Here is a 288,358-nt window from a genome sequence, read left to right on the forward strand (position 1 = left end):
TATGTCCATAAGGACGCACACGGGTTGAAAATAGCATGTAGCCAACAAATCCGTGCGCACAATATGATTGACAGACAGAGAGCACTTTCTGATTGGCTATTATTATAATCGGTTAAACAAACGTGGGGCACTCTTCTATATGACACATTTCAGTCCGGTAGTGGGGATATTTTATGTGATATTAAAAAAAAGGAAACATATATACCGGTATATATATATATATATTTTTTTTTATAGCACCTAAAGGCGTATAGTATTTTCGTATGTACATATGTAACAAGGAATATATCAGAATATTTACATTAAGTACACATTGATACAGATATACTATATAAAGCTGCTTGTTATATACTCAAAAATGTAAAGCAAAACATTTATTTTGTTGACCTAAATACAATCATTATGGTCTTGAAATCAACTTACAATGGCAACAGGCATAGTAGACTTCCAATAGAAGATTTATTTTCCCACAAGAGAAAATACTTTTTGAGACAGGTTATTTGGTGGGTAGGTAAAATCTGCAGTTTATACAAGCTTAAAAGTTCTTAGAGGTTCCATCTTATAAACAGTGAACAAAAGCTACACAACTTTCTACAATAAATACAAGTTTCTGTGCTTGATGGTGAAAAGGGACTTTTACTGTCTAACAGCAAGTGTACAATATATAATCATTAACCTTCGAGCATTTCACCTTGAAATCTTAAAAAGAACCAGAATCTTAAAGCACATGTGAAGTAAGATCTTAAAAGCCTATGCAATAGTTTATTATCTTAAATAAGAGATCTGATTTCCATCTTGAACCAATATAATTTAATTCCTTTATCTCTTTGCGGTCCATAAATAAATGACTTTTTTGTATCAAAAAATGAGAATATATATTTAACCATAGACAACTGTGAGTTGGTACATATAGACATACATACATGATTGTATGCCGGTAATGTACATATATATGAACACACTCACACTATCCGATATCAAAGACAAGCAGGATACACTATGTAGAAAGTTGGTTCATTTGAAAATCTTTTTACACGTATATACACAACCTTCATTTCTTCATTCCTCCAGGCAATTTATTTCACAATAAACAAGAGAAGAAAAAAAAACATTAAATTAGATACTATATGATAAAAAAACATACTTATATACACAAGTGTCTTTACAATATACAAGAAGAAGTGGTTTGTAAAACTTTAAAAAGTAAAAAGCAATCTTAAGAAAATGGCAGTGATTCATTCAAATGTTTATATTCTTTAAGTTCATCGATTGAATCATTTAAAATATTAAATTATTCAGAAATTAATTGCTCTGAATGTACCCAAATGCTAAAACTATGGGTCTGGGTGGTTTAGACTCTTCATCACCATAAAGTGACACCTCATAAAAACACCAATCATCAATAGAAACCGTTGCCCTTTCGTGACCCTTGTATTAGGAAACATCTAAACCTGGAGAAATAAAAACAACTGGACTGAATCTGAAATGACTCCACTACTAAACACATGGATAAACTAAACTAAACTGACTGATCAAGAGTCTAGTACCTGTTGCACTAGCCAAATGGCTCTGAACCTGCCTTAGAAAGCCCATGTGAGTGGTACGTGAGGACACGGTAGGCGTTTCTGTTCTACATGAAGTTGGAGCCGACAAAACCATGATCTCCTCGAACTCGGCTCAGGTGCATCATAGCTCGGTCGTAGGCCACCTGCACAGACTTCCGGATACTGGTCTTCTTCCCCTCCATCATACGCAGTTTATCAGCCGTGTCGTCAACGCCAAGAGGGATCACCTTATCTCGTGGCAGCCACTGCCTGCAGATACAGACACAAGAAAAGATAACTCCCTGACAGTTCTTTCTAAAATCCTCAAATCCAGGGGATACTTACAATGGATATTTGGAAAAGCAAACTCTGGTGGATAATCTAAAGGAAAACAAAGTAAATCTCCAGTGCTGTGCTCACCAGGTGCGTTTGTTGTCGAAGAAGAGAACCAGGAAGAGTTTCTCGCCGGCATCCTCCTGTCTCTGGTCCCCCAGGCGCAGTACGTCGAGCGGAGGCACAGGGATGGGAACGCCGTTATGCAGCAGACCCTCCTGAGGCATGTCTGGATCTATGATCTACGAAATAAGAGCAATTTCAACCACTCATTTAACCTTTAAATGTCAGTGGTTTGCTATAACACTGCGTTAAACACAGTTTTTTGCTTAAAAAAAGGCACTTTTTCATACAACAGATTGAAAAATTTAAAATAGGGATTAGTAATGTTATCATGTAAAATGTAAAACTAATAAAATAAAAAAACAATAAATGTATAAGAAAAGCAATCAAAATAGAACACTTTAGATTTTTTTTATTTTATTTGTTCATCTACAGAACTGCAAGAGATTTGTTAAAAAGCTAATTAATTAAATAATAATGTAAAATAAAAATAATTTTGATAAAATAAAAACATCAAAATATAATAAATAATAGCAATCAAAATAAAACACTTGTTTTTTTATTTGTTTACCAGCATTGTCATGTGATCACTGAACAGAGAATCGTGAACATGTAGACATGTTGTTAAATGATAGCATCATTTAATTACAGAAATATAAAATTCACAGGGGTGTTTTAGGTCAAACAGGTTCGGCTGGCAAAAATGTTCAGGAATCATTTATACAATCCTTTTTATAAATAATTTATAATGAAACTGGGAATGTGTATTAATGACGTAAAAAGGGTCATTTCTGATGTCAGGCTCATCTCGTCATCATTATGGTGAAAGACTGATAAAATTCTCCGAAGCCAAAAATTGACTAATAACATGCTCTCATTTTTTAAAGTGGACCTATTATGCCCCTTTTTACAAGATGTAATATAAGTCTCTGGTGTTCCCAGAATATGCCAGAATGAAAACTCATTTTTTGAGTTGAAGCAAAAACATGTTGTTTTTGTACATGTATCTTAAAATGCAAAAGAGCTGCTGCTCCCCGCCTCTCTATCCAGAATAGTGCAACAGTGGGTCCAGGAAGTAAAAACTCATGTTGTCCATAGGGAAATTGATTTTGAACAATAACTTATAAACCTTAAAATAAAGACCTACTGTGAGCTAGGAGGTTGTTAATCGATGGTATTTGCTTCTGTTGAAGACGTCAGTCCGCATTATTCCAGCTTAATTATTTTAAATAATTGTGTTTAACAGCAGCATTCCAGGTGAAAAATTAAATTACCCATGATGTTGTACAGTAAGTTACACAAATCAGAGAGTCGAAAAAGCAACAGAGGCCAAAAGATCGTTACCTCTGTGCACTCCCAAGAAGCACTGCAAATATTTTTCTCAAAATACTTACGTTTATTGCAAAATATGCATATATATATAGAAATATTTAAGTTGTTATATATAATCAACATTTGTAAAAGAGCAGTTTTGTGTTTCTCCATCATTTTTAATTTGATTATGGTGTTGATTATTGTAGTTCTTTCCTTCACTAAAGCCGTTGAGGACACAGTCTTGTACTTTTCAAATACTCTTTGCTTCAAATCAAAGTTTGTGTTGTGATTCACCTTGTAGCTGATTGTCTTGGTTCATGGCTTATAACAATTTAACAAAGACTTATTTTAAAATGAATGGAAAAAATACTTCAGGAACCAGCGCCGCTGAAAAGGGGGGCGGACACTATTGCCAAATAGGACACTCAATCAAAACCAAACAGAAGTTTTGATAGTTTTTGGAAATCTTCTCTTTTGTGGTCACGCTTACGTTGCATTGCAGTTCATCATGAAAGGTTATTATTTGCATGCGATTTAAAGCCATTTCAGTTTAAACTTCTGAAATGGTTTTCTGATCAGACACATCCGAAGAAAGCGCACTCCCAAGAAGTGCAGCATGCATATTAAACTAAGTTCTCTCTCACTTATTAGTATTGCGTTTAAACTGTCAAATACACATGAGGTTATGTCAAAAACACAAAGTTCACATAAACAGTCAGTCATGTCTGTGAACGTAAACCGAGTACGTATGTGTACATAAAATCTGTGTATTAAAGTGACAGCAGCATAATATACAGTACCCATTAATATGAATCAAACAACAAAAGAAAAACAGAAAGTCACTCACTGGTCTTGGCTGAATAACTTTAGTAGCTTTAATAAGAACACATTTCTTACTTGAATGCTGCTGTTAAATGCTCTGGCGAGGAGATAAACATGGCGGACTGTGTACAGCTCACTCAGGGGAGGAGCTAAGCTAATAGGGCAGATTCCGTCGCCAATCGTCACACATTGAGAGTACATTCCTGAATGGCTCATTTTAAGACACTTTTTCAGATTTATGGGGAAAATAACAATCAGGAGTGAATGGATTTTTACCACAATAAGGTGGCTGTGTACACATACTGCGGACACATAATTATGTTCAAATAAACAATATGAAAATTAATTTAGCATAATAGGTCCCCTTTAAAAGATATTGACAGATATGCATGACTTCAAATAATGGACCAACATGCAGTATGAATGTAATGTGTGTAGAGCGCCCTCTCTCACCAGAGCAGGATAGGATGGATATCCTCTGCTTTTGGCCCACACCAAATCCAGAGGTTCAGGTTCAGGCGCGTCCCCGTTCGACAGCACATCTACAAAGAACATAGAACATGGAATGTAATATCCACTTAATCCACTCAAAAACAAATATATTGACATTTCATTGGGATTCATTTCTTACCAGTCCCAGTGTAGTCAGAGTCTCCGTTAACAGTTTCTAAGAATGGTACTTTGGACAAAGCAGGTTTCCCTCTGCTCTTTTTAGGGGGTGAGACACTAAAACCAACAGAAGAAAATGTGAGATAACTGCACAAACGGAGTTAACTGAGCTATATGATTTTAGTCCTTTTTTTCCTCTTACAGTTCTCTGATAGTCGGAGAGGAGCTGCATTCTGAGTCAGAGCCGCCATCTTTGTGCTTTCTGAATCCATTTGTGAGAGCTAACAAATATATAGAGAAAAGGGTTTTAGGAAAGTTAAATTAATACAAAATAACTACCCATGCCACAATTTCAGTTGTCATAAAAAACAGGATTTTCCATGCTTTCTAAAATAATAACAATAAAAATAATCCCACACATCTCCCTCCAGGCCTTCACCCATTTATGGAAACTGAGATACAAAATGAGTTTGTCATGGTTATGATGTTGCTAACATGAGCATATTTACATATTGTGTAAGGTCTTTTACATATAACAGTCATGAAGGTGCAAGTAACCTTGACTAAGTGGACTTCAAGGAAAAAAAACTAAGACAATAAGATAAAAACATCCACTAAAATAACCATGTAAAATAACTTCTATCCCCCAGTGTAACTGGCACACGTAAATAAAGCATATTTGATAGCTTGATGGTTAAACATTTGAAAAAGAAATTGGGCCTGAGTTTTATGTATTCATACAATGTACTACTCATACAATATTAATATTGTACACAGAACACACAAGGAACTTTAAAAAAAAATTGCATTTTAAATCACAGAAGCAATTTTTATCAGAAAAATACCAATAACATTTTCCCCCAAATCGTACAGCCATGCAAGTAAACGTCATAAGATCAGTTGTAATGCAGCATGTAAAGCAGTTGTTTTCTTTACCAGGCTCTAGTGTGAGTCGAGGGGGCGTTCTCTCACGCTCTGGACTACAGCTGCGACTTCTTGCTCTCTGTTTGGCCAGGGTTGACATGGGCGGAGGTGTTGGAGGTTTTGGCTGGGCAGAAGTTTCAGTCTTGATGGTGGTGGTGCAATTTGGTGTGGGTGCAGGGTCCAGGTCAGTGCTGGCGACCTCCTCCCTGTTTCCATTCTGCATCTGATTGTCTCTCTCACGCTGGAGCTTTGCTCCATTCTTTGCTTTTTTGAAGAGGACGGACGTTCGCCGCCCGACCCCGCCCATGGCGGGCCGGGCCAGTGACTCGGTGGAAGACAGGCCATTGATCAGTTTGTGCTCAAGCGGGCAGACCTCGGGTTTGGCGCAGCTGTTCACAGGTGCAGCATCTGAATCGGCCTCTTGGCTCTCGCTGTTGAGTTTGAGGCGCTTGGGTAGGCATGGGAAGGTCCTGGGGTCAGATGTCATGGGTCGGAGAGTCGGTGGTTCTTGGGGGGTGTCTCCTGGTGGAGGGGACAAAGCCAGGCCTGTGGGCTCCAGCATGGGTGGCGGAGTTGATTTACAGTCATCTAGATAAAAAGAGGGACAGCCAGACGTCAAGAAAATCTGGAATTAGACTGGCATTGTGGGGGGGAAAAAAAGATCAATGGTTAAACGTTTGATAATGAAGAAATTAAGACATAAGTATTAGTACTGCAATTTAACCGCTTGACTGTAAAACATTTTTCCTAAATACTCGTGCAATAGTCAAATTTCTTATTTTGTTTAATATATTTTGTAGTAATAATCATTATTATTATTTTCAGTCGATTGAAAGAAAGGGGCAAGGTATAAGCAGACCAAATGATTGAACAAACTTCACCAAAGAGTGGTCAGTCAATTCACCGGCATATCCAGTTATAACATTTCTATTAAAAATTACAAGGTCGATTTTGTTTAAATTAAATTTTCATTGATTAATTATTTCCAATAAGATCAATAACGTGCATTTAGAAAATAGGGTGAACTTTGTTTCTTTATAAACTGAATGTTATGGAGAGAAAAAAACAACCAGAATTCTGAAATCATAACCAGAAAGAAACCGCATTCTGAATACCCATTTCTCAATTCCCAAACCTAGTCAAGTTTCACCTTTATCTGACGACGACGAAGACAGGTTATGTTCACCATCCATCTCTTTGTCTTCATCCTCCTCCTCGTCTTCCTCTTTGAGGTCTCCATTGAGCATGTGCGAGTTCCGCCTATAGCGGACGTTGTTGATTTCTCGCCGCAGCAGGCGGATACGGCGTGTGCGTGCGCCGCACGAGCGCATGGACGTCACCACGTCTAATTTATCTAGCAGCTCCCTCAACTGATTTTCCGTCGTCATGTGCAATCGATTATCAGGGTCTAGCAGCGTGTCAACTACACACACACACAAACAAAAAACCATTAGTAACAATAGGTAAACTTCATGCTATTTGCTTTAAGGGTAGAAACCAAAAAATGTCACTATGAAAATATTATTTACAGAAAATGTTTTTGACAAAACTAGAAGAAAAAGTGCCATGTCGTTGCTATGCAGCAGCTAAGGTGTTGCTTCAAGAAATTACACCCAAATGTATGCACTTTACCACTGCCATCAAGTAACTTTATTTATATGATTTCTTGTGAACTACTCACCATCTTCCAAAGTGCAGCGGTAGTAGTCATTTTTGTGTGGCGATTCTGCCAGGTGCATGCCTGAGTCCAGGTCGAAGCCTGTGCTCTGGGCTTGTCTCTGAGCGTGCCTCAGGATAGCGCCCCCTAGGTCCCTCAGACGTATTGCAGCTTGGTAAAACACAGTGTCTTTAGCATTGTAAAGCAGGCAGTTGGAGATCATGAGGTTGAAATCAGCCTCCAGGTCAGTGACAGAGCGATATTTGTGAGCTTCCAATTTGGATTTTATTGTGGAGAAGTCCATGGGGTGCGTGATAAACTCCAGGTAATCTGGGACCTGAGAAGCCAAGGGCACAGTTTCTGTTTAAGGCTTGAAGCATCCGTTAACATACATAGGTATAAGACAAGAAAATTAAGACATTAGGATTTTAATATAAGAGATAGTTATTTTAAAATTTTAAATGGATCCATCAGTTTGAAGCGGTTATATAAGATCAATTTAATTCATAACAACGTATGAAACAAAACATTCCCATTTCAAATAAATGCTATTATACTTTCTATTCTTCAAAGAATCCTGAATTTTTATCTCTGATTCCACAAATAAAATTCAGCAGCACAATGGCTTTCAACATTGATAATACAAAAAAAAAAAAAAAATCTTGAGCAGCAAATCAGCATATTAGAATGATTTCTGACGGATCATGTGACACTGAAGAAGACTTGAGCAATGATGCTTAAAAATTCAGCTTTGCATCACAGGGATAAATCAAATTTTAAAATATACTAAAACAGAAAACACTTTTTCACTTATTACAGTAAACTGTGAGCACTCATTAAAACCCCCAAACATCAATGGTAGTGTGTATAAATGTATATAAATATAAGACAGACCTCTTTCAAGTTGACAGGCTGTCCAAATATGTTTGCATTATCTTTCTCCTGAAGCTGGTCTAAAGTGGACCGCAGCAGTACCAGGACCGGAGTTAACTGATGCTCAGTCACAGCCTGGTGAATCTTCACCTACAGAAGCAACACATGATTATAGTGAGACACCTGGATCATTTGTATATGGTCAGGGTGACAGAAACATGTTAGAGAGACAATCAGTAACAGGTCAGATTACTTCATGTCTGAGAGCTGTCTGTCCAATAAAATGTTCTTTCCAAAGTGTACATCCCCCTTCCCCTAAATTATAATAATATTATAGTAGCAAATTATGGAGTTGTCAATGTGTGTTCAGTTGTAATAATGCTTGTAGATTATTTCCTTTTCCAACAAACAATTAATGCAAAGGATGTGGCTGAAATGTATTCACTGTAAAAATGTCTTATCACTTTCATCTATTGTACAACATGTGGTTTTGCTGGGCTGAAAAAGCAGCCATGTCAAAGTTAAAGAAATGATCATTCTAGCTTACAATATTTGCCAAACAAAGTAACAGCCCGAGTCGTAGGGACGTTTTACACTGCAGTGTAATGGTGGTGGTTTCACAAAACATTCTGTGTTGACACATTGAGTATTCTCTTTGATAACAGCTATAAATTATGAAATGGTTATTGGGAGTGAGCAACTGAGAATCATTTTCCAAAACCAATCGAGAACTAGTACAAGATTGAACCTCATGAATTGTAATTTTCATGAAGATGGGCGTCATATTTACACCCAAATGGTAATTTACATTAAATTTTGGGGTGAACTAACCCTTTAATATCAACAATTTATTTAAAGTATCCCATAGTTTACTCAAGCTATCTAGGCTTCTAAAAGCGATAATAAAGGCCTTCTGAAGCGAAGGGATGCGTTTTTGTAAGAAACATATCCATATTTATAACTTTATAAACTATAATCGCTGATTTGCGGTAACGGCTGTATGCGAGTCTAGATCCAGATACACCTAGGATGGCTTGAGGGTGAGTACATTTTGGGATAATTTTCATTTTTGGGTGAACTAACCCTTTAACTGCATAATCGTCTGGATTCTGTAAGATTTACTGAAAAGAAAGTGTTTGTGCCACTTGCACAAAGCTAAACACGTGTCTTTTTTCATTCAATAGTTGATTTCAGCGTTTTATGTTGCTTCATAAAAGCCTATTTTGCAAATGATCATTCACAGAGTTGAATGGTGTGTTTTTAATCAATTCAGCTTGCCTCATGGGGCAAAAATAGACTCAGCACTGCTAAGGCTTGCATTTTGAGTTCTGGAAAATGTAAATATGAGTACAGAAATAACTACTCACAGGCCATACAAAACATGACTCAGGTTCAAATTAAGTGAGTTTACATATCTGGTTGTAATGATTTATTCAGAATAACTTCACAGACTTTGTAATGCAAAAATATGATCTAATACAGAAAATGTCAGTATGTTACCTGCTCTCTCTTTAGTTTCTCTCTCTTGCGGATGAGCTCAATCAGAAGTCGTGCTCTCTCCAAATCATGACGAAGCTTCTGCCAGTATTTCAGCTCTTCTCTCACAGCATTCAGCTTTTCATCTGGCTCTGCCTATACACAGTTTATAAGATCCAAAGATAAGCAAAAACACAAAAATATTGAAGTTGTGTTTAAGGGGTGTGGCTTATGGATACAACTAAGGCTGCACAATTAATCAGAGGTATTAATAATATACTATAGAGTTAATATAAGTAATAATGAAGATTTAATATAAAGAAATAAAGAAACTATTGCATTTTAAAAATCAATATTTTTTATCAGAATAAAAATGCACAACATTTAAATGTGCTTAAACACTGACCTGTTCTGCAGTCCTCTGGCCCTGCAGATGCGAATGTAAACGACGAATGAGAGGCACTCCGTTGCGTGACTGACGCTTAAGTAACCAATAATTGTGAAGTCTCTGCATGAACTGACTCTTCTTCTGTATGATCACATCTTTAGAAATTTTGTTCAATCTGTAAAAAACACCAAGAAAATAATAACATAAGTATTAAATATGTAAAGCTTATTTGTAAAAAAAAAAGATTTAAATATGCAAACTTATTTTTTTTAATGTCAGTTAAATAAAAAATATATTTATTATATGTATGTATTGTATGTCTGCTAAATAAGAATATACATATATATATATATATATATACACATACATACATACACACACACACACACACACACACACACCTGTGAGTCGGTATTTCTGGGACAGTGACCAGTGGTGTTGTGACTTTTTTGGACATTTCTTCCTTCTTTCCTTTCTTCTGCTGCTGCTTAGAACCAAGTTTATTGCTTCGTCGCTGCTTCTTCAGCTGTGGCGTCTGCGTGTAGGCACTGCGACCCCTATTAGCCCTACACCCCAAAACCCTCCCCCCGGTTTCTTCATCATCTGACCCGTCCTTCGCGGCCGGTGAGTGCACCTCACAAAACGCAGTCTTTTTCACCGAAAACGTATTTCCATTCACAGTAGTCTCTCTGATTGGCTCTATTTTCATAAAGAGTCCCGCCCTCTGCGCACAGGTCACATGGAAGGCCGTGTAGCAGTTGGCCTTGTGGCACTGGATGGATGCTCCACAACCTTTCTGCTTGCACAGGTAGCACGTTAGCTTCCACCTAGCCGGTGGAATGTTGTCCACCCCCTCAATGGGCTCAAGGAAGACTGTGTTGGCAAAGCACACCTCTGGGATCCAAATAGCGCAGACCACATGTGCCCATCGTCCGTCACTGGTCTGTTTAAATGCTCCGCCCCGGTTCGGGCAAAGCACGCAGTCCACGGGCCGAGAGGGCGACTGCAAGCAACAGCGGCAGAGCCACTGGCCCTCTGGGATGTAGGGAACTCCGTAACACTCCTGGTGCACAGCCAGGTTGCAGATGTCACAGAACAGGATGACGTTACTGTTGAGACACTCGTCGTCGAGACAGACGCAACAGAAGGCGTCTTCGTCAATGACGCTCTGCGAGGGCGCTTGGCTTCGTGACTCCAAGAACGACTCTTTTTCCAGACGATCTATCAGGAGTTCGAAAGTGTCGGGTGATACTTGTGGCTGGCCTTCAGAGTCCCGTCTATCATTCACCAGCTCCAGCCAGGCCACGTCTTCCTCGTCCATGTCATACTCCGCATCCGTGTCCAGCTCTTCACCGGACTTCTCAATGTAGCGGTAATATGCCGAAGGGCGAGGGGGCGCCTCCACCGGTTCATAAGACTCCTGTTCTCTGAAAGTAGGCTTGGGTAAAGCACTATGGTGGCTGTTCACATTTGACTGTGTCTGAGATTGTCCGTGAGAGTTGGAACAGTTGTTTTGTGATGAAGATGACGATAACTGCTTCACATCCTTCTTTTTACCCCTGTGGGCCGCTGATCGGCGCGGCGAGCTAACAATGGCGGTCACTGATGTCTGCTCACTGTTTTCTTTGTTGCTGTTACACTCCGCAATGTCCTGAGCAGTCATCTCATCTTCAGTGATCACAATCAAGGGGTCAAAGATGCTGATCCGATGCAATCTTCCATCCAGGTCCACTTCCACAATTTTCTGTGCCTGGGCGTATGTTAGGGTTTCTCTGGTGGGTGAAACTTTCAGCCGGTTGGGAGAGGGGGAGCGTGGCTGTGATGCCCCCATGCCTGATGTACCCGTGTCCGCGGCATCACTTTGGCCCCCGGACAGGCCTCCCCTCCGTCGTGGTTTTCTCATAGGCACTCACACCACGCAGCCCCAGTACCTTGACCTGTATAAAAAAAAGAAAAACAACAAACATAAGATTTCTTATTTACAAAGCAGGACAATACCAATGTGCAACTTTCACTCCATGTCTTGCCATCCCACAGAGTCAACAGTAAAAACAATACACATCACCCTTGGGCGACTGAGTCGTGTGCCTGTAAATACTGCATGCTCACATTTCCTGGAAGTGGTCACAACCCACATCATAACATGTTAATGATTTTTCATTTTTTACATGACTTTAAAAAAAACTGTAATTGTTAAATATAATATTGACAGATAAGCAGACCCATTTTGTGGTTTTATCATAAAATCTTTTTATTTTTACATCTTCATTAATTGCACAATTTAAAAACAATAAAATTCTGTACAAACACATTTTGTACACATTTGTTTGATTATATATTGTGAGAGAACATTTCAAATTGTATTATGCTAATATGCATTTTTGCATTATGTTAATAAAAAATAGTTTAAAAAGTCATAATTTTGTTACATTCTAGAATAAACAATATGATAAAACATTACAAGATACAAACTATTCAAAAGATTAAAGAAGCCAATTAAACTACACTGCAGTGTTTTGTATACATGTAAAAAATAGGTTATTATAATACTTAATATATATTATTATTATACTCTGCCACACTTCTATTTTTGCATAATTGAACCAGACATTTTGTAAAAAAAAAAAATTATTAAATAATTGCTCCTTATATTTTGTGAAAGAACATTTGTATTTGTATTATGTTAACTTGCATACAATCAAAAAAGAATATAGAAAAATGTCGAATAGCAGAATTAACAATACTACATAAGAATGAAACGAAAAACTCATTGTGACAAAGTATTCAGCAGAGCAAAAAAATATTTCAATTCTTTAAAACAGTAATGTTTATACAAACTACTGTACATGTATATGTTTATACAAAGTTCTGTCAACTATCATGTGCTATTCAAACTTATAAATCCATACATTTCAAAATGAAATCAATATATAGGTATGCAAATGTATGTAAATGCATTGCTAGTTAAATTCAGCATACTACATTCAATTACACAAACTCATTAAAAGGATTAAGTTCAGGCTGTTCGCCAGTTTAGTATGTTTTTATTTTTGCTGTCCAATGGGCGGGACTTTTGATCTCAAGGCCTCTAGCAGTTCGCACTCTTTCTGTAAACGCTAAAACCGCTTTATTATTGTAATACAGGGTCACATCGCCGTTATACATCCGTATAACATCTGCCTCAAACACGTTAAGAGAGATATTACAAAACTTAATGTGGAGTTTTGGGGAATTTGTCACTAAAGAGACGACCAACATAGGCTGCGAAGTTTATCAACCCCACATACTTAGACAACCAATCACAGCCGTCCCCCCTCTTCATCTAGCCAATCAGCGGCGAGAAAAAGTATAACACAAGCTAACGTTAGGTTGAGCGTCCTCGATTCTAGAACGAAACGTCAGCCATATTTACGGTCCAAACATAACTTCAGATTCAGCTAAGTTTCACGAGAAACCCTTACACAAAAATGAACAATGACAACATCGTTACCACTTCAAATCATAAAACTGTTCCTCTGAGACAGCGTATATACGAATATGCTTTATGATTAACTCCGAGACGACCGAAACGCCGAGGCGGCTAAAGCTGGCAGGGGTAGTTAGCCGCTCTAGCCCGTGTAATCAGCACAGTAACCCCGCGTGCGGTAACCAGCCAGCCGGCTCAGCTAAGCAACCGTTGACATTGACTTCACAAGTTGAATTGGAAACACAAAATACACCATAAAAAAAGAAAAATTACCGTATTTTCCGACCACAACTTCCGCAGAGAAGCAGAAGCTTTTTGCGAAAGGCTGTTTAAGCTGGGGGCTTGGCCGAAAAGCCGGTAAAAATTCACCGATAAAATGTCCCTCGTCTTTCAGTCTTCCATAATTTCCTCCTGCAAATGTCTTCTGCGCACTCATGAATTTGGATTAATTTCCAGCATTTTAACTTCTGATCGACTCGGAGTTGGATTAGACGGGAGCAGCAAAGCTAGCTGGCTATTTTCAGCTTCGACTACTACAACCGTCGCTCGCTGCCTGGGTAGATAGTTAGTAGCTCGCCAGATACACAGGCAGAACGGAGCGGAGCTTTTCAGTCGAGATAGTAAGAACACGCCCCTTCGGAAAAGCAGGCCATCTACTATGTCAGCTATACGACTAATTTAATAAAGCATAATGTTTATTAAACTCATAAGGGCTGGAAGTTTGTGTCACTTGAGTGTGCTAAGGTGCAAGTGTGCTTCCCACACACAGTTCATGCTATGGTCAGAGTTCATCACGACCTGTCATCCTTAAAGCATACAGCTCGATTGGTTGGAGGGATGCAGATATTAGGGCAGTGAGCAAAGAGGAGCTATATATTACTAGATTAACGAAACAAGAGTATATGTCAACAAATATAACCAAGAACCCAGGCGAGTACAAACACAGTTTGCATGAGAGAGAGAGAGAGAGAGAGAGAGGTGGGGAAAAAAATAACTTTCCAGGAGGCTACGCAAGACATGAGTATATTTCAAGTACGGTTGATTAATGCATGCACATACAACAAACAATTACGACTAAAACAAAGAGAAAAACAGTCGACAAGTCTTTGTCAGATCCCACATTTTATAACAACATCTCAATCTCTAACACCAACGTGTTACTCAATACCTTGTTGGTGCCATTTGTCATGGCCAATCAATCACTTCCACAAGCTAAACATCCTGTAGCACCTTTCAAAGGATTTGAAGGTAGCAAAAACAAGCCATAAAGTCAACATGAGATTAGAACTGACACCGTACTGTCTTAATACACGTTCTTGGTCTTAATGTGAATACTTTTAATCCAAATAAAAATGTCTCTGTAATCTTTAAAATAAAATGCAAACTGTACTTAGCCGTTCTTATTTCTAAATCTCTCCTCTTTAACCATCTGTCTTCATTATGAATGTAACTTTAACACCCACTATTTCACTATTCTTAACTCCCACTGGATAAAAATCTCGCTAGAAAAACAGGCAATGCCAGAAAAAAATTTGCTAGTAGCATATCCCGTTTCACTCAGAAATATACCAGATTATCAAAGTAAATGGGTTGTAATAGCTATTTCATGTTGACTAAGTAGGTAAACATTTCACAATACTAAAGCTTTCTTTAAGTGTTTAACTGAAGTCAGTAACAGTGGTTACAGTGTCTGAAAGCTTTAGACACAGCATCTATATATTTATAAACATTTTCTTTATTTTTTTATATATATTCCATCATTCAAAAGTTTAGAGTTGGTCAGATTTTTTAAACATGTTTGACATAAGTCTCATGCTCACCAAGGCTGCATTTATTTGACCAAAAAACGGTAATATTGTGAAATATTACTGTTATATTTTAAAATGGAATTTATTCCTGTGATGCAAAACTGAATTTTCAGCATCATTACTTCTGTTTTCAGTGTCACATGATCCTTCAGAAATCATTATAATATGATGATTTGCAGCTCAAAGTCTTTCTTATTATCATTATCAATGTTATTTAATATCATTGATAAATAAAACTACTAATTTCTTTGAAAAAATAAATCGTACTAACCCCAAAATTTGAATGGTATACAGATTGTGAAATAATAAGCCCAATAACACTAAAATACATGAAATTGTATATGGCTGTCCTTTTATAGAGCATTTTAACCTAATAGCAGATAGGGGATAGTTTATTAAAAAATAAATAATTTTTTGTGGAAAGAATAAGAAAATTCAGCAAAATTTTGCTCCCCACACAAAGCTATCGTACAACTTTACATTACCACAGATGTCACTAAAAATAAAATGCTCATTCACCAGAAGCCCAGATATCCCACTGTCCAAAAGAAGTTGCTTATTGTACAAAATACTGCTATTCATATACTTTATAAGGAGTGAATAAACATTCTAAATTGTTTCAAGGCGGAGACTAAATCGCGTAATTGCAATACAGTACAGCGTTAATGTCAGACCCACTAACACTGGGACATTGTGAGTGTGTTTCTTCTCTTTGAATCTCTTCTTGGGAAAGGAACAAAGCTCCTCACTTCTTTAAATGATAAACCTGTAAAAAAAAAAAGTCACGTTACATTTGCATACAAAATTTATGTCACTATAAAGTACAGTGGCCATAACTATCCGTTTAATATGTGTTGCTCACATTTCCACTCTTCTAAGGGCATTGTGGCATTGTCGTAGCTGTCATCGTACGACGTGGGCTCTGGCCAGTCCTCTGGGTCCCTCAGGCCATCAAAATAACTGTGAGCCAATGCACCATCAGCAGTGAGACGAGCGTCAGCATCTAGCACCAGCATCTTCTCAAGCATCTCTACCGCTGGGGTTAGTTACAGTGGCAATGTGGGACACAATGTGTCAAAAACAAAATGACAGCATTAGAATAGCAAGAGCTGATACATGTATTATTATGTGAGCATTATTGTATTAGTACAGGGCAAGCTGAGCTATTGTTTGAGAATAGAGTGCATTAGTGCCCATTCACGTTTTAAAAGGCGTTTGGTGTTCCGGAAGTATTTTGGCTATTAATTTCTTCCATAGGGTTCTCAAAAAAGTCTTTGTTAAAGCATTATAAGCCATGAACCAAGCCAACCAGCTACGAGGTGAATTATAACATTACAAGCTTTGATTTGAAGCATAAAGGTATTTGAAACTCATAAAGGATTAGTTAACTTCAGAATTAAAATTTTCTTTCTTCAGTCGAAAAGAAATTTCGTTTTTTGAGGAAAACATTGCAGGACTTTTCTCCATATAGTGGACTTTAATGGGGTACAACGGCTTGAAGGTCCAAATTGCAGTTTCAATGCATTTTCAAAGGGCTCTACACCAGTGGTTCCCAACCTTTTTTTGTCTGAGACCCCCTTTTTCCCAAGAAAATATTTTAGGGCCCCCCTTCACATTTAATATTGTCGCTCTTGTAAGCTTGCAGCAAAGATGACAAAATGTTTTGTTTTTAAACAAACAGTATGTTTATTACTATAACCAGATATGTTTATGCACAAATAATAGCGTATAATATTGAAAAAATACTATAAAAAACCAATTTAATTTAAAAACGTAAGCCTAGGAGTAGCCTATTAATTGGGCCTATTTGAAATGCAATAACAAAAATATCAGTATTCACACTGGTGTGTAGGGAAAAAATAATTAATTATAGGCTATTACAAAATTACTGGTGCCTGGGACTTCATTGAAAACCCATTTTTTGGTCAGCCAGTGGATCGTGAATAAAATTCGCTAATGTAATATGATCGTTTGGCGCTCTAGCGATTAATAAACATGTGTTGATTAACAGAATAATGCGTCTTGCGGAAGAACATTGTAGCCGGGGCTACTTCTCTCTGTTTGGGTACGACCCAAACGAGTGTAAAATAGTCCAAATATAAACACTTATTATAGGTGTACCATAGTGACTCAGGATAAGACAAAAACACGGTTTGGAAAATGGATTCATGACGTACTCGCTCATTATAAAAATTTTGTACACAAAAAAAGTTAAGGACTGCTACTTTAATGCTCACTGTTCAACACTTTTCAAAATATGACGTGACCCCCCCCCCCCCCCCCCCCCCAAAGAGCTCGCTGCGGCCCCATTGTGGGCCGCGACCCCCCTGTTGGGAACCAATGCTCTACACGATCTACACGTTTATTTTTTATAGATAATGACATCATTTACATACTTTTTAACCACAAATGCTCGTCTTGCACTAGCTCTGCGATGCGCCACACATTTACGTAATCACGTTGAAAGGTCACAATTGTTCCGGTTCAAAAGGGTAGGGTGAAAAACTATCTCATTTACTCCTCCAACTTCAAAATCGTCCGACATCGTTGTTTTACCATTTATTTATAAAATTCTCTTGTAAATGGCATTTGACTTAGTCTTTGCACCATCACTTTGTAAACACTAGGTGGGTACTTCCGACTACGTCACAGGTGATCTTTCAATGTGATTAATTAATGTGTGGCGCATTGCAGAGCTAGTTCAGGATGAGCATTTGTTATTAAAAAGTATGTAAATACGTATTTTTTATAGAAAATGACAGATTGTTTCGATAGATAAGACTTTTATTCCTCGGCTGGGATCGTGTAGAGCCTTTGAGCCTTATATGGAGTCTACTATATGGAGGAAAATCCTAAAATTTTAATTTAATTTCTTTTCGACTGAAGAAAGAAAGACATGAACATCTTGGATGACGTGGGGGTGAGTAAATTATCAGTAAATTTTAATTCTGAAGTGAACTAATCCTTTAATGGCTTTAGCAAATAGTGATTGTTTAGACTTACTGATTGGTGGAATTTTCTGTATTATGGGGTAATGTAGTAATGTATATTAACAACCTCATCGTTCACAGTAAGTCTTTAAAGGTTAATAAGTTATCAATAAAAATCAATTTCCCTATGGAGAAACTGAATGGAGTTTTTACTTCTGAAACTTGACAGTTGCACTCTATAGTTATTTTGTCATTTTTTTATCCTTGATTAGGGCTAGTCGGTGACTCGGGTCTAATTAAGCTTGGTTTGAGGTACTAGAATATGCCAGTATAAAATTAGAGTCAAGTTTTAAAACACATCATGGTCATCATTAGTTCATAATACCCAATGCATTAACTAATTATAAGGTGTTACCAAATCTATAAATATCAGAAGAGCTAACAAAGCTTGTTACAGAAAACGCAACATTGTATAATGTCATTAAAATGTTTGGCTGACATTTTATATTTTGTTTGGGATGCCTATTGAATTCCAAATTGCAATATATAACTAATCTAGAAGTTTCTGCTGCTGTGAAATAGTGCAGAAATTCTGAATATGTGTGGCCATATATTCTGGTGACATTCTACCTGAAGTTCGGTGTAAAAATGTAAAAACTTGCTTAAATTAAACCCTGTTGCAATTGTTCCAGGATCTTGACATTTTTGTCTGAAATAATAATGATGCATCACATTGACAGGTATTAACTATGCAGTCAAACTAAATCATAAGTTTTACACTGAAAAAAGTCTCTTGCTAAGCATGAAATGTGACAACATGACAAAGGAGTAATTTTATTGGCGTATTACTTACCTTTTTTACTGGCTCTGGGAAACAATGTAGAGAAATCCCTGCGTGGGTAGTGGGGCAGGGATCTGATATAGCTCTTAGCCTATTTAACAGGAGTGAAGAGATATTGACATTTATCAAGATCAGGAATGACAGCTGAGCACAGTAGCTACAGCAACTGTCACACAATATAATTCAAATTGAAAATTTCCCCCCAAAATATTCAAGACCATCTTATTTCGCATCGCATTAGCAATTCATTCAGAGTTGCATCAGAGATCAGTCACACATTTAATCAAGATCCAGACACACCACGTATTAAATATATAATCTTTGGTTGCATTTAAAATGTCTTACCTCTGGGCTTTCCAGTTTCTCAATAAATTCTGGACCTGGTGTTCCTGTTACTTTCATTATCTGAGTCAACTGATCCATGTCTGAATGTCAAAAGTTAAAGGCAATGCACAGCATGTCATTTCCAACTCCAAGTTATGTCTGTTCTTGACAAGCAAGACAAAAGGGAATAAGTGAGCACAGCATTTCTAAATGCAATCACAATTAAATAAATAACAGTGCCTGTTTATCAGTGAAATTTAAGAAACGGAATGTTAAAAGGATAGTTCATCCAAAAAAGTAAATGATTTAAAACCTGTATGCTGTTATTTTTAAAATATTCTATAAAGTAGAATATAAAAGAGCTACACAATTATATATATTTTTTTTATATAAAACAAAAAACAAACAAATGTAACAACATATAGGTTTGGAAGGACATGAGTAAATAATGTCAGAACTTAATTTATGGGTCAACTATTCCTTTAAAATATCTTTAATCTAGCCCTCAGAATGTGGTCATTTAGTAAAAATCTTGGCAAAGTGAATGCTAAAGGATACAGTCTTTTCCTTTAAAGAGTGTTTTTCCATTGAACATTTCACCCATGATGCACCCAACAGACCAGATGTCCACTAGAAAGGAGGAAAAAGGCAACAATCACAAATATTGAACTATAATAATCATTACAACCACCAGTCCTTAAAAGAATGCAAACCATTTGACATACTATACATTCACACAGAAATACTGAACCCAGCAATATAGTTGATCTTAGTAATAAAAAAAATCAGAGCACATTCAGACTAACTGGCAATTAAAGACTGATATCTACATTAAGTGTTATCCTTGTTCAGCAAACATAACTATACATATTTTAGCACAGTAAATATTAATGTTATCCCATTAATATTCATGTGAAAAAGAGATATACACAGAGTTCTAAACTAAAGGTTAGGAGGAGCTTGTCTATCGAGTTCTGTCAGTCCCAAAATAAGAGCACATATAAGTGTAGGAATATCACAGGTGACTGAGTTCAATACTTAGACAACAATCCCACAGCCAGCAAATGTAGAAACATTTGACTTTTTATTAATTACAATTCATTACCATATGTTATTAATACATTTAATCGCATTTTAATTCATCTAATTTTTTGTAAATACAAGAAAAGAGCCAGTCAATCAATTCAATATTCTATGAATCTTAAGAAGATTGGTAAAGATTTACATATGTAAATTTGTTAGAAATAAATTGTCCATATTGTTGATATTGCATTTCTATCCAAACAATTCTATGTTAGAACTACAGTAGTGGCCAAGTGAAGTATGGAGGGGATATTTGTTATAATGATCCAACAAGTTTGATTAAATCATTAAAATATGGTGAAATATTGAATATTTTTAAAAATATTTTAAACATAAGGAAATAACAAAACACTAAACTTGGTTAAGATATTTATCTGAAAATTATTTGGCAAAAAAAAGCAAACTAAAGATGAAAAAAATGCATAGAAAAACAAAAAGCTCACAGGAAAAGCATATATTGACTACAAATATAATCACTTAATATTTTGATGGTTTCCTCTCGTTTTAGCATGTGTTCATAATTTATTTGTATGATAGCCTTGCCAAAAATTGTCCACACAATTTGGCATGTTTCATTGCGTTATCACAACAACAACAAAAACAACAATTAACTCCCAGCACAACTATGCAATGTGCTTACAAATGCTTGGAATAAAGGGTGTAATGTCAATTTGCCTAGGCTGGAGATCACTTCTGGCCACTATTGTAAACCTATGAATCCTAATGAGAGAATGCTATAAATGCTCATACAGACCAATAGAGGTGCTATTGGACAGATTTCAAGAAACTAACTGGACTATAACAGATGACTGAATCAATAATTAATTATTTACCTCATATATTATGAACAATTGTTTTTCCTAATCTGAAACACCTGAGTAACTCTTGTTGATAATTTGAGTAGCAATATACATCTTAAAAAATGAAAAACATCTTGCCTGTCTGTGTGTAGTGCATCCAGTTTAGAATGACCTCAGGGGCCCGGTACCACCGCGTCACGACATAACCTGTCATCTCTGCTTCTGCATGACGCGCCAGGCCAAAATCCAATATCTGCAGCCAGAGCAAAGGAAGGTGTTATTGTCAACTGTCTGGGGTTTACGCTTTTCTCTTTATGGTAAAAGAATGGTGGCACAGACCTTCAGCTCACAGTCTTGGTTCACAGCCAGGTTTCCTGGTTTGAGGTCCTGCAATGCAGAAAGGTGTTAATCTTCCTACAAAGACATTGTTATTTAACAATCACAAAAGATCATAGTGGGTTTCTTAACAAATCTTTAATCTGAATTCCACAAGCTGTATTTTTCACATTTAAAATGAGCTGGGCGGCTTCAAACAGTTCTAAGCATGTACAGGCACTGCCTCACTTAACAGGAAGCCACTGGCATTAACTCGTAGGACAATGCACAATAGGAAAGCTCACCCAAAGCAAAAAGCCTTGAACTCACTGATATGAATAGAATTTGAGACACAATAAAGTACATTTCAGAAGTCGCATGTAAAAAGTTTAGATAAATCCCTAGCTTGGCATAACTTTATTTTTTGGACATTTCAATCTGGCAACAAGGAGTGTGCATCTACTACATACTGTCAGAACTTCTCCAGAAAATCCATATATATACATAATATATTGGAAATTTTAGGTAATATAATCAGACAACTTTTTGAATACTGTTAGATTACTTCAACCTTACTTTTAGTCGTAACTTGTTTATTACATAGATTTGAATAAGAGAATCTTTTTTTATAGAAGATTATGTTGAAAATTTGTCATCAACAAATTGAAGTGCATTAAACATTACATTATGTCAGGGTTTTCCAAACTGGAGTTTGCGAAGGAACTGCAGGGGGTTCGTAAGTTGATGAAAAGGTCATAATTAATTAATTCATAAAAATGTTACATTCTAGAACAATAAAAATACAACAAAAAGGTTAAATATTTTATTTGTTATGCTGTATGCCCTCTGACTTATGTATATTCAGAAAGTCTTATAGTATTGGGGAATTGCACAAGCAATAGGCTGTTTTTGAAAGGACAATTTTAAAAAAAATAGAAAAGAAGAATTAGTGAGAATCAATTATGAATAAATTACTGCTATTTCGTGAATATCAAGCAGTCAATAAAAATTTAACAGTAGTCTGATTATGCGCATTTTAAAACGTAATGTAATCTAATTACAAGGAATATGATTACATATAATCAGTTGCTACCCAGCGCTGTTCACAATATTACAGTTTTTTTAACTGTATTTACTGTACATATTACTGTAACCAAATACCTTGTCTTGGTGAGCATAAAAACCTTCTTTCAAAAACATTTTAAAAAGTCTTAACAGTACGGTTATATGCTAATTTTAAGAATCCAGTTTTAAAAAAAAAGATTTGTACATTAATTTACTTTTCTTTATTTGAAATTTTGACCCCCCACTGATATTAGCGAATTAGCTGCAAGTAAATGTAATTCATGGAGATGGAGCGAAGAGCTACAACGAACCCAAGAGATGCCATGTGCCTTTAATTCAGCAAAGTGTGGAAATGATAATTATGAGCAGATGCTGTTTATTCACTGCCACTCTCACTTACTCTGTGAATGATGCCAGCACCATGAATGTACTGTGGAGTGGAGAAAAACAGAGGGACAGAGAGAAAAAAGAAATCAGTATTATGAGATTCTTCACAGTGTTATGTTTTAGTATTTGATTACACTAATAGGATTGATCAGAAAGACTGAATTAACATTCCCTCTGGCAATGATCCTAAACCCAAAGTATACTTCTGTTTTTACACATACAATTCACTGAGCGCATACAGAACAATTTTTCCTAACCAAGCATGCAATGTACACCGTTCACCCACACTATCATATCAAGTATACTTTGAAAGGCTATGCATTTGACTGTATGCATACACTGAACGTTCGCATCAAAACTGATGTTTACTATGATCTTAAGTGCATGTCTGGTTTCCTGCAGTACTACTGCTTTGCATCAATTAAAGGGTTTGCAGGTGGATACGTTTCTTTTCTGACATAGTGAATGCCTCATGTGATTTACAAGTGCCAAATATTTGGTCTTTTTTCTCAAACATTCAGTTACTTCACTATTGTGAGACGTTTAGTCAACAGGAAACTGCATTCGCAACAATTTTTACTTCCATAATGTGATGGAAGTAAGGAAAATAAAGGCAGCAGAACTGTTTTAATCATCAGGATGTATGATGCACAGTAAATCCACAAACACATTTGGGATTGGTAAGATTTTTTACAAATGTTTTCAGAAGTCTCTTATTCTCACCAAGGCTGAATTTATTTGATCAAAAATACAGTACAATTTTTGTGAAATACTATAACAATATATTTTAAATGTAATTCATGATGAAAAAGCTGAATCAGCAGCCACATGATGCCACTGTCACATGATCTATCAGAAATCATTCTAATATGCTGATTTGGTGTTAAATAAACATTTCATAGTATAGTCAATGCTAAAAACAGTTTTGCTGCTTGCTTAAAATCTTTGTGGAAACCATGATTTATTTGAAATAGAAATCTTTGTAACATTAAAAATCTATTTTAATGTCTCTTTTGAGAAATTCTTGCTGAATAAAAGTATAGATTTATTTTTTAAAAATCTTACTGACCCCAAACTTTGAACGGAAATGTATTAACACGGCACTTTCATTTTCCATGAGAGGAGAAACTATTGGAAACTTGTTGGATCATGCCTGGTTAGGAAAATTTGGCCTCTCTTTGTGAGATGCTATTTTGGTTTAACCTTTAGTCCGCACAGCATCTGATAGACCAGGAACTGGATCCGGTCTTCTGTAAGGACGCCCTTGACTTTAGAGAGATCTGTGTACATGTACGGCATCACCAAGTAGCTAGAACAGAAAGGAATTGCTTATTTATCTTTTTAAGGAACAGTTCACCCAAAAAAAAACATTCTGTCATTATATAATGACCGCCATGTTGTCTCAAACCCATAAGCAGTTATTCTCTCCATTAGAAAAGGATCTTTTACATCAGACTGAAATGAAAGTCTCTATGAAAGTGGTTTAAAAAAAAAAGAGATAAAGGTTGAGTAAATAAAGACAGAGTTTTTATTTATGGCTGAACTATTTCTTTAAATCTGTCTTAGGACATATGGCTAACAGATAGATTTCACATACACAGGCCTCATTAAAGACTTACAAGTCTTGGAAGTTGTCCATTCTGGAGGCAGGAGTGAAGACGTCTAGCAGGCCTATTACCTTGGGTTGGACAGCAGAAAGGCAAGAAGTGAGTCACCTTCTCTTCAAGATATTATAATGGTGTTAGAAGGACTGAATAAGGCTGCCTGGGTTTCAGTGTTCTGTGTATCTTTTAGATACTAATATAATACACAGTTTATGACACTGAAATCAATCATCATTGTCCCCAGGCACCACAAGTATCCTGTACAGTGCGTGCACGTGCACACACACACACACACACACACACACACACACACACAGTCCACCAAGTTAAACATTTGATACTCACACCATTCTCAATGAAAACAAGTCTTTTGTGCCTTGCAAAAGCCACTCAAGCCATTGAAACTTCTTTCTGGTTGTGCTGAAATCTAGCACTAACAATGAAAGCAACAAGATCTGACCTCGAGGCATGTCAGGCATAGACGACACTTACATTTTCATGTTTCATATGCTTGAGTAGCCTCAGTTCACGGTAGGCTCTCTTTGCGAAGATCTCCGACTGAAAGGGTCGGTGCAGCTTCTTGATGGCCACCTTCTCTTTGGTTTTATTGTTGATGGCCGAGCTAAGATAGGGAAAACAAACACTATCATACCCAAACATTATGAACTGAGGTTAACATTTCAAGAAGCAACTGTAACAGATTCAGGAACTGATACAGAAAGTGCAATACAAATAAGAAACTACACAATCACATTTTCTGATACAATCCACACACACTGCTTTGCTGTAAAGACTAAGTTGTCAGGGCATGTGGGTTTCACAGTCGCCCACTTTCACCAGAGTTTGATCTTACAGCAGTTGTGAAGGTTTTGTGGCATCAAAACCCTCAACAGGAAATGTCAATGCTGATGGGATAGATCATATCATGACTAATTTTAGCAATAATGTGACTGCCATAGTAAATGCACAATACAGTAGCACAGATGAACATAAATGTACCAGAAGGCCAGCAAAATTAGGAATGCATGATACATTGGTGACATCAGTAGCAATGTCAGCCCATTTGCCCATTACTGGATGTTGGAAATTTCTAACTAGAGTTAAGAAAAAAAGAGTTTTAAAAACGTCAAAACATCCAGTTTTATTCATCTTTTCAACTGCACAGTACATTTGACACCTGGCTTCCACTTAAAACATGTGATTTCACTTAAATCACATGTTTAAAAAACGAAATAGAGTTCTACCATATCTGTTATCATTCGTAACAAAATTATAATTGGTTATTGTATCAGGCCAATGTTTGATTTCAGACTGCCCCTACATGTGTGTATTACATAACTCCACACAATTTTATAAGTTGATCAATAAGGATTTAAGCTATAACCAAGCTATAGGAAGGAAGTTCTGCAGAAAATTACAGTACCAGGATAAGTATATTTTTTAATTTCCTAAGTGATTATTCACAAGATACTATAACTTAATCCATTGATTAAGTAATGGGATATTGTTGTTGTTTTACCCTATGATTTTACTGGTTGACATTCACTAGATATTATAGTAGTACTTATTAACTATTTAGTAATTAGTAACTAAAGATTACGCATGAATACTTGTCAGTATTAGAATAGCGACTAGTAGCAAGTACTAATAACTAATAGAAATAATAATCACTATGAACGCTAGCACAATAGCAGTTCGTTGAAAGCAATGAATGCTAATCCGGCTTGCCACACGGCGTCTTTCTAATCTTCATGCATGTGGTAACCTGTTGAGAGATGCAGTTCATGTGCGGCTACCTGTATGTCAGGAACTTACTCACCACACGCTGCCATACGCTCCAGTTCCTATCTGCTTCAAGCAAGTGTACTTTTCCGGAACTTCCCATACCGTACTGTTGATCTCCTCTCGATTGAATTCCACCCGTGACTCCATTTAGCTGTGAAGGAAAACAGGCAGAAATCAAACGATCACCGCGCACACAGCGACTCCTACGCGATATTCTGCATTCAAGCTTCAAAAGGTCACTGCGTAGGAACGATTCTGTTTCACGCCAAAATAAAACGGCCGTTTATCTGGTTCTATGTAGTGCGGAGCGGCCGCAGAATCGACGTTTTAAATCACGATCCATCCAAACTTTGAAAAGCTGCTCGCTGTAATCGAACGCGCTGAGATCTGTCTGACGTTGACGTCATGATCCCCGCACACGCCCACTTTCGAATTCAAGCAACTGCTCACCATCATGTAAACCTTCATATTTTTTTACAGTCTATAATGTAAACGCATCTGTGGTTCAGTTACTTAGCACAATAGGGTTAGCAGCACGTGTAAGCTAATTAACTTTTAATATATAAAAAGAAGCTAATTCTTAAAAAATAAATCTTAAAATAAATGACATTTGTTATCCTCAAACTGTCCCTCTGCTCTATGATTGACATTGATGATTGATCATATAATCATATAAACTCTTTTGAAGTATCTCCCGTGACCCGTGTTCTCTGAAATGATTATTTGCAATAAAATATTAACATGAAACCAATTTAAAAGTTTGATTTAAAGAAGAATTAACTAAATTAATAAATATAATATATGGATTTTTTTTTTTACAACGGAAATGTATCAACACTGAACTTACATAAAGGGCTAGTTCACCCAAAAATGAAAATTAAACCATGATTTACTCACGAATACAATCGGAGTTATATAACAAAAAATGTCCTCGCTCTTCGAAGCTTTATAATGGCAGTGAATGGCCTTTTCTGTTTTGAAGTCCATAAAAGTGAATCTATCCATCATAATAAAAGTAATCCTCACGGCTCTGGGGGGTTAATAAAGGCCTTCTGAAGCGAAGCGGTGTGTTTGTGTAAGAAATATATCCATATTTAACACTTTATAAAGTAAAATAACGAGCTTGCGGCCAAATTAAGATATGGATTCCACTTACACCTGCGAGTAATATGTGACGTAGCCTTATGTTACAAGTTCCTTAAATTGCGCTTTAGGCGTAAGTGGAATCCGTATGTTCGTTTTGGCCGGATGCTAATTATTTTACTTAATAAAGTTTTTAGTATGAATGTCATATACACCTAGGATGACTTAAGGGGGAGTAAATCATGGGCTAACGAGCGAAATTGACAACGAAAGCCGAGGAGACTTTCAGACTAAGTTAATGAGTTCATTTATCCGCGTTTTAATATGCTCTCGTTCATAGAGATTTTTAGATGGTTACAGAGGCTTTTTAGGTTGGGTAGAATCTGCAATCTCTGACCCAGTTTGTTAATTGCAATACGCTGTGTTTCCTGCCATCTGGCATCCTGGGGTGTCGAAATACTATTGGGTGAACTGGCAGTGGCCGAGATCACACAAACAAAAACAAAAACAGACATTCCAACACGGAACTCACGTTTCAAATTAAAACAACTGGATGTAGAAGTGTTTTTCAGAGAAATGTGAACTCAATGTGAAATGTAATATTTTTATAAATATCTGGTATTTTTTTGCTTTAGTAGAGTGAAAATTTTACATACAGCACCTTTAAGCTGGACAATGACACTTCTATTGCTGCTGTGCAACCAAAACTAACTTTGTTTCATTAATTTCCTGTTATCAAAGCTGCTGAAACAATCTTGTAAGAAGCATTATACTGTATATAAATAAAGGTGACTTGACTTGATTTTTAAGCTCTTAAAAAAAGAGTAAAGCATGCTTTCCTTTACAGTTTTATAAATGCATTTGAGGGCAAACTAAAAAGTAATATTTGAGAAATTCAGCAAAAAAACAACAAAAAAACGGTTAAAAACTAAACAAAAATATGTGCTAGGCCCATAAATATATATTCACACTTCACAAAAAGAGATACTAGTCTTAGTACACAATATAGAACACAACTGTAAAAATTAAGACAAACACTCTGGAAAAACATGAGTGACATGTGTACATAGTTAAAAGTGAAATGGTTAAAATTGTGTTTTGATATTTTTTCTAAGAAGAAATGGATATTATTCATTCGAAAGCAAATCTGTGAGTTTCAAATTCACTCGTGGGACATCAGCAGATATTCGGCCTGGCTGTAATGGAAACTGACTTGTCCTATTGGTATATCAGGACAGTTATACTAATGTGATTGATAGTACAGTAAAGGTTATAGTGAGCCATCACAAAATTAAATGCAGTAGAGAATCTAGGAGTATCTCTTGGATGTTCCCTCTGGGGCATATACATCTCTCTACCAGTTTTTACAGGCACTGAACCACTCAATTATTGGAAGGCTATAACTGTGAAAGACAAAAATAAATTCTTAAAGGCTCTCCACTGGCCCATAAATGAAAGGTTATTTATTTAAACATTTGTTATCCACCAGATGGCACTGTCAGACAGTCATAATGTCAGCAGCATCACAGCAGTGTAACATTATTCATAACGCCATCGTCACAAATATATGAGTGATTCATGACCCAACTTTACTGCATTTCCCATCTTTTAGGTTGTGAACCCATGAAAACTTATAAGGTCACGAAGTTTAATAAATTAATATTAATATGCGTTGGTATAGAAGTAATATAAAAGCATTAAAAACTAGGCTTGTCTAATAAGCCCTTATACCCATCTAACATTTTCAGTGTCAGAGAGCTGGCTGACATGCTCTTGTAAAAATGATGAATAAAAAAGAAGTCACTCTTTTACGGCCACGACTTCCTGTGTTGCAGTGCAGAGATAATTGGCTCATTAGCAGCAGACTGCGTTGTGGTGGGCTCTTCCTTCCTGTACTAACGGTTGTGGGGGGTGGGGGGCTCTTTATCCCCGATCTGAATAATCACACTGGATCTAAATGTCAGTAGTGTCACTCTAATATGTATTCATAACACGGGGGGTTTTATATATTAAAAGATCTGGGTGGTGATGTAAACCCAAGCTAAAATACACATTTAAACCTGGATTGACACATCTGCAAATCATTTCAAATGAATACATTTAGGCTCTTCTATCTTGTTTCTTGGAAAGCCTTACTAATGCACTATAATAATGCATTCAGAAGTCTTAATAAAGCATTCAGTGTAGGTTTTAAAGGGTTTAAATCTTGCAGACTGTTTTGAACAGAGATAATTTGACAGGTAGCCTATGAGATTGTGGATCCCAACTGGCTTTTCTTCAGGACCAAGATTTTACATATAAACAACAACTGGCCTATGTTGTCATGGCTTCAAATTAGAACTAATTCACCTCGGTTGAATGCCTTCACTGTAAAAAATAAATAAAAAAATCATATGATCAATAAGTTATGACAACATATGTTTTTACTTTGCTATAACTCACCAAAATAAGTTAACAACTTGTTTATAAGTTACACAAGATTCAACAAATTTTGAAGTCAGTTTAATTTAAAGGGTTAGTTCACCCAAAAATGAAAATTGTTCTATAATTTACTTACCCTCAAGCCGGGTGAATATGACTTTCTTCTTTCAGCCAAACTAGCTTCCGGTAACGGCCATCCGCGCAACTTTAAATTTAAAGCCAGTTGTATATGGATTTTTTTTTTTACAAAAATACTTTGTTTCACTTCAGAAGACCTTTATTAACCCCCTGGAGCTGTATGGATTATTTTTTTTATAAATATAACTCCAATTGCCTTGGGCTGACAGAAAAAAGTCACACACCTATGGGCTTGAGGGTGAGCAGGATAATTTTAATTTTTTGGTGAACTAACCGTTTAAGTTGAAATGACTTAAATTCTTATGTTCAATCAACTTGGCAGCAACTTTGTATAGAGTGTTCTGACATCCACAACAAAATATATGTGTAGTGTTTTTGCTTCCCTTTTAAAAGCTTTTTTATTTATTTTGCAATCTATGTATTATATATTTGCATTTAATTCATACCCTATCGGAACAGATATGCAACACATTTTTGGATCACGAACCAGTAAGGGACAATTCAATGTACTCAAATTAAGCAGTGTATTCACCATATATTACATTTTTATACTGTATCAAATCTTTGTCTTTTCTTCGAACAACCCAATTTACTCCACTTTCTCTCTAAAGAGAGTTCGGAGAATGGAAGAAGTGTGTCAGGTTAGTTTGCCTCTCAACTCATGAATAATTTAAATAGCATGAGATTTCATATTAGTGCATATTTAGACATTTTCCGTGTTCTGTCGTAAAAGAAGGACATTGAAGATGACTGGCTTGTCTATGGGGAACTGCAGTCATATAGAGGGGTTAGAACAAACAAACAAATCATTCATTATTTTCACTTGTTAAAATCCCACTTGTAATCAGATCAACAGTTCGTTCTGCGTCTAGAAAATTACACTGCTTGACTGGCATTTTTCAGGTCTTGTGTATTTAGATGTGATGTGAGAGAGAGTTCATTCAAAGGAAAAGCTGAGAGATGCAGGAAACAAGTAGAGGTTATGTTGGAGTGCGTTCCAATCACCTAATGCCCTGTGAAGTGGCCTTCAGATACTATTCGGTCTAGTGAGATTCCAAATCCAAGGGAGTTTTTATGCTTAGTCTGAAAGTAACAGGATATGAAGAGGGAAATGTAGGCTACCCATCAGTCAGTGCACTCATTAGGCTACTACATGAAATGTGGCTAAACCCTAAATGACAACTGGTTACATAACAGTTAAGACGCATACATTAAAATTATAACATTGAAACTTGAATATGCAAGGCTTCCGGTGTCAAAAACAGTCCGTTATACTGCTTGATGTAGTTTATAATTTTATTTTGATTTATCATAGTAATCAAAATAAAACTGGTTTGTAGTGCAAATTGTTTCACCATTTACTGCATGTTGTTTTTCTTGTTGTTTACCAAATATGGCTAATGAATCGGAAGGCTCGCAGATTTTGAAATTGATTTTGCACGTGAATGTCCTGAATGAATCATAGGCTGCATCCAAAATCGCAGCCTATGATTTCCCTACGAAAAACAAATAGGGCCTACTTAAAATGTGGACTCCAAACGGGTCCCTCGTTTCTGCTAGGAACGGTTTTCTTCGCGGAAGTTTTGAGTTTGATGAGCTAATAAAATATTAAAACTCAGTTGAATGTACAGTTATTTAATTATGCCATCCATCCAGTATCGTGGACTCGCTCCCTATTGTTTCAAACAAACGCAGCTGCTGCCATTTTGCGACTAACGTTATTGTTTTGTACACTGTTGGATTATGAGATACAAACAGGTACGATTTTAAAACCAATATATTTTATCCTCATAATTAATTATTTTGCGAAATGCTGTGTAATAAGTGATATGCACAGGGCTGCCAACTCTCACGCATTGAGCGTGAGACACACGCAATTGACCCAATTCTCACGCTCTCACGCCACACCCCCGATTTCTCACGCTTAAGTGTCAACCCGGTAGGTAAAATGCCTGAAAGATGAGTTTATCTATATATCTACCTGTTGAGCCACTCGCGATCGACTAGTTATACCGCAAATTAGTTAAATATCCCGTAATCTAGAGTAAAGATATTGTGCTCCAAACCGCGCGCACGGCAGAGGTAAGCGAGCGAGAGACCTTGCGTGTGCAGACCACCCCCCCCCCGTTAGTAGAGTAGGAGAGTTAGTAGATTAACATGGGAGGATTTGAACTTGAAAAACTGAATATACTGACGCCTCTCCGCGGTTAAAACAACATTCCTTCATATGTTCATTCATGTTTATTTGATGCTATAAATGAACTAGAAGGAAGAGATGATCGGTTCATGAGCAGCTTTAACTGAGGCTCTACAGCGATCTGTCACGACACATTAAAGAGCCACAAAACGGTATTTATTGTTTAAATTTATTTTAAAAATGACCAAATTTGAAAGGTGAGAGACTTTGTTTAATATGTTTAATATCAAAAGTAACAAAGTTAACCTGGTCTGTCCTGTCTGTCAGCGTATTGTCAGTCTCCTCTCTGATCCGCGATGCATTTTTCACTGCGTGAGAACATGGTGTGCGTACATAGCGACAGTAACTAAGGGGGGCGGGTCTTTGTGAAGGGTCAATTGGGATACTCTAATTTCTCACTCGTAAAGGCAATACTCTTGTATTGTTCCTGAATGAATCAGTGGGGTTGAACAAATCCGTTGCATAAAAGAGTCAATGACTGGCTCATAAAGACAGTGGCTGCATCCAAAATCGAATATTCTCTTAAATAGGTACTTATTTTAAATAATTACTTTGCGAGAGCTAAAAAAGTATGTTCTATATAGTATGAATGCAAACTAGTACTGTATTCGAGGTGGTGATGGCTTGCTTTTGGTGTGAGAGACCCGGGTTGGAAGCTACTGTGAGACACCAATGTGTCCCTGAGCAAGTTGCTCCAGAGGCGTGCGACCACTGACATATAACAATTGTAAGTCGCTTTGGATAAAAGCGTCAGCTAAATGAATAAATGTAAATATATTCACCATGTTGTCATTATCATGTGTTGTCAGTTGTGTCGCTTCACTGCCGTTCACAAATCCTCTCCTGTGGTCTCATGGGATAGTAAATCGCCATTGAATGTACACTTCAGAATCTTGCCGGAAGAAGTAGGTCATTTGGCTTCTTTTTACCTACTCTTTTAGGAGTACAGTGAATTCGAACACGCCACTCTTGTCTCATAGTTTTTCGACAACTATACAGTATAAGTATGCGATTTCGGTTGCAGCCTGAATAACACACAAATCATGTGAAGCTAGACATCTCCTGATTGGCATGTAGGAAACCTTGAACACTGCTCAGGGACCCTATGAAGCAGAACACAGCTTATCACAAGGAAGACATTCATCCTTTTTCATGAGTCCTGGTTGCCATGTGACCATCCAGGCAGTGATTAGAAACAAATTAAAGATGTGATTTCACAAGTTCCACCTGCTTTACCGAGGAATTAATCACTGGCCTCAATCAATGATGCTATCTGGGACTGGTGGTAAAAAGACTCTGGCATGATTAATGGCGACGACCTTCTCCATGACCCAGACTCCTCTTCTCAAATCTCTTCCATTTAGATGTGACCTCAGGACAGGAAGTTTTGTAAGGAGCCCACAGCATGCTAATGCTACCAACAATCCACAATAGATCGAGCAACAGCACACCATGGCTCACTAACTGCCCTGCTCAGTGCTGTCGGATCTCAGCATGTCCTTTTTAAGACAAGGCACCTTGGGAATGATGTTTCAAACATGCAGAGAACAAGTACTGCATCTTCATGATTCAGAGATTACGTGGAATGTTCTGTGATCCAAACCGTTCCGCTTAGCAACAAGTTTCTTGTTTAATTCGCCTCATTTACGAGCTGATTTGCTCTGCTTTGGGGTGTGACCTGCATGGTAAAGGCTATGTAAATGCCATTTGCCAAGTTCAGATTTCTCTTGCCTCTCGCTCTTCATTTCACCTCCACTTCCTCCACTGCTGGTTTTTAGTCAGTGGCAGTAAAAAGGCTCCTTTTAGGGCAGAGGATAGAGATAATGAAAAGTCCCTGGTCTTGTGAATGTTTCATTTGTTTTAAAGAGATTGAAATTGGATGGCAGATGGGTAATAAGCTTTCTTTCTATTCCCCCACAGACATATGGACAGTGCACACATCCACACAATCACTCTTTCTTTTCTCTTTGCAAACATACACACACATTTTTAATTATGCTCGACAGTGCCGGCGGCCCTGCTCTGTGTGACCGGTCAATGTACATTCAGGCAACAGTAAGCATTGTCATTACCATCATTACGTTAAGAGATGGGCTTGACGAGTCCTTTTTACCACACCGTTGCCAGGTTCTCTCTCTGTTTCTCTTTCTCTCTCTCTCTCTCTCTCTCTCTCTCTTTCTCTCTCTCTCTCTCTTTCTCATTGTATCATTGTTATAAACTCTTAATCAGACACTGTTGTGCCGCAGAGGCTGTTGCGCTGGTCATTTATGTATCTCAATTATTTATGCATGGGTTTATTTGCTCGTTAATTTGCATTCATTGGGAAATTAAACACATGAGACATTTCGGGTCCTCCATTATTCGACTACAGCACTTATCCCTTTCTGTGACAGAGAATATGAAACACTCTACAAAACAAACAAAGCTGATAATGAGCCAAAACTGATAAAAACAGAGGGCTGAATTTAATCCAAGATCATATGAAATGATCTGTTTTGCTCAGCCAAGCTTATGAACCTTTATAAGACTGAACAAAAGAGGTCAGAATTGTGTGATCTCTGCATCAAAGGGTCATAGATAGTGTTGGAAAAAGAATGGTTTCAATCAGGTTTCCCCAAATTCTCCATTGGTCAAACAAACTCACAGTCAATGACAGGCTAGTGCAGATGCTCAGATTAGCGATGGAAAGCCTGAAGCTTTTCGAAACGCTAAATCAATATAACCAATTGCTTTGCAAAATGATTCATTGATTCGAATTCACCAGATCTATGGCCTCCAGCTGCGCAGACCATGAGAATTCAAACGTTTTGAAACCAAGGTTCGAAACAGTTTGGCTGCATTCGAAATATATACAGTAGGCAAAAAACTGTATGTGACAAAAGAAGTATATCTGAATTCACAGTATACTCATAAAAGAGTAGGCAAAAAGTACCCAGAAGACCCATTACTTCCAGTGATTTTGAAGTGTGCGATTGACAGATACCATGAAGGCACAGGAGAAGATTTGTGAAAAGGTGTGTTCGACTTGAAGTGGCTCTGCGCGCACCAATCAGAGCCATCTGCTCTCTAATTTACTCATTACTAGATTAGAGACAAAAAGAGCAGAGTTTTGTAGTGCAGGAGTCATGGCGTTTACACTTTTTAGGGGAATTAGCCAACACATTTATAGTTAAATCTGCATATTATTGAAAAAGTCAAGTCAAATCTTTTTAATAAATCAGCTGATTCAGCTTATGAAATCAGTCTGAATGATTCATTCAGGAATCAGCCTGATGCAGTTCTCGAGTTCGAACTCTTTGACTCACTCAAGGATCTGGTCATGGGCACTTAGTTATTTGACAAGACTTGGGAAGTAAAATTGCCTGTGTTTGCATCCATTTTGCAGTTTGAAATTTGAATGAACTATTCATGCATGGGGAAAAAACGATAAGCAGTAGAAAGTAAGTTATATGTGTTTGAAAAACATGAGGGTGAGTAAATAATGACAGAAATTCTATTGGCTGGTATAATAAAAAAAAAAATTGCCATTCTTCTCTAATCAGATAAATTAATTAATTAATTAAATTAATTAATAAATTAATAAAACGCCTATAAAACACACACACACACACACACACACACACACACACACACACACACACACACACACACACACACACACACACACACACACACACACACACACACACACACACACACACACACACACACACACACAATGCAGATATTAGAAGACCAGTCAGATATGACATACTTGTGTCCATCAGACGTCTTCATATATTTGTCTGTACCTAAATAGAATGCATATGTGCGTTTTTGTTTTCAGATGGGCATTCAGATGTCTATGTTTCTGATTGAGTAAATGTGGGCGCCGCATGTCACTATATATTAAAGTCAGTAAAAGAAAAATAAAAAAAGTGTTACTCACGCCTGTCATCCCCCAGCCCCAGCCGGCTACGGACCGTTAAATGACAGTGACGTTCCATGCCTAAAACTGGAGCCCAGGAGGCCAGCACCTGTAAGAGAGAGACAGGGACAGAGATAGAAAGAGACCCTTCATGTCTTCCGTCCGAATCATCAGGTCTTTGACTTCATGCCTCACATCTGACCTGGGAGAAGGTACATTTGACCTACAAGTCGGGTTGTATAGCTAAAATTTAAGTTGACTTTAATGCAGACTTGATATTCTCTGTGCCTCATCCCATTTTGCTAAAAAATTAATGCACTGAATCAGTATTGCTAAAATGCTTTGGAAGTGACTTTCAGCAAGTTTTCATGCAAGTAAATGATCAGTAATCAAATAAGTAGCCTACCTGGACTAGTTTAATGTCGAGCCATGCTTTTTGATTGTGCTCAAAGTGCTTTTAACTGCCAGAGCAAATACAAAACCTAATGGTTCCGTGATTCTTCTAAATAGCACTACTATTGATTACTTCTACTTTCTTCTCAGCACTTTGTGCCACTTCCCGTCTGACTCACTCAGTTCTTATACGCACGCACGCACGCACGCACGCACGCACGCACGCACGCACGCACGCACGCACGCACGCACGCACGCACGCACGCACGCACGCACGCACGCACGCACGCACGCACGCACGCACGCACGCACACACACACACACACACACACACACACACACACACACACACACACACACACACACACACACACTGTACCGGTCAAAAGTTTGGAAACATTACCATCAGGGCCGGGCTGCTTGGGGCCCCCTGGCCACAAGTGACATAAATGAATGAATGAATATGAATGAATGAATGATTAATTCGAGACAAGAAAATTCTGATTTCATAATCAATATACCTGCCAACAACTGCTGCTGTGTCTGCACAATTCGTGCGCAACTGTGCATAGTCACGGTAATAGTAAGCCATGTCACAAAAAATGACCTGTCCCTCTGGTGCCGAAAATAGAAAGAGGAAAAGGACAAAGAGGGAGAAAAAAGAGCAAGATAAAGTATATTTGCATTATTATTTACGGTGTGTTTTGTGCAGCAATTGACCCATTCCTATCTACGGCAAGCCCCGAGGGGAAAAATACATTGCATACACACATATACAGGTCCTTCTCAAAAAATTTGCATATTGTGATAAAGTTAATTATTTTCCATAATGTAATGATAAAAATTAAACTTTCATATATTCTAGATTCATTCCACACCAACTGAAATATTTCAGGTCTTTTATTGTTTTAATACTGATGATTTTGGCATACAGCTCATGAAAACCCAAAATTCCTATCTCAAAAAATTAGCATATTTCATCCGACCAATAAAAGAAGTGTTTTTAAAACAAAAAAAGTCAACCTTCAAATAATTATGTTCAGTTATGCACTCAATACTTGGTCGGGAATACTTTTGCAGAAATGACTGCTTCAATGCGGCGTGGCATGGAGGCAATCAGCCTGTGGGACTGCTGAGGTGTTATGGAGACCCAGGATGCTTCGATAGCGGCCTTAAACTCATCCAGAGTGTTGGGTCTTGCGTCTCTCAACTTTCTCTTCACAATATCCCACAGATTCTCTATGGGGTTCAGGTCAGGAGAGTTGGCAGGCCAATTGAGCACAGTAATACCATGGTCAGTAAACCATTTACCAGTGGTTTTGGCACTGTGAGCAGGTGCCAGGTCGTGCTGAAAAATGAAATCTTCATCTCCATAAAGCTTTTCAGCAGATGGAAGCACGAAGTGCTCCAAAATCTCCTGATAGCTAGCTGCATTGACCCTGCCCTTGATAAAATACAGTGGACCAACACCAGCAGCTGACATGGCACCACAGACCATCACTGACTGTGGGTACTTGACACTGGACTTCAGGCATTTCCTTCTCCCCAGTCTTCCTCCAGACTCTGGCACCTTGATTTCCGAATGACATGCAAAATTTGCTTTCATCCGAAAAAAGTACTTTGGACCACTGAGCAACAGTCCAGTGCTGCTTCTCTGTAGCCCAGGTCAGGCGCTTCTGCCGCTGTTTCTGGTTCAAAAGTGGCTTGACCTGGGGAATGCGGCACCTGTAGCCCATTTCCTGCACATGCCTGTGCACGGTGGCTCTGGATGTTTCTACTCCAGACTCAGTCCACTGCTTCCGCAGGTCCCCCAAGGTCTGGAATCGGTCCATCTCCATAATCTTCCTCAGGGTCCGGTCACCTCTTCTCGTTGTGCAGCGTTTTTTGCCACACTTTTTCCTTCCCAAAGACTTCCCACTGAGGTGCCTTGATACAGCACTCTGGGAACAGCCTATTTGTTCAGAAATTTCTTTCTGTGTCTTACCCTCTTGCTTGAGTAATGAAACAGGCTGGGAGTTTTTAAAAGCCTCAGGAATCTTTTGCAGGTGTTTAGTGTTAATTAGTTGATTCAGATGATTAGGTTAATAGCTCGTTTAGAGACCCTTTTCATGATATGCTAATTTTTTGAAATAGGAATTTTGGGTTTTCATGAGCTGTATGCCAAAGCATCAGTATTAAAACAATAAAAGACCTGAAGTATTTCAGTTGGTGTGCAATGAATCTAAAATATATGAAAGTTTAATTTTTATCATTACATTATGGAAAATAATTAACTTTATCACAATATGCTAATTTTTTGACAAGGACCTGTACAACGAGCGCCAATACATCATTACCGGTATTATAGTATAATAGTAACAGACTTTGTTGGATTCTGTCATGTACAATCCAACAAAGTCTGTTACAATAACAATAAAAAAAGATTTTGAGGACAGTTACACTGTATTGAGACAGTTGAGAAATAATAATATTTTTACAGTTTTCAACAATAATTGTCATTGTTGAACCCTTGCTCTTATTATGTTTCTGATTCCTCAGTTTTGTCATTATTTTAGCAAATAATTTATTTGATAAGTTTTGAGATAATTTGTTTTAAGAAGTTTCAAAGAGTTAGTAAAAGAGTGAAGTAAAAGTTAAAACTTTTTTATTTAAGTAGGCTATCTATTTTTCATTAAGTATTTATTTTGTATTAATACATTACCTCACTGTATTAATTTATAATGTATCATTATTGCGTGATATTTGTGTCAATAATCGTCAAGCACAGGTGACTTCGCGTAGTGGGCCCCCAAATCAAACTCTGCTTAGGGCCCCCAAAAGGCTTGGGCCGGCTCGGATTACTATTGTTAATGCTTTTGAAAGAAGTCTCTCATGCTCATCAAGCCTGCATTTATTTGATCAAAATTACAGAAAAAAACAGTAACTTTATTAAATATTATTACAACTTAAAATAAAGGTTTTCTATTTTAATGTACTTTAAAATGCAATTTATTTCTGTGTTACAAAGCTGAATTTTCAGCATCATTACTCACATGAACCTTCAGAAATCATTCTAATATGCTGATTTATTATAAATTTTGGAAACAGTTGTGCTGCTTATCACTCCATATAAACTATAAACTGGCACTGCATGTTTTGTGTATATAAAATACATATATATTATATCAATATATAATGATGCATGCTAAAATGTATAATTGACTGTTGTCAATACCTCTTTTTTCTATATAAAGTTATTTATGAGTTTATGGAAATAATTGCTATGTAACAGTATATAATAAAAATGTACTGACCTAGAAGTCACAATAAAATATTTAAATTAAATACATAAATATATAAAAGGGTTCACTTTGACTTGGTGTTTCATATGACACTTGACTTGCACCCCCCCCCCCCCCCCACCTTTATAAGCATATGCTGTTTTTGCAACATGCTCTTAAATAAACCTACTGACAGAAACAGAAATTCAAACTATACATATGAATAAAAGATTACCAGTGAATGTTGGATCTTTAAAATTGTGACGTGGGAGGGAAGGTGATGTTTTCCTTAATGAGAGAAACGCTGATTGCTATGTGTTAAAAAAAGAGGTGAAGAACAAAGACTTTGCTTGCGTTTTATAGTTCACAGTTTTTCTGTTTGTCACGTTTAGGGTGGAAAATTAGCACTCACAACCCTGTTTAATGTCACACCTATAACAAAGTGCCTGCATTATATACACACAAACAGACACAAACACACACACACACACACACACAAATAAATGGAGCAAGAGAGAATTACAATAATGTGGTTCTTGCACATTACTCTTGAGTTACTGGCTTCCGCAGTACGTCTAATGTGACATATTACGTTGTCAAGGCAGACTCTTAAAAGCATTTCCTAATACTGCCAGCATTATACAGGACCTATTTCTAAGAACTCAGAACCCAGTGTAAAAAGGGCTTGTTTTTGCTTTACATTTTTTTCAATTGTTTACACGCAATTTTTAAAACCGGGTTCTTTTTTTCAAATTGTAATCACAATTATCCAAACACCACACTCAATTGGCATAATTCCTATATTGTTTGCAAAACACACACTTCTGTCAAAACATACACACTTCAGTCAAAAGATATACACATATTTGTGAAAATGCTATTAGTTTTCATTTAACCAACACAGTCCTCAATGATCAGACACTATTGCAACCAGTTTCACACTGCTGTGATAAATAAAAAACACATTTGTAAAAAAACTATTTTTAGGAAATAGCATGTGCTAGTTCTCTTATGAGAGTATCTCTCGTACTGCGTAATATCTTACGCTATGGGGAAAACCTCTTTTCCACGAGATATTGAAGCCAAATATTATCCTTAATTTTTAATCAATTTGTAAAACGCTTTGCGACAGCATGCAGACATAGGCAAGGCAGCTTGCGTGCCTATTGGCTGACCTGTGGCAAAAGCAGCAGCCTATCGACAGAGGCCCTGCGAGACATGACACCCAATGGGGGCACCTCACGCCCATATACGTCACATCCCGCCAGTATAGGCGTGGCCTTGGCCTATAAATACAGATCGATAGGCTGATACAAACTGATTTTCATCTCTTCAGCGAAGCATCTGCATCGCTGGATCCGGAGTGAGAAGCCGCGCCGTCTGAGGAAAAGCATACAGCGGGACGAGCCTTTGAGTCTGAAGTCGCTGGCATCGCCGCCTTTAGCCGCCGTACCTGCTACGCTTTCCGGCGTCATATCCTTTTCATTACAAGTGTGTGTGTGTGTTCGCCGCTGCGACACACACTTTTTTCACTGTTTCTCTCCCTCCTGAAAGAGCTGCGTCTTTTTCAAGATGCATAGGTCCTGCGGCTCATGTCGAGCCACACTCAGTGAAGAGGATCGCCTCATCTGCGTTTCCTGCCTGGGTGAGGATCATGCGGCTCTCGCTCTCGTCGACGGCGGATGCCATCACTGTGAGCTACTGCCTATGGTGACTCTGAGGACTTGCCTGGCATCTTTCTCAGAGCCTGCAACTTCAACCCGCTGCAGCGCCGCGCCGTAAAAAGCGCCGTGCCCAGCGCGGCCCCTAGCCTTCTCCTGCCCGCCAAAGCTCTCCGGTTCGCCCGCCAGCTTCGCCGGTATCGCTCGAGTCCCTCACCGACGGAGGTCGACGAAACAGCCCCGAGCCTTCTCCAGCCCGTGATAGCTCGCCGGTTCACCCTTCAGCTTTACCAGCTTCACTCGAGTCGCTCACTGACGGACAACGGCCGCCGCGCGGCGCCGCTTCCGCCATTAATGACGACGAGATAGCTGCATCTGTAGAGAAGGCCAGCTGCTCTATCCTGGCGTCGGACAGAGCTCGCCCAATCGCCAGGATTGGGCGAGCTCTGTGGACCTACCCCCTTCTGCCCGCGAGTCGTCAGGGAAACGGACCAGCATCAAAACTGCGGATAGCTTTCTTTACGTTATAAGAAAGCTACCCCGCCCCCCGTGGGCATGCGTTACCGGCGAAATGAGGAAAGAGTGTGTTTTTAGTCCCGCCGAGGCCGGACCAATCTCCATTTCTCAAACATTTCTCAGCTCCTCTTAGTTTGAGCGGCTGAAAATGTCAATATTGCAGCAATGAGCCTGTTGTATAACACGCGCGCCTGCAAACAAACGCCAACACACACAAAACTGTAATGACGCTCTCTTATCTGCTCGATCTATTTTAAGCTTTTGTCGTTTCCCCCTGTGGCTCAGTGGCGAAGCTCAAAGCCTTCGCACGGGAGACCTGTGTTCGATCCCAGCTCTCGCAGCAGATAAAATGTAGTCTCGCCGCAGCCAGACTTGCACCGAAACTTTTCGCTCGTTCAGTTCCAAGAAAATACGACTGTTCCAGTGTATTTTGCAGTAAACAAGCCGGTACCATGGCCCGCTTGCCTGCACAAAAATGCCGTTTCCACGGCGACCCAAAAAATCTTATAAGCAGTGTAATTTCTGGTATTCCGGCCACAGCCGATGGTGTTATGAGTGTAATAAAAACGCCCACTGCCCAGTGTTCATTTCTACACACAAACACAGCCCGCCACAGTGCAGGGCTCGCACAAATGAGATCGACTCATGTCATTGTGCATTAAATGTAGTGAAATTGCCCACAACCCAGTGCCCACAGACACTACACACTGCATGTGCCACGTTTTCTGTAAAACGAAACCAACACACATACAGTCAGCTAAGTGTTTAAGGTGTTACGGTGTTTAAGTCTCGCCGCGGCCAGACTCCACTGAAACTTCTCGCTCGTTCAGTTCCAAACACTGACTGTCCAATGAGTGTATTTTCTGGTATTCCGGCCACGGCCGATGGTGTTATGAGTGTTGTAAGAATGCCCACGTCTCAGTGCCCATTCCCACACACAGACACAGCCCGCCACAATTCAGGGCTAGCACAAATAAAAGCGACTCATGTCGATTGTGCAAAAAAATGTAGTGAATGTGCCCACAACACAGTGCCCACAAACACTACACGTGCGTGTCCCTCGGTTTCTGTAAAAACTAAACCGACACACATTCAGTCAGCACAAGCCGACGGTGTTATCAGTGCAGTGAATGTGCCCGCTGTCCCGCGCCCACATTCCCTCACAGACACGCTCATTCATTCAAGCCCACGGAGTTTGTCCCACCTGCTCTCTCTCCACAACCGGTTATAGAGAATTCAAGCGCGACCAGGCTGCCCGCCGTGATCGGCGCGCCTCCCGCCTCGCACACTGTAAACACAGTGTTTATGTCTCAGCACACCGGAGCTCTGCCACCGCCGCAATGCAGCGGCCAGAGCCCGGATTTCATTCTACCCCTAGCTATTCACGCAGATGCGTGGGCAAAGCTTCCCGGGGTATCAGAGTGGGCGTTGAACACTATAAAAAGAGGCTATTCGCTACAGTTCGCTCGACGTCCCCGCCGTTACACGGCGCGAGTCGAAACCACGGTGAACAACGAAGTATCTCATCTACTTCGAGCCGAAATAGCGAACCTGCTGAGAAAAGGGGCCGTAGAACTTTTATCTCAGGCTCAGAGCGAAGGGGGGCTATACAGCAGATGTTTTCTGGTACCGAAGAAAGACGGGGGTCTCAGACCCATTCTAGATCTGCGACAGCTGAACAGAGTGCTTATAAAGCGCCAGTTCAGAATGCTGACAACCAGGAAAATTCTCGCGCAAATGCGCCAAGGAGACTGGTTTATGTCAATAGATCTGAAGGACGCCTATTTCCAAATACAAATAGCGTCACGTCACAAGCGATTCTTGAGATTCGCCTTCGAGGGCAAGGCTTATCAATACACAGTCCTACCGTTCGGCCTGTCTTTGGCACCCCGTACATTTACGAACTGCATAGACGCGGCTCTCGCACCCCTGAGACTTCGGGGCATGCGAGTGTTGAACTACTTGGACGATTGGCTGATTCTAGCTCGATCACATTCAGAGCTCATTGAACACAGGACCACATTGCTCGAGCATCTCGAGAATCTGGGTCTCACAGTCAATTGGGCGAAAAGTTCGCTGTTTCCCAGCCAGAAAATCTCTTTTCTGGGAACAGTGCTGGACTTGCTGTCTATGACAGCATGTCTATCGCCAGAGCGAGAACTGGACATTCAGCACGCCGCGAAATCCTTCCGCCGCGGCTCTATAGTCCCGCTCAAAAGGTTTCAGAAGATGCTGGGCCTTATGGCTTCGGCATCGTCAGTGCTCCAGCTGGGCTTGCTTCGCATGCGCCCACTGCAGTTATGGCTGAAAGTGCGAGTTCCACCCCGGGCATGGACCTCTGGTCTGTTTCGCCTCAGGGTCGACCTGAAATGTGCTTCGGCTCTGGAACCTTGGAAAATAGCCGACTGGTATCAGTCAGACGTGAGTCTGGGGACTTCCTCGAGTGTGACGGTGGTGTCCACGGACGCCTCCACCTCGGGATGGGGAGCGCTGCTCGAGGGCAACCCGTTCTTCGGCCAGTGGTCAGAACGGGAGAAGCTCCTGCACATAAACTGTCTAGAAATGCTAGCAGTAGACAACGCGCTACGGCGCTTTTGTCCCCAGATAAAAGGCCACCATGTCTTAGTCCGGTCGGACAACATGTCAGTGGTGGCATACATAAATCACCAGGGTGGCGTCAGGTCCCGAAACCTTTACTGGCTGACGGAACGCCTCCTGGTCTGGGCTCAGCACAACCTGCGTTCACTGAAAGCAGCGCATGTGCCTGGTCGCCTGAATCTGGGACCAGACTGTCTGTCCAGAAACAATGTCCCAGCAGGGGAGTGGTCGCTGCACCCGCAGACGATCCAACTGCTGTGGGACACATTCGACAGAGCGCAGGTGGACCTGTTCGCGTCCCAAGAAAACGCTCACTCTCCGAACTTTTTCTCCAAGAGCAGGGATGCGCTGGCCCACGGATGGCCCCGCTGCCCCCTCTATGCTTTTCCCCCCGTCTCGCTCCTGCCTCAGGTGCTAGAACGGATCAGGGAAAACGGATGCCCAGTGTTTCTCGTGGCTCCGCTCTGGACAGACCAGAACTGGTTCCCAGTCTTGATGCGGCTCACCAGCACTGCCCCGTGGCCGTGAGGAGAGACCTCCTCTCTCAGGCAAAGGGCTCGATTTGGCATCCTCGCCCGTATTTATGGTCCCTACATGCATGGGCCATCAACAGGTACCCGCTAACCTCCCAGAGGGAGTGTTAAATACAATCACGCAGGCTAGAGCCTCGTCTACTAGACGGCTCTATTCCTCAAAGTGGTCAGTGTTCTCTGCCTGGTGTCAAGCTCAGGGCTTTTCACCCGCAGACTGTGGGGTTATGGAAGTGCTCTCCTTCCTTCAGGAGCTGCTGGATAAGGGCAGGACCCCATCCACGCTCAAAGTGTACGTGGCGGCCATAGCGGCATTTGCAAAACCGACGTCTGGCCAGTCACTGGGGAAAAACGACCTGGTCGTGCGATTCCTCAGGGGAGCTCGGAGGCTGAATCCTCCCAGACCCCCCTCAGTCCCTGTTTGGGACCTTTCTACGGTTTTGGAAGCCATGAAAGGTGCCCCATTCGAGCCAATCCATTTGTCAGACATGAAACATCTGTCTCTCAAAACAGTATTCCTTATGGCTCTCGCTTCAGTGAAACGTGTAGGGGACTTGCAAGTGCTTTCAGTAAGCGCGTCATGCATGGAGTTTGGGCCTAATGACTCAAAAGTCATACTCAAACCAAGGCACGGGTACGTGCCCAAATCTCTCAACACACCGTTCAGGGCCCAGGTTATATCCCTGTGCGCCCTCCCGGCTCGTGATGAGGAGGAGGATGCGAGTCTCCTCTGCCCTGTCAGGGCACTGAGAGCTTATGTGTCCCGCTCGTCGGTCTTCAGAAAGACAGAGCAGCTCTTCGTTTTGTTTGGCGGACGCTCCAAGGGACTGGCCGCATCATAAGAGCCTATCCAGATGGATAGTTGATGCCATAGTGCTGGCTTACACTTCTAAGGGTCTGCAGTGTCCTTTGGGTGTCAGAGCGCACTCCACGAGAGGTATGGACTCGTCGTGGGCGTGGTCTAGCGGGATCTCCTTGCAAGATATCTGTATGGCGGAAGGGTTTTATAACCTAGAGGTTCCCGCCTTACAGGCTAAGCTGCTGTCGGTCTAGAATTCAGTATTATCTGTCCTGCTGCGCCGGCGCAGAATGCTGAGTCGTTGCTTATGCACACTGATCGAGAGAACAGCTCCACGGTTGCTGAATAACCCGTACTGTTACCCAGTTCAGGCTGAACAAGTTCAGCCTGTCTGTGTGAAACACTGTTAACATAACTAGCTCCTGTAGGATGCTATTTCATGGGGAATGATGCTTGCAGCCTCTCTTCCCCGACTCTCTGTGAGTCTATGGCGATTATGCACTATATAGGCCCCGGGCTACTGCCCTTGGGACTTTAGTGTCAGATCCCAGAACGCACGGCATGTTGCATTGTGTACCCCATAGCGTAAGATATTACGCAGTACGAGAGATACTCTCGTAAGAGAACGTACTCGGTTACTAACGTAACCTCGGTTCTCTCTAGAGAGGGAACGAGTACTGCGTATCTTGCCGTGCATGCTACAGCTTGGTTCGCTTCAGCGATGAAAACCAGTTTGTATCAGCCTATCGATCTTTATTTATAGGCCAAGGCCACGCCTATTCTGGCGGGACGTGACGTATATGGGCGTGAAGTGCCCCCATTGGGTGTCATGTCTCGCAGGGGCTCTGTCGATAGGCTGCTGCTTTTGCCACAGGTCAGCCAATAGGCACGCAAGCTGCCTTGCCTATGTCTGCATGCTGTCGCAAAGCGTTTTACCTTGATTAAAAATTAAGGATAATTTTTGGCTTCAATATCTCGTGGAAAAGAGGTTTTCCCCATAGCGTAAGATATTACGCAGTACTCGTTCCCTCTCTAGAGAAAACCGAGGTTACGTTAGTAACGGAGTACGATTTTTGGCCAGACATTGTTATGTAAGGGATAATTTAGATGAGAAAAAATTTGTGACAAACAAACAACATTCTTCATGATTAGTTTGAGATATAGGGAGAATGTACACAAATAGGCCTACTATAAACTTACCAAGCACTGCACAACACTGATTTCTGCAGACTCTGCAGACTATTTCTGAAGACTATTTCTTACCATAATCAGTAACAGTAATCAACCAACAATGAAATCAATGAAAAAAGTAAAATCTGTAGACAAATGAAAATTACTGCATGAAGTACTTACAGTTTGACTCTGAAGAAAAACTACTGTAAAAGCAACAATAATACTGTAACTATTCAGTTACAGTATCAACCAGAGATTTGGTTGAACTCTTTGTCCAGCTTCCATTGGTCTCAGTCCATGGTTGATAACATGGTCAATAAGTGTTGCACGGATTTCTTGAGTCACATTTGGTCCTCGTCTTCTTTTTTCAGGTTCTATCAACTCTACAAGTCCTTCTCTACCTCTTCCTCTACTTAGGCCTCTTCCTCTATCCCCTTTTTCTCCTCTTCCTCTACCTGGGCCTCCTCCTCTACCTCCTTCACCTCTTCCTCTACCTCCTTCACCTCTTCCTCTACCTCCTTCTCCTCTTCCTCTACCTCCTTCATCTCTTCCTCTACCTCCTTCTCCTCTTCCTCTACCTGCTTCATCTCCTTTTTGAGCTCCCCCTCTTATTCTCACTCTTCTTCTTCTTCTTCTTCTAGCTCCTTCCATTTTTGTTGAAGACAGGTGAACTCACCTGCTGCCTTTTATAGCACACCTGAGTGCTGCGTTTTCAAATTAGCACATGTGTGCTTCCACGCATGATGGATGTGCATATCCAATTCATTCATTAGTATGGTCAATGGCAAACCATGGCTTTTTAATGACAAGGAAGTAACCTCACAATCCTTATCTGTGTCTAAGGTGTGAAAATGTGTGTAGAGTTTTACAAATCACTGTGTAATGTTTTGCAAAAAGGGTGAAGCTGACAACGTGCTTACAATTGTGCAAATCTAGGCTGGTGTTTTGCTCCTTGAGTGTAAGGTTTTGCTAATAGTGGGAAAGTTTTGATTTTAGTGTGTAAGCAATTGAAAAAAACTGTAATAGCAGCACAACTATACTGACATCATTTGACATATACAGAGTAGACCAGAGTAAAGAAATGTGTACTTAAATGCAAAGAAATGGATTTATATATCTCAAACAAATAAATATCACTTAAAAGCGCAATCACCCAAGGAAATGCCAAAGTGATTAAATACTGAAAACTTGTTGACCATTTGCTGTCATGGTTATTTTAAATAACTAATTTAAAATATCTTGCTCAAAAACATGGTGACAAATGTTACCATATCACTATTGTCCCTGCATTTACACTATATCACTATAGCCGACATTTCCCCCCCCTTTATATTAACATGATTTTTAATCAAATCTTTTTGTTTTCCATTTTTACACAGATGATCCATTAATTTTTAATATATATATTTATAAATACTATAAATAATATATATATATATATATATATAAAATAATTGTACATTAATTTGTAATTTCCTTTAATTAGAGATTGCAGAGCTTGTGCAAACATATCCACATTGCGATGATCAGATGCTTTATTACCACTGTAACTTTTGTTTATTTTGTTATTGAGGGGAAAGCACGCAGCACATATTTACATATTCATCTAAACGTTGCTCTCAGCAGTGTGGTCGGCATCTGGAAGTTTGATAACAGTATAAGCACAGAACTAAAAAAACCTTTTGTACGCTAGGTGTGCACGTCTGCATGAGCGCGAGCACGAGCAGTAAGTTGTTGGCTGCAGTGTAAATTAAGGCCACCTGTGTTGCTTATAACAAAGGTTTCGGAATTCTCCATTTAGCCCCTTTAAGCACTCAAAATCAATATTAAATTCATACCTTGCCATGTAAAACCTCTTTCTTTCAACCATTATGTTGAATGAATAAAACTGTATAGGGGTCGTAATTCTACATTGACTATAGTCGTTATCCTGATGTGAAATGTCCTTAGGGGACTAGTTTTCTTTAGTTCTCTCTCTGTTGGTTAGTTCTGAACAGCTCAGGCCTGGACTTGAAACGGAAAATTTTTCTTAGGATCAGGGCACGCCTGCAAGATGATTAAAATTTTTTTCCCATTGTTTCTTGCACTTTGTCTACATGTCGACGGCATTTCCCCTGGGGTACAAAGTGTACAGAACAGTCTGAATCATTAGACTAATGCCTCTATGTGTGCCAGCACAAATCAAAACTTGTTAAGAATGACCCAGTCCATCATTATTCTGTATTAATTATACAAGTTCCAAAATTTTTGTTTCACCTTAGTTCTTCACATTATTTTGTGATCACAGGCATGCCAAAAGTATATAGCAAATATGGCTTGTGCATGATAAAGTTGCCAAATTTCAGTTTGGCCTCACTTACAACCTATATCCAAAGGGAGTCATACTTCAATACAGCAGTCTGTAGCGTTACAAATGAAAGCCAAAACTATCAACGGCACATATACTAATAATTCACCTTGCTTGTCTTAGAGAGTTAGTACAGGCTTCTGAAGTAAGAAGGCAAAGTCTCTGGGTTAGGGTTCTTTAATCCAAAGTAATTTAACAATTTGTTTAACGGTTAATGGGATACAGAACAATTATTTACTTTAAAGGGACTATGTGTAGTTTTATAGGTATTTTATTATCTAAAATCAATATTTGTATTCATAAATATGTCCTCAATTGTGTACAAATACCTCTGCCAATTATCTGACTTATCCTCGTAAACGAAGAATTTATTATCTTTATATACATGTGACGGGTAAGTCCACGGAGGCTTCCATGTTGTTCCACCATCTTGAAAAACTATAATACCAGAGAGGGTCAAAAAGTACTAGGCCAACGCGTTTCCACAACGCGTTTTCGTTCAGAGCCAGCGTCACGTAACTGAAAGCAGGAGAAACGGAGGAGCAGAGCAGTGAGAGGGGCTTGTCACTGCCCCGGCAAGTTTAAAAGGCTGCATTGCACTGTTATTTTTAATGCATATTGCCGAGGCACTGGAGAAGAAATCCTCGTCGCCAAAAAAGTCCAAAATTGAACGTAAAAGGAAACGTGACCGGTGATTACAAAAAACAAGAGTCAATGTCGGGATAGCTTTTTCCAGGTGGAAAGAACTAATGCAGGAGAAAGATTTCAAAAGAGACCCTGAAGTTGCCTGCTTTCTCCTCGACAGGTAGGCTAAGTCAATATTACAGTCTTAATGACATGCTTTTTTTCATTGCTTGGTTGTGTACTTTATTATATAGACAGTAGAACATTTATAGTTAAAAGTTAAACAGGCTCTTTGATGAATAGCAGCTATTGAATAAAGTTGAGAAGGCGCTAAAAACAAAGTTTGTAAGTTTACTGTTTATGTAATCTAGAAATCTAAGAATATATTTTATAGAGCATATGATTGTTCTTACATTGTTTGTCATAGCTTTTTGGTACATAACGGCTACCGTAGATGCAACACGCATTTGAAAAAGCGAGGCGCTGGAGAGCACAATTCGTTTGAAAGCAAAATACAATTTCACCGCCAGATGGGAGAAATGCCTACACAATGTCCCTTTAAACTATCAACAGCCTACTGTAGCTTTGCATGCTTGTATCAACACAAACTTTATAAAAACAAGTTTCAATTTCAACTTATTTTGTATACACCTTATTTTTGACGAAGGAGTGCATTGCCGCGGCCATTTTTAAACGGTGTCATACGTTTCCAGATTTTTTTAGCCTTTTCTATCTTTTAAATATAAAATTTAAAAAAGGAAAATAAAAAATATATTTTAAAATTGCATAAAAAAAATTAAACAAAATGCAGTAATAAGCATATTTCATGTGTCTTTTATTTGTTACTTCTTGACTTTTATTCATTATTACTAATAGTCACCTTTTTATATTTAGTGTTGGGGAAATTTGCTTTTAAAATTAATGCATTACAATATTGCGTCACTCCCTAAAAAGTAACTAATTGTGTTATAGTTACTTTTTTAGAAGAGTAATACGTTACATTACTTTTGCGTTACTTTTTGGATTATCACACTGACAGAGTAATCAGCCAATCATAGCGACGTAAAGGCGGTGCTTCCTCCTCCTCACACGACTTCTCCACATCCATCAGTCTCAGTATAGTCATCTAATCAAAACCGCACCTTCTTTGCCCAGGCCTGTACTTATATATCTCTATCAGTGCACTAACATGTGCAAAGCATCCAATCCAGATTTTCTGCTGATCTGCGTTGCACATGCCCATGAATGACAAGCAGTCTTTTTATTATGTGGAATTGAAGGCATTCTAGTCACAGCCTCTTTATTACTTTTTTTCTTTCTTTTTTTCACTGCTATTAAAGTGCTGCATCATTAAGCTGGATAATGCCATTTTTAAAAAGGCTGACAGTCCCGGGGTTTTTATGAGCGGCAGCGGAGACTGCCGGAATAGTGATGAAACCATATGGGGAGAACCGGTGTAAATGACTTCTTAGTGGCGCAGTGGTTCGTGAAGGACACGTTGACGGGCGGCTGGCAGGAAACTAATGATCTACACACTTCGCACCACCCTAAACACGAGGTCTCGAGGAAAACAGTCGTAATTAGAAAACACAACATCGGGAAAAAACAAAAACCTCTCAGTGATTGTCACGGCTTCTATCGTGTCTGGCCTTATAGCACAGCGCAGTGAGGTTTAAAGTGTGTCGGACCCTTGGGACCTGTCAGGGAATCACATGTGTGGGATTTGTGTGCTTGTGCAGGCGACCAAAATAAAATGGAGAATGTTCATATGACTTTATAAATGTTCATATTCCTCTGGGAATTGCACTGTATAAATGTTCCTAGTGTGGTCCCTGGTGAAGTCAGTCAGCTATAAAAGCAATGGCACTGCCTGTCAAAAGTTTCTTTGTGAATGTCTCTGGTTGTCTCTTGTTTAAATCACATACAAAGGACAAGTCTCAGTAATAGAAGCTGACAGTTGAGCGAAATTTTAGCTGTCATGGCCTAATTTAGAGACAGGTTTGCTTGATAGATAAACAGCCTCGTTGACAGGGAAATATCATTGCATAACCAACAAAGAAAAGCTGTGCATAGCAACATCTTTGACCCTAACCAATAGACAGGTTTGATAACGACGGTCTGTAATTGGTGTTCTTTCCTTTGTTTGTGTCTCATTCCTCCGAGTAATTAGGATGTTGTGTTTATTTTCCTCACTAATTAGTGTATGCTAATGATGTAGAGGTCGCAATGTGTGATCTCGGCCAATCATGTGTATCACCTGGCACTGGCGCTACACAGAAAATGGAACTTCAGACTCAGAGGAAACCGTCTCTTTGACTTCAGACCACAGATATTGAGTCCTTGTGCCAAAATGTATCGCTCCCTTGTCCTGTGGAATAGGTTCATAAAATATATTTCCAAACAAACACTTCAATCCAAACTGCATTATTATGACAGCTACCAGCTAATACACTGATGTCCAATAACAGTTACAGTATTGTACCATCGAACTCACAGTTTGAAGTATAGCATATCATTTAATACGGTGTAGCCCATGTTTTTTATGGTTATATTCTTTACTGTGTAAGGTAGCAAGAGAAAAGGTTGAGAACAGATCAATGGTGTGCGGTTTAAGCAATTACATTTCACATGGTTTTAAAAACAGTTACTATTTACAATAATATTTTGTCTTCAAGTCATTATTACACACTGCTGATCAGCTTTTATGATTTATGTCACTTTCTTTTCAGATCATTGGGTGAACCACATCAAGAGGTGCTCACATCCAAAAATCAGCAGAAAAAATAAATAAATTATATTTTGATTATTATATTAAGAATGGACTTAAGAATGGACATTAAGAAATGTTCAGGTCACATTTCACCACAGGACCAAATAGGGAATAAATAAGCATTTTGCATAAAGAAAATAATCTTGTAAATTTGTTTGTTGTATTATTTTTCAGATAATTTGACCCCCAGTTCTCATTAGTGTAATGTGTCTGTTATTGTCTTTGTCATTATTTTTAATGACGATTATAATATTATAATAGTCAATTTTATTTTACTGTTTTTCTATCAGTTTTATAATTCAATATTTTTTTTTATTAAAGGCAGCACGAATACTACAATGAATTAATATATGAATACTAAAAAATTTACACTTGTATTTTTATTTATATTTTTTATTAATTTATATTAATGTAAAATTGAGGGGTAAAATGTGCTTAATAAAATGTGCTGACGATTAATGTCAGAAAGAAAATTATAAAACATTTTTATTTATGCAAATAAATTAATGTACACTATTTTCTTAATATAATCGTACTATATTATTATATTAAGAAGATAAAGTGTACATTTTGCATAAATAAAATGTGTTATAATTTTCTTTCTGACATTATTTGTCAGACAATTAAGCACTTTACCTCTCGATTTACTTTAGTATAAATTTTTTTAAAGTATTCATATATTAATATCATTGTAGTATTTGTACTTCCTTTAATAAAAAATAGCAAACAGTAAAAAAAAACAATTATAATAGTATAATCCTCATTAAAAATAATGACAAAGACAATAACAAACACATTACACTAATGAGAACTGGGGGTCAAATGCGCCTAATTGTCTGAAAAATAATGCAATAAACAAATTTACAAGATTATTTTCTTTATACAAAATGCTTATTTATTCCCCATTTGGTTCTGGGGGTGAAATGTGACCTGAACATAATGTTGTCCAGATAGGAGAACTGTTTACTTTTTAATTAGTAGCGTTCAACTCTCACATTAATGCCACTGCCATCTCAATGAGACACAGTGAGCTCAAAGGAGGCAAAAGACATGCTGCTGAATATTCATTACTGCTGGATACAGTTGCCTTATAAAAAAAACAGTGATTTATACATTATTTGATGTCCCATTTAATGATTTTTTTTTCTGTACTGTGGATTATTTTCTCATCCAAATCTTTTTGTGGAGGCACTGCCTCCGTTGCTTAGAGAACGCGTTCCTGCAATGCATTTAATAAGCAACACAAAAGACCAAAGACATAGATATTGGCTAGATTTATCGCTGCTCAGATGTAAAAAATGTGACTCAATATCAGTGATATGATATGATCCAAACATGGAATATTCTGAATATCTAAATCAGCCATAGGCTTGTTTTATAATATTTGTTCTGTCACACAGTTCAGTATGTTCAGTCCTTCAGGCAATCAGGCCAAAAAAAAACTGGTTGTTTCATCATCTACTTCATCTTACATCATTTACTCACCCTCATATCATTCATCATGAACCCATATGGCTTTTAGGGAATGTCTTGGCTGCTCTTCTTCATATAATAAAAGCTAGGCTGCTCTTCTTCATATAATAAAAGCATGCAGTGACCAGGAGCCGTCAACCTCTAAAAAAAAAAAAAAAAAGATTAAAAAAACACCATTAAATGAGCAAAATAATATTTCATATTCCAACTGTATTCCCTTACCCTTGCATTATATAAGTCTTCTGAAGTCATAAAATAGCTTTGTGTGAGGAACAGACCTTCAGGGCATTTGTGCTGACAGCTTAAGTGTGCAATAATTAACACTTGTTTAATGTGATGCAGGCAATGCCAGTCCATCATTAAGCTGTCAATTACAGGCCGGGAATGTTTACCAATAAATAAGAAGTGCTCAGCTATACAGTCTGGTAGAATTACATCCTTTATCTCTACATAGATCAGAACTTTTTATTCCAGCAAACATGGCTTTTTCATTATTAATTTTAGGTGTTTTAGTGGAAAACTTCCAAGTATATATCCCCACAATTTTTTTAAAGGTGCTTAGGCAGGGTAGCCAAATCAGGGTTTCAAGCAAAATTGGGCAAATGTTTTGCTGTTGCCATGAGTTGGTTTTTTTGTTTTTCATACAAATTAGATCTTAAAGTTTTTTTTGTTTTTTTTACTAATCAACAGCCAATCTTCTGCAATTCAAAAGGGGCATGTTTACATTATATGGACACCCTGTTCTATTTGAAAGGATTGGCTATTCCAGCAGTGGCAGCAGTGGCTCAGTGGTTCATGTAGGTTGTCTTCAAACCGAAAGTTGGTGGTTCTATCCCCGGTTCCTCCTGACCAAGTGTTGAGGTGTCCATGAGCAAGACACCTAACCCCAGCTGCTCTCGACGAGCTGTATGGCGCCTTGCAAAGCTGACACCGCCGTCGGTGAATGAATGGGTGAATGTGAGGCAATATGTAAAGCCAGGGGTCTGTAAAAGCGCTATATTAATGCAGTCCATATACCATATAAAAGTGCCCCATTATGCTTTTTTTATTTTACATTTCACAAAATAGTTGTTTGTGAATGTATAAGGTCAATCTTACTGTCCGCGAACAACTTCTACTTTGACCCTTCCTCAAACACTGTAGTTGTAGCTGAGGCCTGGAAGAGTTTAGTTCGTGTTGTTGAGTTTTCTGCGCTTTGCATGCACTTCCAAATGTTAAGGACTTGGGCTCAAACTGATACGGTAAAACAGACACCATTGTTAATGTTCTTATCAAGTGCTGAGGAATCCTCTGGAGCTGAAATTCAGATATGCTAATGGACGTTCCATTGTGATTGTGTGTGAGTTTTTTGTACGTGTATCCAATGGGGAAAAGGTTTTGTGCAGCCCAGTCAAGCTCTTCCTCACCAGACTCAATAAATCATTTCTACATGGATCTTGCTTTGTACACAGTGCAGTTGTCATGTGGGAACAGAAAAGGACCCTCCCCAAATGTTGGATTTTCAGATTGTCATTGTGGAAGAGCATTAAGATTTGTTTTCACTGGAATTACTGGAACAGCCAAATCTAAATAAAGTGTGTTTTAGGAGCAGGGGAGTCTCTGTCCTCACTTCATATGCATACTGTAGGAAATATACTTCATTTATTACAAAAACTCTGTTGTAAATGTGGATTATAAATAAATAATATGTTTCAACTCAAGCGTAGCGTCAGTCCTGCCAGGTCACGTTAGTCAAGCTTGCATCAGCTGACTCTCAGATGATCCACGTCTACTTATAGGAATACGACGCCCATCACAGCATTCAAATAAGCTCCTTCAGTATTACAAGCAGCTATCGCGTTTCTCAGGAGCGAATTACCCTCCTCCATCCCCAGCTCCTCCTCTCGTCAGTCAGGATTTGGCATTCTGATTCCCCTTTGAATCAGACTAAATACACAAATTATGTTGTACACTAAAAAAAATTAGATCAATGATATCTGCAATACATTCATGTTGGTTCTGTTTTGTTTGGCCTAAGGTCGGTTAATGCTGCTCTCCCTGCTCTTATCCATGCTAGGCTGCATCATAAATGCACAGGGAGTTCTTGCCCAGAACAGAATCATACCGCCAATTCGAACTGTATGCTAATTGTCAATCGTATTTGACGATAATGGTCCTGACAGAAATGGTCAATCAGTCATGATACTGACATGAAACAGGCTTCATTTTGATACAGACATTACTGAAAAATGATGATAACTTGCAGTTCAGTAAGTGCGTCAGATGTTGATTCAGTAACTTCTCTGAACTAATCTGGGCTGCGTTCCATGAAAGTTGATAGTAGAGACCATTGGTGGCAATTGATCTGACCAATTTAGGCTTACGATGCTTTTAGGAAACAGCCCATTTCAGTAAAAGTAGGATTTAAATTTATAACTCCTCTGTTTGAACAATTTATTAAAGAATCGTCTCATAAGAGTCATTATGGAATCAGTCTCACAATGTATAGAATGTAGAGAATTCTTGATTTAGTAAAAAGAACTGTCTCATAATTCATTAACAATGGTGTCAACATACATCATGTGGTTTCATAAAATATACTCTATACGTGTATGATACATGTATAGAGTATTTTTTATGAAACCACATTGTGATTGCAACATATTTTTACAGGTGGAATAATGTGTCAGCAGAAATACGGTAATTATGGGTAATAGGCTTGCATGAAGTAAAAGCAGCACGACACCGCATGCATTTATATATCCAAGCAACCTTTTTAAAACCTGCCCTGCCTCAGCTAAAATGCAGTCTGCTTCATTATGTCACTTTGTAAATAATAAATTGCATATTTTAAAGATGGTTGTGTGCGTAATGGTTTTTAAAGTTTGCAAATGTTTAATGCTGCTGCTTACATTACAATCCTTAAAGTTAAAGGATCTGAGATGTGAGAATCTGAAGATGCGTAATAGGAACTCTGTGACATATTTGACATTGGGGTGCTTTTGATTGGTTTTTGGGCTGTCCAGCAATCCTGGGCTTGGTATTGTTGGGGAAGTTTGTTGGGATGCAGTCTATGTAATGACTTCACATTGGCCCCACTCATCTGGGCTCTGTGAGCCCGCCTGTCTGTTTCAGAGCGTAAATTATTCCTCTGCTCTTCCGCCTGCTGCCTCTGCGTTACTGAGCCGAACTAAATACATTTCAATGAGAGAACGGCTCCGACTTTTCCACTCCTCAGGGGGGAATGAGAAAGTGAAGGGTGCAGGCATATAAAGTTTTAAACGAATAGTTCACCCCAAAATGAAAATTCTGTCATTATTTACTCACACTTATGCTGTTTCAACTCCATTTGACTTTTTTCTTCTGTGGAAGACAAAAGAAGAAATTTAAATAACGCACTTGGTCGATCTTTTACATAAAATACACTGAATGGGGAAGAGAGCTTTCAAGCTTATAAATGACCTAAAAGCACCGTAGAAATACCATAACAGTGGATGTGTGCTATATTCCAAGTATTCTAAACTTATAAAATAGTTTTATGCTGATTGGCTGCAGAGTCCTAAAAAAATGAGGCATCTAATATAATGAAATATTTAGAAATATTGCAAAAACCTTCAATTTGATTAATTTACCCTTAACCCCTCAACTGTCACCCCCCCCTTTTGATAATTGACATTAAAATGCACTATACAAACCTAAATGGTTGTAATTCAAGAATGCTTTGGAATATAGACCTAAGTTTGGTCTTGTTTTAAATAAAACAATCAGCAGATTATTACTGAAGTGAAAGCACTTCAAAAGATTAAAGTATGAAAAAGTTATGGAAGTTAAAATTTACAGTAAATCAAATATACTTTATTAATATTTTTTTATATTAAATAAATATTTTACAAAATTTTTTTTACTATAAAATTACTATAAAATGAAAGCTATATATCTAACCAAATTTTACAAATTTAAAGTTGATATCACAAAAATTGAAGTTCCCATGAGATTTTGTTTAGGCGTTATACCAAAAATAGCCACCGGGTGCCATTGCATTCCATTGAATTTATACATAACAAATTAATACATTTCTATCCAAATATCACTTCTGTCACTAAATATGGAACCTTGAGACTCAGACCTTTCTGACAATATGTGTTTTGTCAAGATTAGAACATTTTTGATAATAAATTATGAAAGATGATGCCCAAAAGGGGAGGGGCCTAATAAAAAAAAGACAGTTTCTATGGTAACGCAACCTCCAATTTCAAAACGGTTTTCACAGGATGAATTCTGAGTTCGTAAGCTTTCAAATGATACCTAATTTATGATAACTACTAAAATATGTGATATAATAATAATACATTATATATATATATATATATATATATACATATATATATATATATATATATACATATATATATTATACTTTTTAGAGAACTTTTTACTTTACTTTTTAAAATATAATTTTATCTTTTTTTATTGACAAATACTAGATTGTTTTATTATGAACTTTTAGCATAAAAAAAACAAAGTTTCAATTATTAAAAGTGTGTGCGTCAACTTTTTGTGACAAAGGTCAGAAACTGATGTAATGACGTCGATTTTTTGAGGCTGCAATCTTGTCATAAATTCATATATTACTGTTGTAAGAAAAAAACAGCGCTAAAATATCTATTAAGGAGTCTTAGACCTTTCCAACAATATATAGTTTGTCATGATTAAATTAGGATTTAATAGTAATATTTTGAAGTAAATTTAGGTTGCCCGTATACGGGCAGGTGACAGTTAAGGGATATACCCTTTACATTTTAAAGAATACAAATACTCTGTAAAATGTAAAGATGTGATTTTATAAAACGTTACTCAAAAGAAATGTGTAAAGCAACACATTTATGCTATAATGTTACTTTAGTAATTTTTGCAGTGTCACTGTCAAATTTTTACATTATTATTTTTTATGTAAAGAGACGTAACATATTAGCTACTTTTACTTTGATTATTGAATAGGGTTAGGCTATACAGTTTTTACATGTTAACATTAACATAAAACTGAAAATGCCACTTTTAATGTAAAAATTTTAAATGTAACATTCTATAATCACAGGCTATACTCTTAACTCTCTGTGGTGATCAAATTCTGCACTGTTGATTCACTTCCGGTGTAATATATATAGTGGTTTCTTTGCGCACAATTAATTTTTCAGGCTCATGGCATTAGAAAGACTGTTAATGTCTGTCTCTCAAAGTTTGTGCCAAATCTGTGGAGGTTTCAGGCATGCGAGTCTGAGCCAAAAATGCATGGCTAAATTTTCAATGAACGTATATGCCGTCACTAAACCAACCCTCTCTCTGAGTCTTAACAAAAGCTCTTGGAAACTCTCCATTTATTGTGAGCAGCAATGCTTTTAAACCTCTAGAGCAATTAGCTTGAATGTTTGTTGAAAATAATAGAAAGAAGATCACCACATATTGTTTCTCTTTAATTGCGAACCAATTATAACTTACAAATTATAACCAACATATTTGGTTTCAATGTTGATTTTTTTAATGCACACAGGAGAAAAATTAGGAAAACCAGCCCCAAGCTGTAGAATATAAAACAGAAGGGGTGCATGCAAATCCTTTGTGCAATTAATATAAAGAGAAAGAAGTGTCTGGCTTCTCTTTGTGCTCAAGCGTGTCTCCAGTGTGTCTCTCTGTATTAGATTAAAACCTCTATTTGATTCTCTAAGGCTAATAAAAGTAGATCTTTAAAAACCTCACTATTTTCTCTCGTTTACAACCTAAGTTAAGAGTTCATTACTGTCACCTCAGTGTTTCATCTATTAATTCAGGACCTTGTCCTTTTCATGCCAGAACGGCTGGCAGAGGAACAAATAGCTATTTACGATATTACTTTATTAGGACCAAGTGGTTTTTTTTTGTCTTCTTTGATCTCCTTCTCTCTTATCAAAATCTCTTTCACGACATGTCCAGGGAATTCTGTGAACCATTCATATCTCACAATAAGATACATCTTGCAATCAGTATCAAACAGTCTGATACACCCTCTGAAAATCGATGGAACACAATCAGTGTAGCCCAAACCAAGAGCATGATTGCATTCCACCACCTCTTCCATTGATTGCAACGACACCAAATAAAAGAGTATCAAAAAAAAAAAAAAATGTTTACAAGACTTTTTTCCCCAAGAACAAAAATTTTGATGGAGTGATAACACAACAGTCCTGATAGCCAATGAAACGAAAGTAAAAAACTGCAGTAACCATCACTTTGAGACAACAATACACCAACTCATTGAGAAAAAAATAAATAAATGTATATATATATATACAGAATATACCTTGATGCAGCATGGCATTATCTTTCCATTAGCACCATCTGTATTGTTCCAAGTTAATGGTGTACCAAAACTTTTAAGCAAATTAAACATAATGACGCATGTATAATTAACTACTTCCTGAGTTTCTTTTTTGTTTGTTTATAAATGTACAGTATAGAAATCACAATGCATGTACAACCCCAAATCAGAAAAAGTTGAGACATTTTGTAAAATGCATTAAAATCAAGAATCTGTGATTTTTTCATTCTATTTAAACTTTTTTTAACTGACAAAAGTACAAAGAAAAGTGTGTGCTGTGGTCAGATTATTCCAGTTTTCAACTTGTTTTTGGGAGAAAATGGACACAGAGTTCTCAGTCCCAAAGACGAAAGGGACCAATCAGACTTTCACCAGCGACAGGTGCAAAAGCAAACATCTGTGCTGGTATTGAGGTGCATCATTGCAAACGGTATGGGTAACTTGCATTATTGTGAAGGTACCATTAACATGGAGGCATATATTTGGATTGTACAGAGACATAAACTGCCATCAAGATGACATCTTTCCTGGGAAGCAAGACAATGCCAGGCCTCATTCTGCACGTGCTACAACTGAGTGGTTTCTAGACACTCTGCACCATAGAAGGGATGTGCCTGATGTTTACTGCAGTCCAGATATGTCTCTTATGGAAAATGTATGACCCATCGTGAAAAGGAGAATCAGGCAACGATGACCACAGACTGTTGAGTGGCTGTCTTGTATCAGACAAGATTGGGCAAATATTCCACTAGCAAAACTCCAACAATTAGTATCCTCAACTCCCAAATGATTAAAAAGTGCAAGTAAAAGCAAAGGTGAAGTGACACAGTGGTAAACATGTTTCTGTCCCAACTTTTTTGGGGTGTGTTGCAGCCATCAAAATAATTTTTTTTTCATATTTACAAAATACAATTATGTTGGTCAGTGAAAACATTGGAAAACTTTTCTTTGTACTTTTGTCAGTTAAAAAACGTTTAAATAGAATTAACAAATCACAGATTCTTGATTTTAATGCATTTTACAAAATGTCCCAACTTTTTCTGATTTGGGGTTGTACAAACTACAAGAAAAAAGAAATAAAATTCTTGCTATCAAATATTGAGAACCACTGGTTTACATTTACAAACCCCAAGCAAAGAGAATTCTGATTCGGACCACATTATTTTCCACTCAACACTTCTCTATTGTACAGTATATAAATCATGGTTTATGACACAATTTATAATGACCAAAAAAAAAGAAAAAAAAGAATTATAATACCCTTCAAACACAGACACACATATATATGAAACGTTATCCCACATGCAGCCATAATCTATTGCGCTGAGTGTATGCGAGTGTGCATGACCAATTTGGTGAGGTTTAGATCATCAAATGACCAATCTCAGGTACTGATGTGAGAATTGAATGGTTTCTGGCTTTGTCACTTCCCCTGGTGGGAAGCAGCTCCCCGTGGCTTTAATTATAGAGAAAGCTCACAACTCTAGTCTTTCACTGCCACACTATAGCTCCTCTCCGTCTCTCTCATCCACCCTCTCATCAGTTCAAACACCATCTCACCTTCTGCTCCAATTACCCAGGCCACTCTCTGCAGTGACACAGAGCTAAGAAATGGTGCTATCTATCTATCTATCTATCTATCTATCTATCTATCTATCTATCTATCTATCTATCTATCTATCTATCTATCTATCTATCTATTCATCCATCCATCCATCCATCTATCTATCTATCTATCTATCTATCTATCTATCTATCTATCTATCTATCTATCTATCTATCTATCTATCTATCTATCTATCTATCTATCTATCTATCTATCTATCTATCTATCTATCTATCTATCTATCTATCTATCTATCTATCCATCCATCCATCTATCTTGTATAGGGATTCTATTCAGCACTTTCAGAGTGAAGCATAATAAGATGCGTAATAAAGAATAACACTAATTTCTTGTACTTTACAATATAATCTCATTTTAATATTATTGTATGTTTAGTTTAAATAACATACAATATCTTTTTTTATGGCATATATTAATATTAATCAAAAATGCAATTGTTCATTATTCACAGTGCAATAACTAATGTTAAGATACGTCTTTTAAAAATGTATTGATAAATGTTGAAATTACATTAACTAATATAATAAATGCTGTCAAAATATTGTTCATTGTAATGAAACTATTGTATAATTCAAAATATGAATAAATACTACTAGTGCCACTAGTGGAACCAAAAATAATTGAAAGAAATGATGTCTGTTTTCAAACAGGTTAACTGAACACAAACAAACACATAGTCCCACCTCCAAATTTATACCATTGGTTGAGCTGCTGTTCCAGGCTGGTCGAGATAAAACAAACGCTACTTATAATTATATCTGCATATTACACTGACACAAGGAATTGTATCTTTACAATACATATCACAACAGCATGCTCCTAATAAAAATGTGTAATCATGCAATTAATAACTATCTAAAAAATATTGAACAGTTAGAGTCTCTGGAAATGTTCTAATAATGTAAAATTGCCCAGAGACAACATGAGTCATCTGACTCTCTCACAAAGCTTTTTAAGTCAAAGTTACTGAAATATAGATTTTAATTTCATATATTATTTCAAATATCAGTTTGACAATGGCTGTAGGCTCTGACCATGATATGATAATCACTTTGACAGTCAATCCTTAAAGAAATCCAGGATCTGCTCCTGCAGGGGGTGGATGACTAAATTTACCCATGTTACTTGCACAGAACAGCTCTCTATATGATATAAACTATTCTTTAATAATGCTGCACAAATGGTTAATTTATATTCATCTTTAATTTTTTATTAGTTAAAAATAATCTCTTTACTTGACTGTTGTACTTTTATGTCTCTGTGTTAATTTTCTTCTCATTTAGAAAAGTAATTTCAACTCAAATCATTATTTCATGTCCATTTCTTTATTTATTTGGTAATAAGTCGTGCAAGTGGTATAATGTACAGTCAGACGGTCATTATCACAAAATAAACCTTTTCAAAGTGATACAGTACATGATCACCGTTTATTTTCTGATAATGACCGGCTGAAAATTATACCTTATTTTATTATACCCTATCCAAATGTGGCACAGTGTCTTATAAATTTGAGTGGGCCAGGCCACAGGATGTCATTTTCTTGCTGACTGAATTTCAATGAAATAGATTTTTTAGGGAAATTGTTAAAGAAGTTACAAAGAACAACAGATTGTTTTCATTCAGAACTCTAGGAACGAAAGAGAAAATTAAAATGGAAACAATATCAATAAAATGCTGGATTAAAATTACCAATGGCGCTTTTATTAAAGACTGAAAGATTTGGTTGTTCTGCTAATGTTTTTGATCCTCACAGCAGGGAACATAAAGCAAATGAATCACATTAGCAGATGTAGCAACCCAAGCAGAACCTTGATATTTCGTAGCAAATTACTCAGACTGACTCTCTCTAATAGATGGATTTTTTTTGTTGACATTTGTGACACCATGTGTTCTTTAAAAGACTCATTGACATGCCATAGAAAACGTTAAAGCATGAAAATTACATGCAAGAACAGCTTATGGAACAGCTTAGCTCTCCATATTAGATCCAGGACCACTCGTGATGTGTTTTCATCTTATTTAAAGACTCAACTTTTCTCACATGCATTCGACTGTACTTAATTTTGTGTCATTTTTTATTTGTCTTATACTTTGTTTCATAATCCTAGATTGTACGAATGTGTTAGGACCTGGTATGTAAAGCACTTTGGCCAACGTGTGTTGTTTGTAGATGTGCTATATAAATAAATGTCATTGATTGATTGTTTGACAATTACTTAATTTGACAGCATATTGATTTTATTATTTATAAAGACTGCTGTCAACCACAAATATCAGCATGTAGCTGAAACACGTTAACATTTCACTGTAATATGTTTCAGTGACTGATTTTTCATGTTTGTTGAGCTTTTATGATAATTAAATTCAACCAGACAAAGAGAGCTTGTATTCATCCTGACAGTCTTGCATTCATAACTTGTCAATAAAAAGGTGAGAAAAGGTTTCTCCATCATTTACTGATAAATGAATGCCACACTTTATGGAATTTTATCTGAATATTCATACATATTTGTAAATCTCTGAAGAAAGGTTTACGCATTCATTGCTGTCAGTTTGTTTAAATGGTACTTTTCAGTCTTCATACACACATATACAAATGTATGTCTTTACATTTGAATACCTATGTTCAAGTGAAATAAATGTTGGACAGACAGACCCATTAACTCACCACTTTCTTCACAGTCCTGTATGTTGAATGAGACTATGGGGATCTGCTTGCATTGCCTTGAGCTGGTTCTGCAGTTGGTGAGGCAGAAAGGTGTTGAAGGCTATAGAAGTCAAAGATCAGTCCTGACAGTAGTGCCAGACGTAGTCAGGTGGAAGCAGGACCTGTTGAGAAAGCAGATGAGGGCATCATCCACACCTGTGTGCCTGCAGTGGGACCGGGTCAGAGCTGTTTAAGGACCAACCTCTCAAAGGTCCTCTTGATGCGTGAAGTGAGACGAAGTGATCTGAAGTCCACACAGGTGCCAGGGAGATCTAAAATCATGCACAATGTCCTCCAGAGATGAGCCACCTTCATCAAACTCAAAAAGAACAGCTGCACAAGAGAGTTACATCTGCTGAAGATATGATTGAGCTCATTTTCTCCTCCACACACGTCTGGATTGATGTGATGGTTCAATTCTCATCAGGTGAGAGTGAAAGACAGGTGCTAATTGCTTGGTCACATTTGATTCTGTCTCAATTAAGTGAGCTCAGAGAAGTATTCTGGGATCTTTTAAAAGAAAAGCCAAAGCTTTGCAGTAATATCCCTTTGTGTCTGCTTTCGAATTAAGACTGCAATGTAGATTTAATAGCTATTTAGCAACGTAGCAACGACACGCGTATTCGTCCCCGTCACAGTACGGTGCATACAGTCAGACGACGAATACAGTCAGCCACAGGCGATCCACACTCCAATCCAGAAGGGGGCGCGTGCGGGAATGCAACGCTGTTCGCTAACCACCACAACCAGAAAAAGAGCAGAAGAAAAGATGATCTATGCACCAATCTAAAACAGGAGCGAGTAGCCTATACGCTGAGTTTCGATGCATTTTTGTGAAGCGCTCTATTAACTTACTAGCTGTACACAAATAAAAATAGACCCTTTAGTTTCAAATGATGTCTTACTCTTATCCGTCTGACCATAATGTTGGAGTATTTTAGGTTGTTTCTGCTGTTATAAGAGACAAATTCATTTGGCATTGTGCCAATTTATGTTGTGGAGGTCTCCCTAGTACAGTCCAGAGATGAAATATGAGACCGTTACTTCTGTGTTACGCCCCTAATGACTATTTAGCACTTTTTTATTATACGATTTTTTTGCAGATCAATGTACAAAACAATCCGCCAAACAACATGGCAATACACGATATTAATGGTAATTCACTATATATTATTGTTATCTAAATACTGAAGTACTCTAAGATCATTTCACTACAATAGATCAATTGCGATGCAAAAAGATATCAAAATAATGCAACTAATATAGACTACATTAGACTAATTTGCCACAGGTTCCTTCGAGATTTTCCTCTGGGGTTTTACAATTGGGTTTTTCGATTTATCTGTAAAATAAAGCTTGTGGTAAACATAACTTGACTATACTTTGACATTTTTTCTACAACGTAAATTACACACATCCATAGCAAAAACGTTCATTTTGAAGCAGTAAAACACATTTTTGAAAACGTATAAGGCGGTTTGGTGTGTGAGTGTGTGCAATGTACATTGTAAAACAAAACATCAAAGTATAGTAAAGTTATGTTTACCACAGGCTTTATTTTACTCAAAAATCGGATTGTCTTCTGAAGTCATCTGCACCACTCTATTATAATAGCACACGCATAACCATGTAATATATGATATGTATGTAAAAAAAGGAAGAAAAAAAACAATTTGATGACGACGAACACAGCATTTATGTAGGTTACCCGTCGTAAATCCAAGCACAAGCTCCACTTTCCACTACAATAACCTCCAAAACTCATAAAAGAAACTTAAATAAATCCCAACATAGCAGAACATTAAACTGTAACAAGTCCCCTGCTCAAAAACATAAAATAACATGTAATTTTAATATTTAGGCTTACTCTCCCTATCCAGTCCTGTCCAAAGCATGCTGGGGGGAAAAAAACCCTGCTCACTTTTAACAATGCTATAAAACCCATAAAAATTATTAATATAGTACCAATGCAAATGGATAAAGTAAACGTTTGTTGGACAAATTTTGATGGGCTTGCACTGAAATTAGGTAAAGAATCATGTTGCTTCAGCACATTTGAAGTAAATTAAGCAAGATAGGATTTTGATTGTTTTTGAAAATTCAAATTAAACTCCAAGGAAAACTAAAGTTCACTAATTAAATTTATCTCCTCTACAATATAAAAAAAAAAAATTGGCAAGCAAATTTTTTTTGGCACAACAAAAAAAATGTAAAATGCATTTTTATAATATTATGATTGCCAAGGGTGTCACAGTCTTGTTTGTGAAATTTCAAATTCAAACGTCTTACATATTTAATTTTCTACTGTCAGTAATTAGATTAATGGATAGAAACATAGATCAATGGAGTATCATCTTGCTGGTCTGTTGGGTGAAATTTCCGGTTTCTAACCCTCTGTAACAAATTACAATTTAGCTGAACAGGAGTTTGTTTGCATTTAGTTTTGTCATTTCACTAGAATGGGTAGTTAGCTGTGAGAAAGCAAAAGAGAGCATGTCTAATAGCTGTGTGTGGGAGAAAATACTGCAACCACAATGACAACTAAAAAAAAAACATGAAATTTAACAAACTGTAGCCCCGGATCGATGCTTGTTAAAACACTTAAACGAAATGACAACAGCAGGAGTTAGAGATGCTATATTTGTTCCCTTTAACGTCAAATGTCAAATGAGCAGAGATGTCCTGTGCAATCTGAGCAACTGCCATTGAGATGAAAAGGAATGCCTTCTCCATATATTACAGACCTCTTTGGTCCTCAATTGATTATGATAACTGATTAATATAAATTCTCATATATCTTAATTCCATAAAATGGCCACAACACGCTTACTTAACCCGAATTTCTATTTTTCATGCTGCCCTCTTTAATTCCAATAACAAGCTGCTTTCCACTTCATGAAGTCCTTTGCATCTACGGATCACAAACCCATACAGCGAATTGCTTGTAGATTACATTATATTTCTGTTTATTAACTTTCTGAAGAGGAGTAATGGGGGTAGATTCGGTTAGTGCACACGCGCCTCTACTGCTTGGCTCCTTTTAGGGAGCGAGAGAGATGGAAGAAAAGGAGGGAAAGAGAGAGTGAGTGAGCCATCTGGACATCGCCTGCCTCTGGGGACAGGGGGCACCATATTGGGTCTGGCTCTCTCTTCAAGGCACATTTCACAACATTTGCCAAGAGACCCGGATAACAGCAGCACTGCGACCGAGACCACTGCTTATAATTCATCCAAGCTGTTGGGTTGCATCTCACAACATCTTTCAATGTTAAAGCTGTCAATTTCAGCAGTCCTCCAGCCCTGGGTATTGATTAGGTTCTGGCACACATAATGCTACTTGGATTAAGGAGAGGATGCCCAGATATGATCCATTGCTGGTATATCATGCATGCACGCATGATCACATGATCTCCAAAGTGCCGTCACTGCATGTTGTTTATCTAGATTCTTCGGATTAGCCTATATCAGTTTAGATAATATACTCTAAAAGAGCTCAGCTGTTTAGTCACTATATCTTCAAACAATTTGCCTCAGGGGACATTGTATATTATGAAAATGTCATTCCTGCTTATCAGAGGGATTTAGCACAAAGTATACAGCATCATAATATATGCACAATGTTTACTTTAGATTTCATAATTTGAAAATTATGCTCATGATAATAAGCGGACCTGTACGTATTGCAGTTTTGTGCAGAGAGTACTATACAAGTAAGCCATTCATAGATTTCTTAAAGAGTGTAAATATGGGGAGTTTTGCTAAAAAAATTACCCAGAACTCCGTAGCAACCCCCTAGAACAACCTTATAGCCACAAAGCAGCACGACACAGCCATCTCAGCACCAGAGACCAGTGTTGGGGAGTAACGGAGTACATGTACCGGCGTTACGTATTCAGAATACAAATTATGAGTAACTGTATTCCGTTATAGTTACAATTTAAATAGTTGGTATTTAGAATACAGTTACATTGTTGAAATCAATGGATTACATGACAATACTTTTCTGTTTCATGAGTTTATTCACTCTCTAAATAAATTAAGGCCACTCCATGCATTTCCCAGAAGCCCCAAAATTGAAACGAAAAAATGCGCGGTTTGCATGATCAGTCACAATGGAGTCGGAAGAGGAGAAGTGCGAGCTAGATATGGAGCTGGAACAACAGAGCCAAGGCAAGAATGCGTTTCTATCTTGGAAATTCAAACAGCATTTCACATTAAAGAAAGAGAAGGGAGAACAAATATAACTGTGCAGTGCAACCTGTGCTTACAAGCAGCCATCCTCCTTTCAGCGTCCAAAGACTCTACTTCCAACCTGAAGAAGCATCTTAAAGTTTTTTTTTTTTTTTTTTTTTTTTTTTAATTAGCCAGGGGTAGTCATCTGCTGTAGTTTTACTGGTCACCTTGCTATTTTATAGTTGTATCAGGTAGGCTACTAGCTACAGGGCTGTAATGATATGCGATATGAAACCGAAATCGCGACACTCAGATCCACGAACCTGCGTCGCGTGTAAGAAGGCAGAATCGTGACACACTCCTTCCAACTCCCAGAGTTATCCTTCCCATCCAGATCCAATGCTACCACATCTTTAAATTACTATTAGTATTATTTGAAGTTAACATTTGGCTATAAAATACGTAGACCTACACCACAAAACTAGTTGCGGAATAATTATTTAAAATTTAGCAGTTGCGTTATGGACGTGACATTTGCTGTCAAAACTTGAAATATAAATTCTCAGAAAATGCATTTAATACGAATATATCGAAACGTCTGTTTGTATATCCATACTCCCTTAATAAAGGAGTCCAGACATTAGAAAAATATCTGACTACACATGCGTTTTATATTTAATATGAGGGAAATAAATTTCGATTTGTAGGCTATTAATTGTGTTAATTTTGATCAATGTTTCATCAACCAATTGCCTGGAAATAATAAATAAGTAGTAAATATAGTAGACAATAGATATCACGGCACGGAGGCGCCGGTGCGTGAACTGGGGCTAGTCTCATAAATTAACCGAAACTTAGCGTATAAGGTAGGCTATTGCCTCACAGACATGTCTACTTTTAAACCATGGGCGTAGGTTTGGTCTCAGCTTTGGTGGGGACATCCCCCCCCTTACTCCCCATTCTATTCTTAAAAAAAAAAAAGTGCATTAGATTAAACTGGGAAGGGTCATAAAACTTGCATATTGTTATCCTAGGTTTACTGCTTCTATTGTTCTCAATTGTAAGTCGCTTTGGATAAAAAGTGTCTGCTAAATGTAAATCTGTTGTGGTTTGATGCGGTCTTTCCTGCATACAAAATAGTTAATTAATTTTGTAGTCTATCCTATGGCTAGCAAGTTTAACCCTCCTACCAGATATTGTTATTTGGATATTATCAATCAAATAATGATTCATTATATTTGAATAACCAACAGTGTTAACTTTCGCCTTTTTAACATTGCCAACATGTTTTTCCAGCACATGTGTCTAGCAAGTAGGCTACACGCACAAATACATTACATAAACAGAATGTAGAAACGAAAAATGTCTCAGATGATCCATTGTTTATGACTGCAAGATTCTAAGTTAAGGTAAGCTAATTAACATTCAGTGACTTGCTAACGTAGCATTCTATCATGATAGCACGACTTCTATGAGTCTATCCGTGCTGCACACCCCTAATTAATGCTCCTAACCTTGAAAGATTTCAGAAGCTAGGTTTAACTGTAACAATATCCTCGGCAACCAGGATCACCAGTTAATACTATTTTCCACAGTAGAATCTGCATCTGAAAGCCTGGTCAGTCACTACTACTGCTAGTTATTTGTGTGGCTAGTTATTTTTGCCTACTTACACTCTGCTTTATGAAAATGCTTTGTATGTCCCCTTTCTTCTTCTTGGGTGACATAGCTGATCTACAAAGTACAATAAGGGGCAAAAAAACGGAATATTAAAATGTTTTACTCTGGCCTTTGTATATGGCAGGCAGAGAGACAGCCCTGATAACTTACCGTCGGCGTCGTCACGCGCGCACACACACGCACACACGCAGACACCACCCGCTCGCTGCCGGTGAGTGCAAGCACAAAAAGTAGTCCCGGCCCGCGCGTGTAGCCTGCCTGTCAGATACCCCGCCGCCAATCGTCGTCCTGGCCGATGGAATCGATCCAAATAGCAGCGCAAAGATCCAAATGCAGCGCAAATATCAAAATAGCAGTTCAAAGGAGCTTGCTAAATATTGGTGGGGACAAATTTGTCATCTCAAAATATTGATTGGGACTAGTACCTAGCGTCCCCCCCTGAACCTACGCCCTTGTTTTAAACAGAACAATTCAAAATGAAAGAAAATAGGCTGCTCTTTGTTTATGTAATTCGTGTGGAATGTGCATTTCTCTCCGGCGCGTTCACTAGAGTGCTGCGAAGATCGCGAGTCAGCATCATCAACTTCATCTGTGCAGCCAACACTAACATATTCAGTCATTACTTTTGCCGGTTCTTTGTGAAAGCTTTTAGGTGCTTTATTGGCAGCACCACCTTTACATGTTACATGAACGCATCACCACCTCATCACCGCACCGGTGACCGCAACATACACTTATAGTCTTTGTTCTTCTATAGCAAATTATAATATATTGCACTTTCAGGGAGACATGGGCCTAACACATTCTGCCAGTTGGAACAGAAAAACACACCAGGCCTGTTTAGTAAGCAGGATTTGCTGGCCGCATTCCTACACTTATAAAATGCAATTCAATGTGGAAGTAATCCAAGTATTCAGAATACGTTACTCAGATTGAGTAACGTAACGGAATACGTTACAAATTACATTTTTGGGCATGTATTCTGTATTCTGTAACGAAATACGTTTTGTATGTTTTCCCAACACTGCCAGAGACCAGTAAGCAACCACACTTCACACCATAATAAACCTCACATCACTCTAGCAGAACACCCTAGCAACCATACAAATACTGTGGCAATGCACTTAACCACTCACATTTTTTTCAGACCTGTGTATTTTTTTGTAGCTTTAACACAATTGAAGAAAAAATCATTGAAAATGTAAGTTGAAAGCGATTTTGATTACGCATCAGCTGTCTGTTTGTCTTTGTTATGCGAGGTCTGTTTTGTTGCATACACAATGACCTGTTTCTAAATGCTCTGTGACATTTTGTTGCTCTTGCAGTGTGCATGAGTCGTGAACAAAAGCACAGCACACAGCAGATGAAGGGTAAAGAAAAGCACGAACACAGGCGATTTCCTCAGGAAACACTCCGCCTGCAGCAAGCATCTCAAAAATTCTCTTTTCTCTCGAGTGATAAAGGCACGTCTATTTGATGCTAATTAAATGCAGGCTAGTGGCTCAATCTCATGCTTCTGAGTGCTGCATGGAGAGGGTTTGTTTCAGGGCAGTGAGATGGAAATTGTGCCTTTATCTTGTAGTTGCAGTGAGCTGTAAAAGGCTCTGTTCATTCAACCACACATTACACTTTGTGGATACAGGACTCAAGGAATCCCGAGCCCTTAAGGGATGGTACCTGTTAGTGTGTGAAAAGGTGGATGTATGTTTATGCGTGTAAAGGCACCAACACATTACAAGATAATCAAGCCCGTTTGGGGCCCAATTCTCTCCTTCCTACTAAAGTCCTGATTATCTTGATGTTCAACAGATTCATTTCCTGTGGTGTGAGTTGTTAAGAGTGATTGCATCTGCTCTGAAGAACGTTGTGGCCGCACCGATCGTTGTTGAATATTTATGATCAGAAATCATGTTGTGTTCTGGTAACCCCGAAGTCAAACGCGCACACACTCTGTAGATTGTCACATGGAATGAAACAATTCCAAATCAGAAAGCGAGATGACAGAACACAGAAGCATAACACGACTTGATCCAAATCTTTAGCTGCGTCCCAATTCGCACACTATCCATCCTAAATAGTATTTGAAAATTAGAATTAGCATGGCCCAAATCGTAGTATGTTGAGATGAATATTCCAAAGATACCCAGATGGTCTACTTTTTCCAGTTAGAACCTGAAGTGTAGATCCGTGCACACTCTAACAGCTAATATTGCCCACAACCCTTTGGGTGTTGGATGAGAACTCAATTCCGAGTCCAACGGTTAAGTAGAAAGGTTTAGATAAAGGAATTTGAGTAATTAATTATCAGTATCTAACCTGACAAAAAGATATTTGTTAAAAGTTATCCACATATTTGCAATATTTGCATTATACTGCAACAGCATTGCGAACTTTTGTAAAGATACATTTGGTCATTATCTTTTAAATGCATCATTATATTCCAATTCGAAATACATGAGGAGCGTCTCCGCATGAAAGATCCACGACTGTCTGATTTCTCCCCAAAACGGTAGGAAATTAAATTAAATTGATTGTGGAGGATTTTAACTGTGACAAGATGATTGGCAGGGCAGTTTAAACGGTGACAGGATGGATGTAACTAAGCGACAGAGCTGTCTGTTAAAGACGCAATTATGACAAAGTAGTATGTCCCAAAGCTTGCCTACTCTTCAGCTACATACTCAACATTGTGTACAAAAACAGAACATACGGACATTTTCAGAACATTTTCATTTTTTTCAGGGAAAAGCAGTCCAAATACTATTATCGCCATTTCTTCTTGCCCATCGTCTAAAATGTTTGTTTACTCTAAGTTACACTTTTGGGAGATTAACCGCATTCACAGTCAGGACTCTGAGGCTGCATCCGAAATCACATACTTCCCTACTATATAATAGGTGAAAAACAATATGTGACAAAAGAAGTATGTCCAAATTCCCAGTAGCCTACAGATAAAAGAGTGGGCAAAAAGTACCTAGATGACGACTTCTTCCGGCAAGTTCTGAAGTGTGCATACGATGGACACTTTACTATCCCCACGGGATGAGGCCACGGGAGAGTATTTGTGAATAGCAGTGAAGTGACATAACTGATGCTGGTAGGTCACATGATAATGACAACATGGCAAAGGTAGTATGTCCAGATTACATTTTTCATACTATACAGAACATACTTTTTTAGCGGCCTTATTCAAAGTAAGGCCCACTTAAGAGAGTATGTGATTTCGGACACAGCCCGGTTGTTAATGAAAGGAATCTGTAAGTGTGCTGTGCTGTCTTGGTCACATCACGGCACTGCACACATTACAGGAACACAACTGTTACATTTATAATTTTATCCTCATGTTTGTGGTATCTCACATTTTGAAAATCTGTGGATTGAGTGGGCGGCTCACAGGGATGAATACAAGGACCGTTTGTTTTGCGAAAATGACTCGTGAACTCTCCTTTGATGAATCGAGATGTTCCTAGCGGCGAACGCGTACTTATAATAATTGCTCTTCTTTCAAATACAACCATAAGCAAGATACAGTACTTTGATCTGAGCTATTAAACAAATGAAAGAAACGAGCTGGAAAAAAGATAATTCATAGATAAACAACAGTGGTTTATGATGATGATGGAGCAGGCAGAGCACAGCTGCTCTGTGGTGGATCTCTAAAGTGCTGTTGCCATGGAGGAGATGTTTCTAATGCAGTGCTAAATTCATGAGTCATGCTTGTCTCTGGTGTGTTTAAGGATTTGAAAGGGGTCAAATGATAAGAAACTGAAATTTCTTTTTTTAAATAAACGTTTGGTGAAGCCTACTATGAAAAAAAAGTTTAGAACTCAAAACCCACTTCAAAAAGAACACTTATTGAAACTAAACACCTCATTCTGAACTTCTCTAGGCCTACATTTGAAACATTTCAAATATCCATATTTATATCTTTATAAACTATATTCACTGGCTTCCAGTAACGGCCGATGTCATATACACCTAGAATGGCTTAAGGGTTGAGTAAATTATGGGATAATTTTCATTTTTGGGTAACTTACCCTTTAATATGTTTTTTCAGCAAGTATGCATTATATTGATCAAACTATTTCTCTTTCAAATAAATGTGGTTCTTCTGATTTTTTTACTCATCATTTAATCCTGAAATAAAATGTAAGCAGCACAACTGTTTTCAGATTCGATAATAAGAAATGTTTCCTGAGCAACAAATCAACATATCAGAATGATTTCTGAAGGATCATGTGACACTGAAGACTGGAGTAATGATGCTGAAATTCAGCTTTGCATCACAAGAATAAATTACATTTTACAAAATATTCAGTGAAAACAGCTAAATTGTAATATTTCACAATATTACTGTTTTTTACTGTATTTTTGATCAAATAAATGCAGCCTTGGTGATCATAAGACACTAATTTCAAAATCGTCCAAAAGTTTTGAACGGATGAGTATGCATACTTGTACACTTTTCTTGTGGAGATGTCCAAGGTGGTGGTGATGGCGCAGTGGATAAGAAACATGCCTTTGGTGTGAGAGACCCGGGTTCGAATCCACTGTGAGACACCAATGTGTCCCTGAGCAAGACACTTAACCCCTAGTTGCTCCAGAGGCGTGCGACCTCTGAAATATTGCAATTGTAAGTTGCTTTAGATAAAAGCGTCAGCTAAATGAATAAATGTAAATGTTAAAAAAATTAAAATGTCCGAAACATTGTCTATGCAAGTACATATACTTATAGCAAGCTTTATTGTGTGTTTAGTTCCAAAATTGGTCAGATCACAATTCATAACACAATGCAAGTAAACCATATTCAACAGTTAGAAGTAGGCCTATTTTGCTAAGCAAATTAAAGTCGGCATCATGTTCGTGCCAACGCCTCTAAATAACATTCAGGTTAATGACATTTGAAGGGAACTTTATCACCCCCTTGAGTACTGAGGTTTTTTGTGTATGCCTTCACATACTTGCGTAAAGAGTTACGCCAGGTGTGCCGTCAACTCCCAAATCACACAGAACCTTTCCATCTTTATGACTGTCCTCAAACGTAAGGCCTTTTCGCTCCGCTCACATAATTAAGATGAGATTTATCTCTGTAGCAACACCACTTTCTAAATGAGTTTCTGACATTTTCCTGACATTTTGCTTCCTCAAGTGGCCCAAACTCAAAATCCCAACCCTGCAAAACACAGCTGTGCCAATTCCCCTCGCTGCGGCAGTGCGACGGAGAGATGTCAACTTGATAGACATTTACAGACTCAATTATACCATATTGATCTCTGAGGCTAAGAGGTTTAAACAACATAGACTAGCCTCAAATGGCTAATAGCCTGTGTCACTGTCAGCAAACATGACAATCCAGCCACACACACACACACTTTGGATTTTACAGTATAACAGCTTGCTGCAAACGAGTGCTTGGCTGCGTTTACAGACAATTGGCGGTGGAAAGTTATGCAAATTCATCTAGTTTTGGCCTATTGCAGGTTTCTATGGCTATTATAACTGCTAAAGCGTGCACACCTGTGCATATCTTGAGTAAATACGTGCAAAACAGGGAGTGGCATTATGTTTGAGGGAGGAATCCGTGCAACACTGACCCGCAGCTGCTACCCTCCTCCATGTGTGTTTACACTGCTTCAGTTTGATTAACAACTAGTGATCCAGAACGCCTTATGTCTGACTCTGAGAAGTCACTTTTGTTCTTAGTTTACTCAATGGTGTGGACTAAACGAACCAAGGAGGTTACACTACCTCAAGAAAACAGCTCTTGCAGTCACTGGAGCTTTGGAGCATCACTTGTTGTGGCTGTTTTTTATTATAACACACATTATTTATTTTTTTCTTGGTGGAGGGTATTTTCATTAGGCTACCTCTGTTTTGTTTCCATGGTAAAAAATCATGTCCACTCAGGCCCTGGAGCTGAAATATATTTCCGTTTAGCCCTACATATAGAATCTAATCAGGTGACCTTCTGAAACAAGCTGGGAAGAACACAAGTAGCCAACATAAACTATTACTTATTTGCTCGATAATTTAGCTGATGTCCGTGTCTTTGGGTTTCTCTGCTGCAGTGGGAGGTGAAGTGTTGGATTCGCATTTGATGATGTATGTAAACTGTAGGCTATGTATGTGTGTGTGTGTGTGTGTGTGTGTGTGTGTGTGTGTGTGTGTGTGTGTGTGTGTGTGTGTGTGTGTGTGTGTGTGTATGTGTGTGTGTGTGCCCTGCAGCCAGCTGGCCGAACCGCATACAAACGCACAGATATTTCACACAGCATGCCGTAATGAATCGATGCAACTCTGTGATTATTTTTCTGCAAAGCCTGCTTTTTTTGCTGTCTTATTTACGCCTCTCTGATTTTAATCACACGTCTTGTTCCATATCCACTCTCATTGGGGGCTGTTTTGCAAAGCGTTTTTACACTTTGATCCTTCCCGAGTCGATGTTCCCTCCGGAATAACAATGTAGCCTACGTATTTACGAATTAAAAATTTCATGTCAGGCATATATATTTTTAAATCTAAAAATCTCTTTAAACACACTGTCTCTTATTCAATTTACCCCGTCAAAAGCAAAAAATTTAATAATCTCTTTCCTACCATTGTGACAAATTATCATCAAAACTCGGTCTCTTTGGCTGATGCAGGATTGACATCAAAAACGAAAAACAGGAGAAAAAGGGAAAATAATCGAGCCGCGAAGTACAATCCAATTTGGCATGCAGCACAAAGATGGCCGAGTGCCCTGGAGAAGACAAATAATATTAAACACGGCGTCAGTATTTCCAGGAAAATGCATTTTGAAAGATGTCCTGAAGCTACGCAACCCTGTTATTGCACTAAAGCAAAGTTAGGATGCCAAAAGCGTGCTGGCTGTTTTGCATGGGTAAACTAAAGCAGGAAAAGAGCACTTGCGTCTCATTGACTCATTCTGAAATCACTGAGGAGTTCACATGTTCCCTGGCTTAGTGTGTATAAATCATCAGTGCACATTATAGCAAAGATCTTTTTTTTTTACATGATCAAAATGTAGTAATTTGCATAATTTCCCTTTTGGCACATCCAGGCAGAGCACAGATATTTCAGCATTGTTTTGGATAAATGCATCTGCCAAATGCATGAATGTACACATACATGTTTTAGACTGCTTTTACAAGGTAACGAAGACTTTCTAAAGTCTATCAAATAGTTAACACAGTTGATTAATATAATGATAATTGCATTTAACACATTCTGACATTCAAGCTACATTCTATTAATTCATAAACTCCCAAAGAATCTTTCACTGTGTTACAGTGGTACAGCTCAAAAACCTGAGGCCTTTTTTTTAGTTGAGTATAATTATGGGGAAAAAATGCTTTGACTTTCATAATAAGGTTTATCTAAATGTTTTTTTTTTACTTGTGGATTCAAGTTCAATAAGCTTGCATTTTAAACTGACCATTCACAACATATAGAAGTATCTCAGTTTGTTGAGCCAAGTTATACTTACAGTATATTGAAATGGTACAAAACCTCACAGAAGAGAACATTTATCACTCTAATGGTGATTTGAAAACACAACTTTTGCTGGAAAATATAATAAAAAACACTATAGAGCTAAAACATCTATTAATTCAGATTAACAAAAAATGGTCATCATAAACTGCATGTGTTGATCACCAATGATCAAATGGATAATGCTTTGCTGCCAGTTAGTTGGACCCTCACCACAAAACTTCATATTCTAAGTCCTTTCTGTTTAATATTTGAGTATAAATTGAATATAAATTTAAAGTAATGTCGGTTTATGTTCCTACCTTCGATAGTTCAGTCAACCTTTAAATTTTTTTTTTTTTGGTTCAACAAAATAGGATTTGGACTTTTAAAAGTGATACTGTTTGATCTAGAAATGCAATAATAATTAACTATTTTGGAAAATCATTATGGAAAATGAGTAAATGCCATTTCATATAGGTTTGTGCTTGTGGACTGTTCTGACAGGGTGCTTTCTAAAATATGACTTGATATGAATCATAGGGTTGTCTTCATTCAGAGAAAGCAAATGTACACACATGTAGAGTATAAACAGATTTTCATATGCTAATTACAGCTAAAAATAAACGGTTATTTAAAATTTAATGCAGGTGTCAGAAAATGACTACACACATATGTGGGAAGTGTCCCGAGGGCCTGACTGTAGGCGGACGTCAAGTTTCATTCTCTGCACCAGTACGGCTGCATATGAGCATCTATATGAGACTCTGTTTTCCCAGCGAACGCTCAGAGTGAGGAGTGTACGCTCACATGCTCATTGGGCCAGTGGGTTGTTGCAGGGGTCATCTGATGTCATCTTTAAGTGTTTCCTTCCTTTCTAGGCCCCCTTCTCCATCTAAATAAACAGCCACATCACCAGAGCCCCATTTTAGAGCTGTGGTTCTCTCCGAGAGGTGAATTCACTAACATTCACTAATAGTGAACTACTGCACACACTTATTCACCTCTTAACACCCAGTAAGAGTGGGTGCGGCTATTGTAACTTGATTGTGTTGAGGCTTTCGATCTCATTCACTTACAGTTATTTTAGCTGCAACTGGCCGTTATGCCAAACTGATATTTGTAAGCATAATATTTTATCTTCATAATCATGAACACACTGATTTGTAGAGCAAACTATTTTACCATTTACTGCACTTTGTTATTCTTCCAGTTATTTAATATAGTGGCTAATGAATCGGAAGTCTCACACATTTATTGAAAAAAAGGTGAATAGCATTGTTTATTAGCACACGTTTTCATGGTTTTTAGTACCTAATTCAAAGGAAATATGCAAATTAGAACCTTGATTCGCAAAACATTTCTTAAGAATATTCTCACTTTTCTTAGGAAAATTTCAAATTCTTGAAAAAATAAAAGATTTTCAGTGTATTTTTTGGGGTTATTTTAAAATATTAAGCATCATAATATATAATTAGTATATCAACATACTCAATGCAACCATAATAAATTAAAAAACAAAACTGCATGCATTTTGCGGAAGAACATTGTTTTGGTTGTGCTTCGACTCTGCGTGACTGTGCGGATAAACATGGTTATATTGCTGCTCATAAAACATTCACTACTAGGCTTAAGAGATATAACCAATTTAGATGGAAAGGATCTCAAGCTGAATAGGTTACTGTAGCTTTACCCATTAATAGACACGGAACATCCTTGAAAATAAATTTCTGCACAGTGCTACAGCAACAATAATGAAATGATCCTTCCCAATAGATGATGCTTTACAAAGAATTCTGTTAAATAACTACATATGGCTAGTTATCAGTTCAATAAAATTACTCACCCACCAGTTGAGTAATAAAAATACCATTGCTTTTAATACATTTCAAATTCCTCAGTTGTTGCCATCTCCGAAAAGCCAAGCCAATGTTGATTTTTGTTTTACTTTATGCCAGCAGACTCTCCTCTGTTCTGTGTTTTAAATAGGTGATTCCCCAGAGGTTTAAGACTTATCGTGCTTCATGTCAACCTTTCTTGCTCATTGTGACGACTTACCTAGGCCACTCCCACACCATCAGTGTACCTTTAAGAAAAGGAATTACGCTTTTTTTAATAATTCATAGTGGTTAGGAACATACTTAAGATAAATTATAAGAAATTCTTATGCAAACATCCTTACTTTTAAGAAGATTTCTATAAATCTATAAATTTTCATATATCAAATTTAGCTTACCTCTATGACAGAATAACCAGTCTTCTCACAAAAGCACATGCCTTTCCTTTCGATCACTGTCTTACAGCCAGGCTGGGATGAGCATGAGAAAGGGAGGCCGCACTCATGATCGAGTGGTATTAGTATAATTGCACCAAGCAAATAGCACTGAATTTTGTAAACAAGATGCAATCTATAGTAAATTGCGTGTTTGCACTCTATGCATTTAGTGGCTGCTACACTGGATTGTGGGTGATTTGTGAAGAAAACACAGGTTTGTGAACTGAAATAATGTGTTTAGTGAATGTTAATGAATTCGTCCCTGAGAGTTCAGTGCTTTTTAAAACGTAAAATCTGACGCCCCATCAAATCCAGTCAGGAGTAGAGGGAATTCAGGGAGACTTTTTGCCATTGAGATGTCTTGGAAAATGTGCCTCAATCAACCTGATTCATCCCTATATAATTTTCTGTATTAAATCTTATGTAATAAGATGTAATTATGTGTATGTAATTTCAGAACTCACTATGCTAGTTTCAACGTACTCGAGCTGCAATAATGTCTGGGCTTTTGAGTGGGATAGCCTACAAAGCGGACCGCCACAGGTGCAAATGAATGCGGTGGTCAGAAATTTAATTCACACATAAAGACATTTTGTACTGATATTACTGCATTGATATATATATATATATATATATATATGGAATTGAGTGCTCAAAAAAACAACAACTAAAAAATCAATGGATTACAAAATCCCATGCATGTAATTTAAATATCAGGATCTTAAAGATGACAAAGAATGGTAATTATGCCTCTGCATGCTTCTATCTTTCTCAGATTATCAGCTGTTTATATCAGCTGGCCCAGACATCACCCAGCACCATGATTCGTTGTAATTAAGTGTAACGATCTCTTAATCCGGGCATAAACCCCAATTATGCTTGTATTATATAGACTTAATGACAGATGCCTCCGGGTGGATAACTACTAGAGAAGCCCTGGAAAAGTGAAGCAACACATCCTCAACTCCTTCAACATCAGCATCCTGCAGAACATGCTCCTGCGGTGGAATAGGCTACACATGAGAATTACATGCACTGTATCCATATGTGGTCTTAAATCATGAGAATGTGACAGATGAAGGCTTCATTCATGGTTAGCATTGATTGATAGATCACACGAGTGTACTGGAGCTTGATACAGCGGACCGACGGCAGAGATATTGCTGTAATAACGCAACCTCTCAGGACCGTTCTGCACGTGTTATGGCCTTATTGATCCGATACCCACAACCACTACTCACAATGAGCAAATATGTACATAAATGTCACCTAGGAATCATAGGAATGATGCTGATGATGTTGAAGACTTTTCAGGCCATTAATGAGGTTGTTCCTATTGATAAATAATAAATCACAGGTACAGTGGAGGCAGAAGCCTTGGGGACTTGCAGGATCACATTGGGATGTCGTCTGAAATGTAAAAGAATAATGCTGTCAGAGCACTACACACCAGGCTTTTAACAACAGCACTTGAGGGATAAACTCAAAGACAGCAGAGGATGTGAGCGCTGTGGAGAGATGCAGAGTTGTGTGATTTTTGCCTGGAGCGAGTAGCGTTTTATTGAAAATCAGACCACCACTCCAGGATCGCTCCAATACGGTCACGTGGTAAACAGTGTTAGGATTCTGAAAGAAATATGTTTGTGAAATATTACTTTATGAACAATGAACAAAAATACAAAATGTTTAGAGAAAATTAATGATGGACAGCTTATACTTATAAGTCTGTTTTTGAAAATAAAGTCACAAGAAATAAAATCACAATTAATGGAAAGAAAGTTGGAATTGCAAGAACTGTGAAAAAAGTCACAATTATGAAAAATACAATAAGATAAATCAGAATTATAAGAAACAAGGTTAACATCTGGAACAAATAAAATATCTACTACAATAAAATGAAATATTTACTATTCAAATGTTGCTTGCGATACAAAACAAAAAAAATTGTGATTTTTTATCTGAGATGGAAACGGACTTCATTACTTACTATCCGGTGCGGTGATTTCAAAGGCAGCAGACAGAAAAGTAAATAATAAATATTATAAAATATAAAGTAAAATATCTATTAAGAAATACTCTATAAATGCTCCTTGGAAAAAACAACAACAACAACAACAAAAAAACAGGTTATTTTGAATGGCGTCAATAAAAAAAGTGACAATGTGTAGCCAAATTTGTACACTGCATTTCACCCATCAAGTGCACATACACAGTAGTGTGCACACACACACAGTAGTGCACACACACCGTGAACACACACCCGGAGCAGTGGGAAGGCATTTTTGCTGCGGCGCCCAGGGGAGCGATTGGGGGTTTGGTGCCTTGCTCAAGGGTACCTCAGTTGTGGGTAATGAGAGTGGAAGACAGCGCTGTTCATTCACTCCCCAAAATAAATTTCCTACTGAGGCTTGAACCCACAACCTTCGGGTAAGTCCTGCCCCGCCAAAAAAATGCTGTTTAGGATCAAATGGATCCTCTCACCAGTGAGTGAAGTGGGGAGTGAGTGAGGAATAAGAATAGAAAACCTGGAATGGATCTGGACAAGAGTGATTATGGAACACTTTGTGGGAGGAGGAGAAATCACTGTCACTCCACTCCACATACACTAGAGAGATTTCATGAGAGAAGGAAAGAGAAAGAGAGATCGTCCTGCTACTCCTAAATAACTATACGCCGTAACGAATGCACACTGAACCTCCTTGAGTTTCACAGTAATTGGAAGCGAGCGATGTCGTGCTCTGCATATTTGCCAGAAGCATAACAGACTTTATTAGGAACCATAAAAACACCATTAAAATTCACAGCTGAGGAAGCCGGGTCTAGCTCGTGAGTGATGAATTACTACTGTTCACTGAAAGTGACCATATTCTTTTACTCTTTCATCTTCCGGGACAGTGCTTATTTTCTCTGCTACATGAAACCAGTTACGTTCATCATATGGATTGATCTTCTTCACTGGCCGTGTGGAGAACCGATTTGAGAATAGATCTGTGTGCTTTGTGAAAAGCAGACTGCTTTAGAGGAAACAAAGAGCAAAACACAAAGACGCTTCTTTCACATACTTGAAGTCAACATGAGACAGCACTATTTAAGTTCTACCATATTTAAAATACAGGAAATAATGTAGGTTTTAGCCACTGGAATTCAATCGATGGTTCAAATTTTGCGGTCAGTCGAGCAGGATAACTCAGCACCTAAAATGCCACTGGTTGGATGAGGTATAAGTGGACTTGGTGACGTCAACCAAAGTAGCATTAACATGCAACAATGAATTTTGCACAATAAGACCGATGTCTACTAAGTAGGTCAATTTGGACTTTTTGAAAACATGAATCAGCATTTGCAAAGCATTTAACATAAGTTTTTACGCATTTATGTTATGTTTTAAATAAATACTTTTATTAAGATAACCAATAAGACCAGAAATATTTTTTAATAACTCAAAACGATGCATTATGACTTCATGTTGACTTTAAGCAGCGAATCAGCGTGGCCCATGGAGAGACTCCTCAAAGCGCTGTGCACATTTACATGGACACACCCTTTATTTCCTATCTAGGTCAACATCCCATTGCAAGTGTCAATTTACAGTCAAAATAAAGTATTGATAAAAACGATATATCCATTAGAGACAGACATTTAAAGCAGAAAGTGAAACCAGAGAGGAAGGGACAGATGACATCCACACATTGTTTGCTAATCTTTAAATCACCAATGATTAGAGTTGACGGCATCAGTGCATTGCCATTCGCAGACAGAGCACAACAGCACACAATCTATATGTTCAAACCACGTGAGGTCAAATCTACAGGATACATCAGTCATCTGCTGCTTTGTCCTCTTTTCTCAATTCTCAATTTGAAAGGAAAACACGTTATCCCTTTACACAGAGGTGATCTCTGGTGTATATTTAAAGGTCTCTGCACATCCCTGGCCTTTTGTCGACGACATGTCCTCGCTCTGAAGACGCAGTTGGGGTCCATCAAGATAGTTTTTAAGCAACACCCTCGCAGCTGTTCGCAATGAACTTATATAATCTTGCGCGAACAGTCTTCTCTGTCTGCTTAACTGGAAAGCGAGTGAAATGTTCTCCTAGCCAATGTATCTCAAGATCAAAACAGAAACAGTTGAATTAAGTCAAGGTTTCACTAAGAAAGGTTGCACGTCCCCTGCTGTGAGATGATGGTGGCTGCTGGGACGCGATGACCTGCATGTAACAGTAGAGACGCTTGACTGATGGTGCACGGGTTCCATTTCCTGTTTGAGGGTGACGTGGATTTGGGCAGCTGATATCTTTAGCTCCGAGATGAGAGGATGGACACAAATGTGTGGGGGCTGATGGATGATTCCTGTTTGGTGTCGCTCCTGTGAATGTCAGCAAACCTGTGCACACACAAAGAGAAAAGCATCGACGAGGACATTAGGGAAATGCATTTTGCGGCATGATCAAAGGCAGGAAAAAACGACATGCATTACCTTTTCCTGCCTCGTCTTTTCATGTTTGTTGATCTTGTGTGGCTCTTTTGTTTGTGTTTACTTAGTGAATGATGATTTTTATATGACAGCATTCTGAAGAGCATCTGCTTTGAAAGGCACATGCTTTTTGAAAAATGTAAATGGCAGAGGGTGAATGCCTGTGTTCTTTAGCAAGAAAGCCTTAGCAAAATGCCTTTCAATGTGGCTGCGCACATCATGCAGTTTAAAAAAAACAAAACATTATGCCACCCGTTGTCTGCCTGAGTGTTAATTCGCATTTGGAGAATTAAAATTGAATATGTAAATAACATTGCCTGTGTGCTAATCAGCATCGTTTCCTTCGAGCTGCTGTCCTGCTAAGATATTCACTTATTTTAAATACAATCATGCTTTAGTACAGTTCCCAGCTCTATTTAAATCAACGTGCATAATTAATCTTTCGGTAATACTTTATAATACTGTTCCGTCATTAATGAACTACACATGAACAAATCAGTAACGCAATATTAACATTCTAGTAATTACTAAAGGTTCCTTATTGGCATCTATGAATCTATGAAGAACCTTTAGCATCCATGGAACCTTCCCGCTACACAAAAGTTTTTACAGCAGAAAAAGATTCTTTAGATTATTAAAATGTTCTTCACACTAAGAAAAAAATGGTTCTTTTAAGAACTGTTCACTGAAAGGTGGTTCTTCTATGACATCTCTGTGAAAAGCCCCCGTTTGAACCTTTGTTTTAAAGATATTGACGAAAAAGAAACTTGATTTAGTAAGCAATGGTGCTCACTTGAATGTGGTAGTTCACTATAAGTTAATCAAACTACTATTTTTTTATACCTCCCAAAGGACTATAAAGAACTACTTGGAACAGTAGTCCCCTAATATCGACTGAAGTCATTGAGGTTTTTGTAAGATTTTGGATAGTAATTACTCAAGTGTTACTACATCCTTTTGAAGGAATTATTAAATATTTGGAACAGAATTCTAAAGTGAAAAGCATGATAATGACTGAAGTCATTGCAAGCTTTTGCGGTTTTTGTAAGTTTTTGGATTAATACATTTCTCGACAGAAAGATGCTAAAAAAGCACAATCATGATTCAACGTACGTTGAAACTAATGATAAGAAATCTAACTATCTGGCATATGAGGGTATGGTTTAGAGGAAAAGCAAACCCGATTACCAATTAATTTACTATGGATAAATCTCTGAAATCTCTAAATGTGCTAATGAGTGGGCATTTACCTAATAAAAAGTCTTGCCTAAAAGTTCATAAAAATTGTTCAGTGGTTTTATTCTTTAGCTGAAGATTCCCACCCTAGCCAACATTCATCAGATAATGAATATACTGTAACTTTAGGTGCATGGTTCAAAGAATAAAATTAGTTTAACGTATAACAGTTTTTTTTTATATGTATGACTTACTGGATAAATTCTATTCTTGAGACTTGATTTGGATTCTGCATCGGTGATTTGTCTGATCACTATGGGTTGATGGCACGTTTTACAATACACATCATCAGCAATATTGATGACACTTACATTTATGCATTTAGCAGACGCTTTTATCCAATGCGACATTACATTAATGCATTTAAGGTACAGTATTCATTTTATCATTTCATGTATTTCCAGGGAATCAAACCCATGAGTTGCCAATTGCCAGGGCCATGTTCTACAGTTTCCAGAGTAGAGCATAAAATATAATTAATAATAATTTTAAAGGAAACAGGTTGTCAAGGCTACCATCAGGCTTCCAGTGTTTCCATCTAAATAGGTGAATTGAAAACCTTTATCTCACTTTTTTATGGTAGTAAGTTTGGGAATCCCTGAGTTAGCAATGAATTGATATGATTTTTTTTCTCTCTTTAACTTACAATCCCCAGAATTCATAATCCATAAATAACTCTCAGTTGGGATTTGTAAATCAGACATTCTCCCACATTACCCAGATCAATTTGCAATTGCCAAAACAGAGCACAATTTTGTAAATTCCAGTTTCTCTCCATGTAAATATTTATGGTGCTCTCTCTTTGCTGTTTCTCCATCTATCCGAAATTGCCTGTGATACATGTGGCGCTCTCTTGAAAGAGGAGGACACACTATGTTGGAAATGTTGATAACACTGACCAGAACGGCCATAGAGAATTTCATTTTCTAGAACCACCGTGGAGTCCACAAAGCCTACAATCCAGCCTAGTAGTCTTACACAACAGCTACCCTCCGAGATGTTCCTTAAGTGCTCACTCCGGACCCTTTTATAATGGAGCTTTTCAATAAAAACTCTTCCCTTATGACTAGCTTTTTAATAAAGTGCTTTTCAAAGAAATAAAAGGCATGTTCAACTCGAATATAGTTTGACTGTTGGAATAACACTGGCATGAAAAGGCATTGTTTCCCAAAGGACACTTTTCAATACAGAAAATCTGGTGTTATATTACTTTATTATTATAACTGAACAATATTCAGCATTATATTTTGCCATGTAATGGAAAGACTGGAAAGCTATTGCTCAGAAACTGACAGGTGCTAATTGCCTCAAGGATTAACATACATTTATGCAAATTTCGGTCCTCATATTATCCTTCCGCACTGCAAAACTAGTCTTACCCAAGCCATGTACACTCGATGGGAATCGTTTGAAGCATGACGGAAAGACAAACAACAGCTGGCATGTAAATATATCTTGTTAAATATAACCGTATCTCCTTCTTCGCTACCATCAGGCCATCTGCAATCACTACTGAGGCAGAGCGCAAGGGATTTTGGGTTTCAGCTCACGTCCTGCAACATCATCTTCTCCCTTCATCTCCCGATCCGCTGCAAAACCAGCGCCCCCAGCTGCCCTCTAATCCTGCTTCAGCCCTTCTGCTGATCAGGTGCCTCACTCTTAACACAACTTCATCAACGCCGCCGGGGCACAATTGGCTGGATAAATGATAAGATTTCCACTCGATTTCTGCTCTGCCTTATTCCACCTCTGTACCTGTGCTCTGTATCTGTCATGTTGCTTTAAAGCAAACGCTGTGATAGCGCTCTTGTCGTTCGCCATGTTTTGTCGCTGTTCTGCTTCGGACCTGCTCGCTGGATGACCTCCGTCATCGCATATTAGATTCAGAGACAATGATGACTTACTAAGGAAAAGCAAATAAGAGATAATCTTACTGAACCATCACTCACCTCCTCACGGCAATCTCAAGTCCTTTAGGATGGCTCCTTGGGCAGAGGCTATTAAAAAAAGAGAAAGAAAATAGAGGTCAGATATTTCACTAGACTGCGTTATCTCAACTTACGATATCAATGAATAAATGTCAGAAATGTTTCATCATTAAAATTCGACCAAATAACATGAAACACTGTGTAAGGGTGATTCTCAAAATATGGTGAATTTAAAATGGTCAAGAAAATCTATATAAAAAGGTATCATTCCATAACCATTTATTAAATAATATTAACCTGAATAAGTTTTTTTATTTGTTTATAATTGTTTTCCAGGTTATAAGTTTAACAAGTTGCCTCCCCCCCCAAAAAGTAATTAATAATTTAAGTTTAATGCATTTGAATTAAAATATAAAATTATCAATGTCAAACACTAAACTAAAACTAAACAATTAGTTCAGAGTAAGAAAATGCTGTTCAAATGTGCACATTATGATTTTCCTACCATTTAAAAAAAAATAATTTCCATAAGGGTATTTTAAAGGTCATTGGTTCATTTAAAAAAAAAAAAGTATTTTTTTGTGTTACAATTTATTTAGCTGAATCTGACCAGTGGCTTGTGTTATGAGATTATATTGAAACCATCATTTTTTGAGAATTTATCGACAGTGTTGCAACCCTTTCCTAAAAATAAAATAAAAATAACAAAAGTCAAGTTGTCCTTCATGATTAGTAGCAATGTCAAAATGTTAATATTTACCTCTTTATTTACCACTTAGCTCTCTGAAATTAAGCTTTTTGAAATTTCTATCTTGTCAATGACCATAGACTGTAAAAAAATATAGACGTAGTGTCCGTGAAGTCACCCGTATGTTTCTGAAGAGCATTTTTGAAGCCCAAAGTTGACAGAGCCGGCTGTCTCCCTGCAGCACGTCATTGCACATCACTCCTGGTTAACCGAAAATAGGCAAAAAAGTGGTATTAGCTGAATTTTTTGGGGGATTAGCTGTGACGTGTGACGTGATGGCTATCAAACAGCAGACAAACGGCTAGTAGTGACAGCGGTGGCAATCCACCTGTCAATCAAGTGGCCATTACCTTAATTATGTAGAACTTTAAGGCGTAATATAATGTAAACGTTTTATAAAAAAAATTCAGCAATATAGACCAAATTCACTTTTTGTACCAGACTGTACACATGTTTTTTTTTTCTGCTGTAATGTTGGGCAATTTAACATGGGATTGGGTTTCAATAAGGGATTGACTGTCTTTTGGAGCCTCTAGCGGCCAGTCGATGAATTGCAGTTTAAGTTACTTCCGTGTTCAAGAGAGAGACAGGAAGGTTGTCGCTTGACAATGACCCACAAAAGACAATCCACCCACCCATCCATCCAGCCATCCATCCATCCAGCCATCCACCCATCCACCCATCCATCCCTCTATATACATCATTTCCGCTGAAAGATATGGCCATGTTTAGAAATGATTTTAGTTAGTTGCTGACTGTCTGCAACACTCTTAACCCTGCTAATGGTGGTAATACAAGTCCTCTGCTGTCTGGTTTATGCTCTCAAAGCAGCAAAAATTAGCCAGCACTGTATTCTGCACTTCACAAGGCTTTTTTTGAAGTTTCGAAGTTCCACTTGCTCTTTCAATGTTTATAAAAACCTCTTAACCCTCAAGACTTCGAGTCCCTCATTGGCAGGCTCATGGCTCTCGGAGCCGCTAAATTCATTGGCATGCAGAAGGCACTCTAAGCTGTTCGTTGGCACCCGTGCTGATTGGCTCGTCACTGAATCATTCACAATGGTGTTGACAGTGCCCGTGATTCTATGGGTAGAGCTGGTTTTTCCAGTGCCCGCCTGCCCGTATGCTTCTCTGCCCTGGAAGCCTGGCGCTATCTGTGAAACCCTTCACGCAGAGCATCTGATCTGCTGCACCTCTCCTCAAACATGTCATCTAAATGCTAAGCACTCATGCTGAATTGTTAAATGAAAACAACAAGAACAGCAAAAGCAAACAAAAAAATCCTGCAACTGGCTGCAAGCTTTTTTGATTTGATTTTTTCCAATTTCTGTTCTTCAAGATCCTAGACTAGTTCTTCCTTCACCTCGAGATGTGAGGAGAATTCTGAGAGTGTTATCACGTAAGCTCAGTGCACACTACTGTATATGATTTTTGCCACAGCTTTACTGTCTGAGACAAACTTTGGGAATTATCTTTGATTGCTGGGTGTGACATGATCGACAGCGGGTTAATTGCTTTGGCAATGAATCTTAGCCTCAGATGAAGTTTGAGCAACAGTCCTCCAGTGTCAAATGAAGAACTTGTCTACAAGATAAGCAAGATAATTACATTGTGCATTAGAGTTCTCATTATTACAATTGTACTAAAAATGATCTTAAAATCCTTCTTTCAGCCAGCGTGAGCCAACAAATTGTAATTTAGCTGTGCGCAGTATCATTAGCATGTCAATGATGACACAACAGAGTACAACAGTGCCCAACCACTTTCTATGGAAGTATTTTTCCTATTGGGATTTTTTAAAAGTCTTTATTTAACAATTATAAGCCATGAACCAAAACAACCAGCTACGAGGTGAAACATCAGACAAAAAGACTGTAAAACTTCATAACTTGGTCACTCTTTCTTTTAAGGTGCCTTTGTTACACTGTAATTCTATATACTGACAATGGATGGGTATTGTCTGAATTTTATCGATTCCTAATTTCGATTCCAATAAGGTAAAACATTAATTTTTTTAGATCATTCACATTTATTCTAAATCTTATTGCAAAATTTTTTATTGCAGCTGAATACCATGAACAAAAACCAAAAGGCTAAAGAACACTTACACAAGGAACTTTTTGCCTATGGTTTAAAAATAGCATAGCAAAAGCAACTAGTCTAACTAATATACATTTCAAGCATTATTAAAGACAAGTAAACACTTAGTAATTAAAAAAGAACAAATAAAAAATTAGCAATCGCACAAATAAATACAACTGAACAAAGATACGATTGAAATAAACAGTGTTTCAAGATACTTCAAGTATTCAGGTATAGAAACTGTAATCAAAAGTAAAATAACACTGCACTTTATGAATAAAATGTACAGTATACATTACAAATATAGTTACATAAGTTATATAGTAAAGACCAGCAAGTGAAGTTTCTTTGTCTTTTGTTGTTTGTTGTTAACATTATAATAGAGACAGCAGCAGCAATATTAGGGTGCTGTCACTTTAAGAGCTGCACGGATCCAATATACTGTTGCACATGCGTTTTAATCAACTCTGTTTACAAGGCTATTTTAACAGAGCATAGAAACAGCACAGAAAACAGTGCGTGAATGGTTTAAAATCACATTAAAATAACTTTCTGTGAGCGCTTTGGATGTGTGCGCAGCACAGAAAACAGTCTCTTGCGAGTCTTCTTATTACCAAGTACATGTAACAAGGACACTGTAAAATAATAGCATAAATATTAGAAATATTGCGAATTACATAAACTAAATATAGAGAAATACAAAACTATTAGATTTAAAGATAATAATTTAGTTTATAGAAATAATATATTTTGAGTTATTATTGCAAAATAGGCATAGTATGCATGCAACTATTTAAGAAGTTTGATAGAGTAAGGAAACAGACTCAATTATATCATTCACTGTGTTTCATTGGAGTGGGCAGGTGCTCAAGAGTTTGTGTGTCTCTGATTGGTAGAGATTTCTCAGCAGAATCATGGGTAATAAAGATTTCAATAGGAATTCTGTTTAAAAAAAATAAGTTGAAATAATACGTACTGACAGAACAAACGCACAAGCCATCCAATAACAACCTCGTAAGTCACAGTAGGTCTGTCTTCAAAGGTTTATACATTTTTGTTAAAAATCAGCTCCTGCAAGGAGAAAATGACTGTTGTACTCTTTTGATGATGTAAAACGCCCCGTCAGTGCTCAGTTGTTACCAAAATCTGATCTTACTAGTGTCATATATCGTACAATCATAAAGTACAGAAAAACACACGGTTCACACGGTGTTATGCATATTGGTGCAGGGATGGCTTGCTTCTAACAGAAAAATCATTGAGAGAAGCAGCCATGACCGCACAGTCCAGCTTCTTACGACTGAGTTCCTCCAGTGCTTTATGCTCGACTTGATATTGATTTGGTGACACCAACTCTGAGAAAAAACTGCTGAGGCAGCTATTGTGGGAAGCACTATTAACTGTTCATGCTAATTAATGGGCTAAATAGGTGAATGCGGTCTCATGTGGTAAAGAAGTAGAACGAGACTGAATAAGAGACAGAGGGAGAGGGACATGTGGAAAGAATACGCTATTTCTCTTGACTGCGGATGAAACAGATCCTCTGTTAGCATGTTACCACAGGGGATTGTGTGCCGCCACAGTACTGTGAATGTCGTAGGGCATTAGCCTGCAAGAGGAAGATGAAGAGTATGTAAACTTGCCTGCTAGCAGCAGGCCCAGATTACAAATGTGTACTTTGCTAATTGAGCGGATTAGCTATCATTAGCGCAAATGATGCTACTGCTCCAGGTGTTCACGTTGCAGGAGGTAAAAAGTGCTTAACAGAGACAATTTTATTAACAGTAACACTATTTACTCTCTGAAAGAGTAAATACAGCTCTGTCATTATCTATTACAAACTGCCTCATCTTTCATTTTATGGACAAATAACCCTAGACATTTTTCAATACGTCTTCTACAGAAGAAAGAAAGAAAGTCATACAAGTTTGAAATGATATGTGGATGAATTAATGATTATTTTTTTTGGTGAACTATCCCATTAAATATTTGAATAAACATAACATAATTATCAGATTAGCATTTTGTGATGTAAAAATGTTTACGAGGTGACACTTTACAATGAGGTTCAATTTGTACCAGATAATTCATTACCAATATCATGAACAAACAATGAGCAACATTTCTTCACTGCCTTTATTAATCTAGGCTTTCATTGTTCATTTACAAACTATTCAAAATACATGCACTGATGCTTATTTTTATGATGTGTGAAGAAGGCCTATAGAAGGCATTTGGAAGAGTGTGGCCGTTCAACCTCATGCCGTTTAGGCAGGGATTAGTGATTTTGTAACCGTGGGAGACGTGCATTAACACACTCGCGTTAGTCTCCATTTCCACAGTAACAGCAGGACCGGTTACGAATTAAAAGCGATATGTGCCCTTTGCGGGAGGCGGGGAGGGCCGTTCCTCCGACTGGCCTCGGCTGGATTTTGAATTTAAGGTTTGATTAATCTCCTCCAGTGGCTGCGAGTGGAGCAATTAAGGCAATTATAAATCACTGGCAAACTGCAGGGACGAACCTGATGGGTAATATAGCGTATATTGATAGAGTAGCCTTTGAAAATGACTGCTAAACTCCAGTCAGCGAATAGTTAGGAGACATTTTTCAGGCTTTATCAAGCATCTCAATGAAATGAATTTCAAAAGGAGGCTAGATTCACTGGTGCGATATGTGCTTTTCAAGTCCCATGTGGGAGAGCAGATCACAATGGAGTGAGAGCATGTCTCTGGCTTTCATGTGTTTTTTTTAATGCTATGCTTTTGTTCTCTGCTCGATACAGGGCTCCCATGACAAAGAGAGTTAATAAAACGAATAAAGAAATTACTAAATTAACAGATGCATATAGGAACTGGTAAAGAGGGTTGTCTAGACATATAGTCTAATCCCAGCTGCATATGATCTTCTCTTGGCATTCAAATTCTTTGAGGCATTGCAGTATCAATCACTTCAAATAGATTATTGAAAGTACCTTCTTTTGGAAGATGTTTCAAACGAATTTTTCATCCTGTTGGTTATGCTGTAGTAGAAGAGCTAACACTCTAGTCTCGGTATGCTAATAGCCTATGTCTTCAAAAAAAAAAAAAAAATCCAAAACAGTAGCGGGGGCCTTTGAGAAGGACAATATTAGACATCCTCTGATCATGGGCCTGATAGACCCGCAGCAAACATCTCCGAAATATTCCTCTGGGAAATGTGAAGCGCTGCATGTGGGATGCAAAAAACATAGTTCAAAGAAACCCTGGCAATCCTTCAGATGGAAAATGGCCTAAACGTGGTGTAAGTGACGAGGCGGCTGGCTAAGAGGGGCTTCTGACAGGAAAGAGAAGAGGCCAAAAACATAAAGGAATCATTTTAAGAGGGAGAGGTGTTGAGGGAGGAGAGTTTTTGAAATCAAGAATGATGCGTGCTAAGAAAACTCAAAGAACAGAACTAGCATTTAATTCACTTAAACCTTAACAAGGCAATCTGTATCTGTCGACCAGCTAACCGAACAGAAATGGCACATTTAGATGTAATTGCCAGTGTTGTGCCGCGCTCATTCTCTGTGCTCTGAAATAAACGGAAACATTTTGATATTGATTAGAGGCAGCTTTGATAAGGCAATTACTCGTAACGATCTCTTGAGCACCAAATACATAATGAGACTTGCATGGATGTGCTCAGGGCTTTTCAATCAAACCTGTTTTGACATTGTAGGCGTACACTTGTTGTCCTAAAATATACAATTTATATGATTTATTTTACTAAATGTGTTACTTGACAAGAATTTAAATATTTGCAGAAAACAACAGTGAAAAATTGAGGGCCTATATTTCACATTAAAAGCCTTTTATCAATGCATTTTATCTTCAACAACACTGGAAGATTTTTCAATGTTTTTTTTTTTTATAATCAAGTGAAAAAATCTGCCAGTGCAGTAAGACAATATTATATTACAAATACAAACAAGTCAAAATGTCTTGCTTCCCAAGAAAAAATATTCTGTTGTAGGATTTTATTAAAAGGATAGTTAAACCAAAAATGTATGAACGCTTCTAAAATTGTTTCATATTTAATAAACCTTGTATGGTTTAAAATCTGTATGAATCTATTTTTCTCAAATTAGAAATCACTGGTAACCAATATTGCTTGGTTACCAAGATTCTTCTGTGTGTAAATGATGAAAAAATACATAATATTTTCAATTTTGGTTGTTTATTACTTTTCCTGGAAAACAAGACAACCCCCCCCCCCCATCTTATTTAGAAGTTTCAATTTTCAAATGTCTTACTATAAACATTTATGATTAGTGAATTTCTATTTTTAGTAAGTAGAAATAGAGATAAATCATTCAAATAGCAACTGAGTTATAATGCCAATGGTAAAGGTTCACGTTACAATTTCACAAGAGTTACTCACTTCAAAACCACAATGAGTGCATGATCATTGGTGGATTATCTTTATAAAATGAGGCAGAAATTTAGCTTTCTATATGATGCTAAAAACTAAAGCATTTCTAAAATAAATATCCTTTACTCTCGTAAAATGATACTGCATTAAGAAAACTGACGAACCATGTATTTTCATAATTGTAAGGAGACGTTAAATTCCACATCAACTAAGTAATGGAAAAAAGAATGAACAAGTCTACAGTTTCTCATCAATTTGGTTCATAAAAATCTTTTTCTGTGCCTTGTTGTTTGAGGTTTGTTGACTAAGTATCATGAGCTTTCCGTTAATTATTTAGTGATTATGCACAACTGAACAGGTGCAAAAAAAAAACACAAAAAACTAAATTAGCCTTTCATTACAAGGGCTGAATGCACAACAATCATCTTAACTATGAAAAATTTGTTTTGTAAATATTATTATATCATAAAAAAACAATAAAGCCGCATCAGTGCCAGGCTTTATAAATCCACAGCCTGCGACAGCAGATAACAAGTTAGATAGATTTCCTAGCGTCACTCCGCTGAGAGTAAGGGTGTTTTCTTTTTTTGCTAACACCTTGCCACTTCAATTACAAAAAACATCCCACGCTGGCACTCGACTAATGTATTTCTCTCAATTATGAATAAAGGCACACACTGCTGTGTCACACAGGCCCCTTTGAGGACCCACAGAGCTGAATTTGGATGCCCTCCTCCCTACGGACGAGGCGAAGAAGAATCAAATCAGGCGACCCGCTGCGCCACGCACTCGGCTCCATAAATGTATTCAATAAAACGAAGAGGGGAGAGGTTGAAAGGGGTACAGAATCTCAAAGGATTGGCAATTCTCCAGTGTGTCAGATATTTAGTGGCCTCTAACAGTGCATGCGTGAGCGGAAAGCGAGCAGGCGGAGCGAGGGAGACGGCTCGTGGATGAGACGCTGTGTTTACTCTGACCCTGTCGCAGCCGATCTCACCGAGACGGCCCCTACAACGGCTGGCTGAAAACAATCGCCTCATTCCTCCGCACCGCTCCGTCGCTCTTCCCCTCCCTCTGTACGTCTCCTTCATCCTTTCACTCGGTGCTGATGACTGTGCAGTGACAGAGCAATGCCATTACCCAGAAGAAACCGAGGGGAGGCAGAGATTAAGACAGAGAAAGACACACCGTCAAAAAAGAAAAATCACAGACAGAGAAGCAAGGGAGTAGCTTTGGTTTAAACACAGGTTTCGATTTGGAGGGGAATTCAACTTCTTTTTGGTGTTTGACTAAAATATGTTTGTTTCTATAAAATTGTATAGCTTGTAATAATACAAATGGTTAAAAGCAGCATTGCAGAACCTAGAATAATAAAGAAGATAAGAGATCAGGAAAATAATGCCCCGGTGAACACCCCTAAGGCAACAACAGCAAGGAAAAGGATGAGCTAAGAAACTGAATTTTGCAACAAAAATAAAAATGAAGAAACCATGTTACTCTAACATGCATTTTACTGCTAATTCCACGTTTGCACAGCAGGGTTGTGCTTCATTAAAAACTGAATTGAGAATGCCGCCCCTCCCCCAGTTAAATTCCTAAATTTGATTTAAATTGAGGAACCACACAGAAAGCAGAATTGCGATTTGAATTTGAATGCAGGTAGAATAAAAATGAACTGAAATTCAAAACATATTCATATAACTATTTGTTTTTACTAGAAAAGCAAAACTGTCCAGATAAACTTGGATTGATAAAGCAGTGTTTGATTAAAAGTAAAAAAGCTTTTAAAAAGCCTTAAGTTTTAAGATTTAAATGCCTTACAGAGAGAGAGGCAGAATGATAGACAGACAAACAGACAGACAGACAGACAGAAATGGCTCCTTGAACAAGAAAAATGTAAGGCAGGACTTGATTTTGACCATTGGGAATTGATTGGATCATTGGATAGCTGTGGTTTACTATTGGTGTGATCTCATGTGAGTGACAGGTTGTCATCAGAGAAGAGAAGAGAAGACACTGCATGGGGGAGGGGAAGTTATTATGATGAAAGATTACAAGGACACATGAATTTAGAAAGGAAATTTGCACCGATAAATAAACACTGCAAAACAGTCAATTTTGCTTTCAAGGTGACTTTAATTTTTATTTCATGTTTTCTATCAAATCTGCACTCATGCAGAGAAGCTTAATAAAAGCAGACAGAGAAAACCACATGTTGAGAAAACATCAGGTAAGCACATACAATGACCGATCCTTGGAAACATCCTGTTTCCCGCAAGAGCGTTATGTTTTCACAGGGACTATAAATGACATGACAGCATGACTCAGTGGTTTGTGAGCGGACAGAGTTCACATGCCACCCACCCACTCTCAAGCCCTTCTCCCCAGAAAACAGGACCCATTCGCACTCTCGTCCTCTTTGTTTCCTATTCATATCCATCTCTGTGAATATCTCCACAGTGCATAACATGCCAAAGCAGTGGGCTCCTGAGACTATGGCAAATTTGAACCTTTCAGCAGTTCACTAGTGAAGACAAATGGCCGGCGTGTTTAGGGGCCCTCGTGAGTGATCTGTATTAATGTCTGGCAGGGATTCAGCATGCTGCATATGCTAAATCCATTAGCGGGTCAGAACCTGGCTCTGTCTGAATCCCCTGCATGCTGGGGGGGCTGGATATAGGAAAGTTGCAGGTGTGTGCATGCTACAGCAGAAAGACGGCATTCGTATGTACACATAAACGACATAAACACACTCCATTTGCACACGTTTTCTGGAATCGAGCCTAAGAATAACCACTCTGTGCTTATGGTGCGTCTGTTTCTGTTGATTCGCCACCCCATGATGCATTTGCTATTCAGTCATCTTTGTTTAATATGAATACAGCAATTCTGTTACACAAATGCAATCCAATGTTGTTGCAAATTGCAACATGCACAAATGCAGTCCCACTGCAATCTGTGACACACCCGTATAAGCAGACTGGATTTATGACTAGTTGCTATTAAAGTTAAAGGGCTAGTTCACCCAAAAACATAATTTACTCACCCTCATGTTGTTCATGTTCACTGATCAATGTTTATATGTGAATAAAAGCCTAAATTCAATCTGTTCATCATATAAAGTGATATAGTCTCTTCAGAATTTAGGACTAAACCGTTCAATTCATATTCATTATTTTTACTATCTCTTTATGAACTTTTTGAAGGGTCACAGTGGTAGTTGCGTAGCTGTCAATGGAGGGACAGAAAGCTCTCAGATTTAATCAAAAATATCTTCATTTTTGTTTTGAATATGAACAAAAGTCTTACTAGTTTGGAATGACGAGGGTGAGTAATTGATGACCTTTTTCATTTTTGGGTGAATTAACATTTTAAGAAAGTCTGCCAACAGAATACTCATACAATGGTAAATCACACAACCTTCTGGAATATATATTCTGATGGGTCAATCTTGACAAAATATGGTCAAACATTTTGAACACTAAACTGTAAATTATTAAAAAAAATTAAACAAAATTGAAGTAATAAAAATGTATCATTGTAAGTCATCAAGGTTTGGCTGGTTAGAATGACAGCAATTCAACATTAGCTGTGTATTCTAAAAACCACACAAAAAAAACTGTTTTGCAAGAAACATATATATTGCTTATTTTTCATTATAATATACTAGTTTTACTAGTGTTACTTTTTTGGAAAGCACTCAAAGCTATGCAATAGACTTACATTAACTTATATTTTAGCCGTGCAGCTGCCATTGAGATGAATGGCTATGCTAATGGATAGCTTTCTTCAGAAATTACAAGCAACCAATTTCCTACATAGCTGTGCTAGTTTCATTTTTCTCAAACCTCTCTGTGGTCTTTTTCATCTTTTTTCATCTTGCATAATAAAATAATAAAACTCGAATCAATATTTCATGTCTCCTTATTTATTTATGAGATAAGCAGTCATGTAATAAGTGATAATCAACATCAGTCAGGCATTAGCACAAAAAAACCTTTAGGGTGATACAGGACCCCTCATCTTTGTGTCAAGGTCCTGACCACATTATAGAAGATTGTTTTTGTGATAAGGACCAGTGTATGCCTTTTGAGTAAATCTTATGTCTATTTAACTCTAGCAAATATGTACATATCTTTTGCCATTATTATTTAATAAGGTCTGATAAATCATGTAAACTAATTAAAGGTCAGACAAATTTAATATTTTGCAATGAAACAGTTTATTGAGCCTTTAGGCAAAAAAAAAAAAATATTACTTATGCTTTTTTATGTTTTTTATTATATTTGATACATCAGGCTTTTATGTTGTATAATAAAGTGAGAACATGGAGTTCATACTCAAGGAGGGAAAAAATTATCAATGATCTTTGTTTTATGATCAAAGCTATGTAGTTTTCCTTGTGGGGGCAACACGTATTATGATTGAGAGATGAACAAATACATATTCTCTAAAAGCCTCACATTTTAACATGTATGGATAATCAAGTAAACCTAAGTTTCTTCAGTCCAGTAAATGTATTGTGAACATATCAGCATTATACTGACTGCCCTGCTTTCTAGATATCACCATCAGACATTGAAAAACCCATATGGGTCAGCAAGTGCAACATACAATAAGTACAACCTTCTTTATTCAAGGTCCACTGATTTATGAACCACCTGCTTAACTTGGTAATCATATTTTCTTGCTAATTTCCTGCTAGACCTCACAATAAAGGCAATAACACTTTTCCAGAAGCATATCAATATCTTTCTCCACCTAAGAATAGCTGTCACAAATCCGCTGAAAACTGCCTCTGCTGACACACACACACGCACGCACGCACGCACGCACGCACGCACGCACGCACACACACACACACACACACACACTAATCGCAATCACCAACAAATGGACACTTATCCATAATCATGCACAGACGTAAAAAGCTGTTCACACACACAGGCACATTTCAACTCAATACACACTCATATAAATAAAAAAACTCCCATGCAAACTCCTCTCTTCTGTCAGACTAGATTATATGGTGCAGGAAACAGGGGCATGAAATCTGCGGCAGCTGCCCCAGGCTGAGAGACACAAGGCTGCAGGCACATACACACACACACACACACACACACACACACACATGCCTACACAACGGCATACACACACTAACCAATGCTGTGCTAGCGAGTAGACAGACACACAAGAAGGAGGGTCAGAACAAGAGGTGAATTCCACTCAAAAGTGGACATCCCTACGCCTAACTCATTTCCAAGAGCAGATCGCTTCAAGTGAGTCTCATATGTGGCTATTGAAAAACAACACAAATACATACATTACTGCCACTTATAAAGAATCTTTGATAACATAGCAGCAAAAATGATACCTACAGCTGTAGCAAATCAAAGCTGCAAAATACTCACAATGCAACTAAATAGAGAAACGCTGCAAAATACTCACTACGCAACCAAATACAGAAACCCCCCGCAAATACTCACAAACCAACCAAATAAAGAGACACAGTGCAAAATACTCACAACACAATCAAATGCAGAAACGCTGCAAATACTCACAACGCAACCAAATACAGAAATGTGCTGCAAATACCCACAATGCAACCAAATACAGAAATGTGCTGTAAATAACCACAATGCAACCAAATACAGAAACACGCTGCAAATACTCACAACGCAAACAAATACAGAAATGTGCAGCAAATACCCACGATGCAACCAAATACAGAAATGTGCTGCAAATACCCACAATGCAACCAAATACAGAAATGTGCTGCAAATACTCACAACGCAACCAAATACAGAAATGTGCTGCAAATACCCACAACGCAACAAAATACAGAAATGTGCTGCAAATACTCACAACGCAACCAAATACAGAAATGTGCTGCAAATACCCACAACACAACAAAATACAGAAATGTGCTGCAAATACCCACAACACAACAAAATACAGAAATGTGCTGCAAATACCCACAACGCAACAAAATACAGAAACAAGCTGCAAAATACTCACAATGCAACCAAATACTGAAACGCATTGCGAAATACTCACAACGCAACCAAATACAGAAACACGCTGCAAATACAACACAACCAAATACAGAAACACACTGCAAATACAGAAACGCGCTGCAAATACTCACAACGCAACCAAATACAGAAACACGCTGCAAATACAACACAACCAAATACAGAAACACACTGCAAATACAGAAACACGCTGCAAATACAACACAACCAAATACAGAAACACACTGCAAATACAGAAACACACTGCAAATACTCACAACGCAAACCAAATACAGAAACGCGCTGCAAAATACTCACAACTAAATACAGAAACACGCTGCAAAATACTCACAACTAAATACCGAAACACGCTGAAAATACAACACAACCAAATACAGAAACACACTGCAAATTACTCACAACGCAACCAAATACAGAACCGTGCAGCAAACAGGACAGAAATGTTTTAAGTGGACCCCAACAAGGGGACGAACCTGGCAGATACATGCTTACTTATCAATGTCTGAAAGTTGAGTTTTTTTTGGATTATTTTAAACATCCTGAACATTTAACATACAGCACACTTGTTGTCAAACTAATTTTTTCTCAATTTGCTTTCATAATTTGATTTCTGAAAATATGTTTTCTTAATTTGCTGGTGCTTTTTTCTATTTACATATGTGTTTTCTTCAGTTGCAGCACATTAAGCTCTCGCGGCCACCGTACATTTAAGCCTTGAGTGCATGTGAATGGTTTAAATATCAGGTAATATATTAAATTAGCTCAGGTTTTAAAATGAATTGCGCCTTTATCATGCGATAATAAATTACAAAATGACTTCCTTTGCTAACGGCCCTGTAGAAGAGCCCACTAAGAGTGCCTCCCTTCCGCAGTGCCCTTCAAATGTGCAAAAATGCTATTTGGAAGTTGCCCAGAGAAATAGTGAGAAAAAGAGAGAGATAGAAATAATTGAGATACCAGAGAAAAAATAAGATAATCTTAAAATCAACTAAAACTTGATAAACTTCTAAGTGAAACAAGATATTCTACAGAAATAAAAATGTGGGAAAGGACTTGATTTTATGAATCAGGAAATGATTGGATTGTGAAAAGTGGATGTTAAAAAGGGTGGTGCAAGTTTCTCTATTTAATTTTTTTTTGGAATAACATGCACTAATTAATTACGTACAATAAGATCAAGAACATGCATCAAAAAGTAAACAAGGTCAATTCTGATTTCATGTTTACTTCAAATGATGCAAACACACAAAAAGCACAGCACACATGCAAACTTTGCAAATAAAACCGTAAATATGCACACAGTCCATGAATACTCGCACCCTCAGTAACACTTGAATGATTTCAGCTATTCTGGCTGAATGGCGCAACCCCTCTAACCCGAGCAGGACTGCACTGAGGCTGTTTCATATGCAGCCTCACTTCCCATTATATGCCTTTTTCTTTTACGAAAACACCCTCTAATTCAGCATAATTGCTCCTTGTCATTTTGTGCAAAGCAACTCAAAAAACAGAATGACTCAAGACATTATGGGGCAGGAGCCTGCAGGGTCAGCACAGCCCAAACACCCCCTGAGCTCAGCACTTATGCCTGTGATGTACGCAACACATTTACAAACAACGAATCACACTTCAGAGCCCAATCCATCTCCTGTACAGCCACTCACACAAGTAGGAGCCTGTCAAGATGAATGTTTAAAAACTTTCCTGAGAATGCACCCCAATTTGAATCTCAATTCATGCCGAATGCACAAAATGAAAATGTGACAATTTGCTCAACTGATATAGGCAAACTTATGGCAAAATAAAATTGTTTTTGCTGCTCTTAGACACTAACACTATAGTGTAGTCATGTCCAAGAGACAGGGCATACCACAAGGTAAGATATGATCTTTTTTAAATGAATCCCTTCTGCTTACCAAGTCTGCATTTATTTGATTAAAAACACATTAAAAACAGCAATATTGTGAAATATTTTTAATACAGTATATTTTATTTTATTCCTCTGATCAAAGCTGAATTTTCAGCATCATTTTTCCTGTCCTCCGGACATCACTTTTTCCCGTTACTGTATATAGTGGAAAGGGTGGTAAATACGGTTTGCAGGTCTATATAGAAGAACAGCATCTAGTTTACAGTAAATGCAAATAGTTATTGATACTATTCACACAAAGTGTAAATAAGAGTAATTCTATAATACTAAAAGTAAAATATCTGAGCAATGGTGAAAATGCTTTGCACTGGCTTTGCATTCAGTGTAGTACTTTTAATTACACTGCACACTGAAATACTTTATTCTAATTGGTCAATTGCTGCATTCTGCTATCAAATATTTTAACATAAGAACCATTAAACTATAATTGACTGTTGTCCCAGTAGTCACTCGCATCACTGAGGTGACTTTCTTCTCACATAATAAAATAATTCCAACTCAAGTGTATGTTTACATTAAATATCGTAAAGTCACGTGGTAATTATCACAAAGTAAACCTGTCCAGGGTCATACAAGACCCCTACACATCGCCCTGTGGTCCAGATCACTCCATCAGTGTTTATTTTGCAGTAATGATAGGCTGACTCTACATTAACCCTTACAAAATAACTTTCATTTATACGTAACGAGCAAACATTATTTACTGCTTAACAGATCATAGCTGAAATACAATACATTAAAATATAAACATATGAATATGTAAGATGTCTAATGATGTTTCTAATCTATATGAATGCACATTAACTAATGATCTCTTGAGCATTATATAAAGAAATAATATCGGTTAATGAAAGTCATTAGAACGTGTTATCCAATGAGCTGAAACACAGGTGGTGTAAATGATGCAACATTGCTTCAACTAAGTGAATAAATGAAATGTTACAGATATTTAGAACGTGTCTCACCGTGACGGTTTTAATGCGGCCGCCGCCCTTGGTGCAGGTCCATCCGGAGCGATTGAAGATCAGTCCGCAGATCTCGCCCTCTGAACATGGGGACATCTCACACCACTGCTTGCTTTTCACTATCCGGGCTACAAACATACAAACAGAAGGTTTTTTAAGCACCACTGCCTTAAAGGGATAGTTCACCCCTAAAATGAAAATCCTGTCATCATTTACTCACTCTCAAGTTGTTCCAAACCTGTATGATTTTTTTTTGTTCTGCCGCACACAAAGAAGATATTTAGAAGAATGTCTGTAACCAAACAGTTGATGGGCCCCATTGACTTCTATAGTATGGGGAAAAAATACCATGGAAGACAATGGGGCCCATCAACTGATTGGTTACAAACATTTTAAAATATTTTCATTTGTGTTCGGCAGAACAAAGTAATTTATACAGTTTTGGAACAACTTAAGGGTGAGTAAATGATGACAGAATAAAATATTTTGAGTGAACTATCCCTGATTCTTGGGTCAAATTTTACTGTAAAATAAATAAAATTAATGTTAAATTCAGTATTGATGGTACAGAGCCCCAAAAGGGACAAGGTGATTGGAAAAATATATAAGGAGAGGGAAAAAAAATTTCTACAGTTTTGCGCTTTCTCGCGAAAGTTTTGTAAAGTTTTCCTGGGGAAAGAACGCAAAAGTAATGACTACATTTTTTCTCCCATCTCATATTCTTTTTTCTATCAACATGTCCCTTTAGGGACTATGCATAACGGAGTAACACAATTTCTATGAAAATAAATTGGTTACACTTTATTTTACAGTACGTGTATTTACAGTGTACCTACAGGGTCCTTACCCAAGAACATACTGGTAATATAAGGTAACTACAGGAGTTAGGATTAGGTGTAGGTTCAGAGTTACTAAATTCAAATTCAAATTCAAATTTATTTATAAAGCACTGAATAAAACAACACAGTTGACCATAGTGCTGTACAAGCAGTAAAACAGTGAGCAGAGAAAAGACAAATAAAAGATATATATATATCCATATATCTAAATAGGTAGTATAAACTTAATAAAAACATTCAACAACATATATTTATAAAAAAATGACACTAGCACCCTTCACACTTATCTTAATCGCTATCATAAAAAAATATGTTTTCAAATGGATTTTAAACTGACTGAGTGTAGGAAGGTCCCTAATATATAAAGGTAAACTGTTCCATAGTTTAGGGGCTGCGACCGCAAATGCGCGATCCCCTCTAGTCTTCATCTTTGACCGAGGAACAGCAAGACGTTTTTTAAATTGTGATCGTAGCGATCTCATTGACTTTTGTTCCTGTATTAGATCAGCAATATAAGATGGGGCTAACCCATGTAGAGATTTAAATACAAATAGCAGAATTTTAAAATGAATCCTTAAATATTGCTTAAATGTTGAAAACACAATATTCAAATATATATATATATATATATATATATATATATCCAGTGCTGAAAACAATGTGGTAAGAATATCTTATATTCTTGACGATTGAGATAATTAAATTTGGAAAATGACACCATGTACAGTAGGCCTATAACATCTGTAATATTACACCTTTGTCTTATAATGGACTTTTATAAAATATTTTGTTACTACAACCCTTTGAGATCCAACAGGGATCACAAAAAAAACCCAACCTTTATATTTTAAACATAAAATATGGATTTGTGTATGAAAGTGGATTTGAGATTACGGCAAAGTCATGCATGTTTCAGTAAACAGCCTGCAGGCCTTGATTCACTGCACACTTCATTATCTTCACGTTGTAGAACCGAAACCATCAAACAACTCAAAGTGAGCTACATCAGACATGTGTATGCACTGAGGCTCCCGCTTTCAGTTCTCTTGTTTGCTCTGTAGATCCATGTGAAATTCCATAAACCCCTGCTATTCCTGTGCTTCAGACGCAGATCAACCAGTGTTCAGAAGGTGAGGGGAACAAAACAGGTCAAAGATGATGCAGAGCGTCAGACAATCAGACAATCGTCTGCATACCAGGAAAGAACAATGACAAATGACATCCCTGTAATATCTCAGTTGTTTTTCCAAGATAGCAATTACTTGTGCTTCTCAATGTTTTTTTTCTGAAAGAAGTACCATAGTTATCTCCTCTTGTTTATCTAGAGAATCAGAAAGATCTCAAACTCAAGCTCAGATTTGCCAGGACACCAAGGTCAATATGAACTCAAACATTTCTCAACATATTCTTCCAAAGCTAAATGAGTTAAGATATACAAATTCATCTCTTCTAATCTTACTATGAGTCAACAACTGAATCATTTTTGGGTTTTATTTTTATTTCCCTGAAGAAATGTTATGAGAAATTCAACAAAGTTGATACTTAAACGAAACTGAACATGGATGTGCACAGAATACATTTCCAGGATTTAGATTATACTTAAATTCTACAAAATCCTCAATTTCATTAATATACCATCCCTGTGAGACCTCCGTTCCTTGATTACTCTGTCCATGCAATTTTCTGCGCACAAAGGCTCGCCTTCCTTTTAGAAATTTCCTGTCACCAGACGCTTAAGATATGTTTACAACCATTTTCTCGTTCTGAAACACAGCAGGTCTTTCATGGCAGTGTGTGAAAACGTTATCAAAGCTCAATCCCTGAATTTATCAAAGTAAAGTGGTGCCGCTGAAATGAAGGATTATGCCTTAAAACCGATCCGGAGCAAAAGCTGTGGATGGCCGAGTCAGCTCTACAGATCTCATCCAAGTCCTCCTGTCCCCGGGGGCCGAAAACAATCAAATCCATCCCACATCACATAAACAAGCCTCCCTCCGAGGGACAGTATTCAAAAGCACAAATACAACTGGGCCATGGAGAAAGAAAACAAAGAGCGCCAAAGAAAATCAATGGGCTTAAATGAAGCTGGAATGCTTCAGAGAGGTATTTAGCACACAGTCGGTCAGGGTGTCTGAGCCGTGATGCCTCATGCAGAGGAATGGCTATATTGAGGTAACGCTTGTGATTACACACTCCAGTTGGAATCTGGTTGAGAAGTACTGGGGTGTGTGGACTAGTTTTAACATCTGTGAGAAATATCTGCGGAAAGCACACAGGGCACCTGAGCACTATAGGCATGCTCTCTTTGGGCATGATCTTGGTCCACAATGTGAAACAGATGCTATTGTACTATATCCATGTGACAAGCAAAACTTTGAACTACTCATAATATTTTCAGAACAGACTTGAAATTTAGATAAAACTTTAAACCAGGGTAGTAATAATGCTGATAAGGCACTTGAGCTCATAAACATAGTTTACCATTACTGATACTGAATACTGAACTAATGTAGAACTCATACTAGCACTAGTACTGTCTTTGAACTAGTACATTATATTGTTCATTGTAAAAAATAATACTTTCTTTTATCTAGAACAGATTTTAATTCTGTAATCATTCTAGCTTCAACTAGTACTCATAACTAGTAGAATATTTGTAGTAGATTTAGTAGATTTTTCATAGCAAGTTAAGTACCATCTATGATCTAGAACATTTTAAATGAATACTCCTAGCATTAATAGTAAAGCCTTTGAAATAGCACTCAGTACTGGACTTGCAAGATCTAGCATTAGATCTGGCTCTGCACTAATCCTCATTCTAGTGCTAGTCCTGACTTCGAACTAGTACTCATACTAGCACTAGAAGTTACTTGAATTAGTATGTCTACAAAATTAATTTTGAACCATCACATATTCCCAATGCTGACTTTAAACTAGTACCCAAACTAGCACTAGAACTGACTGTGAATTAGTACATCTACTAGCCCTAATACTGAATTATATTCAGCACTCTTTGTCTTTGCACTAGTACCGACTTTTTTACTAAACCTGCTGTCTTCATTATTTAATAAACAAATCTGTCATGAAAACAAGTTATTATTACAGCCACCATTCAAATGTTTAAATGTCAACAACACAATTATATCAATAAAAGGTTGATATAAAACCACCTTATATGCAGTTTAAATATTGCCTTATATGCAGTCTAAATGAACTGATTATTAAATAAATTTGATTAATTATTTGGTTCCTAATTAAATTTTTTTTTTTTTGGCTAAGAAAAAAATAAATGTTTCGGTTTAGGGGGAAAAAATCACTTCTACTCATACCTGCTATAACCTTGAATTAGTATGCCTGCTAGCTCTAATCCTGACTAAACTAGTACACGTAATAGAAACAAAATTGACTTTGAACTCTCACAAATTCTAGTACCAATCCTGGCTTTGATTTAGCACTCATTCTAGCATTAGTATTGATTTGAATTAGTACCCACACTAGCACTAAAAGTGCCTTTGAATTGGTACACATACTAGTATAACTAGTAATGACTACTGACTTGAACTGGTACTCATGTTAGTATACTGACTTTTAACAAGTACTCATATATGCACTAAATTTGCTGGCCTATAACTAGAACAGATTTCTCTGATATTCAAAACCAGTTTTCCTCAGTAATTTCCACAGAAAAATCTGTTTCCCTTTTCATATCGTCCTAAAATGTAAACTCCTTGTATAAATAAAACCGAAAAGGTGCTGATCCATCGCTGCCTTTAAAGCCTTGATCTAAAAACAAGCCTTTAAATGTAAAATAAGAATATAGCCTTAATTATCATTAATGCATGTGAGATGCAAATACACACGTCTCATTGGGCACAGTGAAGTGCTCTAACTAGGCCACACAGGGAGCACAGACCGGCAGATTACAGCGCACACAGAGTTTAGCAGATATTTTCGTACCCTATTTGTTTCATGTGAAGCCTGATGAGGCTCCTGAGCTGAGCTCTCCGCTGTAGAGGCAACCAGTGAACACACATGGCCTCCTGGGGAGCCGTGTGCCTCCGCTCCAAACTCACTCATCATTAACTGCTTGCAAATAGATAGAACAAGAATACTTTCTCTTTCAGGGTCACTGTATATGGGGCAGGAATATGCAAAATCTCCCCAGAAAAGCAGGGGAACAAGAATCAATATAAACACGCAGCAGCCCATAAAAAACAGATCATTTCCTGTTCTTCCGAGCATGCTAAAAAAGATACCACCCACTGACCAGTGCGTTTGTGCGGAGTCCAGCTTAAAAAAAGGATGAATCACACCCACACACCGTTTCCCATGGTACCTCTGTTCTGCATCATGACTCAATTTGTCTCTCTGTGTGCATGCAACACCTGAGCCGGCTCCAGCACGCCTACACTGATTCAGATGTCTCCAGGGACCCGACTCGCGCATGCCCTCCCTCGCTCCCGAGACCCTTGACCATCTGCCCCCCGGACCCATCTGCCAGACACAGCCTCACCTGCGGACTGACATCTAACCGGAGAGAGCACAAGAGTGAGCGCACACACTCTCAGCACTGTGGGTTCAGGAAATATATTTCCATTCATTTGCTCTATTTTAGAAATCATTTAATAAAGAGTGCAAAACTATATATATATAGGTGGGTTGCCTGAAGGGCATGTCGATTAGTTTGTAGACTAATCTAAACCAGAAGCCCTGAAGCATTTTTAAAAGTTGGTCATTTTAGCTTGAAGCACAGCAAACAACAACAACAACAACAACAACAACAACAACAACAACAACAACAACAAAGCAGTCCCTAATTAAGGCACCACCCACCACTAAAAATATCTGTCTGTCTGTCGATGGATGGATGGATGGGACAGACAGAGAGAGAGAGAGAGAGAGAGAGAGAGAGAGAGAGAGAGAGAGAGAGAGAGAGAGAGAGAGAGAGAGAGAGAGAGAGAGAGAGAGAGAGAGAGAGAGAGAGAAAGAAAGAAAGAAAGAAAGAAAGAAAGAAAGAAAGAAAGAAAGAAAGAAAGAAAGAGAGAGAGAGAGAGAGAGAGAGAGAGAGAGAGAGAGAGAGAGAGAGAGAGAGAGAGAGAGAGAGAGAGAGAGAGAGAGAGAGAGAGAGAGAGAGAGAGAAAGAAGACAGACTAGCACTCAAAAGTTTGGGTTCAGTAATTAATACAAGAAAATACTATTTTTATTCAACAAGGATGCATTATATTGATCAAAAATGACAGTTAAGACATTTATAATGTTACAAAAGATTTCTATTACAAATAAATGCTGTTTTTTTTACTTTATATTAATCAAATAACCCTGAAAATCATGAATCTAATTAAAATATTAAGCGGCACGACTTTTTTCAATCAGCATTAGCATAATAAGCATAATCAGCATGATTTCTGAAAGATCATGTTTAATTGTATTCAAATAGAAAAGAGTTATTTTAAATTGTAATAATATTTCATAATATTGAACAATATTTTAAACAAATAAATGCAGCGTTATTGATCATAAGAGAGCTTAAAAAAACAAATCAAATCTGACCCCATGCTTTTGAACATGGTCCATATATATATATATATATATATATATATATATATATATATATATATATATATATATATATATATATAAATACGTGTGTGTCCAATTCCAAGCTGAAATCACATTGACTTATGGTTTCATACATTTTCACTTAAAAATCAATTTCCATTTTAAATTTCATAGTCCTTGAGCTCTATAATGAAGGAGATTTGAGCAGATGAGAAGTAGAAGGGTAGATTGACTAGATGCTAATGGATGGACCTTGATTGTAATTTCTACATTCTTTAAAACTTTAATTGTCTCTGTACAGCTGTCATAGGGTTGTCTGTAATTGTACAGCTTGTGTGTATGCAACAGGTCCTTCTTTAATGGATCTACTACTAATGGAGCATGAAGGCAGCAGAGAAAGCCAATAAAAATCAATTTCCCACAGCTGTAATTATGGTACTCTCTTGGTTAATTACTCTGGTCTTGCCGTTACAAAGTGCTACTAATGTGTCGTTGAAGAGCTCAAGCTGTAGCATTACCAAAAACACCATCGCACAGAAGAAACTAGCTGCACGACCCCAGCTGTCAGGAGAGTTGGGTTTATTTGCTATAAAAACAACGACTACCATCATATTCAGGTTTACAACCTAAGAAAGGCTGAAAGCTTCCAACCCCATGAGATCCTCCGCCATATCCGGCGCTCGGCAGAACAGACAAGCTCAAATATTCCTCCTAAACCACAGTGACAATCACAATCCAAAGATTACATTTTTTTCTTTCCTTTTTCACCGATCCTCAGCCGTCCTCGACTTTGACACAGCACACACTGCAGAGAGGAACATTTCTTTACATGTAGCAAATCTGACTATTGTGTTATATTGTGTGATACAAGATCTTGACACGAGACCAAAAAAAACAATGCAATGCAAATTAAACAGTGAAGTTGAACGACATGACGTGTCTTGTTGCATGCTGTGAGCGGATCTACTGTATGTGTGTGTGTGGGCTGCATCTCACCGTCCACGCATGCTGGTCGGGCCCGTGTGGTGCCAGCGATCTGTCCTCTCCGGCAGGCACAGCGGGCTGTCTGCCTGGCGATAGTGCGCTTGGGTTGACTGCTGTCTCTATTCAACATCACTATCTCACATGTGCCTACTGCCAACTGACCTGTGGAGGACACACACACATACATTTCAGAAAGCATGGCTTTGAAAATAAGGATATCAATGGCAAATCTTGTTATAACTTGTTAAAACTTCAACATAAAGGTTTAATATCCCTTTTTAAAAGGTTTAAAATGACCCTATCTTGAGTGCACTGTTATGTACCAGTCTGAGAGTCATTGCCAAAACACTCAAGGAGGAAAATGACAACTTTCAGTGAAATAGCACAAAACATTTAAAGGAACAGTACACCCCAAAAAAGAACACTGCCATTGTTTTCCTATGTAACTTTCTTTCATCAGCGGAACAAAAAGGTATTTGTAAATCAATTTAATGAAAGTGAACAAGAACCATAAAAGTGGTTAATTTGACTCAACAACTATCCAAATCTTTTGGTCGTACAATAGAGTTCTGTATGAGGAATTTTGGTAATCAATCATTATTTTGAGTCATTGAGATATTTTAAAGTTCCCCTGTGGTGAAAATCAAGTTTTTAATATTGTTTATATCTACGTGTGGTGTTTTAAATATGATTTAAGGCAAACCATGTGCAAATTATCAACACCATTGTATTTTCTGAGTTTTGTCTCAAAAATGCGGTTTGAAATCGCTGGTGTTTCTGACGTCACAAACTACCTTGTAACCAATCAGGTCAACGTGCCAGCGGGCTTTAGCATTCATTCATTCACATTCATTTCATTTCATTAACATCGAACTAGCAGGGGAGTCTCGAGAGATGCCAGGTTATCCCGGTATATTTTTTGGTTGATATGAAAAAATCAGATAGATTTAGCAATATAGTTGGTGTATGATGTATATTACGTTGTTATGATGAACTATATGCCTTTCTCCACTGATGTCCTAAGTTGTTCAAAGCGTTTCTGATGATTGCTAGAAGGCAACTGTCTGACTCTGAGATACCAAACAGGAACATTGTTTGTGTAACATTAGTAACACATTATTAGCTGTTTAATAACATAGTCAAGCAAAAGGCTAATCATATTAATTACTGTTATGTGTCCGATGTTGTTAAGAGCGATACCATGGTGCAGGGTTTACCTCAGTGAGTTGGCCGAGTGAATCTGTGAGCTGTGTGAGTGGAGGCCGCGGGGCTAATAGCATATTAATGCGGCTGCGTGTACTAAATGAAACAAGGGGGTAGTTACATTCAAGCTATTTTAAGGCTTGAAGAATTTTTAAATATGTAATTTTGCAGATCAAAGATGAGTTTTAAGGGATAAAATTATTGACTACAGGGAGACTTTAAATTAATTGGTTGATCAAGCTCACAAAACTGGTCTCAATGATTGATGAATCAGTCTGATTCGGTTCTCTAGTTCAACTCAGGGATTCGGTCTCAGAGGATACACCCAGTTTAACACTGAGAAACAACTTTAATTTTGACTGTGCATCACAGAAAGCTGTGGACCACTGACTGGATCCCTTTTATGGTGCTTTCTTGTTCTTTTTTTAGCATGATCATCACACAGTGTGTTGGCTGCTACGACCTACGTCTACTGCCTGGTCAATGAAAACGCAAAATGAAATGGCGTATTGAACAACGCGACATGACGCTAAAACTTAAAGCTACTTACCTCAAGCTCCATTTACAAAATTGGCATGTCAATTTGGCCTCTTTTCCCTAGCCATGACCATGTCCATATTCTCCTCCTCTTTCAGCGCACATAAAAACCACAATTGCTAAAGTGCAATTCATCATGCTCTATTTGTTTACCACTAACACATCATCGTACAGTCTACATACATGTCGTACCCACGTTTATTAGACCCATGTCGGACAGTGTGATTTGTAATGATCTTATAGGATTGCCAAAATCGTCTGTAGCAGGCATTACACAAATAGGCGACTAGATCTCTCCAAAAATATCAAGACAACCAATTTACTAGACATCTGAAATAAACCATAATAGGCAAGGCAAGTTTATTTATATAGCACATTTCATACACAATGGTAATTCAAAGTGCTTTACATAGAAGAAATTAAAATAATCAAAAGATATCAGAATAATTAAAACAGTTTAGAGTAAAAGATAAAATACAGAAATAATCAAAAGAAATCAGAATAATTAAAAACATAAAATAGAATACAGTGCAAACAGTCGTACGAACAGTGGCACAGTGCTCATTCATTAAATGCACAGTTAAACAGATGTGTTTTGAGTCTGGATTTGAATGTGACTACTGTAGGAGCACATCTGATCTATTCTGGAAGCTGGTTCCAGCTGCGGCTGACATAGTAGCTAAAAGCAGACTCGCCATGCTTAGAGTGAACCCTTGGTATTTCTAGGTGATGTGATCCTAATGATCTGAGTGATCTGTTGGGTTTATATTCAGTGAGCATATCTGCAATGTATTGAGGTCCTAGGCCATTGAATGATTTATATACCAGTAATAATACTTTAAAATCAATCCTAAATGTAACTGTGAGCCAGTGTAAAGAGCTGAGGACTGGTGTGATCTGTTCATATGTTCTGGTTCTGCTCAGCGTTCTGTATGAGCTGCAACTGTCTTATGGTCTTTTTGGGAAGGCCAGTGAGAAGTCCATTACAATAATCCACCCTGCTGGTGATGAAAGCATGCACAAGTTTTTCTAAGTCTTGACTGGAAACAAAGCATCTAATTCTTGCAGTATTTTTCAGGTGATAGTATGCTGATTTAGTTATTGCTTTGACATGACTACTGAAACTAAGGTCTGACTCTAGAGACACACCCAGATTCCTGACTTGATTTTTAGTTGTTTGACCCCTAGACTGAAGGTATGCGTTCACCTTGAGAACTTCATCTTTGTTTCCAAACGCAATGACTTCAGTTCTGTCCTTGTTTAAAGGGCACCTATTATGCAAAATTCACTTTTACATGCTGTTTGAACATAAATGTGTGTTGGCAGTGTGTGAGCAAAACCACCCTAAAATGATAAAAATGCACCCAGTGTTTTTTTTACAATCTCAATAATTCATATGCACTCTCTCAGAATGAGCTGTTCTAAGATTCAGCTTTTTGTGACGTAGAACATGGGAAAGGGGTTTGATTGACAGTGTGGTTGGTGGTTGGTACCTCCCTCGGTGATCTGATCCTCCATTGTTGTTTCAACGACAGCCGGACCGCTGTTCTGAAGATTTGTGCTGCCCTCTTGAAAATGCCTCCTAAGAAAAATAAGTGTTTTGTTGTGGGCTCTAATACTTCGCATAGTTGTTTGCACTTGCTTCCGACATCAGAGCCACTGAAAACGCAGTGGGTGGATTTTATTTATGAAGGAAATGCGCCTCTTACACTCCCGAAGTACGTTTATGTTTGCTCAAATCATTTTGAGAGTGAATGTTTTTTGAACGGCGGTCAATTCAAAGCAGGTCTTGCTACAAAATGAATCCTCAATGGTGGATCGTTGCCTAGTGTTCGCGATCCAACGACAATTCCTGAAGAAGTAAGTGTATTTTATGATTTCTGAGGTAACGTTAATAGTCATCGACAACAAATGTTGTTGTCGTCGTCGTCGTATGATTTATGTAATTTAAATCTTTTAAATAACCACACGTTTTCATATGTTTTTTAAGATATTGTTATTGTTATTATCGGTATTTGTGTTTGTGTTTTCAAACATTTGCGTCAACGTTATCACAGTTTGTGTGTCGCGTGTGTGTGTTGCACAGCGATGACAACGCAATGAGTTCATAAATGTATCAAATAACCATTCCGAGACATCCTGGTCCATTCTCGATCGTGTTTCTTCAGCCGGAGTCTCTTCGTCATCGGGGTTGGACTCTGTTTCAAACATACGGCCGAATGCCATACACAATTGCGGGTCTATCACTCTCGGCCATTATGGTTCTACCGACTGTTAATTGCCATAGTTATGCAAGTTACGCCCACATCCAGCGGCAGGGTGGGGATTAGCAGCTCATTTGCATTTAAGGTCGTCTGCCTCAAAACAGCTTGTTTCAAAACAGGCCCCAAAAATGACACATTCAAATGGTTATATAAATTAACTGGGGGGTATTTTGTGCTGAAACTTCACAAATACATTCTGGGGACACCCAAGACCAATATTACATCTTGTAAAAAGGGCCATAATAGGTGCCCTTTAACTGAAGAAAGTTTTGGCACATCCAATTGTTTACTTCATCAATGCATTGGAGCAGAGAGTTAATGGGGCTGTAATCGTTAGGCGTTAGGGCTAAGTAGAGCTGTGTATCGTCTGCATAGCTGTGGTAAGCGATTTGGTTATTTCTCATTATTTGGCTCATTGGGAGCATGTACAGGTTGAATAGGAGTGGCGCAAGAATTGAGCCTTGAGGGACTCCGCATGTCATGGATGTCCACTCAGACTTATGGTCTCCTATACTCACATAATAACCTCTCCCTACCAAGTATGACCTGAACCATTTTAGGACTATCCCAGAAAACCCGACCCAGTTTTCCAGCCTGTCAAGAAGTATGTTGTGATCGACAGTGTCAAATGCAGCACTGAGGTCGAGTAGTACCAGCACTGATAATTTGCTTGTATCAGTATTTAAGCGAATATCGTTTATTATCTTTATGAGCGCTGTCTCTGTGCTGTGGTGCGGTCGGAAACCAGATTGAAAATTGTCAAAGTGTCCATTTGAGCTTAAGAATTTGTTCAGCTGATTGAAGACAACTTTTTCAATGATCTTGCCTATGAAAGGAAGATTTGAGATCGGTCTATAGTTGTTTAATATGGTCTTATCCAGATTGCTCTTTTTCAGGAGGGGCTTGACAACTGCAGTTTTCATGGAGTTCGGAAAACTCCCAGAGAGAAGTGAGGCATTTACCACTTCTAGGAAATCTAATTCTAAGCTGGGTAACAGATTTTTGAAAAAAGATGTGGGAAGTGCGTCAAGGACACAGGTTGATGTTTTAAGGTGCTGTACGGTTTCTTCCAAAATGTTACCATCAATTTCTTCAAAATCAGACATAGTGACTACTTTCTCAGGCTGTTGTCTGATCTGCCTGACCCCAGCGCAACTCAAGGATGAGCTGATCACCTTTCTGATATTATTGATTTTCTCACAGAAGAAAGAAGCAAACTCACTGCACTTGCTCTCTGAGAGCATTTCACTGGGAATCTGGTTTGGGGGGTTTGTCAGTCTCTCTACAGTAGCAAGAAGAGTGCGTGTGTTGTTTATATTGCTGTTTATAATATCATCAATTACACTCTTAACTTTTGAGTTAAAAGAATCAAGGAGAAAATCAACAGAGTCAGCAGATATGCTTGGTGTTAAAGATATAGCCTTCATAAACAGTACACTAGCGTTCTCATTTAAGCATCTCTTCTTGACAGACACAGATCTAGCTTCAATGGCAGGAGAGATCAATATCTCAAAGAAAATACAAAAATGATCAGACAGTGCTACATCCTTAATAACAACATATGATATGATAAGTAAATATAGAGTGTGTCCATGATTATGTGTGGGTCCATGTACATGCTGAGTCAGATCACAAGTTTTTAAAACAGTTTTAATTTCTTTTGCCATATTGGTTTCTGCCTTATCTATGTGAATGTTAAAGTCTCCAGCAATGATAAAACAGTCAAACTCTGAGGAAATTGTTGATAACAGTTCTATAAAGTCATCAGCAAAGGCTGGAGAGTATTTTGGAGGCCTGTAAACAATGATAAGTAAAATGCGTGGAGCACCTTCTAACACAATACCCAGATATTCGAAAGACGGGTAATTCCCAAATGATATTTGCTTACATTGGTAGACATCTTTAAAAAGAGCAGCTAAAATAGGCAAGGTAGCATAGCATCAGAGAGAGGTAAAACTAATTTTCTCATTTTGGTTTCTCATCATGTCTTTACAAGAAGAGACCATTTTAAAATGTCAATCTTTATAAATGGTAGCTTTTTACTTCTCTTAAGGTGTTCATTGTTGTTCAAGCCTTTTATAAAGCAAAATCTCTCTCTCTCTCATGTCCTCAGAGACCACTTCCCCTCGACACCTTCTCTGACAAGCGTAAATGCTTGGCTGAGTATTTTTGACACTTTTAGTGTGCTGGCAAAGCTTACAACTTCTATTCAAGGTACCACAATGACCAGCAAGCTTTGCAGAAAAAGAACGAAAAGTTCAAAAAGTCTAGCTAGGCATGAGCTGTCTCATACATAATCATAGTCATAATTCACGTCAGAAAGAAATGTCTTCCTCAGTCCTTAACTTCCTGTCTTTGCTCTTTCTTTGTGTTTGATCAAAAGGGAAAAGTGTCCGGGTACAACTCTATGAATCCGGCTGTTAAAAATGGTAATAAAGCAGATTTACAATATTAATTAATCTTATGTGATACTGTTGAAGAGCCAACAGAGATGTGATGAAAAGGGATTTTTATATGTGTAATAGAACTCGGGAGCAGTGATGAATCACCACTGACTCCAGCTTTAAGACTCCTTTTCAGAGGGAGCTCATCTCAAGGGCGCAATAATTCATTCCGATCAGAGTGAACGGAGAGGCTATCAGATCTCATCGTCCAAAAAAAAAAAACGAGGCAAAATAGCTAACTATTGTCTCCAAAATGCAGCGACACTGCATCAGGACAACTTTAATCAAGGCTTGACGAAAGACAACCCAAAAAGAAATCAGAAAACTCTATTCATGCACCATATTCTCTGATCGTCAACGCATAAGCCTTGATTTTGGCTTTATGCGGCTGCTGATTGCAGGGCTGAGTGGCTTATTGCTTTTCATCATATTTTACACCCTCCCCACCCCAACATGCACAAAAACAGCAAACCCACCCTCCCATGGCATTTGCACTTGACCCACTGAAATGCAAAGACAGCAGTGTAGAGCTGATGCCCGCTACTGCTTGGTCAACAGTCGGTACAGACCGAGCAGATTAAGACAGACATGCTGAACGCAAAACCTGTACTCCCTACAGGACGACCAATTGGTTTCACAGTCCAGCGGCCTGAACAATTACTATTTCAAAACAAGGTTAAGGTCAGCCAAGCACGAGTAGACACCTGCCTTTCATGGAAGAATCCAGAGGAATTGAACACAATGTGCAATGAACAGACAGTCAACCCCATTCCTACAGTGAAAACGCTTGATATTTTTTAAAACACTGGGAGCTTTTAATGTAACTAGATTTGTACATTTTCCAAAGGACATAATAAGTGACTAAAACACTGCATTGGGAACTAATTTTCATGTACCATGTACTTATGTACCAAAAAGTTTTCTCTTGCAACAACACAATACGAAACATTACACACCAAGAGCAAAACTTACATGCAATTTCAGGCCGAACATGTCAGATACAAAGTCTATTGAAATTGTTTTAACCTTGAAGGCGATGGGGGCATCTTGTTGAGTGGAGATGAGAAATCCCAGCAGACATCATTATTGTAAAGACTATGGAGAATGCTGAAGGTCACCTCTCTCTGTCTCGCTCGCTCTCTCGCTCTGATCAGCCTCCTCCAAAATAGAGCCACAACCTCTTTCCATAACGGCCCACATTAATCCTCCACAGCTCAGAATTTAGATAAGAGAATTAACCCCTCCTTCAGTTCTCTGATGCTTCTCTGTTTGCCCCATTTCATTTTGTTTCATTTCATACCGAGGTGTTTCTTCAAGTACAGGTGCTATTGGCTCTGTTAGAAAATAGATTCGTACCACACACTTGGACTAGTTAATTTGATTTGTCTGCCAACAGCAAATATACATGCATTACAGACGGATTCTGGTATTTGTCTTTTCTGAAAACCATAAACATGAACTTGACGAAATTAGAGCTTGATCGGAAATTAAGTGCAATAAAAACATTTGATAAAAGTTTATTTTTTACCTTGATTTTGTTCACATATCACGTTTCATATTTTATTTCAATTATGCTCCACACTCACGTTTGAAAAGCAAAAACACTAACTTTGAAAAAAATAATTAGAGGCAAAATTTACAGTTTTAATTAATAGTTTTAATTTGTGTAAAAATGGACAAAAATCATTTTCTTAATAAATATAAAACTATTAGTGTTTATTCGACTGCCTTTTGACTCTCCTGTTTCATATATGAATAATTATATCAATAATTATATGAAACAATTTTATAATTTAAATATAATGGTGAAATTACACTCAAGCAGCATATAATAAGCATTTTGGAAAATTAAGATATTTTAAAAATTTTCCAAGAGAGAGAACAACAGGGAAAAAAGTTTATTACATTTTTTTAAATTAATTTGAATAAAAACCAACCCCTGGGACATAAATGTGCCCGTAATTGAAGAAACACCCACACAACGACACACACATCCACGAAAACAGCTGGCCAGGAACATCCACGGCATTCAAAAACCAGTGTTCTGTCCATGTTTAACAGCAGGGGATGAATGGGTATGGATGGAGATAAGCCACAGAAAACAGGATGGAAAGAAAGAGAGAAAGCAAAAGAGTCAGAGGGTTTGATGTGCCAAAAGCTTGACAGCCATTCCATCACAGGTTGTTAAGTTAATTGATATGACAGGAGATTTTTCTGCCTGTTTAGTCCCGACACGACAGAGCGAATCAAACGATAAAGATCTACATGCACCTGGGCACAGAGCAGAGACCGGGTCACCAAACTCAGCTCTATACTTCTCTATACTCTCCCAGAGGAAGTAAATTCAGGTCTGCAGTGTCACTTTCAGCCTGAAGATGTAGGTACAACTGCAAGGAAACATGAAGCTCAAAGCTAGTGCGGTTCAAAACACCACCTCCTCTCCAAACACAACACCACAGGACAGCTGACAGGAAGATGACATTTGTTTCTTTCTAGAGTTTGCAGCAAAAGATAAGGGTTAGACAAAACATTTCACCGCAAACTCTCACTTGGTTTCGATGAATCTTGTCAAGAACATGTTCAGGTTATATTTCAAACAAAATTCAAAAGATAAAATATTTATATATCTTATATAAAGAAAATATTTAATTATTTTTTTAATTATCAATTGTCATTACTCTTATGCAAAATAACAACAACAATACTGCAACACATCATAGGAAAAGCGGTTTGGAGAAAAGGTGAATGGATGGTAAAAAATAATGATCAGATTATCAATACTCTAATGTGTGAACATTTTACTTTGAAGTTTTTCGTAATTCTTTTTGTGTTCTCATTACTGTAACAGTAAGTTTCACATGTGCTATAGTACCAAAATACTCAAATACAATATTTAATAATAAAATCAGCATAGAGGCAGTGCAATTAAGTATAAAAACATTCCAATTTAAATAATATATAATTTTGTTTTATCACTACAGTAATGTAAATAGACTTATGAGTAGTTAGAAGTAAAGAATTTAGGGCAAAATGTCTGCCCTAACGTGTAATGAAATCCATATAATTTTCTCTCGCAAACACAAAAAGAGATGTTAGTTTCATGACAAGCAAGATATTAAGAAAATAACTTACATTTCAGTTCATTCCTCACACAAAGCTATTGTATTGTTTTTTTTTCAGAAGACACAGAATTGATGTTTTATGGTGCTCGTTTCCATCCTTTTTAGATCCTGATCCCAATCCACTTTCATCCCAAGAAAGAGAGCAGTTCAGGCACTGTGTTAAACATCCTCTTTGGTGTGCCACAAATGACATGAGAGAAACAGTGAATGCAAGTAAAATGTACTATTCTCTTTCTTTGTGGTGGAATATGATGTTCTTGACAGGTATCGTGAGATTCACTCAAATACATCTCTCTAGTCCACAGACAGCCAAGCTAATCCTTTTGTTACTGTACGAGTGGAAAGGAGTGCAGCTTGAGCCGCAATTTCAAAACTGCCTGTCTGTAGAGTTTGTCTTTGCTGTTAACAGTTGCGTTCAGCAATAGAGACGGCCATAACCTCCTCCATTGTGAACGGAAGAGCTAATTAACCCATACTAACCCTCTAAGAACCTGTTTAAACATCTGTGTCATTTACTATCAGCCTCAAGTGGAATGAAGATGGCTACAACAAAAATTTAACAAGTTAGCAACAAGCCAGGGAACAAAGGTCACACACTTCACACAACATTTGATAATACTAAACTCAGACGGCATTTCACAGCAGTGAAGTTAAATACTGCAGAACATCATATCATTCATCTTCATATATTAGACACTCCAGAATTCCTCTCAGCTAAAAGAGAGAGAGAGAGAGAGAGAGAGAGAGAGAGAGAGAGAGCAGGGTGGCATTTGACATAAATTAAACTCATATATACCCAGCAGCAAAAAATTATAAAAAAAATTGGTGCCACGATGTGCACAATTGATTTTGCCTTACAAAAGCTTTTGAGTTTTCCAAAAACATCCGTTCAGTCTACATTACCTACAGAGGCACAAGTTGTTTCTCGCCCCTAAATGTCTGACACGGACCATAATTAACATCTGGCATGCTGGGGTGCCCTTTGTTGAGTAAGAAATCGCATTTTGCAAATTGTCCTGCTGGAAATGACATATCTGTCCTGCCCACCTACACAGCATTATGACAATGGCATTTAGAGAGAGTGCAAAAATACAAACCTTATGGTTCAGCCAAGTAATCCCAGAGGACAAATGTTTTGCTGAGAGATTCCTCGTTAACAGCTCAGTTTTCTTTTATTAGGTATCAATTGTCTCTCCTACAGACGTTCCTCCTACATGGGATGGGATGGGATGGATTGGATTGGATTGGATTGGATTAGATTGGATTGGATGGATGGATGGACGGATGGATGGATGGATGGATGGATGGAGGGATGGATGGATGGATGGATGGATGGATGGATGGATGGATGGATGGACGGATGGACGGATGGATGGACGGATGGATGGATGGATGGATGGATAAATTTGGTCTTGGCAGAATTTGATGTGCTGTTGAGCTCAAATTAAACATCTCTTCTGAAACATCTCTTCTGTTGAGAATTCTAGAAAAACAAATACAAGACTATTGGATTCTTTCTTTCGTGCAGGATGTGCTGAGAACTTCTGCCGCATTATAATTAGAAACATCCCTTTCCACCCACTGATACCCAAGCTTAACGTTGGAAGCCGAAAGGTGTCGGCGGTGGCATGGCGAAAAGTCCGCAGAGGGAACACTGACATTTCCAAATGTATTGTTAAATAAACTGGCAGCGCTGATGTTGGTGACAGCTCATCCATCTGTCTGTTCTCTGGCCCAGAGTGCACACCCACAGCCAAGCGCACTTTGATTTCCTGTCTGTGCCATGACGAATGGTGGCGCTTTGTGGGGGAGCTGTCAGGGCAGAATTCACAGCCACTCGGAGAGACCCACACATTTCTTTGTTACCGAACCCCCAAAAGGGCCTGACAGACCAAAGCACGTGTTGCAGGTAATGGGCCTGTCTTAAAAAGCACACAGTAGCCCTTTTATTACATCACTCTCTTGTACTGTAAATCCATTTCCTAAGCCAAACACCCTCCATCTGTCTCTCAGCCATAGACAAGTTTACTAATATGAATTATTCTCGTCTGTAAAGGGAATTTTGGATAACAGTCAGGGAACAACATCTACTACAAATTTTAAATCATTGCTGGTGGTTTTCAAAGGTAGTTATGAAATTTCCCCTGCCAAGAATCAACAGATGAATTACCCTCCTTGAGTGCACATCCAGAAAATACCTCATGACATTGTCAGATGAGCTAGGTTTTCTGTCCTGTGTGTTGACATCTTTTATTGAAACAGGAAGTTTAGGGAACACTTTATTTCAATAGTCCACTTGAGACATTCTACTAACTATAAGTAACTTTGCAAATACATGTCAACTAGCAGTCATTAGAGTATTAGTAGACTGTCTGCTTAATAACTTTATTTTGATGATCCCTAACAGGCATTCTACTGACTAGAAGTAACTTTTCAAGCAATATCAACTTCCTCTAAAGTTTAAACTAATAGTCATATTCTACAGATACTAGAATGAGAGTTAGTTGACTTGTAGTTGCAAATTAGTGAGAGTTTGTTAACTTGTAGTTGCAAAGTTACTCACAGTTACTAGATTGTCTTAAATGGACTATAGAAATAAAGTGTAACTGAAGTTGAGATGGGACATATCACAAAATTAGCCAATAGGGTTTAGTTGTCACTACAATGAACAATTATTCAATAATTACTGGGGAGGGACAATCTGACTGGACAAAAATCTGTTTAGTGCAGGATGACTCATCAATGATTTGTGGTTGTTTTCCTGAAGAGAAAGACTGTAACATTTAAATGTATATATCTACAAAAAAAGTCAACATTTTGGAGAACATTAGCATAGATGCCGTAAACGTTAAGGAACCTAAAAGACACAATTCAGTTAAATTCCCAATTCAGATTTTGATTTCATAGGTTCTGTAAAGGTTTACAAAAAGGTTGTATGCTAAAAAAAAGAAAATTAAAACATTTGCATTAACTGAAATACAACTAAAACTAACATAGATGGAAAATTTGTAATTAAACTTAAACAGTCGTGGCATGTAAAAACTTTGGTATGAAACCCTAAAAAAAATAAAAATAACAATGAGTAAACTAAATGAAAGAGACAGATTTTAAAAAAACAAAATACATCAAAATTTCTAAAATCTAATAGCTCTGTGGCGCCCATTGAAAAGTAGGAATTCACTATTATTGTAGATGTTTTACCAGTGACCTATTTTTCTCACAGGGCTCTTAACAGCATGAAACAGACATATGTTTTCACTGTTTGTTGTAAGGTGGCTAATATAAAACAATATATGTTTTGTTAGGCATATATGGCTCAGGTGATTGGCTCAGAAAATCTTTCTGGAACTGAAGTAAATGCAGCAGAGCAACAACCTTTTGGATGAATGGGAATGCTGGATAGCTCTCCAGGTTTATTAGAACCCCTTGAAATCAACCTAAGAGCGGCTTACAGTTGTCTCTGCATATTAAGCTAGAAATGAGAAAGTTCTTTAACATCAGAAAAATGCCCCACATCACCTTTAACCAAACCGGCAGTATCTCTGATGTGCAGGACAGCATTTGAAGCACTTGATTGATAAAGAGAGACGTCGGTCGGTGACATGAGCTTGTGTCCTAACAGCCTGCACATGCGGAGAAGCTTGTTTCTTGAAACCGTTCTTTCTACAATATTTAACAAACGACTAATCTTTTGCGCTGAGCTTACCGGGGAATTCCAGAACGGAAGGAGAGAGAATTTTTAATTAGACTCCTGACAATTGATTTTAATCTTGTAAATCTCTCATCTCGTCACTGTCCCTCTCTTTACGCCGGGCATCGGTGATGAAAACTTTCTGTGCATTATCGGTGATGTCATCACAGCAGCGCTGTTGTGATTCTGGATGACAGCTCTAGGCCTGGGAGAACGGCATAATTAAATCACAACTATAACACACACACGCTGCTGGCTCACAAAGACACACACATCTCCGTATCACTTACATCTTACCACAATTAAGGTAGTATAATAATGTGCATCTGTACGGTAGATCTTTTAAAAGGACAAGAGCGATGAGGGTTTTTCATGGTGCTTGAAGGGTCAAGGCCTCATTCGAAGCCACATGCTTTCATCTGCAAATGACTTGGAGCCAAACACCCACAAAGGTCGATGGTCACACACATTGATCGATCAATTTCTCACACACAACTTCAGTAGGGTCACGGATATCATTATTGAAATGAAAGGCCACCACACTATAGAATCACAGCAATCAAAAGTTGTAATTTCATCCAGCTATTCAACAAAATCATGTCGCTTAAATGGACAGTTCACCATCCCACAGTTCACAGAAATGAAGTCATTCTAAACATGTACGACTTATATAACGTATATGATGTATATAAAATTATATAAAAGAAATATGTAAAAAAATGTCTTCAATGCAATGTAAGTCACATAAAAGTATGTCAAATGCATAATTGTATTACAGAGCCACTCACTCACTCTCTCTCTCTCTCTCTCTCTCTCTCTCTCTCTCTCTCTCTCTCTCTCTCAAAATCTGCACGTCATTCCCTGGGAGATAAGACCAGGTACAGTGCTTCATCTCCATATTTTGGTATTCTGTACTGCACTGTGCGGGTGTATATAGTGAACTTGAATTAATTTATTTATATTTTAAGTAAATCGTGGCCCAGTGTTAATTAATTCACTTGATATGTTAAATCAAACAAATTAGAGGGAACAAATTTCAATGTGGCCATGATTAACTAAAACGAGGGAACAAATTAATAGTCGTGGGAGCGAACTCTTAACTTGTGGCCACAATGTATTTAAACGAGAGAATGAATTCCTAATTTGTGGCTACGATATATATATATTTTTTGTCTGCATGTCATGAGCAGGGCTCCGTAGAAGGTAAACTAAATGAAACATGAAAATGGCACTAGATAGCAACACCACCAGACTGTGCTAAAAAACAACATGTTTTTATACTAGTGCATAAACTTTGGCATAACACAAAATAATATGTTGTGAATATTTTTGTCCACTATAAAAGTTAATGGGGCCAAAAAAACTGCAGGAAGGAAAGAATCCAATAGTCCTGTTTTTGTTTTTCTAGAGTTCTCAACTGTGTCTCAGAAGAGATTTTAATATGAAATCAAACATCACATCAAATCCTTCCAAGACCAAATTATTTGAGCGATGCTTTTCAAACAATTTGAGCGATGTCTGTAATCTGTGATGTCTGAAATATCTTCTCATCTTGCCTGTAAAACGCGAACGTAAAATTATTCATTGACATTTGATGACTGATTTATCAGCCTCTGTAGCTGGACGTGATGCAAAAATTTCAGGCCCTCTGATATTTCTAGTTACTTCTTGGTGGTCCGAAGAACGTAATGTATTTTAGCAGAGGAGTTTCCCCTCCCTAGATTGAGCTAGAGGCCATGAAGCCCAAAGAAAGCTCTGCAATTAACTGAGAGGATCTAGAAGGGATGTTTGATCCCTCAAACAAGATACCAGTTTCCGCCTACTAACGTTTAGTGCTCTGAATGTCTCAGTTAAACGTGAGGATTTGTGCATCAGGGTGCCCATAAATCTGCAGTATTACCGTGCTAAGACGCCACCGTGAGATGAAGTGTTAATGTCTGTAATATCTTTTATTATATCCCATCTTAACTCAACCCCCCTGACAAAAACCATTCACTGACAGCCATCTGCAAAACTTCCACATCAGCACACAAACACTGTGCCATGTTTGACATGCCTCCCAGTACCTTTTTAGGCCAGTTAGCTTATCAAACGAGTCACATTCTTACCCCGGACTCAAATCATGACTGTCCTCTTCATTACCTCTAGAACACACAGAGAAATGCTGGACAGACATGCACACACAAGCAACAAAACATGTGTGTGATGCATAGACATTGATGCGAATGCATGCACACAAAAGCAGTGGTCCCTGAACAAATTATTCGCAGCATTAGAAGTATAAGACAAGAACTTCAAGACACATGCGCTTCACGGTACAAATATTCTGACATACACGATACAGCCCTAAATGCCACTCAAAGGAAAGGAAATTTACAAATGAGGTCTCAACTGCTTCTCAGAGAGAGATATCTACAATGACACAAATTGTACTCCGATTTCTCAAGTCTGCAATCAGAGATCTTAAAAATTCCTCATTAAATTCTTTACATTTGTGGTCCACATTTTTTTTTTTTGTAGGCTACTTATACAATCTTACTGCATGTCTTAAATTTGATTTCTTCAAATGAATTTTAGGAGAAACCTCTGAGAAAGTGACATACAGTAAATGAGATCTCCAATAAATCCCCTGAGCTATGAACGAGCAACCCCTAAGCAATACAATTTTCCTCTGGGTTGTGAAGCATGCCCTCCATATTATGCTATAGATTTCCATAATAATGTCACAAGCTCTCCAGGGTCTCTCAGAGGAGTTGTTTCTGTCCTACACACCATGTTTTCCCCCTGGGTGTTAAGGCACAGAACCTTGTCTCGGAGAAATCTGACTTTATAAAGCAACTTTATAAGGACAGAATCAGAGGTGAGCCTATATACGCATAGAAAAATATGAGGTTATTTGGTTACCCCGTTACCATAGTGAAAGTCATGTATAGGGATGCTCAACACTTGCCTTCTTTCAGGATGTGGGTGTAGATCATCCACAGCATCAGCAGGCAGCAGAGAGACGCGCCTCCGCCGGCACAGAGCGCCCGTATCCCCGACTGCATCCTCACTACGTCCCGCAGAAAACACTCCCGGAACCCAGCCTAAAGCAAGTTCAAAGCAAACTCGGCTACTTCCATAGATTTTCACGGGTATGTGGCCGGGGTGCGAAGAGACAGTTAATCCGACGTGAATTTACGCGCATTGGTTTCCATTTTACGCATCTTATAAAACACATTAAAATATTTAATTTGATGGGAGGGGCATTAAAAAGTCATTATTTAATTGTTATTTGATCAATTAAAAATGTAACAATATAATATGTATTACGGTCGAAAATCAAAGCAAATAAAATTGATGGAGAACTCATTCAAGCAAAGTAAAATGAGTCATAATGGTCCGTTGGAAACTGCGCGCATCCTCTGCGGTCTGGAGAAGTATCCACACAGGGTGAAATGGTCAGTGGTACCAGTCCAGTGGTAACAGGTCCAGAATGTATACGGATGATGACTGTAGATGAGCTCGAGAGGGAGGTTCGTTTTTGGGTCTTCAGAAAAGCGTCTTCTTCAATGTCACTCCGACGTTCCCAAACCCGTCCGTGCAGTCATATCATACAGAATCTGCCCTGTGGAGTTACAGAGAACAGCAGTGAAGCACATTCTCCGTGATTCGTGGTTGGATTTAGAGCGGAGTTCTCCCTCCTCCAGCATGCGCGCGCACGCACACACACGCACACACAGACACACACACACACACACACACACACACACACACACACACACACACACACACACACACACATACATACATAGCCTATGTGGTGAGAAAGGGATGCGGACCGTAAGGAATTTAACTATTCCGGTTCCTTAACGTTTCATTTAGTAGCCTACTTTTAAGGAAGAAGTGGTGGACAATAAGAAATGCAATACAACTGTTCGGTTTGTGGTCCTAAAACTTTTTCAATTATTTTCAACCCAAATAGCCTATCCTTCTGGGATTTCCTATGGGGTTAAAATGGCTGTTTCCGATAAAGTTCTGCCTTTAACAAATAATTTCATGTTTTGTACTACACCAATTACCTAAGATAGACGACTAGTAGCCTAAGTTTCACACAAGGACTCATTTAAATATTCGTTCTTAAATCGCACTATATGCGTTTAGATTCAGTGAAAAGAACCGACTCTTTAGAGTCGCTCTCTCGGGAATCGAACTATAGGCCTGCTGGTCGCGTCGTCTGGGCTCGAGTCACTAAAAAGAATCGGTTCATTAGAGGCACTCCTTCGGGACTGCAGATAGGTCTATTTTAAACAATAATACTGAATGGCTGGTTCATTCCTCGTAATGCGTGCTTTCCATTTTGAAAAGTCTATTTTTGAAGTAGCCTAATTTTTCTTTTTTTAAAGAAAGAGATTTGCCAATCTATCAGAAAAAGACGGTGTTTAAATGGCAATGCATTGCACTGTCTTAAGCTAAATATTTTTTATATATATTTACATAGCCATAGCTTTAAAAAAACAACAAGTTGACAGCTGATTTAGTCACAGCCATCCAACTACAGGGGAGATAATTTTATGCTGATATTTCTACCGTTTTCAAATATCCGTTGCTTACTGTTCATGGTAACAGGTTGACCTTCAGATCATCTCCTACTGACAAAAACAAACTAACAAGGATACAAAAGAGAATACACTTAATTGTCAATTGCTAATATATAAATTATAAATAAATTTATATTTAAAAAAATAAAATAAAAAAAAAATAAAAAAAATAAATTACAATAGTACTTTTTTTCATAGTCATTGTTTACACAAAACACACCTTTTGTGGAATGACCCAGCAATATTTGCAAAGTATTAAAAAATCTTGTAACAGTAGGCTATAGGGTAGTGACTGGAATTGCAACCACATAAGAGTCTAATATAAAATATGTATATGAATACTATACAGGATTAGATACAAAAATAAATAAATAAATGGAATTACTTTTTTATATTAGTGAATATATGCATAAAATATCAGCCCATAAAAAAACTCTTCTAATGCAATATGCATAGAGTAGTGAGCATTAACCAAACAGGGTGATTTAAACAACAGCATTTCCATTGGCTTTATTAAACAGGATCACAATCCATCAAACATCAGAATAAAAAAGGAATAAGTATACGATTATGTATACACGGGTTTAAAAAAATGGTGTTCTATACAACCATCCCACAAATAAGCATTACAAAGGAAAGATCATACATCATAAAGAGATTAACAGACACATACCTAAGGCGATTCATTCTACGAGCTGGAGTGATTGACATGAGAATGCTGCACAAAACACACCACAAAAAATGTCAAATGGAGTCAAGTTATTTTTTTCATTGCAAATTCTACTGTGCTCTCAGTGTGTTGTTTCTCTCTCTCTCTCTCTCTCTCTCTCTCTCTCTCTCTCTCTCTCTCTCTCTCTCTCTCTCCTCTCTCTCTTCTCTCTCTTCTTTCTCTCTCTCTCTCTCCCAAAATCTGCACGTCATTCCCTGGGAGATAAGACCAGGTACAGTGCTTCATCTCCATATTTTGGTATTCTGTACTGCACTGTGCGGGTGTACAATCCATTCACATCTTTCAACATTCACGCCAAACCACCATTTCATATGTTTTTCTCCTTTTGCTAATGGCATGAAAAAAAAATATCCCCATCCTTTGCCAGCAATGTGAAAGAAAAAGAAACAAAAAAATATTATTAACTCACCCTGTCTTTCCGAACCATTACAAAAAATATCATCTTGAAAAATGTTGCTCTTTTCCTTTCAAAGATTGACAAAAGGACAAAAAGACACCATATAAGTATTCAAACGACTTGTGGGACATACATTTTCTCCTCTTTTGGACTCTTTTATTATGCTTCTGTGTCCTTTTTGGAGCTTGGCGGCCCCTGGCATCTGAATACGGAGCCCCCTAAAGGGACATGGTGAAGACAAAAATTAAGTTGGGAGGAAAAAAATTTGTCAATGCTTTTGCGTTCACTCGCAAAAGTTTTGCACAAAGAACACAGAAGTTTTTTGCGAGGTAACGCAAAAGGTTTTGCGAGAAAACGCAAAGTTTCTCAGGGGAATGCAAAACCTTTGCAAGAGAACGCAAAAGCATTGACATAATATTTTTCCTCCCATCTCACCCCCCCCCCCCCCCCCCTTGTTGAAAAAACAAGTCGACAAAAATCCATCTCTGTCAGTCCATATGAATGCCACTGAATGGGTGGCGCTTGAGAAAACACACACCGCGATTGTGGTGGTAATCTATACCACAGTTGATGAATCAATGTTTTCTGAAGGCAAACTATACTTTTGTGTAAGAAAAATGCATACATTTGTAACTTTTTAAACTCTAAATCATTGATTCCGGTCTACTGCCATGCGAGAGTATTCACAAGAGGGCTGTGGTGACACAAGTGAATTGTGAAGCTTGTGTGAGAAGTGGTCGGCTTCTGCTATACTTCTCGTGCGGACTTCACAAAGCATGTATGTTTATGTCAAGCTGAACTTGTACACGCGCCTATCGCTCCGCTTCAGAAGACACTGATTCACCCACTGGGGATGTATGGATTGCGGTCACGATAGCCGTGTATGGTTTTTTATGCGTCAACCAAGCAGCAGCCATTCACTTTTATTATATGAAGATAAAATTAAAAAATCTGTGTTTATCTGAAGAAAGAAAGTCATATACATCAGGGATGGCATGAGGGCGAGTAAATGATGAGAGAATTTTTTAATTATTGGATGAACAATCCCTTCAAATACACTGAAAAACATACTAATCAAGCATCTTAAATTAAGCCTTTTTCAGAAGTCATTTCTGCATGGATTTACCCTCTTCTACATGCAGTCTTCTTTAGGATGGGCTACAGAACAGTAAACAACAGATGACACCCAAGCTATATTTTAGAGAGTATCTGAGCTCAGAAAACGTGACTAGCAGCCCTTAAAAAGCAATAATCTTAAACCAGCACCACTCACTTCCACTCAGCAAAGAAAACATGCCAGAGAAAATGTAACAAAATGCTCTCTTTTGACCCAAACCTTGAAACATACCGTGCAAATATATCTAAATGCATTATCACACATCAACACAAATCTAATTTCATATATTGTACTCTAGCCCTCTATGTGTGTGTGTCTGGCGCTCTGAAGTCAGTACACACGGGCCATCTGTGCGGCCAATAAAGTCACTGTTTGTGGAGCACGCTGTCAGATTTAGCGCCCTGCTGATGCCCCTCCATCTTCTAAATGACCGTCGTTAAAACCTCCCCACTCATACAGAACCATATCAATAATTCAGACCCAGACCCTACAACCAACCAGCCTCATTTGCGGGCTAAGGGGACACACTCACGCCATCAGGGTCCCATGGAAAATGTTCACAGTGAACGGGGACGTAATTATCTGATGTTGATGACAACTTTACCAATGATCTCACAAAGGTGACGCGTGTTATTCTTCAGGACGAGAGAGCGTGACAGCACAGGAAGACCTTTGGCACCAAAGTCTATTAAAAAAGACCCTCTGTCATCAGCCCCCGGGCCGTTCATCCTTCATTTTAATGGTCTGAGAGTTGAAGTGCCTTCTTTAGCTATGTCACCACTCTGTCGCTCGGAGAGAACTGAGCCGATCCGGTGTCTCTATGGCAGATGTCTGGATACCCATCCAAATGGAATCACAGCATTTCATCCATGCAGAGGCAGCATATGGCTAGTGTTTGTGCAGTTAACTTTGCTTTTCATTATTAGCATCCTCTACGTCGCGCCTTGAAAGAAATACCACAATTTGGCTGTCCGTGGAACATCATTACTCTTGCAAGAGTGCGGTAAGAACAGACCCGACTCTACGGCAATCAATATTTACAATTGTGGCCGTGCCTTTGCATCTATTGTTTCAGTTTTATCACTTTCTGCTGTTCTGGTCCTCAGTTATGGTTTTGTGGAACTGCAGTGCTGCCACAACACAATCTGTATGTTGACATTTTCTGCCAATTTGTAAGAAGTGGGAATAAATGCAATCCAATTACTGTATAAAAAACAATTATGTAGAAGCGCATAATGGATGCTATTAGTCTCTTATGCAATGAATATATGAATATAGTATATATGTTAATGTCAGCCACACTAGTGATTCTCAACAAGGGATACGTGTTCCCTGTGGGTACTTGGAGAGATTTCACTTTTGTAAAACCTATAAAACAAAAATTATGGCTTTAAAATAAAAATATTAGGGCTGTCAAAAGAAGTAAGCACTATTAATCTCTTTGCAATTCACTGAGTATGTTCAGTTGAATTTTTAAGGAGAAAATGCAGTAGTATTAATATGTTTTAAATAAATGCATGAAAAATGGTTTACAACAGATGCCTTTTCTTTTTTTTATGCATCTATATATTATTAATAATAATAAATTAATACATATGATTAAAATATATTATTAATATTTATTATAAATAAATATTATATAATATATTTGATAAACCACATTTCTACTAAATGGGAGATTGTGCGTTAAAATACAAAAAAATTATATATCCTAAATATAAATAGATTGTGAATATAAATATGAAAATACTTAAATATATTTAAATTAGGGCTGTAAAATCGATTAATTGCACCTAACAAAAGTTTGTGTTTACATTAAATATGTGTGGACACACACACACACACACACACACACACACACACACACACACACGGTATATATATGACTATATATAAATATAAACACAAACATTTATGTTAGATGCCAAAATCAATTTGACAGCATTTAAATATAATATAATATAATATAATATAATATAATATAATATAATATAATATAATATAATATAATATAATATAATATAATATAATATAATATAATATAATATAATATAATAGCTTTACTGATAAAGCTGTGTGGATACATAAGAAAAACAAAATTAGGAATTTGGAAACAATGAGCAAAACATTTTTTACGTTTATTCATTGTGTGCTTATGTTGAATGTTCATTCCACTCATATTTGAGAAACAAATAAACTATAGGGTCAAAAATAGCACAAAAATAGGTTGAGATGCAAATTGGTTTTGATTAGCGAGATTCTTTATTGGCCATCTGTGTCTGTAATTATAAGAATAACAATTTAGGATTTATAACACATTCATATTACTTTATGAGAAAGGTCTGTGCCTTACTCAGAATTATTACTTTCATTAAGGGATGATAATATGACAACAGGATCCCATGATCTGTAATTAGGAGGCGTCCAGACTGTCAGTGCTGACAAACTACAGAATAAAGCTTCCAAGGTCAAATCAATATGATCAAATAAAACTCAAATGACTGGATGTTGTTATAAAGTCATCAATAATATATATATTTTTAATAAGCAACTGAACTACATGCCAACACATTCAGACACACAAAATCCCATTTAAAGAAAAAATGTTTTACTGCAGTCACTTCCTCATTTGGATGAAGCTGTGACTTAGTGGAATAACGTCTGTGGTCTTCCTCCTTACAAATAATGCTGAGAAAAATAAAAACAAACAGAAATGCTGGAAAACTAAGTGCACAATACATAGAATTAAAGTGACACAAGGACCGTTTTAAGAGCCAAAAGGAACTTAGCCGGTATATAACACATTTCAGATGTTAAAAAAACGTTATGCTTTACATCTTTATTCTATCACGCTATTCTATCAGATGAGATTTGTGTTAATGACAGAGCATAATAGTGTGCGTTTTGAGGATGGCATAATGGGCAATCACTTGTGTTTCTTATCTCACGCCTGTTAATGACAGTGTTCGTTAAAACAGCAAAATTGCCTCTGTCAAGTGCTTCTTTCATTGGAAATGAGCTCTTTATCGGAACCTGCAGCCAGAGGAAACATCATACATCAGCCTCTCTGCTTTATCGTATTTTCAATTCTTCCCTCTAATGGAGTTATCTGCAATTTCTCCGCTATCAGCCCGAACAGTGGAACCGAGCTGGTTTGAGGAATGTGGTTTGATTTGCATTGTTTAATAGCTTTTTTTTCTTCTTACACTTCCAATGATTAGTGAACATACTTTGCGGACAATGGCCAACCAATCATTAATCATCTTGAGCTCGTTATTGCGGAAGTATTGGGAGTGAATAATCTGGGAGTGAATAATTACAGCTGCATTAATAGCAGTAAATAGAAAGTTCTTTACAGAAGAAAGAAACACTCGACACAGTATGCTCATCGAACGCTCCAGAACGTGGCGAGATCTTCTCATTAAAATGTAGCGATTCATTCGTCTGTGATAATAACTGATACACGGCCAAATCTCTCCCTTGTTTTCTCGAAATCACAGGGGGTGAAAAGAACCGTGCGGTCGGCTCTCAAGGTCACATGGTGCTTCTGGAGTTGAGATGAAGTTTTATCTAGTCTAGTCTGAAAAAAAAAATCAGTTTATATATAGGTAATGAAATGATCAAAAAGCCATTATTGTGATACACCTCAATGACCAGGCCTTATATTTACTAAACTCTAATGTCAAGCTCTGAAGAATACTTATTGTCCCAAACAATGAAAATACTGTTTTTTTCCCTTCTTCAGTACAACCATGGGGAGAGCTCAAAGCCGTACGAAGAATACAATTTAAACTAGAAAATAGCAGTCAGTATACATGAAGATTTACATGGGCTCAGAAATTTTATGGAGTCTGGGATGTGTAATGTTGTTTAAGTTATATTAACATCTTTTGCGAGATAACATTCTTTAAATAGGTCACATAAAATAAATAAAATATTTTCTTTACATTTTGCACAACACAACATAACATAATACAAAAATATATATATAAATATATTTTCTTCATAACATAACATAACATTATAAAACTTAACTGACTTGTAAAACGGAACTGTACATGGTAGAAATCAACATTTGAGCAATTTTGTAGTTATTGTTTTAATAACTTGCCTTAATTGCTTTTTCAAACAGGACTCACCTTCTGCCTCTGCCTCGATTAATGTTGAAAAAGCAATACAGCAAAAGTTCTTCTCTTGAGGATGTAAATGTTCAAAAAGAAAAACGATGAACAATGCACAATATTTATTATTGCAAAAACAACCTTGTAAACACTTCTGATGCATACAGTATACCTGCTGATTCCACAGCCAGCTCTGAAACAGCACAACAGGTTTAAATTGAATTGTTGTTATCAGAAGGTCTGGTTGTAGGAACCTCTTGTTTACTTTGCTTTAATGGTTTTAGGGCCTGAAGCGGCGCACTGACTGCATTGCTTTCCGGAATCTGCTAAAACAACAGATTTTGGATGAAGGTTTTTCCACAAACAATAACAACAACCTTCAAAGGAACTGGGAGTTTAGCAACTCAAACATTATAAACACAATGCTCCACCTCTGAGGAAAACCATGAATACAACAGTAGACACAATTATTTCTGTGTGAGACCACACACATTTATGCTAATGTATTTCAGGTAAAACTGTTTCCACTCTCTCTCCCTCCGTGTCTATTTCCTTACATCTTTATCTTTTAAACGTTACAAAACACGCTGATCCAAAACCATACTCCTACACAACGTGGAGCATCCAACATCAGCCCTGCACAAATGCTCTGTGTGATCCTGTGGTATTTCTATTCCAATGTGACCACTGAAATAGCATCGAGGGTCTTTGTTGGGGAAACAAGAGTTAGCTGCCTCCAGATGACATCAAACCCACATTTCATCTTTTCTACATTTCACCTCGAATGAAAAACATATGCAGCTGAAAATATGCAATGCAGAAATGCTAATGCTGCTTGCAATCTGCTATAAGCAACAGTTATAATTGGTGATAAATGCTGCTGGTGATTAGCAAGTCCAAAGCATAAGACCAAGCTTCTATTCTATAATGTAATAATCTTTTTCATATATATTTTCAGTATAACAAAGAAAAATTGGAACAGGAAATAAGCAATGAAATGGACATGAATAAAACCTGATGATTGCGTGCAATGATCTGAGATATTCCAGAAAACATCTTGTCTTAATGGAAGCAAGGAAATCTTATTTCCCATTATCAATATCAAACATTTGTATTAGAATTTTCACTCATGAAAATAAAGGTTCAAAAAGGGGGATTTCACAGAGATGCCATAGCAGAACATTTTTTTGGTTCCCCAAGTGATCAGTTCTTAAAAGAAGCATTTTTCGTAGTGTGAAGAACATTGTTATAATCTAAAAATCTGTTTTCCACTATAAAGAACCTTTTGAGCAATGGAAAGGTTCAGTGGATGTCCAGCGTTCAGTGGATGTTCTTCATGAAATCATCAATGCCAATAAAGAACATTTAATTTTAAGAGTCTAGAAACATACACTTAAACATAAATATTTAAAAAATTCAAAACTTTGGAAGCCAAATGTTTTTTGATATTTTTAATCCCAGATTGTCAACGTGGTTTTAGCTGTTTTTTAACCCCACTATTTGTTGTATACAAAATGTAAAACACTGTAAAAATTCTAACAGTACCCCATCATAGAAAACTTTATGCATTTATACATTTTTTAAAAACATCACTTAGCATGATTTATAAGCCCTTTTAAAAAAAAGACCAAAGGACCAAAAAAAGGACACGATTTTGTCGTGCGGTGCATCTATGAAAGAGAAAGACAAAAGCAGAAAATACAGAGCGTTTGCACAGAGATATTCATGTACATGTGCGGCCAGACAGGAAATTAAAAGAGCTCTTAATCAACTCTGCTTTGAAATCTTTGTATTCTTCTATGCATATCTGAAAATAATACATCACTGTTCCACAAATGTTTTTTGTAAAATAGAAAAGGTTATTGTGTGCTTCATACCAAGTACACTTGGCAGCATGTACAGTATCTAACACTCTCAATTAACCAATTAACTCCCATTCCTGGTTTTATCATGAACAATTCATCAGAAAAAAATGTTTATAGGTGTCTCTAACTCTGATTAAACTTAGTTCCGCTGATGAATGTTTGCCAATAGACAAATAGCTACACTATCCTTCAAAAGTTTTTGGGTTGGTAAGATTTTTTTATGTTTTTGAAAAAAGTATCTTATGCTCTCCAAGGCTCGATTTATTTGATCAAAAGTGCAGTGACAACATTAATATTGTAAAATATTATTACAATTTAAAATAACTTTTTTCTATTTGAATATTTTTTTAAATGCAATTTATTCCTGTGATCAAGGCTGACTTTTCAGCATCATAACTCCAGTCTTCAGTGTCACGTGATCCTTCAGAAATCATTCTAATATGCTGATTTGCTGCTCAAGAAACATTTGCTATTGTTATCAATGTTGAAAACAGTTGCACTGCTTCATATTTTGACGGAAACTGTGATACTTTTTTTTTTTCCATAATTCTTTGATGAATAGTAAGTTCAAAAGAACAGTGTTTATTCAAAATATGTCTTTTGTAACATTATAAATGTCTATACTGTCACTTTTGATCAAATGAATGTCTTTGCTGAATAAAAGTGTTACTTTCTTTAAAAAAAAACAAAAAAAAAATCTTACTGACCCCAAACTTTTGAACGTCGTGTATTTGGACAATATTTTAATCCACACTCATATACAGATTGTCTCTCTTCGGGTATGGCAACACTTTTCAAGATTTTTTAATACAAAATTTGTATTAAAATAAAAATATATTCTATCATCAAACTGAAATCCAGCCTTAAAACAGCTCTAAAGTTCACACACAATTATGTAGCACCAAGTGCTGATGTCTCTGAAACATTATGAAAAAGCGATAAAACATTTTGCACAAGTGATTTTAATATATGTGCTGGTGAGATTAATGCAACAATTGGACTCTTAACTGAGTCACTGAATACTTTAAAAAACTGTCTGTCACTGCTTCCCGGAGAGAAAAATGGGTTTTAACTTTCAACTTCCTGTGAACCCAACTAAACAGAGAGTGGATATTAGGAAACGGAAGACATGACAAATAACGTGATGGCTAAAAAGCGCTGGAGAGGAGCTCAAAGATACACCAACATTAGCTAATCACATGTGACATTAATAACTTTTTAACGTCAATATCAATACTCATTGTCGACCAAGTTCACTTAACTGTGTCCATTTTACTCAATTTTCACATGCATCCAGAAATTTAAGCATACTGTTTAAATTATCATCATGGTCTCTAATAGTCCTTTAATCTGTACTAAAACTTTCCCACAAAAGTTTGAAAGCATATTTGATCCTTTTGCACATTGGGTGGAAGGGGAGATTCTGTCATGATAAAAGGTAAATCAAAGTTTCAAAGGTGTCAAATCAAAGGTTTATTGCTGCTCATCTGTGGAAAAGGGAACAAAATGTTCCTCTACTTTGGAGCAAAAATTTATCATGAGACTGGCAACAATGAACAAAAGACAAGAGTAGATTCAATACACACACGCGTTGGGTTTCAATGTTTTATAGGGACATTCCATAGACGTCATGATTTTTATAGGCTACTGTACAAACTGTATTTTCTAAACCCCTAAACCTACCCATCACAGAAAACTTTCTGCATTTTTACATTTTCAAAAAACATCACTTAGTATGATTTATAAGCCGTTTTACTCTTGGGGACAAAAAAATGTCCCGGCAAGGAAAAAGGATTTCAGATTTTGCTATCTTTGTAGGGAATTTTGTGCTCATAATATAGGGTACATGTGAACCACACTCATACACACTTATATATGTGGTTTACAGAGACTGTCCAGGCGTAATGGTTTTTAAACTGTACAAATTATTTTTGAGTCCAATTCATTAAATTCATTGAAAGCCATTGGGATGTGCTGGAGGAGACTTTACAGAGTGCTGGACTCTTGCATTGACAATACAAGAACTTGACCAAAAACCTATTGATGAAAATAAATGTTGTGATGTTATTTCCATCAACTATGGGTGATAGGCATTTGCAACGTCACTGCAACTTTCAAGGCCCAGAAAGGTATAAGACATCTTCAACATAGACCATGTGACTACAGTGGTTCAAGTGTAATGTTATGAAGCGAACAGAATACTTTTTGTGTGCAAATAAAATAACTTAATTCAACAATCTCTTCTCTTCCACATCATTCTCCTACGCAGTTTACGTTGTAAACACAGTGCAGCGCTTCCAGGTTCTACGCCAGAATGCCGGCTCGCTATTGGCCAGCTCCTGCATTAGCATCACATGCATGTGTCGTGGTGCTCACGTGTAAAGCGTAAGCCAATGAGTCAGCGCTCTGAGGTAGAGCCTGGAAGTGCTGCACTGTTTACAACATGAATGGCATAGCAGAATGACATTGAAGAGAAGAGATTGTTGAATAAAGTCGTTATTTTTGGTATTTACACCTTTCTGAGCCTTAAAAGTTTAATGACATTGCTGCCTATGGCTGGTTCAGAAACCTCTCAGATTTCATCAAAAATAGCTTAATTTGTGTTCCAAAGATGAACGAAGATCATATGGGTTTGAAACGACATGAGGATGAGTAATTATTGACTATTTGGGTGAACTAACCCTTTAAACATCATAACATGTCACACTGATCCCAGAAGACACAAACAGTCTATTTTTCTCTCTCTTAAACATGCGCGCGCACACACACACACACACACACACACACACACACACGCGCACACGCACTAGCCTATTGTTGTTGTTATTATTAATAATAATAGTTTTACAGTCTTTCATTAATGCTGATTTTAAGAGAAAATAACCAAGTATTACAGTATTTTACTGTAAAAGTAAAAATACAGAACATAGTAATTAAAAAATATATATATTTATTTAAAAATGCCCAGATTCATAGCACATTAAAATAACGTCAAAAAATCAAATTAATGATAATAGGCTAAATTGTCTTCATGAAAATTCATCCATAATGGCAATTTATAACAGTAATTAAATGCATACAAAGATGCTATATTCTTGAACAGAGAGCATTCAATCTACACCATGATGTAAAAATATAGGCTAATAAGGGTTTTCATGGTGTGTGATATTAACATTGACTGTTGTCTGAAGCCCTGGGACAGACGTTTCATGTTTGGAGTAATTCACAGCACAGAAACAGACACAGTTCTTGCATAATGCAGTCCAATAATCTCATGCATTTGCCTTGTTGTTTGCAGTGAACGCTCCCCTGAGTGACACCTCAACATCGCTCTGTACCAGGAGAACTTACAAACATCCATCTTACGGACAAAGATTAACGCTGAAAATGTAACACCACAGATGAAGTATCTACCCTCACACAGTCAGGCCTGTCTCGTCAGAGCATCCGAACCATTGCCCCCAAAAACTGTAGGCCAGTCTGGAGAGCAGAGCACATAAAAGATGCAGCGCAGAGCTTGTGTAGAATTGTCAGATTGTCAGGCGGTGGAGCGAGCGAGAGAACGCTCGGCTGTCTCTGTCGTTTTCACTAATGCAGCTTCACCCTGACAGCGGAAGGAATGTTCCCCGGCTCACGGCCAACTCAAAGCGCAGGTAGCACGGAGAAAAACATCCATTTTTCATTGGGATGTTTACCCAGGAAGCCAGAAGACGCTCTTTAAAAATCTGCCCCTACCGGGAAATCGCATTTTGCGAGTGTCCTGCGCAGAGAGAATAAAATTTGAATACAAATTGATTTTGGTTTCGGACAGACAGCAGTTCTGAGGGTAGATAAAAAGTGTGACAAAAGACAGTTTGGTCTCAGAGCAATTTTCATCCACTATAAACGCACTCGGACTAGCTTTCCGACATCGTCTCATATTTAAAACATAGGTTAAAGTTGCTTCAAGCTGTTAGCCTGGAACCTCTGCACTTATGGTGAATGTCGCGCTCGTCGCTCTCGAACAAGCACTCCTGGGTGCGTCCTGCGGTGTGATACATTGCTGCTTTCCAACGGCTTCCTTTGAGATACTGTTTTAGGTAAAGCTTTGGCTCTGTTAGAGCAATGCCGATAAGAGATGGCTATCACGCCGCTCTCCGTGAATGATGAATACACACCATCAGGACCTCACATGTACTCGGTTCTCCAAGCTCTGCGCACACAAGCAAAAGCCCTAACCACACACATCAAACCCTCCTCCAAATATTGTTCATCTCAATTCAGCATAAAGCAGATTATCACCCCAGTGCCTAGAGCTTTGCAGAACTGTGGGGGAAAAATGCATCTATTGCCAGAACTACTGTAAAAAAACATTTTAGGTTATACAAATTTGTGAACAAAAGTGAACAGATATTTCAATGACTGAAATAATGTTAATATAGGCTAGCAACCTACTGAAGTATAGTACTAAAATCTGTTTTGTACCTTTATAATACACTGACAAACATCAAAAACAGCGCTGGTAAGGAGAAAGCCACATGTTCACTTCAAGGTTGATCCCAAGAAAAGTCTAAAAACCCGCAACATCATCTGGGACGGGACTATCTGCTTGTCTAATCAATCACAGTGTTTGGTGCCACTAGTGGCATGTCACCTTTACATTATAATCTAATCTAATCTAATCTAATCTAATCTAATCTAATCTAATCTAATTTAATCTAATCTTATCTAATCTAATATAATATAATATAATTTTATTTATATAATTAATAATATAAATTATATGAATATTTTTTGGGCGTAAATGTCTTCAAATAGGTCAAATAATTAAAATTACATTTTTATATCATATATAAGGTAATATAATGTTATATAATATAAATTATTAAAATTATATTTATATTTTTTGGGGCCCAACATTCTTCAAATAAGTCAAATATAAAATATACTTTTGCGAAATTTGTTCTTACATTTGTTTATAATATATAATGTAATGCAATGAAATATCAATTACTAAAATTATATTAATATTTTTGGGGCCTGACATTCTTCAAATAGGTCAAATAAATTACTGTAAATCTATCAATCAATTTTTTGTATAATATATCCAGTATAATGTAATGTAATCTGAAGTGTCACACGGAATTCTGCAAATGGCACATTATGTTTTTTCACTGTAATAAACACAAGACGACGTTCTTTTTCTCTTCCAAAAAGTATACATTTAACATGTCCTGTTAGATGTATTAGTTTTTCCCCATATAGCTAGGGAACTTAGCATTAACAAATGTTTGTATTGTTGCAATGTTTACAGTCTGTTTACCATTTAAAATCATTTACCTCTAGATTGTGTATTTAACAATCTCTCTTCTTGCAATCTGCAGGTTTTTCCTCTCTCATTAACTTGCATTCCCCTCATGTGTTGCTCTCTGGGGAACCCTGCCTCGTCGGGAAGAGACACAAACTGTGTCTTCCACTTTTGAGAAGTGCTACCTGTACAGACTTTGGTTTCGCAATAGTATTCGAGACACCCTTCCCCTTTGTCTGCTCTCTGGGCTCGTGCTTCTTTTGTTCTGGAAAGTTCTTCGCGTTCGCATCAGGCTTGTGAGTGATAGCACTACGAGACGCCCTCGGTTGCAACAGACCCGAACATGTCCCTGGAACGACAGCGAGGAGTGATTAGCGACTACCGTGTGATGTTTATACTTTCCTGAGACTTTTATTCTACTGTTTTATTTTCCTTTCTATTATTCCAAGCTTAACGGTCTTAAAAAAAACTAAATCGAGTTACAGGGAAATGAAAAAGGAGTCTATGATCAAATCTCACCACTATCCTGCACTGACAGGGCGAATACCAGCTCACAAAATGAATAGTGAGGGGTTGCTAAGCAACGTGCAGATTCTGACGATAACCACGTACTGTAACATGAAGAGAGAACCTGAAGTCTGATCACATGACTGTGACCGAGCACGAAATCATAAAGTGCCGCTATCGACTACTAAATTATGTTGACAGGAGCCTTACGACGGGGTTTAAACAATCGTGTTTGTCAGCAAGGCTTTGCTCGCTGGATGCCGCATACTGATTGGCCACTTAAAGCAGCTGGAAATTACATAGAGCAGAAACCACAAAAGGAGCATTGTGTGGGAGAATTCAGTTTACGGTCTGGTAGGTCAGAATCAGACACTTTAAATCCTTCCTATTAATTATTTTGGCCTTTTTGCCACTTGGTGGAAGATTTGACTGAAAAAGACATTGCAATCCAGATTCGAACTTGTGGCACCAAGGCTCAATGTATCAGAGGGGGATTGTGATTTTGGTAATTGGTCCTGTCAAACTGCAAACACGATTGCCCACCAATCGTGAATATTTTGTGTGCATGTTTTGAACAGGAATGGTTTTGGTAACACTTTACAATAAGGTTGAATAAGGTTCAATATAGTGTAATAAAATATAATGTAATATTTAATAGAATATTTTTTATTAAATGAACATTTTTAAAATTATATTAATATTTTGTTCAATAAGGTTCAATATAATAGAATGTAATATGATATAAATTATTAAAATTATATTTATGTATATATATATATATATATATATATATGTATATATATATATATATATATATATATATATATATATCAAATAAAGTCAAATAAATACAATTTACAGTTTATTTTTTACATTTTTGTATAATATATAATGTATTGATATTTTTGGGGCCTAACAGTCTTCAAATAGGTCAAATTATTATTATTTTTTAATCATTATTATTTTTTTTTTACATTTTTGTATAATATATAATGTAATGTAATCTGAAGTGTCACAGAATTATGGGAATGGGAAACATTAGTAAGTTACTTTAAGCATTTTTTTAAACTACTTAAAGGGATAGTTTACCCCAAAATGAAACTTCTGTCATTATTTATGTGGTTTCAAACATGTACGACTTTCATTTCTTCTAAGGAACACGCAAAAAAAGATAAACTGACAAAAAATATCTCTTTCAAAGATAAACTGACAAGAATATCTCGCTTTTTTGTTTATACCATGAAAATTATTGGGTAACATGTTTGCATTGCTGGGAAAAGTTACTTTCAAAAGTAATGCTTTACAATATTATGTTTTTATAGAAAGTAATGCATTACGTTTCGCACCTGGGCTGGGCTTGCTTGTTTGTTTTTGAATAGCACATTTTTATATATATCTATATATATATATATTTTTTTTTTGGCAAATGTGGCTCTTTCACACCAAAAGTGAAATGAATAAGCCTCAGGTGGAAGAAAATGCAAATTCACGCTTGTACCAGTAGAGGGTGCAACTCAAACAAACCTTTTAGCTGTGCAGCCGTATTAACTCCCGATTTATCTCAAGTGTCAGTCAATAAATGGGAAAACAACGCAAAATTGCATTACTTATTTGAAAAAGTAACTCGGATATCTTGTAAATTTAAAAGTAATGTGTTACTTTACTCGCTATTTAAAAAAAAGTATTTGATTACGTAACCCGCGTTACTTGTAGTGCGTAACACTGATTGGTTGAACCATTACGTTCTTCAAAATATTGAGTGAATGATGACAGAATATGCATTTCTGAGTGAACTTTACCTTTAATGCATCATAAAGCATTTTTTACAGCATTTATTAATCTAGATAATGTTAAAGCAGATCTCGGGCCCCATTGGCTACCATAGTATTTTTCTCCCTAACTATGGTATAGTCAATGGGGCCCGAGATCTCTTTGGTTACTGACATTCTTCAAAATATCTTCCTTTGTGTTCAGCAGAACAAAGAAATTCTTACAGGTTTAGAACAAGTTGAGGGTGTAAACATCCACCAACGTAACGGAGTAAACAAAAAAATTGCACTAAGAGCCTGTTGCCTGTTCGTGCACACCTCAGAGTTTGACTCGTGCATGCATGAATAATTTTGCGACTCCAGTCTCTAATTCATGTTTTCATTCATGCGTCTTTTTGGCTACTGCAAAATAGATGTATCATACAGTATTCATCCACTAGCAGCTTTAGCACAGCTCACTGAATTCTGAGAGTTCAAAACTGTGCCGTTAGTTAGTTGCTTTCAGAGCCTAGTATCTTCAGCGAATCCTGACTGTAATAAGCATCACAAACCCACAAGCCCAAGTCAATGAGCTGGTACGACTCTCACAGTAATGATCTAGTGCACAGTAAATAATGTGTGGCCATGCTATTATGAATATAGTCACAACAGTGTAGGCTACATTTTTTTTTTTTTTAAATGTAGGCTACTGCTAACAAAAGATGACTAAACAAAGATACAAATATTGGATACGACAAAAATATATACATTACTGTTCAAAAACTTTTTGCGAAGTTTATACTTTTTTCAAGCAAGGATGCTTTAAATCGATCAAATGAAGACATTTATGATGTTACAAAAAAAATTCTAATTGCAGCTTTGTTTGTAACATGGGTTCCACAAAAAATTAAGCAAATTAAAAATTCTGTTAACTGATGATAGTAAGAAATGTTCGCAAATCAGCATATTCAAATGATTCCTGAAGGATCATGTGACACTGAATACTGGAGTAATGATGCTGAAAAATCAGCTTTGCATTAAAGGAATAAATTACATTTTAAAATATATTCAAATAGAAACAGTTATTTTAAATTGTAATAATATTTCACAATATTAGTGTTTTACTGTAGTTTTCATCAAATAAATGCAATCTTGGTGAGCATAAGAGACTTTTTAAACAAAAAAAATCTTACAGATCCCAAACCTTTGAACAGTATACATATATATCTCAAAATGGATCTCTGTTCAGATTAGAAGCAACTAAATTAATTTGTGTTGGATCTGTTTACAAATAGCAAATTTCCATTGTCATGCAGATCCCATTCAACAGAGCATTTCCATTGGCTGAGACAACTTTATGGGTACTCTATTCGGTGATTTGAAATAGTAATAGAAAATCACAGAATTTTTTCTTAATCATAAACACATATTAATATTGTTTAAATTACATAACACATTAGTTCACCTAAATGGTCAATTTAGCTTTCACCACAGTGTCAACAGGTTAAAAACAGATTTTTTTGATTAACTACAACAAGATAACTATGTTTTTGACCAGGCACTGTGGAAAGGAAAAATTATTTTGAGTAAAACAGACTTCATTTCAATGTGCAAAACAATAAAAGTGATTTATACATTAAGCATTGTGCTTTAAGCATTATGGGTTCATGTTATATCTTGCATAGGACGCCAGAATTGGCACCTCCAAATTCCCAACTTCACCTCTTAGAGCGAAGTACCTGCAGGTGATGCCAGAACACTCTGTCCCATAAGCACCTACTGTCAAACACATAATCAAACCTTTATCAGATCACTGCTGTTATCAGACCTGAGAGTTTGATCACAGAAAGCGCTCTACTGTAACATTTCAGAGAAATCCTTAAAAGGCAATTACTGTCTGTTTCATGCACTTCAAATAGTAAACGTTTTGATGCTTTCCAAAGTTCAGAGTTGGAAAAAGAGAGAAAAAGAAGTAAAAAGTGAAAAGTAGAGCGAGAGAGGAAGTAAATAAGTCATATTGTTTTCTCCCTCTGACTATTTATGAATGCATCTAATGCTCTAGGTGACAGTTTTTGGTTTAACATTTAAATAATTTCCCCATCAGAATTCCATTGGTGACAGAGAAGGATGAGATGTAAATATGCAATGAAATTTCACCGCAGAGAACGTCCCACGATCCTCCCCGGCGCTCACACGTGCAACACGCCGAGCCACGGCGCACCGACCCGAGTACGTCTCACTGTTTTCCACGCCATAATGGAACCTTTGCTTTCTTTCCATTTACATTTGTTTGAACAGGGCACCTGGCACGGCACAGAAATCACTGCACAGCGGGGGAACTATTTGCATTGTAGCTCCATTTGCTCCGATGAATTTTTCAGAAAGATGTGACAACCTCATGCATACTGATATGATGCCTCTGTTTTGCATACGGGCTTCCTGCAAAACATGTCTTAATCTTATACGTTAAGGCTAATGCACCCAAATGGACAGTTTGAGAAACTGAAGAGATGAGAGCCAATCGTTCTGAGGAAGACGTAAGACGAGGGCCGACTTCAGTAAGTGTCCCCCGTCTCTCGAGGTTACAGCACGAGCTCCTCGGCTCCGGCACTCACTAAATAATGAGACAAGACAAGAACAGTAGAACTAATCTAACTGCTTTAAAGAGTGCGAGGAACTAGACGAGTGAGAGGAGAGGGAGAGGTGAGACGATGCAGGGAGAGAAAGAGCAGATAGGACATAATCAGGCGTGAATACAATCTACAAAACGTACAGATATAATTTGGTATTCCAGCAAGCGCTTCTGCATCAGCAGTGAGGCAAAGCAATCATCATTTGCAGGAGAATGTGCCGAGAGTTCCTTTAGATCACTGCTGCTCAAATGCATCAATCATGATCTCAGACAAACTCCAGATCAGTGGCTTTGTTCAGACACACAGCAGAAACAGTTTCTTGACGTATTTAACTGAAAAAAAACCTAAAGGTTTCTTCTTTGAAACTACTATGTGGAATTTTACTAATTTACTGCAAACAAGTGCTGTAAAAGATGAGAGTTGGATCCGTATGTGTTTTGGATAAGGTTTGCATCATATTTCATGTTTTTTATTGCTCAGAACACAAACAACAAAACAATAGGATGCAAAAGAATAGTTCTTTGTAGCATGAACCTAAAAACCTGATATTACAAACCCGATCCAAATTACACACAAATCTTTTGCTGTTCACACTACAAACAATGACATATTTTAGTTGTTCATAGTTTATACAGCACATAAATAAATAAACTAAACCGAGTAAATAAACATGAATAAATAAATAAATAACTATGCATAAACCAGCACAAATTAATAAATGAATAAACATGAATAAATAAATAAATCTTAACCCTAAATAAATTAAAACACAACTAAATAAATAAATAAATAAAAACACGGATGAATAAATAAACAAACAAATAAATAAACACGAATGCATAAATTAAAAAAAATTACAAACCTGGTTGGATGAATCTAAACAGTTCCAAGTCACATTGTTTGGATCAGGATTGTAGAAGTCAGATTTCATGTGTTGTTCTTCTGCTCAGATGAAAAACCACTCAATGGATCTCATCTATGTCATACATAAATTCATCTATGTGATCTGCATCTACAAGTTTGCTTGGCTAGCAGTGCTTGTGTTCCAATACTTGCATAGAGAATGTTTTGAGCCTTAACCAATACACATGACCACACCAACTACAAGTACCGAACAAGCCAGGCTGAGGCCATCAAAAATTCAATAATTGTATTTACATATAAAAAATAAATGAAATTACTGTAAAAACTACAAAGGTTTTATAATTTCCATTTTAACTTCAACCATACGCCCTCCTTGAAAACCCCGCCCTCTAAAGACATGTCAGCCAATCCGACGTCAGCAAACCAAAGAATTAAAAATAATTGACAGGCAGAGATGCAAGGTGTACTAAAAACACTTAAAGCAACTTTAATAGACAATATTTTAAAGTGTCCACAAACGTTTAATAATAATAATAATAACAATAATGTGTCGGTAGAGAGGCGGAAGTATTGATGTTTAACATGTTTGGGTGTTCCATATAATTGACAACAACAGCTGCAATGAACCGGCCAAGCATTTCTCTGTCTATTACAAGTCCAATTGTCTTTAAAGAGCTCACCGCCTCACGGACTCACAAAACCACCCTGTCTCGACACCCCCATTAAACCGGAAAATAATGACTGAGCGCAAATGGACCGAGTTCCATTCGCAACATGAATTGCATCATACCGGTAAATAGAGTGACCCGTCCTAATTAGAGGAGAAAATAACAGGATTGTTACAGTAATCTCGGCCTGTTGCTCTGCGGCGCCACTGTCATTGACTGAGAGCGGAAAAACAGGAGCGGGAACTCAAGCTAAATCTATTCATTAGCCATAGTCTCCAATGCAATCAATAACACGCCTTTCCAATTACACCGCCCGAGATCCGCAGGAAATTCGTGCTGTATTTAAACCGGTTAGCAGCATGGACTTCTGCGAGAGTTCTCCACTAGACTCCCCTCGAGCCTAACAAACTAGACACATCGAAACAGCTCTCCCCCCTTATTGGGTTCTTCTTATTTTAATGTGCTCAGAAAATGTGTTTTCATCTCCCTAATTGACCGCAGATTCAATACGGCCTCAGCTGTGATCCAAACACCACTTTTTTTCCTCCCCGGAGCTATAAAAATTCTTTATACGCACTTTAATCAATGTTTTCAGATACATCTGTGGGAAATGATCAGGATAATGAAATATAACGCTGTCTGTTTACTTCAACAGCCCAATCTCGCAACATAGATTGCCACATTCGGCTTAAGGGGCAACAAACTTAAATACCATATTCTGTTTACAAATCCCTCAATAAGCGACTATTCAAAAGTCAGCGTGCATGCTGAATAAGAACACTAAAGTGCACACTTCAGGGTGTATTTGTCACATGACACGACTCCACATCCATTTTGCCAGAACACAAGCAAACATTGGAATATTGGCTTGCAGATGACAGTAGATTGATAGATACTGAGTTTCGGTAATTGAAATAAAGCAGACATAAAATAAAATTTAAACTTAAAATGGTAAATGCAAATTAGAAATGCTACCTGGGTACTAAAATAGTACTAAAATAGAAATAAATTATCGCTTTGTTTGCAGATGCTACTCAGAATGATAGCCAATGATCAGTGTTATTGTTAACTAAAACTATATAAAAAATATTAATTGTATCACGCACACGATTTAGTAAATCGAGGAAATGTATTGTCATATCGTGGAATGCACACGATTTAGAAAAATGAGGGAGTGAATTATATTGTGCACACGATTTAGTAAATCGAGGGAACGAATAATATTGTGGACACGATTTAGGAAAACGTGAGAACGAATTATAACATGCACACGATTTAGTAAATCGAGGAAATTAATTATTATATCGAGCACACAATTTAGTAAATCGAGGGAACGAATCATTGTATCATGGATATGATTTAGAAAAACGAGGGAACGAATTATATCGTGCACATGATTTAGAAAAACGAGGGAACAAATTATTATATTGTGCCCACGATTTTGTAAATCGAGGGAATGAATTATATCATGCAAATGATTTAGTAAAACGAGGGAACAAATTAGTAAAACGTGTTGATGATTATTAAGTCATGGGAACAATATAATTTTTTCCACATAGCCTACTGTATGTGAAGGGCTCTGAATGAAATAAAGTTGAAATAAAAACAAACATTAGATGAAAAAAAACATATATGCAAATTAGAAATGCTGCCTTGGCAACTAAATGAAATAAATAAGTTGAAGTACTAAAATTACTACAAGTAAAACTTAAATAAAATGAATCATAGATTTGTTTGCAGATGCCACTTGGTTTCATAGTTAATGATCAATGTTGTTATTATTAAAGGGTTAGTTCACCCAAAAATGAAAATTCTGTCATTAATTACTCCTCGTCATTCCAAACCCCGTAAGACCTTCATTAATCTTCAGAACACAATTTAATATATTTTTGATTAAATCCGAGACCTTTCTCGGATCTCCATAGGCAGCAACAACTTTCAAGGCCCAAAATGGTAGTAAAGACATCCTTAAAATAGTCCATGTGACTCCAGTGGTTCAACCGTTGTGAAACGACGAGAATACTTTGTGTGCAAAAATACATTTAAAAAATGTTCAGTCATTAAAAATTAAGCTGAAATCACATAATATATATACATTGGATGAAACAATTTCAAAAAAAAAAAAACTTAAATCCAAATTTTAAAATGTTGCCAAGTGCACTTTTTCTATTTGTAATTTTCAGTGAACACAATTCTCAATTTATACAAAACGGAACAAAATAATACGTATGCAAATTGGGACGCATCAAAATAACTACAACTAAAATAAAAAAAGCGAATTAAAAATAAAAATGAATATACTATATTAAAAAAAATACCGGGAAAGATAAAAAAAAAACCAACCAGGATATAAACGAGGCACATAAAAATTTCATTTCCTCACAGAACCATCACCAGACTACGAACAGCACTCGGAATATTATTCATGTCAGTGCAATCAGTGACGGACGGTCACCAAGGAAACGGACAACAATTCTCAGAGACATAAACTGCAAGAAGTGTCGTTTTGCATCACCCTGTGGTAGCGTCTCATTATTCTTACACGCACACACTTTTCCTTTCTGAAACAGTGGCGATAATGCTGTTTACATCATCTCTCACCGAACGGACAGAGGCGATCACTATTATCTGGATATATCTGATGCGCTCATGAGGTGTGCGGTGACAGCCCTATGTGTCTGCGTGTTATAAATAGCCACGTTGTAGCTGGGAGGAAAGGAGGGTAAGCGACGTGAACGTGTGCCATAACAATGCTATGATGTCTTCCTGTGGAGACCTGCACCCCCCACCTGCTTTAGCTTGGTAATGAAATATGTCTGCTGTGATGTATGGCTGCTGGATAGCTCCAAATCGAAAATTGAATCACACTAACTTAATTTGCGGTCGGGGCAATCAAATTACTTGTTTTGGCCAGAGTATTTCAGCCCGTGCTGGCGATGAATTCATCTTGGTGAGAGGCCTGTCAGAGAGAGGCATCTTTGCGGGTACCACCTCCAGCTGTAGAGAGAGCCGTGTGGCCCGGAGGGCAGGAGGATGCTGGCGGCCACCGTACCGAGGTTATTATCCGGCAAACGGCAGAGAAGGAACATCCTGTAGCTTGTCATCCAAGATCTCCTGGGAACAATATAAAAAAAAGCACTGCTATGGATACTGCACTTATGTTGCAGTGCACTGTAATTTTTTAGTGCCCCTCAAGGTTTTTCGACTTTCAAAAATTTTCACAGAATTTCACAGCCTAAACAAATATCCACAAATAATAACAAATAAAATTTTAAAAATGATTTTAAAAAAAATGATATTGTTTTAAATAAAATGAAAAAATAATTATACCAAAACTGGTTGATTGCTAGTCGGAATTTCGAGCCCGTTCTCATCCTTTGGCGGCATATGTGACGCCATATGACAAAACGGCGAAATACTACGCACATGGCACCCTTTAGCGTGAATATAACACGCGAACCCAAGGCGTCATAAAGTTGACTGGCATCCTTTAGCGTGAATATGAGACGCAGACCCTACCCCACACCTAAACCTACCCATCACAGTGCGTGTTATATTGACGATAAAGGGTGCCATGTGCGTAGTATTTCGCCGTTTTGTCATATGGCGTCACATATGACGCCAAAGGATGAGAATGCGTTAGAATTTCCAACTTCCCAATTAGAAAGTGCAACAGAACAGCATTTGAAGTCCTACTAGTTTCAGGTGTATAAAGGCACATAAACATGGCAGGACCCAGTGATATGTGCACAACTAATGTTAAAACCCCAGTTTAAAAGGTAGGGTCGGCAATTAGCAGGCTACGATTAGCAAGTTAGCTTTGAAAGCATGAGATCCCACCTTCTCATCAGAGAGTCTCCAAAGCTCCAATCTCCTTTAAAAACACGTGAACCTGCACAGCCAGAGCAGAGTCTGCAAAGCGTCATGAGATGAGAGAAGCCATTAAATTACATTAATTACATAAAGTACATAAAATTACAATAATAATGAACGTAAACAACTTACAAAGCTAGTTGTACCACCTGACTGCTGAAGATTCATTTTGCCGTTGATAGTGGACATAGAAGTGCAAAATCCGAGTTTGAACAGCTCAGAGCAGAATGTTACAGGTTGCCATCTTGTAATTACGGTTAAGAAATGACGCAATCACAGCATAAGTTCATTGTTTTGGTTCATTAAGAACTGTAAATGGCGACTGCTGTTTGCTTGCGGTCAAGGGCGTAGATTTGGTTTGAACATTGGGGGGGGTTGAAGTTTGGGTATGCCTCCTGATATTGTGATCATGGTATAAATAATGGGGGGGGTTGTAATGCATAGATTTAAATATTGGGGGGGTTATATCCCCCCCACCCCCCCCACAAATTACGCCCCTGCTTGCGGTGCTTGGTGACTGACGTCTGTCTTCAACTTTGCATAGCCTTAAGGAACGCACCAATGACGTGTGATATCTATGCTGACAGGCAGGTAGGACATCGTATCATTGCATTCGGACCGAATACAACAATTGGATGAACATTTTTCGGTCCCGAGACTTCCACAGAAGATATACATGGCCACTTACTATTGATTGCTACAGGATGTGAAAAGAGCTTCAACCAGAATAACAAAAAGTGTTTATTAAAAATAAAAAATTGCCTACTTTACCTTTAAAGTAGGCCTATATGAAATGCAACAATGAGCCAAAACATCCAACATCACATTAAAACCGTTTGCAGAGGCTGCGTGTAAAATCGAATAAATTAGAATTTCTGATAATTATTATAATGATTTCTTGATTATTTTACACCTGCAAAACCACTGCTAGCATTGCATCATTTCATTCATCCTCTAGCCTACAATTTAGTTGCTAAGAGACTTCTTTATCAACAGTGGAACCCTGCTAAGCACCGCCACTTGCACATGATTGGTTGTAATATCCCACAGTATGGCATCGAAAACAATGCAGCATTAAGACAAGTCAAGTCACCTTTATTTCATTTAATTTCAAGTCACTCATTAGTTGTGAGAAAAACTGTAGCATCATTTGTTTGCAGATGCCACTTAAAACTAGCACTGATAAAGGGGTCCTATTATGCCCTTTTACGAAGTCTTGATTTTGTTTTTGATTGTTAAAAAAAACGCATTATTTTTTAACATTTTTTACATTATTACAGCTCCTCTCTCCCCAGTCTGGCTCGAACACGCTGATTTCGATGCCCCTCCTTCCGAAATACGCTGTGATTGGTTAGCTGGCCCAGTGGGTTGTGATAGACACCACTTTAGCGTGTGTTCGGGAAATCGTGAGCTTAGAATTATACAGTTCTATCTCCGTTTAGGGTAGTTCTGAGAAATTGCGCATCAAAGTTTTTACATCCCTGCTGTTTTGTGAGATGGAACCTTTTTATTTTATTAATAACTACTAACAAAATATTTTTTTTACAAAAATAACACCACACAGGCATTAATAAACACCCAATGGATAAGATTGTCAAAAACTCAATTTCGACCAAAAGTGGAGATAGAACCGTATAATTCTAAGCTCACGAAATGTCACCCCTCCATAACTGTGTGTAAATATTGAGAATAGCGTCAATTTCAAACCAATTAGAGTCAAATTCAGACCCTGAGAATGTTAAGGAACAAAAGAAGACTGTGCTGAATGGATTTCATGCATGGACTTTTCAAGCATTGTTTTCACAGGGAGTTTGTGATTGGTATGTTTTTTTAAAATTTTCTTATACATTATGGACATGATGTCAGTGGCGTAGCAAGTCAGTCCCGGGCCCATATGCAAACCTATGTATATGGCCCCCCCTAACCCCGCCCTCAAAGTACATCGAAGATACATTCATAGACGTTCACTGTAGCATAAAAAAATACCATACAAACAATACCATAAAAAATACACTACACAACAACTTTTCACAACCAGAACAGAACAACAAAAAAGTCCAACCAAGGCTCAGTCAGTGTCAATAATAAACTACTGCATGCATACACAGCAGCCCAAAATGTAAAAGCACAAACCTACTCACTAATTTCAGCTTGATTCTCCAGGCCTTTCTTTCGGCAAATTCATCCACGATGTCCTTGCTGTTTAATTCACGGCTTCGTGCATTCTCAATGAAAAAGATTCTGTGACATGGTGCTCAGCAAATTTTTTTTTTTAGTTTCAGTTTTAAAAAATGAGCGCCCCGCTGAAGCAACAATAACCTCTCACACTTATTTTAATTTGGCGCTTAAAAAATGACAATCACATAACAAAAACACTAAAACTCCAACTAAAATGAAAATGGAAAATATATAAATAAAGCTAAACTCAAAAAAACTATAAATATTCTAATTTTATACAAACAATACTAAAATAACAATGCTAGTTACAAAATGTTTTTAAGTGTGATGTAAAATAAAATGTAAAATAAGTGTCCAAATATTTTTGAGGGACTAGTCACATTCACATAAATGGATATATTTATATAAAAAATGTTTTTAATAATAATAATAATAGGCTATATATATATAGGCTGTATATATATTAATAAAAAATATTTATGCAAGTACATGAACGTGAACAGTCCATTGAAGGCAAGTAATTTCTCTTGGTGGCCATTTTTTAAACGGTTCTCGGGCAGCATTTTCAGTCATGAAAGTATACAGCTCCTATCTCTTTGAATGGGGAAACATCAAATTCTACAAAGTTGTTCACCAAGCTTACGATTAAATTTCACATTTGAAATCACCAATGAAATCTGACAACAACTGTCTCAAAAATTAAAAAAAAAACACGCATATACACGCATCTCACAACACTGACTGTAGCTGAATCCGAAATAGCCCCCTAAACCCTCAATCACTATTCCCTATATTATATTTATATACCTATATGTATAAGTCCACTAATATAGTTTGCTTGAAGAAATTAATAAAAATAAGTGAGCGAATTCGGACAGGTGTTGAGCGTACATCGGCTACTCGTTATTGCGGTGCAATGTGGGATAGAATGAGTGCACTAAATAATGTCCACTATGATTTCGGACACCACTACAAATGGCTGTCCCCTAAAATAATGCCCTTTTTGAGGGTATAGGGGGCGATTTCGGATTCAGCCTCTTTCTTTTGCAACCGGTGCTTCTAACGGCATCTGCAGTGCGCAATGAATACCAATTAGCGACTGGCTCTTTAATTTAGAAGGCGTGACTAATTCCACCATATTGCACACTGCACTTTCTCCCATTCATAGTAATATGACAGCATCGTCTTTATATATCTAAAGTCTTTGATGTGAATAACTCTAGTGCCCCCTTGTGTACTGGAGTAACATCACAACTACAGTGAAGTCAAGTACGAGGCACTAGAAATGCACTGGGCCAAAAAACTGGTGTCCATGTTTGCATACTTGCGTAGAATATGTCCTTAGTTCACAAAAGTGCAATAGATCAAACTTCTATAAACCTTTGAAAAAAGTTTTGACTTTAAAGTTTAGCCTTTCGAGTTTAAAACAGAGAGATATCAGCAGCACAAACTTTCCAAACTGGTCTCCAAAGAGCGTTTGAAGAATGCTTGTGGCCGCTGAAAAGCTGTCTTCAGAGCGCAGATGGTGGAGAGTGAGATGGCCACTTGTTTGCATTCCCCATCGACGCCTGTGCCGCTCGAAGAAAGAAAATCAATCAGTGTGACAGACTCATCCACCTCTCAAACACTCCAGCACACTCTCACCCGTCACATCATTTATCCAACACAACTGACAGGGCTGGCCTCACACACACATATATTTACACACCTGATACCGCACTCACTCCGTTCTGTCTCTTCTTTGGAGTTTCTCCCTTTTAGTGCCCCTCTCTTCAAACCATTTATCAGCACTTTATGGGTTTTTGAAGAAGAAAAGGGGAATATTTGAATCAGGCTGTGTTTGAAACTTGAGACAAGCCTGGAAAGAACACAGGACACAGAAATCACAGGATGTGCCTCGACAATGAGGCTGCTAAACGAACACGCACGCATGCACAGTTGTTAAAACACAAATTTAAACACAAAGACACATTCTCTCTATATTCAATAGCCTGTTTGAATAAGTATTCAGGCTCCACTGCTGCCTCTCTCATGTTTTATTGAGAGATTTGGGCCATGTGGGGGTTTGGAAGGAAACCCTCCACATTAGGATTAAGTTTAAAGCTGTAAACCAATCTAAATCCCTTCATCATGACTTCAGGCTGCATTCATAACCTCACTACACATTAATGAAGCCTGTTTGGCACCTGTCATAGACCATCACAGAGATACGCATTAGCATGGGAGAATCGGATAACAGTTCTGCAGTAATATTCACTTTTTCAATGCATGAATGCAAATAAATGGGAGTGTGCTAAAAGAAAAATGAAAATCATGTAATTTACTCACACACATATTGCTGCAATCCAGTCCTTGTTACTTTCTTGCAGTGTTTTGGGAAACAACTTTGAAATTTTAGCTACTCATGATTGAAAACATTCAACTATACATTTACATTTAGTCGTGTACTGCAAATAAAAACAGAACCTATAAATGTTGCTTTAGCAACTAACTGAAATAAAAATTACTAAAAGTGAAATAAAAAAAATGTAAGTTAAGACTTAAACTAAAAAACTTTTATAAGTATAGTAAAGTATAGTAATGTAAATAGTATATAATGAACAAAAATATAGAGTACACTTTACAGAGTGCTGGACTCTTGCATTGTCAATACAAGATCTTGAACAAAAATATGCATGGAAATAAAATCACAACCTTTATTTCCATCAAGATTAGGGCTGACGGTTACCGCATCAACATTAAACAGCATGTAAATCAAAACTGCCTAATGTTACTATATGAAATGTCGACCCAGAATGAGGTAGAGGACTGTGAAGCTTTGGGGGTGTTGATGGACTCTATGTTTCAATCATCATTCTGAATCCGATCTGGATAGTCTTTGATAAAAATGCGTTTTTCTCAGCTTTTTGCTCAAAATGTTTTCTTTTTTTATTTATGAAACTTGATAAAAAAAAAAAGATTGCATTCAGCTAATAAAACAGGGGTTTTGTTGTTGTTTAATTGCAGAAGCTCTGTTCTTCCTTTTGACATGTTGCATGTTCAGATATATAAATAATATCAAACAACAAAATATTCTGAGGGCCATGAAAGTTTTGTGAAAACTATCAAAAATGCTGTTGGTGGCTAGCAACTTAAAAAATCAACAACAACAAAAAAAACGGGGTTTTAGCAGGGTTACAGTTAAATCCAAACAATTACTTTTTTTTTGGTCTGGGCAGTGTGTGTGTATATATATATATATATAGTACATTGAAATATTGTGCACCAAACCTCAATGCCCCAAGTTTAACTTCAGTAACAATGGAAAGCTAAATAATATTTCACTGGCGTTAAACCTTGTTTAACATGTCTTGAGTCACCATGCACATGCTAATGCAAATGAGACCATTTCGTTCCATCTTTGTCTGCTACAATGTTTGGCACACATTCACCGATTTTTGTTGTTTGACTATTACGTGCAAACTAGCACCTCTTTGAAGGTGTGCACAACATATGCTGATTACAAACTCTGAGAATTGTGTAGGAGGTATAAGCGTGAAATATCTCAATCCATCTGTGAGAACAAAGTAAAGAAAAACTTGCAGAAACATCCATATAATGCTTCCAGAATGATCCTGGATCCAAAAGAACCTGGCAGAAAGTTGTCAGTTTCAGTGTATATTTATATAATACACGCACACCCAAATAACCTTTCACGTGTCCTGACCGTCACAGAGCTCGTGAATATGAAGTTGTGTTCGTGATATTTATTTAAGCCTAATGTTTGACTGATGTTTGTTGGTTGAGTTGTGCATTGCATAACACCCTCCAAATGGCACAGCCTCAGAGACTTCAGGAGATATGAGATCTGCCGAGTTAAAGGGCCAAACATTATTTTATTTTAATTCATAACACTTCTAATCAACACACGACTTACATGAGTCTCAAAGGTGACTCAAAAGTCATTAAACGGGTGTGGGTGGAGGTATTCAGATCAATATGGAAGGTCACATTTACCTACATGATATATAGCAGACTTTTGACCATACATGCAGAATACTGTAAGAAAATTGGAATCTGTAAGATATTTAATATTAGAAAGAAGTCTCTTATGCTCACCAAGGCTGCATTTATTTGATCAAGAATACAGTAAAAACAGTAATATTATGAAATATTTGAATATATTTTAAAATGTATTTTATTCCTGTGACGGCAAAGCATCATTACTCCAGTCTTCATTGTCACATTATCCTTCAGAAATCATTCTAATAAGCTGATTTGCTCATCAAGACATTTCTTTTTATCATCAATGATGGGAAAAAGTTGTGCTGCTTAATATTTTGGTGGAAACTGTGATGCAGTTTTAATTCATGATTTAAGAGACACAATGAGTTGCATTAACAATTTATTAGGTTGATACACCAAATACTTTAGCAATTAGTCATTAGATCTTTAAGACACTTGTTTGATAAAGCAAACTCGATATATACGACCAGACTTGGCAAATTCTGCTTTGTTGTCTGAGTCAATTCTGAGACATTATCTGCATGTATTATGTAAGATCTATATCTATATTAAGATCAACAGAAAAGCAAAAAATCATTTCTTTCACATTCACAATTTCTTTACACTTTTTGTAAGATAATCTATCTATGAATTAAAGATCTAATTATACTTCTAAATCAACTGCCACTGTAAAAACCCATAATAAATTTCAGAGACATTCCTTTGAGTGGAACTGCTAATTTTCTTTAACTCTTCAGGATTAAAAAGTGGACTGTGCTATTATTATATAGGGATATCATAAACTTGCCATTGCGCACTGCAAATATTGTTGGCTCTTATAATAAATTGCTTGCTTGTTCAACATCACTTTACATAATTTTCTATTACATCACATCCGTGCTTTCACATTCACTTAGTACTTACAAATCAGTCATATCCCAGGATACACTAGGTATACATTACCAATTGTTAATTCTGATTTTACTCCGTGTACCTTGTGGTAGTAGTCTGTATTTACTGATGTCTTTTAGTCCTCTAAACTTTCTACTAACGTGTCACTAACTATGTTTCCATCCATTTTATGCGAATTTTTGGATAAAAAAGAAGCTTGATGGAAAAGGCATGATGTGGATCAATTCTAAAAATGCACATAAAAACAGTTAAATTATTGTTTTATCAGATTAGAAAACGTGCAGATAAACTACAACGGAAACACATTTAGGCCATCAGAATAAATCACTCGATGCACAGCAAAAAAAAAAAAAACTCATGTGACTCAGTGGATGTGATTGGATAACTTGATTAACCAGCAGACAATTTTCATTGCACAGCATCTCAAATGTTGGTTTGATCATTCTGAAATGCCTGAGCCAAAGTCAGTCATCAAAATGATTGGGTATAATGACCTCACATAAGCGCCTCACATGATTGCGTTCTTAAAAACCAGGAATCTGCCTCAGAACACAAGATGCAACATTTTTTTTTAAACTCGCATGAGGTGTTTTTTTTTCAGGCAATTGTTGCCATGATTTTTGGAATGACTTATCGTGAGAGTAAAAAAAAAAGAAATTACGCTTTAGTCGCATAACATCGGTTAATGTAAACGCCACCATTTCAAAATAGTATTTTATCGACATTTAGAAAATATTGCAAAAGTTTTGTGCAAATCTGTAATGGAAATGCGACTATTCAAAACAAAATAAAAAATTCGATTTTTATTTTGCGACAGTTTCCCAGGAACGGGTTGTTCTCTTGAACGCATGGAATGGAAACGTGGCTTTATTCGCAAATGTTTTATGCTATGGGCCTATTGTGAAGTAGGATAGGCAGCCGCACCAATTCCTGAAGGAAATCAGATTGCAACTGCCGATTTCAGCCAGCACTTGCCATTTTACTGAGAAAACAGCTCTCTACCTTTAAACCTCCCGAATGTTCCCAAGCACTAGCTAGAACACGGTCACGTGGAACATGACGACTCTGACTTCTTGACCTTCTGTTCAGGCTGTGTAAAGAACAGAGGACATTATTCCGTTAATGGCACAGCGTCTTAATGTTCTGTTCCTTCAGACATGTTCAGTGACTACTCAAAGGTAACAATCAAACCATTATCCCTCCATCTGCAGATAAGAGACAAACACAGGTGTGTGTAGAGAGAGAGAGAGAGAGAGAGAGAGAGAGAGAACGTGGGTTGAGCTGTCAGTCACTGATTAGCTACTGGATGGGAACCGGGAGGAAATGAGGATAGAGAGTGAGACTGGAAGAGAAGCATCAATGACCTTTCAGCTGAAGCTTTTACTCTTCCACAGAGAAAGAGAGCGCTCACTCCATCCATTATTGAATTCCTGAATCAGCTGCCCTGAATAATGGCACTCCGGTTGAAAGGACCTAGAAGTAGGTTCACTTCCTCTGTCTCTCTTTCTTCTCCCTCTTCGTTTCCATCCCTTTCAGCACACTTGAGACTGAAAATGCCACAAGTGCCTCTGGCTATACCTAATCACACAAAATCACTCACCTCTGTCTTTGTCACAGTGACCCGAGTGCTGTCACGGGCTTTGGGTGGCAGCTCTTCCATAAGTTGCTGTGATCAATATTTCAGGCGTAGACGGAGGCCTTCTGCATGGGAGAGCGGTTCCTGCCTCGCGCCTCCATCAGCCCTGACGGATGGGAGCTCCGGGGGCCGTGGAGCACCGGGGACGCTGGAGAAGTAATATTTAGACAGATCACAATGGTCCACCTGCAAATAGGGTTGTGCATGAGAGCAAACCAAGCGGAAAGACCGAAAGATGGAGAGTGACAGGAAGTGTGTGTGTGTGTGTGTGTGTGTGTGTGTAGGGGTGGGGGGTTTGGAGCTAGAATCTAGAATGAAGCGAGAGGCTGTTATATTGTTAATATGGTCACGAATAAAGGAAGCAAAACAGACATTATTGTTTTAACAGAAGATAAATTAACACATACTAAGGTTACTACATATACTAAAAATATTAAAAGGACATTTCGGTTTTAAAGCTATTAGGGGAATTAATTTGAATGGAATTTTACCATGTTAATGGATTTCTTTTTAAATTAGGCAATTTTACGCACTTTTTAAACATTAATATTACCCTGCTATTATTCCAGCACACTATAAAGAGAAAGAAAATTTCAACTGAAATTAATATTTCATGTCCATTTTTTTATTTTGCTTAGTAAGTAGCTGTGTCATAGGGTAATGTAAAGTCAGCTGGTCATTATCACAAAATAAACAGGGTGATCAAAACAGTCTTGTATCAGCCTAAATGGGTTTATTGGCAAAAATACCTGCTGACTGTACATTATCCTATTTTGTGAAATGAATAAAATATTACACCATTAATTAGATACTAATTAATACTATTATTATATAAATACTATTAATCTGCAAAAGTTACTGAAAAAGAAAAAATGTTTTTTTTTTCAGCTTTGTCTCATTTACCATTTTCTTGTTTTTTGTGATATTGCAAGTAGCACAGTATGTAGGAAGTTTCAAAGCTTTTATTGTGAATTAATTTAAATAATATTAATAAAAAAAATCCTTAACACTTTCTACTTTCTCAGTGTGCCAAGAAGATTAAAAAAATAAATTCAAATGAAATAAATATATTTCAGGTCCTTTTTTAAAAAACTTATTTACCAAGTAATGTCAAGTCAGCTGGTCAATATCACAAAATAAAGGCCAACAGTTTGATCAAGGAGTTTATTTTTCAAAAACAACGACTGACCTATCATGCACACCAAATAATAAATTATATACAAATTGCTTAACGTGCATATATCTCTTAAAAGGAATAGTTCATTACTGCGTGGAGAAATAGTAGCCTAGGAACAACAAAATTAATTTAGATATTAATCTGAAAAAAAAAAATACTGAAAAAGAATGTTTTTTCTCTCTATTTTTAAAGTTATTTCACATCCAACTCTTACCAGTTTCTTGTTCTTTGTGATATGAGAGATGAGAAAGTAAAAGCAGTCAGAAAACCGGAATATTTAACGACAGAATGCTGCAACTGACTAATCAGAATCAAGTATTGCATATGTCATTCAATTATTATAATACTGTACTGTAGGTCGACTCCAACCAAAACCCCTGCAAAGCAATCAGACAGAAAGTGAGGACAATGATACACATTACAAAAACATTGTGGTTAATAATAAATGCAATTATTTTTTGCAATCGGGTAGAGCGGAACCATTTTTTCTTATTGCTAAAAATTAGATCTCTTAACGTGACATCCGTTTCATCTCAGTTAGACTGTCACCAGTGTCAGCTTGAATACTTCTACATCCCTCTTGTCAGCGTAAGCTATTGCAACAACAAAAGCGTATCTTGATTATAAGTTTTTACCACTGCTTTTACCACAGTTAAAAGGGTTAAAGGACAATTCCGGCCAAAAATGAACCTAGGGCTAAATAACACATGGGTACCGAGTCGACCGTTCTCTGGGATGTGTTTTCATGATAATCGAATGTACCCAGTTTTAATGTTAGTTTTAGTTTAACCACAGATTAGCTTATATCGCTAGTGTATGGGGCATCGAATAAGTAAAAATAAAAATCGCTAGTTAATACCACTAACAAGGCTCAAAATACCATCACACTAACACGGTAGCATAATTAGGGTATCTACCTGCAAACCGAAGCATTGAGAACTTTGTAAGTGTACAGACAGTTTAATAAGGAGATACTTTACAAAGACAGTACACTTCGCGTATACAAGCAGGAGCCATTTTTGGAAAACAGTCTCGACCAGTCGAACCACGAACGCCATGCTACGTGAGCTGAACTGTGACTATCGACCAGGACGCGATATTTTTTTTCACAGGATGGTAGGGGAAGTCTCATGAATATTCATTAGGGAACTCATGCCTGATTGGTCTGATGACCTACCCCCTAACCCCGCCCCTAAACCTACCCGTCACTTGGGTTAAGACCAATCAGGGATGAGTTCCCTAATGAATATTCATGAGTCTTCCCCTACCATCCTGTGAAAAAAATATCGCGACCAGGACGTAGCACGGCGTTCGTGGTTCGACTGGTCGAGACTGTTTTCCAAAGAAGGCTCCTGCCTATGGTTAAACTAAAACTAACGTTAGAACTGGGTACATTCGATTATCATGAAAATGCATCCCAGAGAACAGTCAACTCAACACCCATGTGTTTATTTAGCCCTACACTGAAAAAAATTTGGAGTAGGATTTACTTGTAAAAAGCTAGGCAACTTTTTCCACTCAGAAAATGCTAGTAAATTTACAAAGATTTGCCAAGTAAAAACCTAAACATATTCATCAGTAGCTTCAATTAGAATTTCGTTAAGTTAAATTTTACTTGGAATATGGAATTAAGTAAACTTTACTTAACCTAGTTAAGTGAAAGTAACAAAGAAAATAAGTAATTTTAACTTGGCTTGTAAAAGGTTGATTAATATCAATTTAGTTGAAATTTCCTTTGCATTACATTTCACTCAAACAATTTTATTGAATTATACCAGTCATTTATAGTATGTGTTATATCCTAGAGTATCTAAGTAATTTACACTTCATCATGTCAGATGTTCAGCATGACGTGAAAATGCAAAGACCTCAATACTTGGTAGACAATACACAATGACGGTAACATTTGATGGATCGTTTTTGTGTTTGAATGTGTCATTTTGAGTAGAAAATTTACACGAAATGTAACAAAATGGCAAGTTACTAAATCCCGACAACAAAAGCAATGATAAAACAGTGTAAATACTGCTGGAAACCAGTGAAAAATGAACCTCATTAATTATTCAAGGTCCAGTGCATGATGGGAACCCCAGTGTCAGAAAAGTTGAGTAATTTTTACTTAATTTTATTGAGTTGATATTTACGCTTTCATTTCTACTCGCTTGACTTAAGTACTGATATGGAATTTACTTTTTTTTTTAATTCTTGCCTGAACTAACTTTTTATTGTAAATTACATTGTTTTTTTTAAAGTAGTATTTACCTTACCAAAAAATCATTTTTTACAGTGTATGTTCATTTTTGGCCCGAAATGTCCTTTGAAGTGATAGTTCACCCAGAAATGATTTTTAATCAACTAGTTGGTTACCAATATTCTTTAAAATATATTTTGTGTTCAGCAGAGAAAAGCAATTTATGCTGATTTGGAACAACTTGAGGGTGAGTAATTGATGACAGAATTTAATTTTTGGGTGAACTATCCCTTTAATGCCTAAAAAGCCAACCCTTTAACCAAATCTTGAGTTGTTCTGTCACTTTGTGCAGTTGGTTGCGTGCCGTTACCTTCGGTTTGCTCCAACATAGATCCCCCTAAAGCAGAAAGCTGCTGACATGTAAAGGCCAAACATTTCACATAATTCAAAATGACTCATTTAAAAATCTTCCCTCGTCATTTCTCATAAGGACAGCGTACCGCAGAGGCCCAAAACACTTTCCCTGCCAGTCCGTCAGCACACTCTCTCTCAGTACACTCTCTCTATGGACTTACTTACAGCATGTCTGTGAAATCACCTTTTGTCCATTGGTGTCTCCCCCTCCCCCCTCGAGTGTCCTGATGTTTGACAGGACGGCTAAAAATAAACAGCGAACTGCACAATTAGCTGTTCTAATGTCCCATAATTCCCCCCGAAATTTGCAGCATCCTGGAATGGCCATCAACACCTTGGACGGAACGGTCAAATTGAATAATACATGTTTAATGGCGGTTTGGTCGCAGTCAGTCAACAGACTGTGGCTGTGGGCAGGGAGACGACGAGGTCATTAACCCCGCCATTTGCTTAACAAGCGCTAATTACAGCTGACATTTCCACAGGGCACTTCCGAGCGTCAGCTGCCTGGACTCATCAAGAGGACACGGTCATTCTACACACACACACACACACACACACACACACACACACACACACACACACACACACACACACACACACACACACACACACACACACACACACACACACACACACACAACGAAATTAAAACAGAGTACTAACAGTTTAATAGAATCCAAAAATCAAACATACAGCAGAAAACTCCCACACTTCCTCTTTTCTTTAAGGCTAAAAGCAGAGTGGACTACAAAAGCACTGATTAAGCAATAAGAACCCAATGACTCGAGGATTTGGCATTTAACGCGGAGGGGAAAACAACACAAATAAAAGAACAACAGAGATCTGGCATCAGGATGCACCATGAAGCTGCTACAGAGACTCATTTGCATTGCAAACTGTGAAAACAATCATGACGCTATGAGCTGCATAAACCACAGTACTGTTCTTTCACGTCTACATTATCATAAAACTGCAAAAAATAAAAATAAAAAAAATCACTCTCTCCACAAGTAGATTGACTAATACTAGAAGCACCATTTCTATTTGCAGACCAAAGGCAAATATTTGATCCTAAAATTATAGAGTACATTTTGAATAAATCAAAAAAGAATGAAAGCATATCTTTCAAACACAGCCCCGATGGATGGAATGGATAAATGAAAGGAGGAATGATGCCAAGTGGAGAGCCCAAAATGGAGAGATGGGAAAAGCATTGGAAGGAGACAAATAACTTAAGACGTAGAGGACATGTCTATAAATAGACATGGTGGTCGTACCGGCAGGGCGCACACGTTTTCTTTTCTTTTCTTCTATAAAAGAAGGGAAAGCTATGAAAACAAAGGAAAAAAAAACATCAAGTCTATTAACCACAGTTGGCTTGCTCAAAATCAAAAGGCCAGAAATAAGTAAAAACAAAACAACAAATATATGAATTCATGAACAACACGAGTAAGGGCCCTGTTTACATCTGGTATTAAGATGCGTGTTGGTCAATCGGATCAAAAGTAAATGAGGGACACACATTCCCGTTTACACCTGATGTCTTAATCGGTCTCTTTTGTAAACTTTCAACCACTTCTGTCCTGATTTCTTCGAGGGGAGGGTCTACGGGTGCGTAAATGTATGGGCTTTTTCAGATCTATTGATCTAATGGAGGAAATAAGCTTGAGCAATTTACATATAAATACGACCGGAGACGACGGAAAAACATTTGGAGCACGGTAGCTTTCGTTTCTGCTCTGACAGCTGAAAGACCATGTCAAACACTGTGTACGCAGAAATTTAGAAATGGTGAGAAAACACTGTGCTTGGTAAATTTTTCATCTTCAAACTAAACTTGGGTCTTCAGCCGACAGTTTAAATTCTGTCTGGCTAGCGCGCTTCCCGTAATGTTTACACATTAGTTTAGTAGGCGTAGAATAGACATTCTTTTGTGGCTGTTCGAACACAAGCATTTACACCACGAAAGCAATCCCGAAAGGGATTTTCAATCTTGAAAGTGGACAAGCTCAAAATGTTTTAGGAACTCCGTTTCCTCCTGTATTTAGCCATTCACTTGTGATCGAATTGACGAAAACACTTCTTAATACCAAGTGTAAACGGCCTAAGATTCACAATAAGATAATACTCCTCCTTTGCACCATAAGCAGATGAAATCATCAAAAAAGTGGTTTAATGTGTACTTGCGAAAACAAGGTACGAATGCACATGCAGGAAAAGGCAATAGATGTAATACAATCAGATGTGTCTGAGAAACTGCTTAAAACATCCATGATGTTGTAAAAGTAAAAGTCAACATGAAATGGCATTTCAAAACCAAAATGGCAACCAATTTAAGTAATGTTCCAGAACAAAGTGCAGGGTGGACATTAATATTTTATCCATCAGGAATTGATTGGATGATAGAAAGTGAGCATTACATACCGTTACATCTTCCTTCTTAAATAAAGCCATTGTATTGGCTGAGACAGCTTTATGGGTTCTCTCATAGAAATGAAAGAAAATTGATTTTACAGTGTACACTACTGTTCAAAAGGGCATTAATACTTTTATGCAGCAAGGATTAATTAAATGAATCTAAAATGACAATAAAGACATTTTTAAAGTTACATATTTCAAATAAATGCTACTCTATTGAACTTTCTATTCATTGACTAATCCTGAAAAAAAAATGATCATGGCTTTCACAAAATTATTAAGCAGCACAACCGTTTTCAACAAAGATATTAATAATAAATGTTTCTGGATCACCAGATCAGCATATTAGAATGATTTCTAAAGGATCATGGAGACACTGAAGACTGGAGTAATGATGCTGAAAATTCAGCTTTGACAGGAATGACAAACAAACAGTTTGTAAATTGTGATATTTATAGTTTTACTATATTTCTGATCAAATAAATGCAGCCTGGCTAAGCATAAAAGTATTCTTTCAAAAACATTAAAAACAAATCTTACCAACCCCCAAACCTTTGAACTGCAGTGTACAGTACTTACCACAGCAATAACTGATTAAGAAAAGCTTTTTTTTTGATTAGCTAGACATAATATGTTAAACTTTTGATAAAGCATTGAGAAAGGGTGACAAGTCTCTGTACAAGAGCCAGACATGGAGGATGATGGTCATACGGTTATTGGTTAGCTTTGTCCATCAGACTAAGTGACGACATCAGAAAAGAAAACGTGTTTCAGAGGCAGTGATGAAGATTATGAAGGCCGTATCACAATGTGCACTAATGAATCGCAGGCAATAAGACCAGCAACATGTATTAAGGTAGTCTATTAAATGTGTAATAAAAAATATTAGGAAGTAAACGGTGTCCATTTTGATTCATGCTGACTTAAACAAATCATAAGACTTTCATAACATTCAAAAGACTAAAAAAAATGGGAGCTAATCTGTAAATTTACTCCGTGTGTCCCATGAATAATAACCGCCTCATCTCCTCACCAGGGTCAGCAATCCCAACCCTTGACAATAAGTCACCCTTTCATTAGCACACTTTTAAGGGGTGACGAGCAAACTAATTGTCTCTGGAGTGAGTATCAGCTTATTAAAGTATGCAAAGACATCAACCTAAAGACATACACTGAAAGAAAAAAAATACATTCCAGTTCACTTCAAAATAAGAGTGCAGCACTGCAAATGCTTCATTAAAAATAGATTGTAACATCAAGACACTACCGCGCAGGTGGTTTCAAATGTCACTGATGGATGAACAAGGACAGCGAGCCGACAAAATGTACATTATTCAAGCGTTTAACATCAGCAAACTCAAAATCCTCCACAGCACAGAGCTAGAAGCTCAACAGCATCACTTTTAACTGATTCTGACACCTTCCTCTAATCAATACCATCCATTCGCTTCAATAATTAAAGCAGAAAGACACTCATTTAATTTATTATTCAGATTATCCATGCAGGGTGTTGGTCCAAGTTATACGAAATGATCAGAGGTTTTTAATGAAAATATTTGCTTTTGACAAGTCAAAGAAAATTATTTCGCATTACACGCCAGTTTGTAAAGATCACACATCTACTTTGGAAAGATTCAGAACTTGAACAATTAATCACCAATCAAAACGAATCAGTCGGAGTTAATAAATATACCGAGAGGTGAAACAAGGGTTCAAAGGGAAAGGGGAGATAATCAGATCATCTACATCTGATTAGCATACGCATCTGCATAATTTGGTTGCCCGGGGAGATTAAATGGACGTGCGAATGGTAGATGCCTTCTCACAGTGCTTTGAGACTTCATCTACTGTTCTTCAACAGTATTTAAGATTATGATTTGTGCAGCTTGAAGCGTGTCTGCCAGGTATTACCCAGCCACGGTTCAGTACCACACAGAGAAAACCAAAACCTTTCAGTCCGTCTCGAAGTCAGTAGATTTCTTTCAACACGACTCCAGTCCTGTGGTCTCATATGCTGACCTCACATCACACTGATTCATTCTTTATAAAACCCACATTAATATTTCACTGCAGTTTGATTCAGCCGTCTTCGCTGAAACGTTACCTCAGTAGTCGTCGAACGCTTATACTAAAGCTCTAAAAGTAATAAGAAATAATTGTGCAAGAGCTTCATACGAATACAAAGCCACTTTAAAAGATTAGATTCTCATGTTTGATTGTTAATATACACAGTCTTACGATTCTAATAAAACATAAAAACCCAAAACAAAACCCAAACACATCCTCTGGAGGTTGCATATTGATTCTTCGAATCTCTAATGCTTGGCTGTGTCTCTTGAGAAATGACCCTTTACGGCTGCCATAGTTTCATGTATTGCAGAGCGTCAATAACACAGTCTCCGAGTGATTTCAACGGGAATCGACCCGTGTACCTGCGTGTGGTACAATCAATGTCGCAATGAGCAAAAGGTCAGAGGAGATCACATTATGCTCTAATAACACAAAGCAAAAGAACATCAGGGGGGGAAAAAAGATCTGCCACAAAATAAAAACGAGAGAGATGGTTTCTTCACATCTGAGGTAACAAATGGAGGAAGCCTTCTGAGAAACAATGCTCGTATGTCATGTCCTTCTGTTTTTACTCTGATACGCTCAAATAAGCGCTTTCTTTTCCTCAGCGCTTGGCATCTCGTTGTCAGTTATCTTCTGAAGTCATCTGCAGGCAAATTGAACTGTCAGCCATCAAGATTGCGGTTTCTTCCCAAAATATCTGTTTTGTTCGTGGTTGTGTACGCCGTCTCATTTTTTATTGTGAATTGTAACAGACGATGACACAAATTTGACGTCATTGGCGAAAATTGGTGAGCTCTAACTTCACTGTGTCAGATTAAACCGAGCGAAGAAGTGTCGTTGTTAGGTCAGATCATCGTCTGGGTTTGCAGAGGCCGGTTACGGGTTCTCATCTCTTGTAGTGGCTCGGAGCGTCAGCGAACATGTATTTGAGTCTGTAGGCCTCGGCGAGTAGTAAACCCACCTCTTCGTTTCCCCAGTGTATTGTGGGAAGGTTCTGCAGGAGAATTAGCAGGCTCTGAAAAGACATAAAAACACATTCTATAAAACTGGATCACTTAAAGAGCTCCGTCAATCTGCTGAATACTGTTTCCTGGCTATTCCTTATTCTTAGAAATGCATTTTTTCTGTTCTCAACTGGAAATGCTTGTAATCACGGCATGATTACAATGTTAGGATAACGTGATTCATGATTGGTGCTGCTCTTAGGTCACTGCTTGTGTGTTTAGCGTGTGTGTGTGTGTGTGTGTGTGTGTGTGTGTGTGTGTGTGTGTATTCTTCAACCACCTACAGCTGCTGTGAGTGCACAAGAACAGATCTATCATAATCAGCTTCACTCTGTGTAAGATCAGATCTCGGGTTCTTCGGTCTGGTCATTTTGGCACAGTAGCATACATGCTGAAACATGCTTAAAGTTGCTAACTGCCTTTGAGCTTTGGGATAAAAATAAAATAATGGTACACTCACACACACACATACATACATACATATACATATACACACACATATATATACATATATATATATATATATACAGTGACGTGAATAAGTTAGGACACCCATGCTAAAGTTGCCTAAAAAGAGGAATAAAAAATAATCTTTTGGAAATTGATCTTAATGCCTTAATTAGAAAAATGAGGAAAAATCCAATCTTTAAGGACACCAATTTTCTTTGTGTATGAATAATGTATCATTAATAAATAAATGTTCTTCCTTAAAATACAGGTTGCATAAGTAAGGACACCTCTATGTTAAATTCCCATAGAGTCAGGCAGATTTGTATTTTTAAAGGCCAGTTATTTCATGGATCCAGGATAATCATCCTGATAAAGTTCCCTTGGCCTTTGGAATTAAAATATCCCCACATCATCACATACCCTTCACCATATCTTGAGATTGGCATGGGGTACTTTCCATAAGATCATCTTTCAATGCAAATCAAACCAGCTATTAGGCTAACTGAAATAAAACCATGCCAATCTCTAGGTATGATGAAGGGAATGTGATGATGTGGGGATATTTTAATTCCAAAGGCCAAGGGAACTTTATCAGAATGCATAGTATCCTGGATCCATGAAATAACTGGCCTTTAAAAATAAAAATCTGCCCTGCTTTATGGGAATTTAACATAGGGGTGTCCTGACTTATGCACCCTGTATTTTAAGGAAGAACTTTTATTTATTTATGATACATTATTCATTCACAAAGAAAATTGGTGTCTTTAAAGGTTGGATTTATCCTCATTTTTTTAATTAAAGCATTAAGATCAATTTCCAAAAGATGATTTTTTATTCCTCTTTTTAGGCAACTTTAGCATGGGTGTCCTAACTTATTCACATTACTGTATATATATATATATATATATATATATATATATATATATATATATATATATATATATATATATACATACATTTAGGCTGTGGTGATGAGCACCATTATTTTTATTTTTATTTTATCCTTATTTTAAAGCTCAAGTAGTCTGAAATATCACCTACAAGTGAAAGTCGCCCTCAATGTGCAATCTTATGTACGCTTAAAGCACCAGAAGACTATAGTAAATATCAACGTCAGTGATGCCCAAAAATTTAAGACAACAATGAAAATTTGGGATCCAGAATCTAATTTACACTTATGGAAAAAACAAATTATAAAAAAAAACAAATATATATTTTAAATAATTTACTATAAAAATGTAAATATTGAATAATAAACATTAAAATATTGCATAAAATATTGGTATAAAATATTCTTATTAATAATAAAAATAATGATAATAATAACTATATTTTAGAATAAAACATTAATATGAATATTTATGTTATTTATATATTTTTTAAAATCAAGTAAGAGAATCTGTGATAGCGATCATGGGGAAATTCTTTAAATATTTTAGACTAAAATATTTATCTTAAAATATATTAATAATTTATTGTTACTATTATTTTTACTATATTTAATTTGAATTAAGATTAATACTTTTTGTCTTACATATTTTAAAGAATTTCCATATGATCGCATCACAGATTTCCTCAACAAAAACAATGAATATAAATATTATTACTAATATTTATAGAAGTTTTTAAAAATCAAAGCAGCAAATTTGTGAAAGCATTCATGTGAACACGATCATCAGTCCATAGATGATTAAATGTGATTATTTTAAACCATTGACAGGCCAAGTATAAACGCAAGCTCAAATAGCTGTTAATCAAACCCTTCTCTACCCGACCTGACAATGAGGCAAATAATAAGCGAGAGAATCAGAGACGGAGCCGAGGCGTGGAGATCCTTCGAAAGAGAGCGTGAAAGAGAGAGAATGAGGGCAAGTAACAGAACGTTCTCGTTTCGCGGGCGCTGAGGTGTGGTGAATCCGCTGGTCTGTGAAATTCAGTTACAGCCGAGGCCTCTCCACTGGAGGGCCAATTATTCCGATATTCTTGGGATAAGTGACGGCCGGGATGCTTTTTAGTGATGCATGCATGTGTGGGAAGACATGCAGACAGTCACATGTAAACCACCTAAGCTCAACGAGCCCAGCGGCCGTGACATGCACGAAACACAGAAACATATCGGTACCTGAAAGTCCAGCATGGAGAGGATCTCTTTACGCCATTTGATGAGGAAGGCGGCGCACACGTAGAGGTGGAAATGTGAGAATCCCTCTGACTCCGCCTGAGGATCAAGAGCAGAATACACATGCTTGCATAAGTAAGCAGTCATTAAGCAGATGATTATCCAAAGTGACATACAGCACACTTATTAGAGAGACAACCCCTGGGGTTAAGTGGCTTTCTAAAAGGGCAAAATAATGATTGCTCGAGGTTTGCTCCTTGCAGGGATTGAACCAGCAACCTTCCAGTTACCAGTCTTGAGCTTTAAAGCAATAGTTCATCCAAAATTAAAAATTCTGTCATCATTTATTCACCCTGTGTTAGGCTTCACCCTTTTAAGGCTCTTTGTCTTCATACCGGAACATCTAAAGGAGTTTTTTCCCTCGCCACATTTGTCTTTGGCTTGCTGGCTGTGGGATTTATGACTTCACGAAGCTGCTTTGAAAAACTAAATGGACTTTATTAAATCTTCACAACCCCCCACTAAGGTCCCACTAAGACTGAAATTTAAGACTGAAATTTAAGTAATTATTCACCATATTTTGAGAACCAATGATATCAAACCAGGCCATTTCTGAACATGAACGTAAAAGAGATTTGAAAGCTATGAAGAGGAAGATTTTCAACAAAAAAATTATTTGAAAATTTAGTCTGTACCTCACCAGCATTATTGTTAACTAGAACTATTATTATAATTATAATAATAATAATAATTATTTTTATAATTTATATTATTATAAATATAAATATTAAATGAAAAACCTATAATCATTTCTAGTTTTTGTTTCAGTTTTTTAAGTACTAAAATTACTAAAACTAAAATGGAATACATTAAAGATAAACTAATAAAAATGACAAAAAAAACCTAAAATTAAAATGAAGAGACAATATAAAAATAAAAGCTAATTTAAAATATTAAGAAATGATAAATAAATAATAAAATAGTATATAAATAATACTAAAAGAACAGCTTCATTTTACAATGTTATGGGGTTTTTGCATTTTTTGACACTGACAGACAGGGTCAATATAAATGGTTGATGTATAGACAAGATCTGCGTGAGGATTCTTCCGTCTTCATTTGAACCGGATTTGCTGCAGCTCAGCTACTGCTCCAGCGAAGAAATAAAAAGTACCGCTTACTTCCATGAAGAGTAATATGAGTTTTACAATATTATTCATCAAATTAAGCTACAGTCGAGCGCCTACACAGAGCTCCTAATGTAGTTTTACCATCTATCTAATTTATTGGACTGGGAATTAGATCGTGTTAGTTATTCCCAACATATCTAAAGAAGACACCACCCATTCCTGCTCTGCGCTCCTCATTCATCCTCTTCTCTCCCCAGCATCCCCCTCTACTTGTGTTGTGTACAGTGTGGTGCATTCAGTCACTTGAGAGGCAGCGAGTGGTTATAAATAGCTTTGTTTGCTTTTGTTTCTGTTGGTCCCTCTTGAAGTGAGAAGAAATGGGGGAAAGAGGAGGAGAATGAGGAAAAAGTTGGATTTTTATCAAGACAAAGAAATTGCAAGAACTAGAAGCGATTCTAGGAGTTCCATAAAAAAAGAGGACTTCTTCACTGTGAAAAAATAAAATGTTTAATAAATAAAATATACAATAATAAAAGTGGGACTGTTAAGACATCTTTCTAAAAGGAAAAAAAAAAAAATATTGTGTATCAAAAAAAAGTATATACCATATATACAGTATATATATATACACACACACACACACACCAATTTTTTTAATTATTTGTCAGTCACATGATCTTTCAGAAATCATTTTAATATGCTGATTTGCTGCTCGAGTAACATTTCTTATTATCAATGTTTTAAACAGTTGCGCTGCTTAATATTTGTTTCTTTGATGAATAGAAAGTTGAAAAGAAAAGCATTTATTGGATATTGAAATCTTTTGTAAGATTATACATGTCTTTACTATTGATCCAAAACCTATTGACCCCAAACTTTATAACTGTAATTTGCCAGTTAGTATATCGTTTCTCCTTTTTCACTCTGATTAGTGGACCAAAACGAAGTGTACTACAAATACCATAGTATCACCAATTGACACAGTAGCTGTACTTGTTTGTTTGTAGGGGATAAGAAAGAGACAGTAAGAATGGCTCAAGAGACAAAGAGAGACAGGAGAGATAGGGAGCCTTAAGATGAGTGAAGACTAAGCAACAAAAGCAAAAGAAAGAAGCGTTCGTGATTAAGTCTCTTTCCGTGTTCTCTCCTCCACCTCTCAACAAATCCCATCTCACTAATGGAGGGGACGGGTCCTGTGAGATGCAGATGCTTTAGAACATCAGTCAGACATTAGCATGACTTTCCTTTTTGTCTTCACAGCTCTTTCTCTCTCAGTCTTCATTTTGTTCACCCACATCTCTTTCTTTCTGGCCTGAGCTCTTTGTGCACCTCTAATTGATCTTGAGGAGTGAGTCTTTGTGCCAAACGTGCAATTACAGGAGGGACCTGATAAAGGAGCCCAGGAGAAGTTGAGACTCTCTTCTCTGCCTTTAACCTCGTATGAGTGGATAAAACACTCTCATCTAATTAACTTAGTCTGGTCCGCCAAACATGCAACATGTGTCTGCTGTGCTCACTGGATAACGTCAATGAAAGCATTCATTAACAATTTACCAGGAACATATTATTCAGTGTTATCGGAAAAGCCCAAACTGCCATTTTAACAATGGAAGTTTATTACAAAATGACAAAAAAAAGTCCAATTAATGCTAGATGGCAACAAGAAATCAAAATGTACCCAAATTTGTTTTTGTCAAGCCATGTTATCCAAAAGAAAAAGAAAAAAAGGTTGTACGCATTGTGATGTCACAATAAATGATGGCTGAGCTCATGAATATTAATTGAATCTTGCAGATGCTGCGACATAACCTGGACTGCCCTCTCATGTAATCTCACTAACATTCATGAGCCAGTTCTGTAAAGTTGCGCTTAAGTTTGCTTTATAGGCACCCCTTGTCAATGTGGCATCGAGCAGCTTTATATTTTGCACAACCTTTTATCATTTTGTTCAACATTTTTAAAAGAGATCTACTCTAACACAAACTTCCAATATATATTGATATGGAGAGCTCACACTGCCCGGCCAAAAAACAGTTTGGATTTAAAATGTAAATGCTTAAGAGTCTAGGATTGGAATCATTATCACAGTGATTTTTATGTTTCTAGCATGTGATATGTTGGGCAACAGTTCTTCAGACCATGTGTGTATATTTTCATTTCTCAAACAACCATGCAGGAAGACTGGAACCATATTCCAGGATGACAATGCCCAGATTCATCAGGCTCAAATTGTGAAAGAATGGTTGTGAGGGATCATGAAGAATCTTTTTCACACATGAATGAGTCCTGACCTTAAACTCATTAAAAGTCTTTAGGATGTGCTGGAGGAGACTTTACAGAGTGCTGGACTCTTGCATTGTCAATACAAGATCTTGACAAAAATTGATGTACATCTTGATGGAAATAATATTTATTTTTACAGCATTTTATGTTATTTTTTATAACATTAACAGTTTTATTTATTTATGAAATAAGATGATCTGCATGTCTCTCTCTGATCTATCATTACATTTGAAGGAGGCAGGGCAGGATACAAGTGATGGTTTAAGCGTAGTTTCATGACTCTGCTTCTCTCTGCGTTTTAAGCTGGCCTCATTGACACATTTTCCCTTCTCTACCTCAGTGAGGCGGGTCAATGCTCTACTGCTCGCCCCAACCCTGACCCCACTGTGAAAATAAGAAAAAAAGCAGCAGGAGTTGACAAAGAACAGATGGAAAATAACTGTACCTTTAAGCTCTGCTTGACAAGCACAGTTTTCCTCCACTGTAATTCTTTGCTTAAGATTTTACACATGCGGTTAAGAAAAATGTCAAAATATGTTAGAGGACCATTTTCTACTTTCAACTGTTTGAGCATGAAAAATGTCTGGAAGGTTACAAAGCACAAAGTCACTCCAAACAGAGTTATTCTCTATCAGTAAGCACTGTTTCTGACCTTCCTGAAATACCTTCATTGTAGTCTTGAGTTTTTTTGCAGATACGAACACGTCACAATAATCCTTATTTAAATAATTCCCACCCAAGGCATATGCAAAAAAGGGGAGCAAGGCCAGGTTAAGTAGCGTTAGTAGTGTGTTGAGACTCACGGTTGTGGTTAAGGTGACATTTCTGAACATTCTTGAAGTGGTTGACCAATCACAACACACTGGTCCAGCCGACTAATTATTTCATAAGGAAAGGCTTCATAGAGACAGAAACTAAACAGAGCTTTACTGAAAGACTGCGAAATGAGGTTCTGCAACAACGTAAAATTTTTGAAAAATGTTTTCTAAACATTTAAGCACGAAAAGCTATTCTATTAGACCTCAAAAACAAAATCAAGACTTGTAAAAGGGCATAATAGGTCTTCTTTAAAGGCATGTGTTGTCTTTAAGGTTGCTTAAAGGGTCTGATGATCAAACATGGCTATCAACAATGTTTGGCAACAACGCTGATTCAAAACTTAAAGAAGCAAATGACATGCAAATGGTTCACCACTCGCCATTCCCTCTCTTGGATTGAACTTGTCACCTGACAACTATTTATCCAATAAAACCTACCTTGTGGGAATGGATCTCCGTCAAAAAGCCATGCATGAGAGATGGATCGGCAGATAGGCGAAGGCAGACGTAAAAGGACAAAGAAATGAGCAAGGAGATGTATCAAAAGGAAGTTTCAGAGAGGACAAGAAGACAGGACACGAAAGGAAATCAGTGGAAGGAAACTCTTCAAAGGAATATTAATGAATGACAGGAATATGAGTAGTTCACACCTTTGTGACATTTTAACAAGAAAAAAAAATGTATGAGCAGCATATGGTCTTCAAGGACATGTCACCCATAACCTCTGAAGCATTTAAAAAAATTACTTTAAGATCAGCAATCATTCATGGCCTCCGCATAATTCCCGCAAACCCTGTTACAGGAGGTGACATAGGGGTGACTAGGGATGTAAAAATTAGGGCTGTCAAAATGAACACGTCAATGCATGCGATTAATTTCCGCCCCAGATTCGAGTTCTCATGCAGGGCTTCAGGAGCATAAAAGGAGGAGTGAACACAGTGAAGGATGAGAGAGGACAAGGCCTGGACTATTTTATGTTGTGTTTTTGTTTGTGTATGCGGCAGTCGTCCATGACGGGCTGCCGCTTTACTTTCATTTTGTGTTGGTTTATTTTATAATTAAATGTGAAATGTTCGCCGGTTCCCGACTTCTACAAACCTCGCTACAAACGTAAAGAGTTGTGAGAAAATAGGATGTCTGTCAGATCAGTGTCATGTGCGTCAGGTCAAAGTGACAGCAGCCTATTAAACCTGCTGCTGTGATGTCTCTCATTAATGTTAATTAAAGAACAAAAGAAAATCAGTCATTGCTCTTGACTGAATAACTTTTGTAGCTTTAATAAGGATTAATCTACATTTAATTTATTTATAACTTATGTTTTATATTATATTATGTGTTTAAAATCTTAAAGCACTGTTTACAAGGTTACATGGGTCAAAACAATGAAAACAATAACTTTGTGCATTTTGACAGGGCAAGTAAAAATCTAAATCGGTCTGACTGGGCCAATTGAAAAATTGAGCCCTGATATATTGAAGGCACAGCTAATTGTGACAGTTTATTTGAAGATTGTTTTAAGTTAACTTAAATTAAAAGTTGTTGTAAAGCCTAATAAATGTTAAAACTGATATATTTCAACTATACTGTAACGTTGAATGGCTATAATTAATGGCTAAAATTTAGAGAAAAAAAAAATTCATAGAGGTATTGGTATCGGTGATACTGGCCTTCTTTCACAAAAAGGTGCCATTAAACAAATATTTAAAATATACGGTCTTTATGCTGTTTCTACATTAATTTGGAGATTCCATGTGAAATTTCTAAATTACAATTTAGAAATTACTATTAAATTTTAGTTCATATTTAACAAATAGGAATTAATATTGAAACATTAAAATTAAATAATATTAATAATAATAATAATAATTCACTATTCCTACACTGAAGTATGTATTGTAATATTAATTTTAATAAATATTTTTCATTCATTTTAATTATTTTTATTCTAATTATAAATTTTAATTAGGTGGTATAATGATTTTTTTCCTAAAAAGTTCACGCAAATTATACATTATACAGCATTATACAGCAAAAATGGTACTGTACCATTATGGTACTAATTCTCAGCAAAAATATGTACACCCCTACCAGTGGTTAAAGTTTTAGGTTGGTAAACAGAATTTGTAGGTTCAAACATATAAGTGATCCTGTAACATGAAACATATAACTGACCACTCTTATGCTTACTCTTAGCCCAGGCTACTCCAAGTCACTTCATATAAAATGATCAGATAAAAGGGACATAGACATAGAAGCACCAGTAAAGGCTTTTCTGAGTAAAGGCTCTTTTCTGATTTCATTCTAATTGTCTGGCTGTTTTGGTGCAGCAGTACCTGGTATGTGTCCCACAGGCGTATGGTACAGCGCAGCGGCAGCTCCCTCATCAGCAGATTATTCATCCAACGGAAAGCAAACTGCAGATACTCCACCTCATACTTCTGGAAGTGCATGTGGACATCCTCTGTGTGCGTAGAAAAGAAAGCACAGGGGATTTAGATCAATTTGCTGGCAGTTTCTGCAAAGTGCTGCACTGGGAGTAGCTTTTGTAACCCATCAAATGGACCCCCATTGTTTAAAGAAGCCCTCTGGTCCTGAACTAAGATCACCGCTATTGTTGAATTCTCCCCACACCTGTTTCACTAAATTAACATTATAGACCCCTAACGTGTGTGTAATTATATTCGATTGAATGGAGAGAGAGAGAGAGAGAGAGAGAGAGAGAGAGAGAGAGAGAGAGAGAGAGAGAGAGAGAGAGAGAGAGAGAGAGAGAGAGAGAGAGAGAGAGAGAGAGAGAGAGAGAGAGAGAGAGAGAGAGGTTGTTGGGGTGAAAAGGAAAAGGAGGCCTGGTACTTAGCTTATTGAGAGAGGGATTTTTCAGATAAGCTCTCATTCGGCCTTTGAACAGAATAAGAATGGCTTTCGAAAGCGGACATATTGACTCGAGTCCTGATAGATATTGATGGAGAAAATGTGACAGCTCTCTGAAAGTGCAGATAACTGAAGTCGGACCTGTCAGAAGAAAAATGAAAACCCTTTCTGCCATGAATAAAAGAAAAAATTATAATTAAAAAAAAAAAGGTTTAAATAATGAATGATCTTTTGCAATGTTACATAAGGGTTGCATCATAATGGATTCAGTTAATGGAGCGAGTCATTGGTGTGAGGTTTGAGCATTATCACAAATTCTCTTCTCTTGCAATCCCCAAAAAAGGTTTGTTCATAATTAATCTGATTCCAGTAAACAAGATGCAAAAGTATAAAGCCTTTGCAAACTATTTCTTCCATCACAAAAATTTAAACCATTTGATTTTTTTTTTTAAAACTCTTTAAAAATGTTTTTTTTGCCTCAAAGTTGATCTGCTTTTCCAGAAAACCGCAAAAAAGGGCGGTCACAGATTGATCCGTTGATGTGTCTTTCAAAACCACTGTCCTCATACTGAATAAAGATACAGACAAAAAGTCTATAATATTTTTACATTTGCAAAGTGAAAACAAATGCAACAGGCAGCATCCCATTATTATTTTAGCCATTATAATGGTTAAATTAGAGCAACAAAAAAAGGGTTTTGAGTAATTATATATATATACACATATACATATATATATATATATATACACATACACATACACATATACATATATATATATCGCAGACAGCAAAGCAAAGTTGATTCTGCGCTACTTTGATCTACCATTTAATGTTTTATGAAATGAGATTTATGTTGCAAATGAGAATCGATAAAATTATCGATATTTTGAGACAAAAGTCTTGTTAATGTTTGTTCAAGGTAGTTAAAGCAACAGTTTTTCACTGAAGAATATGAAAAAGTATTGTATTTGGAGTAAAAGGCACCCCTGCTGTCAGGGCAAAAGGCACAATAATTAACATGATAAGTAGCTGGCTGACTTTTCCATTTGTTAACATGACATAGTTAAGCCCTATTCGGACGAGATTAACTTTACAAAGGTAGATGGAGTAGTAATTTTACCACAGGACGTCTGTTATACTAAATGGCTAATTCGCACGGGATAAGATATCTCAGTAAAACTAGCCGAAGTGGGAGGGGTAACTCGAATTTTTACGTTGCTTACTGATATCACGTGCGCAATCACATAACCTATATTTATAAAACAGTTATGTCCGGTCCAACGATGTATTAATTAACTTCAGATTGGATTGTGTTGGTAATAGGCACTTACCTAACGCTAAGATATGTTTTGTGCCTCTAACAACGTGCTTTCGATCTTCTTTCTGCTCTGAATGGTATTTGGAAAACACTTGAGTTTTGCCACAGACTTTGTTCAAGCGTCTAGAACGCAACTGAATGCTTTTTCAAACGTCTCCATACTTGGAAAAACTGCGGAAAACTACTTTTAAACAGGAAATGACAAAATATTTACATACATATTTACAGTGGGTCTATTCGCGCGGGATTAGTATTGTTACCTGAGGTCATTTTTCCGGACCTTTTTACTGAAGGTAAAAGCCGCCGTAATCTTTACTGACATTGTCCGTAATGATTACTGAAATGGCACAATTGGACGGGACTAAAATCACTGAGAAGTTCTGGTAATTATTACTTTACCCAACCTCTCCATGTTAAACTAGTCCCGTCCGAATACGGCTTTAGATTCACATATCAAAATATCAATATACTCGCATGTCAATATCATATATTATGTTGGGTGTCCACCTTAGAGATAATCACCATATTTAAAATGAAACCATCAAAATTAAAAATATGATATTAATCATTTCATATAATTAAATTTCATTTTTATTGTTACTACTGTAAAGTTATAATTAAATTATTATGGGATCTCATTCAATACTTTCAGAATCTTTACTTTTGTTTCTGTATTTTTAAAATGAAAAAATTAATTAGTATATTCATTGAACAAAAATAAATTATTTTATTCATCCAAATTAACGGAAAATAGCACAAACTTTGCTAAAGTTTTGAACGAGTATTAACTTAGATATTATCCAAAACATATTACTACTTAATGCCTTTTGCCCCGTGCTTGTAAGCCTTCTACCCTGTTACCACCTTTAGCCCCGTTGTACCCTATATATAGTATTTATAAATGTAAAACAAATTGTTAGACACTTATTTTTTATACTAATTTCTGCTTTATTAAAATAACTTAGCTGTCAAGCATATTTAATGCCAGCCTTAAGGTTTGCTAAATATACTCAATAACATGTGATAAATTATGTTGCTTAACATGTTAGACGGAAGGCGAATGGTTACCATTTATTCAGAACCAGCATGTTATTATTCACACATGACTAGTTATGAGCAGAATCTAAGCTTACTTGTCATTTTCCTCATTTCAATGTAAAGAAAAAAAACTTGGGAACATCTTCAAAGTGCTTGCTAGTGTATTTCCCTGACTAGCTAGCCCTGTGAAAGCGCTATTTGTTTTTCCTTCGCTCAGTCCACTCCATTCATCTCTCCTCTCAACTCACTTCCATTTGCCTTCACACCCTAATCGCAGGGGCTTATGGGGAATGGATTTCTCTTCTGTGCTCCCCGGCGAGACTGTGGGGTCTGCTATTGCTCACGGTGCTTGTGGATGCTGATTGATGGGAAAGAGGCGCGCGGCGGCTCTCACCAAGAGTTTCAGTGTGGGTTGTTCAGCTTATCACACCAAACACACTGAACAGGGGAGTAGGCATCCAGATGGTATAAACACTCTGACAGAAAAAAAACAGAGGCGGACTAGTGGCATAACGGAAACGTGTGATTCCAAGAAACAGAAACGGCCAACACCTTGGGAAAACAAGTCTTTTCCAAGGCGATGAACAAGATCGCACCCTGGCAGAAAAACAACACCTTGTTGTTTTGAGCATTTTGCACTGCTATTTATGGCTCGAAAAAAATAGTTCAACTCGATCTGGAGGGCAAAGGGCAAAATAGATGGGATCGTTTAAGGGAGTCCAGACACTGCCATTTTTGTCCGGCAGTCATGACATGTTATTTGCACTGAAGCTTGTGAGGGCATTTGTCTCAAAAATCACATGATTGGGCCCTGAAGTAGATGACTGCAAGTTTAATGTCATAAGTTAACAAAAAGTGTGATTTCTATCTTTCAAGCAGCTTCAAAGGTAACCTGCTTGTAACCCTAGGTACAACCACACCGGGACCAACTGCCTCAAATAATGCTAAAGAACCATTTAACCCAAACATTATAACTTTGTAATCATTTACTTATGTCATTGAAAATTCTTTCTTCCGTAGGAATGCAAAATGAGAAATATGAAAGAGGTTCATGCAGCTCTTTTCACACATTGAAAGAATACAGTGATCAGGGGCAAATTAAATTAATTTAATTATAATGTAATTTTTTTTTGTAGTTTCTGAGATTTAGTTTAAAAGAAAAATTAAATTTTAATTTTTGCGTGAACTATTTCTTTAATTCTACGCAGAGTGAAAGGAATTGGTAGATAATGTGTTTGTGAACATGATCTTACCATCTATTCTGCTGACGAGCTCTTCCAGGGCCTTCACTTTAGTCTGAATGCCAGGCTGGGCGAACGTGTAGTTGTCCTGATGGAGAAAAACAAAGGAAGTATTTAGAACATGGAATAATTATTTTGTCATCTTGTTAAGGCTCTTTCACATGACTTTTCTCAGTGCTTCAATCGCTTAAAGCAAGCATCATGTGTCACTTTGACCAACACATGAAAATCATTGTGGATAGTGTTATGGAAAGGCAATTTTTATTCTACAAAAAAATTCTATGGTATTTTTTTAAATAAAAACCAGTTAAATGTTTTTTTTTATTTTATGCTTTTTTTATAGAAATAAAATTATAAAATAGCAAAAAGAAAAGAAATCTACAATAATAACTGAAATATTTAGGATTTATAAACGGCTTGTTAAAAAGCATTTAGAATATTCATCAGACTAATTGTGTGATAATGTCAGCATCAGATTGTGATAATATATTATAATATAATATAACAAAGGGTCTGTCAGAGATCTGTGGCTTGTTACCAGCTGATTAACTGAGTGAAACGAGGGTGCTATAGCATCATAGTTATTGTTATTTATAACTAATGTAGTTTTCAGTCTCTGTTCCTCTTCCCTTGTGGGTCATTAAGGGCCAGTGGCCATCTGCTGTGCTGCGGCTCGTGCTCAAGCCCAGCGGGGCGACTGCATGGGAAGACACATTCTGTGTTCTGATCCATGCGCGTGTTCTGCCCTTCAGCTTGGCTCCACTCAGCCAATGAGCACAACACAGAGCGGCCCACGGGACAACCTGACTGTGGCCTGCATCTGACCCTTGCTCCCGCCTGCAGATGAGTGCCCTGACACGCTCGTCTCTCTCTAACACGCGGCCTTTCTCAAGGGAATGCCAGCCAAGGATCTGAATCCCCCTAGCTTAAACGTCCTAGCTTCAACTTCCTCTCAAAGTATTTCATGTCTCTCTCCCCTAGACGGGTAAGTGTCTTATTCTCTGGGGCTTAAGCACAACAAAGTCTGTGCCTTTTTTTTGGGCCGGCAGAGAGTCTTTTTTTATTGCATTGTATTCCACTGGTCTCTGGCTTTTGGAAAAGAGCAAAAGGACAGGATGACCACTACAGGTTTAGTTTAAATAAAAAGACACAGAAGCGATACTGTCCTAAGAGAACTTCAGATTGACCAAGAATGCCTGGAGAAATTACCATTACCGTCTTCACTGCAGTAGGTTGGCTGATGCATGATGGAAGTACGTGATTTTTTAATTTTGCTTAAAATTGAATTGAATAAAATATACTATAAAAAAGTTATTAATAATAATAATAATAATAATAATAATAATAATGACAATAATAAGAATAATAACATTTATTATTATTATCATTATAAGAAATGTTATTAAAGTGTCCCAATTATGGATTTTTGAAAATTACCTTTCATGTAGTGTGTAACATGGCTCTAAATAAATGAAAACATCCTACAAAGTTTTAAATCTGAAAGTGCACTGTATATTAAGTTATTGTCTTTCGAAAGTAAAATCTGAGTCAATGAATTTAATCTTTTAAACACGCACTTATTGCGCGCGGAGACACCAGGGAAACTTGAACCTCAAACACTGCATCTGATTCCTGTGGATACTGGACAGCATCATGTCGAGAAGACGATGTGCTCTATAATGTGACGGTAAAGTCAGTATTTTTTTACACTGCCCAAGGACGAGCATGCGTAGAATCAGTGGTTAATATTCATCTTTACGACGATACCTCAGCAGAATAATCCTAAACTTTTGCTGTGCTCCCTTTATTTTACTGACGACTGCTTCTTAAATCTCAGAGTTCAGTGTAGGATTCGCAAACCGGTTGCTCTTGAAAGATGGTGTTCCAAATACTTAGTTTTGAGTTGTATATTGTGTTGGTCTCCTGCTAACTGGTTGACTCACATTATTACTGTCTTACTGAAATATTCTGCTGATCAGTTGTGGGCCACTATTACCTAAAACTGTGTCTATTAATGCAGATTGTCTGTCGTTATCACTACTTTGAGTAAAGATTAAGCATGGAGCAAGATTTGTTTTACCAACATTTATGTTTCATCAGTCATTCACGCTAGAGCTCGGCTAATGTATGCACTGTTATTGATACAGTTCCACATGTTCACCGCCATAAATTAGAAAAATACTCTGTAAATAAATAAGTACAAGTAAAATAATCAGTTTGTTGATGGACATGCACTTGTTAATGCTGATGGTGAGGAATTACAGTTGCAAAATCTTATAATGTACCTCAAACTGAGTAATGTCCTGCTAGAGTCGTTTATGGTAAAATCGACGTCAATGTTCGTTACTGTGTTTAGTTTACGGTGTAGAAAGCCTTAGGACATGCTGAGCTGACGTTGTCATGGCAATGGGCGTTATTATAATAATAAATATTAACAGTAATAACAATAAAAAATGATTAGATATATTATGAATAAGTTTGACTCCTTTGAATAAAGTGAAATGGAAAAGTAAAAAGACTGTTATTATTATTATAAAGTAATATGATTATTAGGAAAAAAGAGGAATGAGAACAAAGAATAAGAAAGATGATGATGACAGAATGATTGAAATAATTTGTATATACATTTTATTATATATAAATGTATATAAGTTTATATAAAAATTTAATGAAATAAACATTAAAAAATATTATTAATAGTAGTTGTATTATTATTAAGAAGGAGAAGAAGAGGGCAGAGAAGAGGAAGAAGAAGAAGATGACAAGGAAGAGGAAGAAGAAGAGGATGAGGAAGACAAAAATCAAAGAAGAGAAGGAAGAGGAAGATGATGAGGAGGAGGAGTAGGAAGAAGACGATGAAGATGACGATGAAGACGACGATGAAGAAGAGGAAGAAAAAGAAGAGAAAGAAGAAGAAGAAAAAAACTAGGGAAAATGAAATAGTTCGAATTTATACGGTGCTTACGCAAAGCAGAACATTTTTAAATGCCAATCACCAAATAAGTTAACAGAATTAATACTACTTTTGAATGGACATTGATGGAGAAAGATTATGACATAAGTTCATGACATCTACCATCTACCATAAACCTTGAGTGGATGAAATACCTGTATCCCATCCAGCAATTTGCTCATGCACCAAAAGCTGTCGGCTTCGATGTTTCGTTGCGTATCCAGTGGTAAGCTTGCCATTTCAAAATTTTCCACATCTTCCTCTATGAAAAAGAACACACACACACACACACTCACATTTAATGTTGAGTCACCAGCAGATCAAACCAGCATACATGGTGCAGGTGTTCTCAGCAGTCTTTGTTTTCTTGCGGGCGAAAGCAGTTCTGGTGTGTCGTGCACCGTATGAACAGACACCACGAAGCCATTAGATCATTAGCCAGCAAACTGCATTCTTTATTCAACACATTCATCAACTCGCCCCTCTCCCTCCCTCCGCAGGCTTCCCCTCGCAGCCATGACCTTTCCCGACTCTTTAAACAGTATGTGCTAAATGATGCTGATACACACATTATGCGCCAGAGAGCCAGACCTGGCTGGAAAAGACTTCTGTGAGCCACTCCACTCACCCACCCACCCACCGCACAACTAATGTGGTCCTCCATCTCTTGATCTCTCTCTTCCTCTTTTCTTAATAAGGATAGGAGGGGAAGGAAGAACAAGGAGCTATTTTGATGAAGCACTGAGTAAAGAGAAGGAGAGAGAGAGAGAGAGAGAGAGAGAGCATGTTTGCATGCAGCTTGTGCACCACCAAAGCAATTCAGTCAATCACGCGACTTATTGCGGTACGTGAGAGCTGAAATATAGATAAGAAGAAGGTCAGATCCAAGGTCGAAGACACAATGAAGAATACATGCTCTCCAACGACCGTAGATACTCAACTGAAGCTGCAAATCAACAGGTGCTGAAGACCAAATGGACAACTGCTGCTGTGGTCTGTTGTTAGAGACAAAATCAAACTGACTGTAAACAGCATTAGGCTAAACCCCTATTTGCATACTTCTACTAGTAGGCATGTATGATATATCGGCCACAATATCGGTAGTTGTGTGGTCATTTTTTATGTTATCGGCCCAAATTTGGTCGATATATAAAAGCCGACAAATAATGGATAATTTCCTTCAGCTGAGACACTTCTGATGCACACTGTTCGCCATGATGACTTTGAATTGATTGAAATATGATTGGAATCACTTCAGAAAAGGAAAATACAGTTAAGAGCAACATTTGCAATGCAAGTCTGTCATATCGGCTCCATAAAATTATGAGATCATTATAATTGTGTGCTTGGGACAAGGCTTTTAAATGGTAAGAGTTTTGTTTTTGTAATCAGGCTCTCAAAAGTTATATAAAAATTTGGATTTAGGTTTATCGGCCAATATATCAGTTATCGGCTTTCAAATATAAAGAATTATTGGTTAATTAATTGGTTAAAACTCTCATATTGGTGCACCCCCATCTACTAGACAATAAAAGTATGTACACAAGTCTACTGTTCAAAAGTTTGGGGTCGGTAAGATTTTTTTTTAAACAAATTATTCAGCAAGGATGCTATAAATTGAATCAAAATGGAGAGTGAATATATTTATAATGTTACAAAAGATCTTGATTTCAAACAAATGCTGTTCTTTTGAAATTTCTATTCATCAAAGAATCCTCAAAAAATGCATCAAGGTTTTCACAAAAATACTAAACTGCACAGTGGTTTTCAACATTAATAATAATAAGAAATGTTTCTTGAGCAGCAAATCAGCATTTTAGAATGATTTCGAAAAAATCCCCAAACCTTTGAATGGTAGTGTATTTGTTCATTTTTGGGTGAAAATGTGTAATTATGCCACTGGCCTCACCAATGCAATTGTAAAAGTGCAAAAATAATAACAGACTTATTAACTACACCTTATGTTTATTGATCATGTACATGTTTTTATGCCATGCAAACTCAAAGGGATAGTTCATCCAAAAATGAAAATTCTGTCATCAATTACTTAACCTCAAGTTGTTCCAAACTTGTATGAATTTCTTTCTTCTGCTGAACACAAAAGATATTTTGAAGAATGTTTGTAATCAAACAGTTGAGTTGGGGGATCAAACTGCTTGGTTATTCGTATTCTTCAAAATAGATTCTTTTGTGTTCAGCACCAACTTGAGGGTGAGTAAATGGCAGAATTTTAATTTTGGGGGGAACTATCCCTTTAAGCATGTGTGTTTCTGTGATAAACATTGCAGTTGAAAAATTAGCTGATTTAAATCTCTAAAAGAACCCATTATCTAGCTGGATAACAAAGATGAGGTTGCAAATTACAAATAACTTGTTTTAATATCCAAAGAAAACTTATTATAGTTTTTCAACAACAATTATAATAAAAATGAAATATTTTTAGACATACAAATACTTGAAAATTAGAATGAGTTAATCATGGAGTCTGTTAATAAGAAAAAAAACAATTTTAATGATTAATTTTGCATAGGAACGGTTTTACAATTTACACAGAAATTAGTGTTTAATGAATGTGGCCCATACAGTGGGGACAATTATTTGATCCCCTGCTGATTTTGTAAGTTTGCCCACTTACAAAGAAATTAAGTGTCTTTAATTTTTATGGTAGGTTTATGTTAACAGATATAGACAGAGTATCAACCAAAAAATCCAGAAAAAAAAATACATTATATAAAGGTTAATAGTTGATTAGCATTTGATCAAGTGAAATAAGTGTTTGATCCAATGTTCCCTCTAATTTTTTTTCTTGCTGAGCAAAACCTTTTTCTATTGGGCGGACATATTTCGCCACCTGAGCAAAAATATTCTTTATACCTGACCTGTACAGCATAAATAGAAACACAATGGTTTCAACATTCAGTTGTAACTTTCAACTTGAATGTGGCATTTATATTTTATTTGACCCTTGATGTAACTTATTATCATATATTATTAAATCATATTTTTGAAAAACAAGCAGTTAATTAAGGAGTCACTAAATGAAGCACATTTTAGGTTACCTGATATTTTTTTCCACAGTGTTGTTAACTGTAGTCTTTACCAAGAAATCCTATGAAAAATAATTTACAAAATCTTCTGCAGGACAGTTCAATTCTTTACAATAATAGAAAATATCATGAAAGAAAAGTAAGCTGTTACACTGAGATGGTTTGGGAAAAACAAAGTGTTTTTGTACAGTCAATAATGTATACAGGAAGCATTAAACCATTAAAGTTAAATGATTGTTTATTTCTTATGAATTTCCAATATTTTCTTTAGCAGGGGGTTTCAAAGTTTTTAATGGCAATGAGCCCGTGAGATTCTTTATTTAGGCTTATAATATAATAAAATATAGGCCTAATATAATATACGTAATATTAAAAAAACGAATTGAAGTATTTGAAGTGATATAATATATCAGTTTAAATGCTTCAATTTGTTTACATATTATATTATTATAATATATAACAAACTGAAGCATTTAAATAGATCGAATAGCTAAATATTTTCAAGAAAAGTGAATGTGAACTCTTTTATAGTAATCTAACCATGCCTGACACACATGCTCACATACACGTGCTCACATCATTCTCTATCTATGAAACCTGTAAACTGCATTCACCAGTTTTCACTCTATAGCGGTTGACCAGAGCACTGAAATTATTTCTCACTTAAATTACAATCAAATGGATTTCCCCACACATTTCGCGTCAGTCCTCTGCGTGGCATTTTAATCTTTTCTGCGCTGCTGCGGCTTCAGAAGTGCGCGGCCTCAGCATCAGAAGTGCGCGGCCGCGCAAGCGCGCAGCTTAGAGGGAACATTGGTTTGATCCCCTACCAACCAGCAAGAATTGTGCCTCCCACAGATTGGTTATGTGCCCATGTGGAACACAGATTAGTCTTGTCGCTTTAAGGAAGTAGTCCTAATGTCAGCTTGTTATGTGTAGAAAAGACACCTGTCCACAGAATCTGTCTCTTCTATTCCAACCTCTCCACCACCATGGGCAAGACCAAAGAGCTGTCATAGGATGTCAGGGACAAGATTGGAGACCTGGACAAGGCTGGAATGGGCTACAAGACCATCAGCAAGAAGCTTGGTGAGAAGGAGACAACTGTTGTTGCGATAATTTGGAAATGGAACAAATGCAAAATAACCATCAATCGCCCTCAGTCTGGAGCTCCATGCAAGATCTCACCTCATGGGGTAAGGATGATCATGAGAAAAGTGAGGGATCAGCCCAGAACTACACGGGAGGAGCTTGTTAATGATCTCAAGGCAGTTGGGTCCACAGTCACCAAGAAAAGCATTGGTAACACCCTGGATTGAAATCCTGCAGCGCCCGCAAGGTCCCCCTGCTCAATGGACATCTAAATGATTCAGAGACGGCTTGGGAGAAAGTGCTGTGGTCAGATGAGACCGAAATTGAGCTCTTTGGCAACAACTCAACCCGCCATGTTTGGAGGGAGCAAAATGTTGACTATGACCCCAAGAACACCATCCCTACAGTCAAGCACAGAAGTGGAAACATTATGCTCTGGGGCTGTTTCTCTGCTAAGGGTACAGGACCAAAACATACTGCCAAGGCAACAAAGTAGTGGCTCAAGAAGAAGCACATTAAGTTCTTTGAGTGACCGAGCTAGTCTCCAGCCCTTAATCTTATAGAAAATCTGTGGAGGGAGCTGAAACTTCGAGTTGCTTAACGCCAGCTAAGAAAACTTAAGGATTTTGAGAGTATCTGTAAAGAGGAGTGGACCAAAATCCCTCCTGAAATGTGTGCAAACCTGGTGACCAACTACAAGAAAACATCTTACCTCTGTGCTGGCCAACAAGGGTTTCTCCACCAAGTACTAATTCATGTTTTACTTGGGGATCAAATACTTACTTCACTTACTGAAAAATGCAAATCAATTTATAACCTTTATACAATGTGTTTTCTTTGGATTTATTGGTTGATATTCTGTTTCTATACATTGAAATAAAACTACCATAAAATTATAGACCCTTCATTTCTTTGTAAGTGGGCAAACTTACAAAATCAACAGGGGATCAAATAATTATTTTCCCCACTGTATATATGAATCAGAGGGGTAAGGATGTAGAGGAATGGCAAAAACCTCTGTGCTCAAACTCTCAGAGAGGAAACTGTCAGTAAACCTCTGCATTGCAGCAGGAAGAACAGCTGATGAGGGCCGAGTGAGAGCCCGGATGGGATTCGAGTAAAAAAAGACGGATGGAAAACGACAGGAAAGAGCTGGCAGGGGGGAAAAAAGCTGGAAAAGCAAAAGTAAATAGCCCTCTTTGACCACAAATGAAGCATGGAGTGCCCTGCCGGTCATGGGCCTGGCCATATGTCACTGGCCACAGCACTGGAAAGATTCCTGATCCATTTAGCCCTCCACATTGCCACATTACTCCAAAGCTTCGGACACACACACACACACACACACACACACACACACACACACACACACACACACACACACACACACACACACACACACACACACACACACACACACACACTGCTGCTGCATAAAGCGGCTTTACAGAATGCAGGAGAAATCCTGTTTGTGGCACAAAGAGAGGCTTTGCCACCTTGTTCTCTGACCCTGTGGGGAAAAAGGGGGGTATTGTGCCATGTATGAATGTGTGCGAGTACGAGCGACCGGAGAGGTCATTCAATAATCATAAGTGAAGTATGCAACTCGTATAACAAATCACAGCTCATTCAGGTCATTCCTCCATGTCTCAGTTTGAGCATTAAATGATCCATATTACGTAGCTCAGACTCTAAAAGCGGATTGGATGAGCCATGTTCAAAGCGGTTTATGAAATATGCCGACAGACGCACACCTGGTGACCGCACATCAATTGAATTCTTTATGAAAGGAATAGTTCACCAAAAAACCATCATTTTCTCATTCCAAACTCGTATGACTTTTTCGATGGAAAACAACAGGACTGGAACTCTTAAACTTAAAAAAAGATGCAAAATCAACATGAAAAGTCTAATAAAAGTGGTTAATATGACACCATATTTAAAGCCTTTGAAGCCATATAATTTGTTTAACAAAGAGACCAAAATACTTAACATCCACCTTGGTTCTACTCGGCATGTTCATGAGAGAAGTAGCAATGTCTGATTCGTAACCAATTGATGAATCAGCTGATTCAGTTAAAAAAAAAAATCCATTCACAAATTCTGACCAATCTCAATTCACTGATTTAATTTAATCCAGTCACAACCCCTGGAGGAGAAGATTTTCTGCGAATAACTTAAATCACAAAGCTATCAAATTACTTGGAATTTAATGCGTAAGTCATGGACTACTTTGATGGTGCTTTTTTCAAACTTGAAAAGCTCCAGGTGCCAATTGCATGGAAAGAAACGACTGATTCATTATTCACTCAGTGACTCATTCATTCTTTTTCAACAGAAGAAAGCAAGTCATACAAGTTTGGAATGACAGAATTTTTATTTTTGGGTGAACAATACTTTTAAAGAGTCATGTTGCTTGACAACTATAAACAGTCTACAGTTTATCAACTATATTACTGCGATTTTATTAATGAATTACATTTTTTGATGAACATGTTCAAGCCACAAAAGCCTTTTACCCTCTTGTGGCTTGTTGCTCAGATTCAGCAACGCAACCACCAAACCACAAACTTTTCCAACCCAGACCACCCATCTAATCCGAAATATGCACAGTGATGGAGCAAATAACGGTTCATAAAACCAAGACGACAATAAAAAATAAGGTGAGAATATCTCACACCCTCTTCAGTAATAAAAAAACGAATGTGTGTGTGAGGGAGAGTGAGAGAGACGGAGACAGGGCATTGATGCTTTACAGAGGAGATTTCCCCGCTGTCCTCTTTGTCTGTCAGGGTAAATGTGATGATTTACCCTTTGAGAATATTCCCTCCTCTCTTTGTCTCGTCCCTCCACTTCAAATTCTTCGGCGCATCAATACCACCAACACTTTAAACCGAAGGGCGCCGTGACTCTCCTTCCTGCCGGCTACTCTTTAAAATGCTACTCGCTGATATTGAGCTAAATGTGAAGTGCCAATATTCTCCTATGCCGTCTCTCTTTCTCGCCTTCTCAGAGGACGGTCTCAGCAGAAGGCTAAAAAGCTCGCAAAGGAGCCCTAGAAAGCCACTGAGGCGTGCCGGCCAAGAGAAACAGCGCAGCGAAAGATGGCAAAACGCTGCGTTTGAGAGCAGGCGAAGCATTTAGCGCCCGTGAACCCAGACGCGTTTGCCCCACGGTCTCGAAAGCAGGGGTATAACCCAGGGCGTAGGGAGGGCGCTAACCCCGCTCTTTTATCTCCTGCTGGCAGCATGTTGGGATCATGAAGTTCGTTCAGATGCATCGATCGGCGGGTCGAGCCCCCCACCGTGTGCTCGGCACCCTCGCAAGCCTCTGTAAACACTTAAATCCAGCCGATCAATGCGGCTCATTCAACCTGCGGCATTGAGTCGCTCGCTCATACACACGGAGAATCCCAAACGCACACACATATTCACATGGCCCGCAAACAAATTAGAGATTGAAAGGCCCTGCAGAATGACTTGAAAGCGCCGGTATGAAAAATCTGCTTTTCACTAAATGAGCTTTGTGGAGAAACAGAGGGATGAGGATAACACAGAGAGAGTGGTGTGCGAGGTAGACAGCCAGAGAGAGAGAGAGACAGACAGGGGAGAAAAAGAGAAATCGATTGGTGATCCAGGTAATCTGTGGGTATGTCCTGGTGTTTGCACTAGTGACATTGCAGCAGCGGCACACCATAGAGATCAATAAGCCTCCTATTGTTCTTCTGTAATCCTTAACTATCCATAAGTAATTAACCTTCACATGAGAGGACAGGAAATAAATAAGGAAGGGAGGGGAAAGCTGCCGGGTGGAGGGAGAATAGCAATGAGGACAAAAGCTGGAGAGTCTATTTCCCTACCTGTCTGTCTGACTTTATCTGTCTTTCTCCATCTGTCCCTTTGTGTGTCTGTCTGTCTATCTATCTATATCTAATATAATATAATGCATATCTATCTATCTATCTATCTATCTATCTATCTATCTATCTATCTATCTATCATCTACTGCTCCAAGACAACCGATACGCCGATAGATAGTGATAGATAGAACACTCAAACGATACATAGAGCGATAGATAGAATATCAGACAGATAGAATGATCGTTCTATCTGTTTATCCATCTCTCCTGTCTTCCTCTCTCCCCCATCTGTCTGTCCCTGTGTTTTTCTCTGTCTAATTCCTTGTCTATCAAACGGTCTCACTATCTCTGTCTTCTTCACATTTCCCTTTCTTTCTGTCTGTCACTTTCTCCATCCGATCCTCTTTCACCATTCATCTCTCTCATCCACTGTCTATCTTTCAGAGTTTCTTTCAAAGATAATTGATATTCTGTATTTTTGTGTTTGACATTTTCAACAGGATATTGTCAGTTTGTTTACATTTATACGAGCATTTTCCACCATTATCTGTCAGATCCTGTCCTGTCTGCATCTCTCTGACTCTGACATATCACACACGTCAACGCGCCATTAGCAGAGCAAAACTGAACTGATGTGCTCAACCAAAAGGACACATTCAGAAAGGTGAAGAATCAGTCAAGCGGACCAACTGATCCATGTGGAAAGTTATTAAACGCTTACCTACGAATTCAGAGAGGAAGACCACAAAAAAAGGTGTGACCAGGTCGTTAATGCCCTGCACGTATCCACTAGCGGGGTGACGGATGGCCCAGATGAACAGAATCCGCTCAAACACCTGAAAAACAAGACAATTGCTTTCATTGATTCTCACAAATAATTTCTCATAAGAACTGTGATTGTTATGTAGACTTTTGGCAATTGATGCTGCTTAATTCACTCTTGACAGACCAACACGTAAACTCATTTGGATGCTTGCATTTCCAAACACAGCTGCATTTCAAGTTCTCTGTTCCTTGTTTATGGGTTACACAAGTGTTGTACACTACTCTATCAAGTTAAAAACACCACAGCACCCCCTGCTGGTAAGCATTCAATGACAAAGCTCAGCTGGCTGCAAGCAACCCATCCATCCAGAACAGTTAATATCATCAGCGGATTTACTGAACAAAGATATCTTTTTGATCAATTATAACAAGACAGATTATGCATCAGGAAAGAAAATTGCCAAAAAGTTTGAGCTGAAAGAGCTGAACAGCTTCACAAAAGAACAGAACTAAAAAAAAAAAACTAAAAAAAAGAGAAATACGGTGTATTTTTACTCAAATATTTCAACATACATATGTATAAATATTTTTTTAACTAAATTATCAAATCATGATTAAACATTGACAAATTTTAAAGACTAAACCAAAAACTTAGAATATAAACAAACCAATAAAGTAAAAATATTAGCTGATCCAGAATTCTAAGCTTTTTTCTTGAGTGAATTTCTTGAAGCTTTTCGAGAATTTGTCTGTCTAAATGTTGACTTGGTTATAAAATATGACCAATTATATTTTGCAACAAGACATTATTTACATGAAAATTAGAAGAAAATGTGCTTTGCTTGCTGCAATGCATTTAAACAAAGATGTATTGTCATTTATGCCAATTTAAGAAGAGCTTGTCATATTACAGTAATTAGAAAGTATTGAGAATCACCAGAGAAAAATGGGAATTAGGAAAGAAAAAAACTCAAAACACTCAGATGCATTATGTTAATTTGGGGGAAATGTGTCTTAATTGTCTTGCAAATAATTGTCACAATGCAAAAAAACTTGAATAGTCCTAAAAATAGGCTTACTTTTCTTTATTTTCTTTTGATTTCAAGGTAAAATATGACATGGTCATGATTGTGTGGCTCAATCTCTTATCTATGCGATTACATTAAGTGTGTAGTGCCTGCTGTGTGACATCGGAGCGTCTGTATGACCCTGGAGGGTCTGACACAGGTGCGGTGTGCAACGAGACTCAGGTGTTGGCGTCAGAGAATATCACATACCTCCTGCACCAGCGGCTGCTGGAACAAAGGAATCAAAGGGTTCGTCCTCGGGATATCGATGTGAATCTATGGAAAGACACACACAGGTATATTCAGGTAAACTCCAATGCACACCCACACTAACCAGTTACTGACTTGGAGTGTCAGAAGTACATGTGACCTGGGAAAAAAAACAAGATTAAATCAATATGCCCCAAGAGCACTAAATTGAGTTATATGTGCTTTTTCCCTTTCAGTAAATGGAGGGAAACCATCAGGGTTCCAAACTGCACACGCTATTGATCTGGTTTCGTAACAAGCTACACACAAAACCTGCATGAATTCACTTTAAAAATGGACTGCGTCCAGTCGCACATACAGGTGGCGACCCTTCTCTTTCATCTGGTTCCCTTTTATTTTCTTCCCTCTTTCCATTTCTACTTCCATCATATGTTTGAAGAAATGGCTTTGTAGTAATGCAGGTCACTCGAAGGCCACCGAAGTCCAGTTTGCTCGTATTCATCGCCATTCCTCGCCCTCTCAGACTGTGACCACACTAAAAGGTCATTTAGTGTTTCTGCCCAGACAGCCAGGGGCCAGTCCAACGGTTCTGTACGACCACATAAATCCTTTTAAAGGTCTGTGTCCGATTTGTATTGCAGTAGATGAAATGAGGGGATGGGAGCCAGCAAGCCCTGAGGAACCGGACAAGAGAGGAGAGAAGGCAGCGCATAGCAATCGACTACCAGTCCTGCACCATTAACCTGAGTTTTACAGCCCATAAGAATATTGATCTCGGCCCCCCTCCCCCATTAATAACACACAGAACAAAATCTGGGTGTATTACTTTCTGGAAGCTGGTGTAACCTTGACTCACAACAGAGATGACAGACTTCCTTAACAGAGTGGCGTCTGGTGTAGCCTAGTGGTTGAAGGGATAGTTCACCCAAAAATCAAATCTAACATGTTTAAGTTTCAAAGTAAAGATGCAAAAGTCTCCTAAATATTATTTATACGACTTGTGCACTACATTATGAGTCTTCTGAAGTCATGTGTTAGCTTTGTGTGAGGAACAGACTAAAATTTACAATACTATTCACTGATAATCTTAATCTCTGCAAATGCGTCTGTGAGTTGAAGAGAATGGGATCTGTTCGATTCATTAATGTATCATCCAGACCTCTAGGATGAAATATATGCAAGTATTATACACAAAACCCCTGGGCTTACAGGTTTAAAGATTGTTTGTTCAAACTCAGCAAGGATTGATGAGTGAATTAAGACCATTGTGTCTCTGAGTAAGACGCGTAACCCCAGGTTGCTCCAAGGGGGATTGTTCTAGTAATGGATTGAAGCATCTGCTAAATCACAAATTAGAAATAATTAGCAGTGATGTGCCAATCTACACTTCCATTTAAAAGATTTTGGTCACATTTTAGTTTAGGATCCAATTCTCACTACATTAACTAACTATTAACGACGACTTTTGCCTCAAACTCCTAATTACTGCTTATTAATATTTAGTAAGGTTGTTAAATTTAGGTATTGGGTAGGATTAAGGGATGTTGAATACGGTAAAGCAGAATAAGGCATTAATAATTGCTTATAAAAACTAATAAACAGCCAATATCCTAGTAATATGCATGCTAATAAGCAACTAGTTCATAGTGAAGAATATCAAGTTACCAAGATTTTTTCTTTAAATTAATACTTTTAATCAGCAAGTATACATTACTCTTTTATAACGTTACAAAAGATTTTTATTTCAAATAAAGCTGTTCTTTTGAAATTTCTATTTAATCAAAAAATCCTGAAAAAGAAAAAAACAATCACAGTTTCCACAAAAATAGTAGGCAGCAACTCTGTTTTCAACATTGATACTAGGAAATGTTTCTTGAGCAGCAAATCATCATATTAGAATGATTTCTGTGACACTGAAAACTAGAGTAATGATGCAGAAAATTCAGCTTTGCCAAAAAAAGTTATATATATTATAATAGATTATTGTTATATTTCACAATATTACTGTTTTTACTGTATTTTGATCAAATGAATGATCAAAGTGATCTTATGGTGAGCATAAGAAACTTTTCAAACACACACAAAACAAATCTAACAATCCAAAAACATTTATTTGTTTTTCAGGGTTTTTCAAAATCAACTAGTCTGTCTTAAAGGGATAGCTCACCCAAAAATGAAAATTCTTTCATCAATTAAGGCCATTGCTGAGTCCGAAATTCGCATCCGAAAAATTTCGTCCGTCATAAAAAAAATTGTATCGGGTTCGATTTTCTGCGTTTTTTCGCATCCGTAGCAAGCAATTTGAATGGTGTTTTGACAATTCAGAGCCACCGAATCACGATTACAAAAAAACGCATATGAAAATTTCGGACTCAGTGTGCAAGGGCCTTAACTTCCAAACCTGTAAGATTTTCTTTCTTCTGTGGAGCATAGAAGATATTTTAAAGAATGTTGGTAACCAAACTGGATGTTTGTCCATGCAATGGAAGTCAATGGGAACCAAATCTATTCGGTTACCAACATTCTTCAAAATATCTTCTTTTGTTCCACAGAAGACAAAGTCATACAGGTTTGGAATGACATGAGGGTGTGTACATGATGACAGAATTTTCATTTCTGGGTGAACTTTACTTCCCTTTAAGGAAGCTCAGTAAAATGAAGCTTGTTTACTCCAACGTACACAATAAACAAACCAGACATGTTTTTGAGGGATGTATGGACACTAAGAGTAGCCCATTAATAGCAAAATTAACTGGTATTTTACAAATAAACTTTGGAATTTAAAGACATACAGTAATGTCTGTAATCTTACAAATGTTGCATTTTACAAGATCATTTTCCATTGAAATGGACATCTTGGGAGAGGGTGAAATCGGCATACACCTGTATTTAAACAAATATTCAGGGTTGCTTTCAACAAAATGTCTGAGGAAGGCATGTCTGACATGCTGTCCATTAGCACAGACAATGCATTTCCTGTTTAAATTCATCAGGGGATTTGTAAAAATACTGTCTGAAGTAATTGACACAATGATGTGGTACAGAGACATTAAACATAATAATGTACACAATGAACTCCAAAATGTTTCAGCAAAAGTTTTTCCCAAACACTCTTAAACATCTAAATTACCTAATGTGAAGATCTCAAAAAACATTTAAATCTTCAAATATTGAAGCGTTCTTCAGAATAATAAAAAAGAATTGCGTTAAATTGTCTCTTAATTATGTAACGCTGTTTCAAGTATTCTGTTACTCAAGCCTGCTTTGTAAGCAACACTGTTTGGACACAGTGGACTGATAAAGGTAATAATCATAGAATGGTCAATTTCAACCAACTCTTCCCCTTTTTTATGTATTGAGGGAATGCATTGACGTCACTTTACCGCCGGAACACGCTATTCAGCCGGACTGAGTGGCAAAAGAGCTGCTGCATGACTGTTGTTAATATGGGAAACTGCAAAAACGTGAGTAAAATAAACGACTGAGTTTAAAAAGTTCAAAACAATACATAGGTATGATTTTCCCCCAAAATTCAACATATTGACAAAATGATAACTGCAAATCCACATTTTGCACAGTATATTGCAGTCCAGTTGTTTCTGGTAAATGTAGCGATCCATTTGCTTCTCTTTTCTGTAGTCTTTGGCAGTCTGTAAAATTATACCTCAGATTTCTTGTCAAATCTATTTGTCCAGTCAATCTCAAAGCTTTTTCCCATTTTAGATGTGTTTTGTGTGTTTCTCGCTGAAAACCAATGCTGCCACTCAGTCACTCTATTGAGTTTTACCTGTCTGTATGTGTCTCTGTGGTTATCATCTGTTCTGGAGTGGTAATACTGCTCGATGAAGCCGAAATACTCCTCCCTCTTCCTCTGGAGCACCAGATCCCTGCGTTCCTTATTGGCAGGAAGATAGCCCTGAGAGAATCAAAGGGAGAGAGGAAATGCTCATTTTAATAGTATTGAGAAAACAACTGCTGTATACATACTTTCTCCATGTCTTCCAAGTGTATTTAGCCTTATACCAAAATATAACCTATAAATAATGCAAACTAAAGATATTAAAAGCAGCAACATGTAACTTCATTTCAATACTGCAGTCCCATGTGGAAAAAAAATTTAGATTGACAAAAGCTTTTCATCTTTTTTAAATCTACATATTGGATCATTTCAATGAGATTAGCTTTATTGTGCTGAAGTCAAATGATTTAAAAATGCTTTTCAGAATATCTCTCTGACTCACTGATGCTAATGGCTTTTTTTGTGCTGCTCATATAAATTAGACTTTTCAAAAACCTAACCAGAGAAGCAAATCAAGCAACTTACATTTCTTTTGGATTTCTTTTCAGATGCTTTTTCTTACCAAAGTGCCTTACTAAACAAATTGCATGAACCACATTATATAGATGCTAGGGTGGTTGCTAGGCAGTTGCTAGGTCATTGCACACTGATTACAAGTCAAAATATACAAAAGTTATGGTGATATTTTTTTGTACGCTTTTGAAAGAAGGCTCTTAAGATCGCCAAAGTTGCATTTATTTGATCAGAAATACAGTAAAATAATATTACAAAATTAAAATAACTTTTATATTTGAACATTTTAAAATGTCAATTATTCCAGTGATGCAAAGCTGAAGTTTCAGCATCATTACTCCAGTCTTTAGTGTCACATGATCCTTTAGAAATCATTTTAATATGCTGATTTGGTGCTCAAGAATTGTTTATCATCATCAATGCGGTAAACAGGTGTGCTGCTTAATATGTTGGTGTGAACTGTGATACAGTTTTTTCAGGATTCTTTGAATTTAAGATTCAAAAGAACAGACTTTATTTGAAATCTTAAAATAATGGGTCAATTTTGATCAATTTAATGCATCCTTGCTGAATAAAAGTACTCATTTATTACAAAAAAAAAGAAAAGAAAAAACTAACCTCAAACTTTTGAAAATTTTGATGACTCGGATCCCACCTTTAATGCAAGTCTATGGTTTTTTTGTGTGTTCGCCCCATTATATTGATTTAAACAAACCCCTAACTCTAGGTATGAGCAATAATAATAATAATGATGCTTGCTTTAGCAAACACCAACTAACTAAGAAGCGCATTTGAGAATACAGAAAGCAAACCTCAAAAAGTCAAGAAAAAAAAATATCCAGAACTCAGGAAGGAACTTCTAATCATGTAGTGACTAAACTAACACACAGGCAGGATGCAATTTTGCTAAAATATACTTGGTAGCTACAGACGAGTCCCTAAAGAGCAGACAACAAGTGCAGGCTATTTGTAGAGCAGAAGTGAAGGCGTGGAACTGTCAGTTAGATCGTTTGTCATGACTCTCCATCATGTTTCTGAAAATGATGTTTTTAAAGTGTCTTCCCCTCCCATTGTTTCTCAACTCGTTTTAATGAGCACACACAGAGTTGCCGAGTGCTTGAACACAAATGATAACGTACATTCAGAATCTCACTCTCAATTCAGTTCAGGCCTGCAGCTTCAAATAATAAGTGCACAAACTCAGCTCGTTTGGATTCGCCCCATCATTGGCCCTTCAAAAGTGTAGTAACAGCTATTAAAATTCCATGGTAAAAAATCTAAATCATCTTAAAATGGCTTTTCAATGCGATTCTTACATAACAAACGTGAAATGGGCCTAAAAAAGAACACAAACGTTGCTCTTTATAAACACAATTTGAATATGAAAAGCGGAGACTTAACGCTTCCATTTGGCACCCTACCATTCATTCAGCAAACATCCACCTCTGTATCTTTGTACATACAGAATTATTTAGTCTAATCCCCCAGCAAACATTGCATGAAGCAGCAAAAGCTTGGAGGAGCTGGGCCAGGGTGGGGATTTGCTTATACAGCTTAGCCCAGAGGTGTGTGTTATTGACGGTGTAAGTTTGCACCAGAAACGCAAATGAGGCTCGTAAAGCATTCTCTAAACATCTGCGCACATACAGCCATAACACAGCAGCCCACTCTGCCCCTCCCATGATGACAGTCACATTTCTGCTGACATTAAGTGCTCAGCAAGGCCAATATTGCAAAACAAATCAATAACACATTAAACTGAAAGTGGCACAGATGTTTTATACCCTCGGAAAAACGTAAAAAATTATTGCGCACCCTATGCACAACTTAACCACAAAGTCTGTGATGATGGCTTACAGTAGATAAAAAAGATTTTTACTTGCTGTAATTAAAATAAACAGTAATTTATCATTTCCTACCATTGAATGGAATATGCATTTCAGATAAGTACGTTTATAACACGTTTAACAAAAAAATTATTTTTCCTAGGGAGAAAAAAGATAGAGTCAGATATATTATTAAAAAAAATATTGGAAGGCATCAGAGTTCTGGCCTAGTGGTTAGGGTTAGTGGTGTCGTGGTGATTATGTGAGCAAAATTATGGCTCACAACATATTTCAGACCTCTTTTCCACATTTTTTCTTGTCCTCTCACCTCTGTTTTTTTAATAAGAATTTTGCAATGGTAATTAAAAAGTACTAGTAAATACTTACCGATAAAAGTCTCCAGGTGACTGGCCGAACCTCACGAGGGATTCCCGACCAGCTATGTTTCCGTAACTCCTCTGTATGAACAAAAAGTGTAAAGTTAATCCAAAATGATTCAAGAATTCAATTTTGTAGCTACAGTGGTAAATAACTGCTGCTAGTACTCAAGCTGATGACACAATCACATTGCGGTTTGGACCCGGAATACGTATGTTAAAAAGAGACCTGCAGGGGCAGGAGGAGGGGGTTGGAATCAGATTAAGTGGACCAAGCAATTAAACACAGCCTTCATCAACAGCTAAAAGCATGCATCAAGAATTTGTTCATATTCCGTGACAGAAAATCATGCTTGACATACTCTAAATCTGCCTTCACAGGTCCAGCGACACTTAACTTACAGTTCCATCAACATAATCAATAAACAATTATTTTTAATTAGTGAAACATTCACAGTTTTCACAGCCATGCCACCTTGATCTACGGCAACTCCAATAAGACTTAACTGCATATTGATTTTAAAAGAAATGGCTGGGAAGTTCACGATTCACAGGTGATTAACCAATGGCTTGGGATGTTGGCATGACGTTTGAAGAGCACATTTAAGTCAAGTCAAGTCACGTTTATTTATATAGCGCTTTATTCAATACAGATTGTTTTAAAGCTGCTTTACAGTGATAACCGGAAAAAGATTCAATGATGCAAACAGAGTCAATTTCAGTATAAATCAGTTCTGCAGAAATTTATGTCATCGTCCAGCTCAGTTCAGTTCTCATTTAGAGAATTAAAACTAATCTATATGAATTTTTCAAAGAGACTCAATCGTTTTATATGATAAGTTTTAATGTAGGCTTTTATTCACATTTAAAGATTCATCAACTCACATTTAAACATTTATTCAACTCGCACATCAGTTGTGGTAAACGGAAGCTCACGCAAGTTCGCTTGAAGTGTGATAACCAATGAGGTTCATTCTCGTATTATGCAGCACGTTTGAGCTTCTGCAAGAACCAATGAGGTTCATTCTTGTGTTACGCAGCACGTTTAAACTTCTGCAAGAACCAATGAGGTTCATTCTTGTGTTACGCAGCACGCTTGAGCTTCAGCAAGAGGTTTGTTCTCACGCTTCAAGCTGGTTTGGTTGAGCTTCTGTTTATGTTCGCTGATCAATGTTTATAAGTGAATAAAAGCCTAAATTCAATCTGTTCATCATATAAAGCGAACGAGTCTTTTCATAAAATGTGGACTAAACCGCTCAATTCACATGGATTCGTTTTACGATCTCTTTATGATTTTTTTTTTGAAGCGTCAGAGTCTGCGTAGCTGTCAATGGAGGGACAGAAAGCTTTTAGATTTAATAAAAAAGATCTTCATTTGTGTTCTGAAGATGAACGAAAAGCTTATGGGTTTGGAACTGTGAATAATTAATGAAAGAATTTTTACGTGAACTAACCACTTAACATAAGTTATATTATAATACGTTTATATTATTTATATATAATATAAGTTATATACATCACATCGGCTGTTTCTTGTCAAAGTACAAATCTCCAATTAAAATAGATTTATAAGACATTAGCAAGTGGATAAATAAAATAAACTTAATTTAAACAAGTATTTAAAAATGTATGTGTTTAATATGTTTAATAATACATATTAAATTAGGTTTATATCAATTTTGCTTCTCAAGTGAATTGCTTTGTTTTAAGGATTTTGCCAGTGTATTTCCTGTTGCTTCTCTTCTGTCTATGAACAAAAAAATTAAGAGATTCAGGAGCTCCGAGCTACTGAAGAAATACTCTAGATACAGTAAATAAAACCAGTTTATATTCAATGTCACACAATTTCTTCAGACATTTGCAAAACTTGCTAGGCGACATGTTTTATGCGGTTGCAAGGGTATACTTTGTGTTTGCTAGATGGCTTCTTACCGGCACCAAGCCAAAATAGCCCCAAGGCTTTATAGTAAATTCCAATCATTTACACAAACAAACGCCTCCTTAACATGTCCTGAATTGTTTATTGATACTTTGTGTGACAAGTTACATGTTAAAGTGTGACTGGTATATCCTTGCCTTTGCAAGCACCACTATCAAAGAAAGAAAAATGGTTTTGTACTTTCGAATCTTACAATAGAGCGCAAAGATAATTGTAGTCATGAAAACCAGATGAATCCTAGTGAATCTTAACCATTCTCTCTGTCTGTTCCTTGTTTTTTTTTATTGAGTGGAGCTCAACTATTCTCAATAACTTATTATGTCATTGTTATAAAGACAACATTACATTGCAGATGGATGCCATTACACCAAATACCATCGATCTGTCCAGGTGCTGAAGCCTACACTACTTTTAGAGGATTGTTTTGTGAACAAGCCCTCTGGGTCATCGTGATCAGCGAATGTAAAACTGCTTTTCACAACGTCTATGAAAACTTAAAAGACTTGCTGAGCAACATCTGGTGAGTTGCTCCTGGGTCGCTTTTGAATTAGAACAAACATGATTCCGATATTCAAGCGCTCCTAAAATACTAATGGAATTGGACACCTGCCAACCATCATGATAGCAGAATGATGAAAGATCTCAGAAGCCATTATGAACCCAGAATACTGTGCAGGGAACCCCCTCCAACTATATCACAAGCACATTTTTCATAAGGCGCTGTGAAAGACGTGCATAAGCAATATTTTTCCCTCCTATGAGTGACTGATGGTTCTCATTCCCCCATGATTTCAGCCTGTCGCTCAGAAAGCTCACGGCCTGCGGAGGCTGAAAACTATAAAGCAAAGAAGAGTGACTCTCTTTGATAGCATCATTATAGCATCAGCAGCACAAACGAGTGAAGGCACACGCAAAACTTGTTTTTGTTCCGCCACCTCGCAGGTGCACTCGAAGAGATGATTGGTTGGAGAACGTGGGGAGAACAGAAGGGCCTCTCAGCATGAACTCAGGAAGAGTAGGATAACATCATGGACGGGTTTCATCCATTCTGCCATCCCACACGGTCTCACCTGGCAAAGAGATTCAGCTAGAGGCTGAAAAACAGGCAGGAGAACGAGGTGCGAACACATGTTTTGTGGCTTTCTGTTTTGCGATTGTCCTGATGGATGGACTTTAATATCTTCTATTCAATTAAGTTAACAAGCAACCCACAAGTGACCATTGCTAGCAAAATTCACTAATTGTTTGTTTTAAAGCTCACCCAGGTCTGTGTTGGGGCTGGCAAGTAGCTGCTTGAATTTATCCAATCGAGTCTTCTCTCTCACCGTCATGGGCGGAGCTCCTGAGGCATTTTGGTCTGAAATGCGGGCAACTAATGGAATGATGGGACGCACAGGAAGTGACTGCTGTTTCTGCAGGGTATTGCGAGCTAAACAGGACAGAAAGACACAAATATTAAGCATGGCATACAGTATATACATAGTAGGCGCCAAAGCTGTTGTGAATCTGCTTTACTGAAACTGGCAGATTTGAAGAAAATTACCGTTATTTGGCAAATACATAAATGACAGACAGTTACATACGTATTACCAAAATGTTATCATGTAAGCTGTATGGTACACCTCAAACAAGGGAATTTTTAGCAATTTATAGTGTTTATACTAGGGCTGTGCAATTAATCGAATTTTGATTTCAATTTCGATTTTAGCTCCCAACGATCTCCAAAATAGTACAATCGAGTAAAAACGATTATTTTGTCATGTTATTTTGTCTTGTGTTCTGAATGACTCGCGCACGCGCACATCCGTCCCTCCCGAAGCCTTAAACTCTCTCAGCCTCATAAACTGCAAGCACAATAAACTTCACAATAACAATTGGCTAATTTAATATAGACTGGAGTGAGACCATAGACGCCTCTCGAGCTGTCGAGATCTCTTTAACATCTAAAATTTCATTCATTTCTGCTCGATCACTGTATCGCCTCAGTTCAAGCGAACGGCAGCGCGCGCGCACATGGCCTGATCATCTGTTCCGCTTTACAGCACGAAACACATCGAGAATGAACACAGGGAGCGACATAAAACGTGTCTGTTTGTCCGGGAAAAGGGGATTTTTAAGTTTCAAGTGAAAGAGCGTTTTACTTGCCCGACCGATCGAAACGCGAGATGGTTTTGATCTTGTACAGTCAGTGTAAACAGAGATCGGTAGTTTCTGGAAGCTGCGCTGCCTTTGTGTGAGAGAGACATACAGTAAGTGACAAATCAAAACAAATGAGCCTAACAGCTCACACAAAAACTCACAGAAGAAACATACTGAGGTAGAAATGTTGAGTTTTTTTTATTTATTATAGGCTATATGATATAGTTAAGTAACATAACACGACTAAGGGCTGTTCTATAATATCACGATTGCAAATGTTACACTGAATTTATAGTTTTATAAACAAGTAGCCTAGTTTATATGTAGTAACTTACATTTTAGACGGAATATTGACTGGTTTTGTTCTATTTCACCGACGAAAATAATTACAAAAGAAAAGCATCACTAAGCGCTGTGTTTTGTTACTGTGTGATTTATTATTTTGAACGAATCGTTTTAATGAATGACTCAATGATTCATTTATTAAGACGGTCACTTGTCGCCACCTATTGATTTATTGTTTAAAGGCAAAGGCATCATTGATTTTATTTTTTATTTTATTATTTGTTTAAACATTAATCTCATAATATTTACACAGTTGTAATTTTGCAGTGTAAATTAATTTAATAGATAACAGCCCTTTTTATTAAAACTGAATTTGATAAAATGTAAGAATTTGACATAAAACATATTTAGTAAGGTTTAATAAATTGTCCTTTATAAAGGCAAATAACGCCCTGGTGACCCCCTACAACTAATTACTTTGTAAACATGTCACCTTTTTCACCACTTGTGAGTTTAGAGGTCTGTTTAATATTTCAAAAAGTACAATAAATGTTAAAATTTAGATTTTTTTAAGAATTGTTGAAAGGTGTCTTTTAATAAATGCAACATGTTCCCAAAGTCATGTGAAATAATCGTGTTACAAAATCGTGATTTCAATACTGACCAAAATAATCGTGATTATGATTTTTTCCATAATCGAGCAGCCCTAGTTTATACTAATCAGTGAGTCCACGAACGGCTTGGGTATGCAGAGCATTCCCAGCTTATAAATGTATATAGAGCCATTCAATTGTCAATATTTCATCATGTCTTTCATTTTAGTCCGTTTTAGGTATTTTTGTCAAATTTAGTAAAAACAAAATAACATCTTTTGTTGACAAGATTGACTCTTCTCATTCATGAATCACAAGCAAAACAAATTTAACTGCCACACTGTGCGCAAAAAAAAAAACAAGCAGGGTTATTTTTCAATTATGATGAGGTTAATAAACTAAAGATAGTTTCTTTAAGTTTAGGCATGGCCAAAATATTACCCGTTTTTCCAACCCTTACCGAGTTTAGCCCTCAAACTGTTTAGTTGAAAGTGTCTACAGCAGTCTTTGACTGGACGGTCAAAAAGTCATTTATACAGCCGTACCACCAGTATAAAAAACAGCAATTAGGTAATGATGATACGTTTTAGAATACAGACAGGGGAAAAAAACACATTTGATACACCTTAATGATTTTACAGCTTCTTGCAATGATGTAGCTTAAAAACAACAGCTACCAGAGCATACCTGCATTAACATTCAGCTGGGCGTCACTACAGGACTTTACCACCCTGCCATTGACTGGACCACTTTCAACATCCAGTCCATCTTGATCGGGGTTTGTGCTGATTGGTTCCTGCCTGTCTAGTAGGCGGGGCAGTGGCTCTGTGTCCTCTGGGGCTTTGAAGAGTTTGAGGCGGGGCGTCTGAGGCGTAGATTGTGACTGGACAGGGGAAGATGAGGACTGTTTGAGACTGAACATACAGTCATCCTCTTCATCATCAAGGTCCCATGCATCATTGGTGCTCCGGGCAAATTCATGGAAAGTTGCAGGTTTTTTGGATTTGGTGTTCACACTGCTGGCCTTTGGAGTGTCTTTTAATCTATAGCAAAACAAAACATAGCTTTTTAAAGCGGCTATATTGCACACACTAATATATAGATTGTTTACAGTAAGAAAGGAAAATGCATGACAAATGAACAACAAAAATCAAAAATGAAATGTTGCAAAATCTTGCATTTAATAAACATGTTTAAATGGATTCACACCACAACTGAAATGCAAAAAAAAACATAAATGAGGAAAGTAAAGGAACAAATAACTGAAAAAGACATGGCTGATTTGCACGCAGACAGTCACCAGCTAGCAGCACTTACGGACGGTGTCTCCGTGGGTCCAAAGGAGGGTGTTGTGCTCCATATACTGGCTGTAAGCTGAGAGAAAGAAAAGCTGACATTTGCTATAAAGAGTCAGAAAAAAAGGGCTGGGTGATCCTGAATACTTTCAGCCTTATGACAATATCTAATATACATCTCAAAATTTACATTTACATTTACATTTATTCATTTAGCTGACGCTTTTATCCAAAGCGACTTACAATTGCTATATGTCAGAGGTCGCACGCCTCTGGAGCAACTAGGGGTTAAGTGTCTTGCTCAGGGACACATTGGTGTCTCACAGTGGATTCGAACCCGGGTCTCTCACACCAAAGGCATGTGTCTTATCCACTGCGCCATCACCACCCAAATTGTAAATACAAAATGTATTTACAATCTCATGTTGTTCCAAACCCATATGATATTCTTTCTTCCATGGAACGAAAAAAAGCAAACTTCTGAGGAATATCCTGACCAGTCCACTATTCTATGTAATGAAAGAGAATGAGGACTGGGAATTTCAAGCTCCAAAGAGACAAAACACCATACAAGAATAATAAAAGTTTAAATCAGAGATGCTACTTATACATGTCTTAACGCCCTCTTCTGAGTCACAAGATAAGGAAGGATAGTGAAACTAGGTCAATGGCACAGCTATGTTCAAAACGAAATTCTAGCTTACTGCATATCACACAATATAAATTGAATACATATTATGATATTTTAATTTTCATGTGAAAAAGAATGCATTATGCAACGATTTCCAATAGTAGCATGCTACATTGTTTTCACATGACTTCATTATACTACAATTCAAAAGTTTGGGGTCAGTAAGTTTTTTTTGTTTTTAAAGACATTAATACTTTTATACACAAGGATGTATAAAATTGATCAAAAGTGACTAAGGTTGTTACAAAATATTTTTTTGCTTTTTCTAATCATCAAATATTCCTCAAAAAGTAATATCATGGTTCCCACAAACATTAATCACCACAACCATTTTCAACATTGATTACAATAAGAAATGTTTCTTAAGCATCAAATCAGCTTATTATTATGATTTCTGAAAGATCATGTGACACTGAAGACTGGAGTAATGATGCTGAAAATTCAGCTTTGCATCACATGAATCAAATTACATTTTAAAATATATTAGCTACATAGAAAACAATTATTTTAAATTGCAATAATACTTCACAATATTACTTTTGAATGGTAGTTAGGGTTAGGTTTAATCTTATTAACCATCTTATCTCATAGCTGGCAATAAGGAAACGGATCACAAATCCCAACAGTTACAACGAAATTGAAGGTCAAGTAACAAGTACATTGCATTATGAGATACAGTAGTGTGCAGTGAGTGCTAGGTTGTATTCTGGACATTTTGGAAGATAATGTCATAAGATATTCAAAGACTATGCATAGAATCAAAGGCTATAGATGGTTCACTCATTTACTATGATGAATGAGGAGAAACTGCAATATGGCGGATTACGTGCCTAAAATATACACTTTTTAATGCCTTTTGAGCATAAGAAACAACATTTATGATTCGAGGTTCAACAGATCACGAAACTCATGGTTCAGATCATATTACGTTTTTTGAGTCATGGATGGGATCATTTTTCACTTTCACCCTATGATGGTTAAACTAAGCAATTAATCTGTGAATCAAATGCGTGCCAAACTGTGAGGCCTGGTCCAGTAAAGATCACGGATCAACTGTGATCCATGCATCCTTATTTATGATGCAGTTCATGTCAGATTTTATTGGTGATTTCAAATATGAAATTTAATCGGAAGTTTGGTTAACAGCTTTGTCCAGCACTTCAAAGCTCTAAATATTATCCAATTTTAATGTTATTTTTAATGTAATGATTTGTAAACCTAAGTTCAAAGATGTAGGAAAACTAACACTGTGGCAATATCTGGCAAACGATCACGTTTATAGAAAAAAAAAAAAAAAAAAAAAAAAACATGAAATTACCACTATACCTAATAGATTAGCCATCTCCACTCCCTAAAGCCCAATTTATACTTCTGCGTCGAACTCACGCCGTAGCTACGTCGTAGGCTGTGCGTAGCGCGCGTACCCTTCGGCGTACCCTGAAGGCTGATTTATACTTCTGCGTCGGACATACGCCGGAGTCTCTACGCCGTAGACTACGCATTGGTTTTTAATTTATACTTCTGCGTCGTTGTCCGCGTTGACGTACGCAGAGGGTAACATGTGAAACCCGAGGGAGCGGTTTGAGCAGACCAATCACAGCGCTTGCGTCTGCGTAGAATTGACGCGTTGTTACATTTTTGGAGAGGTGCACGTCAAGCCCAATTCTCCGCGGAGGCTCCGGCGTAGGTCCGACGCAGAAGTATAAATCAGCCTTAATGTGTGGGTGGGGGGGGGGGGGGGGGGGGGGGACAAAAACATTTCTTCAAATTGTGACTGAATTAAACAGTAAACAACTAAAGAACGCTCCTTTTATAATTACTGAAGCTGCCGGTCAGTTGAGTATTATACTGTTTAATGGTACATTTAATAAGAGTAGAATATTTACATTTTCCTCAATAAAAATTTGATTTTTGCACGTTACTGTTGTTAATAAAAGTTAATTTTATCTGCATATCAATTCAAGCTCAGTGCATTACTGTCAAATCTCAAATTAAAAAACATATAATCCCATTAGTACCTGCACTTATTAATGAAAAAAAAAAAAACAATAGTAATTTTATGATTAAATTAACTTTTATGATAAATTTCCACCCAGCACTACCAAATCAGGCGATGAAATGAACTTAGTGGCACTGGTGCTACTGCTCTCAAATGTTAGCCTGGAGCCCTGACTCTGAATACTCAATACATCCAGCCCTAGTCAGAAACACACAGCCAAAACCAAAATCTAGACAAGTAAAGGTAGTTTAAAACAATTCCTTAGCAAGACAATAGACCTGCTAGTCCTTGGTGACAGCAAAAAATACTTCTCAAATTACAAGTCAAGCACACTGCTGGGCCCTCCACATTACAACAACATATAAATATGAATCTCTACAATATTAGAGGCTACCATGAGTTACTGAGCAATATCCTGCACAATGGTGAGATAAGTCTAAAGACTGCAGTGCTAAGCAGAATTTTTACGGGCAACACAGGGCCATAGGTGTGGTCATATTGTTGAAAGGAAAATTAACGGTATGGTTGCTACAAGGCCCTTTTCTGTTGAAATCAACACAATACTTAATGCATTATGTGCAAATGGGACCACAGAATAATTGGCAAAAACACAATGCAGCTGAAATATGGCTCATCAATTTTTATGAGTACAAAATAAAAGGTAAATTACTTTCAGATATGTAAGCAAACCGCTTGCATTTGCATTAAATATTAGGCTGTGAGCAAGGAGTGTGTTTGAATAAACGAGCAGCTTGCCGGAGGGCAGCGTTATCTTAGACTTGTGGTGTTCCTTCTGCTATCACACACACACATAACTTTTCCACACTATAATCTACATACAAAAGCTAACATAGTGGGACAGCTATCAATGCAATTATTAATTTCCCTTAATGGGAATTTCACTTAAGTGAATTAAACAAGCCCATAATTCATCTATCAACAGACCATTCTGTGTCTTTCTGTGACAGTACTGCTGTGCTGTACCGGGTATGTTCGGTGCCCGCTGATAGACGTTTCTATTTATAGAGTGTTTGATTAAGCATTGAGCATTGCAGTCAATCACAATCATATCTGTTGAGCATGTGAACACAATAGCCTATCAGAGATGCTAGTCAGTAAGTTAGTCAGAATCTGTTTAACCTTATGAGGTTGTGCTTTGTTCAACATGAGCTCGCACACTGTGTAAACACAATGAAAATAAGAGATTCATTGTACAGTTAAGACATATTTATTACAACAGGAGTTTTCAGGAGAGTGCAAAATGCAGTGAGCTTGCTCTTTAGCCTTAGCCTTAAATCTTGCTTTCGGTTTATTATTACCAATTCACAATCTGAATACAAGTTTAGTTTTTCATGCTGCTAAGTACACTGCAAAGTTTCTGGATTGACAAACACATTTAAATGCAGGATTGAATCGGAAACTGCGGTGACTGACAGTGATAACCAAAGACACGGGACAAATGTATTTGTAAGGTACAGTTAGTATGTAACTTTTCTGTTCAAAATTTATATAATGAGTGAGTACAGTTCCTCATGAATCTTTCTTCCAAACCGAGCTTTTGTCTTATCCTGAATCCCTAGGGTATACCTATAATAAGTGTTTATATTCAGACTATCTTAGACTGAGTGGTGGGGCTGGGCAATATGGACAAAAAAAAAATCATATCTCTGTATTATTTGGCTAAATGGCGATATATGGTATATATCAAATTCAGTATATTTTTTCTTTTCTCTCTTTGGATACAAAAATTCGCAATTATTAAAAAAAAAAAAGGTTATTTTCACATCCTGTTTAATGTTGTCACAAACAATGATCATATTGAAGACTATGACAAAAATTCAAGTGAATGTAACCATGCATGTAGCGTAGGCTGTTACTATAGGTGTAAAAAGAAATGGTTAAAATAACATGACTTTCTAACATTGTAATATTACAATTTAAAAACAAAAATAATGCTTTTTAAAGTAGAAGTTAAATCCACTAAAAAAGATGCTAAGTAAAAGAACAGACTAATTATATTTGGCTATTTGGTAACACTTTATTTTGCAGTGTTCTTGTTACATATGTTACATGTAATTACCATAGTAATAACAGTAAATTATGCCTAATTACATGCAATTAACCCTCAACCAAATCCTAATCCTACCCTAACCCTATAGTAAGTACATGTAGTTAATTCATATTACACTGTACTTAAATATTTAATTACACTGTAGCAATGACACCTTAAAATAAAGTGTAACCGGCTATTTGATTACCCCATTACATTAGTCACTTTACAGTTACTGCTATCATAAAAATACACTTGCTTGTAGATTTAAAATTCTAAATATGACATTATTGTCCAACAACAAATATTTTAGCAGAATTCTTATGGTCCAATTCTTTTGCGCTCCGTCTGTTTGGTTCACAGAAATCTGTTAAACTTAGCAGAGACTCGCTTGCAGAAGGCTCATCCATTCCTGACAACAAAATGAAAATATTTGCAAAAATTTCTAACAATTACAGATGTAAAATGTAAGTTATGCATGAGGAAAACACCACATCTCAAACACATTCAACAGTGCAAATATCTGTCAGAGCATCTAATGGGGCAAGCCGCTTTATATCTTACGAGTTGCTTTAAAGGCCTTAAAATAAAGCATTGCTCATGTTCAGGACAAAATTGAATTATGCATGAAGCAGCTCACTATGCGCCCTCCGATATTTTTCAGACGTGCTCTTATCAAACTGTATATCGATATATACACATTATTGCCTCATTCTATATCGTTTAGAAAGAATATATCGATATACCATACAAACTCGACATACCGCCCAGCCCTACTGAGCGGGACGGCTGAGGAGCAGCCCTGTACCTGCGTGACTCGCCATACACATAAACAGAGAGAGGTAACTAAGGCTAATATGTTCTTCCACAAGACACATGCAGTATAGTTTATTAACCGCTAGAGTGACAAAAGTTACATAGTGTACCTTTAATTCAACAGTTTTTGCTCTAGTACTGAAATTGCTACAAAGAACCACACACTTTTACTGGTACAGACTGCAGAAATGTTGGTACCGTAACAACCCTAGCCTCTATTCAACTGTGGCTCATGTTATTTGACCGAGAAGACACCAAGGTTGTCTGGAGGCATCTAGTATCAGTTTTGCATGCTCTGACCCTTGTGTTGAATGAGATAAATGGTGAGGAAAGTGGCCACACCTCTCGTCCACTCATGTTACAGCAGGAACACACCCACTGTGAGCCCTCCAACTGCTGCAGATTCACCCGAACAAGCAACTCAAACCGTCTGGATAACAACCACACCCAAACAATAACAGCAGGTTCATCTTTCCCTTCACAGAGGGGAATTCCATCTGTTTTTAACATCATCTTCATTATGATCTGCTCTTAATACAGCAATTTAAACTTTCTGAAACGATGAGGTCATGATCACTTAAGTAAAATTTTTACATAGGCTACCAATTTTAAGAGAACCGTTTCGAAAAACAGCTCAACGATTCTCAGTTAATAAAAGTTTAGGAATTTTTACTTTATTTAAAGCTGCAGTCCGAAGTTTTTCCTCTTTGTCGCCATCTCTGTTCAAAATCTGCAATTGCAGTTATTTGCGGAATTATCACCTTTACGTTGTGCAATTGTTTTGCAATTTGCACAGAATTATCAACTTTACGTACATTTACAAAAACTGTGCGTTGTGCCTCGGCACGGCATAGTGCGGATGAATCCAATATTTTGCGGCTGTTAGTCACCGTGCCGGTGTGGATACTGGCATTCAGAATCACAGATTGTACTTTTTGGAAGTATGACCAACATAAACATTTTCACAGGAAAATGTAATCTGAACAAGTAACATCCACTTTTGTTCTGATCAACTAAGGGGAAAAGCATTGCAGTAAATCGCGCAGATTAAATCTAACGATTGCTTATATCACTTCAAACTGTGCAAATTATACTTTGTTCTCAAATTGTTAATGTTAACAACATCAGCATTGCTTGACTACATTTAATGCCCTTCTGATATTTATCCTTGTTTTCGCATGGGCCCGGTTGCAGTTTTTTTTTCTTCTGTAGCCAGTAGCCACCTAAAGTCCGAAGTCTTTTGCATTTTACAACAGGTGAGTCTCCAGTTGTCACTGGTGATTGTCGTTTTCACTTTTCTGTATCCGCAATTAAATTGATGTTTAATTATATCAAGTGCTGTGAGAAAAGGCTATAAATCTCCACCTCCAACATCCTCACGCGCAATATAGCCTCTACTATTCGAGACTCCTGTATGTGCACAGATGTGACGTAATGATGCAAAGACATGCTCGAATTTCCCACAGATATCCAGCAGTACCACTGGAATTAAAAACATTATTACAAGCTTACCGTTTTGAATCGAGCTAAGGCAAGCAGATAGTTGTGAACACTGGCTGGTTATGTACTTGCTCAAAAATTTATTTTGGATAATTTTTAACCCAAAAAGTTACAGACTGGTTACAGTTACACAGCTCAAAAATAAAATAAGAAATATAGGCTACTGTAGTGCACACTGATTGAGAGACCATCACTACCATTACCATATAAATAACTTCATATGCGAAATTTCAAACATTCAAAAGTCATTTCACAAGGACACATTAAATTGATCAAAAATGACAGTAAAGACAATTACTGACAATGTTACAAAATATATCTGTTTCAAATAAAATCTGTTCTTTTGAACTTTCTATTCATCAAAAAACCTGGAAAAAAATTGATCAGGGGTTTGACAAAAATATTAAGCAGCACAACTGTTTCCAACATTGATAAAAATAAGAAATGTTTCTTGAGCAACAAATCAGCATATTAGAATGATTTCTGAAGGATCATGTGACACTGAAGACTGGAGTAATGACTGTTGTATTTTTAAATATAGTTTTTATATATATATTTAGGCCTGTCGCGATAGTCGATAAATCGATTAATCGCACGATAAAAAAAATGACCTCGATAATTTTTCCGTCCGCGATAATTTCATTTGCATAATTGTTTGTTATCCGCGACTGAATGACAACTCTCGTTTCCTTAGCGTAGGAGAAGTGAACCCTCTTGTCAGTTGCATTGTCTTTTGTGTGGGGAGGCGGCGCTTGTCAGTCACATGGACTTTGTGTGGGAAGGCGGGAGTGCTTGAGACGACTGCCGAGAAGAGCGAAAAGACGAGACGCAAGTTGTGACATGGAATTGGTTTAAAAGCCCAACGCGACAGCTGCAGTGTGGGAGCACTTCGGATTCAAACCGAATGACCGTGGTGAACCACTTAACCTGAGCGAGCCGGTATGTCGCATTTGTTGTAAAACAGTATCGACTAACAAGTCGACTAACAACGAGTAACACAACAAACATGCACATGCACCTAAAACACAATCATCCGTTGCAGTTTTCCCAGTTTCGAAAAAAAAAAAGCTACAACAGACGGGCCGTCTTTGTCTTCCCGACAGTGCAGCATAACTGGGGCATTTAGTCGACAAACAAAGTACAAACAGGACAGTGCAAAATGGTGTGCACTCACCGACAGTGTAGTTCGCTTGATTGCTAAAAAGATGCTGCCCTTTAGTATCGTCGAAAAGCCGGCATTTCGACGAATGCTGCAAACATTTGACAGCCAGTATGAATTGCCTGGGAGAACATACGTGTCACAAACGGCAATTCCACAACTGTACAACAGCATTAAAGATGACACACTAAACGAGATCAAAGACATCCAATTTTTCTCTGCCACTACGGATATGTGGTCAAGTTCAAACATGACCCCCTATATGAGCTTGACTATACACTATATAAGTGCTGACTGGAGACTGCACTCCAAGTGTTTAGAGACCAGGTATGTCCCAGATAACCATACTGCTGACACCCTTGGAGAAAACCTGAAGTCTGCTGTAGCAGATTGGGGACTGGATGAGCACAAACTAGTTTGCATTACTACAGATAATGGTGCTAACATTGTTGCTGCAATAAGGGATCTTGGCTGGCCATGGCTCAATTGCTTTGGTCACAACCTCCATCTCGCTGTGTCCCATGGTCTGGACAGCAACAAAGATCGGACAGCGCGTGCCATAGGACTCTGTAAAGGTTTGGTCAACACATTCAACCTGAGCTGGCTTAAGAGGAGAGACCTGAGGAAGGCACAGAGTGAGGCTAATCTCCCCCAACACAGTCTAATACTGGTGAGTGGTGTTCAATTCATAGATAAAATATTTATATAATATGCTCATTTCGGCTTATTTTCCCGACCGACAACCGCCGCTCGTTATCCGATTTTTATCCGTTAATATTATAAGATTATAATATTGAATTGGCATTAAGTAAAAAATAAAATTGTCACTTGTCTGTGCTCCGTTAAAAATAAAAATCATGGGTTTATTTTAACGTGCAAACATGCAGAACAGATCAACAACAGAACCTGTATTCACATAAAATTCACGCACCTGCAGCATTTCTGACAGTGACAACAGAAAAAAAACAATAAAATAATATAAATAAAAAACATAAGATAGGCCTACAATAAATATATTTTATTAAGTTAAATAATTAACAAATTATGATGACAAAAAGAAAACACTGAATCAATTTGAAGCTTTGAAATAAAAACGGCATTTTTTTCATCAAATAAAAATAGCAGGCCTACCTTAATCCACAGCTTGTCTAGTTTTATATATATATATATATATATATATATATATATATATATATATATATATATATATATATATATATATATATATATATATTACCATGCAGCAAAAAAAAACAAAAAACCTTTAACATAGTATTATAATCGGTCAAAATGTTTACTTTCGTTTAATGGTTAAATGGTCAATATGAGCATTAATAAAAATAATGGACATGTAAAAAGAAGTTATTTTATTTAAGAATGTTGATAGACAAACTAATGAACAAGAACAATATTATCTTTCACACAGGATGTTGTCACACGATTGGGCACTTAGCAGAAGATGGTAGAGAGGGTGCTGGAGCAACTCCCAGCCATAAGACGTGTCCTGGTTGAAGACAAAAAACATAGCCACCTCAACCCAACCTGGCAGGATGTTGCTGTGTTGGAGTCTATCAACGCAGCAATGAAACCACTGGCTGACTTCACAGACATCCTCTCAGGGGAAAAATACGTCACGGTGTCCTCGGTTAAGCCTGTGTTGGAACTGATATAAGACGACCTTCTCTCTCCAGGCCCTGATGACACTGCACTGACAGCCAGTATTAAACAAAACATGTGCAGGGTACTGACTGAAAAATACAGCTCACCTGCAATCAATGTCCTACTTAGAAAGGCCACCATCTTGGATCCAAGGTATCGTGGCAGCATGGAGGAGGCAGATGCATTCGATGATGTCAAACATCAGCTTGTGCAAGAGCTACTGGACTTAGGACCAGAAGAAAGTGGAGAAGGTACAAGTGGTGAGAGCTGCAGCAAAGCCACTGGAGGAAACGAGGATGAACCTACTGCTCCCGCACTCACCAAGAAGAAGAGGCTGAGTGACCTTCTTCAAAACAGAAGAGCTCGTAATCTCTGTCAGGCACAGGCCCAGGCTGCATTTCCAAAAAGAGTGCAGGCTGATGCAGAGCTGACTAAGTTCCTCCAAGAGGATGCAATTGATGCATCTTGTGATCCATTGGTGTGGTGGCATGACAATCAAAGAAGATATCCTTTGATGGCCAAGTTGGCCCAAAAATACATGTGCATTTGTGCTACAAGCACCAGCTCTGAGAGAATGTTTAGCACAGCTGGCAACATTGCTACTCCTGAGAGATCCCATTTTCTTGTATTTCTTGCACGGAATCTGCCATAAAATCTCCATCTCTCTCTCTCATCATTGGTGTACTGTACATAGACTGCAATTCACTTTTTTTGCTGGCGAAATTATTTTGCAAAAGTTTTTTGCATATGGCTTGAGGCTTTTTTGTTTGTTTGTTTTCAAAGGTCCTAACAGGCAGTTTTGCCTGTTATGGAATGCATGTTGAGCCTATTGTTTATTATTTTTTGAAGTGCAATTTTGTTAACATCCATTTTATTTATTGTTTTTGGTATTTATTCAAGTGCATCTTTTGTTAACAGAGACTGAGAGTCCATTGCTTTTATTGTTTTTGGTTGTTTTGTTCATTGTTATTGTGGATATTTAAAATGTTTTTTAATGCACTGCCATTTTCAGTGTTAAATAGTCTTTGGAAATAAACGTTTATTGAATTTTGAAAGGTGTATGTGCATTATTATGCCATTATCATTATTCTAGATGAAAATGGTCTCAGATCGACAATATTATCGTTTATCGCGATAATTTCTTGGACAATTTATCGTACAGCAAAATTTGTTATCCTGACAGGCCTAAATATATTATATACACACACACACTCACCTAAAGGATTATTAGGAACACCATACTAATACTGTGTTTGACCCCCTTTCGCCTTCAGAACTGCCTTAATTCTACGTGGCATTGATTCAACAAGGTGCTGAAAGCATTCTTTAGAAATGTTGACCCATATTGATAGGATATCATCTTGCAGTTGATGGAGATTTGTGGGATGCACATCCAGGGCACGAAGCTCCCGTTCCACCACATCCCAAAGATGCTCTATTGGGTTGAGATCTGGTGACTGTGGGGGCCATTTTAGTACAGTGAACTCATTGTCATGTTCAAGAAACCAATTTGAAATGATTCGAGCTTTGTGACATGGTGCATTATCCTGCTGGAAGTAGCCATCAGAGGATGGGTGTACATGGTGGCCATAAAGGGATGGACATGGTCAAAAACAATGCTCAGGTAGGCCGTGGCATTTAAACGATGCCCAATTGGCACTAAGGGGCCTAAAGTGTGCCAAGATAACATCCCCCACACCATTACACCACCACCACCAGCCTGCAAAGTGGTAACAAGGCATGATGGATCCATGTTCTCATTCTGTTTACGCCAAATTGTGACTCTACCATCTGAATGTCTCAACAGAAATCGAGACTCATCAGACCAGGCAACATTTTCCAGTCTTCAACTGTCCAATTTTGGTGAGCTCTTGCAAATTGTAGCCTCTTTTTCCTATTTGTAGAGGAGATGAGTGGTACCCGGTAGGGTCTTCTGCTGTTGTAGCCCATCTGCCTTAAGGTTGTGCGTGTTGTGGCTTCACAAATGCTTTGCTGACCAAACCTTGGTTGTAACGAGTAGATATTTCAGTCAAAGTTGCTCTTCTATCAGCTTGAATCAGTAGGCCCATTCTCCTCTGATCTCTAGCATCAACAAGGCATTTTCACCCACAGGACTGCCGCATACTGGATGTTTTTCCCTTTTCACACCATTCTTTCAACTGAGCAGATTGTGAAATACTCAGACCGGCCCGTCTGCCACCAACAACCATGCTCAAAATTGCTTCCCATTCTGATATTAAGTTTGGAGTTCAGGAGATTGTCTTGACCAGGACCACACCCCTAAATGCATTGAAGCAACTGCCATGTGATTGGATGATTAGATAATTGCATTAATGAGAAATTGAACAGGTGTTCCTAATCCTTTAGGTGAGTGTATATACATAGAGGTCCTTCTCAAAAAATTAGCATATTGTGATAAAGTTCATTATTTTCCATAATGTAATGATAAAAATTAAAGTTTCATATATTTTAGATTCATTGCACACCAACTGAAATATTTCAGGTCTTTTATTGTTTTAATACTGATGATTTTGGCATACAGCTCATGAAAACCCAAAATTCCTATCTCAAAAAATTAGCATATTTCATCCGACCAATGAAAGAAGTGTTTTTATTACAAAAAAAGTCAACCTACAAATAATTATGTTCAGTTATGCACTCAATACTTGGTCGGGAATCCTTTTGCAGAAATGACTGCTTCAATGCGGCGTGGCATGGAGGCAATCAGCCTGTGGCACTGCTGAGGTGTTATGGAGGCCCAGGATGCTTCGATAGCGGCCTTAAACTCATCCAGAGTGTTGGGTCTTGCGTCTCTCAACTTTCTCTTCACAATATCCCACAGATTCTCTATGGGGTTCAGGTCAGGAGAGTTGGCAGGCCAATTGAGCACAGTAATACCATGGTCCGTAAACCATTTACCAGTGGTTTTGGCACTGTGAGCAGGTGCCAGGTCGTGCTGAAAAATGAAATCTTCATCTCCATAAACCTTTTCAGCAGATGGAAGCATGAAGTGCTCCAAAATCTCCTGGTAGCTAGCTAAATTGACCCTGCCCTTGTTAAAACACAGTGGACCAACACCAGCAGCTGACATGGCACCCCAGACCATCACTGACTGTGGGTACTTGACACTGGACTTCAGGCATTTTGGCATTTCCTTCTCCCCAGTCTTCCTCCAGACTCTGGCACCTTGATTTCAGAATGACATGCAAAATTTGCTTTCATCCGAAAAAAGTACTTTGGACCACTGAGCAACAGTCCAGTGCTGCTTCTCTGTAGCCCAGGTCAGGTGCTTCTGCCGCTGTTTCTGGTTCAAAAGTGGCTTGACCTGGGGAATGCGGCACCTGTAGCCCATTTCCTGCACACGCCTGTGCACGGTGGCTCCGGACGTTTCTACTCCAGACTCAGTCCACTGCTTCCGCAGGTCCCCCAAGGTCTGGAGTCGGTCCATCTCCACAATCTTCCTCAGGGTCCGGTCACCTCTTCTCGTTGTGCAGCGTTTTTTGCCACACTTTTTCCTTCCCACAGACTTCCCACTGAGGTGCCTTGATACAGCACTCTGGGAACAGCCTATTTGTTCAGAAATTTCTTTCTGTGTCTTACCCTTTTGCTTGAGAGTGTCAATGATGGCCTTCTGGACAGCAGTCAGGTCGGCAGTCTTACCCATGATTGCGGTTTTGAGTAATGTATAGGGGTGTAAATCGGACAGTTCATCACGATACGATACGATATCGATTCTCTCAGCCAGCGATACGATTATTGCCGATACCTCAAAAAATTCTGCGATACGATTACGATTCGATTCGATTCAGGGTTATCAATCGATTTATCGATATTTAGATATTATGTGCCAAGTTTACACAACCAGTTACGTTTATTAACTCACAAATGCATCCAAAAATATATGAAAGTTTAATTAAACTCTTTGAAAATGGCACACCCTCTCCCAATTGGGACATTTACAAGTTGTTTGTTACAAGTTACAAGTAAAAAAAAAAACATGATAGCCTATATGAAAATGAACAAGAACGGAGTTATCTGTTTTTGCAAATGAACTATAACAGAAGAGGTTGTTTTGATTAAGTAATAATAACAAAAAAATACAGGTAAATGATCAAATAAAAGTGCATTGAAAGTATTTTATATATATATATATATATATTTTTTTTTTTGTGTGTGTGTCTGGCAAAAGCAGATAACTCCACATTTCATGTTTCAGAGTTAAACAAAGCCTAGTAATTGCTATGATACTTAATAAAACACTTAATCGTTGTAACGTTAATCTCCTCAGCTGACATCTAACGTTAGACGCCTGTCAAACTTTGTTGTTGTGAATAACGTACACGCGATACAGAGAGCTTTTCCCTCACCACTAACCTGCTGTTTTAGCAAGATTCCGTGAAAAAGTTTCAGATCTTATTTTCCTTTTACGCCATGAAGTTCATCAAGTTCGTTGAAATCCATCCTCGATCACTTTTAATCAGCTTTGACGAAACTCCTCGCAGCTAGCGCGTCTTTTCAAAGTGACTAGCAGGCTTGTCACCCGACCTGAATACTGCGCAGTGCTCACTGATTCGCTAACACAGACTTTTCGGGTTGATTTCACAAACAAGGGTGCTTGTCGTTTCTGCTGTAAAAGATGAACTCGCGATGCCTTGACAGTGGAAAATACCCGCTTTTGTGACAAAGGGTTCTGTCAATCTTGTCAGGTGTCTATTTCAGCTGAGAAAAGTTCCGTGTGAGGATGTGGAGAGTGTCAAAATAAAGGTACCGTATAATCGATATTTTGTGTGTGGCATCGATGCATCGTATCGTTAGACTTTTGATCGATGCATCGATCCATATCGATGTATTGTTACACCCCTAGTAATGTAACAGGCTGGGAGTTTTTAAAAGCCTCAGGAATCTTTTGCAGGTGTTTAGAGTTAATTAGTTGATTCAGATGATTAGGTTAATAGCTCGTTTAGAGACCCTTTTCATGATATGCAAATTTTTTGAGATTTGCTGCTTTTTGATAATTTCATGAGCTGTATGCCAAAATCATCAGTATTAAAACAATAAAAGACCTGAAATATTTCAGTTGGTGTGCAATGAATCTAAAATATATGAAAGTTTAATTTTTATCATTACATTAGGGAAAATAATGAACTTTATCACAATATGCTAATTTTTTGAGAAGGACCTATATATATATATTAAAATACAATTAATAATATTTAACAATATAGGCTAACTGTTCATGACTGTATTTTTGATCAAATAAATGATTAGTAAGAATCTTTTTCAAAAACAAAAACCCCAAACTTTTGAACAGTAGTGAAAGAATTCTCTCCTTTCTAAAACAAAAATAATACAATTACTCAAATATCAGTTACATTATCTGGAGGCATTATTTTAAAGCTATTTTTAATATCTTGTGTAACATGCCCCTGATAAAAAATGTTTTACCTTAAAATATGTTGTTGGGTTTTTTGCCATTTAAAGTCACCGTGAAATCAAAATGAATGATTTTTTTTTCTTTTTGGAATATTGCAGTATTTATTATAAATGATTTGTCCATGCACATAATTTATTTTAATTCATGTGCCCTCGTAATATTTAATCAAAATATTGTGCCCTCCCTCTTGCAGCGATGTCTCTTGTCTTCTCTGATGATGTTTAACCTGGGCGGGACAACCCATCACTCACATCATGAAATCCACCAATAGCAAACCACAACCATCAAATCGATTCCTGATGGACAAAGTCTCAACCAACATTTTTTCTTGTTCAAGAAGCCGTTTCACTCGGATATACGTCACAACAGGGAAGAAAACATTATCGCAACTTCCGTTTCATGACTTTAATAAAAAAAGATTCACTATGATCATAGCATAGGCTAGATTGTGTCCCCTTCAATTCTGTAAGAGTGTGTGCTCAGGAATCTGGACAAGAACAAGATCTAGGACTAAAAGTCAATGTCAAGTTAACAACCTAATCAAAACCTTCTGACAATAACTTCCAGATACTGACATAATATTGAGATAATAGCAAATGAACTGTATATTTCAATGAATACAACTCATGTTGTCTTAACCCTAAAACTGGCAACGCGTACCACGGGATACATATTCTTTAGTCTCTTGTAGGAGGCACGAGAAAGAATTTTTCATGCAGTACAGTTGTCAATAGTTGAGTCTGTTTGGAGTATGTGGGTCACATGACTTGTTTCAAATTTTCTTTGCTCGTTTTGTCAGCTTGATCTAAAGCCAACATGTCTGTCTATTGTGCTGGACATTCTAACTTTGAATAAAGTAGGCATATATTATCTTACTTTTTTCCTGGGAAAAAAAAAAATAATTACAATATGGTAGGAACAATATTACATAGCCGGGAGATACAACTCATAAAATCCAAACTATATCAAATATTTTAAAAATTCCTTTGGATATGTTTTACTTAAGTCCAGATGATTTTAAAAATTACATTAAATTATTTTTTGATGATCATTTTCCACTCTTGCCTGTTTAAGAATTAAAGAGAAATAAACATATTTGAATATAAATGTTTATATATGTTTTCAAGACTGAAATTAAGCTATTGGACAAAAACAGACTTTATTTTAACATGGCTAGAAATAAATATACTCCCATAAAGGCAAAAAAATGCCCCTGAAAATCAATTCCATATGCAGATATTACCAAGTATATACAAAAATGTTTCTGTGACTGCTGTAAGCCACAGTTGCAGCACTAACAGCAGTGAATCTCCTGCATGAGAGTTCCTCTTTAGCAAGATTATGTAATGGCCCAATATAAAATCGGATTTACAGGAAACTGTTAAGTCATCAAAAGCTCACATTCGCGCAGAGTCAAATGAACTGATTCTGTCTGTGACCATGAAAATCCAAACAACCTGCAATGAAGCACACTCAGCAAACTCTGTCCAGAGCCAGACGAAACAAAAGCCCCAGCAAAGACAAAGAGGCCAAACCTACATGCCAGCTTTAAGAGCTTTTAATTAAATAGTGTTTAGAAAACAACCAAAACTTGGCAGGAAGTTGTGTTTCCCTTTCATAAATTACAATTGCAATCATTTTATAGTACATTGATAGCATTGTCGCCTACATTTAGTAATTATTATTATTATTAACATGAAAACCACATTATTTGGACATCATATCGTGTAAGCTTTTTGTTTTTGATGTCAATGGAGACTAAACAAAGTACATAGTTTCAAAGTTGTAACAATAAGGTATTTTGGTGGCAACTATGTTTACCAGGTTGAACTTTTGTCATGGTTGCCATTAACCACCATTAATTTACGATAAGTGGTTTCATAACATGTCCAAATAATCTATAATACTCTAAATAAGTAATTTAGATATTTACAACATCTTTGATGACCAAAAACGCAACATACGTGATACGTCCAACAAGCATGCTGTCAAAATAGACAGCTCACTAGGGTTTGACACACATCCATAGAGTCCAGTAAACAAAGCTCTGGTCAGAGCCGATATATTAGTATAAAATGACTTCTTCCAATAAAATAACACACTTTAAAGCTACTTTATAAAAAGAAATAAATGACCAAATTCACCTCCCGGGAACCTTTTGGTTTCTCCTCCAGAAATGAATCCTGTTGTCGGTGGCCATGGCGAGAGGATGCCAAATTTCACTCTGAAACAGCCATAAAACCGAACACCTCGCCGTCAACTGACATGTGCAGATATCCAAAGGCGAAAACGATATGATTAGTTGTGTTGCCGCGTGTGCCTTACTTTGTTTTGATTAGTTATGGCGAGTATTTTGCCAACACAGAATGTGCCTACAGCGGTTCTGGATGGACGTCGCCATCTTGGAGGTGCATGAGGTCGCGCTGTGATTGGCTGAAATGAAGGACAGGTGCATTGGAGCGGACCAATGGGGTTCGAGTTTTATTAGATGGAGACGCGATTTTTAGTTAAATATTTTGTTCTCTACTACAACTATATTCTCGAATGTTTGCTTGTAATGATGTTTGTAAATTGTACACGCCTTATAATGTACAGAACAATACAATATTATAGAACACAAAGTGGACAATAGTGCAATACAGAAAATACAGGGAAAAGAACAAGGGTCTTGTGTCTGCATTCCAAAGGTTTCATAATCTCCTGCTTCCAAAGTTCCAGAACCTTGTATCGCCCCTCCTGATGTTTGTTTGTAATGCCTATTATTCCAAATGATTATCCTCATAGATTCTCATTGGATCCTATTTAAATTTAATTAGCAGTAAATAAAATACTGTCATGATGTATAAATACTTCACAATTAATATAATTGTAATAAATGCGATAAATGTGATTAATTAACTATGTGATTAATAATAAGTTAAGCATTATGCATTACAAAGTATTGATGAAAATGTAATTTTGCAGTTCCCCAATCTGAGCACTAGGTGGCAGCAGTCACGTATAAATCAGGGTGCTCTGCTCAGGTCTGACTGAAATACTTACCCAAGTTCCTCTGCCTGTTATTGCTGTATTCATCTGTTACTAAATTATTACTAGCAGAACTATTATTAGACTTTGTCAATCATCATGTTTTTTCAACAATGGCTTTCTTTATGCTTTATGGTATAAGCCTATGTAAAAATCCCAATTTTATAATAACGCATAATTTTTTCCCCTTTTATTATTTTACTATGTTGAAAAACTACAATTACTAAAGCTTTATCACTCTGTTAAACCACAAAAATTGTATGCATTTACAAGAAAGGTGATTGTTATACAGTAAAGTACTTTTTGTTTTTTGTGGTAACACTTTATTAATGCATTAACTAACATTAACAATGAGCTAACAAATCGCAACAGTATTGATTAATCTTTGTTAAAGTTATTTACTAAAAATAGAGTTAGTTCATATTAGCTCAGATCCATTAAATAATAATAAAAGATAAAACTTGATTTTGATAACGTATTAGTAAATGTTACAAATAATCTAAATGAAGACTAATAGATGATTTATAGTTAGTTCATTTTTTTTACATATAATTTTAACATGTATTTAATTCATGTTAATAAATGGAACCTTATTGTAAAGTGTTGCAAATTGTGTTCTCTTTATTACAAAAAAAGTTTGATACTTTATTATTAAATATTTTTTACTTTTCAGTCAAAACATTATAGTTAAATCATGTGTGTGCATTAAAAATGTATGTCATGAATTTATGATATACTTATACTGTACTATATAATTAGATTAGGAGCCGCATGCAACGTTAACGTTTCTATTATTAGAATGATTAATAATAAAAAAGGTTAAAAATAACAACAGCTGCAGATGCGTGCACAAAAAAGTAAATATGCCCAGGACAAAGCAAATATGCAAACATCCTTAGTGGAAAGTTGGAAATGATGTTTCCTGTGAACTATATTCCTAGAACCTGTGCACTCAAATAGCTTTTGCTATTGTTGTTCTACAAGGGCCCTTAAAAGAGAAGAACTTCCTCAACATCCATACAGTAACAGTACTCTCATCACACTGAGTTCATTGGGGTTCATTTACAATGTCTTAAAGTGCTGATAAGTATTATGTTTGTATCCATAATGGATGTGGAAATGAGTGTTAAATGCTCACTCCACTCCTGTGTTTGTGTTTGAGGCCCTCCCTGGTGAAAAGTTGCCCCCTCATTAAAGTGCTTCCTTTGAGTTCATTCAGACTCGTGACACACACACACACACACACACACACACACACACACACACACACACACACACACACACACACACACACACACACACACACACATGAAACAAACGGATGAAAGGTCACGCTGCCTGCGTCCTTTAGGAAGCAATGGCATCTGTGGAATGCTGCTTTATTTTCCTCCTGATTCCTCTGTGTTTGTGTTTTTTCGTCAAGTGAGCTCAAAGGTGTGTGTGTGTGTGTGTTTTGTGTGTGTGTGTGTGTGTGTGTGTGTGTGTGTGTTTGTGTGTGTGTGTGTTTGTGTGTGTGTGTGTGTGTTTTGTGTGTGTTTATGTGTGTTTTGTGTGTGTGTGTGTGTGTGTGTGTGTGTGTGTGTGTGTGTGTGTGTGTGTGTGTGTGTGTGTGTGTGTGTGTGTGTGTGTGTGTGTGTGTTTGTGTGTGTGTGTGTGTTTGTGTGTGTGTGTTTTGTGTGTGTGTTTGTGTGTGTGTGTGTGTGTGTGTGTGTGTGTGTGTGTGTGTGTGTGTGTGTGTGTGTGTGTGTGTGTGTGTGTGTGTGTTTGTGTGTGTGTGTGTGTTTGTGTGTGTGTGTTTTGTGTGTGTGTGTTGTGTGTGTGTGTGTGTGTGTGTGTGTGTGTGTGTGTGTGTGTGTGTGTGTGTGTGTGTGTGTGTGTGTGTGTGTGTGTGTGTGTGTGTGTGTGTGTGTGTGTGTGTGTGTGTGTGTGTGCTGTTGGTTCCTCAGCGCCACACACTCCCAGAGTCGGGTTATCAAGTGCATGCAGTCGGTTCTGTCTCATTGGTCAGCAGACTGAGACAGGATGACTTGAAAGACAATATCCTGCTTCAGCAGCACAGTATGGCACTCTTCTCCGGAGGGAAATTATAAGGAAAAACTCCACATAAGCACTTCAACGCCCACCCAGAGGAGAAGGATATTACTCCGATGTTGCTCTTTCAGAAGTCAGGAGACTTAACTGAGATATAAAGAAATTGAATAAGATGCAAATGAAACAATTGTGGACATAAGTGAGATTATTGAGCAATAAATACAGCACACCGTCCTATAAAGGTAAAATATACAGTTGTGAGTGACTCATAAATTGGATCTCACATGCAATAATCTGGCCTATGACAGATGAATTTGACTAAAATCTGGCCAGATTCAGAGAAAAGCTTATGGAAAACTGATTTCAAATAAAAAACTATCAATTTTCCTTAGATTGTATTGATGTTCCATTTTCCAATGGACATTTGTTGAGAAATGTTTGACTTTATCTACTTTTATAGTATTTATTAATATTTTGAATTAGCTTTTATTTTTATATTTTTCAGTGCTTTTTATTAACTTAAGTTTTAGCAATTTTGTCCTTTTTTATTATTTGTATCTATATAGCTTTAATTAATATTAATTAATTATTTTTAAAAATGTTATATATACAGTATATATATTAGGGCTTGCACAGACTAGTCGAGTAGTCGAGAGATCGACTACTTTAACCACCAGTTGAAGCTGTATGGCAAGCCGTTTTAGCTTAAATTGTACCCAGCCTTACTCATCGTAACTGCATTTTTACTGGTAGGAATTCAAATAGAGAGCTTTACAATTCATTACTTACTAATAGCAATTACAATTAGAGAGCTCTTTAATGCAATTATTACTAGTAAAAACTGATTTAGAGAGCTCTCTAATTCAGTTCTTACTAGTAAGAATCCAATTGCAGAGCTCTTTAATTCAATTAGAGAGCTCTACAATTCAATTCTTACTAGTAGCAATTACAATTGAAGAGCTCTCTAATTCAATTCTTGCTAGTAAAAATACAATTAGAGAGCTCTCTAATTAAATTATTACTAGTAAGAATTACAATTGCAGAGCTCTCTAATTCAAATCTTACTAGTAACAATTCTAATTAGAGAGGTCTACAAATTAATTTTTACTAGTCATATGTCTCCATTGACTTCCATTCATTTTTAATTACGGAGCTCTCTAATTTAATTATTACTAGTAACAATTACAATTAGAGAGCTCTCTAATTCAATTCTTACTAGTAATAATTGAATTAGAGAGCTCTCCAATTGTAATTGTACTAGTAAGAATTGAATTAGAGAGCTCTCTAATTGTAATTGTTACTAGTAAAAATGCAATTACGACGAGTAGGGCTGGGTACAATTTAAGCTAAAACGGCTTGCCATAACGCTGTCGTAACTAAATGGACTACCCGAGCGTGTATTAACCATAAATTAATTCAAAATGGCGAACGTCACCAGCAGACACACACATCAGTATTTCATCAAGATGACAGAAATATTATACTTTGCCAACTCTGTAAGGGGCCGTTTACATATCGCGACTAAAAACGCATGGAAAGCGCGCATAAAAACTTTCTCCTTTCCACAAGTGCTTGCGCTCCCATGGCATCTGTCGTTGCTATGCAACCATGAACTGTGCTCTCCATGATGACGAGAAAGTATAAGCAAATGATTGATTGATTTCTAGACCTTGCACTAGATTTACTACTAGATATATGTATTGAGAGTGAGGAGTTGTGGTCATGGTACAGAGCCCCTCCCCTCGATATCACGGGATCTCGCGGGATTCTCACCCTCTCCGCCATGTTGGCAGGATTCCGGCGGCAAAACAAGATTGTTTACATGTGTTGTTAACTCGGTAGTAGAGGAGGTTCTCGCAATTCCACACTGTTTTACCATGCCTGGAGATCACTGCTGCGTTAAAAACTGCTCCAAATGTACCTCACACGATACATTTGGAAAACATAGGAAGAATGGAATACAGTTTTTTAGGTTACCGAAATGGACACAGCATCAGGGAGAGCAAGTCTCTGACCTGACGAGGAGACGCCGGATTGCTTGGTTGGCTGATGCCTTTAATAAGTTGTCACTGTTTGCTGTGCCTTAACGAACATGTGCAAAAGTGTTGTTTGAGTGCCTTGTTCATTACTTTTTTATTTCTTGAAATAAATGCTTGAAACAACTTGATATGGCTTAACAATATTTATCGAGGACTGAATATATATGTATTTTTTTCGGACAACATAAGTTTCATGGACAACATAAGTAATAATAATAAAATAACAATACTGTTCTTAGTGCAAAAGAACAAATATCTTGATGCTGCTTCTCCTAATACCGCTGTTTTGCGCTTGGAGTGAGCTTGTTCCTGTAAGGTCCCTTTTCTTTCGCCTTATCTTTTTGCATTTCTTTACTTTCTTCTTTTTTTTCTCGTATTCGTAGATCCGTCTCTGTCCCGCCGAAATAATAAATGCGCGAAAATAATAAATGCGCAAAAATGAAAGAGCTCTTGAATGTTTAGTCGCGCTTCTGTGAAGTTCTGATGGCGTTGCCCCTGGCAACCGATAGCGTCTCCTACCATCATGGCGGACCGGCTCAGACCCCGCCCACATCGGCACGCTCAATAGAGATGAGCAATAAAAAGCCGCCCTGTACAGCTATGATTAGCTGTTCGGCCAATCTTTCGATGTTGTTACAGAAATAACGAAGATGATTGGTTGGTTTTTATCACATGACCTGCGGTTATGACGTCACTTTATAGGACAACTCGGAAGTTAGCGGCGCATGGGTTCCCTACATAGACAGTAAAAGAAATGGGTTCCCTCGATCGAAAAGCTATGCATTTTCCCCTTTTCCCCATAGACTTTTGGAAAATCGCAAAAAATAAGATCTGTGTTCAACAAAGAGTTGTGACCCTTACACGTTTTGTCTATCAAGATAATCTTTACAAGTTAATCCAAAATGTATACATTTTGAAGCCTATATAAAGTTTAAAAAACCACAAACAGACACAATAAAGTTTAAAAACCACAAGCAGATTATAACTGGTGTGTTTTATGTCATAGATCAAAACGTGAAAATATTTAGAGGCTTTGTTAACCACAGACCTTATTTCAGGCGATTTAGCAAAAACCCATGCAAAAATCCATAGACTTTAGGGCGAGGGAACCCGAAGTGCTAAAATGCTAACTCACTTCCGCGTTTTGGCCTACAAAGTGACGTCACAACCTCGGCACTCTATTCTGAAAAGTTGGGATGCGGTGCGTGTCCACTGGCACGGAGCGAGCGTAGCGGACAGACAGATCGGCGAATGACATCAAACTACCGCGATCTGTCGGTGAAGTGGTTCAAGTCGAACAAGCCTGTTTTCATTTTGCCGCGGCATAGGGGCTTCTGGAATAATGAGCGCGCGCGCCTACATTTGAAATAACTAATTTGCACGCGCACAAGACGCAATATGTGAACGAACGTTTATGTAACGTAAATGCGGACATTGCGCCTGAAATGAAAGGCAAGAACGGCTATTTATTTGGCTTTACTCTGTTACATGGATATTTAAATATGGAATTTCATAATTATAATGTTTTGAGAGTTTACTTATGTAATTGTTGCATTAGGCTATGAATTAATAAACATTTATTGATAATAACTATTTCATGTCTTTTCATTTACAGAAGCATGAACCACGAGTAGTCGAGTAACTCGAGTATTGTTTTGATAAGAAACCGACTAGCAAAGATCAGTAGTCGTGCAACCCCTAATATATATATATATATATATATATATATATATATATATATATATATATATATATATATGTGTGTGTCTGTGTGTGTGTGTGTGTGTGTTTGTGTGTGTGTGTTGGTTTGTTTGTTTGTTTATTTATTTATGTATTTATTTCAGAGTTTTTTTTAAAGTGTTAGTCAACAATAGTCACATGTGTGATTACTGGGATATTTTTGACAGAATACTGACGAACGCTGACGAACGCTGACGGCTCTGTGAAGAGACGACTCAACACCGGCGATATGGACCCTCTATGGTGGACGGCACTGATCCTCAACAACTCGTCTCAACACCGGCGTGATTACTTGGACTTCCAAATGATGGAAATGGATAAATATTCTAAATGTTCCGATCCAATCTGACTTGTAATGCTGCCCGAATCATAAATCATGCACTGTTCCTTCGTTGGCCAGAGGAGAACTGGCCCTCCGACTGAGTCTGGTTTCTCCCAAGGTTTTTTTTCTCCATTCTGTCACCTGATGGAGTTTTGGTTCCTTGCCACTGTTGCCTTGTCTTTTGGCTTGCTTAGTTGGGGACATTTATTATTCAATAATATTATTGATCTGCCTTACTTAAGGTGGACGTTGACTCAATTTTCTTTTAGAAACAAACTCTGTTATATTATTTTCATGTTATCACTGTGAAGCTGCTTTGATACAATCTGTATTGTAAAAAGCGCTATATAAATAAAGGTGACTTGACTTGACTTGACTACTTGCTCATTTAAAATTGCATTTTAATCTCAACGCTACCCAGGAGAAATTAACACCTTAGCTCAAATAGTAGAGCATGGTGTTAGTGAAAATCATTTAAAATGTAAAGAAATATGGATAAATGCATCTGTCAAAAACATAAATGTTAATGTAACAACTCTTAAAGAGATCTAATTTATGATATTACTTCTAGGCATTTACAATCCATATAATAAACGCAAACTAATATTGGTGTTTTCTTTCATCCAGTCCTTGCAATTCATTCAGGACTGAGGTACCAAGTATAAAATCAAGCTACAAGCCTGGAATCACTAAACACCTTCATTGTGCTCATTTCACCAGCTCAATGAAAAGATCTGAACTAAAGCCGATTCTTTCTCCTCAATGAGTTGGCCTACCATGTTGTTCCACCCAAGGCCTGACACATTGATATCGCCTTCCATAAGGAGTGTGAACACAATAGCTCACTGCCAAGGACATGTAGTCTCCGTCTCTGCCACCCACAGACTGAAGAGAGACAGTTAGTCTCTGACTCTATCCGGCTCAAAGTGTGTGTGTGTGTGTGTGTGTGTGTGTGTGTGTGTGTGTGTGTGTGTGTGTGTGTGTGTGTGTGTGTGTGTGTGTGTCTCAGCCCATTATACAAGAGGCCTGGTTGAGACTGGCACCGGCGGCGGAAGCAAGCGGTTGTGGAAGTGCAGGAAGTGGGTCGTGGAAGAGAGGAAGTAGGTCACAACGGCAGAGCACTGACTGGAAGAGTAGAGGAACTGAGGAAAAACCGAAGCACACTTCACCTCCTCTTCTGAGATGTCCTATATTTAAAGTGATCATACATGTGTGAATGGACTTCACTAGAGCAGAAAACTGGGCTTGTTGCATCCCATCGGAAGCGAAAACACAACTGAGATCTCTTTAAAATGTATCAGTTGTCTACTAAGCAGCAATGTGATTAAATGCAAAGCAAATCGACTATCGCTGCGTCCGAATTGCATAATGTCTGAGGTACAACAGTTGAATTTGAACTTACTTTGTGACTGTTAAAAAAAGTATGTTCTATAGTATGAATAGGGATGACAATACATTCGCTATGTTGTCACTGTCACTTGACCTACCAGTGTCAGTTACTTCGCTTGACTGCCATTCACAAATCCTCTCCAGTGGCCTCATGGGATAGTAAAATGTCCATCGAATGCTCACTTCAGAATCTTGTCAGAAGAAGTAGTTCAAACAGGGACTTTTCGCCTACTTTTTTTGAATACAATGGATGCATCCGAAATCGAATACTTCCCTACTTTGTAGTTGGTAAAAATCTGTATGTGACAAAATAAGTGTTTCTGAATTCAAAGTATTCATAAAAGACTAGGCAAAAAGTGCCCGGGTGACCTACTTCAAATTCATACACACACTCATAATATATAGAACAAACTTTTTCAACGGTCGTGAAGTAATTACTTATTTAAAATAAGTAACTACTCAATGCAATTTCGGACGATGTTTTCGGACATACTCTTTTACTGTTTTTCAGATACTAGGAATCATTTGATTTCGGGCAGTGTATAAACTATATCTTACCTCTCAGATTTTTCCCCCTCACAAAATGTTAACATGGTTCAGTTTGACCCTGCAGGTAGATGCAGTAAATAAACCAATATAAGGGGCAAAAAGCATATTTCTCTGATGACGGGAAAGTAACTGTGTATTCTGACAGACTCACGCACATGCACGCACACACACACACACACACACACACACACACACACACACACACACACACACACACACACACACACACACACACACACACACACACACACACACACACACACACACACACACACACACACGCACACACACACACACGCACGCACACACGTTGGGTTTCCATGCTTAATGGGGACATTCCATAGACATAATGATTTTACTGTACAAACTCGAGGCCCCAAAAAAAAAAGGGATTCAGATATTGCTATCTTTGTGGGGCCATTTTGTCCTCATAACGTAGGGTATACCTGAACCACACACACACACATACATACATACTGTCTGTATTAGTCTGTATATGTGTGTGTGGTGCATGAATACATTGCCCTCTGGGTATTCCAGTGTAAAAATCCCATTGTGTTGCTACAGAGGTAGGTCAGAAGAGTACAGTTACCACACGCATTACAGTCAACATTGTTCTAAGTGTGTTGACTAAAATGATCCTCGGCAGAGCGATTTCTGTTGTAGCTTATGGTGTAATGTTCATCAGATGTAAGTTTGTGCAAGGGTATAAATCCTTCATGTGCCATGTGGAAACACACCCACCCATCACACAAAAAGAACACGCTGATCTGATGGCTCAATAGTGTGTATGGTTTAGTCATGTCTCCTCCAAAGATCTGTGAAGTCTAAAGTCCTGGACTCATGTGGAAGCAGTCAGTGTTGCCAACATCAAACTTTTTTTTTTTAAGGATGTGATTTTATCATGCCATTTATTGCAACTGCATGATCACAACCACTGCCTTTTGACACTGTTCTATTGTTTTTATTACCATGGGCCCTAAAAATATTATGATGTTCTGGTTAAAGAGTGACCAAGATTCAGTACCACACATCCTCCTTATGCAGATCAAGATATTCTAGTAGTGTTGCAATAGAATGCGACAGGAAGTATAAATTGTGCCCCAGTGCCCTTTGCCTCATAATGCCAGTAAGGGAAGTACGGCCTCATTATGGCCTCTTGAGAGCCTCTTTGTTACAAAGGCTTCAGTGCCAGAAAGTTCATGACATCTCATCATGTGCCTCAGACCTGAGTGTTTACATAAGCACTTTGTTAACCACAAACCCGCATGGTCTACATGGACTCAGAACACTATTTGGATACCAAATGTCACTGCATTATATACACTGTACATTATATACACTGTAAAATCGGATTTTTCAATGTTGTAAATAAAGTATATCTATCTATCTAACTGCAGTATATTCACGCATCAGCACGCATGAATGTTTAACACAAAAACAAAGAGCCACATTTCCTTGAAAATTTGTATCATCATGTATCCACAACAGCGTAGAACTGCTGATGTGTCAGAGCTGCTATTAATCCTTTCTTTTGTGAAAATGGAAAGTAGAGCAATCGAATCCTATCACATTAAAGTAATTAGTGTATAATTTGTATAAAGAAGCCACCTATGATGTGGGAGGGAGACGTGAGACTGAGAAAAGAGGTGCAAGTGTTCACTTGTCCATATCTGACTGATCATAGGCCGAAGAATGAGGAAGTGATGCTAGGCTTTACGGGAAACCTGCTAGGAGGGGCTGATGGGAAGGCTTGGTATGTAGGAGGTCTTACGACAGATGTGCAAAGGGAAACTGTTTGTGTTTGTAAATTCTAGTTGTGTTTTTTTTTCCAGTTGCATTATGAACTCTGTTATGAAATCTCTAGAACATTTCTGACGTGTTTGAAATTCTAAAACCCTTCGCAATATTTGTGTCGTTGCTGAATAATAGGTGTTATTTTTAACAAATAAACACTTAGTGGCTGCTCACTGGCCCATGAAAATAGATATTTTATTGTTTTATTTAGGTTTCCAGGGTTAAGCATTAGTGCAAGGTTGTTTGTCCTTTTATTTTTGCCATTGCTGTTATCAGTTTTAAAAAATATTATTATTATTATAGCATTTTGAAAATATAGTTGTAAACATATAGTTGTAATAGTGTTGTGGGAAATTACTCCAGAGGTCAAAGTTCAGAGTAAGAAGAGTCTGTTTGAATGTGCACATTGACATTTTCCTAACTTCCTGAAAAAAATATTTGATTTAATAATGTTAATAATTTAGCACTTTTTACATGGTTCACTTTAACACATTATTGGTATTACATTAATTGTTTAATATTCATGTAGAAGATTAATTAAATTTCATTTTTCTAAATGATTTGATGTTCTAATTTCATGGGGAAACAATTCTGAGAATTCATCACTGGCGTTTCATTTGTGAAATAAAATGAAATAAAATGAAAAATACCACAAGTTGCCCTTTATGACTGATATATAATTTATATCTGTAGCACCAATGTTGCAGGACGAGTTATGCAGGGTTTCTTCTCATTTCTAACCCCAAGTATGAGAAACACCACTAATAGTGGTCATAAATAGACAAAAACTTTTAAAAAAAGAATACTCCCAATCCTCAAATTCCCATTAATTCCAATGCATTTCTCCGGTATGTACGTATCCCACCCACCACAAATCATTCTCCAGCATGGGAACTGACTCCAGTGGAGTTCTCAAGTCACTCAAACTCCAGTGAGTAATTTCTGTAGGGGAGGAGGACACACACGGAACCGTCCTCATAACTGCACAAGCTCGTCCCAGCCCTCATATTTGTCCAAACTTGACTGCCGCCACACAGCTATTTACCAAAGGATGAATCACAAGGGGTTTGTCAACAACCGTGTGTTTGCCGTTGCAGGTCGGGATATCGATTCCTGTGCCCTCCCAGTGTAGATAGACAGGAATGTTGCCGAGGTTTGTTCTCGGCTGATGACCTTTAGCTCAAAAGAGCTGAGAGCTGAGTGAGTCACAGAGAAAGGAATGCTGGGTAGCCAAAGGATCCCGCTCGCAAAGGCTTGTGAGAAAGAACTTTAACAGGTAGAAACAGACTCTGATGAGAAAAAGAGTCCGAGTCTTTCTCAGAGGCACATTCCTATCCGAGCAGCTCCGAAGAGTCCTGGAAACACAGGAAGCAAACACTCGCTCCCACAGTTCTTTAAAACACACACATACACACACACACAATTACTTTTTTAGAGGCTCATTTGCATGCTAATGTGATCTACAATATTTATCACCACAATTAAAAATACAAAAGCCTTTTAAAATTGATTGTAACGGGGTTTTCCACTGTTATAAAGAAAAAAAAATGTTTACACGTGCCTGCCTGTGTAGTTACAATTTTGTCTTTGCACTTTCGTTTTTGTGGGTATATTTCAATAGTTTTTCAACAAACCAGTTTGGCGGAAATCCCTTTAAAACGAGCGGTTCATGCATAAATCCGTAACATCTTACCTTTGGGCTGTGGCCATTGTAGAACACAAGCGCAGTGCTAAAAGGGGGCGGGACCACATACATAAGGTCTATATGTAGAATGTTTTTTAGTACTATATCTTTATCGTTATCGTTAATTCGTTATATCGCCCTTGGCGTGAACGGGCCATAAGTCAAAATAGCCTCATCTGGCCAAATGTTAATTGTCTGTGCAAACTTGGTCTTAACAATTATAAGGTTATGTGTGGTTTCCAGGGTGTTGCTATGCAGGTTCTATGGTGTTCTGAGTTTCTAGGTGGTTGCTGACTAGACCCATTTCAAGCATCTATGATATTCTGATTTCTAAATATGGGTCACATCCTTCTAAGCAAATATGTTTTATTCTAAGTTTAATAATTTAGGTTTTCTTTGTTTAAATACCCTAAAGAATAACTAAATGAATAGGCTACTCGCCTTGACAAGAGCTACTAATGATACAGAGAATATCATGCAGCTTTTTGTGCAGACAATTGTGCATGATTATTGCTCAGTTGAATATGGGATTATGGATCCAGCTGGGCACGTGAGTAAACACACACACACACACACACACACACACACACACACACACACACACACACACACACACACACACACACACACACACACACACACACACACACACACACACACACACACACACACACACACACAGCAAATAGAGGTTTATCAGATGGAGGGCACAATGACCTTGCCTAAATCATTGTGCCCGTGTGTAGCAGAAACTCTGACTCAATGGGACTAATTATCCAGGTGTAACCTGTGTTAGCCAAACACAGACACACCTGCAGGTGCGGGAGAGATCTGAAACCGGCCATTTATGAACACATGCAACAACACGGGTGCCTTATTAATATTCTCACTCTCAATATCCTCTCGCCCAAGTGTTTTGGTGTTGTTCGAACTGTGTGCATGTGTGTGTGGGATGATTACTTAACAAATCCGGTTCTTTGAGAGGGAGGAGAGCTTGTGCTTTGAGCCAGCTGGGTTTCTCTTTCCATTTCCCAGCAGTGTGAAAGAGCGCAATGAGAAAGAGAGGGAGTGAACTGAATAGCAACAAGAACTCTTAACCCGAGCAAAGGAAAGTTCAGGGTCAGATGAGATAATGTGTTTGGTTATTACGATAATGCATGCTTCCATTCAATCAGCTTCAAAAGAGTGGAAAATGCTGACTGATATTTTGTTGGAAGAAATTGTAAACATTTTATTTAAACACATTTGCATTTCCCACACACTTCAAGAAGTGCTGTTGTGACCTTAAATGATTATTTATTTATTCCTGATCTGACTCTTAAAATGATTTCTGTTAGTGTAGCTTAGGATAATATGAATTATTTTTTGACGAATAATACCATATATTAAGAGTAGAAGCCAAAAGTGATGTCTGGAGGAGATATTTGTTTTTAATGACCCAACAGGTTTGAGTAAACCATCAAAATATAAGGAAAATATTTTATATATTTTTAAAAATATTTTAAATATTAGGTAAGAACAAAACACCAAATGCGGTTAAGGTATTTATCTGAAAAAATTATTTTGCAACTACAGCTATAGTTTTTTTTTTTTTTTTTTGAAAAATAAATGCAAATTACAAAAAGCTCACATGAAAAAGCATACATTGACAGCAACATAATCAGTTATTAATATGTCTTTAATCATCTCTTGTTTTTGCATGTGTTCATAATTTCTTTGTTTGACAGCCTGGCCAAAAATTATGACAAATAAAAATTTGTTATCACAAATAAAACAACTGATTGCAAACACAACTATAGGCAATATGATTACAAAATTAAATCTCTCAGTGAATGAAAACATCCTGCGAAGTTTTAAATCTGAAAGTGCACCGTATATTAAGTTATTGTCTTTCAAAAGGAAGAGTCTGAGTCAATGAAATTAATCGTTTTTCAAACGAGTCATAAGCCGTTTCGATGTGACGTCAAGACGAAACATTAGCATATTGCCCGCCCACTTATTGCGCGCACACAGACACCAGGGAAACTTGAACCTCAAACACATCTGATTCCTGTGGATACTGGACAGCATCATGTCGAAAAGATGATGTGCTCTATAATGTGAAGGTATAGACAGTTTTTTTTTCACTGCCCAAGGACGAGCATGTGAAGAATCAGAGGTTAAAATTAATCTTTACCACGATGTCACAGCAGTATAATCCTAAACTTTTGCTGTGCTCCCTTTATTTTACTGACAACTGATTCTCAAATCTCGGAGTTCAATGCAGGATTCGCAAACCGCTTGCTATTTAAAGATGGCGTAAGATGCAGCTAACTGGCTAACTCATGTTATCACTGTCTTACTGAAATACTTCTGCTGATCAGTTGTGGGCCACTATTACCTAAAACTGTCTCTATTAATGCAGATTGTCTGCTGTTATCACTACTTTGAGGAAATATTTGTTTTACCAACGTTTATGTTACATCAGATTATTCACTCTAGAGCTCGGCTAATGTACATTGCATACATGCACTGCTATTGATACAGTTTCCACCTGATCACCGCAATACATTAGAAAAATACTCTGTAAATAAATTAGTACAAGTAAAATAATCGGTTTGTTGATGGACATGCACTTGTTAATGCTGATGGTGAGGAATTACAGTCGCAACATCTTATAAAGTGCCTCAAACTGAGTAGAGTATCACTGAGTAATGTCCTGCCCGAGTCGTCCTTGCAATGGAGGTTCAGGTTGAATAACTAGTTCTTCCAGTGTTTCATCATCGGACTCGCGCTCGCATTAATATGGTCAAATCGACGTCATTGTTCGTTACTGTGTTAAGTTTACAGTGTAGGAAGCCTCAGGACAGCTGACGTTGTTATGGCTATGGGCGTTTTTGTTTTCGACGCGCTGTACACGGTAATCACAACAGACTGAGCTGTCTGGCCAATCAGAACAGAGTAGCTTGCGGAAAGGAGGGATTTAGAGAGATTGATTCATTTGACGATCTAGTTCGTCTGCCGGTTCAGTTTGGCAGACGGCTACTTCGGTGATTCCTGTTGGTGAGCGGATGAGGGTTACCGTGCAGAACGTCCCGTCTGGTGAAAGATCCTCACGGGCTTCTCACGCCTCTAGTAGCTCGTTGCCATCGGGTGTCTCGGGGGGGCTTCCGGGACCGCCTTGTGCGGTTCCGTTTGACTCCTTTGGGGCACCGCCTGAGGATCAGATGTCGATTGCGGCATCGGAGGAAGAGCGGTCATCTTCTGGTGATGACTCAGCGGGTCTACTCCCTCCGGGTGTGGTGGCTGCGGCTGAGCCGGATCCGGAGATGGCCGCTATGCTCGAAAGGGCAGCCTCGAATGTCGGGCTCGTCTGGAACCCTCCACCGGGTCCCGAACCTTCGCGGCTGGATGATTGGTGTCTCGGAGTGGGCCGTGCTGTTGCCCCGCGGCCTGCTCCAGTACCATTCTTCCCTGAAGTGCATGAGGAGCTGAGGAAGTCTTGGCTGGCCCCCCTCGCGACCAGGCGTAGGCAACCTCGCTCCTCCTTCCTCACCACTCTTGACGGCGGAGCGGCGCACGGGTACGAGGGAATCCCCCCAGTGGAGCGGTCGGTTGCGATGCAATTGTGTCCTAAGACCACTTCCTCCTGGCGGGGTGCCCCTTCACTCCCCTCCCGCGCCTGTAGTCGTTTGAGAATCATTGAAAATGTGATGTCCAAATGTACAGGTCCTTCTCAAAAAATTTGCATATTGTGATAAAGTTCATTATTTTCCATAATGTAATGATAAAAATTAAACTTTCATATATAATGTAGATTCATTGCACACCAACTGAAATATGTCAGGTCTTTTATTGTTTTAATACTGATGATTTTGGCATACAGCTCATGAAAACCCAAAATTCCTATCTCAAAAAATTTGCATATTTCATCCGACCATGAGGTCGTCATGTGTTTTTAATACAAAAAATGTCAACCTTCAAATTATTATGTTCAGTTATGCACTCAATACTTGGTCAAGAATCCTTTTGCAGAAATGACTGCTTCAATGCGGCGTGGCATGGAGGTAATCAGCCTGTGGCACTGTTGAGGTGTTATGGAGCCCCAGGATGCTTCGATAGCGGACTTAAACTCATCCAGAGTGTTGGATCTTGCGTCTCTCAGCTTTCTCTTCACAATATCCCACAGATTCTCTATGGGGTTCAGGTCAGGAGAGTTGGCAGGCCAGTTGAGCACAGTAATACCATGGTCAGTAAATCATTTACCAGTGGTTTTGGCACAGTGAGCAGGTGCCAGGTCGTACTGAAACATGAAATCTTCATCTCCATAAAGCTTTTCAGCAGATGGAAGCATGAAGTGCTCCAAAATCTCCTGATAGCTAGCTGCATTGACCCTGCCCTTGAAAACACAGTGAACCAACACCAGCAGCTGACATGGCACCCCAGACCATCAGTGACTGTGGGTACTTCAGTTGACACTGGACTTCAGGCATTTTGGCATTTCCTTTTCCCCAGTCTTCCTCCAGACTCTGGCACCTTGATTTCCGAATGACATGCAAAATTTGCTTTCATACGAAAAAAGTACTTTGGACCACTGAGCAACAGTCCAGTGCTACTTCTCTGTAGCCCAGGTCAGGCGCTTCTGCCGCTGTTTCTGGATCAAAAGTGGCTTGACCTGGGGAATGTGGCACCTGTAGCCCATTTCCTGCACACGCCTGTGCACGGTGGCTCTGGATGTTTATACTCCAGACTCAGTCCACTGCTTCCGCAGGTCCCCCGAGGACTGGAATCGGTCCTTCTCCACAATCTTCCTCAGGGTCCGGTCACCTCTTCTCGTTGTGCAGCGTTTTTTGCCACACTTTTTCATTCCCACAGACTTCCCACTGAGGTGCCTTGATACAGCACTCTGGGAACAGCCTATTTGTTCAGAAATTTCTTTCTGTGTCTTACCCTCTTGCTTGAGGGTGTCAATGATGGCCTTCTGGACAGCAGTCAGGTCGGCAGTCTTACCCATGATTGCGCTTTTGAGTAATGAAACAGGCTGGGAGTTTTTAAAAGCCTCAGGAATCTTTTGCAGGTTTTTAGAGTTAGTTAGTTGATTCAGATGATTAGGTTAATAGCTTGTTTAGAGACCCTTTTCATGATATGCTAATTTTTTTAGATAGGAATTTTGGGTTTTCATGAGCTGTATGCCAAAATCATCAGTATTAAAACAATAAAAGACCTGACATATTTCAGTTGGTGTGCAATGAATCTAAAATATATGAAAGTTTAATTTTTATCAATACATTATGTTTTTTTTTTTACCTTTGATGCGCGTAAACATGTTGTGGGAGACTACACAAAAACATTAGGAAACTTTAAAATAGCATAATAGGGACCCTTTGACAAATGTTTAACAATATGGCCACTACTGTATATGTTACTTGACACATTTTTACATTGTAGTAAAGAAATCACAAAGAAAATCTCTTTATCTCAAATGTCCATCCTAGTCAGCAATTAGATTAAAGGAAGTGCAACAGTCCCAGTAATCTCATTGTGTCTCCTCTTGAGTTTCAGAAAAAAAAACCTCAATGATGCTGTACATCAAGTGAAATTAACAGTTCCCTTTCGTCCTGGGAACTCCGTCGTGTCGTCGGGGGAGTTCCCTGACGAATTGGGATCACGCTAGGGAGCCAATTGCCTTAGAGAGAATAAAAAACGAGCCAATGGACATTGGCATTCAAGATTTGCATTCCGCGACGCGCCTACCAGCGCGGGTATAAAAGGCGGATGTAAACATTGCGCAATGCTTTTTGGTTCAGAGCCATCCAGTGTGTCTCTGTGTGAGCTGCTGTGTTTGCCGAAGAGAAATATATTTAAAGTAAACGAGTCCTCTTTGGAAGAAAGATCATCCTCTGGTGCTGGTGTGACAGCGCTTCAGCGACCATCGCTTCCTACTGCTGGCCTTTTCCTCTTTAAAAAAAGAGCCGTTTTCACGGCTGGTATTGGGTGAGTGCAGCACACGGGCTTGCAGTTTCTCCGTTGTGTCTGCCGCGGTGGTCCCTCTGTGCCTCGGCACGTGAAAGAGCTTATTTCTTTTTTCTAAAAGAGCAACACGGGCATTTCGCGTCCTTTTCAGGATGTCGTTTCACCCGTGCGTTTCTGGATGCTGTCGACTTCTCCCTCAGGAAGATGGTCATAAACACTGCCTCTCGTGTTTGGGCTTAAAGCACGCTGAGGCAGTGTTTGTGAATGAGTCATGTTCTCATTGCGGGAACATGACTCTGGCGATGCTGTGTTCGAGACTGCGAACCCTGAAACATGGGGGATTCCCTTCAGAGAATTCCCGATCTAGTTCGTCTGCCGGTTCAGTTTGGTAGACGGCTACTTCGGTGATTCCTGTTGGTGAGCGGATGAGGGTTACCGTGCAGAACGTCCTGTCTGGTGAAAGATCCTCATGGGCTTCTCACGCCTCTAGTAGCTCGTTGCCATCGGGTGTCTTGGGGGGGCTTCCGGGACCGCCTTGTGCGGTTCCGTTTGTCTCCTTTGGGGCATGGCCTGAGGATCAGATGTCGATCGCGGCATCGGAGGAAGAGCGGTCATCTTCTGGTGATGACTCAGCGGGTCTACCCCCTTCGGGTGTGGTGGCTGCGGCTGAGCCGGATCCGGAGATGGCCGCTATGCTCGAAAGGGCAGCCTCGAATGTCGGGCTCGTCTGGAACCCTCCACCGGGTCCCGAACCTTCGCGGCTGGATGATTGGTGTCTCGGAGCGGGCCGTGCTGTTGCCCCGTGGCCTGCTCCAGTACCATTCTTCCCTGAAGTGCATGAGGAGCTGAGGGAGTCTTGGCTGGCCCCCCTCGCGACCAGGCGTAGGCAACCTCGCTCCTCCTTCCTCACCACTCTTGACGGCGGAGCGGCGCACGGGTACGAGGGAATCCCCCCAGTGGAGCGGTCGGTTGCGATGCAATTGTGTCCTAAGACCACTTCCTCCTGGCGGGGTGCCCCTTCACTCCCCTCCCGCGCCTGTAGGTTTTCCTCTGGTCTGACCAGGGATGCCTACATGGCGTGTGGAGACGCCGCTTCCGCCCTGCATGCCATGGCGCTGCTGCAGGTCCACCAGACCAAGGCACTCCATGACATGTTTAGTCATTTAGTTCGGACTCTGCTGACCTGTGTTCATAGATCTAAGAGACCCCCTGGGCTTATATTGTTCAAACATATCAGAAATATACTCAGGTCCTAAACCATTCAGAGATTTATAGACTAAAAGCATCACTTTGAGTGCGAGACCAGTGGTATGATGGCGCCTGTGTTCGGCTTTGCGTCTGCCACTCTGCTGACTCGGATACCAGTACTTTGCTTAGTGTTATATTATGCCCTATTAAGCCTGTCAACTAAATGCTGTGTCTCTGCTGTCATTCAATATGATCGACACACACTATTTAGCATCAAGGAGCAAATGAAAGATGTGTGTGTTACCTGAGACAGGTACAAGGATTATTTCCCTCCACTCTTTGAATGTGCCACGTCATCACCGGAGTACTTGCTGCTGGTGAAGCGGCGCGGTAGGAGAAGGAAGAGGAGATCGAGGGCTGGTGTACAGTTCAGGCAGAGAAAGCAGCGAGGACAAACATCATGGTCCGACGGGTCCAGATCTGTTGGAACCGAGCGATTCCTTCGTTGGGGTCCAGTCAGTGACTGGACATGGGAGTTGTGCTGTGCGCCGCCGGATCCTGCTTCACCACTTCTTTGGCACTCCGATCGGATCTTTACAACCAGGCAGGCCCTGATCCTCGCTGCGCGTGAACATGTCCTTCGAGCCATCACGATGGATATTTCTTTGGCTATGCGGAGGTGCCCCGCCGGTCAGCGCGCACCTCCAGTCCATTGCGCGTGGCAAACACGGTTTCCTTTGCTGAATGCCCGCTCCATATCAAATAAGTCACTTTATCTGGGAGACCTGTTCACAAACAGAAATCTCGATTTCATGGCCCTTACTGAGACGTGGCAGCTGGACCAGGAATACTGTCATCTAAATGAGCTGTGCCCTCCGGACTGCTCCGTGTTTGGAACTCCACGGTTTTCGTTGCGAGGTGGCGGTCGCGCGCTCATCCACAGAAACTGCTTTCATTGTAGACTTACGAAGCCGGAGCCTTTCAACTCATTCGAGCTTCAAATGACAAAGGTTGGAAATACTGACTTCTTTTACTGTATTTTAATTTACCGACCTCCTGGCCCTACACGAGAGTTCTTAGATGAGTTTTCTGATTTTTTTTATCTACTATTGTTAAATTAGATAAAGTTCTAATTCTTGGTGATTTTAATTTCCACATTGACGATCCCTCCTGTAATGTAGCGTCTGAGTTTTTAACACTCACAGATTCTTTTAATTTAAAGCAACATGTTACTAGTCCTACACACAAAAAAGGACACACTTTAGATCTTGTTTTCTCGCTATAAAACCCGACCTGGTCATCAGATTCCTTAAGGGTGCCAGGAGGTTAAATCCACCTCATGTTTTGGACTCTGTACCCTCTTGGGACCTTGCTCTGGTACTTAGAGCTCTTCAAAGTCCTCCTTTTGAGCCTTTGCTGACAGTTTCTTTCCTGAGCTTGATATCCTGTCCATTAAGACAGCGCTCCTGCTAGCATTGGCCTCCTTCAAGAGGGTCGGGGATCTGCAGGCTTTTTCGGTCGACGAATCGTGCCTAGAGTTCCGGCCTGGCCTTTCTTATGTTGTATTGAGACCCCGGCTCGGATATGTGCCCAAGGTTCCTACCACTCCCTTCGTGGACCAGGTAGTGAACCTGCAAGCGCTGCCCCAGGAGGAGGCAGACCCAGCCCTGGCTTTTCTCTGTCCCGTCCGCGCCCTGCGGGTTTATATTGACAGAACGCAAAGCTTCAGAACCTCAGATCAGCTTTTTGTCTGTTACGGAGGCCAGCAGAAGGGGAAGGCCGTCTCCAAGCAGAGGTTAGCCCACTGGTTAGTGGATGCTATCACCCAAGTATATGAGTCTCTGGGTGAGCCTTGTCCTCCCAGGTTGCGCGCTCACTCTACTAGAGGTGGTGCCGCTTCCTGGGCTTTGGCTCAAGGCGCCTCGCTGACAGACATTTGTAGAGCTGCGGGCTGGGCGACACCGAACAAGTTTGCTAGGTTCTATAGCCTTCGTGTGGAACCTGTTTCCTCCCGAGTACTGGCTATGGCCAGTGGGTCGAGGGAATAGGTTGTGTCGGCTTGCTACGCCCCTGCCTCGATCAGCGAATACGTGCGTTCTTTGCTCCGTTGGCGCCCTATGTTGGTTAGCCTCGTGAGTTCCTCCTTCACCCTTCCGGTGCTGGGTGTGGCGGACCGCCCGGCACCAGGGCTGCTACCTCTAGTAAGGAGTTGCTAGTAGACTGGGTGCTTCCAGTGGTCTCTATTGTGGGACTACCTCAGGGACTGCCATATGTTTCACTATCTCTCTGGGCTAGTACATATGTGTATTCCTGGCGTTCCTCAGTCAGGCTGGGGCTTCCGCAGCGTTCCCCCTCTCTTGAGGTGAAAGGTTTTCCAGTGTTATCCAATATCCACTGTGCGGGTCTTGCGGAACAGCAGTGTGATTCCCGTGCTAGCTTCCGCAACTTATTTTAAGAAACTGCTGCAGGGTAGCTTACTCGGGCGCTGGAAGGGACCAGCACCATGGCGTTTTATTAGGGATCCCAATTCGTCAGGGAACTCCCCCGACGACACGTCGGAGTTCCCAGGATGAAAGGGAAAGTCTCGGTTACGTATGTAACCCTCGTTCCCTGAGTACAGGGAACGGAGACTTGTCGTCCCTTCGCCATGTTGCTGTACCTTCGCGGAGGACTGGACACTGTTCGGCTCCTCAGCGAAAAGCATTGCGCAATATTTACTTCCGCCTTTTATACCCGCGCTTGTAGGCGGGTCGCGGAATGCAAATCTTGCAAGCCAATGTCCATTGGCTCATTTTTAATTATCTGGAAGGCAATTGGCTCCCTAGTGTGATCCCAATACGTCAGGGAACTCCCCCGACGACACGTCTCCGTTCCCTGTACTCAGGGAACTAGGGTTACATACGTAACCGAGACGTTTTTACCTCATTTTTCCTCATACTTCAACAACTGTCTAATTCGATGTCCCAACAATGTCTCACACTGCTCAGATTCAATGTCTACTAGTCAGAATGAACAAAAACATTTCTCATCAAATTCTTCCAAGACCAAATCATCTGAGCTATGCTCTCTGCATTAATATTAATTTTACACCTCGACACTCATACTGTACGTCATTTGTGTCTATTTTTAGTTCTCCTTTGAAATCTTAAGAGAAACATCTGAAACAAAGCTCATACATGAACATCTCAGCAATGAAAGAGTATCTTCCGAGCTGTCAAATATTCCTCCGGGTGTATTGTGGAAAGAAATTATAAAAATATAATTGTGATTATAAATTCTGTCATATATAAAAATAGAACAGATGTTGCATATAAACGCTATAAATAATCCGCCACATGTCAAACATTTAACACATTGATGGTGGCACAATATGCTTCATTGTTGATTTGTCAACAGAGGAGATTTTCAGCTTGGATTTGTAAATATTCAGATATTGTATGGAGCATTTGCCCGGAAACTTGTTTGTACTGTTTTGTGGTGATTATGCAACAGCAGCAGGGATGATTCAGCAGTCAAATGTTCACTCATAGATTCCAGCCTTGCAAATTTTTGCCAGCTATTTGACTCTCATTTTAAAACCAGTTTGCATGCAAGGCACTCTCCTCCATCCTCTGACTGCCATTCATCAAACCAAACTGAGGAACCGAGCTTCTCCACAGCCAGTTTCACTCTCACAAGCAGGTTCCTATTAGCACCAAAAAGGGTTTTACAGCCTGATGCCACAGAAGATAACATGAAACTATTTCAAAAAAAGCATAAGACCTTGCATGCCTCTGAAATGAATTTCCTTATCGCCTGGGCCACAAAGCTATGGAGCTCATCCGTTCTCGTGAAATGCAAAAGTTTCGTAAGCAAACTCAAATTTTCTTGGGTGAACGCAAACGTTTTGTGAGAGAAGGCAAAATAATTTAAATAAATATTTCTTGAGCCGACTTTAAATTTGAGCATAATGGAAAACTATTGTTAGCAAAACTTTCTCTGGGAAGGACAAAGGTTTTGCAAGCAAACGCAAAGTTTCTTGGGGAAACGCATATGTTTCTAGTGGAACACAAACGTTTTGTGAGGGAATGCAAAGTTCTCTTTCGTAGTCACTCCGAGTTACGTGGGATGACGACGAATGGGGGGTTTCGCTTAGAACACCTATCGACTTCGAGTATTACAAAACGAGCCAATGGCGATGAAAAACCAATGGCGATGAAATGAACTTGCATAGCGTATCTCTGCCCCACCGCGTGGGTATAAAGGAGGACGCCGGCAACATGCAGGTATGTTTTCGCTTCGGAGCCAAGAATATTTCTTCACTCCACAATCATCTCTGACTTCGCTCTATGAGACAAGCTTCTCTCTCCGGTGTTGGTGTGACGGCGATCTGCAGCGAGCTCACAGTGCCTGCTGATCTGTGCAGTGATCTGCCAGTGTGTGTGTGTCTCCCTGTGCGCTTCAACATCGCGGAGTTTTTTTCTCCTCTCATAAAAGAGCTCGCACGCGGCACGTCTTTTTAAAGACGGCTCGCCTGTGCATTTCTGGTTGCAGCGGACTGGTATCGGACTCTGATGGGCACGAGCGCTGTCTAGTGTGTTTGGGCTTTGATCATGCTTGAACAGCGCTCGTGGATGACTCATGTTCTCTCTGGGAACGTGATCATCGCGTCATATATAGGTCGAGACTCGGTGAACTCGCAAGAGTGAGAGTCCCCTCATCCACTACCCGATCTTCGGCTGGTGGACAGGGTGACCTGAGGGTGTTGGTCTGGAACAAGGCGCCGACTCTGTGTCCACGCCCCAGCCCCCCCTCTTTAATGACGGTGCCCGCTAGCGAACTGATGATTCCACGAGTCTACCCTCGGGTGGCCCGTGTGTTTTCATTTGAAGCTACAGAGGATGATGCTGTGTCTGTAGCAGCATCACTAGGTGGGCTTGATTCTTCTGGAAATGACGACTCTTCAAAGCTGCCACCCTTTGGTGTGCATACGGCTGTGCCTGAGTCTGATCCGGAGATGATGGCCATGCTTTCCCGGGACGATTGGTTTTTGGGTGAGGCCGCCGACGCGTCCACGGCAAACCCTGATATCTTTCCTCCCGGACGTGCATGATGAGTTCACGGGTCCTCTCGTTGGTCTCATCCGCCTTTCCTCCCCTCAGGGGCCGCTGCCCATGGGTACACTGGGGTTCCCCCGGTTGAACGCTCTGTTGCCATGCTACTGTGTCCTCACAGTGCTTCCCGGCGCAATCCTAAGCACCCGTCCAAGCCTGTAGTTCTTTTCGTCACAGTAATCTGTGGCGAAATCCTATAGTGCCACAGGACAGGCAGCTGCCTCACTGCATCCCATGACCGTTCTGCTGGTCTACCTGACCCAGACGCTCATGGACATGCAGGAGGGCGGGACTGACCCGAGGCTCTTCAGTGAGCTGCGCGCTGCCACTGACCTTGCTCTCCGAGCGACGAAAGTGGCCGTACGCTCTCGGAGTCAGGTGATGTTCACCAGTTTGGGGCTGACCGGTCTGATGTGCAAGATGTCGGGCGGACCCGTCTGCTCGACACCCCCATCTCCCAGGTCGGCCTCTTCGGCGGTGCGGTTGAGTGCTTCTGCCCAACAGTTCTAAACCGCCCGTGAGCAGATTGAGGTTATTCTGCCCGACGGCCCCGCCGTCCGCTCAGATCCCTCAGTCTGCCCACCGCCGAAGGCTCCCTCCCACGTTTCCAACCCCGCCCGTTCACCCGGGCCTGGCTCTGGAAGACCGTAGGGGGATGCCACAGCCCTCTCCAGCCCCGCACCCCGCTAAACGCCGGGTTAAGCGGCACTTTTGAGATGGGCTGCTCAGAGATGAGACTCAGTTCTTTCCAGGAGTTGGTAGCAGGGCCACTCCTTTCCCGGGTGGAGGGCTGAGGAAGAATCCTTATTCAGAAAGAACTGACTCTCTCCTCTCTGAGCATACAGAGTTCTCGGACGACACAGAGCGCCGCCCACTAGCCGTGCTCTCCTCATCCCCCTCTGCCCCAGAGGTGGTTGACACGGCGTGCCGTCCACGGACCGTTTCGCCCCTGTCCCCCTCTGTCGCCAGACCCCTGACAGAGCAGGCCCCCGTGGAACGCTGGTCCTTCCCTGGCCTCCTCTGTCAGGGTGCGGTTATGACCTTGCCCCCACACCGGGCCGCTATGCCGCCCTCGTCTGGGCTGGTCATTCCGCTTCGCTGCACCACCGGGGGGACGTCTGTGGTTCTTCACTCCGCTGGCACAGTTGGGAGCCTGCACTAGAGCTCCCTATCTGTTCCGCTGGGTCGTGCGAACCATCGGCTCGGCTATGCGATTCAGTTCGCACGGTCTCCTCCCTGCTTCACGGGAGTCCGCTCCACTTTGGTCGGTGGCTATGCCCCTATCATGAGAGCGGAGGTTGCTCCCTACTGGCGAAGGGTGCGATTGAGACTGTCCCACCAGCCGAGATGAGGTCCGGGTTTACAGTCCCTACCTCATTGTCCCGGAGAAGTCTGGTGGGTTACGGCCAATCCTGGACCTATGCATCTGAACCGCTCCCTTCACAGGCTGCCGTTCAAGATGCTCCTGTCCAAACGCATTTCTGGATGTGTGCGGCCACAGGATTGGTTTGCAGCGATCGACCTGAAGGACGCCTACTCTTATGTCTCCGTTCTCCTTCGACTCTGACCGTACCTACGTTCTGCTGTCAGGGCGCGCGCATGTCAGTACGCTGTTCTCCCATTCGGGCTAGCCCTGTCTCCTCGCGCCTTCACAAGGTTGTTGAGGCAACCCTTGTTCCTCCATTGGTGTACACGGGGTTCGCATCCTGAACTATCTCGGTGACTGGCTGTCTTAAGCTCACTCCTGAGACCAGGTTTGTGAATACAGGGACCCAGTGCTCCGGCACCTAGCTCGTCTGGGCCTTCGGGTCAACTGGGAAAGGAGTAAACTTTGCCCCGTGCAGAGGAGCTCTTTTCTCGGTATGGACTTGGTCGCCTTCTCCACTCAGCCATTAAACAAGCTGTGGCTTCGCGATCGAGTCCCGAGGTGGGCATGGCATCATGGCACGCTCCGAGTTACAGCAACTCCGACCTGTCGTCAGACCTTCACCCCGTGGTGGAACCTCAGTTTCTACGGGCCAGTGTTCCCCTAGAACGAGTTTCCAGGCATGTTGTTGTCTCCACAGATGCCTCTTCCACGGGCTGAGGCGCCATGTGCAACGGACATGCTGCCGCGGGCTCCTGGACAGGACCCCAGCGCCTTCTGCTTGTCAATTGCCTCGAGTTGCTGGCAGTACGCCTTGCCCTGCACCGTTTCCTCACGTTGCTCAGGGGTCAACACGTACTAGTCCGTTCAGACAATACCGAGACTGTAGCGTACATCAACCGTCAGGGTGGTCTACGCTCCCGCCGTATGTCGCAACTCGCACGCCACCTCCTCTTATGGAGTCAGAAGCACCTGAGGTCCCTTCGTGCTATCTACATTCCGGGAGATCGGAACTTTGCAGCCGACGAGCTGTCACGGTTTCGGCCATCTCCGGCGAATGGAGACTCCATCCCCAGTCGGTTCAGCTGATTTGGGACCAGTTCGGGGACGCACAGATAGATCTGTTTGCCTCTCGACTCGACCCATTGCGCCCTGTTCTATTCCCTGACCGAGGGCTCTCTCGGCACGGATGCACTGGCGCACAGCTGGCCGCGGGGCCTACGCAAATATGCGTTTCCCCCAGTGAGCCTTCTCGCACAGACCTTGTGCAAGATCAAGGAGGACGAGGAGCAGCTCATTCTGGTTGCGCCGTATTGGCCCACCCGGACCTGGTTCTCCGAACTGGTACTCCTCGCGACAGCACCTCCTTGGCCAATTCCTCTGAGGAAGGATCTCCTTTCTCAGAGACGGGGCACCCTTTGGCACGCTCGACCCGATCTCTGGAGGCTCCACGTGTGGCTCCTGGATGGGACGAGGCAGGTTTGAGTACCCTACCACCAGCGGTGGTGGCTACCATCACTTCCGCTAGAGCATCGTCCACGAGACATATGTCTATGCGTTGAAGTGGAACCTCTTCGTCAACTGGTGCTCTTCTCGTCGAGAAGACCCCAGGAGATGCTCGATCTCTGTCGTGCTTTCCTTCCTGCAAGATGGGTTGGAGCGAAGGCTGTCTCCCTCCACCCTGAAGGTGTATGTGGCCGCTATCGCCGCATATCACGAAGCAGCTCAAGGTAAGTCTCTGGGGAAGCACGACCTGATCGTCAGGTTCCTGAGAGGAGCGAGGAGACTGAATCCTCCTCGCCCTCCTCTCGTTCCCTCTTGGGACCTCTCAGTGGTCTTAAATGCCCTGCAGAGGGTTCCCTTTGAGCCTCTGCATTCAGTTGAGCTTAAGTTCCTGTCTATGAAGACAGCGCTCCTGGTTGCTTTGGCCTCTATCAAGAGGGTAGGGGACCTGCACGCATTCTCCGTTGACGAAGCGTGCCTGGAATTCGGGCCCGGTCACTCTCACGTGATCCTGAGACCCCGGCCTGGTTATGTGCCCAAGGTTCCCACCACTCCCTTCCGGGACCAGGTGGTGAACCTGCAAGCGCTGCCCCGGGAGGAGGCAGACCCAGCCTTGGCACTGCTCTGTCCAGTACGTGCTCTCCGCGCTTATGTAGACAGAACGCAGTGTTTCAGGACCTCAGACCAGCTCTTTGTCTGTTATGGTGGGAGACTGAAGGGAAAGGCTCTCTCAAAGCAGAGGTTGTCTCACTGGATAGTGGACGCCATTGCTTTGGCTTACCAACAGCAAGGCCGACCGTGCCCCCTTGGTGTGACAGCCCACTCCACTCGGAGTGTGGCTTCCTTTTGGGCTCTAGCGCATGGCGCCTCGCTGGCAGACATTTGTAGAGCTGCAGGCTGGGCGACACCCAACACATTCGCCAGATTCTATAATCTCCGAGTGGAGCCTGTGTGTGGAGCCTCTCATGTACTTGCTTCAGTTAGCTAGTACTGGACCCGCTCAGGTGTCTTCGCTTGCTCGCCATTCCACTCCACGGACTGGATACGGGCGATTATTCCTCAGGTGAGCCTTCCTCTCTGAAGCCCTGAGTTCCTCCAGCACTGTTGACGCTGGCGCCAGTGTCTATTGCCTGGGCATCGGCTAGGTGCCTCCGTGTGCATGGTTCCTCCCTGAGTAACCCCCACATGTGTAATTCCACTGTAAGCCTCCTTGAGCATGTGTCTTTCCCTTGGCAAGCCACCTTGCCCTCCTGGAGTTGAAAGTTGCCACCCCTCGGGCTGGTCAGTCCAGCGTTCCTCCATATGAAGCCCTCCGGCCATATGTGTTTCTTTAGTCCTCCCTACGGGTAGGCATGCTGCGGCATATCTCCTCTGAGATATGCTTCCCAGTGTACTTTGGTATTCCTGTGTTAAGTAGGACTCCTTCGTCCGTGCCAGCATCATGACAGGGGGATCAGACTTTCGCAGGGCACTGGAAGACAGCTGTGAAGGTGGCGTGATTTCACGGGGACCCCCATTCGTCGTCATCCGACGTAACTCGGAGTGACTACGAAAGGGAACGTCTCGGTTACGTATGTAACCCTCGTTCCCTGAGTAGGGAACGGAGACGTTACGTCTCCCTGCCACTTCCGCTGTACCGCTGGGCAGACGCCTGAGTTCAGTCTCGGTTCCTCAGCGAAGACATACCTGCATGTTGCCGGCGTCCTCCTTTATACCCACGCGGTGGGGCGGAGATACGCTATGCAAATTCCGCAGACCCATGGCATTTCATCGCCATTGGCTCGTTTTGTAATACTCGAAGTCGATAGGTGTTCTAAGCGAAACCCCCCATTCGTCGTCATCCGACGTAACGTCTCCGTTCCCTACTCAGGGAACGAGGGTTACATACGTAACCGAGACGTTTCTTTGGGTTAGACGCAAAAGGTTTGTGAGCGAACGCAAACTTTCTTGGGAGTTTTGTGAACAAACACAAAGTGATCAAACTCAAAGTTTCTTGGGGGGTTTTGTGAACAAACTCAAAGTTTCTTGGGGGGAACGCAAAAGTTCCCTTTCGTTGTCACTCCGAGTTACGTCGGATGACGACGAATGGGGTTTCGCTTAGAACACCTATCAACTTCGAGTATTACAAAACGAGCCAATGGCAAAGAAATGCCATGGGTCTGCGGAATTTGCATGACGTAACTCCGCCCCACCTCGTGGGTATAAAAGGAGGACGCCAGCAACAGGCAGATATGTTTTCGCTTCGGAGCCAAGAGCATTTCTTCACTCCACAGTCATCTCTGACTTCGCTCTACGAGACGAGCTTCTCTCTCCGGTGTTGGTGTGACGGCGATCTGCAGCGAGCTCACAGTGCCTGCTGATCTGTGCAGTAATCTGCCAGTGTGTGTGTGTCTCCCTGTGCGCTTCAACATCGCGGAGTTTTTTCTCTCCTCTCATAAAAGAGCTCGCACGCGGCACGTCTTTTTAAAGACGGCTCGCCCGTGCATTTCTGGTTGCAGCGGACTGGTATCGGACTCTGATGGGCACGAGCGCTGTCTAGTGTGTTTGATCATGCTTGAACAGCGCTCGTGGGTGACTCATGTTCTCGCAAGGGAACGTGATCATCGCGTCATAAATAGGTCGAGACTCGGTGAACTCGCAAGAGTGAGAGTCCCCTCATCCACCCCCCGATCTCGGCGGGTGGCCAGGGTGACCTGAGGGTTACGGTCTGGAACAAGGCGCCGACTATGTGTCCGTGACCCCAGCCCCCCTCTTCAATGACGGTGCCCGCTAGTGAACTGCTGATTCCCGCGAGTCTACCCTCTGGTGGCCCGCGTGTTTCAGTTGAAGCTACAGAGGAAGATGCCATGTCTGTTGCAGCATCACTAGGTGGGCTTGAGTCTTCTGGAAGTGAGGGCTCGTCACAGCTGCCACCTTCCGGTGTGCATACGGCTGTGCCTGAGTCTGATCCGGAGATGACGGCCATGCTTTCCTGGGACGATTGGTTTTGGGTAAGGCCGCCGACCCTCGTCCGTGGCAAACCCCAATACCTCTCTTCCCGGACGTGCATGATGAGATCTCGAAGTCCTAGAAGACCCCCTTGTCTTCTCAGGACCGCTCGCTGATCTCATCCGCCTTTCCTCCCCTCGATGGGGCCGCTGCCCTTGGGTACACTGGGGTTCCCCCGGCTGAACGCTCTGTTGCGATGCTATGTGTCCTCAGAGTGCTTCTTCTCGGCGCAATCCTAAGCACCCGCCCGTGGCCTGTAGGTTTTCGTCTACGCTTGTGGCGAGATCCTATAGCGCCACGGGACTGGCAGCCGCCTCACTGCATGCCATGGTCATTCTGCTGGTCCACCTGACCCAGATGCTCATGGACCTGCACGAGGGCGGGACTGACCCAGGGCTCTTCACTGAGCTGCGCGCCGCCACTGACCTTGCTCTCTGAGCGACGAAAGTGGCCGTACGCTCCCTGGGTCAGGTGATGCTCACCAGTCTGTGGCTGAACCTGTCTGATGTGCTGGATGTCGCGCGGACCCGTCTGTCCGACATTCCCATATCCCAGGTCGGCCTCTTCGGCGGTGCGGTTGAGGGCTTGCCCAACAGCTCTCAGCCGCCCATGAGCAGAGTGAGGTTGATTCTGTCCCGACGGCCCCGCCGTCCGCTCAGATCCCTCGTCTGCCCACCGCCGAAGGCGCCCTCCCGCGGCTCCCACCCCGCCCGTTCACGGGCCGGCTCTGGGGGCCGCGGGCGGACGCCACAGCCCTCTCCAGCCCCGCCCCCCGCTACACGCCGGGTTAAGCGGCGCTCGTGAGACGGGCACCTCCAGAGGTGGTTGACATGGCGTGCCGTCCACGGACCGCTTCGCCCCTGTCCCCCTCTGTCGCCAGACCCCTGGCAGAGCAGGCCCCCGCGGGACGACCAGCCTGGTCCTCCCCTGGCCCCTCTGCCCGGGCGCGGTTGCTAACTGTGCCCCCACATCGGGCCGCTATGCCGTCCACGTCTGGGCCAGTTACTCCGCTTCGCTGCCCCTCCGGGGGGACGCCTGTGGAGAGCTTCCCCGTCTGTCCCGCTGGGTCGCGCGGACCATCAGGCTCGGCTATGCGATTCAGTTCGCACGGTCTCCTCCCCACTTGGGGAGTCCGCTCCACTTTTGTTGGTGGCTATGCCCCCATCAGGAGAGCAGAGATTGCCACCCTGCTGGCGAAGGGCGCAATCGAGACTGTCCCTCCAGCCGAGATGAGGTCAGCCGGCTTCTCAGCCCCTACTTCATTGTCCCTAATAAAACCGGTGGGTTACGGCCAATCCTGGACTTGCGCGTGCTGAACCGCTCCCTTCACAGGATGCCGTTCAAGATGCTCAAACGCGTTTTCGAATGCATACGGCCTAGGATTGGTTTGCAGCGATCGACCTGAAGGACGCCTACTTCATGTCTCTATTCTCCTTGACACAGACCGTTCCTTCGGTTTTCTTTCAGGGGCAGGCATCCAGTACACGGTTTTCCCTTTCGGGCTAGCCCTGTCTCCTCGCATCTTCACGAAGGTCGTCGAGGCTGCCCTTGTTCCCCTTCGGGAACACGGGGTTCGCATCCTGAGTTATATCGACGACTGGCTGATCATAGCTCACTCTCGAGTTCAGGTTGCGAACACAGGGACCTAGTGCTTCGGCACCTAGCTCGTCTGGGCCTTCGGGTCAACTGGGAGAAGAGCAAACTTTGCCCCGTGCAGAGGATCTCTTTTCTCGGTATGGATATCGACTCGGTCGCCATGTCCGCGCAGCTTACGAGCTAGCGCGCGCGCAGTCACTGCTGACTTGCCTGAAAGATAGAACAGTTCGAGGGCAAGAGTGCGGTTCCACTGAAACTTTTTCAGAGGCTCCTGGGCATATGGCTTCTGCAGCCGCGGCAACGCCGCTCGGATTGCTTCATATGAGACCGCTTCAGCTTTGGCTTCGCGACCGAGTCCCGAGGTGGGCATGGCAACACGGCACCCTCCGAGTAACAGTTACTCCGACCTGCCGTCAGACCTTCACCCCGTGGTCGAACCTCAGTTTTCTACGGGCCGGAGTGCCCCTGGAACGAGCTTCGCGGCATGTTGTTGTAACGACAGATGCCTCCTCCACGGGCTGGGGTGCCATGTGCAATGGACGTGCTGCCGCGGGCTCCTGGACAGGACCCCGTCGCCTCTGGCACACCAATTGCCTCGAGTTGCTGGCCGTACGTCTTGCTCTGCGCCGCTTCCGGGCCGTGCTCAAGAACCAACACGTACTAGTCCGTTCAGACAATACCGCCACTGTAGCGTACATCAACCATCAAGGTGGTCTACGCTCCCGCCGTATGTCGCAACTCACCCGCCACCTCCTCATATGGAGTCAGAAGCATCTGAGGTCGCTTCATGCCATTTACATCCCTGGAGCCCTGAACTGTGCAGCCGACGAGCTCTCACGGCTTCAGCCCCTCCCGGGAGATTGGCGACTCCATCCCCAGTCGGTTCAGCTGATTTGGGACCAGTTCGGGGACGCACAGATAGATCTGTTTGCCTCTCACGACTCGACCCATTGCGCCCTGGGCTATTCCCTGACCGAGGGCACGCTCGGCACGGATGCACTGGCGCACAGCTAGCCGCGGGGCCGCAAATATGCGTTTCCCCCAGTGAGCCTTCTTGCGCAGACCCTGCGCAAGGTCAGGGAGGACGAGGAGCAGGTCATTGTGGTCGCGCCATACTGGCCCGCCCGGACCGGGTTCTCCGAACTAGTACTCCTCGCGACAGCACGTCCCTGGCCGATTCCCCTGAGGAAGGACCTCCTTTCTCAGGGACGGGGCACCCTATGGCACCCTCGTCCCGATCTTTGGAACCTCCACGTGTGGCTCCTGGACGGGACGAAGCAGGTTTGAGTACCCTTCCACCTACGGTGGCGGCTACCATCACTTCCGCTAGAGCGTCGTCCACGAGACACGTCTACGCGTTGAAGTGGAACCTCTTCGTCAACTGGTGCTCTTCTCTTCAAGAAGACCCCCGGAGATGTTCGATTAGTGTCGTGCTTTCCTTCCTTCAAGATAGGCTGGAGCGAAGGCTGTCTCCCTCCACCCTGAAAGTCTATGTTGCCGCTATTGCCGCACACCATGACCCAGTCGAAGGTAAGTCTGTTGGAAGGCACAACCTGATCATCAGGTTCCTGAGAGGAGCGAGGAGACTGAATCCTCCTCGTCCTCCTCTCGTTCCCTCTTGGGACCTCTCAGTGGTTCTAACTGCCCTGCGGAGTGCTCCCTTTGAGCCTTTGCAATCAGTGGAGCTTAAGTTCCTGTCTATGAAGACAGCGCTCCTGGTTGCATTGGCCTCCATCAAGAGGGTGGGGGACTTGCATGCATTCTCCGTTGACGAAGCGTGCCTGGAATTTGGGCCGGCTTACTCTCACGTGTTCCTGAGACCCCGGCCTGGATATGTGCCCAAGGTTCCTACCACTCCCTTCCGGGACCAGGTGGTGAACCTGCAAGCGCTGCCCCCGGAGGAGGCAGACCCAGCCTTGGCACTGCTCTGTCCAGTACGCGCCCTCCGCGCCTATGTAGACAGGACGCAGTGTTTCAGGACCTCAGACCAGCTCTTTGTCTGTTATGGTGGGAAGCTGAAGGGAAAGGCTCTCTCCAAGCAAAGGTTGTCTCACTGGATAGTGGACGCCATTGCCTTGGCATACCAGCAGCAAGGTCGACCGTGCCCCCTTGGTGTGACCGCCCACTCCACCCGGAGTGTGGCATCCTCTTGGGCTCTAGCGCATGGCGCCTCGCTAACAGACATCTGCAGAGCTGCAGGCTGGGCGACACCTAACACATTCGCCAGATTCTACAATCTCCGAGTGGAGCCAGTGTCCTCTCATGTACTCGCTTCAACCAGCTAGTACTGGACCCGCTCAGGTGTCTTCGCTTGCTCGCCATTCCACTCCACGGACTGGATACGTGCGATATTCTCCTCAGGTGAGCTTCCCCGAAAAGCCCTGAGTTCCTCCAGCACTCCTGACGTTGGCGCCAGTGTCTATTGCCTGTGCGTCGGCTAGGTGCCTCCCGTGTGCATGGTCCCTCCTCTGAGCGACCCCCACATGTGTATTTCCACTGTAAGCCTCTCTGAGCGTGTGTCTTTCCCTTGGCAAGCCACCTTGCCACCCCTGGGGTTGAAATATTCCACCTGCGGCTGGACACCCCAGTGTTCTCCATATGTCTCCTTCGGGTCATATGTGTATTCTCTAAGTCCCCCCCCTCTGGGTTGGCAGTAATTGCATATTTCCCCTAAACTTTGGGATATGCTCCCCAGTGTACCTTGGTATTCCTGTGCTAAATAGGAGTCCTTCGTCCGTGCCAGTCTCACGACAGGGATCTCAGATTTACGCAGGGCACTGGAAGACAGCTGAGAAGGTGGCGTGATTAGACTGGTAACCCCATTCGTCGTCATCCGACGTAACTCGGAGTGACAACGAAAGGGAACGTCTCGGTTACGTATGTAACCCTCGTTCCCTGAGTAGGGAACGGAGACGTTACGTCTGCCTGCCACTTTCCGCTGTACCGCGGGGATCGCCTGAGCTCAGTCTTGGCTCCTCAGCGAAGAAACATATCTGCCTGTTGCTGGCGTCCTCCTTTTATACCCACGAGGTGGGGCGGAGTTACGTCATGCAAATTCCGCAGACCCATGGCATTTCTTTGCCATTGGCTCGTTTTGTAATACTCGAAGTTGATAGGTGTTCTAAGCGAAACCCCATTCGTCGTCATCCGACGTAACGTCTCCGTTCCCTACTCAGGGAACGAGGGTTACATACGTAACCGAGACGTTTTGTGAACAAACTCAAAGTTTCTTGGGGGGTACGTAAAAGTTTTGTGAACAAATTCAAAGTTTCTTGGGGGGTACGCAAAAGTTTTGTGAACAAACTCAAAGTTTCTCGGGGGGAACGCTAAAGTTTTGTGAGAATGCAAACGCATTGAAAGCAATTGTTTTCTCACCATCATGTTGTTTCAAACCTGTATGCTGTTTATTTTTCTGTGGAACACAAAAGAAGAATTTTTCATGAATCTTCAAGCAGATCTTTTCAACATTTCATAGCGACCATGTCTTTCAAGCTCCAGAAGGAATGGAAGCAAAAAAGATCAAAGATAAAAATAAAAAAACCCAATAAAAGTGCTCCACATGACTGATGCACTATATCCATGCCTTCTGAATCCGTAATATCTTAGTGTTAAGAACAGACACAAAGTTAAGTCAAAATTTAGGATCTCTAAGTCAATGAAATGAAAACTGATGTTGACACTAATTTTGAACCTGATTGTGGATGTAAATAAGATTTGAGAGCTTCAGCAGAGAAGACTATATACAGATAAAATATTCACGATAAAAAGAGGGTTACTTCTTAAACCTAATGTGCTATTAAAGAACCTTTATTTTTAAGAGTGTACATATGTAAGCTATGTGATATAGCATTCACATATTGAAGAATAATGAACTTGGTATCCATTCATTTTGGCTATTTTAGTTCTGCTCTGGTTATTTGTCAAAGCTCGAACCAGGATGTGTGAATGAATCAGGCGTTGTTTCCCTCTTAAATCGGCCCACGTTAGGTTTAGCTACATACCCCTGCGGATACCGAGTGATCAGGTGCGCCTCGGGTCATATGTGGCGCATTACAACTCATTTAGAGCTGCGGTGTAAACTCTGAGAAGATTTTTGTGAGAGGATTAATGATAGGCTTAACAAGAACGTTCTCTGCTTGGCAGTGTGTGTCCTCATAGGGAGGGCAGCAGCAGTTTTGGGCCCACAATGGGATCAGGTCAGGACGCCCCATGCTGGGGGCCATGCTGTCCTGAGGTAAGGTACATATGAGATCAATCAACAAATCAAGCTTATTTCTCTGACAAGATTTACTTCAAACTTTTCAAGCACAATCTGAAACTGCTCACTGGCAGAGAATTTATTATTAACCTTTATGGAGCACGACAGTAGGGTTCTACAAGAATAACTTAATTCATATAAACATATTTTTTGATAATAATGCTTTCAAGACAGACCTACCCGAGTGCCAAAAATGACATGATATGCAAGATAAGTTGTCAATATTTTTGGACTGTTTTCCTAGAAGACTGTAAATATTTAAACCGTTTATCAGCTTTTAAGAGAACACAAGCATATAAATGACCTTGAAGATAACAAACATGGACTAAAAACTAAAGGGTTAATATTGATTTAATGGTGTCAGTAAATGATGTTTTTAAAATAGTGTTTAAACACACTGTGTGTGTGTGTATGTGTGTGTGTGTGTGTGTGTAAATATATATATATATATATACAGGTCCTTCTCAAAAAATTAGCATATTATGATAAAGTTCATTATTTTCCATAATGTAATGATAAATACGCGCATCAAAGGTAAAAAAAAAACATAATGTATTGATAAAAATTAAACTTTCATATATTTTAGATTCATTGCACACCAACTGAAATATTTCAGGTCTTTTATTGTTTTAATACTGATGATTTTGGCATACAGCTCATGAAAACCCAAAATTCCTATCTCAAAAAATTAGCATATCATGAAAAGGGTCTCTAAACGAGCTATTAACCTTATCATCTGAATCAACTAATTAACTCTAAACACCTGCAAAAGATTCCTGAGGCTTTTAAAAACTCCCAGCCTGTTTCATTAATCAAAACCGCAATCATGGGTAAGACTGCCGACCTGACTGCTGTCCAGAAGGCCATCATTGACACCCTCAAGCAAGAGGGTTAGACACAGAAAGAAATTTCTGAACAAATAGGCTGTTCCCAGAGTGCTGTATCAAGGCACCTCAGTGGGAAGTCTGTGGGAAGGAAAAAGTGTGGCAAAAAACGCTGCACAACGAGAAGAGGTGACCGGACCCTGAGGAAGATTGTGGAGAAGGACCGATTCCAGACCTTGGGGGACCTGCGGAAGCAGTGGACTGAGTCTGGAGTAGAAACATCCAGAGCCACCGTGCACAGCTGTGTGCAGGAAATGGGCTACAGGTGCCGCATTCCCCAGGTCAAGCCACTTTTGAACCAGAAACAGTGGCAGAAGCGCCTGACCTGGGCTACAGAGAAGCAGCACTGGACTGTTGCTCAATGGTCCAAAGTACTTTTTTCGGATGAAAGCAAATTTTGCATATCATTCGGAAATCAAGGTGCCAGAGTCTGGAGGTAGACTGGGGAGAAGGAAATGCCAAATGCCTGAAGTCCAGTGTCAAGTACCCACAGTCAGCTGCTGGTGTTGGTCCACTGTGTTTTATCAAGGGCAGGGTCAATGCAGCTAGCTATAAGGAGATTTTGGAGCACTTCATGCTTCCATCTGCTGAAAAGCTTTATGGAGATGAAGATTTCATTTTTCCGCACGACCTGGCACCTGCTCACAGTGCCAAAACCACTGGTAAATGGTTTACTGACCATGGTATTACTGTGCTCAATTGGCCTGCCAACTCTCCTGACCTGAACCCCATAGAGAATCTGTGGGATATTGTGAAGAGAAAGTTGAGAGACGCAAGACCCAACACTCTGGATGAGATTAAGGCCGCTATCGAAGCATCCTGGGCCTCCATAACACCTCAGCAGTGCCACAGGCTGATTGCCTCCATGCCACACCGCATTGAAGCAGTCATTTCTGCAAAAGTATTCCCGACCAAGTATTGAGTGCATAACTGAACATAATTATTTGAAGGTTGACTTTTTTTGTATTAAAAAAAACACTTATTTTATTGGTCGGATGAAATATGCTAATTTTTTGAGATAGGAATTTTGGGTTTACATGAGCTGTATGCCAAAATCATCAGTATTAAAACAATAAAAGACCTGAAATATTTCAGTTGGTGTGCAATGAATCTAAAATAAATGAAAGTTTAATTTTAATCATTAAATTATGGAAAATAATGAACTTTATCACAATATGCAAATTTTTTGAGAAGGACCTGTATATATATATATAAACATACATAATCACATAATCAGAGACTATAAGCAAGACTATTGCTACTGTCTATTGCTATAAGACTATTGCATCGAGTCCTTTGAGAATTGAGTTTTAATATTATTATTATTTTTTTTGTTGAGATTTTCAAATCCAAGTTTCAAATTTATTATGTAGTGATTAATCTCAGAGCTGATTAATCCTCAGAAGTGTTTTATGAACAATTTCTTTGAAATGCTTATGGAAAAAATTTATGGGAAAAATCCTTCTGGAACCAAGGCCACAGAGCAAGTGGGCACTCAGTCAGCATACTTTATGTATAGCTCTGTATCTTTATATGTTGTAAAAAGAAACAGTATCTTTTTAATGCTATATAAAGCATTCTTGACGCAATCTACAAAAACACAGATAACGTAAATGCTGTTAGCTATCGCATGTATCCGGTCCATGAGTCCAGTTTTAAGTAATCTGGACCCCCGTGGTTATAATCACCCCAGATTAAAGATACACTATCAATATAAAACGATAAGAGCGTTATTAAAGTTAGTTAAATGGATTTACTACTAATACCATTGCAATCTGTCCATCTCTGATTCTCAAATGGCATCTGCTGATTGCCCGTTTAAATCAGTTTATAAGACCACCAACTGATATTGCTGGTAATCATAATGAATCTAAAACCACAAGTCAGGCCAGGGAAACCAGAATGAATGTTAAAAAAATATTTATTGACAATTGTGTAAAAAAATAGCTTTCTAAACATAATTTACATTGCTAAACCAAAAAACAAAACAAAATCCAAGTTGCAATCATGCCTACTAAAGGTGAAAAGAAACCATGTCAAATCACTCGCCCCTCAAACATTCATGAGGTCATTTTCTCTAACATATGCACAGCAGACAGTTTAAATTAGGTGGCAAACATGACTCGAGAAAGGTATGGTTTACCATCAGCAGTTCTCCATGCATCGAGAAACGGAAGTGCTTTTGAGGATTATTTACAAAATATGTACACATATCGTTCTCAAAAAAGGCTTTAAATATGGTAAAAATACATTTAAATAATTTGTGGGCCCTTCGGTGGTGGAATGAGAAAAACTTTGCAGAAAATTGTGTTTCTATAAATAAATAAATAAATACTTCCACTTCGATCTCGTTTTTTAAAGTTTAAGACACTCCAATAAATATCATTTAAACACAAGCCTTGTCATGGAATTGAGTCTTCTGACCAAGCTATTTACAACATAAACAAAAATAATACGCAGAAAATGTAGTCTTTTACGTTGTAGTTGCATTGCTTTGTGCATCTGTGACAACGAGTGGTAGTTGTTGAGAGTTGCTCAGTACAAAGGAAGAGGAAAAAGAAACAGCGGCCTGAAAGAGTGAGGTAAGACTTTTCATTCTGCAGAGGTTTTGTGAGGTCGATTTGGTTACTCTCTCTGACGTATTAGAGTAAGACCGACAGTTACCCGCCAGAAGCAGGTAAAGTGGAAGCAAGAAGGTAAAAAAAGACATCTGGTTAAGGAGTAGAGTGTTACAGTGGCTATTACTCAATTCAAGTATTTCCACAAAAAAACTAAAACAAACAAACCCTTGATCTTGCACAGAAGGCACTAAAATTATTAAGCTCGGCTGATCTGCTTCCTAAAGGAACAGCCCTGACAGCGCACCAAAGCCGCCCATCGTAGCAGATCGACTAGCCGTCATCACAGCACGACTTCTCTCCGCCGCTTCGGGTGTTCCCGAGCTCCTCCCTACACTGGCTTCGAAGAGCTTCTCGATCTACCCGTGTCCGACAGCAGTGTTGACAGTCATTTGGTTCCTACGAGCCAGACTTTTGGGACCCTGAGCCAAAGGGGAGCAGGAGACGAGAGGTAACAGATCTCACTAAAAAGTGGACCTCTCCCTTTTTTGGCCTAGCCTAGAACTCCCACCTAGCAGCAATGCTCAAAACAAAAGAATAACATGTTTTTTTTTTTGCACTGCTCAGTCCACAGGTCCCCCGGGGGGTTTGCTGCTGTAATGGAAAGTCTCTATGTATGCATTCAGATAGAGTCATTTGCACACAGTGACTGCTGGGTAAGCAGCAGGCTGATGCTCGTGGCTGATGCTGTGAAGCCTGATCTCAGTGTTGTCTGTAGGGGGCGCCGTGTTCTGCATCCAAGGGTGGTTGATGATGTCCTCGAAAGACGGGCGTTCTGCAGGGCGGAGGGCCAAGCAACACTTGATAAGCTGCTGACACTCTGTAAAAGAACAGGATGTGTGATTACAGCACGGTAATAAACCCATAAAACTCCTTGAAGGTGGCGTCATATGATCATCAGGTCTTACCTGTGGATATTCTCCGCCTGAACAGCACCTGTCCGCGTACAATCTCTTCGTCTTGCTCGAATGGGATGTCCCCACAGACCATGTCGTATAGCAGAATGCCCAGTGACCACACGGTGGCGGATCTACCGTGGTAGCGGTGAAATTTGATCCACTCTGGTGGACTGTAAACACGTGTACCTGAAAAGAGAACAAAAAACAGAAAATTCATTTAAATCCATAATTCTGCAACACTTAAGCACATAATCATACAAAACTGCAAATAAACCTGCATATAACCCTTCATTTAATGACCTGAGAAAACGAGGCACTAAACCAAACAGTGTAGTAAAAAGGTGTGGCAGGAAAAGGTGTGTAGTGTTTTAACGTTATTGCTATGGCACACCATTAATGTGCACAGTCATGAGCTGCAGGAGCGTGACACAAGGCGCGCTCATGTTGAGAAACCGGTTGCCATGTGACTTGTGTTTACAAACTTTGAGTTGTAATAATTCCAATTCTCACCGGCGGGGGCGCCAAAACCACAAACCAACGTATTGCTTTTTCTCCAAAGCAACATTATACAAAAATAAACAAATCCTCATGCTGGCTGATTAATTTAACTTAACGTCGTGAGTGAACGAAGGGGGTACATATTTATCAACCGACCAATGCCAAATTGGTTTGAAACATGTTTAAAAACGTAAAATATTGCCTCCATATATAAACACACACCCTTTCTAGAGCTTGACGTGGTTCCCACATCCCTCTATAAACATCAAATTTCCATGTTTAAATATGTTCTAAATAAATTAAAACAAATAGAGATTTCTAGCCTAATTCATGTTATAATTATATACATTTTGAACCCACAACGCATTTGAAGCCAATTTTAAAATCTTTAGATTTTTTTATTTTATAAACATTTAAATTCAAAATAGTAACGTCCACGAAGCAAGAAAAGCACGTATTTTAAATTCCCTGATCGTGCCACGTTTTTCGTGACCGTGGGAACCTTGGCTTGAAGGACATGCAAATGGCTCTTACCGTCAAAATCGGTGTAAACGGTGTCTTTGAGTAATGCCCCTGATCCGAAGTCGATGAGCTTCAGATCGCCAGTTCGCAGATCGATGAGGATGTTCTCGTCTTTAATGTCACGGTGAACTACGCCGCTGTTGTGGCAATGACGCACCGCTTCCAGGACCTGGCGGAAAAAGTTCCTGGCCAGCTCCTCCGGTAACGCGCCCTTCTCCGTGATGAAATCAAACAGGTCCTTGACGGCCTCCGGTCTTTCCATGACGATAATGAAGCTGTCCGATCTCTCGTACCAGTCCAGCATTTTGATCACGCCACGGAATCCAGTGGCGACCTTCTTCAACAGGACAATCTCCATAGGGACGCGCGCGCCATTGGGCTGGAAACGGAGGACATGCTCGTTTTATCGACGCTGTCATGTCGCATTTAAAAACATTTTCTATACAAATAGTATGTAAACAACCTATGTAATAAAATACTCACCAACTCTCCCCATTCAGTCACACGATCTTTTGCAACATGCTTGATGGCAACCTAGAAATTATAAGAAATGCATCATTAAACAGTGAAGTGAAGAACTATGTAAACACACACATTTTAATCGTTTACGCTTATGTAAACAATAATAACCCATTCTGGGAACCTACCGGCGCGCCATCAGCGATCCTTAAACCTTCATACACCGTCCCGAAACCACCGCTTCCCAGCACAGAGCCGACCTGATAAACCTTATCGAATGGCTCTTTCTCCTTAACTGTCGATAAAAGATATGATAGATTCGTAAGAATGGATAAAAGTCATATAATTATAATAATTCGAAAGCTGACGCACGCGCTATTCCCAGCACTCAGCCTGCTGACGTGAACGAGCCCAAGACCACAACACGCATACAGGCGAGCACGAGAATAACCGTTTACTAACCTTGAAGCTGGATTTTCGCCGGCATGTCCACGGTGGAAATGTGAGCAAACGTGTTGAATTTCGATAGAAGCATTTTATAATCCAAAATAAGAGTTCTTTTTGAGGGTTATTCCAATGTTGAGGTCGAAATCCGTCGTGTAAATTAGAGATGGATGTAGGGAAGGTCTACGTGAAGGATCCGGTCTAACGTTATAAACCTGTAGAAATCCCTTCTCATCGAGGCTCGATGGGTTTTGATTCGCAAGACGACCTTTTAAACGACCGCACAAGGTCTATTCCAGTTTGGAATATAAAATAAACAAACGATTAATATTTCGAAGATAAATATTATTGTCTGAGTTGCACGACAGACATAAATACCCGGCTTTCTAAATCGTGAAGGAGGGGCAAGAGCCGTTATATACCAGTAGTAAAAGGGCGGGGTTGCTCCAAGTACGTCAACAATAGTCCCGCCCACAAACACGATTCAGCCAATGAGTAATACGCCTGTCTCTGCAGAAAAAAGTCAATCAAATATGAAAACAGAGGAAAACGTAGACGTGGCGGGAATCAAAACGCGCCAAATAGTCGAGGCTTTTTTTGAGGGCGTTGAGTCGGCGTGGGGCAGACTGGGAGGACTGATTCACATCGGAACAGTATTCATATAGGTATAAAGAGTATAAAAAAATAGATGCATTCTTCATACATAAAATCTTTTAAAAGGACAGGGAGCTTTAGTAAATTTAGCTAATTAAAAAGTCAATGTACAACAAAGTTTTCACTGCATGCAAGGAATTCAGTTCAAAAAAAGTTCTGCCGTGTTAATGCAACCCACATTTTACTTCTCTTCTCTGTATCATGAAACATGCATCATCAACATCATCATCCCACTACTAGACAACTCTTTTGTTTGTTTTGTTTCAGTCATGTGAAGTAGGTCTATGAAGACCGCGTGGACTGCATTACCTCATTAATCTCAAATTAGCGCGCAAAGTTTTTTTCTCCTATTGGCGTTCAACAGGCATTATTTAGATGGAGAACAATGTCGGTCGCTATATGGAAATGAGCTGCATACCAGGCATTCTTTCAAATTGGGTGGCCGGTTTTAAACTCGGCGGCAGGATGTGGGAAACTTGAGATAAAAGACTTGGAGACCCATCCCCCACGTCTCTTGTCCTCTCTTTCCCGCGCAGATTATGGTTTGAATGGCACTTGCTCTCACTGTCTTCTGTATTGTCCTGCCCTTTGGTTATACGCATAAATATACACAAAACAACTGATGTAAACCTGCATTCGTTTTTTTTTTCCTACACCTGGTCACTTCATGTTCTTTACAGAATATATACTTATAAGTAGTAAAGACCAAGTGTCAATGCCCTCAATGACCCATTTGAGACTGAGAGTAATCTGATCACTCAAACATACAAAGACAACCAAGTATAAATGCATCTGATTGTTCAGGCCACACATGTAAACTTTACTCCTCCCAAACAAAACAGCATCAGTAGGCCTATACAGAAGATTGGGAGCCCTGCAAATGACACGTGGATGAGGCACATGGATGGAGAAATTAAAAACATTAATTGCCACATGGGCCAAAGAAGGCGTTTAACAGAGAATTTTGCTCCTCGGCATTAGCATAATCAAAGAAGGGCAACTCTTGTTATATTTGCAAAATGTGGGAAGATTGTATTTATATTTACATTTTGTGGCCAAGTGTAAATTGAAAGTGCGTATACAATTAGAATTGATCAAACACATGAAGTGACTATAGCCTCAAATAGCCTCTATATTCAAACACTTGAGTCACACATAAGATTAATTTCATTGCATTAGACAACAAAATATCAACATCGCACCATTGTTTAAAATGTATCTTACACACTAAACATAAAGTTTGAAATAAGTTTTTATTGTTTTTGAAAGAAGCCTCTTATGCTTATGAAAGCTGCATTTATTTGATCAAAATACAGTAAAAACATTATTATTGTGTTATTATCAATTATTATTCATGCTCCAATATTTAAAATGGTTCTAATCATTATCAATGTTGACAACTGTTTTTGTGTTTAAAAGAATACAATTTATTTGAAATAGAAATCTAACATTATAAATGTCTTTAGTGTAACTTTTGATAAATGTAATGTATCCTTGCGGAATAAAAGTATTATTTATTTATTTATTTTTAAAGAATAACTTCTGAAGGATCATCTGCAGACTGATGTTGAAAATTCAACTTTTCCAGCACACGAATTAAATTTTCTAATATTTTCAAATAGAAAACCGTTGCCTATTTCTGTACTGTATTTTTGATGAAATAAATGCAGCCTCAGTGAGCAAATATGAGATTGATAAACTTGTATCAGTATTATATTTAAATGACCTTGCTTTTTAAAACAGCTCTATTCCATAAAACGTCACTCACGTTTTTCCTTCCGTTACCATTGTGACAAGCTTGTGATTCTCAAAAAAGCCAGTGAGTCATTTGCAAATTAATGTGTGTGATTCATAAGTTGGCTTTGCTTGTGTGGTGTTTCTTTTTTTTTTTTACTCAGAATCCTGTTTTTGTGCAGTTCAATCACAATGCTGGCACTCAGTTTGATGACTCAGAGATCTTGACTCTCTTCTAGATGAAGATATGCACGAGCCCCCTGGTGAGCCGAAACGAAGAATACTCAGAAATGCCTTGCTTCAGGAAGCAAAAACCATAGAAAATAAAATCGAATGCATTAATAAACAGAACTTAAAGGAACGACAGATAATCAAACGGCGTTTTATTACTATCATACAAGCAGCTGTCTGTTCAAGTTCAGCACAGGCATAAATTAGAGTGCTTTATGCATGTGAGAATAATGCTCTTTCTTCACATCCACATTAAGTCACATCGTCATCTTTCAAGCCCCCCAGCGAGACTCGCTCAGGCTGATTTAATAGAGCTGGTTTAACGCTATAATGAGTCACCTTCTCTGTGCACTTCAGCGCTGATTATGGGCCGCGCAGGTGAGAGCGAGAGGCGCTCTGAAATGGAGACGCAGTGGGGGTCTATGTAATATAAAGCTGCATGAAGGTATGACAGCACTGACGTCTGTGGCTGCCGGCTCAGCAGAGGAGAGAGTGACAGCCGCCCGCTGCCCCGACTCATCTGACACCAACAGTGTTCGCTCTTTTATTAGCCCACCATGATAAAGACGACTCAAGTGCTAGTTTGAAACTTCAAACCTAATTCCTCTTGTATCTTTAAGTGTGCAAATCCCTAGCTCCACCTCTTGAGATCCTGATTGGAGGGAGGGGAACCATGGGAACAACCATGAGTGCGCTTCAAAGCCTGTGAGAAAGGCTACTGAGGAGTAGGGGTTCACATGGGGTCAACTTTCATGTCAGTCAAAACATGAGGTCAGAGGTCACCGACATACCTGTTCGGCATTCCACGGCCCTCCTTCAGGAAAGGACCCTCACTTGTCTCAATTTGGGTGGGCTCCTGAAAGCAGAGCTTGGTTTAGGAGAGCTCACAGCACATCCCAGGATAGATCAGTCTCTGTTATAGGGTGGGAGGGCAGGTAATTAAATGAGATTCTTTTGCTCCTGAAATGTTTGGTCAGTTTGTTTGGTCTGGGTTTGATATATGTGCAAATAACACCAGCCAACAGCAGAAGATAACGGATATGACTCATTTAATATAAAAATAAACAAGCTGAATCATTGGAAGTCTTTGAATATATGCAGCTATCTACAGTCTTCTCCAAGAAAAAGTAGAAATAAATCACTTTAATAAAAAGTTCTAGGCAGCAAAGGGACTAAATTGAAAATTTTGTTCCTGCTTCTCAGAATTAATTTTTTTATTTTATTAGGGAATGCAACAATGTCTCAAACTTTTGCTCAGATTTGCCAAAACACCAAAGTCAATATGAACAATTTACACAACAGTTTGGGCTTGGTAAGATATATAAATTTTTTTGAAGAAGAAATTATTCAGCAAGGACATATACTGAAATGATCAAAAGTGACAGTAAAGACATTTATAATGTTACAAAACATACCTCTTTTAAATATACTGTTCTTTGGAACTTTCTATTAATTGAAGAATCCTGATAATAATAATAATAATAATAGTATTGTTTAGCACCAAGTGCAGCATATTACAAAGATATCTGAAGTGTGTGACACTGCGACTGGAGGAATGGCTGCTAAAAATGGTCGCATTTAAATTTAAATTGCAATATGTTTCAGAATTTGGCTGTTTTTCCTGTATTTGTGGATCAAATAAATGCAGCCTTAAGCATAAGAGACTTGTTTCAAGAACATTAAAAAATCTTACGGACTTTTAATGTATTACTCTTACTATCTCAACTATTTGTCTATTTAAAATATTTTAATTTAAAAAAAATGAGGTTTCCCCTTTCTGCCAACTGTCAGTCAAACTGATAGTTCCGCCCCCAACTCATACCATTGGTTGAGTCAATATTGCTGTGTGGGCTGGTCACAAACAAACAGACTAATGTTTTGATAGTGCCACATGACACAATGTTTACACTTTTCAGGGATAGTCCACCTGCAAATGGCTTATATTGAAAGAATTTTGACAAATAAATGACATAAATCACCTCTATTAAGTCTCCATATCTTTGAAAGTGCAACAAAATTTTCCTCTGGGTCTAAAATTGCGCACAATAGAACACATGAAGTAGTTGTTGTCAAGGTCAGGAATGTCACGCTGCTTTGTGTCCCTGATAGTGTCCTATCAGTTAAGCGCTGGATGGCAGGTTTTGGCCTCCCTCCCATTTCAGCAGATCTGGTGATAGCCCCTCACTACTGTAACGCTTTTAGAGGTCGCAGAGCGGCAAATTATCTTCTCTAATGCGAGTCAGTTTGGGATGGCCAGGAATTTGCTCAAGCAGTACCAGATTATGTCACTTCTCTGCTTGGTCAGAAAGAGCAAGTGCATGTGTTTGCGTGTATGAACATAGCAGTCACGTTTATCTGCTCACAATAAACATGTTACTATAATTATCCTTTAGCAAAACAGATTATAAAGTACCTGTCTGATGTATCATCATCACATGGATATCTTGTTTTTCTGCTTTGTATTCATTCTGACCCATTGCCTCTGTTTGTGCTGGTCTTTATTTTTAGTCAAGGGGATTTTTCCGAGTCATTTCCTCGTGATAATTGCTGCGCAGCTGAGTCAAAACACTGAAGCTGATCCGTCACCCATTACTCAATGTAACCTCATGGTAAAACCCCATATGAGCTTGGAGAGAGCTGTACACTTCCTTTTGATTTGCATCATGAATGAATCCAACTGTCTAACTGTCTTGCAGTCAAGCAACGGCCAATCACATTGTTTGGCAACAGAAATCTTTGTGACCTCACCATAGGTAATACAATCGCAGTTTCAGCTCCCAAATTGAAACAGATGTAGAGTCTGAACTATCATGCACTGTGATGCTTTCCCTTTGCCCTGATTAAGTGATGTAATTTCGGAATGCTTTGACAAAGAACAAAGCAGAACAATGATCTATTATTTTCCATTCAGACCCACAGAGTCGTTTTCTGAAATGCCAAGGTTTTTTAAAGAAAAATTTATTAAAGCCCCCTGGAACTGATTTTGAGGAACATTTTATTCTTTTTTATGTTTAATGTGCAATGTTCTAAACATAAAAAGAAAAAAATACTAATACTTGACAATCAGTTAACTGAAAGAAATTCTGTGGCTGTTTTTTAAAACTACCCCTGCAGTAAAAGCAGTAATATTGTGAAATAATATTGCAATTTAAAAATAACTGTTTTCTATTTAAATATATTTTATAGTGTAATTTACTCTTGTAATGACACAGCTGAATTTTAATCTTTTAATTACGGTAACTGAGACATGGTGTGAACGCAGCTTTAATCCAGTCTTCAGTGTCACATGACCCTTCAGAAATCATTTGAATATGCCGATTTTCTGCTCAAGAAACATTTCTGATTATTATCCATCTTGAAAACAGTTGTGCTACTTAACTTTTGTGGAAACCGTGATGCATTTTTTTCAGTATTCTGATGAATACAAAGTTCAAAAGAACAGCGTTTATTTGAATATAATCTTGGTAGCACTTTAGTTTAGGGTCCAATGCTCACTATTAACTATATTTGCTTATTAGCATGCATATTACTAGTATATTGGCTGTTTATAGTTATAAAGCACATATTAATGCCCGATTCTGCATGACCATATTCTACATCCCTAAAGCCTAAACTTAACTACCTTACTAACTAAGAAGTAATCAGGAGTTTATTCAGCCCGATCTCACGGCAATTCGTACAAATTTTACGAGGTGGCTAATTCATACGAATTCATACGACCTTACTCGTACGAATTAGTAAGATTTTTGCTAAATCATACATATTTTACAAGTTGCCCAATTCGTATGAATTTGTACGAATTACCTTACCTTGACCTCGCCCCTAAACCTACCCATCACGTGGGTTTAGACAAATTGAACAAATTCGTACAAGTGAAGTCGTAGGAATTCATACGAATTAACCACTTATTAATCACTCGTACAAATTCGTACGAATAGGTCGTGAGGTAGCGTTGAGGCAAAAGTAATAGATTATAGTTCGTTAGTAGTGAGAAATGGACCCTAAACTAAAGTGTGACCAAAATCTTTTGTAACACTATAAATGTCTTCACTGTCACTTTTGATCAATTTAATGTGTCTTTGCTCAAAAAAAGTATTAATTTCTTTAAAAACAACAACAACAATAACAAACACTTACTGACCCTCAAACTTTTCTATAATTACTACAAAAGCAATCATAACACTAACACTATGATCATCGTGATTTGTTCCTGGATCAATATATTTTGTTGATCCTGCATTCCTGTCCGAAAATTTAGTCCTAACCATATCCCTACCTTTAAACCTGTAACCTATCCCTAAAATCAGAGGGAAATTATAGGTGAATAACACTGATGAAGAAGCACCTAACCCCGGTTGTAAGCCTAAACTTGATATAAAACTGTAAACTTGTCCTTCAAATCTGATTGGTTGATTGGAACATCTTCATTTTGTTCATAGTCCGGAGTATTCAAGCAACAGCTCTGACTAAACCTTAAACTATAAACTAGACAGGCCTTGAATAGATTATTATGTAATTTTCCATTCTTTGGTACAAAGGGAATTGTGTCACTTTTGGTGACAAAAAAGTTCATTTCTGACCCTGGTTTCTATGTAAAAGAAAGCATATAAATTTGAGGCTGATAATTATGATATTTACACTAACTCGTAAGATTAAACTTTATAGGGCTGCATTTATTAATGTGAAAATGTTCACTAGTTGCCGTTCTTCCTCTGACTCAACATGCCGCCCACCGTACACATTCACAGGATTCACTCGACATTCATAGACACAAGAGAAGCCCCTGCGTGAATGTTCACAGTCTGACACACTTTACGCCCAACGAAGCAAGTCCCTGCGTGTAAGGAGTTTGTAAGACGTGTATATAAGCAAACACGCATATATCAATCAAAGGGTGTTCCCTAACCTCGCAGAAGTTCCTTGTAGTAAAATCCAACTGTTGACTGGTGCTTCTCCAGGACAGGAGTTACACCCAGCAGTCAAATATACATCAGAGCAGCAGACGTCAGTGAAAGCAGTGAAAGCTGTGTGCTTAAGGCTTAAAGGGATAGTTCACCCTAAAATGATCATTAAGCTTTAAATTACTCACCTTGGGGCCATTTGTATAAAACTCTAAGACTAGTCTTACAAGTTAGACAAAATGTTTTATCTTTAAAACTGTTATAGCTTTTTTAAATCAGTTGCATAAAATGTAGAGTGGCTAATTTGATTCTAAAAAGGTAAGACTGACTTCCCTTGACTAACTACTAGTGGGTCATACTAGAACTTCAGACACTGTCTTAACATAATGGCTTATGTTTATGCACCCGGACCAGGTGTTGTTCTAATGCTGTATGCTCTTCTTTCATTGTTGGACCACAACAGAAGAATTTGTAAAAAAAATGTCCCGCTAGCGCTCGTCCATATAGCCTTAATGGCAGTGAATAGCGACCAGCATCAAGCTTTTTGACGACGCTAAAGTATCACAGAAATGATGCAACACATCCAAGTCTTCTGTGGGTATATGCTATCAAATTTAATGTATTATTTAATGAAAATCTTGACTTTGGCCATTGGTCTGCAGTGCACGGCTATGCGATTCTTGAAGTTGTGAGAAATGAAAATTAACAAAAGCATGACATGGAATACAATGCCTAAATCCTATAAAAAAAGTATCTGTGTACTTTCTTCACTGAGTTAAATAACTCTGTTTGTCTGATGACAATCAGAATTACGGTTGACAGATGTGAACGTGATAATTTCTCGTTACGACGAACACAATGGACATATTCACCTCAGAGAAGAAGGTACATGGATTGTATTTTGTGTTGCGTTTTTTGTTCATCTTGATTTCTCACAACTTTTGAGCTTTTTCTGGGCAAGACGGAGTGAACTGTGCAGGCGCTAACAGGGTGAAGACCAACGGTCACGGATTTTCGTTAAATAATACATTACATTTCATATTGTATACCCCCAGATCACTTGGAATATCCATCACTTGTTGCATGGGATCATTCTGTGATACTTTCGCATCTTTTTTTAAAAAGCTTGATGCTGGTCACTATTCATTATATGGATGAGTGCAAGTGGGACTTATTTTATTCTCCTTTTGTGGTCAATAAAAGAAAGGGCATATGGCATTACCAGGGTGAATCATTTATGACTTAATTTCCATTTTAGGGTGAACTATCCCTTTAAGAAAACTCTTATTGATCTGGGAGGAAAGATACAGCTATTGGTGGTGGAGAAGTAAACGATACAAATCTTTTATTGGAAGATACAAGCCTTCACGATGTGTGATTGATGGGGGTGGTGTGCTGCAGTGAAGAGATATCGATTAGCACCAGCGCTTCGCCTTCCTTTGGGAATTTCATTTTCCTCAGGGCTGTATTGACCTTGCTTTCTCTGTTTTATATAAGTGAATAAGGAAGCACATACTGGGGGTAATGAAGCATAGAAACTTAAATACTGGTGCAGGGTTGAAAGACTAAAGGTCTGTTCACACTAAGAGCGGAAAAGCAAAATGGATCGCACACAAAAGACTTATTCACACCAAGCGTGTAACGAAAAACCACAGCATTTATTCACATGCTTTAAAGCTAAATACAGCCCATTTGCCAATACAAATGCCACTCACTTTAATGCTGAATAAAACACTCAATAAAGCAAAACAGGTATATTTGTTCTTGATGTGACTGTGAGTATGCCTTAAAGGGGTCTTACAAACCTGTTTGACCTTCTTCCTTCTTTGGAACATGAAAGAATATATTTTGAAATATGTGTCAGTGAAAGCCAGTGGGGTCTAATTTTGTTTGGAACCTAACGTTCTTCAGAATATCTTTTATGTTCCAGAGAAGAAAGTCAGTTAAACAGGTTTGGAATGACATTAGGGTGAGTGAATGCCAGAATTTTCACTTTTGGGTGAACTATCTATTTAAAATGAGAACATTTAGCAAATAAACAGTTGCTTTAGCCTATTTTTTTAACAGCCCAAGAACTGCACGTTTGTGGCTGCTCTTACAGTTTCGAACTTGTCGTCTGATGGCTATAGTGCAACATGAAATGCATGTGACACAGATGCTAACACTCTCAGTGACAGAGGTAGCAGCGGTTTGAGTTGGGCTGTTTATGACAGGGTCACTGAAATGAGACAGGCATGGGCCGGGCCCACATGTGCCAGGCTCACATCACATGACACCCTGACACACTGGGCATGGCTCAACTTCCAGCTATGTGTCTCTCTTTGAAGCTCACCGAGATTTTGCACATTAACATAATGCACAATTTGCACTTAATGGAGGTTCTCAGTTATGTTTCAATGAACTATCAACTTTTTCTCAGACGTTTCTCCAAAATGTGATATGAGAAATACAGGCAGACACAAATAATATTTTTAGAGTAAGAGTATAAATTAAATTAAATTAAATAAATATATCTATAATTTGATGAGACACTTTTTAGCTCTTGTTGAAACCTCAGCACAAAACTAAACTCAAATGTGAGTACATTTTTTGTCTCAGAAATTAAAATTATAATATAAAAAAAAGGAATTTAAAATTAATAAGATCTCCAAGAGCCATGAAAATTAAAATAATGGGGGGACAAAATCAATGCAATATAAAATTAATAAAATCTGTAAAAGTTTTGGAAATTAAAATCATGAGAATAAAAATATTCATGTAAATTTAATACAATATCCAAGAATCATGGAAATTAAAACCACACAATAAATAAATAAAAATAAAATAAGAAATAAGAAATAAAATAAGAAAAAATATTTTTTTAGCAGTCTCGCAAATTAAAATAATGCTATTAAAAATTGATGGAATATAAAATGAATAAGATCTTCAAGAATCATGAAAATTAAAATCAAGATTTTTTTTAAATCAATGGAATATAAAATATAAATATATAGCCTAAATATATATAAAATTAATAAAATCTGTAAAAGTCTTGGAAATTAAAATCTCGAAAATAAACAAATTAATTAAATGTGATAAAATCTCCAAGAATCATGGAAATTAAAATCACTTAATACATTTTTTTTTCATAAAATAAAAAATGAAATGATATAAAATAAAATGAAATGCATCGGAAATAAAAATCATGCTATTAAAAATATTTATGGAATTTAAAATGAATAAGTTCTCCAAGAATAAAGGAAATAAAATCCTGCAATAAAATAAAATAATATATAAAATAAAATAATGGCATTTAAAATAATTAATAAAATCTTGAAAAGTCATAAAGATTTCCACATTATAAATAGAATTATAGACTCTGCTCTGTATTTCATTGAATATAAACTGCTTTTTCTCAGAGCAACTTCTTTAAAATAATTTTTAAAAGCCATTAAGTAATCATAAACATAAAGTTGTGGGAAAGAAAAAGAAATCTGAGCAGCAGGACACTCATTTGCTTTCTGTTCAATCTCACTGGTGTCCAGCAGAAACAACTGAACTTATAAAGATATCTCATTTGTGATTTTTCTTTTCCTTGTCCTCTCTTAACATCCTCTTCAAGTGCCTGTCCATTCAAATGGGATATAAACACAGCCAGCACGTTGTTCTAACAATAGCAGGTCTAATTACATCCACAGACACGGATTTAGAAGTTCCCCTTCTTCCTGTTATCCACCAATCTCCTTTTCCTCCCGCCCACTCGCTGTCCTACGTAACCGTGCAACCTTTCGGAAAAAACTGAAGCGCTTACAACGGAACAAAGACGTAGGAGCACTGGAAATTAAGCCCTGTCCATGTTTACATTCATGACTGTGGACGTCAGCACGAGGACAGGCCACACGGAACGTGATGCATCAACACAGATGAGAGGTTCTGTTGACTTATTAGTCGCATGGAGGATGCACATTAATGGAGGGTGTGTGGTTTAACTGTACTGGAAACAAACACATTGTTTACAGGACCTTGGCATTGACTAGGATGGAGATTGAGAAATCGGATCTTTTAGCACACGTCATCATGGGTGATCTCTGCTGGTTCTGTCTTTTCTCATCTAATCCAGCCGGAATGTCTCTGTCCTCTTTGTTCTGTCACTGACCTCACTGCTAAACATCACAGAGAGCAAACACACAGCCGCTCATTCAAAATGGCTGTCCCTTTGTGACATCCTGTCATTTGAAGCAACCAATCATGTGGCTTGCTGAGAAGTGTGATATTACTTTCCTAAGGTTGCGTTCACACTTGTAATTCAGTTTGCTTGGTTCATTTGGTCCGGACCAAGAAAAAAAAAAACATTTAGGGCGTTTTCACACCTGAAAGTCCGCACCAAGGTCTGAACCAAAGTTCATGTTTTGATACATTTTATACATTCGGTAAGTTTTGGTTTGGTTTCACATTGCAATTAAAGAACTTTACATGACATACTTGCGTCCTGTCGTCATCATCTATGTGGGCTGCATCTTGACATTGATTGGTTTGTAAACGAACGTGCGTGTGACGTGAGCGTGTTGTCAATTTGGCGGGGTAACTTTGACAAGAATAAAAAAGAAAAAGAAAAAAAAATGAAAAAAAAAACTTTGACAAGAATGAATGACCAGATGCATATCGTTATACTGTTATTATTACAGCATTACTACCTGCAGCACCAACTAGACTCGAGGCTAGTTCAAATTCACCAAATGAACGTCCTCGTTGTGCAAATATTTTATCGTCGCCGCCAGGAAAGGAGGAGAAGACTGCAAGCAATCCTGCGAGAACAACCGGAACTTTCTGTAAATGGTCTGAAAGTCCGAACCATACAGAAAATGCTTTCACACTAGAAAATTACCAAACCTTTGTTGAGTTTGATCCGGACCGGGACTACCTCTTTTCGTCTGACCAAATTTCGTCAGTTTGGTCCGGACCGTGGTCCGGGGGAGGTTTCACACCTGTAATTTTGATTCGGATCAAACTGAAAAGTCCGAAAATCCGGACCAAACAAGGCAGGCGTGAAAGGGCCCTTAGTCCTCGTCCGCTTAGCGTTCACATTGGCAGTTTAACACCCAACCTAAAGATACCGAGCCTAAAGGTGTAGGGATATGCTTTCAACCTGAGTGATTGGCAACATCGCGACTATGACGAGAAAAAACAGGTGCTTCAACATTATGTCCTTTTTAGGGCTATACATCCTGTTTTTGGTTGTTTACATGTCTTTGGTTCGTGTTGTATTCATATTTCAATCGAACCACCAGAGTTTGTTTGAAAGCGGACCGAAACATATCTTTTCAGGGGTCTAGGCCCGCTTGTTTGTTTGGTGCGCACCAGGTAGGGTTCACACTTATTCAAATGAACCACACTAACAGAGCTATCGCACCAGGGTTCGTTTTAATCAAACCAAGCATGCCAAGTGTGAACACACCCTTAGATATCAGGCTTAGTTTTCAGCTTTGCTGTTTGCTAAAAGTATTTAAAAAATCCTTATGATTTATTCTGAATAGAAACAATAAAGTTGAATCATTTGACTTAAGCCATTATGTAACCTCCAAGTAACACTAGGAACTCCATAGCCACCACTCAGCAAAAACCTCTCTCCCTAGCAACATCCTATATAGGCTACCATTCAGAACACCTTAGCAGGTACCTCACAAAATCTAGTAATCATTTCATTTCATTTCATTTTATTTATTTATAGCACAAATAAACACAACAGAAGTTGACCACTGTGCTTTACAAGGCAAGAGTCCAGGAAACATAAAAGGAAGAGCAAAATACCCTTAAAATATAATATAATAAAACCATAGTTGAGATTTAGTGAAATGCCCGGTCAAGAAGATACAACTTTAACTTAAATTTAAACTCATGTACAGAGGACAAGGATCTCCACAGCCTAGGACTGACAACTCAAAAGCACGATCCCCGTTTGATAGACGATTCAATCATTCAGAACGCCCTAGCAACGCCTTAACACTCAGAACATCTTAGAAACCAGGCAGAAAACCCTAGCAACACCCTACAAAGCAATCAGAACACCTTGGCAACCACATACACCCTAGAAACACCTTGCATACCATTCAAAACACCTTAGCAACCACAGAGAACCATATAGGGATTTTTTTCAGAACACCTTGGCAACCACCTCACACCCTAGCAATGCCCTATACACCATTCAGAGCACGTTAGCAGCTACCTCACAAAATCTAGCAATCATTCAGAACACCCTAGTAACACCTTACATAGCATTCAGAACACATTAGAAACTATGCAGAACACCCAACACGTTACAAAGCATTCAGAACACCTTGACAACCACCTCACAACCTAGCAATGCCCTACATACCATTCAGAACACCCTAGAAACCATGCAGAACACTCTAGCAACATCCTACATAAAATTCAGAACACCTTAGCAACACCCAAAAAAGCATTCAGAACACCATGGCAACCACCTCACACCCTAGTAAAGTCCTACAATCCATTCAAAACATCTTAGCAATGGATTAACAAATCCTAGGAAAGTTTTTAATCCAACTCCTGCACACACACACAAAATGTTAAATGTAAAAATTATGTTTTACATAGGCCTTTTACATATTAGGAATGTTTCAACATACACTTTAAAAAATGTTAATCAGAGCAAATTTTTTCACCATAAATTGAAAAAATATGTCATAATTATTCATCAAAAATTTTTTTTTTTGTAATGATACATCTTCTGATGCTAAGCTAGGGCACATCATCAGTGATGTTCCTGATCTCATTGGGTGTTTCGGGTCTTTCGAAACATCAGACACCCTCCTTCAGGCGACCCAGCTGAGGTTGATCAGACCTCAGCTTGTGCCCTAGCAGCATTTAACCACGGATCCGCTCTTTTGATCCAGAGCCACCTCGACGCCATCTCTGCAGCCTCTGTGGTATTACTGATAGCCCTTCTCCTTCTCTCACCTGTGATGCCGAGTGCAGTGTAGGCCCCGTAGAGGGACTTCGCTGCAAAGCCTCTGCACCCCACCTCCACAGGTAAGCACCTTGCCTTCCAGCCTTGGTTGTGGCAGTCGCTGACGAGGCCATCATATTTCTCCTTCTTCCTCTCAAAGGCTTCCTCCATTCGGTCTTCCCATGGCACAGTGAGCTCCAACATGACAAGGTTCTTTGTTGCCTCTGATATCACGACAATGTCAGGTCTCAGGGTGGTCTCGACGACATGCTGGGGGAACTTAAGTTGTTTGCCCAACTTTCAGTTGCCAATCCTGTGCCGTGTTCAGAAGCCCTGCTGTTGTCCTGAGAGATTTTCCTGGCTTCTCCCCGGCCCTGACAAAGCTGATGGTTTGTTTGCAGGGCTTTGACCTCCGGCAGCTGCTGATAGCAACCTGGATGCTCCCTGCAATTGTTTTGAGCACCTGGTCATGCCGCCAGCGATATCGTCCTTCCCCCAAAGCTCTTGGGCAGCAGCTCATGATGTGCTTAACACATATAGAAGTACTAAGTCTGTGCTAGGGGTGCAGTTTGTGTGTGTGTGTGTGTGTGAGATATATTCAATACAATCACACTTCAAAAATTACCGTTGGAAACCATTTTAAATAAAATGAGTTATATAGTCCCTAAAGACACTATAATTTCTAAACTGCTTTCCGAAATCAGAAGAGGGTTTTCAGATAACTGTGGGACATTTTTTGTCCTAGTTTTACGGCAGGTTCTTGCGAGTCATGTAAGGCACTTCTGTGAAACAGCTGCTCGAGAGCAAGAGGGGAGTCTGGCCTTTGCTCTGGGGCAAGTTCTTATCATGTATGAACTTTCTACTTCTTCCACGCTCGCAGCAAGTTTGATCAGATTCCACATTCCAACACATTCTGCCTCTTCAGAGCAGGAGAGAGAAAAGGAGGAGAGTATATACCACTGTAAAGGATTATTAAATGATTTATACTTCATGCTCCATTAATGCAAGCACTGTTAGCACTGCTAAATAATTTCTCTGATTGATGATGATAATGTCTGTCTGTTACAGTCGTGCATCACGGCCTAAAGTCTAAACAGATGAGACTGATCACCAGTGTGTTAAAGAGGTGAGAACATGGGGTGATCATTTACATACTCACTCAAGCGATGCAGAGGTGAAACAGACAGATGTTTGCATTGGGCTCCGTCAGATGCATCTCCCGCATTCAGACCAACACACAAGACCAAAGTTGTGTAACAGCGGCACTCTGGACTCATCATCATTGAACTTTCTGCCACTCTTTTTGCATAAGCTATATTGAAAACAAGGTCCAAAATGAGAAAGAAAAACACCATGAGAGTTATGCATGAAAGTTCTATATATAGACATCAGGTTTATCAGTAAGCTTTTTTGTTGTTGTCAGCATCGTTTGCAGTCGGAACTACGACGGCATCTGATCATCTTTGAACCTCCGACTTTTGTTCTTGATTTAGAAATCATCAAGGATGCATTTCATTGTTACAAAATATTCCATTTAGAATTTTCTATTCATCAGAGGTTTCTGAATAAAATGGCTTCCAGAGAAATATTAACCAGCAGCTGCAGCACAAAAACTCGATAATAACAAGAAATGTTTCTTAAGCAGCAAATCAGCATTTTAGAATGATTTCTGAAGGATCATGTGACACTGAAGACTGGAAAATTCAGCATTGCATCACAGGAATAAATACAATTTTAAAATATATTTTAATATAAAACAGTTATTTTAAATTGTAATAATATTTAATAATATTACACACACACACACACACACACACACACACACACACACACACACACACACACACACACACACACACACAGTGTTTCTCCATGTTACACTTGGAAAGTAATTGAATGAGGTGTAGAGAGCTTGAGTAAGCAGTGACATTTAAAACAGCACAGAGGAGGCACTTTAAAATGAGAACACGCACACATTATATACTATGTGTGTGTGTGTGTGTGTGTGACCAGCATCTCACATTCACACACACATACTGTATGGGTTCGCTTTAACCACCGGATTATTATCTAGTTCAAGTTCACGGTGTACCTTGTTCTCTTTTGACATGCAGGTGAATAACTATTCAGTCACACAATTGTTGTTTGTCACACCATCCCCAGTCCCATAGAAAGATTTGGAGTTTGGAATGATACAAAGGGACCATGAAAACCAGAAACATTTTGTTCTTCTGTTTTATATGGTTATATATTAGCACTTGAAGGAGAATTTTGAGACACTACAAATATGGAGGGAACAGTATGTCCAGTTGATAGGAGGCAAGAACAAGACATCAAAGCCCATTGTGTTCTGCCCAGAACAGTGTGAGCTTGAGAAAAGAGTATGTGTTAGACCTCAAGGAATCTGCTGACCTCTTATACATGTTCTGTGCTTATTTGGAGTGAAATCTGCAGAATTCTGTAAAATGGATCTACACATGGTAAAAGTAAAGCGAAGAGTACTTCATGTACCTTGTAAATGTTAAAAGTCTTTAAAGTAGGCCAAACTTGAGAGCAAGCTTGCACACTATCTGTCAAGAAGTGACAAGAATCACACAAATCAATGGAGGCAACTGGCAATATAATAACAAAAACAATATTGCAGATGGTTTTCTGCAAAAATACCATAGTTATTGTTCATACAGCACTGTGATTACTTAGTCACCATTGACATCAAAAGCAGATTTAAAAAGCATTAAAGTATTCAAATTATAGATGTTAACTAAGATCCTTCTTGTCACATCCGTGGGTGAATGAAGAAGATGGTAGGCAAAGATACAAAATAGCAAAGGTTTTTAGCATTTCCATTTAAAATAGTGAAGATCCAAGACCAACATAACAGTGTGCTAGTGCACAAACAATAACCAGCAATGACAAGGAGTGAGAGGGGAACTTAAATACACAGATAATGACAAGGACAACAGGTGACGGTGATGATGATGATGAGGGTGATGAGGCACAGGTGCAGGTGATGATGACAGGGGATTCTGGGAAGTGTATGAAGACACAGACGAAGAAGGCGGTGAATGTGACACTTCTATTATCTTTTGAATCCCACAATAATATTTAAAATATAAGTAAGCTTAATATATATAAAATCTTCATATATTGGATATACTTTCAATTGGGAGGTGGCTTTCCCGAACCCTAACCCTATATTTCAACTTGTGAAAATGATATTGAAAATTTTTTTTTCATTTTTTTCCGTTGCTGTTTTTAAAAATATATTTTTGATTTCTTTTAAAAAGTAAAGTAAAAAAAAAACACATTTATTTTAGATTTTATTTTTAAATCATGA

The 288,358-nt window shown here is 38.6% G+C and overlaps 5 protein-coding genes across 13 annotated transcripts; all 5 read right to left on the reverse strand.

Moving 5' to 3' along the window:
* Positions 1–440: 440 nt before the first annotated feature.
* Positions 441–14,226, reverse strand: brpf3b (bromodomain and PHD finger containing, 3b). 2 transcript variants are annotated; one of them, XM_077223618.1, is made up of 13 exons: positions 13,743–14,226; positions 10,405–11,940; positions 10,022–10,178; positions 9,640–9,771; positions 8,161–8,289; positions 7,291–7,603; positions 6,760–7,032; positions 5,622–6,197; positions 4,888–4,966; positions 4,708–4,802; positions 4,530–4,618; positions 1,965–2,119; positions 441–1,814 (listed from the first exon to the last, which is right to left on the reverse strand). In XM_077223618.1, exons 2-13 carry the CDS (start codon positions 11,904–11,906, stop codon positions 1,631–1,633), a joined length of 3,684 nt encoding a protein of 1,227 aa, XP_077079733.1. In that variant the 5' UTR covers positions 11,907–11,940; positions 13,743–14,226; the 3' UTR covers positions 441–1,630. The 2 variants fall into 2 exon arrangements, with proteins under 2 accessions (XP_077079733.1, XP_077079734.1); XM_077223619.1 differs by lacking the exon at positions 13,743–14,226 and having other exon boundaries at positions 10,405–11,964.
* A 250-nt stretch (positions 14,227–14,476) lies between these two features.
* On the reverse strand, positions 14,477–80,337 carry mapk13 (mitogen-activated protein kinase 13). Of its 6 annotated transcripts, XM_077223638.1 has the most exons (20): positions 80,136–80,337; positions 79,100–79,184; positions 65,169–65,238; positions 64,928–65,088; positions 63,294–63,348; positions 57,608–57,643; positions 54,314–54,442; positions 36,179–36,266; positions 26,446–26,562; positions 25,119–25,248; positions 24,642–24,700; positions 24,226–24,331; positions 23,036–23,065; positions 21,595–21,642; positions 21,394–21,508; positions 19,931–20,002; positions 19,394–19,473; positions 19,061–19,139; positions 16,140–16,313; positions 14,477–16,043 (listed from the first exon to the last, which is right to left on the reverse strand). In XM_077223638.1, exons 9-20 carry the CDS (start codon positions 26,556–26,558, stop codon positions 15,955–15,957), a joined length of 1,095 nt encoding a protein of 364 aa, XP_077079753.1. In that variant the 5' UTR covers positions 26,559–26,562; positions 36,179–36,266; positions 54,314–54,442; positions 57,608–57,643; positions 63,294–63,348; positions 64,928–65,088; positions 65,169–65,238; positions 79,100–79,184; positions 80,136–80,337; the 3' UTR covers positions 14,477–15,954. The 6 variants fall into 6 exon arrangements, with proteins under 6 accessions (XP_077079753.1, XP_077079752.1, XP_077079755.1 ...); XM_077223637.1 differs by lacking the exon at positions 63,294–63,348; XM_077223640.1 differs by lacking the exons at positions 36,179–36,266; positions 63,294–63,348.
* A 2,956-nt stretch (positions 80,338–83,293) lies between these two features.
* Positions 83,294–128,758, reverse strand: tafa5l (TAFA chemokine like family member 5, like). The gene is made up of 5 exons (XM_077223650.1): positions 127,947–128,758; positions 111,748–111,897; positions 104,354–104,481; positions 88,223–88,270; positions 83,294–84,947 (listed from the first exon to the last, which is right to left on the reverse strand). The coding sequence occupies exons 1-4, from the start codon at positions 128,041–128,043 to the stop codon at positions 88,247–88,249; spliced, it is 399 nt and encodes a 132-aa protein (XP_077079765.1). The 5' UTR covers positions 128,044–128,758; the 3' UTR covers positions 83,294–84,947; positions 88,223–88,246.
* Positions 128,759–166,532: 37,774 nt separating this feature from the next.
* Positions 166,533–228,128, reverse strand: tbc1d22b (TBC1 domain family, member 22B). 3 transcript variants are annotated; one of them, XM_077224257.1, is made up of 14 exons: positions 228,035–228,128; positions 227,854–227,933; positions 210,424–210,480; positions 209,794–210,149; positions 207,351–207,518; positions 204,161–204,231; positions 201,423–201,551; positions 197,636–197,701; positions 196,315–196,429; positions 187,751–187,857; positions 184,655–184,730; positions 180,510–180,637; positions 173,949–174,044; positions 166,533–171,387 (listed from the first exon to the last, which is right to left on the reverse strand). In XM_077224257.1, the coding sequence occupies exons 2-14, from the start codon at positions 227,907–227,909 to the stop codon at positions 171,259–171,261; spliced, it is 1,554 nt and encodes a 517-aa protein (XP_077080372.1). In that variant the 5' UTR covers positions 227,910–227,933; positions 228,035–228,128; the 3' UTR covers positions 166,533–171,258. The 3 variants fall into 3 exon arrangements, with proteins under 3 accessions (XP_077080372.1, XP_077080375.1, XP_077080373.1); XM_077224260.1 differs by lacking the exon at positions 210,424–210,480 and having other exon boundaries at positions 228,035–228,113; XM_077224258.1 differs by having other exon boundaries at positions 227,854–228,039.
* Positions 228,129–267,018: 38,890 nt separating this feature from the next.
* Positions 267,019–270,948, reverse strand: pim1 (Pim-1 proto-oncogene, serine/threonine kinase). Its single transcript, XM_077224076.1, has 6 exons — positions 270,574–270,948; positions 270,300–270,406; positions 270,136–270,186; positions 269,665–270,031; positions 268,642–268,818; positions 267,019–268,553 (listed from the first exon to the last, which is right to left on the reverse strand). Exons 1-6 carry the CDS (start codon positions 270,644–270,646, stop codon positions 268,366–268,368), a joined length of 963 nt encoding a protein of 320 aa, XP_077080191.1. The 5' UTR covers positions 270,647–270,948; the 3' UTR covers positions 267,019–268,365.
* Positions 270,949–288,358: the final 17,410 nt, after the last annotated feature.

This window comes from Siphateles boraxobius, unplaced genomic scaffold (assembly GCF_051911475.1).
Source record: "Siphateles boraxobius isolate OS27281-9 unplaced genomic scaffold, OSU_SipBor_1 9, whole genome shotgun sequence".
NCBI classification, from domain to species: Eukaryota; Metazoa; Chordata; class Actinopteri; order Cypriniformes; family Leuciscidae; genus Siphateles; species Siphateles boraxobius.

What these genes read in the sequence shown, in the direction of transcription:
- pim1 (XM_077224076.1), bottom strand. Translation starts at nt 270,646, where the DNA reads ATGCTTCTATCGAAATTCAACACGTTTGCTCACATTTCCACCGTGGAC. An exon ending in GGCGAAAATCCAGCTTCAAG is followed by an intron (nt 270,407 to 270,573) that starts GTTAGTAAACGG and finishes TTTTATCGACAG; the next exon opens with TTAAGGAGAAAGAGCCATTC. An exon ending in TGACTGAATGGGGAGAGTTG is followed by an intron (nt 270,032 to 270,135) that starts GTGAGTATTTTA and finishes CTCCGTTTCCAG; the next exon opens with CCCAATGGCGCGCGCGTCCC.
- tbc1d22b (XM_077224257.1), bottom strand. Translation starts at nt 227,909, where the DNA reads ATGGCCACCGACAACAGGATTCATTTCTGGAGGAGAAACCAAAAGGTT. An exon ending in TCACCTGGAGACTTTTATCG is followed by an intron (nt 201,552 to 204,160) that starts GTAAGTATTTAC and finishes TGATTCTCTCAG; the next exon opens with GGCTATCTTCCTGCCAATAA. An exon ending in AGCAGCCGCTGGTGCAGGAG is followed by an intron (nt 196,430 to 197,635) that starts GTATGTGATATT and finishes CTTGTTTTTCAG; the next exon opens with GTGTTTGAGCGGATTCTGTT.
- tafa5l (XM_077223650.1), bottom strand. Translation starts at nt 128,043, where the DNA reads ATGCAGTCGGGGATACGGGCGCTCTGTGCCGGCGGAGGCGCGTCTCTC. An exon ending in CACCCACATCCTGAAAGAAG is followed by an intron (nt 111,898 to 127,946) that starts GCAAGTGTTGAG and finishes TGTCCTCCACAG; the next exon opens with GTCAGTTGGCAGTAGGCACA. An exon ending in GCCGCATTAAAACCGTCACG is followed by an intron (nt 88,271 to 104,353) that starts GTGAGACACGTT and finishes TTTTTTTAATAG; the next exon opens with CCTCTGCCCAAGGAGCCATC.
- brpf3b (XM_077223618.1), bottom strand. Translation starts at nt 11,906, where the DNA reads ATGAGAAAACCACGACGGAGGGGAGGCCTGTCCGGGGGCCAAAGTGAT. An exon ending in AGAAACTAAAGAGAGAGCAG is followed by an intron (nt 8,290 to 9,639) that starts GTAACATACTGA and finishes TTGCTTCTGTAG; the next exon opens with GTGAAGATTCACCAGGCTGT. An exon ending in ATCCATCCTATCCTGCTCTG is followed by an intron (nt 2,120 to 4,529) that starts GTGAGAGAGGGC and finishes CTTATTTCGTAG; the next exon opens with ATCATAGATCCAGACATGCC.
- mapk13 (XM_077223635.1), bottom strand. Translation starts at nt 26,558, where the DNA reads ATGGAGTCACGGGTGGAATTCAATCGAGAGGAGATCAACAGTACGGTA. An exon ending in GTGCTGGCATCATTCACAGA is followed by an intron (nt 21,643 to 23,035) that starts GTAAGTGAGAGT and finishes TCTGCATTGCAG; the next exon opens with GACCTCAAACCAGGAAACCT. An exon ending in GATGCACTACACACAGACAG is followed by an intron (nt 20,003 to 21,393) that starts GCAAGATGTTTT and finishes CCTCCTTTCTAG; the next exon opens with TGGACATCTGGTCTGTTGGG.